General features: G+C 39.7%; 2 protein-coding genes, 2 non-coding genes and 1 pseudogene across 6 annotated transcripts; 3 read left to right on the top strand and 2 right to left on the bottom strand.

The window, feature by feature from the left end:
- Positions 1-4,503: 4,503 nt before the first annotated feature.
- CHST7 (carbohydrate sulfotransferase 7) lies at positions 4,504-88,729 on the top strand. 2 transcript variants are annotated; one of them, XM_066250379.1, is made up of 2 exons: positions 4,504-6,180; positions 87,897-88,729. In XM_066250379.1, exon 1 carries the CDS (start codon positions 4,688-4,690, stop codon positions 6,146-6,148), a length of 1,461 nt encoding a protein of 486 aa, XP_066106476.1. In that variant the 5' UTR covers positions 4,504-4,687; the 3' UTR covers positions 6,149-6,180; positions 87,897-88,729. The 2 variants fall into 2 exon arrangements, with proteins under 2 accessions (XP_066106476.1, XP_066106475.1); XM_066250378.1 differs by lacking the exon at positions 87,897-88,729 and adding an exon at positions 37,365-37,989.
- On the bottom strand, positions 42,859-221,567 carry SLC9A7 (solute carrier family 9 member A7). Of its 2 annotated transcripts, XM_066250376.1 has the most exons (17): positions 221,134-221,567; positions 128,838-129,037; positions 126,308-126,385; positions 105,107-105,183; positions 102,644-102,756; positions 94,054-94,159; positions 93,183-93,324; positions 91,311-91,416; positions 88,958-89,046; positions 88,751-88,864; positions 86,460-86,571; positions 83,119-83,272; positions 73,706-73,765; positions 68,532-68,595; positions 56,173-56,255; positions 49,060-49,165; positions 42,859-45,257 (listed from the first exon to the last, which is right to left on the bottom strand). In XM_066250376.1, the coding sequence occupies exons 1-17, from the start codon at positions 221,462-221,464 to the stop codon at positions 45,006-45,008; spliced, it is 2,187 nt and encodes a 728-aa protein (XP_066106473.1). In that variant the 5' UTR covers positions 221,465-221,567; the 3' UTR covers positions 42,859-45,005. The 2 variants fall into 2 exon arrangements, with proteins under 2 accessions (XP_066106473.1, XP_066106474.1); XM_066250377.1 differs by lacking the exon at positions 73,706-73,765.
- LOC136317295 (adenylate kinase 2, mitochondrial pseudogene) lies at positions 171,979-172,673 on the top strand (annotated as a pseudogene).
- A 29,824-nt stretch (positions 221,568-251,391) lies between the features above and the next one.
- On the top strand, positions 251,392-251,467 carry TRNAF-GAA (transfer RNA phenylalanine (anticodon GAA)). Its single transcript has one exon. It is a non-coding gene; the product is annotated as a tRNA-Phe (tRNA).
- A 24,176-nt stretch (positions 251,468-275,643) lies between these two features.
- Positions 275,644-275,750, bottom strand: LOC136317934 (U6 spliceosomal RNA). The gene has a single exon (XR_010727924.1). It is a non-coding gene; the product is annotated as a U6 spliceosomal RNA (small nuclear RNA).
- Positions 275,751-288,358: the final 12,608 nt, after the last annotated feature.

Raw genomic sequence — 288,358 nt, forward strand, 5'->3', positions numbered from 1 at the left:
TAACCAAGCCCAGTCTCTCAAATGCTGTGTGCTCTGAAGGTGAAGCTCTGAAGTGAGAAGAGAACTGGGTAAGTGTGACATCATAAAAGTTTAAAGAAAAGTTTATCAATTATGTTAAATGTTATTGGAAGGCCAAATAAGACATGAAAATGTCCTCTGGATTCAGTAACATGGAAGCCATTGAGAAATTTAGAAAGAGTTGCTTATGTGGCAATATGGGAAGAAAATACAGACTGGAGTGTGCTGAAGAATAAGTAGGAGATAAAAGCAGAGAGAAAACAAGTATAGACAACTCCACCAAGAAGTTGGGCTGTGAGGAGAGGGCAGAGAAACCAGTGGCAACAGGACAAGGGAGTGGCAAGGGTGCCTGGCAGGGGGATGCAAGTGCAGGCAGGAATCCACCCAGACTCTGCACTCAAGCAGTAAACTCTGTCCTGGGGCTGTGGAAGGGGCATTGTTTTCGATGTGGTCAGCTACCTTTTTGCAAACTGTCTGTCTGAAGGGAGCACTTTCTGATTCCTATGAAAGCGTTGTATGTGTAAGCAACTGCTGTGCCAGGGGAGGATGTGTATCAATGGGACTTTTTAAAAGAGAGATAGAGGTATATTATTATGCTTAATTTTCACATTGGTGAAGATAATAAGGCTAAGAGGGTATGGTTGGGCCACCAGGTTCTATCCCCAGTCAGGGTACATACAAGAATCAATCAATGAATGCATAAATTAATGGAAAAACAAACAAATCTCTCCCCCACTTTTCCTCTCTCTAAAATTAGTAGATATTAAAAGAGAGAGGAGGAATAGTTAGATTTACAAGAGGGAGAAGTGGTAAATGGTAGAAGGAACTAGGCCTACTCTATTGTATCAGAAAGAGAAAAAGGGGTAGCAAGTCCACTAATTTAAAAAATGATAGAAATCACTTTTATGGAAAACATCTTTATGTCCAATTAAGCTCTCTTTCTGCTGGGTTGAAAATTTATCTTGGAGATTTCTAGGATGTCTCTACTCCCAAGGCTATGCATTGATCTGGGGCCTTTGGATCATTGGGTTTCGGTCCACCTAGGTGCCCCTGAAATGTCACCATCACTGTCTCTGTGACCCTTATGCTGCCCCCAAGCTGTGGCTGGTGCCCAGGAAACATTGGAACAGTGTCTCTACTCTCAGCAGCTCTGTCATAACCATTCAGCCACTCTCCCTTGAGTCCTGATCATCTCTGATGCACTGCGAGGAAGAAGAGCTCAGGTACTCTCTCGTGTGGAGCCCATAGAACTTTCTCTCTCACCCACCTCCAGCCTAGGGGAGAGGCCAATGGAAGGCTGCTCTTCCCCTCCTTCTCCAAGGCATTTCATCTAAGCCCTCACACCTTGCCTATATCAGTTAGCTTTTGCTGCATAATCCCCCCACCAAACTTAGTATCTTATAATCCGCATCTCTTGTTTCTCACAATTTTGTGGATCAATTAGATGGTTCTTCTGATTTTGGTCAACTCGATTGGAGCTGGAGGGAGTAGCATCTTTCTATTCAGTGTGGTCCCTCAGACCAGCAGCACTCAGGAACTTTATTAGAAATGTAGCCTCTCTAGCTCCACCACAGGCCTAATGAGCCAACTTCTGCATTTTGACAAGATCCCCAGGAGATTTGAGATGCACTGGTCTAGGATACCCTCTCTCACCTGTCTGGTGGTTGGAAAGCTGGCTGGTCTGTAAAGCCTCAGCAGGGAAGGCTTATTCTCTGATCCATGTGGTTAGCTTAGGCTTCCTCACACACTGACTTCAGGGTTCCCAAGAGTAGTAAGAGAAAAATCCTTATGATGGAAGCTTTTTTCAAGCCTCTGCTTGTGTCATTTTTGATACTGTCCCATTGGTCAATGCAAGTCATAAGGCCATTCCAGAGTCAGCATGGGTAGGTTTTGCCAAAGGGAGCTAAGAAAAGAGGAGAAAACTCTGTGATTGTTTTTAAAATATACCACACTCTACTGGAGTTTAGGATTTTGGAATTAAACATCAGTGACCTTTTGCATTCTATCCAGCCACATCCCTCCACTCAGATAAGCACAGAACCCATACTTACTTAAGGGGGGAAGGGTAAAAGTAAAAACACAGGAAAGGAAAATGTTATAGATTAAATTGGAAAATGATAGTCTTGCCACAAAGAAGAAGATGGGCACAGAAATAAGTGGATACATGAGTCTGGTAGTGGGAAAGTGAGAGATTATCTAACACAGTTTCCTTTTTCTCCATGAAGTAGGAGGTAAGGTCATCTGTGGAGATGGGGAGGGGTGGTAGAGGGCAAAAAGGTCTAAATAGAGTAGACTTTTCCTCCTGGAAGGCTTGAAATAATTGTAATTGAATTTGAGCCTGGAAATTGACTTGGAAAGTATAGGACCTCAGGGAACATCTGAGGTTGATGATTATGTCTTTATTTTGATGCCGTCTGTCCTATGGGAGAACTCTTTGCAACAATGTTTGCAGGTACAGAGAAATCCAAAAGCAGGGTTTGGGAGATTTTGTTAAATGAGTTATGAAAAGACAAGAGGGCCACAGAGTTTAGGTTATTGGAAGGATTATTAAAAAATAATGATCTGGGCCTGACCAGGTGGTGGCGCAGTAGAGTTTTGGACTAGGATGCAGAAGACCCAAGTTCAAAACCCCAAGGTCTCTGGCTTGAGCGGGATTCATCCGGCTTGAGCGGAGTTCATCCGGCTTGAGTGCAGGCTCGCCAGCTTTAGTGCAGGGTCACTGGCTTGAGTGTGGGATCATATACATGACCGCATGATTGCTGGCTTCAGCCCAAAGGTTGCTGGCTTGAAGCCCAAGGTCGCTGGCTTGAGCCCAAGGTCACTGACTTGAGCAAGGGGTCACTTGCTCTGCTGTAGCCCCTCCCCCCCGTCAAGGCACATATGGAAAGCAAGTAATGAAAACTAAGGAGCCACAACAAAGAATTGATGCTTCTCATCTCTCTCCCTTCCTGTCTGTCCCTATCTGTTCTTCTCTCTGTCTCCCTCTCTGTCACTGTCACACACAAAAATAATAATGATCTGGGATATCTTTGTTGAATATGAAAATGAGAAGAAAGCGAAGGTAATGGTCAGTGAGGTTGAAGAGTACAGAGGATGTGAACATGAGATTGAAAGGAGAAGGAATCGTGGTCAGAAAGTGGATGCTTTGGTTAGTATATAATTTCCATAATTTCTTAGGTAGAGTAGTTTCTGTAATGAAAAAGACTGAATGATAGGATGGGATAAACCTGAAGGGAAGGAGGAGGGTGCCATGGAGAGGGGGGCAAAGGGGATGTTGAGGGGAATACAGGGGAGGGGGGATGCATTCAGGGCGAAACTAGAATATAGGTAAACACAATAAATTAAAATCAATAAAAAAATTCTAAAAAAAAAATTAAATAAAATAAAAAAGAAAAAGACCAGAGAAGATCTTAAGAGATGTTTCTGACTTTTCCAATTTGAACACCTTCCCCTGGTGATGAGATTTGCTTTGTATATTCCATTAACCTTACAATGCCTCTTCCAAATGGCTATTTAGTATTCTGGTTCATTATCCCACTGAAATAGAACAAAAATTATCCTTTCTAGTTCTTTTTTGGATTTCAGGAACTCTGAGCTTCATCTGCTTCTTGGACTTCCTGTCACTTTTTCACCCATCTTTGACTACATGTCTCTTTTTATGGGTTCTTGTAAACAGTTAGCTCCTGAGAAACTCTACCATCTTATCACTCCGATTCTATAAATGATTTTTGCTCACGTGTGTCAAAATAGGTAGGTTAGGCTGTAGTAACAAATGACCCCCAAATCTCACAACACCAGGAAGTACAGAGGCACTAAAAAGTCATCACATTTTAAAAATGAGTAAACAAATCCTGAAAAATATGCATGCCCCTCAGGGGGCAAAACCCTAAGGAGCACAACACTTGAAATTTCACAATGACTACACCATAACTAAATGTGTCACGTGAATGTAATAGTGCCTCAGATTTCTCTGGACCACCATGCAATGTGCAATTGTGTATCTTTATCTTATTGAAGTTCTCCATCCAGAACTCAGTAACACTCATCATCCTGCGGCTGATGAAGGCACTGGATGTAGACAGTGACCAGGAACCCCATTCTAAATAGTGTGGAAGCAAGTCTGCCTATGACAGAGATGGCCAGGCAGGGGACATGTAACAAGAGAGGCAATAGAGATATCCGGGTGGGGTCCACATCCCATCACTGGGTAAATTCCGTACACATGAGCCCCTCCCTTGGCTTAAGTTAATTCATGAAGACTTGACTTCCTTATGGAGGGGTTGGGGAAAGGTGGGGTCTGACTCCGCGCGCCCGGGCCCGCGTCTCCATCCCTCCCTCTGCAACTCCGCCCAAATCTGGCAGCTCCGTGGGCGAACCCAGGACGGAGAGGTAGGCGGGGAGAAACTGCGGAGTTGAAGGCGGAGCGGGAGGCTGTCAGGGCAGCCAATAGGCGACTCTCCGGCCGCTGAGCGGAGAGACGGCAGAGGTGCCGCCACTAGCACCACAGCCTCCGAACTCTCCCCTTGTGGATGCACAGCCCCAGTGGCTCTGCTCCTCCCGGCGCATTGGGGCCCAAAGGGGCCGGAGGAGCTGACTTGGGACGGGATTTCTAAGGAAGGAGAGAGGACAGACGCCCCACCCACTCTGGGGAGGGGGGTGTCGGTAAACGATGAAGGGCCGGCGGCGGCGGCGCAGGGAGTACTGCAAGTTCGCGCTGCTGTTGGTGCTGTACACTCTGGTGTTGCTGCTTGTCCCCTCCGTACTAGAAGGCGGCCGCGACGGGGACAAGGGCGCCAGGCACTGCCCTGGCCTTCAGCGCAGCTTGGGAGTGTGGAGCCTGGAGGCGGCGGCTGCAGGAGAGCGCGAGCAAGGCGCGGAGGTGCGGTCCGCCGCTGAGGTGCACGCAGGCCAGTCCCCTGGGTCCCCGGGCAACCTCAGCAGCGCCGTCGGGGAGACGGCATCTGCTGAGAAGCAGCACATCTATGTGCATGCCACCTGGCGCACCGGTTCGTCGTTCCTAGGCGAACTATTTAATCAACACCCGGACGTTTTCTACTTGTACGAGCCCATGTGGCATCTCTGGCAGGCGCTGTATCCGGGAGACGCTGAGAGCCTGCAGGGTGCGCTACGCGACATGCTGCGCTCGCTTTTCCGCTGTGACTTCTCCGTGCTGCGTCTGTACGCGCCACCCGGAGACCCCACCGCGCGCGCTCCGGGTGCAGCCAATCTCACCACCGCCACTCTCTTTCGCTGGCGGACCAACAAGGTCATCTGCTCGCCGCCCCTGTGTCCCGGCGCGGCCCATGCCCGGGCAGATATTGGCCTCGTCGAGGATGCCGCCTGTGAGCGCAGCTGCCCACCGGTGACTCTGCGCGCCCTGGAGGCCGAGTGCCGCAAGTACCCGGTGGTGGTCATCAAGGACGTGCGCCTTCTCGATCTGGGCGTGCTGGTGCCCCTGCTGCGCGACCCAGGCCTCAACCTGAAAGTGGTACAGCTTTTCCGAGACCCTCGAGCCGTTCACAACTCGCGCCTCAAATCTAGACAGGGTCTGTTGCGCGAGAGCATCCAGGTGCTGCGCACCCGCCAGAGGGGTGACCGCTTCCACCGCGTGCTGCTGGCGCATGGCTTAGGCGCTCGCCCTGGAGGCCCTTCCCGCGCTCAGCCTGCCGCGCCGCGCACTGACTTTTTCCTGACTGGCGCGCTAGAGGTGATCTGTGAAGCGTGGCTGCGCGACCTGCTCTTCGCGCGGGGGGCGCCCGCTTGGCTGCGGCGCCGCTACCTGAGGCTGCGCTACGAGGACCTGGTGTGGCAGCCTCGCGCGCAGCTGCACCGCCTGCTGCGGTTCGCGGGCCTGCGCGCACTGGCCGCGCTTGACACCTTCGCGGTCAACATGACGCGTGGCGCGGCCTATGGCGCGGACCGGCCCTTCCACCTGTCCGCACGCGACGCCCGCGAAGCCGTGCACGCCTGGCGCGAGCGCCTAAGCCGAGAGCAGGTGCGCCAGGTGGAGGCCGCCTGTGGTCCAGCGATGCGTCTGCTGGCCTATCCTCGCAGCGGAGAAGAGGGAGACGCCGCGCCAGCAGTGGACGAGGAGAAACCGTTAGAGGCTGAGGCGGATGGCGCCACGTAGCCTCCCACTCATGTCCCGGAGGGCGAATCCGGGTAAGGTGGCCCGGGCTAGAGAGGGGCAAGGAAGGTTCTTTGGGAAACTTGGACCAGCCTGCTGGGAGAGGGAGTTACGCTGTTCCAGATATCCTGTCAGAATAGTTGTGAGCGGTAGGAAAGTGCACCTGTCAGAATTTGGGAGTCATCGTTATCTAGAGCTTAGCCTCCTGCCTCCTTTGGGGAGGACTCTAAGATGAGAGAGTTTAAGCATGGCTGAGGTGGAACCCAGGTGTCCATACTCCCAGTCCCCTTCGTGAAGTAGGAGGTGAGGTCATCAGTTGAGAATTGGGGGAGGGGAGGGCTGAGTGGTATCAGAGGTCTAGGGAGAGGAGAAGAAGTTTGAAAGTCATCATGGAACTCGAGACTGGGAATTGACATGAAAAGCATCGTATTTCTTGGACTGTTTGAGGTTGATGACTATTTTACCTTGACGCCAATCTGCCCTGTGGAGGAACTTTTTGCACCAGTGTCTGCAGGCACAGAGAAAGCCAAAAGCAGAGTCTGATGGAAAGTTCTTGACTCTATTTATTATCCTACCTCCCTGGAGTCTGTTTCATATTTCTCCTCTGCCTCTATTTATCTCTGTGCTGACTCCAGGGCTTTCTGAGTTCCCAAGCACACAAGCACAGTCAGACCTTTCTTTTGAGAGTTTTTGCATATGTATGTGTGTCTTAGGTTCTAGTATAGTAGGGTAGAGTGGGCTTATCTTTCCCCCTGGCTCATGTGGAGTCTCCCTCCACCCCCATGGCTAGTGTTTGCAGGATATTTGACCATATCCTATTAACATCACTTCCCAAAAGCTGCCTGGTCAGCTTCCTCTAGGCAGGCATCCCCAAACTAGGGCCCACGGGCTGCATGTAGCCGCCTGAGGCCATTTATCCGGCCCCCTGCAGCACTTCCGGAAGGGGCACCTCTTTCATTGGTGGTCAGTGAGAGGAGCACTGTATGTGGCAGCCCTCCAACGGTCTGAGGGACAGTGAACTGGACCCCTGTGTAAAAAGTTTGGGGACCTGTGCTAGTGCCTAGTGCCGACAAGACCTCAGGGATGGGCTTTCCCCCTCCCCCCCCAGTTTGCCTGATCCGTTTAACAGTGGTAGTCAACCTGGGCCCTACCGCCCACTAGTAGGCTTTCCAGCTTTCATGGTGGGCAGTAGCAGAGCAACCAAAGTATAAATAAAAAGATAGGTTTAACTATAGTAAGTTGTTTTATAAAGATTTGTTCTGCCAAACTTAGTGAAAATCTGACATAAAGTACTTGGTAAGTAATTATTATTATATGCTTTAACTTGCTGTAACTCTGCTTTATAAATTTTATAAAGTAAAGTTACTTTGCTACTTTATAAATCACCATTACTGTGGAACCAGTGGGTGGTGAGAAAATTTTACTACTAACAGAGATACCAAAGTGGGCGGTAGGTATAAAAAGGCTGACTACCCCTGGTTTAAGAGGTCAAGGCTTAGATTGGCAATAACAGCTTTGGATGTAACTGCAGAAGGAGCTTTGTGAAGGCACCTCCCCCCCCATTATTTTTTTGTTGTTGTTGTTGTTGTTCTTTCTCTGTAAAGCACATATCCCGAGATGCTAATATGGGATTTAAAGAATCTCAAAATGTGTTCAGTGTATGGCCTGTACGTTGGCTGAGGGAAAAGTTTGTTTTGTATGATGCTGACCTTAGGAGCTCAGTTAGTGGCATGGGGATGGGTTTCTCCCAACCCTGCACTGTGCAGTACAGAGGAAGAGGAAAAGCAGCTCTGGGTGGACGGAAGTGACTTGTTTCCATTCATTATTTTGTAGTGTAATTCACTATTCCTCTGGGATGAAGCTCTGAGGCCAAAGTTGAAGATGTTAATGAAGGTGGATTTTACTGTTAATAGAGCCAGAGTTTCAGAGAGATTTCAGAAGTTGACTGATTTTTCTCCCAGTGATCAAGTGGTTTTCTTGGTCAGTTTCTGTAATTGCTAGGAAGTCTGTGTTCCTTCCTGATTTCCAGAGTAAAGGGAGGTAAGTCACAGAGTGACTTGTCATATCTTAACAAAAACATCCTTTCATTTGTTAATCCTGTATTTACGGATGTAAGTAATGGGGATGATACTTAACTCTCCTTCTCAGGCCTCCAGCGCAAATGCTGCAGCATTTTATGTCCTTAAGAACTGACTGTCTCCCAGAATCTTTCACTTTCCCTCCATTTTTATTAATATTTATTGAGTGCTGACTGGGGTCAAGTAAGAAAGAGGATAGAGAGAAAGGTTACAGTAGAAGGCTTCATCCTCAATTCAGGTGTCCCCAAACTACGGCCCGCTGGCCGCATGCAGCCCCCTGAGGCCATTTATCTGGCCCCCCACCGCACTTCCAGAAGGGGCACCTCTTTCATTGGTGGTCAGTGAGAGGAGCACTGTATGTGGCGGCTCTCCAATGGTCTGAGGGACAGTGAACTGGCCCTGTGTGTAAAAAGTTTGGGGACCCCTGCTAGGAAGTTGGTCTGTGAGGGTGACTATGGCTGTAGACACTGGAGCTGGTGTTTGGAAGGCCAACAGAGCTTTCTCTGCAGGTCTTCAGGAACATATGGGAGCCAGTTTTTAGGCTCTTTCATTCTTTGGTGACTAATCCCTTCCTCCCATATTTTTGCTGAAATTATTGGACACTTACCATGTCACCACCAACCAGTGGATTTACTAAAATGCTTATATTCCTAGTTCTTGGAAAGAAAACATTATTGACCCACTGATGAGTTTCTGAAAGTTCATCACACTCTACTCTAGGGAAGGGAAAGGAGAGGATCCTTATGTGCCATGCCTTGAGTTTGTTAATTGGACATATTATCAATTTTACAGAGTAGAAATCCGAGACTCAGAGAAGTCAAGTAACTTGCCCAAAGTCACACCTGGGTTGGTGAGGGTGGAGCAGCTTTGTTGTTTGACCTCAGAATTCAGAATCTCTCTATTATGACTCACCCTTACCTGCCTCCCACCCTCACCCTCGACATCCCTTAGCAGCACCTTTGTCACTCCAGCAGGGCTTAGAGACTAGTCTGGGGTGGAAAATACATATGGCGTCATTGCTAATATGTTCCAACCACTTAACAAATAAATAATATATCCTTGAGTTGCCAACAACAACCTACCTACACACGAAATCTGGTAACTCTACAGCCACCTTCCCCATGGCTGTCCTTCTCATAGGACATCTGAGCATGCCCTCAGCTCATCAGTGAAGAAGGGCTACACATGAATTGACCTGAGTAACTTCTGGGTGATTCAATAACCAGGATTTTCCAGGGAGGGAGTCAGTGTGATTTTTTTCAGGGCTGAGTGGGGACCTCAGCACCCTGAACCAAGTCACCAAGAACCTAGGCCCTTTCCATCTTTTATATCTTTTTAGGATTTCATTCACCAGCTTATCTTCCCACTGTCACAAGATAGTAGCCTTAGCAACAAGCAGCACTTCCTCACACAACTATGCAGGGTTGTCAAAATGCAGAAAGGAAGGAAACTGGTTAGTAAGTAAGGAGCGGAGGAGTTTTCCCTTCTGTGTCTCTCTTTCCTTCAGTCTGGTTATAGAAACCTTTCCCAGATTTTTTTTGCCCCCAGCCAACTTACTTTTATGTCTCATTGGTTGGAACTTACTGAGTCACATGGCCTGCCTTAGCCCAAAAATTGGTGAATGAAGTAGGATCATCATGATTGGCTTGGACCACATTACATTCACCTGAGGAGCTTTAGTGTCAATACCTTTCACCTGAGGTGTCATTACATTCACCTGAGGAGCTTTTAATGTCAATATCTGAGCTTCACCCCTAGAGATGCTGATATAATTGTTCTGGGGTGGGGTCCAGGCATTGGAATGTTTTGAAAAGCTCCCCAGGTGGCTTGTACTGTCCAAATAAGTTAAAGATCACTGACTTCAACCAGTCATGATTCATTCTCTGTGCTAGGTTATTGCCACTGGAATAAGATCAGGATGGGGGCTGTTAATGAGCAGCGGATTGTCTGCCACAGTAATTTATGTAAAAAAAACTTGGAACTATGAAATTCCAAGCAAATGTAAGGTGTTAAAGTAGGGTATTAATGTGGAAAGGGGAAAACATCTTATATTATTCACTGATCCATTATCACCCTCTCAATTTCATTCAAATGCTTTGTTGTCTGTTATTCCTTCTCTAATAGCCCATTATTTTATACTATCTATGGTTCTGAGCAGACAGATGTCCTGTCCTGTCCTTTTCATCAGGTCTCCCTTTGATCTACCCTTGGCAGGATCCAGGATTTTACTCCTATAGGCATTTAAGACACCTTCGCCTTTTTTCTTGATAAGACAGATGGACCCTTTGAATGAAATTAGGAAAGGAGGTAAATAAACCATAATTTAAGCCCCAATAAGTCAGAAAGCTTTCTTTCTAAGGAAATCATCCAAACAGAAAAAGAAATGAGCAACTGTTATGAAAGTCATTCTAATTTAATCTGATTATTCTGCTCCAAATGTGTGAATATCACCGAAAGGAGAATCATTTGCTTAAACACAGATTGCCTGTAAACAGGTATTCATTAAACATTCTTCCTATATAGAATTTCTCATTCAACAAAATTTGTTTAAATTCCCAACTGTAAGGCACTGTGGGGTGTGCTGTGTTCATGCCAGAGAGCTGGAAGTTAGGATAGTACACGTGCATGCACATGTGTGCGTCCACGCGCGCACACACACACACACACACACACACACAAATATTTACCTGAGTGACAGGGCTGCAGTAAGGTGCAAACAATTTTTTAAAGCACATCCACATCCAAATCTTTATAGCTGCCCTGTGAAGTTAGTGCTGCCTTTGATCAAGACATTTTTGTGGCTGCCTTCCCCATAAGCTCGTGGGAAATTTGATGTTTAGGAGAAATCAAGATTCGTGAAGTCTGGTGAGCCAGGCAGAGGAAGGCTGGTCCTGCATAGTGATGTGTGGCCATAACATAGTAACAGTCATTTCTTGGTTCATATAAAATCAGTTTTCATATTAGGATGCAGGATCCCAGGCATCAGGGTCTGGCTCTCCTGGTTAATCTTGATTGACCTTGGGCAAGTCTTTAATTCTTTTTGAGAAGAGGAGGTTGAACTAAGAAGATTTCCAAGGTTTCTTGGTGCTAAGGGGAGGTGACATTTATTGACTGCTTTCAAAGTTGCACCAATTTTTGTTCCCATATCCGTTTTTAGAGTGTTTACTTCCTAGACTATCAACAACATGGATTTTATCCAATTTTTTTTTTCATCTTGGCTAGTCTGATGGGTGGAAAATCATTTTTCCCAACACTGTAGCTCTCTCTGACCTTACAGTTCATCTCAGACAATGTAGGATTGCTTGACATCTAAGGTTGTGGGAAATAGGATTCCAAGAGGTTATCAACTTCTTAACCCTTATGCTGTCCACATGTATTTGGAAACTCATTTCAGTGATTCTTTTGAAGGACTGGATATATTTTAAAATAAAAATGATTATCCCTTTAAAAATCACACTCTCACATGCTGTCAGAGTTTAACAAGCTCCTTGTTAAGATGGTCTTTTTTTCTGGTACTTTTGCAGTGAATTGTACCTATTCATTTGAACTTCAACTATATATATTTCAGAACACTATCACTGGGGAAATTCAGGTGATATTAAATAAGGTTTAACTGTTCATATATTTTGCTCTATGTTCCCAAGAGCCCTCCTGGTAGTCTGGGGAAGGGCAGAAGTGCCCATTTGCAGTTGCTGAGTTAGGATTGAGATAGTTTTGTTTGTTTGTTTGTGTTTTTTTGTTTGTTTTTTGTCTGGGCAGAGATTTTCTTCCCATGAATACAAATGTAATATAAATAGTTGGGGATGATGCTCTTAAAAAAAACATTTATAAGCAGCTGGCTTAAAATTCCTCAGTATGCCTTTTCTCAGCCTGCTCTCAGCATGAACAACACAGAAAAGAATGAAATAAAAAAGGCTCAACTGGCCTTGTTATTTTGTATCTGATATTCTAGTTGAACAAGGTGACTAATAAATGAACTTCTCCCTCTGTGAGGGCTCCTGGCTTGTCCTCTTGCTACATGGTGGAACCAAAGGAACTTGCTCTATTGAAAGAAACATTTCTGCTTGGGTGCAGTATCTAGAAAGAACAGTACAGACCAAGAAACAACCCTGGCCCAAATTCAAGAGCACAGGGAAGTGAATTGTTTGGGAGATGAATAGGAAGCGATGTCAACTGCAGAAAAGTTGCAGAGCTCAGAGATGTCTTCGTGAGAATTGGAGCTCTTGCTTCATCCCCTTGGCTCACAGGCACGGCACCAGCGGCCCAGTTTGACATTTCTGCAGCTGTCCTTGTTCACATGAAAGACAGTCATGATGGATGCTAAGAAATTGGAGCCTCAGCTGATAGTGAATATTATTAATTTAGGGAATTACGAGTCTGGAAAGTGACCATCATATTTGACTTTCATGCTGACCATGTTGGGTGTGAGCTAATTCTCCTCCCCTGAAGAGTCACATGCCAAAAATAGCCACTGAGGGAGACATGCTTTTACTCATGGAATGGAAGCCCTTTCTGTTAACACTCCTGTCACACAGGAGTGCTGAAAGGAACCCCAGAAGGCATAGGGAGAGTTGTGAGGGCCCAGGAACACAGTCTGTGAGCCCTACCATCAAGAAGCTTCACATCTGGTCTGAAATCCAAATGCCTAAGATTTAGAAAGATTAATATTGTGTAAAGATTATTTGGGTGTGGTAGCCAGCAGACTGGAACTAGAGAAAGCAGCCTAACTGAAGGTGTGGCACAGAACATTACAGAGTCATTTGTAAGGTATGGGGAGCTGATAGGGGTGCAAGACTGTGAGTTCTTTTGTCAAGATGATGAACTGAAGAGAGTTATGAGCAGCCCCAGAGTGAAGTTGGAGGCTAACTAAAGCAGCCCTTACATACATATAGATAAGGTGAACATTAGGGTAAAAATGTCCCCGAGCTTAGGAAAGACACTTTGCCCATGACTAAGAGTAGACTTTACCAAAAAGGATTTATTACAGCCTCAGAGAGATTATGGGAACAGTAAGCCAAAAATACTAAGATGAAGATAATGTTTTAAAAATAGGACTTCCTTTCAAACATCATGGAGTTGACCTATGTTAAATAGACAGGTTTTAGAAGCAATAAAAGCAGATGCTGTATCTTGCTCTGATAAAGGATATTGCCAACACAGATGTAATAAAAGAGAACAGTGCATTTTTCAGGTTCCATAAACAACAAAAAAGTTATGTGTTGTTGCCTAAGGATAGCAAAGGGGACTGTTTTACAAAAAAGAGATGGTCGGATGAAATTAAATACTCCTCCCAAAGAACAACAAAACCCTTAGCATGATTAAATGCTTTTTGAATTAATTCTATTTTTATTTCTCAACAAAGAGGAAAAGAAATACTTTTAACTTAAGGGAAAAAATCCATGTCCTGCTCCTAAGTACAGTGATCTCTGTCAAAACTGTAGGCCCCTGGGGAGGACTGGTTTATATGCTCCAGTGTCCTGTGCCAACATAAACTTACTCTCAGCCTTGGGACCATGTTATCCCCACCATACTGAGTGGAACAGACAGTACCTCATTCTGCAGGGAGAGCTATCTGAAGTAATGGGCTAGACTTGGGCTGATGCAGACTCTGTACAATGACCAACCATCCTAACCTGTGAGTCTTAAAGTTGATGAAGGCAGCCCCAATGCCCCCCCACCCAACCTTAGCTACTCCATTGGCTGCTAGCTCTAGTGGAGGCCATAAGGCTGCCAGAGCAGCAGGTGCAGCTCTGGTCACTTCCCAGTCCCATGGCCTTACTAACCCCTGTCACCCCACTTGGTAGATGACAAACATCTGCTGGTGAGTGGTCAGATATATGTTATAAAATACTGACTCAGTTCCTATTATTTGATTTGGGAATGACCTCACTCACAAAAGCAAGTATGTATGCCAATTAGAATTATATCTCAGAACAGTTCAATGAAAGGAAAAAATAAAAGTCAACCAGGCAGATTCAGCTGTTTCCAAACTTTATTAATACTGGTTTGGAATGTATTCATTTTGTTCTCAAATGAACTTAAGAACTTGGGAAATTTTTAGTTGGGGTGGATATGATAAAATTGAAACATTATTATTTAATTCCATTTTGTAAATATAATGGTCATTTCATTTTTGCACTAGCTGACCCTGGGGCTTGATTAATGACTCCCATAGATTGAGGTTTTACTCTGATTTCTGGAGCAGAAAAATGGGTCTTTTCTTTCCACTGTGGTCAGGGAGAATGGTTGGGAGGCAGCTCAGCACTTTTCATGGGCTTCCCAGGTCCAGGCAAGTGACTTCTAATTTCTCCCCGAAGTCCTCCGACAAGCATTTTGTTTGTTTGTGTTTGTGTGTTTGTGTGTTTTACTCAATCTCTGTTTTCTCCTGAAGCAAGAGTTGTTTCAAGTATTAAACACAACAGAAACTTATTGACTAGTTCAAGTATTCTGGCACCTTGTGCCACTTAATTTTTCAGATTGCAAGTCTGAAAATGATTTATCACAGTTGTGCTGTTTAAAATGCATTTGTAGGCTTTTGTGAGGGAGGGGTGCAGTTAGATTAGCAAACTAAATGTTGCTTTAATGTCACAATGAAGGAATGCTTGCACTTTGATATTTCTGGTATTTCAAGTATTATTTTATCATCATTCCTAAGCAGTTCCCTTTGAAAATATCAATAACTAAATGGCTCTATTGTTGTAAACATTGTCAGTCATTTCCGTTTTCCTTGGCAGTGCATTTCACTGATTGGAGGTGAAAACAGGAAGGTTAAGAAAACTTAACCCAGGTTAACAGATAAGCTTAGATGTTTAACATCATTCACAGTGGGGTGGTTCCAGGGTCACATGCTGGGAGAAGACCCTACAAGAACACTTTGCCATTGAAAAAAGGAGGCTAACAGCATCCTCAGCCCATTTGTTCTGGAGTGGGTCCAGGAGGAAGACTGTTACAATGGGCTGGAAAGTAATTCACCAGTGATAACAGGATGTTCTGAATACCCGGAAATCTCAAATCCCTCAGCCCAAGTGCCAAGTTCCAGCACCAACTTTTAGTATCTGTGAAGTCGCTTTAGGTGGTAAACCCAGGACGCTGCACCTGGCATAAGCGAGTGGGTAGGGATAGGTGAGTACTTCCAGAGGCTAAACCAAGAAAAAGTTGAAGAATGGTGTAAGGCCAGTGGCCGCTGCCATGGCCATGCAGGTTCCCATTGGATTCAGGCAGACGCTAAAAGAACTGTGGAGCCAGAGGATGGTGGGTCATTCCATTTATTAAAGTCTCAAAACGGCGGAAAAGCAAACAGGCAGGGAAGACCACTTTTCTCTCACTCAAGGCTCCCAGAGCCCCGACTCATTCTCCGGACTCTCACGGACTCAAAGGCCCCCACCAGCCTCAGCACTCTCTTTCTCTCTCTCTTTCAGCATTCTCTCTGCGCTGTCCAGCAAAACATGCTAGGGGAAAAAACCCTTCTCCAGCTAACAATAGCAAACAATCTCCCCTCCCAAGCAGGAAGGCAGTCTGCAAACTGCAATCTGTCCCCCTGAGGGCAAGCACCTTTAGACTATATGGTACACACATGGCGCTACCCCAATACAGGTGAGCAAACTTAAAAAACATTTGTTTACCCAGCAAAGGACACGTAAAAATCTACAAGGACAGTTCAAGGAGGGAAGTGAGATGCCCATGCTAGTTCCCAGATTCACTTGAGAGGCCCAGGACTCAGTACCTGACTTGAAAGGGCACAGGAAGGCCACCGAGAGAGGAGAGGCAGAGCTGCAAGCTCTTATGGTTAAATTCTCTGTTCTCAAACTTCAAAGCAAGCAGGAAGTTCATTCTTCCTCCTCCCCCATCCTAGCTGAAAAAAAATATGATTAAAATGCTTAGAGTGTGTCTTCCTGACTTGTTCTACTGTAACATGGAAGGCTCAGCACAGCCTACTACATGCAAAGGCAGTCCAGCTTCCTTAACCCAGAAAGAAGTTTCACTTTGTAGGTCAACCAGCTGCGTCTAGGGCCAAGTTGGTCATTAAAATAACTCAGGGGAACTGTAGCAAAGAAGATAAAATTAACCCAACTCATTGAAGTATAACTTTGAATCTTTAAAGAAACAATCCATTTTGTAAAAGTGCAAGGAAATATGTGAATTTAATATTAAGGAATGACTTCACATTTCAATGCCACATATTTAAAAACCCTTTTATACATGCTTCACAAAAAAGTGATATACAGAAATTGTTACGGAACTCAAGGCGTTCACCACTTGGGGTACTCTATTAAAAAATGAAACATGGTTGTGCAAGGTAGTTTTATTTACTTGCAGTAAGTAAAGGGGACAAGAGGTTCATATCCATAGCTCATATCCAAGAGGTTCATATCTCTGAAGAGACGCTTAGCCATTGGTGATATACACTATTTGGTCAATTATATGTTGATTCTTCTTTGCAGTTGGTTACTTTCATCCCACTGAATTCCTGTCAGTTCATCCCGATTACTGCTGCATCTGCAAAATACTGTGCTACCGTGTAACATTTAGTAAGAAATATTTAGAACTGCCCAGACCTTGAGATCCTTCTCCTATTTAACAAAATCTCTATAAATCTGGAAATTAATTGCACCAAGACAGTTCTTAAATTACCTGGTTTTTATTATTATACAAGATAGGTCTCAAATACTTTTGACTTAGGAATGACCAGAAGGGTCTACACTCATTTCAGGCGGTTCAGGCAATAGCAAACGGTTGGGCAAACAAGTTTGTAATAAGTGTTTTTAGGTTTGCTCACTGGTGTTGGGGCAGCGCCATGTGTGTACAGTCTATGGAAGGCTGCGGTGCTTGCCCTCAGGGCGGCAGATTGCAAATTGCGAATTGCCTTCCTGCTTGGGAGGGGCCATTGTTTGCTGGAGAAGGGTTTTTATTCCCCCAGCCTGTTTTGCTGGAGAGTGGAGAGAGAGAGAGAGAGAGAGAGAAGAGAGAGAGCGCTCAGGGGCTTTGGAAGCGCTGAGGTTTCAGCCCAGCCTGTTAGGCTGGAGGTGCTGAGGCTGGTGGGGACCTGTGAGTCTGGGTGAGTCGGGAATGCTGAGGGGCTTGAGAGCCCTGCCTGTTTGCTCATCGGCCATTACAAGACTAAAACGGAACGGCCTATAATTCTTTTACTGTCTGCCCGAATTCAATGAGAACCTGCATGGCCACGGCAGGGGCTCCTAGCCTTACACAAACATTTTATTCTCCCCAAACTTTGTGTAAATGGAAATAATTTTAACCAAGAAATTTAGTAGCTTAACATTTAATTCTTCATTGTCAAACATCTAGTAGCTGGAAGAAAGGGCAAGGCTAGCTATTTGGTCACTGTAACTGGCTGATAAACTTGAATGTTCATTATTTTTTGTGTGTTTTTTTTAATTTAATTTATTGTGTTTACATAATATAGTGTCTCCCCGAATACATCCCCCCCCTGTATTCCCCTCAACAGAATGTTCAGTTTTTAAATATGCACCCAAAGTTGACTATTTCATAGTTCCAACTGAATATGCTCCTACCGTACTAAGAAGAGAGGGGTCTGGAATGAATTTAATTTTTGACCCTATGTCTAAAACACCGGGGTCTTAAGAATTTTGGAGAACACTATGCTAAGGATCCATGGACATGTTTATATTTTAAACACAACAGAAACATTGAAAATGATAGGAAAATTGCTGATAGTTTTTTTTGTTTGTTTTTGTTTTGTTTTGATTTTTAGAGTCTACTTGGGAGCTATAGGCTCCATTGAGATATAAATCAAAACTGGAAGGTATATGAACATCCTTTTTCTGGTTCAGTGACATTCAGGAACTAGAGACCAAAACCAGAGAATGGGAACTCGTTTCTATTGCAAAGAAAGAAAGGACCTTGGTAGATTGCTGCCTGTCCACTGCGGGCTGCCCAACCAGGATTAGAAGAACATCAAAACAGTTCTTCAAATATCCCAGAGGCAGTAATAGACTTTTCAGAACTTCTATCTGTCCTCTCCTCCCACCTTGTACTGACAGTGATTTGATTTAAAAAGTATATGTATATTGAACTTGGAGTGGAAAGCAGCTTTCCAGGTAGTGGTAAAAAAAATTTTTTTAAAGAAGATTTTTAATAAAAGAATTTAAAGAGTGCTTATGGGTCCAGAGGTTGGACTGGTAGCAACTCCATAAATGTTTGGGAATGTAGGGATCTGACCAGGTAGCATTTAGCATCTGGTTAGTCATTGATAAAAAACCATCCTGAGTTACTGCTAAGCTGTGTCTAGGTCTTTAAAACAACAGTGACAGAGTAAAATGTTTCATTTTAAAATAGTTTTACATTCATAGGAAGTTGCAAAAAACAGTCCAGAGAAGTCCAGTGGACGCTTCATCAAGCTTCATCCAAAGGTAACATTACATGTATTCAATAGATCAATATCAACACTAGGAAGTTGACATTGACAATTCACAGACCTTATTCAGTTTTCAGCAGTTTTTACATGCATTCATTTTAAGTATATTTGTGTGCATAGACCTTTTTAATTTTATTACATACAGACATGTGTAAACACAAACACCACAATCAAGATACAGAACTGTCCTGTCAGCACAAAGAGGCTCTCTTGTGCTACCCCACTTATACTCACATAACCCGCCCCATCCCACCCATTTTATGTAAAAGTTTTATAATTAAAAAAATATATTAATTGATTTTAGAGAGAGAGAAACATTGATTTGTGCATTCATTGGCTGATTCTTGTATGTGCTCTCACAAGGGAACCAACCCATAACCTTGGCATATGGGGATGATGCTTCAAGCAACTGAGCGACCTGGGCAGGGCCAGGGCAAAAATTTTATATTTTTTTATTTTGTTTTTCCTTATAAACTTTAGAATAAGCTTATCTATGCCATCATTTAATTTTGTGCCTCATTTTGAGTTATTTTTTTTATTTTTATTTAGAAAATTAACAGGATGACATTGATCAATAAAAGTACATAGGTTTCAAATGAACATTTCTATACATTTGAACTGTTGATTATGCTGTATACCCATCACCCAAAATCAAATCATTTTCTGTCACCTTATTTTGTCCTTCTTTACTCCCTTACCCCCAAACCCCCTCTCCCATCCTCCATCCCTGGTAACCACTTCATTTTTTATCTATAGCCATGAGTCTCAGTTTTATATCCCACCTATGTGTGAAATCATACAGTTCTCAGCTTTTTCTGATTTACTTATTTCACTCAGTATAATGCTCTCAGGGGACATCCATTTTGTCGTAAATGGTAATAAGTAATTTCTTATGGCTGACTAGTATTCATTGTATGGATATACCATATCTTCTTTATCCAATCCTCTATAGAAGAATACTTTGGTTGTTACCATATCTTGGCCACTTTGAATAATGCTGTGATAAACATGGGGGTGCATGTGTCTTTACGTGCCAATGTTTTTGAGTTTTGGGGTAGATACTGAGTAGAGGGATTGCTGGGTCATATGGCAGCTCTATTCTTAATTTTTTGAGGAACCACCATACTTTCTTCCATAATGGTTGTACCAATTTGCATTCCCACCAACAGTGAATGAGGATTCCTTTTCTCCACAGCATCTCCAACACTTGTTATTACCTGTCTTGTGGATAATAGCCAATCTAACAGGTGTGAGGTGGTATCTCATTGTAGCTTTGATTTGCATTTCTCAAATAGCTAGTGAAGATGAGCATCTTTTCATATATCTGTTGGCCATTTGTATGCCTTCTTGGGAGAATTGTCTGTTCAAGTCCTCTCCTCATTGTTTTTATTTTTACAGAGACAGAGAGAGAGGGATAGATAGGGACAGACAGATAGGAACAGAGAGAGATGAGAAGCATCAATCATCAGTTTTTTATTGCGACACCTTAGTTGTTCATTGATTGCTTTCTCATATGTGCCTTGACCGTGGGCCTTCAGCAGACCGAGTAACCCTTTGCTCAAGCCAGTAACCTTGGGTCCAAGCTGTTGAGCTTTGCTCAAACCAGATGAGCCCGCGCTCAAGCTGGCAACCTCCGGGTCTCAAACCTGGGTCCTCCAAGTCCCAGTCCAACGCTCTATCCACTGCACCACTGCCTGGTTAGGCCTCTCCTCATTTTTTAATGGGATCCTTTGCTTGTTTGTTGCTGAGCTTTGTGAGTTCTTTATATATTTTGGATATAAACCCTTTATCGGAGCTGTTGTTTGCAAATACCATCTCCCATTTGCTTGGCTGCCTGTTTTTTTTGTTGTTGTGAGTTTTTTTGTTTTGTTTTATTTTTTGCTGTGCAGAAGCTTTTTTGTTTGATATAGTCCCATTCATTTATTTTTGCCTTTACTTCACTTACCTTTGGGGTCAAATTTATAAATTGCTCTATACAGCCAAGGTCTATGACAAACATAATTTTTAATATTAATAAACTAGTCTATTAAGTTTTCTATTTTATCATTCTTCTTGTTCTTTATTTGTGATGCTTCAAGATTCCTTTTTTTATCATTTCCTTTCTGTTGGAGAATGTCTTTTAGCAGTTCTTTTACAGCAGTTCTATTAGCAATACATTCTCTTAGTTTTCTGCCATCTGAGCATATTTTTTTACATGTTTATATTTTATTTTTTTCATTTACAGTTATATTTATCATTATTTTATATTAGTTTCAGGTGTACAGCACAGTGGTCAGACAATCATATACTTTACCAAGTGTTCCCCCTGATATTTCCGGTACCCCACTGGTGCCATATATAGTTATTACAATATTATTCACTATGTTTCTTATGCTGTACTTGATATCCCCATGACTGTTTTGTAACTACCAATCTGTATTTCTCAATCCCTTCACCTTTGTTCCAGTAGAGCCCAAGCTCTAAGTCAATCAAGCGCCCCTGATTTGACTTCCCCATGCAGTGGGACATTCCTGCTGCTTAACAGCAAAGCTGGCAGCCTCTTTGAGGCTACTCCTGAGGCAGCTATAAGGATTCTACTTAACAGTGCCGACACTAAAACCTACTGGAGGAAAGACATGAAACCGACACACAAAATTATTTGCAAGAATCACAGGCAATTTATTACTCACAAATCCTTTTGGCTTGCCTGGGTACAGCTTAAGGGGGCCCCATCAGCATGCTCCTTTTGGCTGTCTTTGGTCAGAGCTCAGAGCAGCATGAAGACAGTCCACGTTCATTTGGGAGTCTGGGCAACTACTTCAGCAGGGGGCCCCTCAGCTTTCGTACCTTTTCTGGCCAAAGCCTTCTAACAGGTGTCAATCTACAGGATTATCACCTCAAACCACCTTTTTGGGAGTTCCTCGAAGGGAGCCCTTTTTATGTTAATCTACTGAAATGTCACATCAAGCTACTTTTAAGATGTTCCTAGAGAAGCTTCTTGATTATGTTAATTTACATAATTATGACATCAAGCCACTTCTTATCTATGTATAACTTCACACACACACTAAGTGGGCCCTGCTAGAAAGTCAGAGTCTGGTTATCACATCTGTACACACTATATTAATTCCTATCCAGATGGTATAACTTTATTTAATATTTTTTAATATTATATCTTAATTACTTTTATATATCTTCCATATTTTTTATATTTATGTATATTTTATTACTATAATATATTACTACAACCATTTACACTGATACCCTAACCCCATACTCCCAGGCAACCATCAGTCTGTTCTCTGTATCTATGAGTCTGTTTCTGTTATGTTTGTTTATATTGTTCTTCCACATGTAAGTGAAATTATGTGGTATTTATCTTCCTCTACTTGACTTATTTCACTTAGCATAATACTCTCAAGGTCCATCCTTAAAGTCACAAATGGTAAGATTTCATTATTTTTTATGCCCAAGTAATATTTCATTCTATCTATACCATTGCTTGTTTATCAGTTCATCTCTTTATGGGTACTTGAGTTGCTTCCATAGATTGACTATAGTAAAATAATGCTGCAATGAACATAAGAATGCATATATTATTTAGAATTAGTGTTTTCAGTTTCTTAAAATATATACCCATAAGTAGAATTGCTGGGTCATAAGGCAGTTCCATTTATAATTTTTAAATTAATTTTAATGGATGACATAGATATATCAGGGTACATATGTTCAGAGAAAACATCTATAGGTTATTTTGACATTTGATTATGCTATATTCCCATCACCCAAAGTCCAATTGTCTTACTTCACCTTCTAACTGGTTTTCTTTGCACCCTTCCCCTCGCCCAACCCCCTCCCTCTCCTCCCCCCCTCCCTGTAACCCCCACACTCTTGTCCAAGTCTCTGAGTCTCATTTTTATATCCCACCTATGTATGGAATCATATAGTTCTTAGTTTTTTCTGATTTACTTATTTCGCTCAGTATAATATTATCAAGGTACATCCATGTTGTAAATGATCCGATGTCATTATTTCTTATGGCTGAATAGTATTCCATAGTATATATGTACCAACGCTTTTTAATCCACTCGTCCACTGACGGACACTTGGGCTGTTTCCAGATCTTCACTATTGTGAACAATGCTGCCATAAACACAGGGGTGCATTTCTTCTTTTCAAACAGTGCTATGGTGTTCTTGGGGTATATTCCTAACAGTGGTATAGCTGGGTCAAAAGGCAGTTCAATTTTTAATTTTTTGAGGAATCTCCATACTGTTTTCCACAGTGGCTGCACCAGTCTGCATTCCCACCAGCAATACAGGAGGGTTCCCTTTTCTCCACATCCTCGCCTGTACTTAGTCTCTGTTGTTTTGTTGATGAGTGCCATTCTAACCGGTGTGAGATGATATCTCATTGTGGTTTTAATTTGCATTTCTCTAATGATTAGTGGTGTTGAGCTTTTTTTTATATGCCTATTGGCCATCTGTATGTCCTTTTTGGAGAAGTGTCTATTCATTTCTTTTGCCCATTTTTGAGTTGGATTGTTTGTCTTCCTGGTATTAAGTTTTACAAGTTCTTTATAAATTTTGGTTATTAACCCCTTATCAGACGCATTGTCAAATATATTCTCCCATTGTGTAGTTTGTCTTTTTATTCTGTTCTTATTGTCTTTAGCTGTGCAGAGGCTTTTTAGTTTGATAAAGTCCCATTTGTTTATCCTGTCTTTTATTTCACTTGCCTGTGGAGACAAATCAGCAAATATATAGCTGCGAGAAATGTCAGAGAGCTTACTGCCTATGTTTTCTTCTAAGATGCTTATGGTTTCACGGCTTACATTTAAGTCTTTTATCCATTTTGAGTTGATTTTTGTGAATGGTGTAAGTTGGTGGTCTAGTTTCATATTTTTACAGGTAGCTGTCCAATTTTCCCAACACCATTTGTTGAAGAGGCTGTCTTGACTCCAATGTATGCTCTTACCTCCTTTGTCAAATATCAGTTGTCCATAAAAGTGTGGGTTTATTTCTAGGTTCTCAGTTCTGTTCCATTGATCTATATGCCTGTTCTTATGCTGGTACCAGGCTATTTCAGTACAATGGCCTTATAATATAACTTGATATCCAGAAGTGTAATACCTCCCACTTTATTCTTCCTTTTCAAGATTGCTGATCTCACTTTTATGTCCCATCTACGTATGGAAAAATGCAGTTCCTGGTTTTTTCTGATTTACTTATTTCACTCCGTATAATGTTGTCAAGATCCCACCATTTTGCTATAAATGATCCGATGTCATCATTTCTTATGGCTGAGTAGTATTCCATAGTGTATATGTGCCACATCTTCTTTATCCAGTCATCTATTGATGGGCTTTTTGGTTGTTTCCATGTCCTGGCCACTGTGAACAATGCTGCAATGAACATGGGGCTGCATGTGTCTTTACAAGTCAATGTTTCTGAGTTTTTGGGGTATATACCCAGTAGAGGGATTGCTGGGTCATAAGGTAGTTCTATTTTCAGTTTTTTGAGGAACCACCATACTTTCTTCCATAATGGTTGTACTACTTTACATTCCCACCAACAGTGGATGAGGGTTCCTTTTTCTCCACAACCTCTCCAACATTTGCTATTACCTGTCTTGTTAATAATAGCTAGTCTAACAGGTGTGAGGTGGTAGAGACATTGATAAGAGTGTGGTGGTTACGGGGGGAGGGGGGAGAGGGAGAGGGAAGGGGGAGGGGGAGGGGCACAAAGAGAACTAGATAGAGGGTGACAGGACAATCTGACTTTGGGTGATGGGTATGCAACATAATTGAACTTTAAGATAACCTGGACATATTATCTTTGAATATATGTACTTGATTTACTGATGTCACCCCATTAAAAATAAATACAATAAAAAATCAAGATTGCTGAGGCTATTCGTGTTCACTTTTGGTCCCATATAAATTTTTGAAATATGTCTTCTATATCTTTGAAGTAAGTCATTGGTATTGTAATTGGTATTGCATTGAATTTATAAATTGCTTTGGGTAATATAGACATTTTAATGATGTTTATTCTTCCTAACCATGAGCATGGTATATGCTTCCACTTGTTTGTATCTTCCCTGATTTCTTTTATCAATGTTTTATAATTTTCCAAGTACAAATCTTTAATCTCCCTGGTTAAATTTATTCTTAGGTACTTGATTTTTTTGGTTGCAATGGTAAAGGGGATTGTTTCCTTAATTTCTCTTTCTGACAGTTCATTGTTAGTGTATAAAAATGCCTCTGATTTCTGAGTATTAATTTTATATCCTGCCACGTTGCTGAATGCATTTATCAGGTCTAGTAGTTTTTTCACTGAGATTTTAGGGTTTTCTATATACAATATCATATCATCTGCAGATAATGATAGTTTTACTTCTTCTTTTCCAATTTGGATGCCTTTTATTTCTTTTTCTTGCCTGATTGCTGTGGCTAGGACTTCCAGATCTATGTTGAATAAGAGCGGTGAATGGGGGCACCCCTCCCTTGTTCTTGATCTTAAGGGGATTGCTTTTAATTTTGCCCATTGAGTATGAGGTTGGCTGTGGGTTTGTCATAGATAGCCTTTATCATGTTGAGGTATGTTCCCTGTATTCCCACTTGGCTGAGAGTTTTGATCATGAATGGGTGCTGGATTTTATCAAGTGCTTTTTCTGTATCTATTGAAATTATCATGAGCTCACACCTGGGCCTCAGTGGTGGCCAGCCGGCTTCCACCCTTGCCAACAGAACCGCACTTCTGCATCCCGCTGCCGCCTGCCCTCGGGTGAGCCCTCAGCCATGTGGGTGGGTGCGCTGCAGCTCAGACCCTAACACTCACTATTGTTGTCCCAAAAGCTCCCTCCTTCTAAGCAACTCTGCTCTGAGTGCTGCGGGAGAGCTTGTTTGGCTGGTGTTCTGCTTCCCTTTGCTGGTATTGCTGTTTCCTGGGGAAATATTTGCTTCAGATTTGGGGAGTGACTTGTCCCAGAGGTTAGGTTGGCTGTCTCTCAAAGTGTTTCTCCCTGTGCCTCCTAGATTACACTCTCTACCTGCTACTCTGATCCTCTCCTCTCTCCCTGTTCCCCAGAGCCCCAGGTGAGTGGTTGTGAGAGAGGTGTTCTGCGCGGTCCCTTTAAGAAGAATCCTGGGTCTGAGAATTCAGTCTCTTTCTCACAAACAGTATCCTAACTTGTTTCCAGCTAAATACTATCCATACGCCTCTTCTAGGCTCTGGGGCTGCAGGCTGGGACTTTGTTCTTGGGACTCAGGACCCTCTCCTCTCCACTAAACTCACTTCCTGCCACGCAAGTCTCTCCCAGCTGCCGTTTGCTCCGGGGAGCTGGGCAGCCCTCCCTGCGTTTCCACTTTTCCTACCAGTCTCAGTGTGGCTTCTTCAGTGTTTCTTGGTTGAAGAGTCCTCTTAGTTTAGTCCAAAGTTGGTTTTTCCAGATGATGGTTCTTCAAATTAGTTTGTAATCCACTTTGGTTCTGGGAGGTGGAAGTTGGTACATCCGCCTACTCCATCACCATCTTGTCTCTCTCCATTTTTAATTTTCTGAGGAACCTCCACACTGTTTTGCAGAGTAGCTGTACCAGTCACCATTCCCACCAACAGTGTGTTATTGTCCCCTTTACTCCACATCCTCACCAACACTTATTGTTTGTTGTTTTATTGATGATGACTATTCTAACAGATGTGAAGTGATATCTCATTGTGGTTTTAATTTGCATTTTTCTGATGATTAATGATGTTGAGTATATTTTTGTGTGCCTATTGGCCATCTGTATGTTCTATTTGGAGATGAGTTTATTCAAGTCCTTTGTTCATTTTTTAATTGGATTTTTTTGGGGTGTTGAGTTGTTTCAGTTCTTTATAAATTTTGAATATTTACCCCTTATCAGTGTTATATCAGAACAGCGAGATAAGGTGTCTTGCCACGCAATCAATTAGCCAAATTAAGAAATTAGGAGTCTTTAATTAGCCAGCTATGCAGACCACATGGAAACCTAAGTCGTTCAAATCAATGCGACATCAACCATATTTTGGAATTAGGTTTTATAGGGAGAATCATATACTGATTGAGGAATGGGGAGGAGAGAAAGCATAACAGTAAAAAAAAAGCAGTGAAACAAGCTTTCTTACAATGTTTATCTATAGGGTTAGTTCAGGGAGAAACATTCTGAGAACACCTGCTACTTCACAAAGCTAGCCAAGGCCACAGTCTGGGAAACCAGCCTCAAGGCCAAGAGGGAGTAACTTACTTTCAGAAAAAGTAAGTTCTGCTAAAAGTCCCTTTGTTTTAGAGAAAGTAAGTTTGCCAAAAATTATTTATGTTACAAGCTGTTCTTTTCTACACTTTAATCAGATGTATTATTGGTAAATGTATTCTTCCATTCAGTGTGCTGCCTTTTCATTTTGTTGATGGTTTCCTTTGCTGTGCAAAAATTTTTAGTTTGATTTAGTTCTATTTGTTTATTTTAATCTTGCCTGAGAAAATATATCAGAAAAAAATATTACCAAGAGAAATATCCAAGATTTTACTGCCTGTTTTCCTCTTGGAGTTTTATGTTTTTGAGTCTTTCATGTAAGTCTTTAATGCATTTTGAGTTTATTTTTGTGTATGAGGTAAGATGTTCTGTTTCATTTTTTTGCACATATCTGTCCAATTTTCCCAACACCATTTATTGAATAGACTGTCTTTACCCCATTGTATATTCTTTACTCTTTTATCAAATGTTAATTGACCATTTAGTCATGGGGTTATTACTGGGCTCTCTATTCTGTTCCATTGATTTATATGTCTGCTTTTATGCCAGTACCATGATGTTCTGATTATTAAGACTTGTAGTATAGTTTGATACTATGTAGCACTGATTCCTCCAAATTTGTTCTCTTTTATCCATACTGCTATAGCTATTCAGGGTCTTTCGTGGTTCCATATAACTTTTTGGATTATTTCCTTTTTTTTTTTTTGACAGAGACAGAGAAGGAGTCAGAGAGAGAGGGACAGACAGGGACAGACAGACAGGAAGGGAGAGAAATGAGAAGCATCAATTCTTCATTGTGGCACCTTAGTTGGTCATTGTGCTTCATACCTTTCTCATATGTGCCTTGATGGGGAGGGGGGTACGGCAGAGTGAGTGACCCCTTGCTCAAGCCAGCAACCTTGGGCTCAAGCCAGTGACCTTGGGGTCATATCTATGATCCCACACTGAAGCCAGCAACCTCATGCCTAAGCTGGTGAGCCCATGCTCAAGCTGGCGACCTCAGGGTTTCAAACCTGGGTCCTCTGCATCTCAGTCCGATGCTCTATCTACTGTACCACTGCTTGGTCAGGCGGATTATTTCTTAGTTCAGTGAAATACACTATTGATATTTTGATAAGAATTGTATTGAATCTATAGATTGCTTTGTGTGGTATGTAAATTTCAATAATGTTAATTCTTCCTAACCATGATTACAATATATATTTTAATTTATTTGTATTTTCTTCAATTTCTTTCGTCAGTGTCTTATAATTTTTCAAGTATAGTACAGGTCTTTAACCATCTTGGTTAAATTTATTTCTGGGTATTTTATTTTCTTTGATGAAATTTAAATAGGATTGTTTTCTTTGTTTCTTTCCCTTTCTGATCATTTATTAGTGTATAAAATGCGACTGATTTCTGGATATTTACTTAGTATCATGCTATCTTACTGAATTTATCAATTCTAATAGTTTTTTTGGTGGAATCTTTAAGCCTATCTATATACAGTATCACATCATCTGCAAATGATGACAGTTTTACTTTTTCCTTTCTAATTTGGATGCCTTTTATTTCTTCTTGTCTGATTGCTGTGGCTAGGACTTCCAGAACTATGTTGAATAAGAGTGGTAAAAATGGACATCCCTATCTTGTTCCTGATCTTAAGCAAACTGCTTTTGGTTTTTGCCCATTGATTATGATGTTGGCTATGGGTTTGTCATATATGGTCTTTATTATGTTGAGAGATGTTCTCTCTGTTCCCATTTTGCTGAGTTTTTTTCATAAGTGAGTGCTGGATTTTGTCAAATGCTTTTTCTGCATCTATTGATATAATTATATGATTTTTATCTTGCAATTTGTTTATGTAATGTATTAACTTATTCAATTTGTGGATATAGTACCAAACTTACATCCCCAGACTAAATCCCACTTGATGATGGTGTATGATGTTTTTAATGTATAGCTGAATCTGGTTAGCTAATATTTTCTTCAGGATTTTTGTATCTGTGTTTATCAGTAATATTGGCTTATCATTATCTTTCTTTGTCATTTCCATATCTGGTTTTGGAATTAGTATAATGCTAGCCTTGTAAAATCAGCTCAGGAGTCTTTCCTCCTCTTGAATTTTTTGGAATACTTTAAGAAGGATAGGTGTTAGTTTTTGAATATTTGGTAAAATTCACCAGTGCACCCATCTGGTGTAGGATCTTTTTGTTGGAAGTTTTTTTTATTATGGCTTCAATTTCATTTGTTGTAATTGGTCTGTTCAGATTTTCTGTTTCTTCTTGATTCACTTTTGGGACACTATATTTCTAAGAATTGATATCTTTAGTCCAGGTTTCCAGTTGGTTGGCATATAGTTGTTCAAAATATTTTCTTATAATACTTTGTATTTCTTAACATAATAGTTTCCAGGTCCATCCATGTTGTTGCAAAAGGCAAGATTTCCTTCTTTTTCATGGCCCCATAGTATTCCATTGTATATATGTACCATAGCTTCTTAATCCACTCGTCCACTGACGGACACTTGGGCTGTTTCCAAATCTTCACTATTGTGAACAATGCTGCCATAAACATGAGGGTGCATTTCTCCTTTTGAATCAGTGATATGGTGTTCTTGGGATATATTCCTAAAAGTTGGATGGCTGGGTCAGTAGGCAAATTCTATTTTTAATTTTTTGAGGAATCTCCATACTGTTTTCCACAGTGGCTTCACCAGTCTGCATTCCCACCAGCAGCTATTATGTTAAGTGAAATAAGCCAGGCAGAAAAAGAAAAATATCATATGACCTCACTCATTTGAGGAATCCAATGAACAAAGTGAACTGAGGAACGGAACTGAGACAGAAGAGGGATCAAAGGGACCAGAGGGAAAGGGGATGGATGACAGGATGGGATAAACCTGAAGGGAAGGGAGGAGGCCGCTATGGGGAGGGGGGCAAAGGGGATATTGAAGGGAATACGGGGGAGGGAAAGTGCATTTGGGGCAACACTAGAACCTATGTAATAAACACACAAATTAAAATCAATAAATTTTTTTTTGTTGAAATTGAAAAATAAAAAAAATACTTTGTATTTCTTTTGTGTCAGTTGTTATTTCTCTTTCATTTCTGACTTTATTTATTGGGTCCTCTCTCTTTTTCTCTTGGTGATTCTGGTTAAAGATTTAGTAATCTTTTTTTTTTTAAAAGAACCAGATCTTGGTTTCATTGATCTTTCATCTTGTTTTTTAGATCTCATTTCATTTATTTCTGCTCTGTTCTTTATTATTCCCTTTCTTTTTTATTTTTAATTCATTTTTGTTTAAAAAATTTTTAATGTATTGTGTTAACATGGTTTCAAGTATCCACTCAATATAATACCTTCAACCCTCTACCTCATACCCCCCATGCCTCATGCAAAGCCTCTTTCCATTTCCCCCTCGTAGCCCTCCTCCCCTTTCTTCCATCCCTCCTTTTCCCTCTGGGACTTGCTGCCCTGTTTATTATTCCCTTTCTTCTACTCACTTTGGGCTTTGTTTGTTGTGCTTTTTCTAGTTTCTTTAAGTGTAAAGTTAGATTGTTTATTTGAGGTTTTCCTTGCTCTTTGAGATGCTAAGCATGTAATGCCATAAATCTCCCACTTAGGACTGCTTTCACTGTGTCTCATAGATTTTGGGTTGTTGTGTTCTCATTTTCATTTGTTTCAAGGTATCTTTTGATTTCTTCCACTTAAACCACTCATTGTTATTAATGTCATTTAGTATCCATGTTTTTCAGTTTGTTTCTTATGATTAATTTCTAGTTTCATACCACTGTGGTCAGAGATGAGGCTTGATATGATTTCAATCTTATATTCATTGAGACATTTTTTTTCTTTTTTTTTTAAATAAATTTTTATTAATGTTAATGAGGTGACATCAATAAATCAGGGTACATATATTCAAAGACATTGAGACATTTTTTGTCCTAACATGTGGTCTGTCCTAGAAAATTATTCCATTTGCACTTAAAAAGAGTATATATTCTGCTGCTTTTTTGGTGAAATACTCTTTAGATATCAATTAAATCTATTTGATCTATTCTGTCATTTAAGGCTGCTGTTTTGGTGCTCTTCTGTCTAGAACAGTGGTTCTCAACCTGTGGGTCGCGACCCCGGTGGGGTCGCCTAAAGCCATCGTAAAATACATAATGCATATCAGGTATTTACATTCCGAATCATAACTGTAGCAAAATTACTGTTATGAAGTAGCCACCAAAATTATTTTTTGGTTTGGGGTCACTGCAACATGAGGAACTGTATTGCGGGGTCACGGCATTAGAAAGGTTGAGAACCACTGGTCTAGAAGATCTTATCCATTAATGTCAATTGGGTGTTAAAATCTAATACTCTATATTACTGTCAGTCTCTTTCTTTATGTTCATCAAGGCTTGCTTCACATATTTAGGTGCTCCTGTGTTGGATGCATAAATGTTTACAAGGGTTATTTCCTCTTCTTGGATTGATCCCTTTATCATTATGTGGTGTCCTTCTGTCTCTTTAATTGTACCCTTTGTTTTAAAGACTGTTTTGCATAATAAAAGTATTGCTACTCCTGCTGTTTTTCATTTCCATTTACAAAAAAAATACCTTTTTCTACCTTTTTACTTTCATTCTGAGGTGGTTCTCTTCTAGATAGAATATATAGAGAGCTTTTTTTCTTATGCATTCAAGTATCCTATGTTTTTTAATTGGAACATTAAATAATTTATATTAAGAGTGATTAGTAATAGGTATGTATTTATTGCTATTTTATTTTTTATAATTGCTGTTCTTTTACTTTCTTTCTTCTTCTAAAGAAGACCCTTTAAATTTTCTTCTAATTCTGGTTTGGTGATAATGAACTCTTTCAGTTTTTTCTTCCTTGGGAAGTTCTTTATGTCTCCTTCAATTTTGAAAGATAGCTCTGCTGGCTAAAATTCTCTTGGTTGTAGGTCTTTGCTTTGCATCACTTTAGATATTTCATGCCAATCTGTTCAGGCCTGTAATGTTTCTGTTAAGAAGTCAGCTGACAGTCTTATGGGAGCTCCATTGTAAGTCACTGTTTTTATCTTGCTGCTTTTAAAAGATCTCTCTTTGCCTTTAACTTTTACCATTTTATTTTTTTAATTTTTTAATTTATAAATTCAATATAATGGAACACATTGGAGAAAATAAAGCCTCTTCTATAAATGGTGCTGGGAAAATTGGAAAGCCACATGCAAAAGAGTGAAACTAAACTACATTCTGTCCCCATGTACAAAAATTAATTCAAAATGGATCAAAGACCTAAATATAAGATCTGAAACAATAAATTACAGGAAAGGAAATATTAGTAAACTTATGGACCTTGGCCATAGATAACTTTTAATGAATTTGACCCCAAAGGCAAGGGAAGTAAAGGCAAAAATAAATGAATGGGACTATACTTAGTACTACAAAGATTCTGCATAGCAAAAGAAACCAGCACAACAAAAAGATAGCCAACCAAATAGGAGGTGATATTCAGAAACCTTTGCCATTTTAATTATGATGTGTCTTGGTGTGGGCCTCTTTAGGTCCATTTTGTTTGGAACTCTCTGTTATTCCTGTACTTGTATGTTTCTTTCACCAGGTTAGGGAAGCTTTAAGTCATTATATAGTCAAATAAGTTCACAAATCCTTGCTGTCTCTTCTCTCCTGGTACCCCTATGATGCAGATCATGTTGTCTGAAGGTCCCAACTGTCCTCTTTATTTTTTCCTTTTGGCTGTTCCAATTTTGTGTTTTCTGCTTCCCTGTCTTCTTAATCACTGATTCTATTCTCTGCTTCATCTAACTCACTGTTTAATTCTCCTAGTATATTCTTCATTTTAGATATTGTATTATTCATTTCTGACCAGTTCTTTTTTTATACTATCTTTGTGTTTTTTAATGCTATCTAGCTATCTATCTAGCTATGTTCTCTCCTTGAATATACTTATAACCATTATTTTTAAATGTATATCTGGTAGATTTAGTTCTTTTTCTGGAGATTTTTTCTGTTTTTGGTTTGGGGCATGTTTCTCCCCCTATTTTGGCTTTTTTCTCCGTTTCTGTGTACTAGGTAGATCTGCTATGTCTCCCAGTATTTATTTTTAACAAGGGAGACACAGACGAGACGGAGAGAGATGGGAAGCATCAACTCATAGTTGAGACACCTTAGTTGTTCATTGATTGCTTTCTCATACGTGCTTTGACCGGGGGGGGGGGGGTGTCCAGCCGAGCCAGTGACTCCTTGCTCAAGTCAGTGATCTTGGGCTCAAGTCAGCAACTTTGGGCTCAAGCCAGTGACCATGGGGTGATGTCTATGATCCCACGCTCAAGCCAGCAACCCTGTGCTTAAGCTAGTGAGCCCCACGCTCAAGCTAGCAACCTTAAAGTTTTAACCTGGGTCCCCAGCATACCAGGCTGATGCTCCATCCATTGTGCCACTGCCTGATCAAGAGCTGTCTCCCAGTCTTGGTAGGGTGGCCTTGTGTAGTAGGTGTCCTATGGAACCTAGTGTCACAGTCTCCTTGATCACTTGAGCTGGGTGCTCCAGAAATATTCCTTGTGTATGTTATGTAAACCTGCCTGTTATAATTGAGTCTTGATTGCTGTCAGCTTATCCCTGTGTGGTGTTGACCCTCAGGCTGGCTGGCTGTGAGGATCGACCCTCAACCCCATTGTCCAATCTGCTATGTGGTTGCTGACCATATAAATGGAATTTGGCTCCGCAGGGTCTGGTGCCTGCCAATATCTCCCTTAAAATGTGCCACTTATGGAACTAATTCGATCCTACTATTATGGTGTCTGAGGCTCATTACTGCATATGTTTATTCTGGGGACTGTTGACAATGACTCTGGTGCAAGTCAATGTCAGATGCTGCTTGTGACTGGCCCTGGGCAATCTTTTTAAAGCTACAAATGGACCCAAAGTTTGTGGATGCCTCTGCTGGGTCTGAGAGTGTATGTGAGAAGGGCTAAGCTCTGCATCATAGTCAGCTTCCACCAGCACCAAGCCCCTGGAGATAGGTCAGCAAGAGGCCAATGTGCCCTGGATCTGCCTCTGCCCACTGGTTACTTGTTAGGCTCAGTTATCTAAAAAGCCTCAGTTGGTATGTGAGTTATGTGAAGTAGGTTCTCAGTGAATCATCAGGTAGGTGTGAGTAGTGTTCACCAGACTGATATAGATTCAAACTTGGTGTCGGTCCTGGATATGATGCCACTCAGCAAAAGTCTCAGAGTATACCAAGGCTTGCTCCCACTCACCTAGTGCCCATTTACCTTCATTGTGGGGCAGGGTCTCAGAGAGTCATCTGCACCAGTCAGGTGTACTGGGAGTGCAGAGACGAATGGTCCCCGCTGTAGAGCCACACAGCGCCCAGATTCTTCTCACACCTCCTGGACAGTCTGAGCTTGGCAGGGCAGGGCAGGGCTGCCAGGAATCAGGAGGTTGGGGCTAGTGGATATCTCCTGAGGGGAAGGTACCTATCAGGCTTAGGGGAAGGTAAAAGGAATGTCCCCTGCCTCAGAGCCACATAACTCAATCATTGACACCCTTTGAGTCCACCCAGACCTCTACCCCTGGGGCCCATGCAGCTGACACCTCCACAGGTCGTGAACTCTGCAGGGCAAGGAGACAGGGAGTTGAGAGTGTGGAGCTATTGCATAGCCCCAGGCTGATGCCAAATGAGGGAGAGTGAGTTACTCAAGAAAGGCGCCTGCAGTGTAGGAGAGTGACTCAGCACAGGGACACTAGCACTTAGCTCTCTCCCTAGACCCATAAAACCCAGTCTTTCTTCACATGACTCTTGTTCACTCTGTTCTCCTTCTTTCAAAGCTCAGGGTAAGTGGCTGTTAATGAAATTTGTTTTGCTAAACTTTTAAGAGGGTGACTGGGTTTCTAGCAAACTCCCACCTCTCCCTGGCAGTCAGAATCCCCTCTGATTTTCACAGCCTGATATAATGTGGGTACTTCTTTCCAGCTCTGATGCTCTGGGCTGGGGAGTCTGGCATGGGGTTGAGACCCTGCACTCCTCAAGAGGGACCTTTGCAGCTGAGATATCCCTTCAGATTGTCAGCCTCTGCCCATGTGTTGGGTCAACCCTTTTTGTGCCTTCGCCTTTCCTACCAGTCTCAATGTGGCTTCTTTTGTAAATTCTTCATTATAAGAATTCGTTAAATTAGTCTTCAGTTTGTTATTCAGGTTGATTGTTCTGTATTTTAGTTGTACTTCCAGTTCGGTCCTGGGAGGAGGTGAGTATAACTTCCACCTACTCCACCACCGTCTTGTATCTATTCTTGAGCATGTCTTTTATTTCACCTTCATTCCTGAAGGATATCATAGAACATATAAGTTTGAGGTGACAGTTATATTCCTTCAGCAGTTGAAAATTTTTGTGCCACTTCCTTTGGTGGTTTGATATGAAATCCACTGACATTCAAATCACTTCCATAAGTAACATTGTATCAAAGTTTGTGAGACAGCTCCTGTACAGTAACAGCAGTATGTTTTAATGAAAGCCATATGCTGGTGTAGATTTCTTTGCATTTTTGTTTGGAGTTCATTGAGCTTCTTGAACCTGTGTGTTTATTGTTTTTCCAAATTTGGGGATTTTTCAGCCATATTTATTCAAGTACTTTATATCCTCAGTCTGTTTTCCCTCTTTTTCTGGAACTCTGATAAAACAAGCAATAGATCATTTATTGTAGTACCACAAGTCTCGGAGGCTCTGTTTATCTTTTTTTCACTCATTTTCTCTCTGTTGTTCAGATTGGGTAATTTTTGTAGTTCTAATTTTAGATTCCCGAATTCTGAACTCTGCCATCTCTATTCTGCCATTGAGCTCATCCAGAGAACTTTTTAAATTTTGTTATTTTACAGTTGTAAAGTTTTACATTCCTAAAATTTCCATTTGGTTCTTTTAAAATATTTGCTAAGAAATTCTTTTTGTTTGTTTTAAATGTCGTAATTGCTAATTGAGCAGTTTTATGAAAGTGGCTTAGTCAGCATCTGTCAGTTGTGTTTTCTCATTCAAGTTGAAATTTCCCTGTTTCTTGGTTTAACGTAATTTTTTCATGGCATATTGCACATTTGAATATATGTTACAATCTCTGAATTTTACTTAAATCTTCTATTTTATCAGGCCTCCACTGACACTGCACTGGTGGGAGAAGGGGTACATCACCTGGTTACTGCTAGGTGGGGATGGTAGTCCAGAAGTCTGGGTTCCCACTTGGCCTCTGCTGAGAGGAGGAATCATTTTTCTGGTACTTGGTTTCTGTCTTTCTAGACTGGCTCTTTCCCTGCCTTTCAACTAGAGATAACAGGCTTTTCTTGAGGTTTTTTTTTTTAATCTTTTACCATTGGTATTTCTGACCTACTGGCTTCTTTAGCACCCATTCCAGGATATAAAGAAGGCAAAAAGGAAACCCAGGGAACTGACAGCAATGAGTTTTTCGTCATTGCTTAAGGTCTCTAGTCAGTCTACCTTCTTTTTTCCCCACCCTTCAGAGTCTTATCTTTCTTTTATAGATATATTGTGCTTGGGGATTTCAGTTACACTTTGTAGGAGGAGTAAGGATAAATGCATTTACTCTATCTTATCTGGAACCAGAGTTAGCCCATCTGGAAATTGGTTTTTATTAAACTAAATTATACTGAAATTTTATGTAAATAACCTTTTTATATAAATAACCTTTACTAATAGAACACTAATGTTTCATAGGTCTCTGTGAAATTAGCTTTCCTTAAATGTATAATGTGATTCTTTGCTTGCACCTTTTTAATCATGTTGAAAGTGCTTCTTTCCCAAACTCTGCTTCAGTTCTATTAAGGTAATGAACACTTTCACCACGTTAGAAAATAATGGCACATTTGGCACACAGCCAGGATCAGAGGAAGGATTACAAGAAAGTGATAGCAGAACCAGCACAAATATTCCCAGAGTCATCCCGCTCTCTTCTGCTCCCATAGTCACGCAAGCAATGCATTTTAATGAAAGAGCAAAAAAAGGTCAGAGGAAACTGGACTCATTGCTTATATACAGCCTCAGTTGTGCTTAATAGCCAATTGTTGGTGGGATTTATTTTGCACATGTGAACCAGTACACAAGCAAAGGGTACCTGGTTACATGGTTGGGGCCTAAAGGTACAGCTTCAATCCCACTTCTTTCCCCTACTCTACCCAGCTGGTCTCAGAAAGTTATATTCTCTTCAACATGTATCCCACAGCAGCAGCTGCAGAAAGCATAGTCATACTGGCAAAGGTACCCTCATCTTTTTCCTGTCTTTATTCTCACCAAAAACTTCTTGGGTCACATTTATTCCTGATCTTTCTTCATACAGCATAAATTATAGATACTGGTTCAGTGTGGATTTCCAGCTTTGGATAATGCAGCTTAGATAAGATTAAAGGTTTCATATATAAGAGGCCTTATATCGTCAGAGTTCAACAGGCTTTCTGTTTCTGGATTTCTGTGTTCTGAAGTTCAGACATCCTTTGTTCCTTTCCTTCCAGGTCAGTCTTCATGAATTGGGGCACTCAGAATATTGCCCTGGCACTGGAGAAGCCGCGCTGTAGAGGCAATCTATCTGTCACCTTGTCAGAGTCTGGGACTTGATTTGGTACCAACTGCTGTGCAATTCTGCAGAGCAGGAATATCATGAGCTTAAAATAATGACTGACACATTGGCTGAAACAAAGTTTCCAGTAAGGAAGTGACAGCACGATGTGGATAATTATGGCAATAAAATAAGAAGAGCTTTTAGTTCCCAGTCTGAACCTGCCTCAACTGGAGCCATTTCAAGAAGGCGTCCTCACAACAAGGAAGAGACGTGACTTGGTACCATTTCCCATCAGCAGGTGTCTGGATAAAAAACATCAATGTGAATAAGGGCGAAGTAGAGTCCTGTGTATCTTGATTACATTACTTAATATTAAATAAAAGTTCTGGGTGACGTTGTTTTAAACCTGACTCATCCAGCTCTTTTTCAAATAGCTCCCCTCACCCCCGCCCCTGAACTGATTCTGTAAAAAGTATTTTCTCTTTGTAGGTTGGGAGAACCCTAATGAACAGAAACAAATTTTTGCTTTTAAATTGTTCTATCTGGTGTTTTTGTAATTACACTATTAAAGAAGTGGAGTCGTGCTAATGACAGGATTTGTTTTGTTTTGTTTGGCTAAGAAGCTTCGGATTTTATGATACAGTTCAGTTGCATGGTTCTGGGAAAAGCTAGTCTGCATACAGAGGAATACGAAGACTATAAAGAGAACTGTATATTGGGTTCAAGATGCTTAGCAATTATCCAAAACCTATTAAAGATACTTGCAGGTGCCTGACCTGTGGTGGCGCAGTGGATAAAGCGTCAACCTGGAAATGCTGAGGTTGCCGTTTCAAAACCCTGGGCTTGCCTGGTCAAGGCACATATGGGAGTAGATGCTTCTTGCTCCTCCCCCTTCTCTCTCTCTCTCTCTCTCTCTCTCTCTCTCTCTCTCTCTCTCCCCCCTCTCTATAATGAATAAATAAAATCTTAAAAAAATAAATATTTAAAAAAATTAATTGTGCGGAGGACCCGGGTTCGATTCCCGGCCAGGGCACACAGGAGAAGCGCCCATTTGCTTCTCCACCCCTCCACAGCGCCTTCCTCTCTGTCTCTCTTTTCCCCTCCCGCAGCCAAGGCTCCATTGGAGCAAAGATGGCCTGGGTGCTGGGGATGGCTCTGTGGCCTCTGCCTCAGGCGCTAAAGTGGCTCTGGTCGCAACATGGCAACGCCCAGGATGGGCAGAGCATCGCCCCCTGGTGGGCAGAGCATCGCCCCCTGGTGGGCAGAGTGTCACCCCCTGGTGGGCGTGCCGGGTGGATCCCGGTCAGGCGCATGCGGGAGTCTGTCTGACTGTCTCTCCGTTTCCAGCTTCAGAAAAAATGCAAAAAAAAAAAAAAAAAAAAAGAGGCCCTGGCTGGTTGGCTTTAGCGGTAGAGCGTCGGCCTGGCGTGCGGGGGACCTGGGTTCAATTCCCGGCCAGGGCACATAGGAGAAGCACCCATTTGCTTCTCCACCCCCCCCTTCTTCTCTGTCTCTCTCTTCCCCTCCCGCAGCCAAGGTTCCATTGGAGCAAAGATGGCCTGGGCGCTGGGGATGGCTCCTTGGCCTCTGCCCCAGGCGCTAGAGTGGCTCTGGTCACGGCAGAAGTGACGCCCCAGAGGGGCAGAGCATCGCCCTTTGGTGGGCGTGCCGGGTGGATCCCGGTTGGGCGCATGCGGGAGTCTGTCTGACTGTCTCTCCCCGTTTCCAGCTTCAGAAAAATACAAAAAAAAAAAAAAAAAAAAAAAAAAAAGATAGTTGCAGGCTTGGAAAAGTGACAATCAGAAATCAAGTTTAAAGTGGTTCTTTTAACCCAAAGAAACATTTTTTAAAATCTCAAAAACCTGTTGTCACATTTTAAAAGTAAAGTTTTTCAAGCCTCCAAATCAGAGGTTGGTAAAAAAAACTTTCTGTTAAGAGCCATACAGTAAATAGTTCAGGCTTTATAAGCAAATAGTTGCTTACTTCTGTCACAACTCAGTTCTCCATGAAAGCAGTTACAGACAATATGAAAATGAATGTGCATATTGTATGCCAATAAAACTTTACACAACAGACAGTGGGCCAGATTTGATCCAGGCTGGCTGTAATTTGTTAACTCCTGGTCTAAATGAAGCTAGAGAGGAATAGTTTCCATACTACACCCTTCTACTAACAGACAATACTTTCAAAATACAGAACAAGATTAGTTCAGCCAGTTAATCTTTTTATTTTGAGTTTTGTAAAAAAAACAACAACAACAACAAAAAGCTTTGAGAAAAATGTGTTAAATATCAGCAAAGGCAGGAAAACATGGCTAGCTTTACAATATCAATCTAAACATGTACACAAAGGAAACATAGTAAGGAAGATGCTAGGGAAAGATAGCACTTCGGGGTCTAACTTCAGTTTTCCTTATTGCATATAAAGGTTGCTGATAACTCCAAGTCTTCACTTTTTCACAGTTAAACATACTTTTATATTATTTTATATAACACGTTATATAACATACTATAATGTTAATTTTATAAAACCACCAGTTTGCTCCACTGAATGGAAGTCGAAGACAAAATTCTCCCCAATTACAGTATGTAAGTTCTCTATAAATAAAGTTCCCAGGTCACATCATACATGTTAAATTCATCCTATCCTATTTTTTTTTAAATTGCATGTAAAAAAGGAAAAGACAACCTAGGAGGAGACGACCCTATTATGAAGTCATACTTTGAATGAGTGATTTCAGTGATAAATTCCAAATCCATAGACTTAACATTCACACAACTGAAAAGCATTCCTCTGCTTCTCCAAAGCCCACGACTAGAATAATCACAACAAAAGTCAACCCCCAAATGTCCATGCAGTTAGTCACCCAATAACATGGGGATCTTAACTTTTTTTTAACTGCTTTCATGCTGTTTACGGTGCCTTTCTATCTGAGCTCTTCTAACATATACAGGCCCACTCAGATCATTTTCTACTAACCAAGAGTTGAGCTGACCATGGTATTTGGCAGTTCTGTTAACCCTTTTTTTTAAAGTGTGGCCATAAGAATGAGAAGGTGGCCTCTCTCAAGTGCTCTTGTGTCTGTTTCAAACCTTTTCAAAAAGCAGAACAGGCAGGCCTTCCTTCTCATCCTCTCCAAGGCTCAAGTAGCTGAAAACTGGCTGCCTATGTGTTCCATGTGGGCCATGATTATGGTATATAGCCTGCTTACAAAGATAAAACTTACATCAAAAACTTTGGTTTTGCCCATTATAATTTATGCTAGCACTAGGTGACAAGACAAAATGTATTAATTTTTTAAATTCTACTTATGAAAATTGAAACTGGAAAATATGGTTTATTTCTAAATCTTGTTTTGAAAGGATTGTCAAAGATCCTACTTTGCTTTTCCTAGTAAGACACTCACATTGGTTTCTAGACTATTTCTTCGTATATTGTTCTTACTTGTAAGGTTTTAGAAAAGGGGAAGGTCTTTTCAGGTATCATAGTGGTGAAAGCAGCATTCAGACGGGTTGTTTCTAAATTCTAACTCTTGGCCATTGGATTCCTTCAACTAACTGTCAGAACATAGCAAATGACACTGGCAAGCCAGATTCCCACTTGAAAAAACAACAGAAGAGATCAGAACTCGATGATCCCAATCTAAAATTTCTGACAGACTATCTCCTACACTAACTCTACAGAATAAACACCAAAGGTAGGAACAAAACTTGTCAAGTTCCCCATTTCTGAAGAGGAATAAGAAGTCATATATTTATTGGATCAGCAAGCTAACTTTCCGGCAACACTCATTCCAGATTACATTTGACAACAGATGGTAAAATCAGCTTTCTGATACACCTCGTAGAACTCACAATGGGTAGGTTTCCAAATCAGATGACTTCCTCTCTGATGAGTTGCTTAATTGCTGTGCCACCAATTTCCAAGTGCATCAGCGGTATTTATACATTTAGAACTCATTGTTCACATTAAATATCTGATGTGATTACATTAACTTCCACTATACACCAAAAAAGGGAGAGATATGATGAGGGTGAAGGAAGATCATGAAACAGACCTCTATTTTGGAAGGAACTGTTACTTCTTTGCCCTAGACTGAAATGTTCATGGATACCTAAGATAACATTTTAGTTGTTTCCTAAAATTTGATTTGTCAGTCAAACCACAAAAGACATTTTCAAGTTTAGGGATCACAGCCTAGAGAGCTCCTTGCTGTTTGTTTGATGAAAGAAACATTTGATGTCGCAGTGTGGTTTTCGGCTGCAAGGCATCACTGCTTATTTGTCTGGTCACCCCAGTACTTATCCTGGATGGCCAGTGTCCATTTAATCACAAAAGCATTTCCTGTACTTACTTCCTAGGAAGAAATGCAGCCTTATTTAAATGCCAAATTTCTTTCTCTAGGAAAAACAATTCAGGTCTGCTGGTAGTCCCCAAAAACAGTATTAAAAAGAATAGCAGAAGTTTGTATCTTCCCTCTGTCAGTGGTACAGGAAAGTTTGCATGTCCTTAATTACCAGCTATCAACACCACTGCCACATGACCTCCCACTTAATATGGGGCTTCTGCTCTGGCAGTAAACAGCCTTCCCCCATTCTAAGGAGTCCAGGGTGGATTCAGGCAGCAGGAAAAGCGAAGTGTGAAGAAAAAGTTCACTTAACTGCAAAGGGGAATATTAATTTAATTAACCCCAGGTTAAACTGAAAAGACAGCTTCTCAGAAACTTTCACATTTCATTAGCCAGCAGCTAAGACAAAACCCCCTTTTTCCAAAAATGGGAGCAAAGAGGACAGGTTTTTAATCCCCCCCAAAAAAATACACTCAAGCCATCCTCTCCCTTTCATGCTCTAAGGTTTTAAATGTGACTTTTTTTTTCAGTTGTACTTTATGTAGTATGTTCTTGGCTTCTGCAAACATTCTTAGCATGAATCTCACAGCTACGCAGTCTGTATTATTGATCAACACTCAGTTTGTTCCACATGACTAGCGTTTAAAAAAATTGCTAGGCCATTCTTTAAGGTTTCAAGTAGGATACACTTCAAGTTCTAGACTCAAAGCTCTCGACTCCTAACTGCTGATTAGAATCCCTGAGGATCCAAAACACAGCTCGGAAGCCAGGCCGGGCTTGAAACCAACTGACTCTGGGTCCCTGAGGGGAGGCCCTTGTGTTGATATATTTTTGTAATGGGCCAGCTAATCCTAATGTGCAGCCAACGTTGAGAACTTCTGCTCTAGAACATCTGGCTCCGCTGAACTGTAACTACCCCTAACCGAAACCAAACACGTTTATAAGACGACTTGGAAATACCCTCTCAGAGGAACTTGGTTTCGCTGGAGGCACCATTACACAGCGGTTTCAATCTGGTTTATGCCACACTGGCATCAGGGAGTCAGCCTTGGTTTAGTTTCTGGGCTTTGTGGCACCCTACTTTTTACCACCCAGCATGAGCATAATGCTTCTAGAAGTGAAAGCATTTAGGTACATTTAGCTCTTTTCCCAAACTTACAAAGTCCACGAATGACCATCAAATAAAAATGCACTTTAGATAGAAAGGAAAGGAGAATAAAAATCATTCAATTCTATTATATTGAACTATATGAAGTGATCATTTCTGTTTCTTAAAATCATTGAATACCAGCAATTTCATATGGCTCAAACTAATCAATTTTTCTTGCTTTGTACCAATTATCAATTGAAAAACAAACTGTGAAACAATATCTTATTTAAAAAGTAACCATTAAAACTGTGAGGTAAGAAGGTTAAATGGCTGATTTCATGATGGGTGCACTAGATTGGGCCACTATTTTGTCTGCTGGAATAAGGAAAATGCCCACATTTAATGAAAGCATTTTTTAGAAACTGGGATTTCAACTATAATAACACTGAAGCATAGAGACACAGGGAGAATCTCAAACGTCCTTTCCAAGAAGTCCCTCAGTATTTCACTTACTACAGGTGAGAAGAATAGTTCACCCACAAAAGAACCCAAACTAAAAACCTAAATTTCAGACCACACTCACACATTAAGCTGGTATAAGCTTCCCAGATACCAAAAAAAAAAAAAAGATTTTTCTCTACAGGGCACCCAGTGCCACGACATCTACATTCTTCATCTTATAGTAGCCAGAACCTTCTACTGAATAAAGCTTTGCTTTCCACTGACTCGCCTCTGATTTTTCATGTCACCACTGAAATCTCATGCATTTCTTAGCTTGAAGTTTGAAATCCCACTCAGTTTTTAGAATACTACCTTACATTTTCTTTGCAGTTTTTTTTTTCATAGTGATATTTCTTTCCTCTGAATACTAACCTAGTGCCTCTTCAGCTTTACTGCCTCCTCTTTCCCAGGTCAAAGCCCTCCACAAATTCTGGTGTTATTTCTAAACCCACAGTGCATATCTCAGTCCTGTTAATCATTTTCCAGGCAGTTAGCTTATATAGCAGCCCCCAGGAATGGACTGATTTTAACAATGATGTCATCAGGTTCTAAACAGTTTCTCCTGGCTTCAGATTAATTAAAATACAACAATGTAACACTATTTTGCCTTTGGTTTTAAATATTTCAGTAACTTCTTTATGGAGATTTCCAGAGAAGGGATTAAAATTCTTTCCCCCATGTTGAAATGTTGATGGATATGTTTGCCAATCTTCAGTCTAGAGCAGTGGTAGTCAAGCTGGTCCCTACCGCCCACTAGTGGGTGTTCCAGCTTTCATGGTGGGTGGTAGTGGAGCAACCAAAGTATAAAAAAAAGATAGATTTAACTATAGTAAGTTGTTTTATAAAGATTTATTCTGCCAAACTTAGCAAAAATCCGACATAAAGTACTTGGTAAGTATTATTATATGCTTTAACTTGCTGTAACTCTGCTTTATAAATTTTATAAAGTAAAGTTACTTCCCTATTTTATAAATCACCATTACTGTGGAACCAGTGGGCAGTTAGAAAATTTTACTACTCACAGAGATACAAAAGTGGGCGGTAGGTATAAAAAGGTTGACTACCCCTGGTCTAGAGGAAACACAGGTAGCAAAAGAAGTCAGGAATCCTGAGATGAGGTTGCTATCACACAGCCCTCGTTGCCAGAGCCTCCATCCAATCCAATTGCTTTTTCATGTTTCCATTTAACACCAGCTTCCCCTGATCCTTGGAGGTCCAATCTCACTTGCCTTCCTTGGCAGTCTCTTTTAGCCTGTTCTCCACTCACTCGATATTCCTGCATCCAGCTGGACTCACACTGCTGTTTATGGATATGATGCCTCTCCTGGGAGGGACCCCCAGCACTTACCACACCTTGTTCAGGTACTGCAGGTGAATGAATTAAGAGACCAATAAAGCATGCGATTGTTTTTAACTCTGAACAGTGCACTACTATTGATATATGAAAAAGTGGGAATAGGTCTGCATTTGTCTCAATTTAAAGACACTTAAGCCCCACAATCTGTATCTTGGGTTAAATTTTAAATGTTAAGATATCTTCAGACCTCAATAAAATAGAAATGTTAGTTCCATTCAGTCACTCTTAACAGTGGGGCATGCAACCAGCCCCATGCCACCAGTGGGTCTGCCCCATTGCTGCAAGGTTTGGGGGAAAGTCATGCATTATCCTCCAGGGGGAACACTAGGCGAGTGCCCCGGCTTGAAACCTTCTGGTCTCCCATTCCCAGGTCTCGTTCCAACACTTCCTCAGAGCTGCTCTTTGTTCTTCGACTGCCTTCGAGGCTGGTGGAGGCTGTGTGGGAGCCTGAAGAGCCATTGGCAGTCACTGTGCTGTCCCCATAGGTCAAGGTGAGGTCACCCTCAGTTAGGATGAAATCAGAGTCTTCCTCTCTCAGTGGCTCTTGGTTCTGATAAGTGCAACAAACAACAATAATAACAAATGAAGACCAGAATCTTCCAGAGTGCCAGCCAATCCCAACCTCAACTCATCTGAAACTGGGGAGCATGAAATTTCCCTGCCTTGAGCTTCAAGCATGATAACTGGATATAAACTGTAGTATGCTATTCAGTATAGAGCGCTGCTGCCTGAATTAGGACTTGGAAAAGCAGAAAGTAGCTGTGATTTTTTTTCATTATGGAGATTTTATTTTATTTATTAAATTTATTGGGGTGACTGATTCACAAAATCATTCAGGTTTCAAGTGTACAACTCAACAAAACATCATCTGCACACCTGTATCCTGCACCCTCTGCCCCAAGCAAAGTCTCTTTCCATTACCATTCCCCCAAACTTTGCCCAGCTCCATCCACCCCACCCCCTTTTTCCTTTGTTTATCACCATCCCATTGTCTGTGTCTATGTGTTATGTATATGTTTTGGGGTAATCCTGTGATTTTAGATGGCTGACAATTCATGACAAAAGGGAAGAAAGGGAAACCGGCCTGGAATTTCAGCTTCCCAACTCACAAAGAGAGGAAGAGCTAAGGTCACTGGGCAAATCTGTAAATAGGTTTCAGGTTCTCCCTTCTCTGGGAAGGTCTTCTGGGTGGGCCTCGTGCCCTACACAAACCATTCTAAACCATCTGGTTTACATTTGAACTACTAGGCAACAGTGGAGAGAAGAGGACAAACCATTATCAAGATTTCTTTCCTGTCCCCACAGAAATACCCTGATGGGAAGCCCTCAAGTAGATGAAGCAAATGATAAAGAGAGAGGGCACATTTTTCTTGAGCATCTATTATATGACTGCTAGGAATGTTACATAAACTCTTATTTCGTCTTTACCCCTCTCCTGCGAAGGACAAAAACACGTCACAGAGAAGAAAGGGAACCTATGAAGTTTGCCCAAGGTTGTCCGGGTGGTAGGAAGCAGGATTTGGGTATGAAAAGTCATCCATCAGGAAGAGGACTTGCATGGCATCTTATCCTAAGCAGCAGTTGTAGCAAAACAGACCAGTCTGAGCAAGGCAGGCATTTGCCAAGTGGCAATCACTTGAGACAAAACGATGGCAGGGAGACAGTGCCAGGAAAGCAGCATGAGGTCAGACACAACCTTTCACTCTCCAATGGGTTCAAGCAAAACAAGGGGTGGTGTGCTCCCCCGTGACCCGGCTGCATGGCTGCCAAACACTGTGGACTTCTTTCTTGAATGGTAAACACAATTTTAAAACTGCTCTTTCCTATTTCCTATATACCCTTCAGAGCACATCTGCAGTCCTGTGTTTTGTACTTTACACAACAGGATCTCCTCCATGCAGGACCTGAACCTGCCTGCCTGACAGCCTCATGGTCCCCACTCAGTCACACTGCCCAAGGCCACAGGCAGGTTCTCCAATGTCCATGTCAGGACTCCCCATCTAGAAGAGGGATCACCAAAGAGCAGTGACCTCATTCTCCTTGGCACCCTTTCTTGGGGTGCTTAACTCATACTGGGTATTAGATGAATGCCTATAAAATGCACTGGCCTAGGGAGGACTCCTGGGTTCTGCCTACCTTGCTGCTCCTGTCCCAGCCCACCTCTGTGCCCTTACTGGTGACAAGCACATCCGTGCTTTCTGCATTGTTTCTCAGTGATGTCAACTTCTCCAAACTCCACAATGTGAGTCCACTTAACCAATGTTCTAGCCTTTTTAAAAAGCAAGTATGCAACTCCTCTTGCTTGCTGCCTCAAATCCTCATTGAAATGAGGCAGGATGCAAATGTACAACTAAATAAGAGTCAGGCTGAGAGAAATTTTAAAACTTGTTCCAAACTCCCCCAATTTCCTCCTCTACATTACTGTTTAGAATGTCCTGAAACTCTGTCTGCCCTGTAATAATTTTCTTAACAACAGATGACATCATGTTCCCTGTTTTAGCACATTCCATTTCTCCCATTCATACATGTGCTAAGTATTGCTTTTGTTCATCTCTGTCAAAAAAATAAATAAAAATAAAATAAAATAAAAACAACTCTTCCCAGAGTTCTTAGCATCCAAATTCCAGGGGGAGACTCATTAGCATGAATTTCATGCTTTCAAAGTCTGGAGCCTCTGAGAGAGAGAGAAGAGTCTGAAATAATGGTATCTAAAGGTAATTCTGCAAATGTGGCCAAGCCTCCCCTCCACACACACATAGCAGCAGCACAGATGAACTGGTTAGAGCCCCAGTGTAGCCCCCTATAACTCTTTGCAGTAGGTAGCAGGGCCAAAATTCACCAACAGAAGAAGAGCGAAGGTTGACCCATTCCATTATGAAATTGATAAGCCCAAATAGTATCCAGTGAAAGGTCATTCAGAAACAAGGGCATATTTAAAACCCAGTGGAGAGGGATTTTTAAGTCAGTGCTTCATGAATGCTATATGCAGGTGATAAAACCAATCTAGTCCCTCAAATTCTAGATAACAGGATCAAAAGAAGTTTGGTTAAGCTGAAGGTTTGTATAATTATATAACTAGCAGTCCACTGCTGGCTGCTATGAAAACACAGCCAAATAATCCTGCAAACACCTGCAGACAAATGCACTGTGGGAACATGCACATTTTAAATAACCAGAGGTCATTTTCTTAAGTAGAGGAATACTATTTTCTAAGCAGGTAAGAATCCTAAATGATTTGGTGAATGATGAACATCTTAGATATCTCCCAAATAAACTTGGTGAAGTACAAATGCCCCATAGGTGATTAGTGAGGACCACACTACAGTATGTCAAAACAGCCATAACAGAGACCCTCACCCAATACTAAATTTTGCAGGGAGGCCCTCCACTGTTTCACCTTTGGGTTCCTCAGATAAGTTTCCAAAGACCCTTTGCTTCTACTTCTCACAAACAGGCCTTGCTGTGTCTGGAGCTGATAGAGACCCTGGTCAGGACTGTAGCCCCAAGGTGGCAGCTGCAGTGTGGAGAGTAATTCTAGCTGTAGCTCAAGTCACCCCATACTTGGCTGTCTGTGGGGAGTCCACAGCCCAAATATGATCCCCAGCAGCAAAACTTAAGCAGACTCTAAAATTGTTGAGGGAAGTACTTTCAATTTAAGTGTCTGGAAGTTTACTGAGTTTGTGATGAGTTCAAACTAGTTCAGAGGTCCCTAATCAACGAGCAAGGGAATATAGTTGGTAAGCTTCAGATTAGATAAGGGTTTTTATAAAGTTTTAATAGTGGGTTAGTTCTCACACTATTACATAATCATGAAAAGTGACCCTTATAAAACCTAATTAAGATGGAAGGCTTTACAAACTGTTTAGAAGAGACTAGAGCCAGAAGGCAAAAAAAAAACATGTAAACCCAATGAAATACAAAGTTGAAGGGTGTAATCAGTTGGAGCTTCAAAAGTGGGACAAGTGGTGATGCCAGGTCAGTGCTCTTTTTCTCTGATGATTTTGAAAAACATCTAAATGACCCATACTGTCACATTAGACAGAGGTCCAAAATGAGCAAACTATTAAGCATTCAGAAAAAGACTATTAAATAAGCCATCAGCAGGATCGGAAATAATAATACTAACTTTTAAATCTATTGGTCTAGTTGTTCTGATTACAAATCCAGTGTTCTTTCTACTATATGACAACTGCTAATGGTCAGGAATCCCATAATCCTGGTAAATGGTTTCTCTGTTGCTCTGCACAATGTACATATTAAGCATACATAAGCTGACCATTTGTAATGACCTTATTGGAGAAGTAAACTGAATTTGGAGGCTAAAGGATGCAGCCCTGGCATGCTATACTTACATCATATACCTGGGGACTGGTCAGACATCGTGCAAGCAAGCCGCAACAGGCTGGGAGAGTGGTGGTTAATGGGGGCCCACTGTGTGTGAGGATGGGCTTCAAGTAACTTTAAAGAGAGAATTAAGGAAAAAAAATATCTGCAAAGAAAACACACACCCAACAAAATGTGTTTAGAAATCCCAACAAGTAAATCATCTGACAGTTTACCCACCAAAAGCCTCTTTACCCCATTTCACCAGTGCAATACAGAAAGTACAGGCACACCTCCTTTTATTGTGCTTCACTTCACTGCACTTCAGAGATGTTCCTTTTTTTATATATATAAGACCCTCCACCAGCAAAAATATTATGACTCACTTTATTGTGGTGGTCTGGATCTGAACCCACTATATCTCTGAGGTGTGCCTGTACTTGTAGTCTACAAAAGTCTGAATCGAAGATTAAACTATGCCCCATCAGCTTTTAGTGTTGACTGTTAATTTTCAGGTTGGTGACTCCCAATTTTCAGTTAAAATGAATATTTGATTAATTGGAATGTCCTTCTACCTTCTTTTGTGTTGAATGGGAATTTTTACTTCAATCAGCATTAATAGCTTTTGACACACAGCCAGTTCACATTTTAGAAATAGGAGATACCGTATTTCCCGTGTATAAGACGCACCCCTTTTCAAAAAATTTGGGGTCTAAAAACTGGGTGCGTCTTATACAGTGGTTGTGGCATTTCAAATGCCATAGATGGAACTGAGGACGAGGCAATATATGAAGACAGTGATTCGTCATCAGACACAGATGAGGACAAGCTAATGGACGGGAGTTTTGACAGTGATGAGGAGTTGTATGAATTTTATGATGAATAAAACTTGAGTTCAATAACTTTATATAATATTTTTTTCAAATTTCAGGCCCCAAAATTAAGGTGCATCTTATACATGGGGAAATATGGTAGTTCACTTGGAGTGGAAGGAGATGTTGCAGCCCCTGAGTCCCCTCTACCCCTGGTTCTCTGTAAAGATTATTGTTAAACAACTCTGCTCAGAGGTCACATGGTGAAAATGGTTGAGGTGGGCAGGACCTTAGAGGTAACTTGGAGCTACTTACTACAAAGGAGGAAACTGAGACTTGGCAAGGTAAAATGATTTCACAAAGGTCACTCAGACCTAGATCACCCCACTTCCCATACAGGACTATTCTGCACTCGACTTGCTGCCTCTCTCCCAGACTCTCCAACATGAATTTTCCCAACCTCAACACTGTCGACATTTTGGGACAGATCATTCTTCGTTTGTAAGGGGCTATCCTATATTGTAGGCTGTCTAGCAGCATTCCTGGCCTCTACCTTCTAGATGCCAGTAGCACCCCCAACCCCTCCTCAGGTGTGACAATAAAAATGCCTCCAGACGTTGCCAACTGTCCCAAGAAGCAAACTCGCCCTCGGTTGAGACTACTGCTCTTCCATAAAGGTCAGTTGCTGTGTGGAGAGCTCAGTGTTTGTCAGTCTGTGGATATCTGTGTTGCCAAATCTGCAGCACTGTGTTGGAAGCACCATGAAGCATGTGTCACATTATGATAGATCCATGACCATTTTTTATACCCACAGCCTAAGCAATATAGAAAAGTAAAGACTCAGAGCCACCTCAAATGCAGGAATGAATGGCCAAGAGACTTTAAGGGAAGGTAAGAATGTGTCACAACCATCTGTACCCAAGAGAATGACTGCTCCAAGCACCATCACATCCTGTCTTTATTTAGAGCAGTGCAAGAAAGAAAAAGCTTCTGTACAGGAGAAGATGGGAGGGGGCCCAGAGGCACATTTCTAGTTGGGAATTAACAAAGGAGGATGGATGTGTGGGCTCCACTGGAACTCTTTACAAGTAGAACAAGCTCCCTTTGACCCCTATCCTCTAACTACATTTCTGGTAACAGCCTCAATGGGCTTATTAGTATTCCTGTGTCTTTAACTCAGAAGCTGACAGCAGCTGGGTTTTATAGAATGACTAATACAAGAGTCATAGGGGAACCCAGAGGCTACCTTCCAGTTTCCTGACTCAGGCAGTTCAAACAACATCCTTCTTCCCCAAATACAGAATAGCCTCTAACAACTTCTTTAAAAAAGAAAAAAAAACATATGTACATATAAATTTTTACATATTCACATTGTCAGAGGGGCAAAAATAAAAGATCAATTATCCCTCTCACTTATTGGTTTTGGTAATTACCATCATAACTGTATAGAATACATTTTTTTCCTATTTCTTGACTTATAAACTTTAATCAGAGGTTTTTAACTCCTTCTTATGAGGGATTACAAATTTAATACATTTATACTCCTGCGTCTTCTATTTTTTTCTTTCTAATTTTTATTATAATTAATTGTATACAGCAGATATTTAAAATTTATATTCTATGTTATAACTAATAAGTAAATATGATCCAGCAATCCCTCTACTCAGTATCTACCCAAAAAACTCAAAAACATTGGTACATAAAGACACCTGCACCCCCATGTCCATAGCAGCATTATTCACAGTAACCAAGACATTAAAACAACCAAAATGTCCCCCGATACAGGATGGATAAAGAAGATGTGGTACATATATACAATGGCATTCTACTCAGCCATAAGAAATGATGATATAGTGCCATTTACAAGAACATGGATGGGCCTTGAGAACATTATACTGAGTGAAATAAGTAAATCAGAAAAAGCTAAGACCTGTATGATTTCACACATAGGTGGGATATAAAACTGAGACTCATGGACATAGATAAAGAGTGCAGTGGTTACCAGGGGTGGGGATTGTAGGGGAAGGAGTGAGGGAGAGGTTGGGGGAAGGGTGTAAAGAGGGACAAATATAAGGTGATGGAAGATGATTTGACTTTGGGTGATGGGTATACAACTTAATCAACAGTTCAAATGCTATAGAAATGTTTATCTGAAACCTATATACTCATTAATCAATGTCAACCTGTTAAATTTAATTTTCTAAATAAAATTTTTAAAAATTCTATGTTTTGTCTATGAATTGAGTCTAATTGTTAAAAACTAATAAGAAGAGCCAGATAGCCTGGTTGGTTGGAGCATCGCCCCGAAGTGCAGAGGTTGCTAGTTTGATCCCTGGTCAGGGCATGTATAGGAGCAGATTGATATTCCTGTCTTTCTCTCTCCCTCTCTCTCTAAAATAATTTTTTTTAAAAACATAAAATGATTTTGTAATAATGTTATTATATTAATATTATTTACTATAACCAAGTAGAGTGGTTGGAACACTATTGGAATATAATGCAATGTCATTTAAACTTTGTTAGAACACTTGAGTGTCCTGCTAAATAAAATCTTCATTTCTTTTTTATCTTGTTCATTTTTTATGACTTATAACACATCACTGCTTCTTCAACATTGTTCCCTTAGTCGGATTTTGTTTTGTTTGATCCTTATGTTTTGTTTTCCTCCTTCTTACAGTGTCTGCACAGTGGTGAACGTTCTGAATTCTTGCATGCCTAAAAGCCACCCCCTCTTTCTTTTGATTAACAGTTTGGGTGTAAAATTCTAGCCTCAGACTTTGTCTTTTCATCCTAGAACTCTGATCATGTACAACAGTGTTCTAACATTCAATTTTGTTGTCTCAAATGGGAAAATTTCCTTAATTTTTAAGGCTGAGTAATACTCCATTGCATATATACATATTTTCCCTATCCATTCATACATTAATACTTAGGTTGTTTCCATATCTTGTCTACGAGAATAATGCTGCTATAAACATGTTAATACATGTAACAAATAATTTATCCATTTTTTCTAGGCTGATTTTTGGTGTATAATTATTTATAGCAGTCTCTTATGACCCCCTGTATTTCTGTGTATCAGTCATAATGTCTCCTCTTTCATTTCTGATTTAATTTTGGAATCTTCTCTCTCTTTTTCTTAGTCTAACTAAAGGTTTTTCAATTTTATCTTTTCAAAAAATAACTTTTAGTATTGTTGGTCTTTTCTATTTTTTCTAGTATGTTTTATTTATTTCGGCTCTAAGCTTTATTTCCTTCCTTCTGCTAACTTAGTTTGTTCTCTTTTTCTAGTTCCTTGAGGCATAAAATCAGGTTGTTTATTTGGGATCTTTCTTTTTTTTTAATGTAGGTATTTAACACTATAAAACTTCCCTCTTAGAACTTCTTTTGCTATATCACATAAGTTTTGGTATGTTGTGTTTCCCTTTTAATTAATCTCAAGATATATTTTTAATTCCCTATGATTTCTTCATTGACCCATTGGTTATTAAAGAGTATTCTTTAATGTCCACCCACTGCTTGTTCTGTTCAGGGATGTGTTGTTTAATGGACATGTATTTGTAAAGTTTCCAGTTTTACTGCTGTTACTGATTTCTAGTTTCATACTATTGTGGAAAAAATATCTGATATGATTTCAATATTTTTAAATTTTCTAAGACTTGTTTTGTGATCTATCATACAGATCTATCCTGGAGAATGTTTCATGTGCACTTGAGAAGAATGCACATTTTGTTGCTGTTAGATTAAATGTTCTGTGCATGTCTGTTAGGTTGACTTTATCTAAAATAAAGTTCAAGTCCAATGTTTCCTTATTGATTTTCTGTCTGGATAATCTATCTATTGTTGAAAGTGAAGTATTAAATGCTGACAAGAATCAATTTCTTATCACTTCAGCATCTTGTCACTCACCTGTGAACTCTCTCTTATTTTCTCTACAGCCTTTCTAAGCCCAGTGAGTAATATGCATTCTGGATTACAATGTAGATGCAGTTTCATTTGGCTTTAAGAAATCCCTTGGGGTTCTATTTCAGTTGATAGGAAATAGTAATTTAAACCATACTTTTCACTGAGAACACCTTGAAAAGCTGGGCAAAATAAAACAAGAAAAACACAACTAAATCTTCTGCTTAATGGAATCAGAAAGATACCATGACAGTGAAGAGAGCCAAAATCTGGAGGAGGGTACCCAAGAGGTGAGCCTGGCACTTGGTAAGCCATATTTTCCCTAAAGTCACCTCAGCAGCTGAGCTGAACATCTAGCAGGCTAAAAGCGATAGTGAATCTGGTGCCCAGAGCCTTCTGAAGAAGACTATATAAACACCCTAGGCTCTAGGTTGGAACCCTAGTGAAAAGGGTAAACAGAAAACAGACTAACCTTCACAGGAACTGAAGCACAGCTTCAAACTTACTTTATTCTTGACTGGGCTAAAGTGATCTGGAATTGCTAAGGCCCCTAACCTATTCACTGATACAATCTAAGTTAAATTATCTCTGAAGAATGATAACCTCACTTAAAGCATCTCAAATTATCTCTATACTTTTTTCACTGCCTGTGTCTGTCACTCAAAAAAGAGAAAGAGAGAGAGAGAGAGAGAGAGAGAGAGAGAGAGAGAGAGAGATACACAAAAGAAAAAAATAAATCTTCTAAAAGTTAAGATAAATTGGCTTCATGACTTTGGAGTAAAGAAAGATTTATGAAACAGGACACAAAGATTTACTAACCAGGATAAAAAAGAACAATAAATTAGATGAAAACCTTTTGTTCATCAAAGATTCTATTTAAAAGTGAAAATGCAAGTCACAAGTAGGGAAGTTATTTTTATCATATATAATTCACAAAATACTAAGCCCAGTGGGGGGAGGATATACATATCTCCAGAATGTATTAGGAACTCTTACAAATCAGTACAAAGAAGGCAGACAACCCAACAGAAAAATGGGCAAGAGACGAACAGGTGCTTCATAAAGGAACATACCAAGTAAACCTATGGAATCTATGGAAAGGTGCTCAATCTTATTAGTCATCAGATAAATGCAAATTAAAACCATAATGAAATGCTACTACAAACCCACTAGCAAGGCTAAAATTAACAAGATTGACAATGCCAACAGTCAATGAGGATGTGAGCAACTAGAGCTACACTAGAAAGACTTGTATAAAGTGATAAAATCATTTTGTAAAACCGTTTGGCACTTTCATTAAAGCCGAATCTATGCATTTCCTATGACCTAGCAATTTCACTCCTGGGCATAACCCCAATAGAAATGTATGTAAACATGAACCACAGATGTGTGCAAGAATGTTCATAGGAGTGTTTTTGGCAGCTCCAAATTAGAAAGAATCTATGTATTCATCAACAACAGATAAATAAATTATGATACATTCATACAATGAAATACTATATAGCAATGAAAATAGATGAATTAGACACATGGCACATGGGACACATGACAACACAGATAAATCACACAAATGATGTTAAATCAAATAAACCAGACACTAACATATACTCTATAATCCCATTTATACAAAGTTAAAAAACAAGTAAAACTACTTAGGTGTTGCTAGATGTCACGAGAGTAATTATATTTAGGGAAGATAAAGAAGTAGTAATTGGTTGTGGCATGAGGGAACCTAGAATTTTGCTTCTTGATCCGTTTGAAGTTAAATAAATATGTTTATTTTTAAATAAATAAATGTTATTTGTGATAATGGATTGAGCACTTATGATTTGTGTACTTTTCTATACATATGTTATATGCTATCTATACATATCTTATACTTCAATAAAAAATACTAAATATTTTCTAAGTCTCCAAAGACCATATGTAAGCTTGCTACTAATCCATTTGGTCACTACATCAACTTAAGAAACCATGAAAGTGTAACTTTTGGGTTTTTAATTTTCACCTGGGACCAAATAAATCTAGTAGACCAGAATCTGCCCTGCATGTGGCTCAGTTAAGGCCTGAATCAGCCATTAGAAATTAGCTTCTACACACAGATTAACTGCCCAAGCTCCACTTCCTTTCTGACCACACCAATTCATCAACAAAGGCTTATTACCTTTGTATACAAAGCTCTGAAGAAACACATTAGTCTATCAGGATATGGGTTGACTAACCTAATGATGTACAAACATTCCTCGTGGCCAGAGAGATACCTACCAGGACTACCTGTGGTTGAATGATCACTGCATGAGTCCCAAGAGAGGACTGACTATACTGTAGCAAGCACAGGTCTTTGCTTACTTATCAGAAGTCATTCACTGGCAGTTAAACAACAGGATTTCATCATCAGTGTTTCAGGGAAACCACTTAAAAGGATACTTGTGATCAAAGCTGTACCACAGCCTGAAAAGCCACGCACTCTCCTGCTTTGTCCGGTTTCCTCCAGCAGAATCTGGACCATCCTAATAACAAACAAGAAGACATATGTTTAGTTGTACAAACGAGTTGAAATAAGGGGAAAATGTTTTTTTAAAACCATAGCTTTTAGTTCTTTTGAGTTCAGAATAAAACATCCTGTATCACCAAAGTGTCAAAGTTATACTGGGAAGTAATAGTTTTAAAAGAAATTGAATAAATCCAAAAGGCAGCAAATCAATCCCCAAAGTGAAACAGCTTGGTTATGTCTGTGGGTAGGTCAACTCAAAGTGATATAAACTTTCTTTTGAAATTTTTATTGTAATTTTTCTCTAAGTGTCTTTCAGTAGATTAATTATTCTGAAGTAGTCTGGATACTAATAGACCCAAATTGATTTATAGAGAATATTACAGAAAGCTTCTGTAAAACGAACTTTCCAGATCCCCCAAAGCTGATCTGGGGAAACCATGCTTGGTTGAGTTTCCTGACTAGCCAGCCGAGGGCTCTTGGTGTCCTGACCCAGGTATCTGCATTGTGTTCCAGGGGGTGTAGTACCTTGTTTCCCTATCAGGTTTAGGAAGGTCGGGGTGGTGGGCAGAGGAAAATGAAGCCAGAACTAGCATTTCTGTTCTTTTACCTACCTTCGAGAAGCAAGTTCCTTTACTGCTTCTTTCATACCTTTTCAACTCAAACATCCCCATCATTTAATTTTTCAAATAACTGGCACAATCAAATATTCATTTGAGGTTTAAGAAATCTGTTCTGGCCTGGCCTGTGGTGGTGCAGTGGGCAAAGTGTCAACCTGGAACACTGAGGTCTCCAGTTCAAATCCCTGGGTTTACCTGGTCAAGGCACAGACAACAAGCAACAACTACAAGTTGGTGCTTCACACTCCTTCCCCACCATCTTTCTCTCTCTCTCCTCTCTCTCTAAAATCAATAAGTAAAATCTTTTTAAAAAATTTTTTTGAAAAAGGAATCTGTTCTGTGCAAGTATTAATATAAACAGCACAATTACTACTAAAAGTGGAATGATGGCAGTGATTTGGGGCAACACTGGGGTTCTATGTTGCTGGATGGTAAGCTCTGAGAGTACAGCCTGCTTGGGAAGCACAGCTATTTTTATCAGCATCCTCTTGAAGGTTATATGGAGAGGCAACCGTACAAGTGAGAGACAATTGGCAATAACCAAATAAAAGTTGAGCCACAATTATGAGTAGTTCTAAACCACAGTGGGTGTAAATTCCACCTGTAATGGAAATACAAGTTCTAGGACTTATTGAAGACCTCTGAGAAGCAAGCATATAGGCAAGTAGAAGGAGGGACATTAGAATGCACTATTTAAATTTCTAATGTTTCCAATGGCGAAGATTATTTTTTTAAAATGAAGTCCCTGTGGTATTTGAGGAATATTTTGTGACAAATACAGGGTGGGGGGAAAAGTAGGCTTACAGTTGTTTCTATGGAAATTAAAAAATAATACATGAATAAACTGTTTCACATACTCACAATGGTAAACCTATTTTTGCTCCTCCTGTATGGAAATGGCTTAGTTAAATGGAAACTTCCATAAAAAAGGAAATAAAAATGAGAGATTCCAGAGATTAATTTTATTTCACATTTTTATAACTCATATGGAAGAAAGAGGGCACAGAAATATCTTCACGTGCAGATAATAATCATTTGTTCAGGTAATTAATTGCTGGCCTAATGACAATTCTAGGAAAAGTTCAAAATGCCACAGAACTGAGTGGAAAAGCAATGAATGAATGTTCCAGAAAGCACAAATATTTATGGAAAAATTAAATGGTTCCTTATAAAGTCAAAGGTTCTGAGCTCTCAGTTCTAAGTAATCTTACTGGGGAAAATATGAGATGATGAATACCATCAGGAAGAATACTCTAAACCAGTGGTCTCCAACCTTTTTTGGGTCATGGACCGGTTTAATGTCAGAATATTTTCACAGACCAGCCTATAGGGTGGGATGGATAAATGTATCATGTGACCGAGACAAACGTCAAGAGTGAGTCTTAGACAGATGTAACAGAGGGAATTTGGTCATTTTTAAAAAATAAAACATCGTTCAGACTTAAATATAAATAAAACAGAAATAATGTAAGTTATTTATTCTTTCTCTGCAGACCGGTACCGGTCCATGGCCCAGGGGTTGGGGACCACTGCTCTAAACCATCAAGCATAAGACAAGTCCTCCAAAGCCAGATTCATCTGCTCATTTTCTAAAACAATAAAATGACAAACCCCTACTCTGTCATCCTAACCTCTGCAAAACCACAATGAATTGTCATTACCTGGATCAATTAAGTTCTTGCCATCTCATGTCAAGGAAGCTACAAGTGACTTATATAAGCCCCAAGAGGGTCAATTAAAATGAGTAAAGCAAGGGAAACATTTCCTTTTGAAAGAAAACTAACAAGGGTCTTCTCAGGCTACAAAGAGATATGACTGCAGTCCACAAATAAGATCAAAGTGACCACAAAAATGTAAGAAACCAAGAGACAGCCCTGAAGGCTTACATGGGGTGAATTTGGGTCAAATAAAAAGTGCAACATTAAAACAGGGGAGTTAAACAACTTCTTTATTCCAAGAGATGGTGCCAGAAGCATGATTCGGTACAGGAAAAGCTTAGATAAATCCGCATCAAGTGGCTTTGGGGAAATTAGGGAGGGTCTGTGGAACAGGATTAATTTTGTAAACTGATCCAGAAGACAACCAACTGCTTCACAACTGGATTAGGGTTGTTACTTATCACAGACAAGACAGTAGAGTACTTCCTGCAGGATCTGAGCAGCACCCGGCTGAGCAGGGGTCGATGGGGGTTCAGGCTGATCCTACAATGGGCAGGGCCCCTTTCCTCCATGCACTTGCAGACTCTTGGGTTTTCATTTAATTGCTACCCACAGAAAAAGCAGGAACTTTGTCTGTTACCACACCCCTGCTCAAAACCTGCATTTCCACCAGGAGGGTTCACACCTCTATATCTTCAGCTCGGGGCTGCTTCTAGAACCTGGAACACCCTGTCATACTCTCACCTTCTCTTGCTCACAACACCTACCTGGCCAATTATTATTCATATTTCAAGGCTGTGCACAAGATTTTTTCTGAGAAACATTTAAAAGACAACAGAGCACTCCAAGAGGTGTATGTAGGTGTGAACATCATAGGTTTTCTCAATAGATCACCTGGTTCCAAATCCTAGCTCTACTCATGACTGTGCCACTGCCTTGCTGTGTGACTCTGGGCAGGTTTGAAATGAAATATAATTGATATGTTACATCAGGGAAGTTTAGGGTGTACAATGTGTTGATTTCATACATTTATATATTGCAGTATAATTACCACAGAGGACGTAGCTAACACCTCTATCAACTCAATAATTATCATTTATTTTTTTGTGGTGAGAACTAATATCTAGTCTTTTAGCAACTTTTTACTCTATAATACAGTATTGTTGATACTCACTAAGCTGTGCATTAGATCTCCAGATGTTATTCATCTTTTAGTTGCAAGTTTGCATCCTTAAACATCTCCCCAATCCCCCCAGCCTCTGGTAACCACCATTCTACTCTCTGTTCTTATGAGTTACACTAAGGATTTTGAAACATTTTACTGACATTGTTAATGGAAAAGCCCCTTAAAGAAAATTGATGGATACATGAATTTATCAAAACTTCCAAACTGCCCTTTTGCTATTCCGCTTGTCTATCTGACCCCACCCTTACTTACTGAACTATTGCCCCTGAAACAGAAAAGTTCTAGGAAGCTGGTCAGCCACCCCGAGGAGAAGCGTTCCAGGAAGCCAATATCGTAAAACCACAGAGGGAGCATACCAGAACTGCTGACTCAACGCACACTTGCTCAAAGCTCTCCCTTAACCCTATAAAAAAACTTGCCTCAGAATCTGTTTGGGTGCCCTTCTCCTGGAGGAGTCCCCGGCAGGTCTTTCTTTTCTAATAAAGCCTGTACACCTGGTGTTCGAGTGCCGTCTCATTCTTACAAAAATAACTACAATAAATCCCCAAGTAACAAACATCTGACTTACATACAACTCATACTTATGAACAGACTGCCATAAGGGATATTGAAAATCAATTGCACTTGGACATCAGTAAAAATTACATCATAGAGTTACTCGATTTCCATGACAAAGAACTAACCAATGAAGAACTTATGGAGCTAGAGCAGCAGACGAGCACATTTAGGAATGAAAATAGGGACCTAGAAACTCAAGAACCAAAAAAGTTTTTTTATAAAAGAGTTAGCTGATGCTTTTTGCCTCACTGAAGCAGGAAAGTTAGAGGAGCAAGATCCTGATATAGAGAGACTCACCAGAGTTTACTGTACAGTTACCGAAGGCCTGGATGCTATAGGGACATTTATGATGAGAAAAAGAAAAGCTCTGTACAAACCTCCCTTGATGCCTACTTCAAAAAACCGACTCCAGCAGCAGAATCAAACCCTGACTCTAACACCAGTCCCACCCTCACCAACAAATCCATCACCTTCTACTTCATCCAAGATTGTTTAAGGTTGTATTTGAAAATATTTATTTATATGCACAGAAAAATAAAAATAAATACTATATTAAGACAAACATCTAAGTTGTCTTTAATGAGTAAATGTACCTGTTCCAACTTACATACAAATTCAGCTTCAGAACAAACCTACAGAACCCATCTCGTTCATAATATGGGGACTGCCTGTACCACCAACTCTGCTTATCACCATTTTTTAAGTGTGTAACAATGAGTATCTATTTCTTCTGCATCCATTAAGCACCAAATGTGTACCTGCCAGGCACCATGCTGGGTACTGGAAACACAAAGAAGAATGAGGCCAAGCACCTGCCCCTTGAGCACATTGCCAGAAGGAAAGACAGATAGATAACATATATGGTGACAAATGTGCTGAAGAAAAAGAAATCAAATTAAAGAACTCAGGAGTAGCTAAAGGTCCTACTTTCAAAATAATTTTTCTAGAGCTAGTAAATGATAATTTCTGGGTAGAATCAGATGTTATTCCATTCTTAATATTAAAATATTTTTTTAAAGTTAAGGTCATTACAACAATAAAACAGCTTATGTTTGCTTATTTCCAGAATGCAGCAGAATACTGGCCCCCTAAAGATTTCTACATCCTAATCAGTGAAGCCTGAGTATGTTATGTTACATGGCAAAGGCACCTTGTAGATGGACTGAAGGTTTTCCAGGTGGGTCCAGTGTAATCACATGGGTCCCTAATGTGGACAAAGTGAAGGCAAAAAGAGTCAGAGAGATGCAGTAGAAAAGAGGCTGGAGAGATTTAAAGCATGACAGGACTTGCCACACTGTTCCTGGCTTTGAAGTTGGAGGGGATCATGAGCCAGGAAATGCAGGTACTTCTAGGAGCTGAGCTTGATCCCCCGAGCCAATGACCAGTGAGGAAACAGGGCCTCAATCCTACTGCGGCATGAAACTGAATTCTACAAACAACCTGAATAAACCTGGAAGTGGCTTCTCCCCAAAGCCCAACCCTACCAATAACTTCATTTCAGCTTTGAGAGACCTGAAACAGAAAAACCAGCAGAGCCCACCACATGTCGGACCTACAGAACTGTAAGATTGTGTTGTTTTAGGCTGTTAAGTTTATGGTAATTTGTTAGGACCTAAGGTCATTTGTTACAGCAAAAATACAAAACTAATGCAGAACAAAAGAGTAAACAAATGATGCAACCAGGTTTGGGTCTTTTTCATGTCTCTGGGATGATGGGGCCAAGATTTCTCAAAAGGGAGTAATAAAAGGGCATAAAAGCAGGGATACAAGAGCTCCACAGTGCCTACTTCAGGGCTCCTCAATCTGTAAAGTGTACACAACCTTTCTAGGAGCCCTGTAAAAATGAAGATTCTTATCCAGTGGGTCAAAGTGGAGCCTGAGAGTCTGCATTTCTAACCAGCTCTGGTCATATCCAGGCTACTGGTCTACAGGGGACAAGAGAAGTAGCAGAAGGACAGGTCTAAAGTCCCTAAAGGAAAAGCAGATGAGACACTCCAGGAACTCACCTCTGCCACTCTCCACCCTTACCATACACCATATTTCCTCATGTATAAGATGCTCCCATGTATAAGACACACCTTAATTTTAAGGCCCAAAATTTGAAAAAAAATGTATTGCATAAAAAGTTATTGAACTCAAGCTTTATTCATCATACAACAACCCATCACTGTAAAAACTCCCATCCAGTAGCTTGTCCTCATCTGTGTCTGATGACTAATCACAGTCTTCAACAATGAGCGCAAAAACAAGCGAAAAAAAGCAGGAAATGCAAGTAAAAAAAATCTACAACCACTCTATAAGCCGCACTCAGTTTTGAGACCCCAAAATTTTCAAAAAAGGGTGTGTCTTATACATAGGGAAATACGGAATCTCATTGTCACCAAATCCTTAAGGACAAAGATTCATGTCTTGTTTGTAGATGTATTCTCAGAGCCTGAAAGAATGTCTGAAATATAACAAGATGCTCAATAAGTATTTGTCAAATGAATGAGCAAATTAATGTTCATTTTGAGCTTTAAGGGAAAAAGAAGAATAGCAGAAAGGGAAAGCATGGGCCTAAGGAAGACAATAAGAAGAACAAAAAGTTGGGTGGGAGGGGCATCAGAAAGTAAGCAATTAAAGAAAGGCACCTCAGCAACTGTTTGAAGTTAAAATTTTGAAGTGACTGGGTATCATATTTCAGCCTGGAGGAAAACTGTAGGAGGACTCAGAAAAAAAATCCAACTTGCCCAGAAAGCTGGACATCAATGCAACTATGAAGAGCTGATTTTCCGCAGTTTTTAAGCTTGTGTGCATTCATACACACACACTGCAAGCACCGTGGTTTCCTTTCCTCCACATTCCGCAATATCCTGCTTGGGACCTTGTCTGGCTGAGATGATAGAGGCCAGGTTATTCAGATTTGGGCTCCTAGCTAAGCCTCATCAATGGGAACTCTTCTGTAAACTTGAGGAAGGAAGTGAATGATGTGTCTGCATGTCCAGCCAACATAAATCTCAACTGGGTCTGGCATGAAAAGTCCCCACTTGAACGGGGTGTGAGGCCACCCCCAGCCCTGGGCAGTCTGCCTCCAGCTGTGCTTGTTTTTGTTTTTGTTGCAAAGTCACCAAGACCTCCAAGAAACAAAGCAACTAAGTTTTTTGTTTTGTTTTGTTCTGAGTCAAACTTGCCAGGGACATGAAGCTGAAGTCTGCCCACAATATTCTTATGCTTCTCTCACATAAAACCAAAAAAGTTCTAGCCAACAACTCCTCTATTTTGCCCACATGAGCTAATAATATTCTATAACCCTGTAGCCATGACACCGTTTATAACCTTGGGCTTCCAGAACTAGTGAGGAAAACTGCACTCTATATAAAGAATGCCTTCCCATCTAATATCTTTTTATTGTTTGTTTTTAGACAGATTATTTTGAAAATGAGGTAAAGGGAACTGCCCTTTCTTTTCTAATGGAGAACAAACATTTGAACTTACGCCAATTCTGACTTCAGTTTCATGACAACACTGAGTGTGTGATCTGGATCCATTTCAGGGGAAACTACAAGAACCCAGGGTTTCACCCAAAAATGAGAAGCACATTTATTTCTGTTTTACTGTTTCTCATGACCACTGAATACTCCCAGCACTGCTGTTAGTGGCTCACTGTACCAAGAAGGTCAGGCCAAGAGGATTTAGAGAAGTAAGGCCCTTTCTGCACAACGGGCATGAGTCATTCTTAAGAAGGTGCCCTGGGCAACCAAGCTTGTAGTTCGTCCTGCCTCCCCCCATCTGACAGCAATCTTGAAAAGCCAATGGAACTGATTTTGGAGGTCCTCTGCATGACTGTGTGTGAGACTTGGAAGATGGGAAGTTAAGAAGTAGTGACACAGTTCCTAGCTAGGGCTGGCCAACTGGGCACCACTGGGAATGCAGCAAAAGTGGTTGTTCCCTTTTACAGTTGGCCCAAGGGGCCCTCTGAGGAGCTGTCAGGAACACTGAGTCACTGAGTTTACCCATCTAGGAAGGTTTACCCACCCCAGGCAGGGCGCACTATCTCAGCCATCACTGCATGGACTAAATGCACTGCCAAACCCTTAGCATTAAGGACCCACTGTTTTCTCAAACATTTCCATGGAAAAGTAACAGTAAGTTTGTTACTAAGTCTAATTACAAGCCCGTTGTCTCCATGTGCAGTTCCTGTGAGATGTATAAGTTCAGCTGCGTGAACCCAACCAAACTATACTGCTGGGGAACCATGAGGAGCCACTGCGCCACCTCACCCGCAGGTGTTGTAAAGTACCAAAAGCTACAGAATCAATATTAATATTTTAAGAGGCTTAAAGAACATTTGATTAATTTGGGTTAAGGTGTGCATAGAAATTTTGAGAATAATCTCTGTACTGTGTGATTGGCATAAAACCAGGATGGCCTTTGGCATTGTATTGTGAATGCAAAGGGAAGGAAAACATGGATTCTCTGACATTCCACCACACCTGTGGGGAAAGGAGTGAATGGCTGGCCAGGTGCAGGAAGAGAAAAGCCAAAATAAACCTTTTCTTATAGTGATGAGCCATTTGCGGGCATTTGTCTCCACGGAAACTACCTCTCCCATATGAATGCATATAGTTGATGTGTGTGACTCTGGACAGAGAGATGGCAGATAAACATTAGAAAATATAGGAATATCTCTTAATATGTAAAAAGACATCTTTCTATCATTGTGTTGACTTATAAATTTTGTTTTCTCCAAAATGATGTATGGCTTCCAAATTGAATGTGGTCCTATCATGTTAAAGGGCATATGACTATAACCAATAGTGGTAAGGGGCTCCTAATTGCAATTTTTGCTTCTATACTTTCCGCTTGCAAAACTATAAAAACTAAGTAGAACAAAGGGCCGGTGCGTTCTCCCTCAGATTTCTGTTGGAGTTGTCGCCGCTTGGCCAAGCTAGACAATAAAGCTTTGGTGTGTAATCGATGGATTTTGTTCATGTCTTCAATGTTTCGAGTCCCTCTGGATTAGGCTTAACACTGCTCACAAAAATTAGGGGACATTTTTATTGCTTCATATTCATTTTGAAATATCCCCTAATTTTTGTGAGCAGTACATTTCCCATATTTCCTTTTTACAAATGTTTGGGTCCAAAGGCATGAGCAATGGCAAACAGAAAAAGGGCTAGGAGGTTTGACCGGTCTGTACTGTCAAGATGAAATCTCTCTAAACCCTAGCTATGCAGCTAGAATTGGCCTGTTTTTATTATAAAATTAATCTTAGCCCTTAATCAAAGCTAGAGTCATACAGCAACTTTTCAAAAAGAACTTCTCATTGAAACCACATGTTTCCAACTGACACAATGGCCAATTCTCCTGTAATCACAAAGGTCTTCTGGAGCACCACTGAAGTGGGTACCAAATCTCCAACATAGCTCATTGAAAGTTGTTCCCCAAAAGCCCAGAACTCTCAGAGGGCATATCGTTTTGTCCCTTAAAGGGCATCAACACCAAAAATGCCTTATCAGTCTGTGACCACCCTCAAAGAGAAAGAAATCAGAAAAGCACACACTGGCCCCATACAGCACCACATTTTGTAACCCTTGTTACAAGTGATTTGATAGATGGAGTCATTTAGAAGATCCTATAGAATCTGAAATATGTAGACTGGATTAAGAATGAGGTGCAATGATGAGCACAATTCAAAGCTGACTGGGAGAAAGAGACACACTTGACATGGTTTCACAGACAACACATGCGTGTGGCCAATAAAGCTTCCTACTGCTTCATGCCTACATCTGCCCACCAAATAAATACCTGTTGAGCTCCTCAGGTGCCAGGCACTATGCTCAACACTGGATATTCAATGCTGAACAAAACTGTTCTTCAGCCTGACCAGGAGATGGCACACTGGATAGAGCATCAGTCTGGGATGTGGAGGACCCAGGTTCAAAACCCCAAGGTTGCCGGCTTGAGTTCGGGCTCATGCGCTTGAACATGGGCTCATCAGCTTGAGCGCAGAATCGCTGGCTTAAGCGTAGGATCATACACATGACCCTATGGTCACTGGCTTGAGCCCAAGGTCACTGGCTTAAAGCTAAAGGTCGCTGATTTAAGCAAGGGGTCACTCGCTCTGCCGTAGTGCCTCCAGTCAGGGCATGTATAAGAAAGCAATCAATGAACATACTGCAACGAAAAATTGATGCTTTTCATCTTTCTCCCTTCCTGTCTGTCCCTCTCTCTCTCTGACTCCTTCTCTCTCTGTTTCTGTCAAAAAACAACAACAAACAAACAAACGAAAAAACTGTTCTTAACTCCCAAAGGCAAATAATAAGATTTTGGAAACAAATTTCTGCTCTTATCACAGCTTTCCTTTCCCTCACTTAGCCTTCCCAGGAAATGCCAGCCTGAGAAAGGAGCAAAACCTAGAGAAAAAATTATCCTGCCAGCCTCACAATAGGGTTATATGTCAGCGTTAAAACATGTCTGCCACTTCATTGACACTCTTCCCATTCAGAGGTTATGGTCTCTATCCTCTCCTCTTGCATCTGGGCTGGCCCTAGCAACTTGTTAGAACCAATAGAAAGTCACAGAAGTGATGCTGTCCTTGAGACTTCCAAGATTAGGTCAGAAAAGGCTATGTAGCTTCCACCTCGCTTGCTGAGACACTGGCTTTTGGAACTGTCAGCCGCCATACAAGGAGTCCAGTCCCCTGAGGCCGTATGGAAAAGGCACAATTTGGTATTCTAGTTGGCTGTCCTTGTCTGAGTGCTCACAGCCCAGGAGCCAGACATTGGAGCAAATCAGCTTTGGGATGATTCTAGCCCTGGCCTCGCATTACCCCAGCCTTCTCCATGGAGCAAAGGCAAGCCATCCCTACTAGGTCCTTTTCAAATTCCTGACCTAAAGAATCCATGAGTAGAAGAAATGGTTGTTTACTCTCCTATGTTTAGGGCAGTTTACTATGCAGCAACAGTAACTGGTGCAGACAGCCACACCAAGGGCCATCAGGATTCTCTTGCTGCAGGCACTCTTCCCTGCAGTCGCACTAAATGCTGCCTTAGGACTCTTCCAATCACTGCTTCTACAGCTTCCCTCCCCCACACTCTGCTCCAGGTTGTCACTGCTGCCACTGCCCTGCTCAAGCCTTAACTGTTAGCCTTGCTGTGACTTTCAACCCATACAGGGGTGAGGGCTGCTGCTCTGCCATGGCTGGGCTGGAGGGAAACTCAGAGACCTTAGGGCAGTGATTTTCAACCTTTGTTTCTCATGCACTCATAAACTAATTACTAAAGAAAAAGGGGCCCTGACCTCTTCTTCCTTAGTAACTAATTTATTTGTGCCATAAGATTAAAATGGTTGCCCTGGCCAGTTGGCTCAGTGGTAGAGCGTCGGCCTGGCATGCAAGGGGTCCCGGGTTCAATTCTCGGCCAGGGCACACAGGAGAAGCGCCCATTTGCTTCTCCACCCCTCCCCCTCTCCTTCCTCTCTATCTCTCTCTTCCCCTCCCGCAGCGAGGCTCCATTGGAGCAAAGATGGCCCGGGCGCTGGGGATGGCTCCTTGGCCTCTGCCCCAGGCACTGGAGTGGCTCTGGTCGCGATGGAGCAACGCCCGGGAGGGGCAGAGCATCGCCCCCTGGTGGGCAGAGCGTCGCCCCATGGTGGGCGTGCTGGGTGGATCCCGGTCGGGCGCATGCGGGAGTCTGTCTGACTGTCTCTCCCCGTTTCCAGCTTCGGAAAAATACAGAAAAAAAAAAAAGATTAAAATGGTTGTATTTAGTCAGGGGCACTGACCTTAGTAATTAGTGTGTGTTTGTGCCTTGAAAAAAAGAGGTTGAAAATCACTGCCTTAGGGGATCCCAGGGTCCAGAAGAACAGAAGAGCCTGCAAACACATCCCTTTCCTTCCTCTGCCTGGATACCACTGAGAGACTCAGAACCCGTTACAGTGAACCAACCACCAATATATCTGATATATCCATTCATGGAAGTAGAGAGTCAGGGACATAGCTTAAACACTCTTTCTGGCCAGCCCATCTCCTTATGTTGTTTAATAATACTGTCTCTGGAGTCAAATCCTAGCATCCTCACTTTCTGATTCTCTGGCCTTATATAACTCATTGAAACTTTCAAACTTCCATTTCTATCCTGTAATATGGGATAACAGTACCTACCTTGTAATGTTCTTGTCAAGTTCACAATGAGGGAATTCATGTAAAGTACCTGGTGTGTAGTAAATGCTTAATAAATTTTAGCTATTTTTAATAATGTCTTCCCTGGGAAAAAGCATGCCTTGTGACTTACCCCTTGTAAGACTTGAAAGCTGTCATTGCTGGGTGGTGGGTCTTGATCTGGGTCAACACCAACTCTATAGGTCACCAGGGAGAAAGACAAGGAGAAAAACAGAGAGTATTAGCTTGGACCATGGCAGCCATTCTGGCTGAAAGTTGGCAAGAGGCTGACCATCTTCCCAAAGCAGAAGAAATGGTTAGCTAAAGGAAGAAGAAGGCTGTCATGCAAAAATCATGAGAAAGAAGTTAATATACCACAACATCAGATCCCAGGGGGTAGGAGAGACAATAAATCCTGTGTACTTACACCCTGAGCAAGACCTCTGGGGAAAGTACCAGTTAGCCACTGTCGTTTGCTCCGGGGCCAGACTGTTCATTATTAAAATGTGGGTCCTACTGCATAAGGCCTTTTCCTCTCTATTGCTTCTTCACTTCTGTCCTGACCTGCTTTTATTTTCTTAACCTTCTGTCATAAAACTTTTCATAGATCCAAGAAAGTGTTGAAGAATTTATAGTGAACACCCAGATACCCACCATCCAGATTCTACCATTAGCATTTTGCTGTGTTTTCTTCATTACATTTCTATCCATCTCTCTATCACCGATTTTGTTTTTGGATGAATTCATATAAAGTTGCAGGCATCAGTACACTTTCCCTAAATACTTTAGTATGAATATATCTAACTATTTATCCTGGTGCCACCACATCCTCCCGCAAAAGAGGTGACCTGAGAAATCACATGTCTGAGATCAACAACTGAAGACAGAAAACATAAACCAAGTGGCAAAATCCACTCACAACAAATTCCATAAAAGTACTTCCTTGGCTCAGTCACATACCAAATGTTGCCCTAAGCATCTGTTAGTTCTTTATCCCTGTGTCCTCCTGATTCTGACATAGATGAAATGGATAACATGGGACAATGAGGGAGAAAACAAAGATGCCAGGAAGACTCTCTATCTTCCCTCACTCCCTCCAGTATCACAAAGAACAGATGGTATTATAAAAGGTAAACTAAGAACACAGCTTTCAGAAAGTTTGATATGAGCTTAAAGAGAGGTGCTTAATGGCCTTGACTAAGGGTGTTATCTGTAGTCCAGTACCAGGGTACTACTGACTCCAATGTGCAGACCAGCAGATGCACAAAGGCCTGTGTGTGTTACTTACTTTTCCTCTTCTCCTTCCCTCTTCCCCACCTGTGATGCACAGGATATTTCCTGGGAGAAGATACTAAGGGAAAATGGGAATAGAAAACAACACAGATGCACCCTCCAAAACAAATCTCTACTCTCTTATTCCAGGCTCATCAAGCACTAACCCAAGGTGCTTGGCCCTGGACGGGGTGGGAGATATATAAGGAAAGAGAACAGTTACCCTGTATTTTGCTGAAAGCAAAGCTTAAAACCACAAAATGAATTCACGTATTCATCAAAAATTTATTAAGTGCTTACTATGCCAGACACTATTCTGAGCACGTAATTAAACCCACAGTGTACCGAGTGCCGGATTTCCTCCGCATGAGCCTGAGGTTGGATGGGACCTTTGTAATAGATTAGATTAACTTTGCTATGTGTCTATAAGCACTTCTAGGCAGGAGTTTGTGAGAGCTGCAGGCTTGTCCTCACAACTGGACATTATCCAAGAATTTTTAAGCAACAAATTTCACAGAGATATTTTTTTACATGAAATCCATCTAATTCAGGGGTCCCAGGACTGCCACAAAAGTCATACCAGAAAACATCAGTGCACCCAAAGTGTCTAATGTTCAGAAGTGGTAGAGGAGAGGTCACACATCTAACTCTTAGCTGTTGATTCAGAACCCTCACGTGTTTTGAGAGTCTCTTAGTATATATTACACAGAGCAAAGTCCTCCATGTGGCAGTTTTGTCAGCATTTGTAAAATCAACAGCTAGGAATCCAACATTAGGTGACCTTCTGTGGCCTCTATAGCAGCACAAAGCAAGCAGTGGAGCCATGGGCAGCGGCGACTCTTCCCAGGCTATCCCCCTGAACTTGTCTCGAACGCCCCCTTTCTCTGACTTCCCAGTGATCCAAAGCAGCCCCACCTTTACTCTCTTGTTGCTTTTTCTATCCTAAATCCTTCCTTGTTTCACTGTTCCCAGCTTAAATAAACATGCTCTCAAACTTTAAAAAAAAAATCAGATTGTGGGACATTCTAAATGAAATCGTCCTGAATACTTAAAAAAAAAAAATTCAGTGTCTTAAGAGACCAAAGGGGAGAGCATGAGGATTGTTCTAGACTAAAAGGGATTAAAGAGACATGACAACAAAGTAAATTTCAATTAGATCCTGGATCCAGTGTGTGTGTGTGTGTGTGTGTGTGTGTGTGAGTGTGTGTGTAAAATTCACGTTACTTTTCCTCAGGTGTGATAAAGATTTTGTGATCATGTAGGAGACTGAATTCCTAGGAGATACATGCTGAAGTATTTAGGGGTAGAAAGTCATGATATCTGCAATGTACTATGAAGTACTCTTAAATGGTTGAGAGAAAGTGAAAATGACCCAAAAATATGATAAAATGCTAACAATTAGCATATCCAAGTTAGAAATTGGGTATTCATTGATCCATTGATCCATTTTATCAATTTTTTTACAGATTAAAAAATTTTCACAATATAAGGAGAACACTATTTAATTATATCCTTGGTGAAAATGTTTCATAAACACATCAGTATATTTTCTTGTCCCTCTAATCTACTAAAATTGATGATTCAGGATCTTGTATTATTTCAGGGTCTGAAAACCACAAGTTATGAATATTCATGGATATGGGTGCTTTAATAGGTATGTAAATAGGTCAATATAGATCCTAGTAATCACATGGTTTTCTTTTCCAGATAAGTCCTGGAACATTTTGTTGAGATCTTCCTAAAAGTGAAGGGTAAGAAGAAAAATGCTAGTTAATTGAAACATATAGTTAACCAAATTCTAACCAATTCAACAATCTTCTGATCTAATTTTATCTGTCCCCAGGAAATCAGTTCTAAGGGCAGTCCTACCCACCACCCTCTTTCCTTGCTTTTACCTCCTTCTGACATGGAAGTTGTAACCCTTGCTGTAGCCACTTGCTATCAACTCCCTGTCTGAGATGCAGTCCAAACTCTTGACAGCACAGAGCCTAAAAGGACCTCCTTTTAGGAGAGGCAGAGGAACGTGGGAGGACCTCTTGAAGTGTCTTGGAAGCCCTTGCTACTGGTATAAGTGCTAACAGGAGATTTCTGAGGAAGAAAACAAATAGTTGATTCCCAGACTGCTACTGCTTTTTAAATAACAGAAGAAAACAGACCAGGGACCATGAGATTCAAATGGTGTTCTGTAATTTCTTTCCTCACTGAAAGCTGTTTACTTTAGAACAATTTAGTAATTACTTCTCTGGCAGGGTTGAGGGTCCCTTGGACCAACCCCCAAGGATAACACTGGATCATTACAAAGTGCCTCACCCTTCTATCAGACATCAAAACCAACCTGGTCTCTAGAGACAGGAGGTTAAGCAATGGGCCAGGTATTGGGTGGTGTTCTGGGCATTAAGAAAGACCAGGTACAGTATTTTAAGTATAATGCCTTAGAAGACTTGAGGGTTCCCAGACTTCCTGAAATTCTTAGTTTCAGGCAACTGTCTACAATATATCTTTCTCTTATGATCTGCTGTAATGCTTTTAACCTAAAATTTATAAATCTGCAACTTTGTGTGCAGTTTTATTATATCATATTTTAGGATTCTCCTGATACATGAGGATTGAGCTCATTATAGCTCAGGCAATAGTCTTTTCTTCTGGAATAAACTGAATTATCCTTGTTTTCATTAAGAATAAGACAAATGTGGAAATCCCTTACCAAATTAGAAAATAAAGCAATAAAATGGATGCGCTCATTCTGGAATGATTAAATTTAAAATGATTAATTTCCCTTCTCATATAATATGCATTCTGATTAACTGCCATATAAAATATAAAATTTCAGAAATTTTAGAACTTCTAAAATTTAGAATTTCAGAACTATCTACTTTAATCAGCATGGTTGGTTTTTTTGTTTTGTTTTGTTTTAACAGCTGAGGTCCTAAATAATCTGAGGAATATTAGACACACACCTTCATACAAAACCTTGAATAACAGGTCAGAATCTGAATTTTCTTATGTCCCAAGTGTAATAATTTGCTCTTTGCCTGAAGGATCTTCTTTCTTAAAAGTGGAATATTTCAAAGGAGAGGATTTCTTGTGCAGCTTAATCAGTTTTTAAAGTGAGGTCTCCAAAAATGAATGTGTGTATTTTAAGCAGTAGAAAGAAGTTCAAACCCAGGAAAGTTATATACTTTAATTAATTGTATGTGCGTCATTACAGTATACATCCAGGGCCTAGTGATATCCCAAGATCCATGTACCATGACAGGTATAGCTGCTTTCATCACTGTGCTCAAAGACTGAAATACTTTCACCATGCCAAGAACAGAGTTCAAGCCTAATTTGCATTTGTATTATTGACCAGCACCCAAAACCAGATCAGGAAGAAAGCATGTTGGTTAAAGATACAGAAAGGAAAGGACATTAAAGTCTTCATTCTGATTTCCCAACATCATTATCCTTAAGCATAATCAAATTAAAATTTTGGATGTACACTGGGAAACAAATTGCATTCGAAGAGCCTTTAATTATCTTCTGGTTTTAAAATATCTATTTTTTCTATATTCTGATTTACCGTGATAATGTATAAGTATACAAAAACATAATTAAAAAACTAAAACAGTACTTAATTAAGATGATGTGAGCCATACTCCAATCATGGCTGAAACAAAATTCTAGTTCTCCTTGAGTTAGAAGCCTTGTTTACTAGAAATTAGCAGAATTTTGTGGTGAAGTATTTGTGGCTGTGCAAATATGCTGCTCTTAACACTAAGCTCAGTTGCACAAGGAGACATTCACCAGCACTGTCCAAAATGTACGGTAAAGGGACAGAATCTCAGAAACACTAATATATCAACCAGCTCAGAGAAAGGGTAGAAAAATGACTAGACTTGACCTGACCTGTTGTCCCTTTGCTAAAAGAGATAGGAGGTTGGCACACACAGGAAGAAAGAAAGAAACAAATGGCATAAAGGGAAACATCTCAGGTTAGAAAGAGGAGAAAAGCCAGGCCCAATTAATTTGTTTCTGAGGATGCCCTTGCGTCACCTGAAATACAGCCAGCGGTGTTCATTCTGGTCCTCTTCCAAGGGCTCCTCAACGCCAACTCTGGGCAGCAGAAGAAGGGAATGTGAGTGTGACAGGGACAAGAGAGGAGCCAGGAGCTTTGGACACACGACCTGTATCACGTCCATCAAAGAATAGACTGTCTCACTTTAAACATAATTCCATACCCTTTCTTAAACTATTTGTACTCTCTAAAACTCAGAGAGGCAGAGAGATAACTAAACTTACATTAAAGCAACAATGTTACGAGCCAGGTCAAATGAGGATTGATTGGGAATGAAGATCAACCTCTCAAAATATAATGAAATGAAATCAGAGAAATAAATGCAACTCATAAGAAATGAATTTACACATTTTTTCAGGAATTCATCTGTTTCATAAAGACACATCCATACAACACTAGAAAACAAGGTTGTTATTAAGCACACATTTAAAGTGTTTATATTTTTTAACACATATTTGACAGAGCAAAAAGCACTATATTACTGAAAACAGCAACAATACTTAAGAAAACAAAGATGGCCTTTTTTCTAGACAAGTATATTACATTGTATACGAGGTCAACCTCAAGTTCAGGAACCCAACTTCAGCTATTCTCTTCACCTTGTGACCTTAGAGTTGACATGTTTCATTTTTACCTTAATAATTGCTGGGCTATTCAGAACACATTTGGACTTCATAATTATATGAAGAGCAGGGTTCTACAAACTTGAAACTATTGATATTTTGAGTGCTGGCTTCTAAACATATGATAGCAGTAAGCATCCACCCACCGTAGTGTAACTAGAAATGTCTCCAGATACTGCCAAATGTTCCTGGGGGGTGGGGAATGCCCTCAGTTGGGTATCACTACATTAAATGATGTATTCTCAAAAGGGAGTAATACTGTCCCCATAGGTGTGAAAATTGGTTCTCGTAGGCCCAACATTTTTTTTAGATATTACAATGGTTTGTAGCCTAGTACATAAACAAACATATAGTAGCTCTCTGGTATTGAAATTTCCTTTAAAAAAATAAGCGTGGAATTAAAATTGGGGAAAATATTTTTAAAGGCTCCTTGGGGGAGGCAATAATGAAAAAAAGGTTGAGAAACACTGTGCCAGACATGCCCAAATTCTCATGCTACTAATATCCCCTGAAATATGCAAGTGAGAAGGTGATGCTTCTTAAAGTGATACTTTTAGTCACACATCCAGACTGTGACTTATCCAGACTCTATATCTTTGTCTAATATTAAAAATTATAACAAATTCCAGAAAAATGAGCTAGAGTCCATTAATGTAAGCTTCACTAGTAATAATAGTGATTGCAGCAGTAGTGATGCTATGAGTAATAATAATAGTTAAAATATACTGTTTACCATGTGCCAGATGGTAGATTTAATGAGAAAATTCTTTATCCCATTTATTAATCATCACATTTTGTCCTCACACTATTGTCATTCCCATTTAACCAGTGAGAAAACTGAGAGTTACAGAGGGTAAGTAAGTTGCCCAAGGTCACAAAAATAGAATACGATGGAACCAAGATTTTAACTGAGTCGCTTAACAGAGCCCCAGCTCTTCACTTTCTAGGATACTGCCTCTGATTATAAGGTGTCATCTTGAAACTCTTTAAAAATATCCAGTTACAAATGTTATTACATAAAGAGCTCAGGGTTTCTCCCAGCCTTTATTACTTAAGTTATCTTACAAAGAGCTTTATCAAAAATGCTCAGTCTAACAGGATTATACAAAGCAGAGTATCCTAATTTGTCCTTCACTGACTGTATTAATATATTCTGGGATAGGAAGCTTACCTGTTCATTTGGCTTCCTGGGTGTGCACCAATCTACCCACCATTTCACATGTGTGTCACTTAAGCTTGGAGCTCCAAGAGGACAGTCACCATGCTGCCAAAATGCACTCAGGACATATACAAGGCTTATCTGATGAGATAGTCCTGTAATCACTTTTTTTCCATTGATTTGAGAGAGAGAGAGAGAAAGGGGAAGGAGATACAGAGAGAATCATCCACTCACTGTTCCACTTAGTTGTGTACTCATTGGTTGGTTTTCATATGTGCCCTGATCAGAGATCGAACCTTGACGTTGGCATGCCAGGATGACACCCTATCCACCAAGCAACCCGGCCTGGGCCTTGTTGATCATTTTTTTTAACTGACAAAACTTTGTCCTTTGTGAATAACAACACTTGTTCAAGAGACTAAGAATAATATTGTATAGTTCTGTGCATTAACAAAAAACAATATGAGCATTTTGCCACCACGTTTTAAAAAATCAATAGCAAAGTACCAATTTGAAAGGATAAGTCAGATTTCTGTAAATCAGAGACCTGTCTTTGGATTTGTGGTTATAATCATTTTCATTTTATACACAGACTAGAAGTTAGCCATGGTTAAAGGCCTGACCTGTGGTGGCGCAGTGGATAGGGCGTTGACCAGGAAATGCTGAGGTTGCCGGTTCGAAACCCTGGGCTTGCCTGGTCAGGGCACATGTGGGAGTTGATGCTTCCAGCTCCTCCCCCCCCTTCTCTCTCTCTGTCTCTCCCTCTCCTCTCTAAAATGAATAAATAAATTAAAAAAAATCATAGCTAACTCCTAATTATTTATGGTAGAACTCTGAGTTTTACCCTGGGCTTTTGAACCCTGAGTGGGGCCACTGTCAGCAGCCTGGAGAAGTAAGAAACAAACAGGTATTGATCTTACTGAGGTCACAGACGTCAAAACACTGTGCTGAATTTCAGGGGGTTTCTAAATCAATTCAGAATAAAGAACGTGATTTATATAAATGATTTGCAGCCATTACGTAACACACTAAGCCACAAGCCAGAAAAAGCAATCGGTTTCATTACCTAATTTTAGAGGGAATTTCTTTTGGTGTTATTTCTATAAATGTCAATTTCTATACTTAAACACACACACACACACACACACACGGAAAACGCAGTGAACTGACACCATATATATTTTTCACCAATGGCAAACTTTGTTTCTTTATATTATCTGGCTAGAGCTGTACAGAAAGAAGGAAATAAAAATAGGAGCAGAAAGACAGGTAATAGCAAATGTTGGAGAGGCTGTGGAGAAAAAGGAACCCTCATACACTGTTGGTGGGAATGTAAAATAGTACAACCATTATGGAAGAAAGTATGGTGGTTCCTCAAAAAACTGAAAATAGAACTACCTTATGACCCAGCAATCCCTCTACTGGGTATATACCCCAAAAACTCAGAAACATTGATATGTAAAGACACATGCAGCCCCATGTTTATTACAGCATTGTTCACAGTGGCCAGGACATGGAAACAACCAAAAAGCCCGTCAATAGATGACTGGATAAAGAAGATGTGGCACATATACACTATGGAATACTACTCAGCCATAAGAAATGATGACATCGGAACATTTACAGCAAAATGGTGGGATCTTGATAACATGATACGAAGCGAAATAAGTAAATCAGAAAAAACCAGGAACTGCATTATTCCATACGTAGTTGGGACATAAAAGTGAAACTAAGAGACATTGATAAGAGTGTGGTGGTTACGGGGGGGAGGGGGGAATGGGAGAGGGAAAGGGGGAGGGGGAGGGGCACAAAGAAAACAAGATAGAAGGTGACAGAGGACAATCTGACTTTGGGTGATGGGTAAGCAACATAATTGAACGACAAGATAACCTGGACTTGTTATCTTTGAATATATGTATCCTGATTTATTGATGTCACCCCATTAAAAAAATAAAATTATTAAAAAAATAGGAGCAGAAATTAATGAAATTGAAAACAAAAACAATATAGAAAATTCATGAAATAAAAGCCAGTTCTTTGAAAGGATTAATAAAATTGACAAACCTCTAGCAAGACAAAGAAAAAAAAGAGAGAAGATACAAATTAGCAATATCAGGAATTACCAATTACCTATATCAGTGATATGAGGTAATATAGCACTGTAGATCTCATAGACATCCAAAGGATAATAAAATAATGCTATGAACAACATAAACATGACAACTTAGATGAAACAGACCAATCTCACAAACTACAATAACTTGCCCAATATGAAATAGATAATCATAATAGCCATATAACTATTAAAGATATTGGCTTCACGATTAAAAACCCCTGAAAAAGAAGTCTCCAGGACCACATGGTTGTAGTGGAGAATTACAAGAAAAACGTTCAAGAAGAATCAACACCACTTCTACACAATCTCCTCCAGAAAACAGAAGAGTAGGGAACATGTCCCAACTTAATTTGTGATGCTAATTACCCTAAAACCAAAAACAGACACAGGCAATATGAATAAAGAAAACTACAGACCAATATCAATCATGAAAATCCCTAAGAAAATATTAGCTAATAGAATTCAGCACTATTCATAAAATTTATACACCATAACCAAGTGGGGATTATTTTAGGGAAGTGAGGCTGGTTTGATACTTAAAAATTAATCAATGTAACCCACCATATTAACAGGTTAAACAAGAAAAATAATATAATCATATCAATTTATACAGAAAAAAACATTTGATAAAATTCAACATCTGTTTGCATTTTTAAAAATCTCAGATAACTAGCAATAGATAGAAATTTATTCAATTTGATGACAAACATCTACAAAAACTTTTCAGATAATATCATATTTATTTGTGAAAAACAAAGCAGTTTCCTCTTAAGATCAGGAACAAGGCAATGATATCCACTCACATCATTGTTATTCAAAATAGTACTGAAACTATTAGCTGGAGCAATAAATCAACAAAAGAAAATGAAAGGACACCAGTTGGAAAAGAGAAATAAACCTGTCACTATTTGGTAATGGCATGATGCTCTACATAGAAAATCCCAAAGGATCTAAAAAAAAAAAAGCCTCCTAGAACTAAGTGAGCTTGGTTAAGGTCACAGGACATCAGATCAAAACACAAAAACCAGTATATTTCTATATCTTAGCAATGAACACATGGAAACTGAAATTAAAGATAGAATAACCTTTATAATTGCTCAAAAAAGAAATACTTAGATATAAATCTAACAAGACATCTATAGGTATTGTATATTGAAAACTATAAAATACTGAAGAAAGAAATAAAAGAAGATCTAAGTAAATAGAGAAAAATGTCATGTTCTTAATAGATCCAAAGACTCAACAGAGTAAAGATGTCAATTCTTCCCAAATTGATATTCAGGTTTAACACAATTCCTATAAAATCCCAGCAAGATTTTAAAAAAGACATACATAAGCTTATTGTAAAATGTATATGGAAGGGAACTGGAGTAGCTATGACAGTTTTAAAAAATAATAAAGTGGAGGCCCTGGCCAGCTAGCACAGTGGTAGAGCGTCATCCCAGCATGTGGAAGTCCTGGGTTCACTTCCTGGCCAGGGCACACAGGAGAAACGACCATCTGCTTCTCCCCTCTTTCCCTTTCTCTTTCTCTCTGTCTCTCTCTTCCCCTCCCGCAGCCAAGGCTCCATTGGAGCAAAGTTGGCCCGGGCACTGGGGACAGTTTCATGGCCTCCTCCTCAGGCGCTAGAATGCCTCTGGTTGCAACAGAGCGATGCACCAGATGGGCAGAGCGATGCACCAGATGGGCAGAGCATCGCCCCCTGGTGGGCATGCCAGGTGGATCTTGGTCAGGCGCATGCGGGAGTCTGTCTCTCTGCCTCCCTGCTTCTCACTTCAGAAAAATACAAAAAATAATAATAATAATAAAGTGGAAGGACTTGTTCTACCTAATGTTAAGACTTCTTATAGAACTATAGTTATCAGGATAATGTGGTACTGGTGAAAGGATGGACACATGAATCAACAGAACAGAACAGAACAGAATGCATACAGCCAAGTGATTTTTTTGGCAAAGGAACAACAGTCATTCAATAGGGTGAAGATAGTCTTTTTAACAAATTGTGTTGACAACTGGATAGCCATAGTCAAATAAAATAAAATGAAACCTCAATAGAAACCTCACTTCTTATATAAAAATTAAATCAAGATGGATCACAGAATTAAAATGTAAAGCATAAAACTAAACACTTTCCAAAGATAACACGGAAAGAAATCTTGGAGACCAAGGGCTTGATAAAGTGTCCTTAGATATGACATCAAAAGCACAATCTATTAAGAGAAAAAATAATAAACCGTACTTAATCAAAATTAACTTTTGCTCTATGACAGATACTTTTTTTAAATTTTTTGTTTGTTTTTAATTTAATTGTGTTTACATAGATTCTAGGGTCATCCCGAATGCATTCCCCCTCCCCCATATTTCTCTCAACATCTTTTACTTTTTAACGTTTTTATTGAACTTATTGGTTAACATAATTATACAGGTATCAGGGGCCCAACTGACAGACACTTTTAAAAGGATGAAAAGACAAACTACAGACTAGGAGAAAATATTTGCAAATCACACATCTGACAAAAGACTAGTATCTAGAATAAATAAAGAACCCTCAAAACTCAATTAATAAAACAATCCAATTAGAAAATTAATAAAAGACTTAAACAGATATTTTATCATAAAAGATGTATGAATGGCAAATAAGCACACAAAGAGATGTTCAACATTATTAGCCATGAGAGAAATACAAATTAAGGCCAGAATGAGGTATCCCACACACCTATTAGAACAGCTAAACTGAAAAAAGAATGTAATAACACCAAATGCTGGCAAGGATATAGAGAAATAAATCTCTCATGCACACAGTCATGTACATAGTCATTTCTAACCCCTTGCATTCTAAGTGCTATCTATGTGTTACATTAATATTTTCATTAAAATCCAATAATTATGTTATATTCATACATGTACAGCCTGTGTGTCTCAAGGAAATCTGCCCACGCTCTCAGCTTTGGGTAAGACTGTTTTAATAGCCCACTTTTTGAAAAGGGTTATAAGAAGTGCAAAATGTCTTAAGTCAACTCTACTCTCAGTGGAAAATTATTTGATCCTGTATACGTTGCTAAAGCAAAAAAGGACTTATAAAACAGCATTAAAAACAAACACAATTCAATCAAGCTCTGATCATCCAGGGTACCTATTGGATGACCAAATAGGAGCAGGACGTAATGTCAGAGGTCACTGAATGCAAACATTCTCAACTGTATGCAAGGTAAACCTTCTTTCTTGTTCTTACTCTGCTACGCAGAACAAAGATGGTACCATTCTATGTCCCAAATTTCAAGCCAAAAATCTATACATTTTTTTCTTTGGGTTTATATTACCAAAGAAGAATTGTTTCCCTTAATATAACTCTTAAGATTCATGCCAAGAAATTTAAATTCTAATCATCCCAAATTTTACAAAATAAAAAAGACCCTAACACAGCAAGCCTTCTTAGAAGCAGTACCACACAGTAGTAGTTCAGAGTGTGGACTCTGTGGCAAGACTGCCTGGATTCATACCTCAACTTGTCTATTTAAAGCTTTGAGATCTGGCCTGGTCAGTGGGCTCAGTGGTAGAGCACTGGCCCAGTGTGTAGATGTCCCAGGTTCTATTCCCAGTCAGGGTACCCCTTCCCTTCTCCTTTTCTATCACTTTTTTTCTCTCTCTTCTCCTCCCACAGCCATGGTTTGATTGGTTTGAATGCACTGGCTGCAGGAACTGAGTATGGCTCCATGGAGCCTCCACCTCAGGTGCTAAAAATAGCTCAGTTGCAAGCATGGCCCCAGATGGGCAGAGCATTGGCCAGAGATGGGAGTTGCCAGGTTGATCCCACTCAGAGTGCATGAGGAAGTCTGTCTCTCTCTCCCCTCCTCTCACTTGGAAAAGAAGGATAATAATAATAATAATAATAATAAAGCTTTGTGATCTTGGGCAAGTTATTATTCTGTGCTTCAGTTTCTCCAACTCTAAAATGAAGATAATAGTGGTAGCTCCCTTATAAAAATGTTATGAGAATTACCTTAATATACATGTGACACCTTAAACCAGTGGTCCCCAACCTCTGGGCCGCGGACCGGTCCCGGTCCGTGGGCCATTTGGTACCAGTCCACAGAGAAAGAATAAATAACTTACATTATTTCCGTTTTATTTATATTTAAGTCTGAACGATGTTTTATTTTTAAAAAATGACCAGATTCCCTCTGTTACATCCGTCTACAACTCACTCTTGATGCTTGTCTCGGTCATGTGATACATTTATCTGTCCCACCCTAAAGGCTGGTCTGTGAAAATATTTTCTGACATTAAACCAGTCCGTGGCCCAAAAAAGGTTGGGGACCACTGCCTTAAACACCACATGCAGCAGAAGTGTTAGCTATAATATGACTGTCACTAATAAGCTCCACAAAGATTCTGCAAACCAACCCATTCTGAGACCAAGACATGCCAGCCCAGAAATGGTAGAGCTGGCAGTGGCCAAACCCAGGAATCCTTGCCTATCATCAATATAAAAGCCCTGATGGGGGAGACTATTCTCACAAATCCCAGTTTTCTCTTTGACTCCAAGGATGACTGTGAGAGATCCTTGTTCATTTTCCCTTCTCTAAGGTAGGTATACTTTGCAGCTGTCAGTCCCATGTGTTCTACATTCTAGAGAAGGAAATATATACTGTACATACTAAAAGCCAGCAGAAAATGGAAACAACATTGCCACCTTGTGGCTTTTCAGAGAATTCTTTACTCCTCTCTACTACCCACCCTCTGCAGACCCAAAACTGAGGCAGGGTGGCAAGAGAACCTCCGATGATGCAGCGTGCTCACTTAGAGCTGAAGGTTACCTGGGGAAAATCTGACAATGCGCTTTTATTTACCATTGAGAGAAACTGAAGCCTAAAGACATGAGGGGCTTGCATTAAACCAGAGCCAGAGTTGGGCTGCAGGTCTCTTTACCCATTTCAAAGTCCGTTGTAACATAGGGCGTTGGAACTCACACGCCCAGTTGGGAATTTAAATGCTCTTTAAAAACATCAAACTCAGATCAGTGCCCCTTCGTTCTGACACAGCTGTAAAACCACAAGTAGGGGACATCCGTGAGGCTGCAACAAATGAGGGTTATGCAGGAAATGTCACCTCTTTTGTACACTCAAGCGAGAAGAGACACAGCAGTTTCCTCCTAAAACAAAACTCTAACTGTGAAAAACAAAACCTGATTGGAAATACCAGACAGCACCAACAGCTTTGTCTATTCTCGCTCCTGCAGCTTTAAGACTTTTTGGATTTTTGCCCTTAAGTCACGGCTCTAGAAAAGTATTTCTAATCCCTTGTTTTTGTACAAACAAAATTTTAATGACATTTTTTTTCCTCCCAGAAAATTCAATACTCTGAATTTTTATTGTTTTCTTTTTTGTTGTTGTTTTTGCTTTAACCTCTCCCAAAAACAAAATAAAAAAAAACTATAAAACACTTCCATGCATAGTGATATAGACAGAAAACTGGCCTTGGTTTCAAACCAACCTTATATTAAGCCATGACAACATGGGTGTTGTGCCTCCACCAACGATCCAGACAGTGAAGAAGACGATGAGGAGGGTGGTTGTGAACATCATCTGGCGAGCATAGGATGCCGTGTCTCGGATGGCCAGGGCAAACGCCATTGCTCCCCTGAGGCCTGCAGGGATCAAAGAGGAAGATCTCCTGGTTATAGGGACAAATGACAATGTGTCCTCAAATCCACTGCTGCCTCTCAGGGCTCATAAACTGTATCCACTTTTGCTTCCTGAGTCAAGTAGTTTTATTCAGAAAGAAGAACCTTAAAGGAATATAATTTTCTCCTATTTGAAGTTTTCTTTAGTAAAATGTCCAAATGCAGTGATAAAAAAAACACTGCACTACTTTGTACAGCACATTATAACACTCCTATTAGAACACTAAAATTCTCCTACTAGTAATATGAAATAAAAAGAAATATAAAAAAGAAATAATTTAAGCTCTCCAAGTCTGTGATCCAAGTATGACCCATGAACTACATACTCATTATAAGCTTAAGAAACAGGCTAGACATGAATATGTCAAATGCAATTTGTGGTTCGTGTATTATGAACTGCAAAACGGCTCAGCATTTCCTCTGCACAGAAGGGTAAGAATATAACCTGATCTATATCAGGGGTTGGCAACCTTTTCTGTAAAAGGTGACATATTAAACATTTTACATTTTGTGGGCCATGAGGAAGAATCAAGGCTATTATGTAGGTACTTATATAAAAAAAAAAGAAAACAAATTTTCACAAAATTTGATTGACAAAAACCAAGACTATAGTAATAACAATGAGTACAATTTGTTGTGATACAGGTCTACCATTGAAAAAAGAATTCTCAGGCAGGGGTGCTTATTCGGGTTTTAAAGTTCGTGTTTCCAATCATCAAATAGATTATAAATATTCATCTGTAAAATCCATGCTGAGCCCTCAGGGTATATAAACACAGGCAGCACTCACATTTGGCCCAGGCACCATATTTTGCTAACCCTAATGAATGTAATGTTTATCTTTCTAAGCTCTTTTGTTCCTTCCCTATACCGTGTCCATAATTTGTTCCATAGGAAAGACTGAATCCATGGTCTTTAATACATATCTAGCATAAATTCCTACTCACCATGAACAAGATTGTGTATATATTAAATGAGAATAAAATTTATGCCCACTATATGTCTGGATATTTTCCCACCTTTCCCAGTAATTTCATAGTTAATCTGAGAACTTCACTACAATTTACTAAAGCATGACTCAGAAATGTTACATTAAAAAACAAAGTAAAGTTAATGCTTTCTATTAATCTGTCCTAATGAAATATTTGCATATATCTAGATTACCCTATAAGCCAGTTATGGTATTGATCAGTAAATCAATATTTAAGCCTCTAAAGAGATGTTTAAAGAAGAAAATTTGGGGGTCAGAAAGAGACAACATCTCTTAATTTATTGTAAACAATATAAAAGTGAAACCTTAGGTAGATTATGGCCTTGAAAAATAAGTTCTCCCAGCAGAAAATTATTTTTATAAAGACACCTTTAAACAGCACTATGTACTTCTCAGTCTTTTACTACAAAAGATAATGAACATATTTTAAATTTATTTAGGTGACTGAGTTATATTCAATCCGCCTCCCTCTTTTCAACCAGGTTTTTGTCACTGTCCGCAGAAACCTCTAACATTTCCCAGCTGCTCCTAAGTAAACCCCAAACTGGCGCCGCACTGGAGCTGCTCTGTGGTCGGGCTAGGCTCCAGCAGCGGTCCTCAATGTGCAGTCCTCAAACCTGCACCAGCAGAGAACATGAAATGCAAATTCTCAAGGCCACCTTGTACCCTCTTCTTTCACCAGCCCAACAGGTGATTCCATTGCATCCTAAAGGTTCACACTACTTGACATACAATTCCCCTTTCCAGCCTCACCCTCTTCCTGCATTACCCCTGCTGCCTTTCCCTGAAAAAGCCACATGGGGCAATGTTTCCCTGTCTTTCCAACAGGCTGCCTCCTGAAATCTGTTTCTTACAAGTCCAGTTCAAAGGTTACCCTTTGTAAAGAAGGCCCTAATCCCTCTTCTCCTCTGCATTTAGTCTATACTTCTCTTGTGCAATTCACCCCGCTCTCTTCAGAGAAAGCACTTTGTACACCTGTCTGCCCCCAGTAGACAGTGAGCTCCTTGAAGCAAGCTGGTTGCTCTATCTCCACAACCTAGAACTGTGGCTTATAAAGAAAGAATGCTCAATAAACATTTGTTAGACTGAAAGGAAATGATTATGGCAGGCTGTACGTGTAAAGGCAGATGCAAATGAATACTAGACAGAGACCGCTTTGCTGAACAGTGCCAGTTGGTTTAGTTTCAGTATGACTCTCTGAGGCCCCCAAGAATGGCTGCGTGGCAGTAAAGGGCAGCTACTTCCTTTGCCTCTTGTACAGCCTCTCCTTATTCCCCACATGGGACAGAAGTAACTTTAAGGGTCACAGTAGCCTTTTGCATAACAATTTCCTCCCTCTGATCTGCAGATATGTTCTAACTTGGGTTAGACGCTTACCACCCTTTATGCACCATCTACTCATGCCGATTGTTTCTTCCTTCCTCTATCTCCACATACTTCTTTATTGTCCTTTATCCCCTCAGTGGCTTTCTCCATACTTCTTAGCATTATACTGGGGAGGGGGGCACTTGGGAGACAATGTAAATCAGCAGAACTAGCATAGCTGTTATTTTCCAGTTTGTAGTTCATCTTTCTTACAAGTGTATTTTATCTCTTTTGCTCCATAGAATGTTAGACCTAGGAGGGATCTCAACTAATTAGCTCAATTTCATTAAATTACGAGAGAGGATACTGCAGCTGGGGGGGGGGGGTGTTGACTGACATGGCCCAGGTTCTTTCTCATTAAAGACCTACTTTACTTCTAATTATAAATCTGGAGCCCTTCTTAAAGATTAAAAGTTATGAACAATCTATACTGCTCAAAAACATTAGGGGATATTTTAGAGCTTCATATTCATTTTGAAATATCCCCTAATTTTTATGAGTAGTATACTAGAGAACAATTAAGCACTTTCAATATGTACCTCTAGACCCCCTAGGTGGCAGACATGAAGTAAAGATGCAAATATTTTAGGGGAGAATGCTCACATTTGGTAGCAGAGTTTGAAAAATCAATATTAAGTCAGTTTACCACATATATCTATCTACTCAGTACTGCAGGACATACAAAAGAACAATAAAGTTGAATTTTCCTCTTTTTATGAACCTTTTTGGTACTTTAATCAGACTAACACTGCCTGCTGAATAACAATCATTTTCTTTACATTTATATTGTTTTACCTGAAAACATCATCATGTGTTGAAAATTCCAGCCAATCTTATGCCTTCTGCCCAAGTTGAGGAAGAAGGAGAGTGGGTAGACATGTGCAGCTCTGCCCAGGAAAATGGCAACCTGAGCAGCAGGAGAAGGTTAAGGGCCAAACACATTTCCAGAATGCCACTGTCACACAACGTCTGGTGGAACAGAGGATTTCAGGAATGCTATGACAGCTCATGATCAGGAGAGTTGCACAGAGAAGCCAGGCTTTCTATTTTCCCTTTAAACAGGTCTCAACAATAAGTGGTATTCAATTGACCAATTTTCCCAACCTCCTGGCCCATAGAGGTCACCTCTAGCCCATTAAATGCACTGTTGTAAATTTCTGATTTAATAAAACTGGTATGACTCATCCAAACTATCTTAAAATGAGTCAAGACATAAGCTAAGGCACCATAGCAGGAGTGAAGAGCTGAACGAGCAAAGAGTGCATTGAGGTCTTTCAGAAGAAAAACCACAAGAAGAAAAAATTATTAACCCCTGAATCAATTTATGAACAGAAAGTTTTCTGGGTAAGCTCATAAACTTCAGTTGGAAATAAACACCAGGGGCTTGAATGACCAGTAAGATTCTATAAATCAGAGGTAGGAAAACTTAAAGTATTCAGAATACTAAGAACTGGGACAACTTCTCTAACTAAGCAGTTAAAATGTCATTCAGAGATATAAGAAATGAAAAACAAAGAGTATGGAAAAGGAACTTACTGTGGAAACCAAAGAATTCAGGGAAACTAGTCATTTGTCATTTGCTGAATTTAGAACACAGCCCAACAGAGGCACACACTGCCCTGGTCACAGAAGGAAAGCACCGTGGGAGCCAGAGGAACAGGGAGCTTCCGCTTCTGCAAAGCACCAGCTGCTAGAGCTGCAGCTGTTTCAGACAGAAGCAAGGGCAGAACGACCCTCTGCTTTTTCCAGGATAAAGCACTGACTAAATTTTTTCTCTTTTATCTTTTTGTTGTTGTTGTTGTTGTTTTGCTTTTAACAAAAGGAAACAGGTAGTGCTTATAAGGCGCATTCTAGCCCAGAAGCCATGCAGAAGTCCTCTCTGGTCAGCGGCCTTTAGAATTCACAGGGGGCCAGCTGGCCCTCGTCCAGGCTCCTCATCTGTAAACAAGGGCTGTGCTCTCACTATCTCTCACAGGATGCCGTGCTAGGAATGCAAATCAAAATGACATGCCAAGTCTTTCCTAATCAAGAATAAAAACACCGATTCCTCAGACTTTTAGCTGTTTGTTAAGTGTATCAATCCAATAAAATGAGCCCCAGTTGAAGCAGATAACCCTCTATGTGGAAGGATTCCAGCATGGCATTAGACCACTGTCATTATCTAGCTGCTTGGTGAGTGTCACTTATTTCTGCACAAGAAATGAAAAATGCTCTTCTTTTTTTTTTTTTCAGCATCCCAAGATCTAAGGATACTCATGAGGCCTCGCAAAAAGCAAAAGTGAATGCCCAGCAATAGAGAACTCCTGCTTAGGGTTTTTGAAAACCAGGCTGAGATGGATTGCGACAGTTCCAATCCTCAGGAAAGTTCACTTTAATGAAAGCAGTAGGATCTGAGGTCAAGTGAACAAAACCCTCAGCTATCAATCTACTGCTAGGTACTCACATCCCTCCTCACTTGAGAGAAGCCAACCTTCAAAACTGTGTTTCTCTTCTGAAAACGACTACATTCCCAATGGGACTAAATCAAGGAATCAAGTGTTTTTCCATTTGATCTTTTCTTCCTCTCTTTTTTCTTTTTCTTTTCTCCCATGATATGTTAAACTTGGGTGAAAGCATGCTTCTTGGCTGCAAGCCTCCCTCGGCAGTCAGGAAGGGCTGCCCACACCAGTACGCAGGCAACAGCAACAGTAACAGAACGTTCAGGTATTCCAAATGGGGAACATCCTGAATTGGCATTCAGGCAGCAATGAAATAAAAATAGTCATGGGGACTGACGTGATTGCCTACCCTTAAATCTGTTAAGAGGGGCTCTTTACAAAACAAACTGCCACCTGCCAAGCACCAGAGTAACAGAAAGACCGTCTTACAAAGAAAATGCAGAAAGGACAACCTCAGAATCAATGCCAGTCCTTTAAATCAAATGCATTTACCTTTATGAACCACTTAAGCCTTCTTTTTCTTATCATAAAAACACCATGAACTCACGCTGGCTCAGTCACCCAACGCAAACAGAAGTATTATTACTATAATTTCCTCAGCAATGGCCACCTCTCTGTATAGAAAATAGTGGTACCGAAAAAGGATACAAAAGCTCCAATGATGAATACAGGGCTGAAGACGTGCTTCTGGAAGGTAAACAGTGCCAGGCCCATGTAGGAGAAGATGAAGTTCTCTGCCAGGAAGTGTAACACCTCAAACAGCTGCACGGAAATGGAAAAGGAAGCAGTAAACCCTGCAGGTCCCCTCACCTTGTAGTCACAGGTAACTCATGAGGACCCAGGGCTCTTGCTCACCTGCTTCGTTCTACTTCTTGATTCTACCGACAGATTGTTATAGGTGTAATGAGCTTGTGTGATTCCACAGAAAAGGACAGCTACAACACCTGACATGAGAGTTAAAAAATCAATGGAATAAAAAACAGCAGGAAAAGTTCCTGGTAAAACAAAAAGTTAAGATAGGCAACCCTAGCATATCCAAATCCCTGAATATGTTTGAGTTTGCTATTACTGAAAGCTCCCCCTGCCCCCACCACTCTATCTCAAGCTTTCTTTCTCCCAAACCTGCCTTCCTTCAAACCCAAGGTTCCTGACCTTCTCCCTTACTCATTTTAATGGTCTTCTCCCCCATTCTTTAAATTCCTACTTAATTACCATATCTGTATTGCACATTTCGCATTCAAAGAGACTGTGAGGGTCTGTCATACACTTTTTGTCCTATTCCTCTCTGTACTTAGAATGAGTGAGTTAATTTCAAATCAATGCTTTACATTTTTAGCATGGTCTAAGGATTCAGACAAAATGGACCCAGACTACTATTCCACTTACCCATGTCTTGACGATCTAGATTTCCGGTTTATGTTAACCAATTTGTTGTACAAGACAATTGATACACCAGGGATTTTGCCTATATATTTACAGACAATTGTCAAGTTTTAAGGAAGTGCAGTGGAGCATTTTATAATGCTGTATATAAATATAGGTTGCAATATTTTTAAAGATGATAAAAAGGACTCCCTAACTACATGGATTATGTATAGTAATTTTATTTAAGTTTTCTAATGAAAAAATTCAGTGATTGGTTTTCTGTTGGGTTTTGGGGTTTTTTTTGTTTTTGTTTTTTTGTTTTTTTCATTTTTCCGAAGCTGGAAACGGGGAGGCAGTCAGACAGACTCCCGCATGCGCCCAACCGGGATCCACCCGGCATGCCCACCAGGGGGCGATGTTCTGCCCCTCTGGGGCATCGCTCTGTTGCATCCAGAGCCATTCTAGCGCCTGAGGCAGAGGTCACAGAGCCATCCCCAGCGCCCGAGCCATCTTTGCTCCAATGGAGCCTCGGCTGCGGGAGGGGGAAAGAGAGACAGAGAGGAAGGAGAGGGGGAGGGGTGGAGAAGCAGATGGGTGCTTCTCCTGTGTGCCCTGGCCGGGAAGCGAACCCGGGACTCCTGCACGCCAGGCCAACGCTCTACCCCTGAGCCAACTGGCCAGGGCTCTGTTGGTTTTTGCAATGAGAAAATGTGAGGAAAACCACATGACCACTTACACTAATATATGAAACTGGCACCATAAAATCATGGTATTGAAAAAAATGATTAGCCTGACCAGGTGGTGGTGCAGTAGATAAAGCATCAACCTGGGATGCTGAAGACCCAGGTTGGAAACCCCAAGGTCGCTGGCTTGAGCACAGGCTCACCAGCTTGAGTGTGGGATCATGGACATGATGGGCTTGAGCCCAAAGGTTGCTGGCTTGAACCCAGGTTGCTGGCTTGAGCAAGGGGTCACAGGCTCAGTTGGAGCCCCCCCCTCTAGTCAAGGCACATATGATAAAGCAATCAATGAACAACTAAGGTGCTGCAACTAAAAGTTGATGCTTCTCATCTCTCTCCCTCCCTGTCTGTCCCTCTCTCTCACATACACACACTCTCTCATTCACTACAAAAAAAAAAAAAAGAAAAAAAGAAAAAAGAAAAAGAAAAACAGTGATTAAAGAGACCAGAAACAAAACAAGGAATAACTGTGTTCTCATCTGATTAGATATAAAATTACCTTTAAAAGGATACATATTTTGCTTATTACTGCTACTGTTTGTAAACTAACATAGCAATCTAGGGGAGGATACAAATAAGATGTTAATATGTTCAGTAACCTTTGCAGCTAAACATATACCTAGAGTTAGAATGAATACTCAAAGACATAACTGAGTTTGAAACAATAAACTTTTTATCTTTAAAAATATGTAGCTTTGGGAGCCCTGACTGGGTAGCTCAGTTGATTAGAGTATTGTCCCATATACTAAGATTGTGGCTTCAATCCCCAGTCACTCCACATACAAGAATCAACCAATGAATACATAAATAAGTGGAATGACAACTCTCTCTCTCACTCTCTCTCTCTCTCTCTCTCTCTCTCTCTCTCTCTCTTTCTCTTTGTCTCTCCCCCCACACTTCCTTCTCTCTCTAAAATCAATCAATTAAAATGATTTGTAGCTTTCGGAAACTAAATTATTCATAAGCAATCTACCACATAGACGCTTGGTAAGTAGTTAATCAACTTCATGCTGCTGCTATATAAGAATTCTTCCCTGCCCTCAAGCTCCCACAGTCCCTGACACAGTAAGGAGAAGGGCGGTCCAAGTGTAAAGAAAACTCACCTGTAAAGCCACAGGCTTCTGCCAAGAGGAACGTGCTCCAGGACATCAGGAAGAAAAGTGCTGTCTCCAGCAGCGGGAAGCAGTGCAGCTTGGTAAACTTGGTCACGTCAGCTCCTGTCAAGGAACTCGCCTCCAGGAACAAGTATTCAAGTCACCAAGAACTCCATTCTATTGGCCGAAGATCCCCTCCCTAAGGGCTATCCTTTCCCTTCAAGTCTTCTTTTGGGGTCCCAAAGGTGTTGCTTACTTTTTAAAGTTATAAAAACTAAGCTTTCCAGGAGAATAGAGGTTAACAAGAGCTGGGAAAGGGGTGGGAGATATTGTCTAATGAGTACACAGTTTCTGTTTGAAATAATGAAAAAATTCTGGAAATTAATAATGGAAGTAGTTACACAACATGTGGTTGTACTTAATGACACCGAAATGTACACTTAAAAATAGTTGGAAGGGCAAGTTTTATGTTATATACATTTTAGCACAATTTTTAAAAATGAATAATGTCAAAAACCATCTAATATACACTTCAAAAGGGTGAATTGCACTTTATGTGAATGTTGACCTAAACAGGTTTTTTTTTTTAAATTAAGGTTTCTAAAGAAAGTGGAAATGGCTTTTGTGCTCCTTGCAATGCCCATAGTTCTGAAAGACACAGTCTTGGCCGGAGGGGTGACTGTCAATCTAGTTCTGACAGTGCTGGGAATGCCTAGGGCTGGCCTGGGAAGAGGGCACTGTGAGACCTTGATCTCTGTGGGCCACTGCAGCCTGACTCCAAAACAGGTGCCTAATGAAGGCATAAGAAAGAAAGAAATGTGCAACTCCAGGGGCAACTACAAGGTGCGGGTATAACCTTTTGGGGGCCAGAGATTTCCCTCCTAACACTGCCATTCCACGGTGGGCCAGCATGGAACCATCTCATGGGTGGCTTCATTGAGCAGTATAAGTCTCCAGGACATAAAAAGGGACTCTGTGAAGAAAGCAGTATCAATCTTTGTTGTCAGATATGGTAGCCACTAGCCACACATGGCCACTGAACACTTAAAATGTGGCTAGTCTGAATTGAAATGTGCTGTAAGAGCAAAATCCACAGCATATTTCAAAGATCTGGTACAAACTCGATTGTGTAAAATCTCATTAATAATTTGTATGAGTTTTGTTAATTTGTATGTGATTGCACGCTGAAATGTGGCTCACGTTTGTGGTTCGCACTACATTTGAATTGGAGAGCAGGGATCTAAATGCCACTGAAAGAAATTTGATGAAGGACTCAGCACAGCTGTGGAGGGGCTGTCTGCTCATTTCACACTGTAAATGTGAAATGTTTGTTGGTTGGTTGAATGGCTAGTTAGTTGGCTTTAAGCTAAATATTGTGAAGCCTACTTAAGGAAGACCACCTCTCAGTAATTCCTACTGATGCTTCCCAGCTAGTTATGGCTACATTAGCCCTCTATGAGCCAGAAGAGCTGAAAGTAGCAGCAAGCTTGAGGCTAAAGTATTTCCCAGCCTGCTTCCTCCTGGCCTCCTGTGAGGTGGTCTCTGATTCCTAGACTCTTTCTGGTTTTTCAGCTCTTTTCATCCTCCTAAACCTAATGCTTCTCCTTAGCTCCCATTTCCAACTGGTTCATAGAAGGGAGAGAAAAATGCAAACGTGAGGACAAAGCTAAGCCTAAAGCTATGCCCCAAACATTTTCTCAGAATCTTAGCTAGGCAGTTGACTGTCATGTTTTACCAAAGGGCCATTTTGGAGCCCCCAAATCCCAGTGGAACAATAGATTTAAGATTCATTTCTGAAAGGAAGAATCGGCAACTTTCTTTCTTCAACTGTAATGTTACATAATCACATCCAGGCAGGGGCAGAAACTACCAAAAGGATATTAGAGCAGTCACAACACCAGTCACAGCTCCCATGGTAAAAGAGCCACTGAATATACCTAGGAAAATGCCAACTGACTTAAAAAAGGCAGCAGCATCAAAGGCATGAGTGTTCAGCCCTGCAGGCTGGTAGGCAACAATAGACCTGGAATTTAAAAAGAAGAGGAAGTTTTAAAAGACTGTGCTGGTTTTACCCCTGGTACCAAAAACTATCAACAAACATAGGTATCTAGGCCCTGGCCAGTTGGCTCAATGGTAGAGAGTCGGCCTGGCATGTGGATGTTCTGGGTTCAATTCCTGGTCAAGGCCCACAAGAGAAGTGACCATCTGCTTCTCCACCCTTCTACCTCTCCCTTCTTTCTGTCTCTCTCCCTCTCCTGTGGCCATGGCTCGATTGGTTTGAGTGCATCAGCCCTGGGCGCTGAGGATGGCTCTGGAAAGTCTCCACCTCAGGTGCTAAAAGTAGCTCAGTTGCAAGCATGACCCCAGATGGGAAGGGCATCAGCCCCTGATGGGGGTTGCCGGGTCGATCCCAGTTAGGGCACGTGCAGGAGTCTGGCTCTCTGTCTCCCCTCCTCTCACTTGGAAAAGAAGAAGAAGAAAAATGTAAAAAACAGGTATCTACACTCTGCCAGGCACTCCCTATGGTGTATTCGTTTAACTTAATCTGCAATCACCATGCTATGCTTGTAACAGCATTCTGATTGCTGCTGACTGGACAAAGCAACATAATATTATCAATAAAGTTGAGAAACATCATTTAGAAAAACACTTAATTCAATATTTAACACTTTTAAGACATGACTCTGAATTTATCCCAGAGCATTCAGGAAGACAGAGTCCCTCTTCCCTGGGCAGAAATATTGTTACTTACGAGGACAACACAATGGCAACAGCATCATTTAGTACGCTTTCTCCAAAGAGAAGTGCATAAAGGTCCACGTCTGCATGTAACTCATTAAATATCGCCAGTACAGTCACTAAAAAGTGAGCCAAAAGCACATAAATTAGTTTCAGTTTCTGACGTTAAGCCATTGATGACTAATTTTTAGAAGCAATTCTTATCTTCAGCAGGATCAGTGGCTTGGGAGAGCCAAGGAGTCAAAGGCAGGGTCTCTGACTATGGCAGAAATAAAAATGGCAAACTTCCTAATCAGAATGAGTTGTGAGATGATGCTTTAATCTAATAACACTGCACTGAAACACTGCCCTTTCCACTATAATCCCATCACACCTCAGGAAAGAAAACTCTATTACAGGACTTTAAAAAATAATCACGATGTGATTCAGCTCTACCATTGGAACAGAAACCTATTTTATTGACCACTGTGCTCCCAGAACCGAGCAGAGGGTCAGGGCACAGAGAAGGCTTTAATAACATTTAGTGAAATAAGTCTTCATTTATGATGCACTATATATAATTACACTTCTTATAGTCTCCATATTTCTTGGGCATTTAAAAATCAGTCTCCAGACCAGCAGTCCTCAAACTTTTGGCTTCAGGACTTCTTTACACTCTAAAAATTATTAAGGCCCCCAAAGAGCTTTAGTTTTGTGGACTATAGTTATCAATATTTAATGTACTAAATAAAACAGAAAAATATTTATTTATTTAAAATTACTAATAAACCTATTATATGATAACACATTTTAATAGAAAATAATCATATTTTCCAAAAAAAATGAGAAAAGAAAGCCATTGTTTTATATTTTTTTCAAATATTTTTAAATCTTGATTAATGTAAGACAGATGGTGCTTATTTGCTTCTGCATTTGATCAACAGATAGTATCACACGTTATGCAGCCCCTGGAAAACCCTCACTCCACTGAATACTTCTTAAAGAAAGTAAAAATGACACATAGTGTATTGATATTATTATTAAATCCTTTTTGACCGGAGCAACCCCCTAAAAAGGTTTTGGAGTTTCCCAAGTTTAGCTCCACTGACATTTGGGACCAGAAAAGTCTTTGTCATAGGGGGGCGGGGGTGCTGTTCTGTGCATTGTAGAATGTTTAGCAGCATCCCTGGCCTCTACCCACAAGAAACTAGTAACACTGCACACTAAGCTTCTGGATGACTGATTGTAGCAGGAGCCATAGCACCAGCTCAGGACTGTTAGCCAAGACAAAGAGTTATTTGTTTAAGCTGGTACTGCCAGGTTTTTCTGTTATTTGCAGCCAAAAGCATTACAAACTGATGTAATCAGAAAAATAAACCAAACAAATGTGTAGCTTAGTGAGTTATAAGCCAAGCCACTCTTGTAATGGAACTTTGCCAGCCTCCACAGAATTCCCCCCATATGTTCTATTCCAATCTCAAACCCCTTCCTTCACTCAAAAGTAACCACTAACTTGATTTTCTAGTAATCACTTTCTCACGTTTCCGTACAGTTTGACCACCCAATGTATTGAATATATTCCCTGACACTATCGTTTGGTTTTGTCCATTTCAAAGTTTATTTTTTAAATACTTTTTACATCTTTTACTCCATAAGTACCCCCTCCATTCCTTTCTGTCAGCTCTCTGTTCATAATGTTCTATTGTTTAGCCATTTCATTCCTAAATTTTCTAATAGTGATATATATACAGTTCTTTCATAACCATCATTTTTCAAAAATTTCCTTTAGGTTCTGTTGGAATATTAATGATCCGCCTTGGGACCCTATATTTCTGATATGACTTCATTATTTGAAACTTTATTATTCAGAAGGATGAACTTCATTTTTCTTATGTTTGTATGAAGTTCAACCTCAATCCATTTCTGCTCCTCATATTAAGTCTGGGGTAGAAGGCCCAGAGTATATTTTCTAGTTTCATGGCTCAGGGGCTCCCTCTTCTGGTTTTACATTGAAATATTAAAAACATGGCCTCTGGGTATAACCACCTACCCAGCACTCAGATCTACTTCCTCTGGTCTCCTCTACTTGTACCTGAGGTTTCTTTCTCCTTTAATTCCCCATTATTCAAAGTCCATGGCCCTAGCAGTTCAAATATAGGGATTAGCTTCCAGATAGATCTTCCCTGGGTATTTTCTGAAAAACCTGAAGGCTCACATGACTCTAGAAGTCTCACACTTCCTCCAGTCTCCTTGCCTTCACCCATAAATTAGAGCTGGTAAGGCCACTTCCAGTTTTAACTGTTGTTACCCAATATGCCTATGAAATTGCCCCCACCCCAGGAATGTGGACCCCTCATTTTGAGTGTGAATACTTGTGGGAAATTTCTGGGTTTCCTGACAGTCAAAATGATCAATAGCCCCCCTCTTCTCCCTTCTGCTTCCTCAGAAGGGAGGTTTTACCCTACCAAGTGACAGTTAGGGATTCATGAGGATATTCTGTCAGCTAGTTGTATCTCTGAATCTTTTTTTCTCTTGCTGTCTTGCTTTCTCTATTTTTGTTAGGGATTAAGGGAGATTCCAAACCTATACTACCCCCATCATGCCTTCCTTTTCAAAACATTTATTTCATTTATTAATGGTAACCAAAGAATAAACTGGATTTGAAAAATGCCTACCATATCATGAGGCTACTCCAGATACTTATAAATTTAGGCTACAAAAATCATTAGCTACTCTAAGCATTCAGATGCTAACCAGGCATCAACAGGGGACATCACCAGCAGCTTTAGTTACTAAAGGACATATCATCTTCATAACACAAAACACAAAGTCTGTCTCTTTCATCCACCCTTACATACAGTTTATCAGGTTTCACAAGAGGAAAAATCATTAGAAATTAGTCTTAAAAAGTTCTTATTTCCTGCATTATTTATTATATGAATAATATCTGTGGCTCCTTACATAAAACTTGTAATGGCCAATTTTATATGTCAACTTGACTGGGGCATGGGATGCCCAGATGTTTGATTAAACATTATTCCAGGTGTGTCTGTGAGGTTCTGTCTGAGACTGACATTTGAATCAGTAGATGGAGTAAAACAGAGAGCCCTCCCCAATGTTGATGGGACTCATCCACTCTGTTAAAGACTTGACTAGAACAAAAAGAGTAAGGGAGAACTCACTCTCGCTACTTTGCTGTTTTTGAGCTGGGATGTCAGTCTCCTCCTACATTTGGACTTGGACTGGAACTATACCATTGGCTTTCCTGGTTCTTAGGATTTTGGACTGTCAATCTTGGGACTTCTCAGCCTCCATAATTGCATTAGAGAATTCCTTATAATCTCTCAGTCTCTCTCTCTCCAAACACACACACACACACACACACACACACACACACACACACCCCTCCTATTTTTCCTGTTTCTCTGAAGAACCCTGAATAATATATTTAAAAAAAAAACAAAACCCTTTACTATAGTAGTTTATCATTAGAGTTGATCTTTAAACTTGAGAGTTAGGGGCACTGACCCCTTGCACAGTCGGAAATCTACATAAAATGTTATCTCCCCCAAAACTTATAGTCCCTCAGTATCCATGGGCAATTGGTTCCAAGACCCCTGAGGATACCAAAAATCCACAGACATTCAAGTCCCCTGTTTGAAATAAGGTAGATCCACATCCACAGACTCCCAACTGCAGACTGAAAACAGTACAAGTATTTATTGAGAAAAAATCCCACATATATGTGGACCCACACAGTTCATACCCATATTGTTCAAGATTCAACTGTATATGACATAAGAATTGTCTTGTTTTTAACCCAATGTGGAAGAAAAATTAACAATGATGATAATAACAACAATTATTAAGAATTTACCATGAAACAGGCACTATAAACATTTTACAATCTCACTTAGACCTCATAAAAGCCTGTGGATACTACTATCATTTCTCTCAGAGAAAAAGAAATAAGGCCCTGCATGATGGGCTGCTCTCTACTGCAGTATCAAAATTCCTAAAATTTCAGTGGTTGAATCCAAGAATAGTTTTTTGTTACTCATACAACATGCCCACTGGGTGTTGGCATTGAAGGCCTCTGTTCATGTCACTCAGGGACTCAGGACTGATGAAGGCTAATCTCCACAAATAGAGCACAGGGATCTGGATCTCAGGATTTTATCCATCAAGACTCTGGCAGGAAACATTTGGCATCCTCAAAATGAGCAATTTGAGCAGTGTTTAATAAGGGATTATTCATAGAAGGGTGGGGGGAGTACAGGAAAGCCACAAAGAGAGGGCAGTGCTTGAGACTGAAATATGGAGCTTTATGCCATCCCTAGGCCCAAAGGGTCCAGTGAAGGAGTGATTGTCAGAACTATAAACTGTATGGAAAAAGTTGCCTGATAGGAGCTATGACCTTTGATCAAAGGACACAGCCAGCCCTCAGGGACCATACATCTCCACCTTCCTTCTATTTTCCCATTGGCGCTTCCCCCCTCCCATGGACAAATCCAATGAAAATCCAAGAAGGCAAAGGAACCTCTGAAATCTTCCATATAAGTCAGCCCTTTGGCATGGAGAGGAGAGTGGAAACAGGTGGCGAGTAAACCTGGAGGGCACACAGAGCATACAATATGACCACCAACTAGCTATGAGAACTGAGCACATAGGAAAGAAAGTGTAAAGACTTTAGCAAAGTGAGTGTTTGAGCTACATAACTTTCAAAAGGTCTTCTGAATTTAACTACTATTTTCCTAAAATACTACAGTTACCAGTAGAAATAATAATAATAATAATAATAATAATGTACGGTTAACTCATTTATCCATGACAACGAAGGCTAGCTTGCATAATTAATGACAATAACAATGAACATTTGTACAGCACCAGTCTGAACTTGACTGCTCTAGTTTTGATTTCTCATTCTTCCTACCCATCACATTATAAAACAGGGCAGGAACTCTACCATTCCTGAGCAAGGCTGTGCCCAACCAAGATGAGGAATATGGGTGCTGACACCAGGAAGATGACATGGGGATGGCAGACTGAGTGAGTGGCTTCTAAAAGTGGGGCATAAACGCACTGTTCCACCCACAGCAGGACCCTTGGAATCAGGCTCACAACAGCTATTTCCAACTGGATATGAACGGAGAAATCACAATGAACTAACTGACGACTGCTGGTACAGGTATCTAAAAAGCAGTGAAAAAAATAAAAGTATAGCAGGGGGGAAAGGAAAACTTAAGAACCTTAATTTATTCATTCAACTAACTTTTCCTGAACACTTCATTTGTGTACTAAAGAGCACTTAGCATTTGCTAACACTCAGTACAAAGCAGCAAGTATTGTTGTGTACAAAATAGACAAGTATTGTTGTGTACAAAATAGACAACTGAAGATCTGCAGGAGCAAGTAACTGAAGGAGTGAGGGAAGAACTAGGCAGGTGGCAGATCTGAACTGAGTCTCAAAGGATAAGTAAAATACTGACTAGCCTAAGTGACACCACTCTTTGACAACATTGATGACAGATTTTGAAACTTGTGAGTAGGCTTGATTGACCCAAGTGGAATAAAGGTGAAAGAATTAAAATGACGGGAGTCACCTCATAATGGTCCACAAGAAGGAATAGCACTTGTTTTCTCTGGAATGCACTACAGATTGAGAATGTCATCTTCTTTCCTGAATTGTGGATCCATCAAAAGTAACAGTCCACAAAGATGGCACATAGCACCCATGATACATAACCACAGAATGGAGAGGGCTCCTGGTCATAGAGAAGCCTCCACCATTCTACACATATACTGTCTTCTTCAACAGGAAGGCCAAAGACTGGTGTTAAATGTCATCAGGAACAAAAACTTATATTCTTCATATCAGTCAATATCATTGTATATCCCAATACCAGATTTTTGTTTGATGTACCAGGTACAAGAATTCAATTTGGTCTTATGGTCCCTTCTAACTCTATACTTAAGTTTTTATTTCTTTGATGGCCCAAATTTTCAAATAACAGATGCTATGCTCAATATTTTATATATACAGTGTGTCTGTAAAGTCATGGTGCACTTTTGACCAGTCACAGGAAAGCAACAAAAGACAATAGAAATGTGAAATCTGCACCAAATAAAGGGAAAACCATCCCAGTTTCTGTAGGATGATGTGGCAGCATGTGAGCATGCACAGGTGATGATGTAACACCATGTATACAGCAGAGCAGCCCACGGCCATGCCAGTCGAGATGTGGATGGTACAGAGGAAAGTTCAGTGTGTTCTGTGGCTCGCTAAATTCAAATTCGTGACCAAAGTGCAACGTGAATGTTGGCGCGTTTATAACGAAGCACCACCACATAGGAATAACATTACTAGGTGGGATAAGCAGTTGAAGGAAACCGGCAGTTTGGTGGAGAAACCCCATTCTGATAGGCCATCAGCCAGTGACCAGTCTGTAGAGGCTATACGGGATAGCTACCTAAGGAGCACTAAAGAATCTGTGTGTGAGCCCACATCGAACTGCACTGAATAGGCATGAAACTAGGAGAGTTTTCCTTTTATTTGGTGCAGATTTCACATTTCTATCATCATTTGTTGCTTTCCTGTGACCAGTCAAAATTGCACCATGACTTTATGAACACACTGTATTATTTCATTTAATCTTCACAATATCCCTAGGAAATAGGTACTATTATCCCTACTTCATAAATGAGGAAGCTGACTTAAAAGAGATCAAGTGCATGAGGCCACCAGCTCAGTAATTGGCAGGGCTAGAAGGAAAACCTCTGCCTGCAACTCTACATCCCACATTCTTTACACAAACCAGAGTGCTTCAACCAACCAAGTCTTGAATATTGATTTATTTAAAGCAGTGGTCCCCAAACCCCGGGCCACGGACCAGTACCGGTCTGCAGAGAAAGAATAAATAACTTACATTATTTCCATTTTATTTATATATATTTAAGTCTGAACGATATTTTATTTTTTTAAAATGACCAGATTCCCTGTTATATCCGTCTAAGACTCACTCTTGACGCTTGTCTTGGTCACATGATACATTTATCCGTCCCACCCTAAAGGCTGGTCCGTGAAAATATTTTCTGACATTAAACCAATCCGTGGCCCCAAAAAGGTTGAAGACCACTGATTTAAAGTATTTGAAATAAAATATGGGGATAAGAGGGTTAACGGTTTGGGAACATTAAGATTTTTTAGAACCACATAACTGTCTAGAGATGTGCTATCAACATATGGCTATTTAAATTTAAATTAATTAACATAAAGATTAAAATTCAGTTCTTCAGTTCCACTATCCCACATTTCAAAAAGTCACACGTGACTACTAGCTACCATAACGGACTGTGAAGGTCACAGAACATTTCTACCATCACAGAAACGTCTGTGGGATAGCGCTGATCTAGAAAATCCACAAGAGACATAGTGAAGTGGGAGAGAATCTTAGTATATGTAAGATCATTACTGTCCAGAATGTTAGAGGACATGACAGACCTCTCCATTTCCACTATTGGGACAGGATCAGCTTTATCTCCGTAAATTCTTTCCCTAAGATTTACCCTCAATAGTTGACCTTTATGCAAACTGATTTAATTATGGGTTCCAACATAGAGTTTTGGTTTTTGTTTTGTTTTGTTTTGCTTGTTTGTTTTTGAGCTTGAAGGGAGAAAAAGACAGATAATAATTACTGGTTTAATTTTTAAGAATTGGCTCAACTAACACATGAAAATATATAAGGTAAAAAAATTATGTATAAATATAAAAACCATATCACAACGTGCAGCCATGTAGTAACATTGCACAAAGTAAGTTTACAAATTAAATTACACTCCTACAGGTATGAATATGTATTTCCACTAAGAAAAGGTACTGTTTGAACCAAAAGAAGGCAAAAGCACAACACTGAAGAAGATAGTTCATGTGTAAAAAGTATGAATAAATTAGACATTCTCTAATAAAAGACAAAAAGGAAATACAGGTAGAAGCAATCCAAGTGTCCATTGAAAGATGGATGAACAAAATGTGGTATACATACATATATAATGGGACATTATTTAGCATTAAAAAGGAAGGAAATTCTGACACAGGCTGACAAATGCTATAACATGAATGAACCTTCAGGATATTATGAAAAATGAAATAAGCCAGACACAAAAGACAAATACTATATGATTGTACTTATGAGAGGTACCCAAAGCAGTCAAACTCATAGAAGCAGGAAGTAGAATGGTTGGTGCCTTCCAGGGGCTGGGGGAGGGGGAAATGGGGAGTTGTTTAATGGGTGTAGAGTTTCAGTTTTATATGATGAAAAAGTTCTAGAGGTTGGTTGGACAACAATGTGAATATACTTAACACTACTGTACTGTACACTTAAAATGGTTAAAACAGTAAACTGTTATATGTTTTACTACAATTAATAATAATAATAACAATGGGGAAATTCATGCTTAGAAAAGCTATCTAAGTCTGTCACTTAGTGGTCTCTTCCTCCATTATTCCATGTTAATACTACAGTCTCCCCACTGCAACGAAAGTACATAATTACTCTGAACTTTTTAAGATTTAAATAATGAAATATCATAATGATCATAATGAAAATGCCAAAATATGCAAATACCTGGGTCAGTGGCAGAGATAATTGCTCCAAAAAAGAGACAATCTGTGTAGTAAAATTTATCTGACAGCTGTCCCACTATCTTCATGAGCTTCACCACACCATACATGAGATTTCTGTAAAAAGAGAGGATAAATTATGTCAGAAGAGGACAATAAAACTCCCTTCATTGAGTAACCTAGCAAATATGCAAGCAGAGCAGTACTAGAATATTGTGCTTCAAGAGAGAGTCATGAAAACATCAGGCAGCTGCTGTGGTTGGACACTTACCAGGAACATGTGCAGTAAGACTTTGGCACCAAGTAATACTTTGCAGTTAATGTTATCTTGCTGAAACATCCATATATTCCATTTTTAAAAGTTGTGCTTACTTACAACTATAAAGTTTGGTCCTCAATTAGCAACAAAGGCATCTTAAGCAGCTGGGTAATAGAGAAGAAAGAAAGAGAAAGAACCCTGCATAATGTACAATAAATTGCTATAAAACTCACAGGCTTTTTTCTAAGATAATGTGTTTAAAGTAATGGATGAAACTGGAGAGTAAAAAATTGGTTTAGCTACAGAGATTCAAGTGATCAACCTTTCCTGCCAAGAATTATTTCAAAGAAGGGAAAAGAGGCAAAACTCTCTTAACATCCAATTAAAATATCAGCGTACCCACTGACATACCTGATCTTTTATTCTTTGCATGGGTTTGGTAGGCCAGCAGCAGCCCTCTTTATGCTTTGCAGAATATGATGTGGCCCAAGAGGGACCAACAAGTTCAATATTTGAACTTGGCCAGAGCACATCCTCTATAGATCAGTTTAGAAATCAGGAGTGAGGAGTGTTAGAAGGCCTAGTACATGTAACTAAGGTTGTGTATGTATGTGTGCGTGTGTGTGTGTGTAATTGCAGGAGCTTCAGGGGTTAGGGAACTAAAAATAACCACCCTAAAGCCAATCCTCTGATAATAAGACTCTTGGTGATCAGAACCATGTCCTTGCTCACTTTTGTACTTTGAGTGCCTAGAACAAGTAGATTGACTAAGCTAGGAGCTCAAAAACTATTTGCATAATTTAATCCTTTTGAGAATAACTATAACTTATTGTTTGCTTCCTGTATGCTAGGCCCCATTTCAGACACTTGAACAGTTCTACTTCAATTTATAATAACTCTATAATATAGATTTGATTTTCCTGTTGTTGCTTATGAAAGGCTTCACCTACCTTTTAAATATTTCCAGAAACCACACCTTCTTCTTCATTTCCTTCCACCACAAGCTTAGACATGGTTACCAGACTTCTCTCAGGCAACTTTTTCCCCATCTTGCCCCCCATCATCTCCAATGTTTGTTTGTTTTCTGAGCACTTCCTTACATTTTGCCATTGTGAGAGTCTCCTTTCTAGTTTTGTATATATGCTGCCCCAGCCCTAGAATCAGCCATTTTGCAAAGGACCCTGAATCTTTTTTATTGGAAAATGTTAGAAACCATGATCTGGGGACTAAACATAATTTTATTTTATTTTGACTAATTTTAATTTAAATAGCCACATATGGCTAATTAGCTACCTTACTGGATAATGTAGCTTTATTTAATTTATTTTTTTTGTATTTTTCTGAAGCGGGAAACAGGGAGAGACAGTCAGACAGATTCCCGCATGCGCCGACCGGGATCCACCCGGCACGCCCACCAGGGGTGACGTTCCGCCCACCAGGGGGCGACGCTCCACCCACCAGGGGGCGACGCTCCGCCCCTCCAGGGCGCCGCTCTGCCGCGACCAGAGCCACTCCAGCGCCCGGGGCAGAGGCCAAGGAGCCATCCCCAGCGCCCGGGCCATCTCTGCGCCAATGGAGCCTCGCTGTGGGAGGGGAAGAGAGAGACAGAGAGGAAGGAGAGGGGGAGGGGTAGAGAAGCAGATGGGCGCTTCTCCTGTGTGCCCTGGCCGGGAATCGAACCCTGGACTTCTGCACGCCAGGCCGACGCTCTACCACTGAGCTAACCGGCCAGGGCCGGATAATGTAGCTTTAGATCTTAACTGCCATCATCAAAAACATCAAAATACTTGACTCTGGTGATTGCCAGAGGCTGGGGAGTGGGGAAAATAGAGAGATGTTGCTCAAAGGGTACAAATTACCAGTAATAAGATTAACAAGTTTGAGGATCTAACATCTAGCATGGTTATTATAGCTAATAATGCTGTATCATAGTCTTGAATGTTGATATTAGAGTAGGTCTCAAATGTTCTCACCATAAAAAAAAGGTAGTTATGAGGCAGGATGAAAGTGTTAGTTAACGCTATGGTGATAATCATTTCGCGATTTATAAATGTATCAAATCAACACTTTGCACATCTTAAACTTATACAATGTTATATGTCAATTATATCTCAAAGCTGGGGGGAAATACTGAACTCTGTGGACCCATGTGGATCCCATCTCTTTGAAAAATATGTTAATTAGGTTATATGAGAAAGAGTCCCTTACCCGATAATGAAGCAGGAAACAGCAGTCCCCAAAAAGGCATAGGCCAGAATAGACCCAAGATTTCTGAAAAAGTGTCTCTGAATAAAACAAAAAGGCAGGAATCACATTGTGATTTTTGACAGTGAGCATTAGGAACACATTAAAATTCTCTAAAAAGTAAAGCTTTATTTACTGCTTCTGTTATATCAAGCTATAACTGAAATTACTCCTGAATAATGCTGTTTACCCTTAACTATCATGGTTTTAAAATAGCCTCTGTCTTACCTATCACTGAACAAGTAAGAAAGGACTTAGTAAATTTCAGACAAAACTATTACAGCTAATTATATTAAATTACCTGAAGTGCATGTGTGCACACAGATGTGTCAGTAGGTCAATCATTTTCATAGATTTAACCCAAACCATTTTACTCCAGCTAGTCACTTACAGTTCTGGTGGAACCTTAGAAGATCCTTACAGATATAAATTTGAAACTAATAAAATATGAAAATATTATGTATGGATCTTTTTGCTTAATTCAGTATCAGAAAACAGAATGCCCTAAGTATCTGCTCATGCCATCTGCAGTGTCTTCTGATATTTATTTGGAATAATCTTTACAGCCTGGGAAAGATAGATGTGAAGAAATGAGAAACAACTAGTTCCATTTAAGATGGTCAAGTATATATAAAATTTCATATACTTATACCGATATAAGAGCAATTATTCATAAAGAGATGGTAAAACTGTAATTTTCTTGATGCCTATGTACAGTTATTGCCTACTTTAAAATACAGACACACACACACACAAATGCCTGCACACATGCACAGGTGGTTTTAGTTCTCATAAATCATGCCTGTGGGACATTCTGATGGAGAAAATGCCTGTTCTTGGGGTCCTGAGTCATGGTTCTTAGGCCTCAAGGTATAAGCTATTTTCATTGGCCAATCAGAACTGTTTAACAAAAACAGACAAACAAAATCTCCCAAGCACCCTAATTAAACAGGAGCCAGAAACACTTTATCTTAAAATTTTAAAAGGCAAGAGAGCCCCAGCATGCCAGCTGAGCAATATCAGGGATAGTCAAGGCACAAGAAGATCTCAGGCTGGACTGTGCAGCCACCATGACCAGACACAGGATTGCAGGCATCTCTGGCCTGCTTTCCAGACAGAGGATGTGAGGACTTGGCTGTGGCCTTCCCCAGTGCTTGCCTCTCTCTGAGGCTGAAGAAGGTGTCAGGAATGCCTGCTATCCCTAAGGCACCTGCTTAGAACAGAAGCCTTCAAGGGTTTGCCACACCACAGTCATCAAATGAGGGTGCTGCCTGCACATACTATGAACACACTTTGTTTCCTGAACCAATCATTTTAAAGCTAATGCATTTATACAATGTTTTGGAAAAAAATCAACAACTGTCAGCCTATTTGCCTCTAAAAGCTCCATCAAAGGGCTTAAATCAGGGAAGGCTCAGAGTTCATCAAAGAGAAAACATGAGTCCAATGAAATTCAGCATTCAGGAACAAATTTTAATATCAGATATGCTTTCTCTTGCCAGTCAGCTTTCTTTTAGATAACTATTCTAAACATTAATTTGAATAAATTAAGTAAATTCATATTCATGATAGTCAAAGCAAAAAATTAGGAATGTAAATTTATCACACAAAATACACTGATAATATATTCTAAAATCACACACACACACAATTAAGAATCTACATTTATATCTATATGACCTTGGAAAGGTATAGCATGCCTTTTATTTATGTATTACTACATCTAGTAATTAACTGTATACTTCATGGTTTACAAAAGTACAGTTGACCTTTGAACAATTTAGGGGTTATGAGCACCCATCCCACACATTGTCAAAAATCCTCATATGTCTTACCTACTAATAGCCTACTGTTGACTTGAAGCCTTGCCAATAATATAAATCATCAATTAACACATATTTTGTAAGTTATATGTATTATATACTGTATTCTTATAATAAACTAGAGAAGGAAGAATGTTATTAAGAAAATCATAAGGAAGAGAGATATATTTACTACATTTATTGCAAAAAAAAAAATCTGTGTATAGGCCCTGGCCGGTTGGCTCAGCGGTAGAGCGTCGGCCTAGCGTGCGGAGGACCCGGGTTCGATTCCCGGCCAGGGTACACAGGAGAAGCGCCCATTTGCTTCTCCACCCCTCCACCGCGCTTTCCTCTCTGTCTCTCTCTTCCCCTCCCGCAGCCAAGGCTCCATTGGAGCAAAGATGGCCCGGGCGCTAGGGATGGCTCTGTGGCCTCTGCCTCAGGCGCTAGAGTGGCTCTGGTCGCAACATGGCGATGCCCAGGATGGGCAGAGCATCGCCCCCTGGTGGGCAGAGCGTCGCCCCTGGTGGGCGTGCCGGGTGGATCCCAGTCGGGCGCATGCGGGAGTCTGTCTGACTGTCTCTCCCCGTTTCCAGCTTCAGAAAAATGAAAAAAAAAATCTGTGTATTAAAGTGGGCACATGCAACTCAAACCTGTGTTGTTCAAGGGTCAACTGTACTTTCACATATATAAGCCCATCCAATTCTTACAACCCCATCAGGAAGGTGTTATTTAAACCATTTTATATATGAGACATCTAGGCACAAAAGTTCATGTGATGAGAAATGCCTGAAGTCACATACCACCAAACCATAGCACTACAACTGGAAAGCAGGTGTGTTCTGACCCCAAGGCATTGCATTCTCACTGCATATGCTACCCTTCTCAATTCCCACTACATCCTTTTAGGGAAGAAAAAACATGTGTCTAGTGGAATCCTATATCTTTCATCTTCTTACTTAGCCATGAAGATACACACAGTCATGTGTGGTTCACACGGCCATGACTAGATCAATTTTCCCTGCCTTTCCCTCTCCATTACAGAATGGAACAAAGAGACAAAAGGAGATGACATGCCCTAGTAAAACCTTCAAGAATATAAGCCTAAGACAGATCAGTATGAGAAAGTTTGCTTATGATGAAAACCCACTTAACATACCAATTCCTACCATTCTAAGCCTTATATTCTAACTCTTTGGGAAACCCCATCTTCTGCCATTAACAAATTTTAGTGTGTGTGTGTGTGTGTGTAGGAGTAGTAGTAGTAGTAGTAGTAGTACGGGAAGCTTACAAAAAATGAAGCTTCTATAGGTGAATTCTTTCTCTACCAATGCCCTGACAGCAAATCATGAGCAGCAATGCAAAATCAAAGCTAATTCCAAGGATACCTTTTCTTTTTTTTTTTTTATAATTTTATTTTTTTAATGGGGTGACATCAATAAATCAGGATACATATATTCAAAGATAACATGTCTAGGTTATCTTGTCGTTCAATTATGTTGCATACCCATCACCCGAAGTCAGATTGTCCTCTGTCACCTTCTATCTAGTTTTATTTGTCCCCCTCCCCCTCCCCCTTTCCCTTTCCCTCTCCCCCTCCCCCCGTAACCACCACACTCTTATCAATGTCTCTTAGTCTCACTTTTATGTCCCACTTACATATGGAATAATGCAGTTTCTGTTTTTTTCTGATTTACTTATTTCACTTCGTATCATGTTATCAAGATCCCACCATTTTGCTGTAAATGTTCCGATGTCATCATTTCTTATGGCTGAGTAGTATTCCATAGTGTATATGTGCTACATCTTCTTTATCCAGTCATCTATTGACAGGCTTTTTGGTTGTTTCCATGTCCTGGCCACTGTGAACAATGCTGCAATGAACATGGGGCTGCATGTGTCTTTATGTATCAATGTTTCTGAGTTTTGGGGGTATATACCCAGTAGAGGGATTGCTGGGTCATAAGGTAGTTCTATTTTCAGTTTTTTGAGGAACCACCATACTTTCTTCCATAATGGTTGTACTACTTTACATTCCCACCAACAGTGGATGAGGGTTCCTTTTTCTCCACAGCCTCTCCAACATTTGCTATTACCTGTCTTGTTAATGATAGCTAATCTAACAGGTGTGAGGAGGTATCTCATTGCAGTTTTGATTTGCATTTCTCTAATAACTAAAGAAGATGAGCATCTTTTCATATATCTGTTGGCCATTTGTATTTCTTCCTGGGAGAAGTGTCTGTTCATGTCCTCTTCCCATTTTTTTATTGGATTGTTTGTTTGTTTGTTGTTGAGTTTTATGAGTTCTTTGTATATTTTGGATATTAGGCCCTTATCTGAGCTGTTGTTTGAAAATATCATTTCCCATTTAGTTGGCTGTATGTTTATTTTGTTATCAGTTTCTCTTGCTGAGCAAAAACTTCTTAGTCTGATGTAGTCCCATTCATTAATTTTTGCTTTCACTTCTCTTGCCTGTGGAGTCAAATTCATACTGCGCCAACCTTTTCAAGTTAGTATAAAAAAGGTTATGTCTGCATGGCAACTAGAAATATATGTATATAGGTTGAAGGTTATGAATATAGCTGTTTAAAAACCTGCAGTAAGCGGTAAAATATTTATTGCACATTCAATTGACAGTAAGTTTAATCAGAGATGGCAACCATGTAAGAACCAAATATTTAAGTGTCTTTATAATGACTTTAAAAAGGAAAGAGACTAAACTAATATTTCAAAACAGTTTAAATTGGTAATTGGCAAAGCCTGTTATTTGTTTTCCTTCTGAGAAAATTAAGCTGACAAAAGGGAAGGTTGGAAAAAAAAAACTAAAATGGTTTTTGGTCATTAGAGTGGCTTTTACAACCAATGATTTGGTTTTATTTGAAAGTAACTATGATCATAGTTATACATTGAGATTAGTTATTTAAAATACCAAATTATTAATTACCCATTTAATCTTAAGAAGAGTTTCCAAATTCTTCATTTAGATAAAGAATAACATCATTTATATCCATAAAATCAATCATCTCTTGTCTTTTACTATATATGTCAATATCTAACATATATACTCAGGTGACTTTGGAAAACCAATAAATTAGTCAGAAAAAAAAAGATGCATTTTTTTTTGTACAGAAATCCTAAATCCAGATGGACTGTACCATAAATGAACACCCTGGGCCCTGGGATCAGAAGATAGATAGACCAAAACCTTGCCTCAGTTCCTCATCATCTATGTAACCTCATAGATGTCACTTAATAATTCTGAATTCAGGCTCATCATAAGTAAAATGCAAGATGCTCTCTACACATCTGAACGAACACAAAGGTATGTTGGGCTAGTGTGCAGAAACACAGCCTTCTGCTCTTCGAGTGTCCATTGTGGAGAGGGGACTTGTTTCATCCCTCTTCCCCCAAAGATAATACAGTAAGGAGGAATCATTTGATCTCTGAAGGGGAAGATTGGCTTGGCCCTGACTCGCAGTCTTGATCTTCTTGCTCAAGGTAGGGTATTGTTCTTGTTCTTCTAGTCTCCATGCTGTGAGCAAAAGAGACAGCCTTTAGCAGGATGCAATTCATGATGTGTAGCAAGGAACCCCAAAACTAAAGATTAAACTACATCATCCAACATGTGTTACCAGGGACTTGGGATCATAAAAGGATCATTCAATTACCAGTTAGCTCTTTGTGTCTATTTATCAATGAGTTGGAAACCTGAAGGAGAAGGGGTGGAAACTAATCTACTACTCTCACATTATTATAGAGCAAGGGTCCCCAAACTTTTTATACAGGGGGCCAGTTCACTGTCCCTCAGACCATTGGAGGGCTGGACTATAAAAAAAACTATAAACAAATTCCTATGCACACTGCACATATCTTATTTTAAAGTAAAAAAACAAAATGGGAACAAATACAATATTTAAAATAAAGAACAAGTAAATTTAAATCAACAAACTGACCAGTATTTCAATGGGAACTATGCTCCTCTCACTGACTACCAATGAAAGAAGTGCCCCTTCCGGAAGTGCAGTGGGGGCCAGATAAATGGCCTCAGGGGGCCACATGCGGCCCGCAGGCCATAGTTTGGGGACCCCTGTTATAGAGTTTGTGTCAGATGCTCCATAAAGTTTAACTATATTTACGTTGGTTGGAAATAATTTTAAAACTTCTGACAACTACAGAGTTGCTTTTACAAAAGAGCCAGTCTAATAGGCAGGCATCCTCTTATGAAATGAGTTGGAAGTGTTGCCTCTATCTTCTGAAAGAATTTGGAATAGGACTAGTATTATTTTTCCCTTAATTGCTAGATAGAATTCATCAGTGAATCCATATGGGCACGTGAAAAGGTTTTAAATTATGAACTCAATTTCTTTAATTAATATAGGGCTGTTCAAGTTTTCTGTCTCTTCTCAGGTCAGTTCTGATCATTTATATCTCTCAAGGAATTTGTCCATTTCACCTGGGTTGTCAAATTTAATTCCACAATGTTGTTTGCAGTGTTCCTCTATTGTCCTTTTACTGTTTGAAGAGCCTGTAGTGATACCCTCCCTTTCAATCTTGATAATAGGTAATTTGTTTCTTTTTTTCTAGATTAATGTATTTAGAGGTTTATCAATTTGGAAGGCATTCTCTAGTTCTTAAGAATATTACTGAGTTTTACTGGCAGCCAAGATCTCCCTTCTCTAGGTTCATTTAAAAGGTTTCCTTTAGTCCTATTCAGAAAGACAGCTGAAACGAGCTACCCAGCTTGAGGGAGGAAAGCATTTTTGGAGGTTAATTTTTTACACAATACTCCTCACAGTAGGGGAGTAAGGGAGTTGCTAACACTATTTGTAAAGGTATTTGATATTTTAAATAACTAGGGGCTTAGGCCCCACCTTGCTGCAGAGCACAATGACCCTTAATAATCAGTATAAATTTTTAAAACCTTTTAATTTTTGAATAATTATAGATTCACAGAAGTTTCCAAGCTGGTACAGAGAGGTTCCATGTATCCCAGTTTCCTCCACTGGTTATATCTGTAGTACAATATCAAAACCAGGAAAATGATATTGGTACAATGTGTATGTATAGTTCTATGTCATTTTATTGCAAGTGTAGATTCATGTAAGCACCACTGCAACAAAAATACAAAACTGTTCTATCAGCAGAAATATCTCCTTTGTCCAACACTTTTATAGTCACTCTCATCCCCCTCTCACTCCCACATCCCTAATCCCTAGAAACCTCTAATCCGTTCTCCATTCCTATAATGTTGTCATTTTTATGATGCTATATAAATGATATAATACAGTATGTCACCTTTTGTGATTGGAATCTTTTTACTCAGCATAATGCCTTTGAGATCCATCCAGATTGTTGTATCATTGTTTGGGGGTGGGGTGAGAGGACTGGATGAAAAGAGGTGAAGAGATTAGACAAAAATTATACAGATCCATGATGGCAACAGAGTAGGCAGATGGACGTTCCACTCACCTATTCCCAGGACCAAACTGGAGTTAAAACTAAATTTAAGACCAATCATCCTAAAAAACTAACCCAGGATTAAATAAAGAGGAGTCTATAACCAAAAATTTACAGAGGAAGCCACATCGAGACTGTTAGGGAGGGCAAAGACGCAAAAAAGGGCTGACTATACTCCCAGGAAAGCAGCAGCTGAGGGTCCCAAGGGACATCTCAGCTGTGGAAGGTTTTCCCTGAGAGGTATGGGTCATAAGCTCCAGGCCAGGCACCCCAGCCTAAAGCACCAGAGCCTAGAAGTGGTGCCACATAGCATTTGGCAGTGAAAAGAGGTAGGGTTTCTGTTTACAAGAAAGAGACAGGAGTTCTCAAAGACACAGGCACCATCTTAAAGGGCTAACATGGAAAATCTTTTCTATATATATATATATTTCTTTTTTATTTTTATTGATTTTTAGAGAGAGGGGAGAGAGAGAGAGAGAGAAAGGGGAGAAGCAAGAAGCATCAACTCCCATATGTGCCTTGACCAGGCAAGCCCAAGGTTTCGAACCGGCAACCTCAGTGTTCCAGGTCGATGCTTTATCCCACTGCACCACCACAGGTCAGGCCAACATGGAAAATCTTGCACACAGCTACCTACCTTAAGCTCTGGTGGAGGAAGGCCTGCGTGAACTAAAGTCAGGAGAGGAGAGTGGGAGATTGGAAGGGGAACAGCCTACAAGACCCCTGTGCTGAATCATTTTCCAATATGACAGTCACCATCTTTCTTGGGTGGAGCAGTCCCTACATAGGGCATCAGCCTGGGGGAAAGCAGCTGTCCCACCTTTGGGAATCTCTCTTGCCCCACATTGGAGATTGGGCCCTGCCAAGAAGGAAGCAGCCTTGGCCAGGAAACAGGGAGCTGAAAAAACTCAGGGGGAGACAGGAATTCAGTGGTTCAGCATTGAGACCTGCACTTTCCCCTCCACTTTCTTGAGAACATAACTGGTGCTCTGCCTCATGGGAGATTCATTAGAAACTGTCCAAACTGTGGGAAGACCAAACCTTTCAGTTTCAGAGGCCACATTTACCAGACTCCTAGTGTCTACATCATACTGAGGTCTAAAAAATATTTAGGACAGACCGTCACCTGGGTTCCTGGGGTGAGAATCAAATACCACTTTTCTAGATGCTTGATTAGTCTGAGCCACTATACTCTACCAGAGGTTTTATCAGGGGATGAGGCTAAAAAGCAGCCAGCAGAGAGAAATAGGAGGCGGCGAATCTCAAAGAACCTTAGGATTTTGCTGAATTACCTCAGACCCAGTGCTGTTAAAAGTCAGCCTAGCTGTGCAACTTGGTTCTTCCTTGTACATATAAGCCCAGCAGAGGCAGCCAAAACTATGCATCACCTATTGTTCCAAAAATCTTCCTGAGGGCTAGTCATAAGCAGTGTCTTAAACTGGACTGAAACAGGTTCCTTCCTAAGAGGGCTAGAACCAACATATCCAGTGGCCAGCTACAGACTACATCAAAGTAAGATCAACTAAAATTAACTACAATAGAAACAAAGATATTCAAACACAGGGAAGCTAAAGAGCATGCTATTAAATAACAAATGAGTCAACAATGAGATCAAGGAAGAAATCAAAAATTTCCTTGAAACAAATGAAAAAGAACATACAGCAACCCAAATGTATGAACACAGCAAAAGCAGTCCTGAGAGGGAAGTTCATAGCATTGCAGGCATACCTCAAGAAGCAACAAAAAGCTCAAATGAACAATCTAACCCTGCACCTAAAAGAACTAGAAAAAGAAAGAAAGAAAAACCAGAGGATATAGAAGGAAGGAAATAATAAAGATTGGGGTAAAAATAAGTGACATAAAGGCTAAAAAAATACAAAAGATCAATGAAACCAAGAGCTGGTTCTTTGAAAAGGTAAACAAGATTGACAAAACTTTAACCAGACTCATCAAGACAGAAAGAGAGAAGATGCAAAAAATAAAATCAGAAATGAACGAAGAGAAGTAACAACATCACAGAAATACAAAAGATTGTAAGAAAATACTGTGAAGAATCATATGCCAAAAATTTAGACAACCTGGGTGATATAGATAAATTCCTAGAAACATACAATCTTCCAAAACTGAATGAGGAAGAATCAGATAACCTGAGCAGACCAATTACAGTAAATTAAACTGAATGTGTTATCAAAAAACTTCCAGCAAACAAAAATCCTGGACCAGATGGTTTCACAGGTGAATTTTAACAAACATTCAAAGAAGAACTAACACCTACTCTTCTCAAGCTATTACAAAAAATTCAAGAAGACTTCCAAGCTCATTTTATGAGGCAAGCATTATCCTAATTCCAAAACGAGGTAAACACACTACAAAGAAAGAAAACTATAGGCTAAGAGCCCTGACAAATATAGATACTAAAATTTTCAACAAAATATTAGCAAACCAGATCAGCAGTACATTCAAAAGATCATACACCATGATCAACTGGGATTTATTCTGGGGAGGCAAGGCTGATACAATATTTGCAAATCAATAAATGTAATTCATGACATAAAAAAGTATAAATATCACATGATTATAATAAGAGATGCAGAAAAAGCATTTGATAAAAATCCAGCAATGATTTATGATAAAAAACTCTAAGCAAAATGGGAATACATAAAACATACTTCAATATAATGAAGGCCATATATGAAAATTAACAGCCAACATCATACTCAATGGGCAGAAACTAAAAGCAATCCCATTAAGATCAAGAACAAGACAAGGGTTCCCCCTTTCACCACTCTTATTCAACACAGTATAGCAAGTCATAACCACAGAAATCACACAAGAAGAAGAAATAAAAGGCATTCAAATTGGAAAGGAAAAAGAAAATTGTAATTACTTGCTAATGACATAATGCTGTACATAGAAAACCCCACAAGTCTCTGCCATAAAAACTACTAGACCTGATACATGGATTCAGCAAAGTGTCAGGATATAAAATTAAGGAAACAATCCAATTTACTACTACAACAATAAAAAAAAATTAAGTACCTAGGAATAAATTTAACCACGGGATAAAAGATTTGTACTTAGAAAATTATAAGACAATGAAAAAGAAATTGAGAAAGATACAAACAACTGGAAGGATATACTGTGTTCATAGATAGAAAGAATTAACATCATTAAAATGTCCATACCCTCCAAAGCTATCTAAAGATTCAATATTATTCCTATTAAAATACCAACAGCATACTTCACCAGTCTAGAATAAATATTCCAAAACTTTGTAGGGAACCAAAAAAGAACCCAAATAGCCTCAACAATCTTGAAAATGAAGAACAAAGTGGGAGGTATCACACTTCCTGATATCAAGTTACACTACAAGGCCACTATAATCAAAAGTTTGGTAATGGCATAAGAACAGGCACACAGAACAATGGAGCAGAACAGAGAACTCAGAAATGAATCCATGTGATTATGGTTAATTAATATTTGACAAAGAAGGCAAGTGTATATGTAATGGAGTAAAGACAACATCTTTAATAAGTGGTGCTGGAAAAACTGGATAGATATAATGCAAGACAAATGAAACTACACCACCAACTTATATCATTCACAAAAGTAAACTCAAAATGGATAAAACACTTAAATGTAATTTGTAAAACCATAAAAATTCTAGACAAAATATATGCAATAGATTCTCAGACATCTCTCAAAGCAATATTTTTGCTGATATATCTCCTTGGGCAAGGAAATATAGGACAAATAAACAAATGGGACTATATCAAACTAAAAAGCTTTTGCACAAGATAAGACACCATTAACAAAATAAAAAGACAGTGTACTCTACTGGAGAACATATCACCAATTGTCTTATAAGGGCTTAATAAGCAAAGTTTATAAAGAACTTATAAAACTCAACACTAGGAAGACAAACAATCCAATTAAAGAGTGGGTAAAGGACCTGAATAGACACTTCTCCAAAGAGGACATACAGATGGCAAGTAGGCATATGAAAAAATTCTCAACATCACTAAGCGTGAGAAAAATGTAAATTAAAACCACAATGAGATGTCACCTCACACCTGTCAGAATGGCACTTACTAACAAATCAACAACAAAAAGTGCTGGTGAGTGTGTGGAGGAAAAGGAACCCTCCTGCACTGGTGCTGGGAATGTAGACTTATGAAGTCACCATGGAAACAGTATGGCAATGCCTCAAACAATTAAAAATGGAACTTCCTTATGACCTAGCTATCCCACTTCTAGGAATATATCCTAAGAATACCAAGACACTAATTCAAAAGAAGATATTTACTCCCATGTTCAACTACAGCGTTGTTTGCAGCAGCCAAGATCTGGAAACAGCTTAAGTGTCCATCAGTGGACGAGTGGATAAAAAAGCTGTAATAGACAATGTCAGAGGGTGGCAAGATGGCAATGGAGTAGGCGGATGTACCAACTTTCACCTTCCAGAACCAAAGTGGATTACAACTTAATTTTAAGAACAATCATCTGGAAAAACCAACTTTGGACTAAACTAAGAGGACTCTTTAATCAAGGATCACTGAAGAAGCCACACTGAGACTGGTAGGAAAAGCGAAAACGTGGAAGGGCTTCCCAGCTCCCGGGAGCGAGTGGCAGTCTGGAAGGACTCGTGGGGTGGGAAGTGAGTTTAGCATAGAGGGGAGGGTCCTGGGCCCCAGGAACGAAGCCCCAGCCTGCAGCCCCAGAGTCTAAAAGAGGCGTATAGATGGCATTTAGCTGTGAAACAAGCCAGGATACTGTTTGCAAGAAAGAAACAGATTTCTCAGACTCAGGATTTAAGGGTCCATGCAGAAAACCTCTTTCACAACCACTCATCCAGGGCTCCAGGGGACTGAAAGAGCTGAGAGGACTGGAGTAGCAGGAAGAGAGTAGCAGGAAGAGAATGTAATCTAGGAGGCACAGGGAAAAACACTTTGAGGGACAGCCACCCTAACCCCTGGGCTGAGTCAGTCCCCAAATCTAAAGTGAGTATTTTTCCAGGAACCAGCAATACCAGCAAAGGGAAGCATTTCACCAGCCAAATAGAAGCTGTCCTGCTGCAGTCAGAGCAAAGAATTGCTTAGTAGCAGGGAGCCATCAAGGATACAATATTGAGTGCTAAGGTCTGAGCTGCATTGCCACCCTCACACTGCTGAGTGCTCACCGGAGGGCAGACAGTGGCAGGATGCAGAAACATGGTCCCGTCGGCAGGGGGTCAGCCAGGGCTTGCAGCCCAAACATGTGAACTCAGTCCCACCAGCAGGAGTGGGGCGAAGGCCAGAGGCCAGCCAGGGCTTGCAGCCCAGGCACACAAGTGCAATCTCACCCCCAGGGGAAATGCAGAGGCCAGGCCAGCCAAAGCTTGCAGCCCAGGCACGTGAACACAGTCCGACCCACCAAGACGAGGCAGAAATTGCACCAACTGCTGCAGCAGTACAGTGCCAGCAATGCCTGTGCCCGAACACCCAAGGCAGTGGCAGAGGATATGGTGGGCCTGCAGACAGACCATACCTAGGGAACACAGAGGCCACACCCATCAGACTCCTGTGGCCACACCTTTCTTATACACAGACAAAATGGGAAGGCAGAGAAATGCAACTCAAATAAATCAACAAGAGAAATCCCCAGAAAAAGACTTGAGTGAGATGAAAATAATCAAATTACTGGATTCAGAGTTTAAAATAATGATTGTTAGGATGCTCAAAGATCTTAGAGCAACAATGGATGGACATAACAAGCACCTAAATAGACAGCAAGTATAAAAAAGGACATTGAAATAATAAAAAAGAATCAGTCAGAAATGACAAATACAATATCAGAAATGAAGACCACACTAGAAAAAATTAAAAGCAGGATGGATGAAGCTGAGGATCAAATCAGCAAGTTAGAGGACAAGATAAACGAAAGCATGGAAGCAGAGCAGCAAAAAGAAAAGAGGCTCAAAAAGTTTGAGGAAACTCTAAGAAAGTTCTGTGACAACATGAAGAGAAATAACATCCACATCATAGGGGTTCCCGAAGGAGAAGAGAAAGAACAAGAGATAGAGAATCTGATTGAAGAAATCATAGCTGAAAACTTCCTTAAATTGATGAAGGAAAAGTCACACAAGTTTAAGAAGAACAGAGAGTTCTATTAAGGATGAACCCAAAAAGGCCAACACCAAGACACATTATAATTAAAATACAAAAATTAAGAGATAAAGAAAGAATACTAAAAGCTGTAAGATAAAAGCAGTCTATTACCGACAGAGGAGTCCCCATAAGGATGACACCTGACTTCTCAACAGAAACATTAGAGGCCAGAAGGGAATGGCAAGAAAGATTCAAAATAATACAAAACAAGAAACTACAATCAAGACTTGTCTATCCAGCAAGGCTATTATTTAAAATTGAAGGAGAAATAAAAAGCTTCCCAGACCCCCCCCCCAAAAAAAAAAAAACATCTCAAGGAATTCATTACAACCAAACCAATGCTACAAGAAATGTTAAGGGGCCTGCTGTAAACAAACCAAAGGGAGGAAAAATCTAGTAAAAGAGGAATGTAGATTTAAAGAATAAAATGACAATAAACAACTACATATCAATAATAACCTTAAATATAAATGGTTAAATGCTCCAATCAAAAGACATAGGGTAGCTGTGTGGATAAGAAAACAGGACTCATACATATGCTGTCTACAAGAAACACATCTCAAAACACATAGACTGAAAGTAAAGGGATGGAAAAAAATATTTCATGCAAACGGCAATGAAAAAAAAGCTGGGGTAGCAATACTTATATCAGAAAAAAATGGACTTTAAAACAAAGGGATAAAAAAGGTCACTACATAATGATGAAGGGAGCAATCTAACAGGAAGATATAACCATTATAAATATCTATTCACCTAATATAGGAGCACCTAAATACATAAAGCAGATTTTGATGGGCTTAAAGGGTGAGATCAACAGCAATACTATAATAGTAGGAGATTTCAATATCCAACTAATATCACTGAATAAATCCTCAAAAAAGAAAATTAACAAAGAAACAGCAGACTTAAAAGACACACTAGATCAACTGGATTTAATAGATATCTTCAGAACCTTTCACCCTAAAGCAGCAGAATATATATTCTTTTCAAGTGCTCATGGTACATTCTCTAGGATAGACCACATAGTAGGACACAAAACAAGTCTCAACAAATTTAAGAAGATTGAAATCATATCAAGCATCTTCTTGGATCACCATGGCATTAAACGGGAAATAAACTACAATAGAAAAACTGAAAAATACTAAAACACTTGGAAACTAAATAGCATGTTATTAAATAATGAATGGCTTAACAGTGAGATCAAGGAAGAAAACAAAAATTTCCTTGAAACAAATGAAAATGAACATAAAACAACTCAAAATTTATGGGACAGCAAAAGCAGTCCTGAGAGGGAAGTTCACAGCACTATAGGCATACCTTAAGAAGCTGAAAAAAGCTCAAATAAACAATATAACCCCGCATTTAAAAGAACTAGAAAAAGACTGGCAAGTAAAACCCACAGGAACTAAATGGAAGGAAATCATAAAGATCAGAGTGTAAATAAATGACATAGAGTCGAAAAAAACAATACAGAGGATCAATGAAACCAAGAGCTGGTTCTTTGAAAAGGTAAGCAAGATAGATGAACCTTTAACCAGACTTACCAAGAAAAAAGAGAGAGGACTCAAATAAATAAAATTAGAAATGAGAGAGGAGAAGTAACAACTGACACAGCAAAAATACAGAGGATTGTAAGAAAATACTATGAAGAACTGAATGCTATAAAATTAGACAACCTAGACCCCTAGTTGGCAAACTGAACTCACAAGCCACATGTGGCTCTTTGGCCCCTTGAGAGTGGCTCTTTCACAAAATACCACATGCAGGTGCTAGCTTGATAAGGAATGTACCTACCTATATAGTTTAAGTTTAAAAATTTGGCTCTCAAAAGAAATTTCAATCATTGTACTGTTGATATTTGGCTCTGTTGACTAATGAGTTTGCCGACCACTGACCTAGGCAAAATGGACAAATTCCTCAAAACATACAATCTTTCAAAAATCAATATAGAAGAATCAGAAAACCTAAACAGACCAATTTCATCAAATGAGATTGAAACAGTTATCAAAAAACTTCCAACAAACAAAATTCCCGGGCCAGATGGCTTCACAGGCGAATTTGACCAAATATTTAAAGATGAACTAACTCTTATTCTTCTCAAGCTATTTCAAAAAATTAAAGAGGAGGGAAGACTTCCAAACTCTTTTTACGAGGCAAGCATAGTACTGATTCTAAAACTAGGCAAAGACACTAAAAAGAAAAAAAAAAACTATAGACCAATATCTCTATTGAGCTTAGATGCTAAAATTCTCAACAAAATATTAGCAAACTGGATCCAGCAATATATGAAAAAAATAATACATCATGATCAAGTGGGTTTTATTCTGGGGAGGCAAGGCTGGTATAATATCTGCAAATCAATCAATGTGATCCAACACATAAACAAAAGAAAGGATAAAAATCACATGATAATGTCAACAGATGCAGAAAAAGCATTTGATAAAATCCAGCACCCATTTATGATCAAAATTCTCAGCAAAGTGGGAATACAGGGAACATACCTCAACATGATAAAGGCCATCTATGACAAACCCAAAGCCTATATCATAATCAATGGGCAAAAATGAAAAGAAATCCCCTTAAGATCAGGAACAAGGGAGGGGTGCCCCCTTTCACCACTCTTATTCAATATAGTTCTGGAAGTCCTAGCCACAGCAATAAAACAAGAAGAAGGGATAAAAGGCATCCAAAATGGAAAAGAAGAAATAAAACTATTGCTGATGATATGATACTGTACTTAGAAAACCCTAAAGTCTCAGTAAAAAAAACTCCTGGACCTGATAAAGGAATTCAGCAAGGTGGCAGGATATAAAATCAATATTCAAAAATCAGTGGCATTTTTATACACCAACAATGACCTGTCTGAAAGAGAAATGAAGAAAACAATCCGCTTCACTATTGCAACAAAAAAAAAAATAAAAGTACCTAGGAGTAAATTTAACCAAAGAGGTTAAAGACTTGTACTTGGAAAATTATAAAACATTGATAAAGGAAATCAAGGATACAAACAAGTGGAAGCATAAACAATATTCATGGATAGGAAGAATAAACATCATTAAAATGTCTATATTACCCAAAGCAATCTAGAAATTCGATGCAGTTCCTATTAAAATACCAATGACATACCACAAAGATATAGAACAAATATGCCAAAAACCTATATGGAACCAAAAAAGAACACAAATAGCCTCAGCAATCCTGAAAAAGAAGAATAAAGTGGGGAGTATCACACTTCCTGATATCAAGTTATACCACAAGGCCATTGTACTCAAAACAGCCTGGTACTGGCATAAGAACAGGCATACAGATTAAATGGAACAGAACAGAGAACCCAGAAATAAACCCATATCAATATGGACTATTGATATTTGACAAAGAAGGTAAGAGCATACAATGGAGTAAAGACAGTCTCTTAAACAAATGGTGTTGGGAAAATTGGACAGGTACTTGCAAAAAATATGACACTGGATCACCAACTTACACCATTCACAAAAGTAAACTCAAAATGGATAAAAGTCTTAAATAGTCACGAAAGCATAAACATCTTGGAAGAAAGCATAGGCAGTAAACTGATATCTCTTGTAACAATATTTTTGCTTATTTATCTCCATGGGCAAGTGAAATAAGGAACAGGATGAACGAATGGAACTATATGAAACTAAAAAGCTTTTGCATAGCAAAAGACACCATTAACAAAATAAAAAGATAACCCACACAATGGAAGAATATATTCGTCAATACGTCTGATAAGGGGTTAATAACCAAAATTTATAAAGAATTTTTAAAACTGAACACCAGGAAGATAATCAATCCAATCAAAAAATGGGCAAAAGACATCAATAGATGACTGGATAAAGAAGATGTGGCACATATACACTATGGAATACTACTCAGCCATAAGAAATGATGACATCGGATCATTTACAGCAAAATAGTGGGATCTTGATAACATGATACGAAGTGAAATAAGTAAATCAGAAAAAACAGGAACTGCATTATTCCATACGTAGGTGGGACATAAAAGTGAGACTAAGAGACATTGATAAGAGTGTGGTGGTTATGGGGGGAGAGGGGAGAGGGAGAGGGAAAGGGGGAGGGGGAGGGGCACAAATAAAACTAGATAGAAGGTGACAGAGGACAATCTGACTTTGGGTGATGGGTATGCAACATAATTGAATGACAAGATAACATGGACATGTTATCTTTGAATATATGTATCCAGATTTATTGATGTCGCCCATGAAAAAAAATAAAATTATTTTTTAAAAAATGGGCAAAAGAAATGAATAGACACTTCTCCAAAGAGAACATACAGATGGCCAACAGGCATATGAAAAAATGTTCAACATCACTAATCATTAGAGAAATGCAAATTAAAACCACAATGTGATATAATCTCACACCTGTCAGAATGGCACTTATTAACAAAACAACACATAATAAGTGCTGGAGAGGATGTGGAGAAAAGAGAACCCTCCTGCACTGCAGGTGGGAATGCGGACTTGTGCAGTGACTGCAGAGAATGGTATGGAGATTTCCCAAAAAATTAAAAATGGAACTGCCTTTTGACCCAGTTATCCCACTTGTAGGAATATAACCTAAGAATACCAAATCACTGATTCAAAAGAAGAAATGCACCCCCATGTTTATTGCAGCATTATTTACAATAGCCAAGATCTGGAAACAGCCGTGTCCATTGGTGGACGAGTGGATTAAAAAGCTGTGGTTCAGGCCCTGGCCAGATGGCTCAGTGGTAGAGCATCGGCCTGGCGTGCAGGAGTCCTGGGTTTGACTCCCGGCCAGGGCACACAGGAGAAGCGCCCATCTGCTTCTCCACCCCTCCCCCTCTCCTTCCTCTCTGTCTCTCTCTTCCCCTCCCGCAGCCAAGGCTCCATTGGAGCAAAGTTGGCCCAGGTGCTGAGGATGGTTCCGTGGCCTCTGCCTCAGGCACAAGAATGCCTCTGGTTGCAGCAGAGTAATGCCCCAGATGGGCAGAGCATCGCCCCCTGGTGGGCATGCCAGGTGGATCCTGGTCAGGCTCATGCCGGAGTCTGTCTGACTGCCTCCCCATTTCTAACTTCAGAAAAAAAAAAAAGCTGTGGTACATATACACAATGAAATACTACATGGCCATGAGGAAGAAGGAAATCTTATCTTTTGCGACAACACAGATGGACCTGGAAACTATCATGCTAGGTGAAATAAGCCAAATAGAGAAAGAAAAATATCATATGACCTCACTCATTTGAGGAATCTAATGAACAATGTGAACTGAGCACCGGAACAGAGGCAGAGGCAGGATCAAAGGGACCAGAGAGAAAGCAGTCAGAGAGAAAGTAGAAGAGAAGATGGGATCAGAGAAGGGAAAGAGATTAATGAAATTATATATACATAACACAGCATTATAGAGAACAGGACAGCAAATCCTCGAGGGAAGGGGGAAAGGAATTGGGGGGAGGGGCATAAGGGGGGCTGAGGGGCATAAGGGGGTGGGGGGAGATATATTCGGTGGGATATTTGAATCTATGTAAACACAAATTAAAATCATAAATTTAAAAAAAAGCTGTAATACATTTATACAATAGAATACTATATGACCATAAAAAGGGAAATATTTCCTTTTAAAACAGCATGGATGGTCCTGCAGGTTTTTATGCTAAGTGAAATAAGTCAGGCATAGAGTGGCAAATATTATATGATTTCACTTATATGTAGAATCGAATGAACATGATAAACTGAGGACCAAAAAGAAACAGAGGCAGGGCCACAGGGAACAGATTTTACAGCTGTCAGAGAGAAGGGGAGAAAGGGGACAGGATCAAAGAAGGTGAAGGGATTAACCACATACACACACACACACACACACACACAAAGACAGGGTAGCAATAGCCAGAAAGAAAAGGGAAACTGAGGAAATGGAGGGGGCATAGGGAGAAATGGTGGTAGAAAGAGACTTTGCATGGGGCATGAGGGGCATGTTGCAGTGTGTAGAGTATGTTAATTTGAGCGGGACACTTGAAACCATGTCAACACAATAAATTAAAAATAAAAAAAATAAAAGCTAACATCTGCAATAAAAAGAAAACACACAGACACAGACAACAGTGGTGATAGCCAGAGGGAAAGGTGTGGTGGGGACTAGGTGGAGGTGGGCAGTGGCAGGGGGAATGGGGACAGAAAGAGACTTTGCTTGGGGTGGAAGGCACACTATAAGGTATGCTTTTGGTGTTTTGAGTTGTACACTTGAAACCTGTATGGATTTACAAACCCATGTCATCTCAATAAATTCAATTAATAAAATATAAATAAGTAATAAAAATAGTTTGCTGCATTTTATTGGTGAGTAGTACTCCATGGTATGGATGTTAATTTAACCATTCACCTATTGTAGGACATTTTAGTTGTTTCCAGTTTGGGGCTATTACAAATAAAGCTGCTGTGTACAATCATGTACAGGTTTCTGTGCGAACACAAGTTTATATTTCTCTGGAATAAATGTTCAGGAATAAAATTGCTGGGTCATACGAGACTTTCAATTTCAGTTTATAAGAAGCTTCAAAACTGTTTTTCAGAGTGGCTGTGCCATTTTCCATTCCCACTGGCAATGTATGAGAGCTCCAGATTTAAAAACAGAAATGAATCACTGATGATGAGTTAATTATAGTCTCTTTGTGGGTACAGAACACAGCAATAAGCAATATGGGAGAAGGAAAATTTTAGAAAATTATGCAGGTAAATTAACGCAGAGACTCCCATGCTTTAAGAAATACTGGCAAGGGCTCTTCTTTTGCTTCTGTTAGGTAACGCACCTGGCGGGGAAGAAAAAGGGAAGAGAAAGGCGCGGGCGTGCTCCTAAGTGGGTATGACATGGTTACTTCTTTTCTTCTTTAAACATAAAAATAAAACCACAATGTATGCATTCCATTGCTTATTTTTTACTTAGTATCTCAGTACATTTAGACTTTCCTCATTCTTTTTAACAATTTCCAGAACATGAACACCATATCATTTACATTTTAGAGATTATTAAAGAAAAAGTCCCTGAAGCATGCAACAGTTGAGCTGGAGCCATGTAGGCTGAGATCTGGAATTCATTTAAGGGAAGAAGGTAATTCCTGGCTGGGTAATAGCATGGTTTACAGAGTTCTTAAAGGTATATTCTCATGTTATCTTTATTACTACCCTGTGACACACCAGTAGTGATTTAAAGAGATGAAGTGATTTGTCAGGGGTCATAGAAAACAGGAATGAACACAGTTTATCTTAACTTTAAATCCCATGTTTTCTACCTGTTGCTTATGCCTAAACAGAATTGTGAAAATAAAAGACTATAATCCGAAATAAGAAGAAATACTGGCAAAAATCATATTGCTTACATAATTTGAAGCTTTTCTACCTCTCAAGTGCAAGTAAAAGTTTAAACCAAGCAATAACACTATTAAAAGGTCAACCAACAAGAAATCTGTTTGCCATGGGAATTCCTTCCATAGTTTCCATGAAGTTATTGGTACAGGTAGACCCACTTGTGGCATTGCCTGTATATACCACACACACATGTACTATCATGAGCACTATTTTAGATTATGTTTACATTTGATTTTTCAACTATTCAAAGCTCTTGTTTTATGATAACTCATCCCAAGAATGTCATTATATGTTATTATCTGTGGATAATTTATATCTACTTTTAAGCTCAAAAAACAAACAAAACAAAAAAAGAAGAAAGAAAGCAAAAGAAACACTGGCAAAAAATCTCTTACCTTCTTTAAACTGTATCCGGCATGGAAAATAATTGGAGGCAGCAGAATGTTAAAAAAGACCTCTGGGTCAAACGTTACCTAAAAGTTTAAAAGGAAAAAAGTTCATTTTTAGTTTAATATCAATTGGTGCTATAACATTTGTTTAATATTTTAAACCATTGGCTGAAGTTTAAATATTTAAAGCACATAACTTAAATGTGAAAAATCACAGCTCCCCTGTGGACTGGCAAGTTTTTTTCCACATAGCACTTCTAAATCCTGCTCTCAGTGTGCTGTTTAACACATATTAAGACATATTAAGCCATACTAGTACATATTAAGTATAATGCAGTTTTGAGACCTCAGAGGAAGCTTCTGGTCAATGTTTTTAACCAAGAAATACAAAAAATCTTGATTTTTAAAAACTTTTATTGAATTTATTGTGGTGACATTAGTTATAAAAATCATCCTGATTTTTAACAAAACTTTATGAAGAGTCAACTGCAATAAAAGGTGCAGTCATAATTTTTTTTATTAATTTTCTGGATCCTCCCACAAATCATTTCTAGACATAATTCTACCAAATTTAATTCTCTTTTGAGTTCCCAGGCTTTTGTGATACATGATGTGGCCTACATGAAAGTCTCTAGTGATCCTAATGGCTTCCTAAACATCAACATAAATTTATGGGTGCCAGGAAAATCTTGTGCTGCTTCAGACATTACTGGGTTTGGTGACTTCAAGCAAGTCTCACTCTCTTTGGCTTCTGTGTTCTCATACTGGATAGGTATTGTCAAAATTCCTTTCTCATTCTGATAGCCTCTGCTTTTCAGACTACTCTTATCTTCAGCAAGAAGATAGAATAAAACATAATTTTGAGAGAACTGTTCTAATTAGACTGGTTAACATTTCCAGTTTCTAAAGAGAAGTGCTTATTTGACTTTTAATAATTAGGATGAAGATTTAAAATAACTAATTGAAATAAGATTTAAAATAACTAATCCCATGCATTCTTATGGAGGGCTGAAAGCAAAGAACTCACTAGCACTGCCATTCAGGACATGGAAAAGATGGGCATGTTGAATGCTCCAGGTTGAGAATAATTTTCTTTAAGGACTAGGTAGATCCTGAGATCATAATAATTTAATTTTTGGAGCAAAAGTTACACTTTGTCTTTGACAGCAAGCCTACACACACATTAACCTTGTTCTATATTAAAAGGGCTCCTAGGCCCTGGCCGGTTGGCTCAGTGGTAGAGTGTCGGCCTGGCGTGCGGAAGTCCCGGGTTTGATTCCCGGCCAGGGCACACAGGAGAAGCGCCCATCTGCTTCTCCACCCCTCCCCCTCTCCTTCCTCTCTGTCTCTCTCTTCCCCTCCCCCAGGGAGGCTCCATTGGAGCAAGGATGGCCCGGGCGCTGGGGATGGTTCCATGGCCTCTGCCTCAGGCGCTAGAGTGGCTCTGGTCACAACAGAGTGACGCCCCGGATGGGCAGAGCATCGCTCCCTGGTGGGCGTGCCGGGTGGATCCCGGTCAAGCACATGCGGGCGGCTGTCGGACTGCCTCCCCGTTTCCAGCTTCAGAAAAATACAAAAAAATTTTTTTTAAATAAAAAAATAAAAGGGGCTCCTACAACTTGGATTTCGCAGACTTCATCCAGAAGTCTAAGGTGAGGTTTTATAAGGTAACAGAATATATGAGAATAAACACAAATCTCTTGCTTATGCTGAAAATCACGTAAGTGAGGAGATATATAATCCTTTTTCTTGTCGAGTATTATAGCTACCCCCAACAGCAAATAAAAACCAATGTTTGGACTTAAATTTTAAAACAAGAAGACAATCTTCCTCTGAAGAATAAGCTTTTGGCATCAATCACCAATGAGAAGAGACACTCAATAAATATTTATAGTATATATAAAAAAACATTTAGAACTAAGAATTATATTTTCTGAACACTGAATAAAACAAGTTGAAAGTAAAACCAATCCTAAGAAAAGACACAGTAAAGAAAAGATGAGGATTAGAGAGATGAGCTGAGTGTGAATATACAAACCATCTGCACCATCAGTGTGGCCCAAGCCAGCTACTGAGCCTAGCAAAGCTAAAAGGCTCAAGTTCAAATATGGTTCCTTCTTCTCCTCATCTTAGCCAAAAAGCTTCCTAGCAAAACTGAGAGGCAGGAATGCTACCCATACTCCAGGAGTTTCTTTTTTTTTTTTTTTTTTAAAGCCTAATTTTCTTGCATGGTTTTTAATTTATTTTATTTATTCATTTTTAGAGAGGAGAGAGAGACAGAGAGGGAGAGAGAGGAGAAAGAGACAGAGAGAGAAGGGGGTAGGAGCTGGAAGCATCAACTCCCACATGTGCCTTGACCAGGCAAGCCCAGGGTTTCGAACCGGCGACCTCAGCATTTCCAGGTCGACGCTTTATCCACTGCGCCACCACAGGTCAGGCACTCCAGGAGTTTCAAAAGATTTCTCTCCATTAGGTCGAGACCAAATTGAAAATCAAAAACCACATCAGGACAACAACCACAGTGTCCCCAGCTCACCTTCCTCAGCATGTCATTCTGCTCTACACTGTTGATCTTGCCAGGGCTGATTTCTCCTTTCAGGGTATATTCAAAGAACTTCCCACTGACATTGACTAATAATGTGCTGAAGGCCCTGTCTTCCTGAGTGCAGCTGAGTGACTTGTCATGGCCACTGGTGGCAGGGGTGCCATACCTCAGGATCACCCCGACGATGAGCCCTGAAACAGAGTGGAAAAAAAAATCAGGCCTGTGGAAGGACAAAGAGAGCATGGAAGTAATGGCACAGTTGATTTGCAACAGCTAAGACACTCAGAAGTAATCTTAGAGTCTAGGTACAGGGTGGGTATTTTAGGAGCAACCGTACAGTCCTGCAAAAAGGTTTAAGCATCCATCTATTTTTAAGACCCACAGACACCAGGAGGACAAGGTAAAACAGTACATTTCATGGGTATTATAGCACTGAGTACTTTCAACAACCAATCACATCTTGTTTCTCAGGCTTTTGGTGAAGGAAGATGGGATGATAGAAGCAATTTTCTTTTTGCTAAGGGCAGAACCTCTGATCCCTGATGTGCACCAGCAACAGCCCCTCAGGCCAGTCCTGCTGCCATCTGACAACAAGGACCAGGCTGCAGGAATTTCTTGTTGCAACAAATGCAATTTGCTTTGCCACATACCAGAGGAAAAGGGGGAAAAATGCTTTTGTTCAGGTCATTTCAAGGACTGGGTATCACGGAGAAAATAATTATATCCCTTGGGGCACCAAATACCACAGTATACATCTTTGCAGTCATGATTCAGGGACTGTGGAGCTGACTTCTTGGGCCTGTGGCTATGATATGGCTAAAATTATTTGTGAGTCGTGTGTGTGTGTGTGTGTGTGTGTGTGTGTGTGTGTGAAAAGAGGGGACATAGTGAGACAGACTCCTGTATGCACCCTGACCGAAATCCATCGGGTAACCCTGCCTATGCACCCTGACCGAAATCCACCCGGCAACCCTGCCTGGGCTGATGTTGGGATACCGAGCTATTATTAGCACCTGAGGCAAAGTTCAGACAAACAGAGCTATCCTCAGCACCATCTTCAGCGCCCAGGGCCATGTTTGAACCAGTAAAGCCACTGGCTGTGGGAGGGAAAGAGGGAAGGGAAGAGGAGCAGATGGTTGCTTCCCCTGTGTACCCTGACCAGGAATCAAACCCAGGATGTCCATACTCTGGGCCGATGCTCTATCCAGTGGCCAGGAACTCTACAAATTTTTTTTTTCTTTTGCAAGAGACAGAGAGAGGAAGGGGCAGGGATGGACAGATAGACAGGAAGGGAAAGAGATGATAAGCATCAACTGGTAGTTATAGCATTAATTCTTCATTGATTGCTTTGTCATACATGCCTTGACCAGGGAGCTCCAGCTTAGCCAGTGACCCTTTGCTCAAGCCAGCAACCTTGGACTTCAAGCCAGTGACTTTTGGGCTTAAGCCAGCGACCATGGGGTTACTTCTGTGATCCCACACTCAAGCCACTGACCCTGCACTCAAGCTGTTGAGCCTGTGCTCAAGCCGGATGAGCTCACTCTCAAGCTGGTGATATTGGGGTTTTGAACCTGGATCCTCAGTATCCCAGGTTGACATTCTATCTACTGCACCATCACTTGGTCAGGCCTCTGCAAGTCTTAAATCTCTTTTCTTCTTAGTAGGGTTTTCCCATTAGGAACAACCCCCACCCTTCCAACAAAGTCATATATAAGCATTCAATTCCATGAGTAAGGAAGGAATGTTGTACCTTGATTCTAGATATGACTCACACATGCCCAAGAAAAAGTGAGTGAAATGTGAAAAAATAAGTAAATAACTACCACTTTCTACACTTCTCTCATAGGAGGAAAAATTCAGACATCTCTCTATATTCAGTCCTTTGCGAGCAATAGTAAAAGAATTGTAAAATATTCCCCCATCCCATCTTGTCATTGAAGGAGAAAGTTACATGAGAAAAGGAATGAATAATGTTTACTATATACTATGTAAGGTTCTATAATGTCTCTTATCACCAAGATATCTGAGAACTCACAAGACACTGTCGAAGAACAAATAATATACAAAATCTAGGGAAAACTTAATGTCTTTGCATTGCTTTATTATTATTGTTGTTGTTGACTTGTATTAATAGATACTTGCAGTTTGCTGTCTTTTGTGAAAAAACTCAAGTTGTAAAATTTTATTACAAATTAAAATCAAGTTATTAATAATCTGAAATTGACCTGATATGAAACAATTTTCAAACCTTTAAAGGTATATGAAAAACACTACACTTTAAAAATCATGTTCGTCATTACCAAAAAGATGTGTCTTTTGAAAAAAATAATAAAAACCTTATAATAAAGATAGTTCTAGTTATCTGGTCAATGGTCACAAAGCAACACTTAAAGTCTTTAGCGCCAGCCCTGGCCGGTTGGCTCAGCGGTAGAGCGTCGGCCTGGCGTGCGGGGGACCCCGGTTCGATTCCCGGCCAGGGCACATAGGAGAAGCGCCCATTTGCTTCTCCACCCCCACCCCCTCCTTTCTTTCTGACTCTCTCTTCCCCTCCCGCAGCCAAGGCTCCATTGAAGCAAAGATGGCCCGGGCGCTGGGGATGGCTCCTTGGCCTCTGCCCCAGGCGCTAGAGAGGTTCTGGTCGCAGCAGAGCAATGCCCCGGAGGGGCAGAGCATCGGCCCCTGGTGGGCAGAGCGTGGCCCCTGGTGGGCGTGCTGGGTGGATCCCGGTCGGGCGCATGCAGGAGTCTGTCTGACTGTCTCTCCCCGTTTCCAGCTTCAGAAAAGAAAAGAAAAAAAAAACAAATAAAGTCTTTAGCGCCAATTGTTTGTTCAGGTCTTATTGCTGAAATTTCATACTCATTTATTTGGGAGGGGGGCAACGAACCCAGATGATGGTAGAGATTATAAATCCTCACTTACTCATCCTCTTCTTGCTCAGCCTTGGAGCTGACTTCCCACCTATGGTCTCTTTTCCATATTGTGATTTAGGGTTTTCTGGGTGTCTACATTGGTAACTGAAATTTTAGGGGCAGCTACACTGGTATCTACTGATCTTGGGTCACCTCTTGATTTTCCTGTTACTCTTTATTGCTATTCTAGGTGAGGAGAGGCTCTGTCTACTCTAACCCCAGTAGGTGAACTGTCTGCATGGTCTATTTTGTTCTCCTTTACCCTGGTCATCAGCAACCCCACCACTTCTCCTTGCACAGGATTGAAATACTCTCGACAACACCCAAAGTGGGGTCTCTATATGGTGAAGAGAATGCATGCTGTTGGGCCTGGCATGTAGGGGTACTCTACAAACTCTCTTTCTTTTCCCCAGTCTCTTTATTCAGGTAATTTTGCTGATAAATACCCGGAGGAACCTCATAATGTTGATAATGCTTATAATGGTTACACACTGCTGCTTATTTCCTGCCTGGCACTGGAAATCCAGCCAAGTGCATAACATTTGCTGCCTCTCACCCTTTTCTCCATCAATAACATCAAAGTCTATAGTTTCTCTACTTCCTGTACTGGGGAGATGCTTCCTGGAGGCTACTCTTTATGGCAGGCTGATGTTACTATTCCCCAAACTTCACTGTGATGACCAGTGAGATGCCGCCGCTTCTGGCTCTGCATCTATGCCTGGCATCATATTGAGTGGTAGCAGCGATAAAGAAGTGTATCAGGCAGCTGCTGGTTTCAGCCACACTGCTCGTAGTTACAGTAATGAGGGTGGTGACTAGAGTGACTGTGGCAGCCACAGCTCCTCCACAGCTGTGATGTTAAAGGCTGCTGGCAGCAAGAAGGCTGCTAAGGGGTCTTCTGCGGTTCACTGTCTACTCCAGATCAAACTTAAAATTGGTTTTTATTCTTATTTAATTCCCTAGATAGACATATGGACAAAAATGGGGTTCTAAGGAAAGTAACCTCACCGGTGATCTGATCACTAATTCCTAACTAGGCAGGTTATGATGGGTAGTCACACTCTAGGCATGTAACTTCTTTAGTAAAAGGCTTAGCTTTGAGTTTTGGGGGTATATACCCAGTAGAGGGATTGCTGGGTCATAAGGTAGTTCTATTTTCAGTTTTTTGAGGAACCACCATACTTTCTTCCATAATGGTTGTACTACTTTACATTCCCACCAACAGTGGATGAGGGTTCCTTTTTCTCCACAGCCTCTCCAACATTTGCTATTACCTGTCTTGTTAATAATAGCTAATCTAACAGGTGTGAGGTGGTATCTCATTGCAGTTTTGATTTGCGTTTCTCTAATAGCTAAAGAAGATAAGCATCTTTTCGTTATGGGGGGAGGGGGAGGGAAAGGGGGAGGGGGAGGGGCACAAAGAAAACTAGATAGAAGGTGACAGAGGACAATCTGACTTTGGGTGATGGGTATGCAACATAATTGAACGACAAGATAACCTGGACTTGTTATCTTTGAATATATGTATCCTGATTTATTGATGTCATCCCATTAAAAAAATAAAATTATTTTTTTTAAAAAAGGCTTAGCTTTGCCTTATGAAAGCCCTGATACTTCCGATTTGGTGAACGAGTGGAGGTGCTGTGCTGGGAGAGTGCTGTACTCAGCACAGAAACTCAGTGTCCTTTCCCATACGCCTTGCCCTATGCTTCTCTTCCATATGGCTGTTCCTGAGTTACAGTATATCCTTTTCTAATGAATCAGTTAACTGTTTTCTGATTTGTTTAAGATATTCTAGAAAATAATCAAACCCAGTCAGTATTCAGCAGAGTTGAAGGATTGCTTGGTGTGGGAAAACTCCCACACACCTGGTCACAGAAGTATCCAGTGTGAGTACTGACAGCAAGGCAGAAAACAGGAGTTTTTTCCCTACAGGTTTAAATCTGCAGACAAATCCCTCAATTATAGGAAACGTCTTCATACTCTATCCCATCTACCATCACCATCATATCTATAAGCATTATTAAGTGATGGATATTGTTTTTATATAATACTTTTAAAATCTTTCCCTTCCTACCTAGGCCCAGTGCATCCATATTAAAGATTAAATGGAGACAGGAAAGGTGATGATGCTGCCCCTTGTGATAAAACATAGCAACAAAAGAACACAACAATGATACAAAGTTAACACTGTCCTGATAGTTTTGACCAAAAATGACCAACAGGATATACTGCTAATTCAAAGTACAGTTTAAGGTAACACCTCAAACATTTTAGATTCATATTTATTACCATTGTAGTCCATGGAGCAAAAGGGCAGTCATTGCTATGGTATTAAGTACATGTTCAGCATATTCCACTTCAAGAAAGAATAATATATTAGGACAAAGGCATAGAGAAAACATGAATGGTATATTTTCATCTGCCGTATTTGAAAGACATCCTCTGAAAAAATGCCATAACTACAAGGAATTAAACATGTCACTAGATATTTTTTAAAGCTTAGAATGCTCAGTATTCACAGAGAGAGAGAGCGAAACAAAGGTATTAATGATTTTCCTGGATCAACATCACAGGATTCCAGACAACAAAGAGAAATAACCTACTGTTTATGAGCCAGAAAAACAGCACAAAGATATCAGCTGATAAAAAGAGGAATACTGATGACACAGGTATATAACTAATATCAGGAAAGAATTTAGCTTTGACCATATACCAAAAGCAAATGTAGATGAAATTCATTTGACATTTGGTGTGGCTTAAACAAGATGGTGAACTCCAAATCTGCAAAAATTCAAGACTTTTTCAATTAAAAAAATTCAATATTGTTTCAACTTGTGGGTATGAAAAAACTCACTTCATAATTGTATTTGCATATTGTGCTGACCAACTTTTCTAATTTTTTAAAAAGAAAATCATAGTGAAAAAAGCCCTACATACAGTCTATTTATGTGCCCATATCTAAAAATTAGTGGTATGAGAAAGGATTTTAATTACGGACAAAATGTGGTTCAAAAATCCCATGAAGTAATTAAAGAAACCATCCTCCATTTAGTCCAGTGCCAGTTTCAATTTTTGTGACTGAGATTGTTGGGAGAACAGTAAAACAAGTGGACATTGAGCTGTAATTCTAGACAACAATCCACCAGCTGCAATATTCAGATGTCTCTATTAATAAGCCTTTGTTAAGGAGTTGAGGAACAGGTGCATGGATGCACTGTTCTCCTCTACTGAAACCTCACCTTCCCTTAAATGAGCTACTGGGAGTAAATAATCAGCAGTTTGGTTTGGACACTACTGGACATTTGTTTACAGCACTTTATGGGTTATTCTGAGTACTCAAGCTTCATCTGAAAGCATATCATTCTAGACCCAGCTACACAGTATCTGAAGATAATGATAACTATTCCTATATCAGTGTATAAAAAGAAAGCAATAGATCCATTCCAGCAGTGACAATGACTTTTCAGATTTGGGGATCATTTTAGCGACTCTGTTTTTGAGAGTGAGTGTTACAGTCTCATTCTCTCATATATATATATATTTAAACTGGTTCAGCTGCTTATTATGCATCTGTGCTATTCATAGATATATTAGTTTCAAGGAGAATTAATTCAAATATTTTTATTACTCGTTTTGAGTTTGTAGTAAAAACTTTTAAAAATTATTAAAGTACGAGTGACGTCACGGAAATGGCGCCGTGAGCAGCGCGTCCGACAGCTCTCCCCTAAATCACAACAAATTTATCAACTAGAAACAGAAAAATTTATCCTCGGAGCATTCCGGAGTTCCACACAAACTGAAAGCAAAAGGACTGTTATCACTTGAATCTGAGAGACGAGGGTGTGGAGGAAGCTACCGCAGCGATGCTCATTCAAGCCGCCAGGGAGTGCGCCCGCGGTGAGTCAGCCCATATACTTGGGAACCGCAGGCCGCCGCTCGCGGCCGCGAGCCCCCGCGAACCGCCGCCGCGAGCTGCCGCGAGCCCCCACGGAACCGCCACCGCGAGCGGCCGCCACAAGCCGCCGCGCGCGCGCCCGGTCCGGTTGAGCACTGCTGACGTTCCCAGCGGCCCGCACACTGCGAGTGGGGGTCGCCGGCCACCGGTGCCCTGAGCGCCCCATTCGCGCACGTGCCTTGGGCATTCCACGCGCCCAGGGCGCCCTACTGGCCCGCACACCCAGGGGGCTCCATTATCCTGCGCCTGGTGCGGTCCAGCCGCCAGCGGCGGGGCGAGCGGGAGAGGCTTGGGAGATTCTCTCCATGGGCGGGGCACCTCACCCAGCTATTCAAGCTAACAATCAAGCGTTGGGGGAGGGGTGCGCGCAGGCAGCCTAAAATACCTTCGGAAACACAGCTGCGACCCAATCACTGAAATTAGCTTAACCCATAAAATCTGCGCACCCTCGGTTCTAATTGATAAGATCTCTCTCAGTTCAGCGATCCAAGACAAGAGGCGTGATATTTTTTAGTGCCTCTCGCTAAAGGGGCGGGGGCAACTTCTGATTGATAGAGCCTCCATATTCAGGGATAAACGCTAACAAGAAGGACTTGGCAGATAATAAGGTCTATACTACACTAGTCGTAAGCAGAGACTAGTGCCTCTTCTTCCCTGCAAAAACAGGCTACAAAGTGTGGAAAGCCTGGGTTGAGAGGTCCAACTAAATGATAGGCGCTGAACAGTCACCTTGACAACAATTGACTCCCACCCCCGCCTGATTACACTGGAGGCCCTGACTCTCAGAGCCTTTCCCAAAGCCTTGCACTGAGTGGGGATAGAGTGGGGATTTCCCAGCTCTTTGAGCCTCTTACTCCCCAGGCAGAAGCAGTTGCAGCCTTATAGCTGGATCACCAGGCTGCTAATCCAGAAAGGGGGGACTAGGAGAGAGAATCCAGGAAAGCAAACTCATCGTTGGACCCTGCAAACGCCAACAAGCCTTTACTTTCAGCAAGACTAAAGCCAATTATATGACATTGCCATAGAATCCCATCAACTGCAAATCCCTAACTAAGAGTGACACAGGGGCAGAGCCTGGGGTACAGAGTCACCGACTAGGAAGAGGGAGAGAAAAGAAAAAGGAAGAAGTTAACCTCTCAAAATCAAGAAAAACCCACAGACTTTACAACTTGATCCACTAATTTTTTTTTTTTGTTGTTGTTGTTGTTGCTTGTTTCTTCTATCTTTTTGCCTTTATTTCCTCCACCTCGGTCTTTCTATTCTCTGCCCATCTTATGCTTCCCCTTTCTTGAACTACACTACCCATGAGTGTTGCATTTTATTTTTCTTCTTCATCCTCACCCTCCTTTAAGGTAATACTCCAAAACACTTAACTCTCACTCTCTCCTCTTTTGTTTTTTTTTTTGTCTTGCTTTATTTTGTTTTTTTCTCCTATTTTATTTCTTCCTTCGTTTTTCTCTTTTTCTTATTTTTTCCTTTCTATTCGTTTTTTCTTTTCTCATTTTACTTTCCTCCCATATAATCCTCAATCACGAACAAATTAGTTAATTTGGGACTCAAGGCTTTTTTTTGGTTTTATTTCTCTTTTTTGCTTTTGTTTTTATTTTTTTTCTCTCTTGTTTGTTTATTTTTGTGGCATTTTGGGTCCTCCCAACCCAAGGTCTCCATTGTATTTAGTCTTCGCTCCACTTAATACAACAGATTTTTACTTATTATTTTTATTTTTTCTTCTTTATTATTCTTTTTTGGTCCTTTTTTCTGATTCCCTCTTATCCCTCTCATTATATCTCTTAGTTGACCATCACTTACAAGCAAATCATCTTATGCTTGTCTAAGATTTTCTTCCTTTTTTTTTTTTTTTTTTTTTTGCATTAGTAGGTCCCTACTCCCTTTTTTTTGCCCCTTGAACTCTTCACCCCAAATCAGGCCCTCCATTATAGGCACGATATTTCCCTGAGGAGGGGAGAGGAGGGAAAGAGAAGAGAGAAAAAAGGGGGAAATAATAAATTATTACTGTTTTTTTTTGTGGGGTGTTTTACCTTTTTTTTTTTTTTCTTTTTACTCTTTATTAATTCTAATTAGTGCTATCAATAAGACCACCCTCAGATGCCGATAAGAAAGAGGAAATCGAATATTATGGATACAAAAGAAAGAGAGGTAACACAAATAGATGTGGAAAAATCTATGGAGAAAAGACTTAACATATTGGAAGCCTTGGAGCTAAATGACAGAGAATTTAAAATAGAAATCTTAAAAATACTCAGAGATATACAAGAAAACACAGAAAGGCAATATAGGGAGATCAGAAAACAACTCAATGAACACAAAGAATATATTACCAAGGAAATTGAAACTATAAAAACAAATCAAACAGAAATGAAAAACTCAATTCACGAGCTGAAAAACGAGGTAACAAGCTTAGCTAACAGAACAGCCCAGATTGAAGATAGGATTAGTGAAATAGAAGACAAACAACTTGAGGCACAACAGAGAGAAGAAGAAAGAGACTCAAAAATAATAAAAAACGAGACAGCCCTACAGGAATTGTCTGACTCCATCAGAAAGAATAACATAAGAATAATAGGTATATCAGAGGGAGAAGAGAAAGAAAATGGAATGGAGAATATACTCAAACAAATAATAGACGAGAACTTCCCAAGCCTGTGGAAGGAACTAAAGCCTCAAATTCAAGAAGCAAACAGAACACCAAGTTTTCTTAACCCCAACAAACCCACTCCAAGGCACATCATAATAAAGATGACACAAACCAATGACAAAGAAAAAATTCTCAAGGCAGCCAGGGAAAAGAAGAGTACAACATATAAAGGAAGGCCTATTAGATTATCATCAGATTTCTCAGCAGAAACTCTACAAGATAGAAGAGAGTGGACCCCAATATTTAAAGCCCTGAAAGAGAGGAACTTTCAGCCAAGAATACTATACCCATCAAAGCTATCCTTCAAGTATGAAGGAGATATAAAAACATTCACAAATACAGAAAAGATGAGAGAATTTATCAACAGAAAGCCCCCACTCCAGGAAATACTAAGGGGGGTTTTCCAACCAGATTCAAAGAACAAAAGAAAACAACACCACAAGTAACAGCTCCACCAAGAACACAATAAAACCAAACTTAAACTGTGACAACAAAGGAAAAAAAGGGGGGAGAGGATGGAGATTAACAGTAGCAAAGGATGATGAAGTGCAGAAATACTTATAAGATAGGGTACTACAATGAATATGGCAGGTACCCTTTTCATTACTTAATGGTAACCACCCTTAAAAAAACCACCACAAAAACACTTGACTTAAAAAAGGTAGCAACAGAGGAAAGAAGTATGGAACACAAACAAACAAAAACAAATGATAGAAAAACAAAAGAGAAGAATCAAACTAGATACAAAACTAACAGAAAGCAATTTATAAAATGGCAGTAGGGAACCCACAAGTGTCAATAATTACACTAAATGTAAATGGATTAAACTTACCAATAAAAAGACACAGAGTAGCAGAATGGATTAAAAAAGAAAATCCAACTATATGCTGCCTACAAGAAACACATCTAAGCAACAAGGATAAAAACAAATTCAAAGTAAAAGGCTGGAAAACAATACTCCAAGCAAACAACACCCAAAAAAAAGCAGGTGTAGCAATACTCATATCTAATAATGCTGACTACAAGACAGAAAAAGTACTCAGAGACAAAAATGGTCATTTCATAATGATTAAGGGGAAGTTGAATCAAGAAGACATAACAATCCTTAATATATATGCACCAAACCAAGGAGCACCAAAATATATAAGACAGCTACTTATTGACCTTAAAACAAAAACTAACAAAAATACAATCATACTTGGAGACCTCAATACACCGCTGACGGCTCTAGATCGGTCATCCAAACAGAGAATCAATAAAGATATAGTGGCCTTAAACGAAATACTAGAACACCTGGATATGATAGACATCTACAGGACACTTCATCCCAAAGCGACAGAGTATACATTTTTCTCTAGTGTACATGGAACATTCTCAAGAATTGACCATATGTTGGGCCACAAAGACAATATCAGCAAATTTAGAAAAATTGAAATTGTACCAAGCATATTTTCTGATCATAAAGCCCTGAAACTAGAATTCAACTGCAAAAAAGAGGGGGAAAAACCCACAAAAATGTGGAAACTAAACAACATACTTTTAAAAAATGAATGGGTCAAAGAAGAAATAAGCACAGAAATCAAAAGATATATACAGACAAATGAAAATGAAAATACGACATATCAGAATCTCTGGGATGCAGCAAAAGCAGTAATAAGAGGAAAGTTCATATCACTTCAGGCCTATATGAACAAACAAGAGAGAGCCGAAGTAAACCACTTAACTTCACACCTTAAGGAACTAGAAAAAGAAGAACAAAGACAACCCAAAACCAGCCGAAGAAAGGAGATAATAAAAATCAGAGCAGAAATAAATGAAATAGAGAACAGAAAAACTATAGAAAAAATCAATAAAACAAGGAGCTGGTTCTTTGAAAAGATCAACAAAATTGACAAACCCTTGGCAAGACTCACCAAGGAAAAAAGACACAGGATTCAAATAAATAAAATCCAAAATGAAAGAGGAGAGATCACCACAGACATCATAGATATACAAAGAATTATTGTAGAATACTATGAAAAATTATATGCCACCAAATACAACAACCTAGAAGAAATGGATAAATTCCTAGAACAATACAACCTTCCTAGACTGAGTCATGAAGAAGCAGAAAGCCTAAACAGACCAATCAGCAGGGAGGAAATAGAAAAAACTATTAAAAATCTCCCCAAAAATAAAAGTCCAGGCCCAGACGGTTATACTAGTGAATTCTATCAAACATTCAAAGAAGACTTGGTTCCTATTCTACTCAAAGTCTTCCAAAAAATTGAAGAAGAAGCAATACTTCCAAACACATTTTATGAGGCCAACATAACACTCATACCAAAACCTGGCAAGGATGGCACAAAGAAAGAAAACTACAGACCAATATCTCTAATGAATACAGATGCTAAAATACTAAACAAAATACTGGCAAACCGAATACAACAACATATTAAAAAAATAATACATCATGATCAAGTGGGATTCATCCCAGAATCTCAAGGATGGTTCAACATACGCAAAACGGTTAACGTAATACACCATATCAACAAAACAAAAAACAAAAACCACATGATCTTATCAATAGATGCAGAAAAGGCTTTTGATAAAATACAACACAATTTTATGTTTAAGACTCTCAACAAAATGGGTATAGAAGGAAAATATCTCAACATGATAAAGGCCATATATGATAAACCATCAGCCAACATCCTATTAAACGGCATAAAACTGAGGACTTTCTACCTTAAATCAGGAACAAGACAGGGTTGTCCACTCTCTCCACTCTTATTCAACGTGGTGCTAGAAGTTCTGGCCAGAGCAATCAGACAAGACAAAGAAATAAAAGGCATCCATATCGGAAAAGAAGAAGTAAAGCTATCACTTTTTGCTGATGATATGATCCTATACATCGAAAACCCGAAGGACTCCACAAAAAGATTATTAGAAACAATAAACCAATACAGTAAGGTCGCAGGATACAAAATTAACATACAAAAGTCCATAGCCTTTCTATATGCCAACAATGAAATATTAGAAAACGAACTCAAAAAAATAATCCCCTTCACGATTGCAACAAAAAAAATAAAATACCTAGGAATAAACATAACAAAGAACGTAAAGGACCTATATAATGAAAATTACAAAGCATTGTTAAGGGAAATCGAAAAAGATATAATGAGATGGAAAAATATTCCTTGTTCTTGGATAGGAAGAATAAATATAATCAAAATGGCCATATTACCCAAAGCAATATACAAATTTAATGCAATTCCCATCAAAATCCCTATGAGATTTTTTAAAGAAATGGAACAAAAAATCATCAGATTTATATGGAACTATAAAAAACCCCGAATAGCCAAAACAATCCTAAGGAAAAAGAATGAAGCTGGGGGCATTACAATACCTGACTTTAAACTATATTATAGGGCCACGATAATTAAAACAGCATGGTATTGGCAGAAAAATAGACACTCAGACCAATGGAACAGAATAGAAAGCCCAGAAATAAAACCACATATATATGGTCAAATAATCTTTGATAAAGGGGCCAACAACACACAATGGAGAAAAGAAAGCCTCTTCAACAAATGGTGTTGGGAAAACTGGAAAGCCACATGCAAAAGAATGAAACTCGACTACAGCCTGTCCCCGTGTACTAAAATTAATTCAAAATGGATCAAAGACCTAAATATAAGACCTGAAACAATAAAGTACATAGAAGAAGACATAGGTACTAAAATCATGGACCTGGGTTTTAAAGAACATTTTATGAACTTGACTCCAATGGCAAGAGAAGTGAAGGCAAAGATAAATGAATGGGACTACATCAGAATTAAAAGTTTTTGCTCAGCAAGAGAAACTGATATCAAAATAAACAGACAGCCAACTATATGGGAACTGATATTTTCAAACGACAGCTCAGATAAGGGCCTAATATCCAAAATTTACAAAGAACTCATAAAACTCAACAACAAACAAACAAGCAATCCAATAAAAAAATGGGAAGAGGACATGAACAGACACTTCTCCCAGGAAGAGATACAAATGGCCAACAGATATATGAAAAGATGCTCAGCTTCATTAGTTATTAGAGAAATGCAAATCAAAACTACAATGAGATACCACCTCACCCCTGTTAGATTAGCTATTATCAACAAGACGGGTAATAGCAAATGTTGGAGAGGCTGTGGAGAAAAAGGAACCCTCATTCACTGTTGGTGGGACTGTAAAGTAGTACAACCATTATGGAGGAAAGTATGGTGGTTCCTCAAAAAACTGCAAATAGAACTACCTTATGACCCAGCAATCCCTCTACTGGGTATATACCCCAAAACCTCAGAAACATTGATACGTGAAGACACATGTAGCCCCATGTTCATTGCAGCACTGTTCACAGTGGCCAAGACATGGAAACAACCAAAAAGCCCTTCAATAGAAGACTGGATAAAGAAGATGTGGCACATATACACTATGGAATACTACTCAGCCATAAGAAATGATGACATCAGATCATTTACAGCAAAATGGTGGGATCTTGATAACATTATAAGGAGTGAAATAAGCAAATCAGAAAAAAACAAGAACTACATGATTCCATACATTGGTGGAACATAAAAATGAGACTAAGAGACATGGACAAGAGTGTGGTGGTTACCAAGGGTTGGGGGGGAGGGAGGACATGGGAGGGAGGGAGGGAGAGTTAGGGGGAGGGGGAGGGGCACAGAGAACTAGATAGAGGGTGACGGAGGACAATCTGACTTTGGGCGAGGGGTTTGCAACATAATTTGATGACAAAATAACCTAGACATGTTTTCTTTGAATATATGTACCCTGATTTATTAATGTCATCCCATTACCATTAATAAAAATTTATTAAAAAAAAAAATAAATAAATAAATTATTAAAGTACAATTTACATACAATAAAAATCATCAAATTTAAAGTGTAAAATTTGATGATTTTTAGTATATTCACAGATTTGTGCAACTATCACTTACAATCTAGTTTTGGAACACTTCCATTTGTAGTCACTTCCTGCTTTCTACTCCCAGCCCCAACAACTACTGACCTATTTTCTGTATCTATAGATTTACCTTTTCTGGACTTTTTATATAAAAGTGGAATCACACAATAATAGTATTTTGTGTCCGGCCTCTTGCACCAAGCATGTTTTCAAGGTGCATCCAGGTAGAAGGAAGTTATCAGTACATATTTCATTATTCTGCTGCCAAATAGTATTCTATTGTATGGATATGCCATATTTTCTTTATACATTCACCAGTTGATGAGCATTTGAGTTGTTTCCACATTTTTTCTCTTATAAATAATGCTGCTATGAACATTCATATACAAGTTTATGTTGACATATGTTTTCATTTCTCTAGGGTAGATACCCAGAATCAGAACTGCTGTGCCATATGTAAATCTATGTTATTTTAAGAAACTGCTGAACTGTTTTCTCTTTGGGAAAGGATACCATTTCATATTCCCACCAGCAATGTATGAGAGTTAAAGTTTGTTTAGATGCTCAACAACACCTGTTACTGTCTTCTGATTATACTTATTTTAGAGAGTGTTAAGTAGTATCTCACGATGGTTTTAACCTGCACTTCCCCAATGCCTAATGAAGTTGAGCATTTTTTCATGTGTTATGAGCCACTGGTATATCTTCTTTGGTGAAATGTCCATTCATTCAAATCTTTCCTGCCCAGCGGTGGCAGAGTGGATAGATCATCAACCCAGGGCACTGAGGCTCCAGGTTCAAAACCTCAAGGTCACTGGCTTGAGTGTGGGCTCATCCAGCTTGAGTGAGGGGTCACCAGCTTGAGTATAGGATCACTGAGATGATCCCATGGCTGTTGGCTTGAGCCCAAAAGTTGCTGGCTTGGGCTCAAGGTCGCTGGCTTGAGCAAGGTGTCACTGACTCAGCTTAAGCCCCCCGGTCAAGGCTTGTATGAGGAGCAATCAATAAAAAACAACTAAAGTAAAGCAACTGTATGTTGATGCTTCTCATTTCTCCCCCCCTTCCTGTCTCTAAAAAACAATTTTTTACTGTGTTTAAATTGGGTTGTCTTATTGAATTGTAAGAGATCTTTATGTATTCTGATACAAGTTCCTTACTGAATATTCAATTTGAAAATATTTCCTCCTACTCTGTGCCTTATTTTTTCTTTTATTTTTTTAAACTTTCTTGAAGCTGTCTTTTTAAATTTTTACTTTTTAAATTTTCTTACAATAAAATAATTTTCTTTTGGTGTGCAGCTTTATGAATTGTAAGTGCATACAGATTTGTGTAAGCACCATCATAATCAGGATACTGAATAGTTCTATCACTCCCAAGAAAACTCCCTTGTACTATCCATTGAGTTACACCTTCATCCTATTTAACTCCAAAAACCACTGAATTGTTTCCCATTACTAGAGTTTTTGTCTTTTCAAAGTTAAATAAATGGACCCATGCAGTATATGTATGACTCTTTCAAACTGGCTTCTCTCACTCAGCAATAATGCCTTTGAGATTCACCCAATTAATGTATGAATTAACATTTCATTCCTTTTTCCTGTTAAGTAATACTCCATTGTACAAGGAGGTTGTTTATTCATTCACCTATTGATGGACATTTGGCTTGTTATCAGATTTTGGCTATCACAAATAAAGTTGTTATTAACATCCATAAACAGGTTTTTATGTGAACATGTTTCTATTTCTCTAGGGTAAATACCCAGAGTGGGATTGCTCAGTCATATGACAGATATATGTTTAATTCGTAAGAATCTACCAAAACATTTCCCCAAGTTACTACACATTTTGCACCAATACCCCAACCCCAAGCAATTTATGAGAGTCCCAGTTGCTCCAAATCTAAACCTTCTTGATAATACAACAGAAATCTGTGAATCACCAAACATCCAGCCCTGATAACAAGTGACTTTGATTAAAGAGATAAACTGAGTCCATAACTTTCAAGACAAAAGTTCTGTCTTGCTCCCATCAGTATATGAGAAACTAAACTAATGAAAATCAAGCCCATCAGTCAAGAATTCAATCTCTAAGCCAATGCCCCTCTCTTCAACAGCTAAAATTCCAAAGATTTGATTAAGACCAATATGGAACAGGTTTATGTGATTCAAAGTAGTTTCCCTAAATATAGAATGTCACAGTTAGGAATAGATGAAAGAAAATGATTTTAGGTCTTTGATAACTACTTGGGAAAACTAGACATGGAAAAATCATTTTACTATCCCATGAAGCTCTTAGATGAGATGCCAGGATAAACTCTCCATCACTACTGTGCTGCGTTGCATTTCTCCATTGGTAACTACAAACCATATATCTTCTGACAGTCTTTATAAAATTAAGATGTCCATTCTAGTGTAGGATGAAAGAGTAGAATAGTCTTTCATTGGAAAATAGGATCAAAAAGGCAGACTTAGTCTCAGTTACTGAACTTTTTACTAGAGGTCCCCCAAATGGTACCCAAGTGTAGATTGATTACACTGGCCTTATTCTAGGTGGGACCTATGTTGGCTCAACATCTCCAAGGCTTAGAGGAATTACATCTACTTTATCTAGGGCTACAGTCTCAGGAAACCCAATATTGCCACACACATAAACCATACTCTCTAAGCCCTGTCACTGATAAACAAGCCATTTTGATCTCTATCCACCTGGCTCCTTTATCTCCCAGTTGGTTCCCAATTTTATTAGAGAACAAAAGAATATCACTAATTCAACCCCTCAAAACCAAAAAATATGGATGGCCACCCATATTCTTAAACACATTTTCTTTAAAATGTTTTAAAAATAAAATTTACAGATAATGTTTGAGCAGAAGATAATGGGAGTCCAAGAGACTCCTGGATTAGGTCTAAGGACCTTTCAAAACAAAGCATCAGTTTTCTGTTTTGGATCAGGTATATGATTTATTTGTTTCTGCCTCATACTCTGACATTTCCAATATCAATGACAGTATACGTGTGGCTGAGTCATCAATCAAAACATAAAACATTTTAATTACTGTTTTGTGTATTTTTCTTTTAGTTAAATACAATCAAGTTCAAGTCAATTGCCAAAAGATTAGACAACAAAGTTACTACAGAAGACTGTCACACACTTTCCTTACCTGTGTCCCACTCTTTAAGGCACAGGTAAAGACTTTCAGCTAAACACCAGCTGTTCTTTAGAATTAATCAATCTTTCCTCTGAGCCTCTTCCTGAAATTCTCTTTCCACTCTCTCCTCCCTAAACATCTTCACTGAGTTAACTCCTACTCATCCTCTAAATCACAATGTAGATATTACTTCTTACAGGCAGGGAGGTCCTTCCTGATCCCTCACTACTGGATTGGATTCTCCCCAACCAAGGTAGCTCTCACAGACTTCAACATAAAAGATGCACAGCTTTTGGGAAGGGGAGCTGAGGCTGGGTGAGGATGGTAGAGGGACTGAGCAAAAAAGGACAAAAAAAAAGAGAAAACTCATGGACATAGACAACAGTGTGGTGATTGCTGGGCTGGGGGGATATAGAGGAGGGTATGGGGGGAATAAGGGTGATGGACTGAGACTTGATTTGGGTGGTTGAACACACAATACAGGGGACAGAAGATGTATTGTAGAATTGGGCACCTGAAATCTATGTAATTGTATCGAACAGTGTCACCCCAATAAATTCCATTTTTAAAAAATGCAAAAGAAAGAAAAAGAAGAAAGAAGGAGGAGGAGGAGGAGAAAGAAGGAAGGAGGAGGAGGAAGAAAGGAAGGAGGAGGAGGAAGAAAGTAAAGAGGAGGAGGAGGAGGAAGAGAAAGTGGAGGAGGAGGAGGAGGTGGAGAAGAAGGAGGTGGAGGCAGAGAAGGAAGGAGGTGGAGGAGAAGGGGGTGGAGGCAGAGAAGGAAGAGGTGGAGAAGGAGGAGGAAGTGGATGAGGAGGAAGTGGATGAGGAGGAGGTGAAGAAGGAGGAGGTGGAGAAGGAGGAGGTGGAGAAGGAAGAGGTGGAGGAGGAGGAGGAGGAGGAGGAGGAGGAGGAGGAGGTAGAGGAAGAGGAGGTAAAAGAGGAAGAGGAGGTGGAGAAGGAGGAGGAGGAGGAGGAAGAGAAGGAGGTGGCCATCTACAATACAATTCAGGAAGAGAGGTGTCACCAGAACTCATCAACCCTGCTGGCACCCTGATCTCAGATTTCCAGCCTCCAGAAATACGAGAAAATAAATTTCTATTGATGAAGCCAGTCTGTGGTATTTTGTTATGACAACCTTAGCTGTTTGATATACTATCTTTTTGAGAAACTTCTGGTGGCTAGACTATAAACAATATCTCTACAACTAACTCATGTTTTACCTTCCAACTAGGAAACCTTTCTTTTACAAATGAGAAATTAGGGTTCCACCACTCTAACACAGGGTACCTAATCCCTACTCCAGAGATGTTCCTATTTCTTTGTTTTCCATTCTCATACCACCATCAAAATGAGTTTTCTTAATCTCCCAAAGGAGACTTTCAACATATTGACCTTGTGGCATGAACTACTTTTGTACAAAGTATTATCCTATGGCACTAACCAAGAAACTATCATACCTCTGTTCTCCCTGATTAAACCTGATGAGGCCAGACCAAAGATTAATTTTCTCTTTTTTTATATGAAAAAGACTATTTTAAGATTTTGTTTGTTTGTTTGTTTGTTTTTATAGAGGAGGGGAGGAGGAGCTGAAAGCATCAACTCCCATTTGTGCAACATTTTAGCCACTGCGCCACCACAGGTAAGGCCAAAGATTAATTTTCATTAATGCTTTTAAAACATCACATATTTGGCAACATGTTGAAAATGTGTTGTGATTAGGAAATTAGTCATAGGCACACAATGTTGTTGTTGTTTTTTACTTATATGACCAATGCAACAATTCTAAAAAAGGGGGACAAAGGTTTAAGTTCAAATTAATTATTACATATACTAGCAAGATAACTATAAGAAGACTAGAAAGCATCCCTTTTAAAAAATTAATTATGAAATATATCAGACATCTAAAAGTATAGGTATAGTACATATCAGAGATAAAGAATAACATAATTGGAAAGGAATATACAGGGGGTTTCAAAGTTTCTGGTACTTTTCTATTTATTAAGGAGTACAATAAATCCAGAGATGTTTATTCCATTTCTTATCTGTACATAAGTTATACATATTATTTTGTACATAGACATACCTTGTTTTTTTGTGCTTTATTTTAAGAAATTGAAGACAAGACCCTCTACCAACAAAAGAATTATAACTAACTTCATTGCAATACTCACTGTATTATGGCGGTCTGGAACTGAACCTGCAATATCTCTATGCCTATGGCATTTAAAACATTTCACAAAAATAATCAGGACAAGAATGGACATCTATGTGGCTATCACTCAAGTTCATCAACAGCACATTCCTAAGAAAGCTAAGTACCCTTTGTATCCTTCCCAATCAAGTCCCTCACTACCCTCCACTCCACCTTCTGGAAACCACTAGCCTGAAATTGGTATTTATTATGCCCTTAGAGTATAATTGCATACATATGTAGTTTAATCATATATGGCTTTGAATTAGGTATGGTGTGAATTATTCCGTAACTTACTTTTTTTCACCCCACAGTATGGTTGTGAGGCTCATCTGTATTGACATGTGACTCTGGTTCCTATGGTCTTAGTACTGCGTTGCACTTCATTATGTAGATCTATTTTCCTTCTGCTTCTCTGTGCTACTTCCTGAATAATTGCTTCAGATTCATCATTTGCGTCATCAGTTCTCTTTCAGTTCTCTACCCTATTCATTGAGTTTGTAATTTTAATGACTATTTTTAATTTCTTGAAATTCCGGTTGGTTCTTTTCCAAATATGTCTGGCTTTTTGTTTAACAGAACCTGAAGTAAGAGTTGAATATATACTGTTCACAAAAATTAGGGGATCAGGGAACGTGCAGATATTCCAACACTTCAGCCTTTTCTTTTTTTTTTTTACTTCAGCCTTTTCTATAGTGCATTTTCAACAACAAAATAAAAGTTGGTTTTGCATCTCATTTGCATAATTGAACAACTTTCTTTGACTTGTCCTTTGCTTTTCTAATGTTCTTGTTTAATTTAAAAAATCAAATGCTTCTTCTTTTTATCGTTTCATATTCATTTTGAAATATTCTCTAATTTTATTTACAACCCTCTGCTCTGATCTCTGTGGCTGCAGCTCACTTATTCCCATGTATTTCACAGAATGGATAATAACACATTATTACAAAAGGCCTACATGTCTCTTTCAATGGGTACTGACAAAATAAATTGTGGTCCCTTTATATATCAGAGACTGTAGAAATTATATTTTTAAAATGCAGCAACACTATGTCCAATACATTAAGTGGGGGAAAAAGTAAGGTGCAGAACAAGTTATATAGCATGCTACCCTTGCATGCAAATAAAATCTATCTCAGGTTTGTAAATGCAGTAAAACTCTGTGGAAAGGTTTATACAATAAAGTGTAACAGTGGCTGTCTCTAGGGAGGGGACTTTTATGGCTAGAGGTCAAAGGAAAGATGGAACTTAATTTTCATTGTTGAGCCATTTGAATTTCATACCACATGTAATATATATTTCCTATTAAAAATAAAAATGATAGCTAAATACTGAGGCCAGGACATTTCTTATGTCTATGTTCTTGACACTACCCTTGCTGTCAGGTCTCTCTCCCAGTCCCTCACAAGCCCCTGCCCTCCCTCTACCCCACACAATCTACCTGGTCTTTTCCTGTGCGCTGCCAGTACTCAGCTGAAACAGCGCCACCTTTCTCACGAAGTTAACTACTTCTTTCTCGTGTGCGGTGAGGTGCGCACATAACGATTATTTTGTGTCTGTACTCCCCAAGAGATTGCAAGTGCCACTGAACCCAGCATAATGTCTGGAACATGGTAATCATTCAATTAATGGTTGATGAAAGAATAAAATAATGAAAATAAAAAACTATAATTTGACTACAAATCATATTAACAGATTATACACATACGGAAGTGTCAGTTCCCTAAATTATGAACATAATGCCTTCCCCCTCCAAATTTATGTCTGGGTTTTGGCAGGCAACAAACAGTATCTGCAAAGATTAGAGCTTTGTGGTTTTGTTGCAATCTTTTTGAGTCATAAAACTGGTGTCTGGGAAGTATCGAAAGTCAACAATCAGAGTCAACACAACATAAAAAGAAACTCTTTACACCATATACCCAGCAAAATCTTTTATGGAGGCAGAATAAAATATAATTACTCACTGGCTTTAACTCAGCTCAGCTCAAAACTGTATCATATTTAACAGCCTGCTTGATATAAAACAAATCACATAGTGGAGAGGCTGTAATAGGAAATCTGTTGTTCATCCTTCCAAGAGCTGGTACCAAACACATTTTGGGAGGGGAGGGATATGAGCTGGGTGCTGAGGAGACACAGTGCTGGCCAGGTCATAAAACCTGCCCTCCTGAGCTTCCATACACACACCCATGCCTGCCTGGGGAACATATAACTAAGAAAAAAACCGGCAAAGTGTGAAAAGCACCACAAAACAGAGGTATAAAAAGGTGACACAGTGAATAATACAGTGAATAATTCTTTTAGGTGAAAAAGTAGCTGAGGAAAACTTCACAGTAAAGGGCACTCCTCAGTTGCGCCTTTCAAGATGAGTCAGACTTTTATGGATGAAAGAAGAGGGGGTATAAACTATATTTCACATAAAACTGTCAGTGCTAGGTGGGAAAGTGAACATAACCACAGCAATGTAGCTGGAGCACAGACCATGCTGGGAGAAAGAGAAAGGGTAGAGACCAAGTGTCAAGGAGTGAGGTTGGTACAAGTAAGATGAGCAATCTCTTAAAGCCAAGCTCCTGCAAGCACACATTTCCCCACAGGAAACAGAGGGTGCAGAGACTTCTGGGCTAAGAAGAAACATATCAGGCCTTTTAGAAGGCACTATAGCAGCAATACAGAGAATTAATTGCAGGAAAGAGAGACTATACAAGTTCAAGAACTTTATCAAGCTTTCCTAAAAGCATCATGACTCTCGGGAGAAAAAAAAAATCAAAATTATTCCTCTAGCTAAGAAGATCCCTAAGTTATTCTATTATGGACCAAAAAGGGGAGTGGGGTTCCAGGGAAAGAAACCTCACAGGGCCATCTGACCATGAATTCCTATCTGGTCAGATCACAGTCAGTAGTCATGCCCAGGCATATAACTTGTTGAGTAAGTTTTATCTGTGCCTTAAGCAAGCCCTGTCCACTGTTTCTGTGCATCTAGGTTAACGCACCTTTGAAATGCCTCTTTTCAAAGCTACCCACCTGCAAAGGAGCATATACTTTTGTTAACTATCCTGTAATCCAGTCCCCTCCTTGCTTTTTCCCACCTCCATGTCATCCTCCTTACAGTCCTCCTTAATTTCCAATGCGTGAAAGAAATCGCAAAACTGTCATTCTTGCAGCTTTTGAGATCTTGCTTCCTGGCAATGTTATAAATTTGGCTCCAATAAGTTCTAAAAATTGTTTACAGGTTTGGATGTTTCTTATATCAACACTATCTTCCTCCACCTCTCTCTTTTGTTATCCTTCAGGTTCACACGGATAGGTAAAATGGCTACTCAGCCACCATCTTTCTTAAGCACAATGAGGCCTGAAGGAGGAAGGAGGACTTGTCTACTCAGTAATCTGACCCAGGTCTCCCTTGTAGCTAGATGTTAAAGGATGATTGGATTAGGGTGCAGATAATTTTGAGGAACTGTGGCACCACTGCGAACCATAAACAGAGAAGTTATCTTATAGCTGCCTTTGTCCCAGGCCCTTTCACGAATTCATATAACCCTTGACCCATCCCTTCCAAAGGGCTGATACCCTCTGCTGGTCTCAGTCTGCCTGCACCCAGGCATTTTTAAAATAAACTTACTTTTTGGAACACACTAGTCTCATGTTTTTGGTTCGGCCCATGGTTTCTGCCTTTAACACACAAATAGGACGCAGAATGCTCTGAGCAGTTACCCACCCAAGCCTACATATCAAGACAGTTTCATGACATATAGATGTATATCAACCAAATGCAGTTGTTGGGACCTTATTTGCATCTTAAATCAAACTAAAAGAAGAATCAATTGGGGAAATGTGAACTCATTGGATATTTGACAAATGTTATAAAATTACTGTTATTTTTGAAGAGTGATCATGTATTGTGGCTATATATTTTTTTAAAGATTCCTGATTTTTTGCAGATAAATACTGAAATATTTACAAATAAAAGTTGGGATTTTGTGTCATGGGAAGGAGTAGCGCTCTGGTGGATATAGATAATGCAATAATGACTGTTAGCTAGTAATTAATAAACTGGTGGAATGGGTACATGCAGTTTGTTTATTAAGCTTCTCTATGTGTGTTTTTCATACCACAAAGCAATTCTCTGACACAAGCTGGGTGTCCTACAATTCAATTCAATTCTGACACTACCCACCTGGAGATAGCTTCAGATACTACAAATTAAGGGCTTAGTCCCACAAAACTGCCTACCCCACCCCATTTAGATTCCAATCACAAATCCAGATTGTCACCTGTGTTTCTGACCAACAAGCTACAGATCTACAAATCAGAGGTTCCCACAACCCCATCCTTGGGTTCAATTGATTGGCTAAAGCAGCTCAGATGACTCAGAAACATTTTACTTACTAGATCACGAGTTTATTATAAAAGGATACAGCCAGATGGAGGAGGTGCTTAAGGCTGAGTATGAAGAAGGGGCATAACGCTTCCATGTACTCTCTGAGCACAACTCTCTCCCAGCACCTCCACCAACTTGGAAGCTCTAATAACCTCATCATTTGAGGCTTTTATGAAGGCTTCATTACATAGGCATGATTGATTAAATAATTGGCCATTGGGACTTAACTGAATTTCCAGTCCCTCTCCCCTCTCTGAATGTCAGGAGATGGGACTGAAAGTTCCAATTTTCTAATTACACAGTTGGTTCCCCTGGCAACGAGCCCCCATCCTTAGGTGCTTTCTAAATGTCACCTCATTAACATTAACTCAGATGTGGCTGAAAGAGGGTTGTTATGAATATTAAGACACCTTTATTGCTCTTATCACTTAGGAAATTCCAAGCCTTTTAGGAGCTCTGTGACCAAATACATATTTCTTAGATAAATCACAATATCACACAATACTGTTGTCTTGACTTTTATGTCCTTGACATTTTCCATAATAAAAACAATTTCTTAAAAATCATCCACCCAACCTGAAGCTTTAAAGCACAGTTTTCTCCCCTAAGCTCCAAAGCCTACATCCAAATTTCTGCTCAACTTCTCCCTAACACCTCTAACTCAACAGGTTCAAGAGGTAGGTAACTCTCAGACCTCTCTTTAAACATTGTTCCTTTCCCCATTTCCTGTCCCTGTGAGAACAAAATATCTGTGACTCATCTTTATCTAATTTATCCCCAAGGTCATCTAGTTCTGCACAGGGGCAACCATTCTTCTCACATAAACTTTTTTAACGTTTTCCTAGCTTCCCTGTACCCATCTTACACTCCTGAGCAGTTTACCTAAAAACCACTGAAAAAACAATAATTCTAAAATAATCATCTCTGCCTAACTTAAAGTCTTCTAGTGAGTCCTTCCAATCCATAGGACAAGAGCCTCTACCTCTCAGCAAAGCACAATCCGTTGTTCTCTTTGTGTTTATAAGGTTCTGAGGTTTTCCTAATACCATCTTAGTGAATGGAGCTATTGAAACTAGAAAGTTGGCATTCATGCTACATGTAACTACACAGCCAAATAAGCAGAGAAAAGGACTGAATCCTTATGGGTTGTTTATTCAGATGGCCAGCAATCTGAGGAGATGGCTGGTTATGTACATTAAAAACTATCCTAACATCTCATCTCAAGCCAACCTTTGTATAAGGAGGAGAAAATGGTAGGTAAGCGGTTTGGAATTCAGAGGGAAAAAAAGTTAATTGTTCCTGGAGTCAGGATTCAAGGTGAAAGGTTTATTGCTCCTATCTCTTTGGAGTCAGAGTCCAGTCTAGCATTTCACACACACCACTTTGATGGATCGCAGTCCTCCTGGCAAACAAATGGTTAATCGCTTGCCGGCTGCAGTCCTCTGAACAAATGGTTAATTGCCTGGAACAACAACTTTTTACATGCATTAATCCCTAAGCCCATCAATTAACACTAAACTTTAAAAGCATTAAACATTAAGCCTATTAACTACAAGTAAAGCTAAAATTTTAAACTCAAGAGTTTCCCTATCATTCCCCACTGTTTGGTTTAACTGCCTTATTTCTATGAGATTAGTTTTATATGGAAGTAATCATTTTCCTGTTGAGCATGTATCTTCCCATTAAAAAGTCTTGTAGGAGGTTTAGGAATATACTTTATAGCACATCTACATAAGGAGAATATTGTATGCAACAACAAGTTATGATACTGGAAACGTTTTTTTAAAAATGAAAACAACCTGACCAGGTGATGGCGCAGTGGATAGAGCGTCAGAGTGGTATGCAGAGGACCTAGGTTTGAAATCACGAGGTCGCCAGCTTGAGCACGGGGTCGCTGGCTTGAGAATGGGATCATAGACATGACCACATGACCCCATGGTCACTGGCTTGAGCCCAAAGGTCACTGGTTTGAAGCCCAAGGTCACTGGCTTGAGCAAGGGGTCACTTGCTCTGCTGTAGCCCCCTGGTCATACGAGAAAGCAATCAATGAACAACTAAGGTGCCACGACGAAAAATTGATGCTTCTCATCTCTCTCCCTTCCTGTCTGTCTGTCCCTATCTGCCCCTCTCTCTCTGTGTGTGTCTCTGTCACAAAAAAGAAAAAAACAACAAATGCCTCTTTATGACCACTAATACTATGCAGCCAGGAGTTTACCATGACTGGCATTACAAATATAGTTAAAGATACATATTCAGCAGAGTAAAAAGGTTCAAATCACTGTTACAATACAGTGCAAGGGAGAGTTCCCATCCAGCCCAGGTGGTATGGGACTCCTGAGGCATAAACACCGTCAGTCTTCCTAGAGAGCATGATCCCAAAAACTGTTAGCTGGAACACAGGAATAAACTGTCCTTCTACATATTAGAAACCATCCTGAGGGTAATTTAACATGACCAAAGGCATAAGATACAGTAGGGGTGGTTTTGCAATTCATCTCCATGTCTGCAGAAAGCATAAAACAGTTTTTAGTACAGTTGACAAAAGTTACACATTCTCTTGCTGGCCTATTCTCTGGCTCCCTGTTCACTCCTCTGCTAAAGGTGTTTAACCTGCATGATCAGCTAAGGGAGGAAAGGTCTCTCTGGGGCAAGATCCTTGTCTTCCCAGTTTTGCCCATTGCTAGGCACCTGAGGCTTTCCACCCTAGTGAGCTCCTGTGCCTGGCCTGTAGTCCTTCCTCTGCTCATGTCTGCCTAGCTGCCTACAACACTGTCACAAAGGGTATGAAACCCATTTAGAACTAATTATCTGACTAGTGAGCAGATGCCCAGTTTATATCTGACATGCACAGTCACAACAGGGGATCATCTTCTGAGGTAAGGTTGCCAGGCTGCCCTTACTGGAAATCCCGGGTCACCAGTCAACCAGCATCCTCTCAGTTGTGTATGAATGCTAGGGCCTACCTGACTGGAGAAGGAACCTAAGGCTCATATATTCATGGCAGGTACCTGAATGAATGGGCAAAATGTGGCCACAAAACAAGAGTTTGTGTCAGTGAGACTAAATGATCTATTTAAGGTTTGAATTCAAATCTAATCAACTGGCCACCTCCTTAACAACAGAGTGGCAGCACCTAAGCAAAGGAGTCCAAAGAGATATTAACCATGAAAGGAGGAAAAATTAAGCCACAAGAAAGGACATACTTTCTGTTTAGAATAACAACCTTTATTAAAGGTACAGGCAGTCCCCAGGTAACGATCAAGATAGATTCTGTAGGTTTGAAAATGTTTAAGTATTGCCCTGGCTAGATAGCTCAGTTGGTGAAAGCATCATCCTGAAGTGCACAGGTTGCTGGCCAATTCGATTCCCAGTCATGGCACATACAAGAACAGATCGATGCTCCTCTCTCTCTCTCTTTCTCACTCTCTCTATCCCCCTTTCTCTCTTGCTAAAATCAATGAACAAAAAAATTAATAAAGTAAAATTGAAAATGTTTAAGTATTTATATGCACAGAAAGGCAAAAATAAATAGTATGCTAAGACGAACATCTAAGTTGCATTCAATAGGTAAATGTATCGGTCCAACTTACATGCAAATTCAACTTAAGAACAAACCTACAGAACCCATCTCATTTATAATGCAGGGACTGCCTATGCTCAAAATAAATTAGCAAAATATATACAAGGAGGAGTGTTTGAAGAATATGCCAGCCACTGGAAAGCAGAGCCCAAAATGTCTTTTTCTTTTTTTTTCTTTTTATATATTTTTTTATTTAATTAATTGTGTTTACAAAGATTCTAGGGTCACCCCAAATGCAACCTCCCTCCCCCCTATTCCCCTCAACATCTCCCTTGTCCCCCTCCCTACAGTGCCCTCCCCCTTCCCTTCAGGTTTATCCCATCCTATCATCTCCTTTCCCTCTGTCCTCTTTTCCTCTGGTCCCTTTGATCCCTCCTCTGTCTCAATTCCGTTCCTCGGTTCTCATTATTCCTTGGATTCCTCAAATGAGTGAGGTCAGCCAAAATGTCTTTTTCCAGCACCATTTGACTAGGTTGTCTATTTCTTCCTTCCACATGCCTCTCAGTCACTTAGTCTCAAACTATAACTTAGGTTTGCAGAGATAAAAAATGTCTTCATGGCCTCAAAGCACTGATACTAAGTAACACTGAACAGAACAAAGGGTAGTAACCTAGGATTGCTAAGAGTAATTTTTTAAAACAAGATAAATAAATTATATAGTATTTTATAAGTACTCATCTTTCTCCCTATAAGGAGAAAAATAAAAGAGGGAAGGAGTACAGGTAGTGTTGTGGAAGGTCCTGGAGTAGGACAGTGTTGCAATATTACAGAGAAAGAAAAAAGGATTTCAATGAAAAGAAAATGTGATACTAACCCTGACCAGGCAGCTCAGTTGGTCAGAGCATCACTCTGATACACCAACGTTACAGGTTTGATCCCTTGGCAGGGCACATAAAAGTATCAACAATGAATGCATAACTAACTGGAACAACAGATCGATGTCTCTGCCTCTGCCTCTGTGTGTGTCTCTCTCTCCCCCCTTTCTCCTTCTCCATAATTGATAAATAAAAATTTAAAAAAAAGAAAATGTGATAAACCATCATAAATACATTAGGTTATCTGATCATCTTCTTGCCATTATATTCTCTGCCAGTTATTTTTTTCATGTTTTATTTTCATTTTTTATTTATTAATTTCAGTGAGAGAAGAAAGGAAAGGGAGAGAGACAGAAACATCGAGCTGTTCTTATATGTGCCCTGATCAGGGATCAAACCAGTAACCTCTGTGTTTCAGGACAATGCTCTAACCAACCAAGCTATCCAGCCAGGGCTTTTTCTATGTTTTTAAAAACAAAAAAAAAAAAGTCTACATTCTAATTACTTAAACTAACAAAAAACACTGTTCATTTCAACATGAGACAAATATATGTTAAGAATCCATTCTTATATATAAAACTTACAAAAAAACAGTTTATTTCAACATGAGATAAATATATGTTGAGAATCCACTCTATATATAACACTTTGTACAGCACTAAAAGGGATATACCACATATAGTGATTCTTGTCCTCTGATAGTCCATAATCCAATTGAAGGTGAATTGTAGGGGGGGAAGAAAGCATTGGGTAGAGAATCCATTGATTATCCTTCCAGTTGTGTTACAGCAGTGGGAGCTCATAGTTCTCAGAGAGTAATCAGGCAGTCATATGTTGTGTAGGCAGGGAGGTCACCTCACAATCTAGTGGGTGCTGACAGCAATCTAGTGTAACAAAAAGGAAAGGTCTGCTGCAAAATACACCATGAATAAGTTCATGAAATACAACGATTAAGATATGAATGAGGCAAAAGAACAAAGAGAAGTAAAAAAAACAAAACACCAAGGCTTTGAGTTTAGGTGGCTGATAAGATGTGGCTACCATTTACAGAAGTGAGAATTTCCCATGGCAAAGCTGGCATTAAAAATGGAAGGTGCCATGTCATCACATACACTGACTTCACAGCATAGTACCTTCAGGAGGAAACAACGCAAATTAGGAGAGAATTTGTTTCCAAGGAAGAGAATGGGAAAATTTTCTGTCTACGAACAAAGGGAGCCCCATTTTTTTTTCAGTTGTCTTCTAGAACTTTTGAATTCTGTACTATAGTATGTATTATCTAATAAAAAAATAATTTTCAAAAGTAGTGAGTATCAACACTCTATTGTAGAAATTATGTACAGGACTGGACATAAAGACCTGTAAGCCAGCTATGTAGAAATGATATCTGAAACCACAGATCAGAGTAAAAGAAAGTTACCAGAACAAGAACTGGCCCTTCTGTAGCTCCATGTTTAAGCAAACTGAGTGAAAGAAGAGACAATTGGGCAGACAGAAAAACCTCCTATGTGCTGGGAAGACCCTGATTCAAAAATACTACTAAAAGTATCATGGAATGCACCTGGAATAGGGGAGCAAAAGTGAGGACTCCTATAGATTTAAACAGAGTTAGCCAGCAAAATTGCCATATGTTAGATGTGATTGTCAAATTGCAGGAGTAAACCAGAGGATTAGCTGTTTGTGTACACTAAAGAGCCTGGGAATCCCCAAACTGCAAATGACCCACGTGGAATGCACCTAAAATTCATTTGGGGGAAATCCATCTATTCTATGGGATACAGGTTGGAAAAATACTGTTAAAAGGAGGAAGAAAAGCAAACCTCTGAAAGGCAGTTAGTGAGACCATCCATGCAACCACTGGCTGACAGAAAAGATATAGTGCCTTACCTGGACCAACAGTGGAAAAGGGATAAGGCTACTCCTACCAAGGAAATTAATCCATCAGTGTTTTTCAGTCTATATATCAGCATATCATAACCAATTGTCTCTGTTCTTATTCTTTCCTCTAAACAACCTTCTAACGACAACCAGGGGTTCCCTGCTGCTTATCTACACAGAGAAAATGCTCTGCTCTGTCTAAGCATACATTCTGCTATGCTTAACAGTCAACTCTCTTATCCTACATTAATAAACTGGCACTCTGGTTTATGTTTGGCTCTCTGAGCCTGATTAACATGAGCCTAACCCTGAAAAAGTCATTCAGGCCGCTGATAATTTCAGTTTATAAGCCGGCAATGTTGTTGTCTAGAGTCTGGGGCAAGATACATGCTAACCGTCTGGCCCTTGCAGCCTGCAAGCTTTCTCTTGACAACATCTGTGTCACAGGCATTAACATCAAACTGCAAAGGGATCTGTTTTCTCAGTTCTATTTCACAGCTCACTCCTGCAACTATGGCTGTGTCTTCCATGTCTGGTTTTTGGTGTGTGTGTGTGTGACAGAGACAGAGAGACAGACAGGTAGGGACAGACAAACAGGAAGGGAGAGAGATGAGAAGCATCAATCCTTCGTTGCAACTCCTTAGTTGTTCATTGATTGCTTTATCCTATGTGCCTTGACCTGGGGGGCTACAGCAGAGCAAGTGATCTCTTGCTCAAGCCAGCGACCTTGCACTCAAGCCAGCAACTTTGGGCTTCAAGCCAGTGACCTTTGGGCTCAAGCCAGCAACCAAAGCGTCATGTCTTTGATCCCACACTCAAGCCAGCAACCCTGCGCTCAAGCTGGTGAGCTCATACTCAAGGGGATGAGCCTATGCTCAAGCCGGCGACCTCAGGTTTTCGAACCTGGTTCCTCCACATCCCAGTCCGATGTTCTATACACTGCGCCACCACCTGGTCGGGCTTCCATGTCCATTTTAAGGGCAACCAGATAATAGCAATATTTCCTGCTAATCTATTCACTTCAAACAGGGGTAAAAATCACTATTAAAAGCCATCAGGCCTGACCAGGTGGTGGCGCAGTAACTTAGGTGTAATCTCTTAAGTGCTCAAATTGTCAGCCTTCATTAAAAATAATACAAGACTAAACTGTGTTTTTTTTTTGTTTTTGTTTTTTGGGGGTTTTTTTGGCACTCCTGGATGACACTTTTTCTTTTTTTTTTATAATAAATTTTTATTAATGGTAATGGGATGACATTAATAAATCAGGGTACATATATTCAAAGAAAACATGTCTAGGTTATTTTGTCATTAAATTATGTTGCAAACCCCTCGCCCAAAGTCAGATTGTCCTCCGTCACCCTCTATCTAGTAAACTGTGTTTTGTTTACTCATAACTGTAAGCCTACTTTTGACCGCCCCCTGTATTTTTGGATATGTATATTTAATAAACCTTGGCTTGAATATAGACTACAATGAGTGATGGTTGTTATAGAAGCAGAAGGGAGAGAATGGGACTGTAATGGGATAAATACAGCCTGATCTTTCTCTATGCACTAAGCCATAAGTGATTCTCTTTCTTCTGTGTGTATTGCACAGTCAACCAAGACCAAGTAGGACAGTTAATTCAGTAATGAATAATGAAGAATCTGTTTGTTTAAAATTGTTGTGATTGCTTTATGCTTAAGTGTTTTCTGTTTGGGTTTTTTTTTAAAGTGAGAGGAGGGAAGATAGTGAGACAAACTCCTACATGCTCCTGACTAGGATCCACCCAGAAACCCCATCTGGGACCAATGCTTGAGTACGGGGCTATTTTTAGTGCCTGAGGCTGATGCACTCTAGTGGAGCCATCCTCAGCACCCAGGGCCAGGCTCAAACCAATCAAGCCACTGACTGCTGGAGGGGAAGAGGAAAAGAAGGGGCAGAGGGAGGGGTGGAGAAGCCCATGGTCACTTCTCTTGTGTACCCTGACTGGGGATCAAACCCAGGATGTTCATATGCCAGGCTGATGCTCTGTTCACTGAGCCAACTGGCCAGGGCCTTCTGATGGCTTTTTTTTGTGTGTGGCAGAGACAGAGTCAGAGAGAGGGACAGATAGGGACAGACAGACAGGAAGGGAGAGAGACGAGAAACATCAATTCTTTGTTGTGGTTCCTTAGTTGTTCATTGATTGATTTCTCATATGTGTCTTGATCGGGAGCTACAGCAGACCAAGTGACCCCTTGCTTGAGCCAGAGTGCTGCGATCATCATCAGGGTGCTGCCATCATCATCAGGCCCACGTTTCAGGGAGAGAGAATTAAGTAAAGCACAAGAAAAGGCTCTTCCTTTCCCTTTATGGGGACAGCCTCTAAATTGCACATACTACTTCCACTCACACCCCACTGGCCAGAATCTAGTCACATGGTCATATGTGACTGCAACAGAGGTCAAAAAAGAAAGTTTCTTTCTATGAATTTATTTCTCCTTCCAAAATTCCATTACTGTGTAAGAAATAGAAAGCAGATGATGGGAAACAAGTAGCATTCTCTGTCATATTTACTGGATAGCTTTTGCTTAATCTCCCCTTTTTCAATATTATGTTTTTGAGGCCCTGGCCAGTGGCTCAGTGGATAGAGTGTCAGCCCATCATATGAATATTCTGGGTTCAATTCCCAGTCAGGGTACACAGGAGGAGTGACCATCTGCTTCTCCATCCCTCCCTTTACCCCTTCTCATCCTCTTCCCCTCCCACAGCCAGTGGCTTGACTGATTTGAGCTTGGCCCTGGACACTGAGGATAGCTTCATTGGAGCGCATCAGCCTCAGACACTAAAAATAGCTTGGTACTCAAGCACCAGCCCCAGAAAGGGTTGCTGGGTGGATTCCGGTCAGAATGCATGTGCAAGTCTGACTCACTAGCTCCCCTCCTCTCACTTAAAAAATAAATAAATAAAAAATAAATTTAAAAAAATTTAAATATGGCCCTGGACGGTTGGCTCAGTGGTAGAGCATCGGCCTGGCGTGCAGAAGTCCCGGGTTCGATTCCTGGCCAGGGCACACAGGAGAAGCGCCCATCTGCTTCTCCACCCCTCCCCCTCTCCTTCTTCTCTGTCTCTCTCTTCCCCTCCCGCAGCCGAGGCTCCATTGGAGCAAAGATGGCCCGGGCACTGGGGATGGCTCCTTGGCATCTGCCCCAGGTGCTAGAGTGGCTCTGGTTGCAACAGAGTGATGCCCCGGAGGGGCTAAGCATCGCCCCCTGGTGGGCAGAGCGTTGCCCCTGGTGGGCGTGCCGGGTGGATCCCGGTGGGGCACATGCGGGAGTCTGTCTGACTGTCTCTCCCCGTTTCCAGCTTCAGAAAAATACAAAAAAAATTTTAAATATGTTTTTGAGAGTTACTCATGTTCAAAACACAGAAGTTCATGCATATTCATTGCTGTTCACTTGTATACTGTACATCTTATAAGGGCACACATGACAAATATGCTTTAGAACTGTGGTATATATAAATATAGTGTATATTTACAAAGTGGAAATGTGAAATTAGTTAAATGCTAAACTATATAGACCTGTCTCAAGTACAGTACCCTACAGCAAACCAATCAAAATAGAAACCAAAAATACTAAACTATATAGAGGAGAAATTAAACGGTCCTCAACTTTGTTACTGCAGTCGAGCATGACATGGTGTCATGGATATTGTGACAACTGAAACAAAAAGGAAACATTGTGTTCCATTTGATTTGCATCATTTTGATAAAAGGAAATAAATCAGTTAAGAGAAATAAGTGTTTGCTTAATCCTAATTCTAAAACAAATCTGTCATATGAACCCTTAGCAAGAAAGGATACCATCTTTAACAACCAGTTATACAGAAACTGCACAAAGTTTCTCCAGGAGAATGTTTCCTTGGTTGACCCTTAACAAGTAGAGAATTTAACATTAAATGTTTATCTGTAGAGGTTCATGTTAGTGTTCCAGGTTCATGTCAATGTGGGATTCCTACCCAGAAGGGAACATCCATGAGGACCTGACCACTCAGGAAAGGCCAATTGTCCCCCAGAGCCTGGTGGCTTCCCTTTGGTGTGGTACTTTTTGGAGACCACATTGTTAGTGACTCTAGTCTAATATAAGGGGTTTTTCTCTCTCCTATAATTAACTCAAGGTTTCAAACCACTTTGAAGAAGTGAAAAGATGCTGTTTATTTCTGAGAGTTTTTTTCATGACTGTGAAACATCCAAATATATCTTCCTTTTCATTTTTTTACTCATATTCAGTGGTGTTTTTTTTGAAACCACAGTTAAAATATACTATCCCAATGTTGTTTGTTTCTTCCTATTATTATACACAATTTGCCCCAAACAGAAAAAGTACATTTTAGTAAGTTAAGAGATAACAGTTTTAAATCAATCAGTACAGAACAAGAAAAACTCACTGAATATCCACTCTATACTAAGGGTTTTATTTACAACATTATCTCAATTTTCAACACATTTTATGAGGTAGGAATTATTACTACTACTTTACTTTATAAAACTAGATTGTCTAATAATTTTCGCAATGTCACAAAACTGGTCTGGTCACATAAACTGTAGAACTAAGATTCAAACTCATATACTTTAATTTCAAAAGCAGAGTTCTTTCTACTATTTCCTGATGTTTCCCAGATGATAAGTGAATTATAAGTAAAATTTTGCTCAGCTTTATAAATAATATATGTGACAATTATATAGAACCCTTAAAACTCACCTCAACATAGGCTTCTCTCTATAATCTGGCCATAATGAATGCCTTCAATCTTATTTCATATTATGCTCTAGTTTTCATCATTGCCTCTACATTTATGGACCATATAATCATTCAATAAATATTTTTTGAGCTCCTACAATATCCTAGGCACTATTCTAGTCTTTGGGGATATGTATCAGTGAACAAATATAAATTTTTTTCTCTCATGAAACTTCTTTACAGTCTAGCAGGGGGAGAAACACAAAAAACAAAATAAGTAAACAATATACATAAAAAAAACATGGTAAGTGCTATGGCAAAAAAACAAAGCAGAGAAAGGGTTAAGGAAAGTAATGTGGCAGTGTAAGTTTATAATTTTAAAAGAACCAACAGAAACTCTAGAGCAGAAAAAAATGTTAGAATTATATTTTTAAGTTCAACAGAAGACTAGACACAATTGAAGAGGGAACTGGAAAATTGGAGAATAAATTTATTAATAGAGATTCATTCATCAAGCAATTATTGAGCATCGACTACATATCAGACATTGTGGTAGATGCAATTGACTCCATCTTGTACCATCAAAAGAAAATTTTTACTTGGATTAGAACATTTCCACACTTAGTCTACTTTCATTTCATCCTCCAATCAAATCTACCTATCACCAAAAAGTCAAGTAAGATAAAATTTCTTAATATTAGCTTAAAATTACTGTCATTAATAATATTATAATTTTTAAAATTTAAATGTAATTATTCCAGGTACATCATAGACTAAATTTATTTGGGGGATGGTTGGGGATTAACCATGGTATAAATTATTTCTAGGTTCTATTTCTGTTACAGTATGAAATTCAAAGAGGTTTAAAAACAAGATTCTCATAAAAATAGAGTGGTCAAATAAGCCCCCTGCTGAGATCAGCAAACAAGACAATCACCTGTTAAGAAAACAAACAAATCAAGACTTCAAAGCGGCCCAAATCCTAAAGTGGATTACAAATAATAGCTGATGCCAACCCAAGAAGACTTAGAAACAACACAAGTAAAAACTAGAGGCAGACAACACCAAGCCTAGACTCAACCAGCTCTACAAAGAAAACACCCTGGGTAGGCACAATGAGAAGACAAAAAAGTGCAATGCAAATGAAACCACAAGAGAGACCTTCAGGAGATGAACTGAGTGATATGGAAATAATCAAACTTCTGGATGCAGAGTTTAAAATAAAAATAGAGTGGTACCTTGAAATACGAGAAGACCAACTTACAATTTTCTAAGATAGGAGCTGTGACTCGGTCCGTATTTTTGTTCAAGATCCGAGCGAAATTCCAAGATACAAGTCAGAATCAACTGGTCATGCTTCAGCACTTTTTAATGACACTTGTTTGTCACATTTCCATAACATTTTAAAAGGCAGGCAAAAGCAAACCTCTTTGGATAGATTGTTATTCAAAAGTCCTGCAAATGAAAGTGCCGAAAGTGCAGCCAAAAAAGGCAAAAACAGGTGATGATTAAATGAAAAATAGGTAATGTTAAGCTTAAGTTAAGTTTAAAGTTAAGAAAGTGATTTTTTTTTTACAATTCAGTTTTTGTGGTTTCAATTTTAAGTAAAGAAAGTGTAGTTTTAGTTTTGTTTAAAGTAAAGAAAATGCAGTTTTAGTTTACATTTAGTGTTAAGAAAGTGCAGTTTTAGTTTACGTGTCTACAGTGCCTGCATCCCTTCCTCCCACCCTCCTCCTCCACCATTCACCTCCATTAGCCACACTCGTCTGTCTCCAAGTAAGAATACAGTACTAAATAACACTTTTTTCTTTTATTTCATATATTTTGTTATGCACTGGTAAAGTATACATGTGTATTTCTTAATTAAAAACATGTCTTTTTCACAATTTAGGATGGTTTGGGGATGTTTCACAGGGCTGGAATGGATTAAATCTATTTCAGTTATTTTAAATGGGAGAAATTTGTTTGATATACGAGTTGACTGACTTACGAGCTCAGTTACAGAACGAATTAAATTCGTATCTCAAGATACCACTGTAAATAGTATGCAAATGTCAAAGACATTAGACTGCTTAACTGGGACAAGCAGAATGGTAAAAAGCTGGTTTTTAGGAGAAGAGAAGATACTGTACCAGGATATATAGTCAATAGAAGAAAGAATGATGAAAAAAGATTGCTATGTCAGATTTTATTTTATTTTTTATTTATTGATTTTACAGAAAAGAAGGAGAAGGGGTGGAGCAAAGCAGGAACAATAGATCTGTTCCTGTATGTGTCCTGACTGGGGATCAATCAGGCAACCTCTGCCCTAGGGGATGATGCTCTAATCGACCAAGCTATCTGGCCAGGGCAGTTAGATTTTAAAATACTGATTCTATAGCCTGAATGTCTGTGCCCCTTCCCCAAAAAATTCATATGTTGAAATCTTAACCCCCAAAGCTGATGGTATAGAAAATGAGGACTTTGGAAGGTGTTTAAATCACATAGAACCCTTATGAATGGAATTAGTGTTTTATAAAAGAGGTTCCAAAGAAGTCCCTGGCCCCTTGTGCCCTGTAAGGATACAACAAAAACAAAAAGCCAAGTTTACTAAACAGTTTTTTTTCTCTGTAATGGCTCAAGTACAGTTAGCTCTTGGAAATGGTCACAATATTTTAATAACTATGAAATTATTCATCATTCCTAAAATTAAATGATGAGTCCAGTGATATAAAGTTAATTTCTAGATCTAATCAAATTTTTGTGAAGGTACCATCATCCTTAGTTAAAATGACAAATGTCGCCCTGATCAGGTGGATCACTGGATAAAGCATTGTCCTGGCACATTGAGGTTTTAGGTTTGCTTCCTGCTCAGGGCACATATGAGAAGCAATCAATGAGTGCACAACTAAATGGAACAACTGGGTGGAACAGCAAGTTGATGCCTCTCTCTCTCCTCCCTCTACTATCCCTCACTCTCCCCCTTCCTCTCTCTTTCAAATCAATGAAAAAAAAGTTTTAAATAAAATAAGTATAAATATCTCCCCTTATTTAAAAAAAATGACAAATTTCACATATAGTGTATTTTTCAGCCTTGAGAAGTCTTTACACACACACACACCCAATTTTATTCCTGGAAAAAGCCCTCTAAGGTAGGCTATGCACATTAGCCTTTTGTAAAACAAGATGCTAGACCTTGATAACATTATACGGAGTGAAATAAGTATATCAGAAAAAACTAAGAACTATATGGATCCATACATAGATGAGACATAAAAATGAGACTCAGAGACATGGACAAGAATGTGATGGTAACGAGGGGGGGTGGAGTGGGAGGGGCTAGGAAGGAAAGAGGGGGGGTGTGGGGAGGGGAGGGGCACAAGGAAAACCAGATAGAAGGTGACAGAAGACAATTTGACTTTGGGTGAGGGGTATGCAACATAATCAAATGTCAAAATAATCTGGAGATGTTTTCTCTGAACATATGTACCCTGATTTATCAATGTCACTGCATTAAAATTAATAAAATAAGATTTAAAAAATCAGTATAATACCATTGGTTAGAAATTTATCAGTAGAAAAGAATAAAGCAGACAGAAACTCAGACAGCTATATATTATTGATAAAATATGTGTCAACCTGAAAAAAAATAAAGATGCTAGAATCTAGAGATAGTAAATAGTCTGCTTAAATACAAATAGATACTGAAAGAGTAAAGCAGTGACTCAGACATGAGACTCCTGACTTCTAAACCAATGCTCATATGTATAGAACTGGATGCACAGTACATCTTTAAGTGGCTAACAGGCAAAGTGAATGTTTGCAGAACCTTTAGAGAGCTCTGCCTTCCAGTAACATCTGGTAAAGATATGTTTATTTTTAGAGTCCCTAAGCTTATAATAAATGAAAATCAACCAAGAAAGGACTCCCTGTTGCCTGTATTACTTGGCCACTAGATGCCGAGAGCCGTGAGATAACTAAGGCAGGATCCTACTCTGTAAGATACTAAGACAGAGCAGAAGTAAAGCAGTAGAGGCAAATGCTAAGGCAGCACAAAGGAGGGGAAGTAATTACTTTGCCAATATATGCTTTCAAACTCCCCTCTGATTCATCCCCCCCCCAAAAAAAAGCACTTGAAACATACAACTATGAAGAATCTAAGCCTATCTATTATGAAAGCACACACTCTTCTGGTTCAAAATACCTAGCAGCTGCAAATTGGAGGTCTCATTTATACCCACAAAGGAAGGGATGATTATTCTGATAATTAACAGGCAAATAATTCCCAAGTGTCTTTAAAACCCTATTTGTAGCTATTTTTATAATATTTTAGTTTTATTATTTTTTTCTTTTTTCTGTTTGATTCCCGTTCCTTGATATTTTGAGAAGGGGGACTCACCCTGTCCCTAAAGTCAGCTGGCTTCCAGATAAAACCAGAAGTCTGATCAAAAGGATAAGGGCTGCCCAGGAAAAATCAAAACAGAAACACTAGGCCTGGTCCTCTATCCTGGACATCTGGTCACATGAGTTAAGCCCACATGCAGTCACCAGAATAATCTAATTGTATTTCCCCAAAGAAATAATGAAATAATTGGGAATGGAGTAACACAGTCTTAAGCATTGCAAAGAGAAGGTATGTCATAAAAAGCAAAATTGTAACTGCAGTCTATATTCCTGGAAAATATTCAAATGGTGCTCCAAGCCATATAAATTGGTATATATATTATAAACATTAATTATGCAAGGGATCAAGTGACTAGAAATCCTACTTAGTACTACAAAAACTGCCCTAATATTTCTTTTAGTAATTTCTATTATGCTTAGGTAATAAAGTGTTAAAGTTATTAAGAAAAATACTGTTCAAGGAAGTCTATGCAGTCCTTTTCTTAAATATCATAATAAATACTGAAATGGTCATCCAAAATCTTAATTCTCCTTGAAATGTACTTTAAATATTTATCCAATTGATTAAAATGAGTTAAAAACACAAATCCAGTTACAATATAAATAAACACAATATGAAAAAGCACAGGGGAAAAGTCATAAACAATCAAAAAGTTATCTGAAGAAAACCAAAATAAGCTTAATTTTTGTGCTTTTGGCTGACAAGAGAAAAATGGAAAACATGAGAATAAAAATGAGTCTCCTATTCTAGCATAAGGCTTGATAAATCAAAAACTTATTTTATTGTTCCTGTGCTCTAAGAAGAATCTCTCAACAGGATTTTTGTGGAAATTGGAAGGAAGGGAACCACTCAGATAAACAATAACCTTAATATTTTTCTTCAAAATGCCAAAGCATACCACATATAAGTAGCCCTCAGAGAAAACTAAAGACATAATGTTAGCAATTCTGAGGGTAGAATACTAGAGGGCAAAATACTATGGTCCAATCTGTCATTTCCTAATGTTTTTGACTGAAATTAGTTTTCAAAGAATTAATAATATATTCTTTAAGAACATTTCTTTCTCAAACATCAAAGTTTTCAGCCAGGTTTCTGACAGGAGCCAGATGAATGACCAACATGACTTAAGGTCATTACTGAGGATCTCAATACCTGGTCATTTAAAAGCTCTATAAGGTATAGTTCCAGGTGTGTCTGTAATAAAGACATTTGTTTTAAAAAAATCAAAGATCCTTGACTGATGGAAGAGGGGAGAGGGGACTGGATCAAAGAAGGTGAAGGGATTAGCCAAAATCATATATATATAACACATATATTCAGTCAACAGGGTAGCAATAGCCAGAGGGAAAGGAGGGTGGAGATGGGGAGAGGGGGACAAAGGGAGAAAAGGGGGGTTGAAAGAGACTTTGCATGAGGCATTGGGGGCATGATGCAATATGTAGAAGGTGTTATATTGATCGGGACACTTGAAACCATGTCAACACAATACATTAAAAAATAAAATTTAAAAATAATAATAAAAATTTAAGAAATCAAAGATCCTGATTGTATATTCTTGCCTGCTGAAGAGCAGTTCTAAAATCACAAAGAAGAGTTTCCTCAGAGTCTGGCAAGTGGTGGTTCAGTGGATAGAGCATTAACCCGGGATGCTGAGGAACTTGGTTTGAAACCCTGAGGTACCTGCTAGAGCACAGGCTCATTAGCTTGAGCAGGCTTGGCAGCTTGAGCACTGGCTCGCCAGCTTAAGCACAGAATCCTCAACATGAACCGAAGGTTTGTTGGCTTGAGCCCAAGGTCTCTGGTTTGAGCAAGGGGCCACTGGCTCAGCTTGAGTCACCACTTCACACCCCATCAGGGCACATATGAGAAGCAATCAATAAGCAACTAAGGTGAAGCTACGATGATTTGATACTTCTCATCTCTCTGCTCCCCCCTTTCTCTTCCTCCCTCTCTCTCTCTCTCTCTCTCTAAAAGAGTTTCCTCAGAGAGCACCTGAGCACACAAATATGATTCAAGCACAAAAATGTGGTACCAGTGAGTGGGCACTTTATTACCCCGACATCCTGTCCTTTCCCAGTCCTGACAACTGTGTTATTTTTGTGATCCTATTTTAAGACATAACTTGATTTAACTTTAAGTGGATCATACAAAATTCCAGGAAATAATTATTATCCTTAATAGGGTTTAATATAATAGTCTTCTTAGGTTCAACAGCTCTAATAGATAAGGCTCTTTCTACTTCTAAAATTAAGTCAATAATGAGACTTGCCAGTGACTTTATTAATAATTCTCCAGAATGATAGAGAACATATAACATGTGTCTCCACTTTACCAGTTTAATCATCTAGGAGGAGAGTAGAATTTTCAAAGATGCAAATAGTTCCCCTGGGTCATGTTACCCTGGATAGAAATCAAAACTGAAAGAGAAAAGAAACAGGAAAATGGCTCACCAAAGCTAGGAGCAAATGATTCTCTTTTTTAAAAGTCATCCATTAAGTTTCCAAGAATTAAGTTTCCTTTGAAATTCAATTTCCTGGAGAGTCATCTTCAGATGCTGGAGTTTTAAATTAGTATAATTATCACAACGTAACCTGGCTTCTGAACTAAGTAAAGGCCCAGAACTGAGAAAAGACCCTCCCTTCACACTTCCTCACCAACCCACCAAAGACTATGGAGACTTTCTCATGCAAACCAATCTGTAAGCAATCACAAAGCAAGCAACCAAGGACCACGACTTTTTGGACTTTGCAATCTAGTGCAATTAGGAAAGAGTAGCCAGAAATAACTAAACAGAACAAGATGGCAGCACTCATCAGCAAGAGACATTTTTTTTACATTTTGCCTCCCACATCCTCAATCAACATATAACTTCAAAGTTTGAACTATAAATCATACAAACACTAGAATAAATATGAGTTTCCTATTCTCGTCTAAGTGTTGACAAACCCAAATCTATTTTGATGATCCTGTGTTTTAATAAAATCTTGTCTCTGTTTTGTTGTTGTTGTTGTTGTTGGTGGTGGTGGTGGTGGTGGTGGTGGTGGTGGTCACTGGATACCAGGGACAACAATAGCCTGAATTTTACTTTGCACCAAAATGCGAAGGTGTTCTACACGTAAGCAGCCTATGAATATGGGTTTCAGAACAAACATAAAGCCTTAATTTACCATTTTATTATGTTTTAGAATTGTCACTGCCTTAAGTTCTAAACTACTGTTTTAGTCCTCCTAGTAAGGAAGAAATGCCTGTTTATTTATGGCTTTTATAAATATAAATGCATTGATCTATGGCTTCAAAAAAACACTTTGTTTCTGTGACAATGTTTGTTAATCTAGCTACTAGTTATTTTGAGAAAAATGGAGCACAATAGAGAGTTTTTCATGTACAATAACTTTTTCTTCTTCAAATCATAGTTACTTGAATTATTCTAAGATTATTTATAAAAGCTAAAGTTCACTGAGGCAAGAAAAGAGTTTTATCATTCCCATTTATGATGTTTATTTTAAGCGTTACACATAAAGAACTACAATATTGAGGAAAGTAATGAAATAAGATATGAATGGTGGTAAGAGGCTTCAGTGGCCATGGCTCCCAATGTTCCAGCAGCCAATTCCACCCCAGAGAGTCCTAAGGGCATCTGGGCCATGCTACTGGGGCCACCCAGGGCCAGCAAGGATACCCAGGCACCCAAATTGGCCAAAAACTTGTGCCTGCCATCTAGCTATTGCGGACATGCTGAGAGCCATGGTGGCTTCTGGGTCAGAGCTGGGAAAAAAGCTGAAGGCAACTATGGATACTGGGAAAATGGAGAGCAATGAAGTGGTAGTGGAGCTCATTGAGAAGAATCTGAATACCTCTTCGTGCAAAAATGGTTTTCTTTCAGTTGGCTTCCCTTAGTAAGGCAGGCAGAAATACTTAACAACCTCATGGAGAAGAGGAAAGAGAAGCTTGATTCTGTGATTGAATTCTACATCCCAGACTCTCTGCTAATCCAGAGAATCACGGGAAGGTTGATCTACCCTTCAAGTGGCCGTTCTACCACAAGGAGTTCAACTCCACAAAGGAGCCCATGAAAGATGACATCACTGGGGAACCCTTGGTCCACTGATCAGACAATAATGAGAAGGCCTTGAAAATCTGCCTGGAGGCTTACCACACTCTGACAGCCCTCCTGGTGGAGTACTACAGGAAATGGGGGATTCACTCCATTGATGCATCCCAGACCCCTAATGTCATGTTTGCAAACATCTTACCAGCCTTCTCCAAAGCCAAATCCTAGTAACAGAAGGCTGAGTGAGGGCACCATTGCTCATCACCCCTGCTCTTAGAGGCTGGGCAGAGGGGAGGGGTGATCAGAGTAAGGATGGAAAGTGAGGAGTGGTGAGGGACTGACAAAAAATATTGGAAGAGCAGCAGTGTTTCAGTGAAGCAATTTCTTTTACATATAGGAGTATTAAAAAGTATGAGTAATTACCCTGATTTATCAATGTCACTGCATTAAAATTAATAAAAATAAGAAAAGAAAAAAAAGTATGAGTAATTATTTTTTTAAAAAACTGACTGGAGGGTGTAAGTATTGTAGAAACAGGGAGGTACAGTACTATTTCTAAGAAATTAAGTTTTCCTTTACTCTGGATTGGTGACAGTATTTTTTGAAGCCAGTGCCCTAAATCCCCAGCTTTTAGCTCAGAACCTCATGGATTGCCAGCCCAGAAATGCAGGAAATTAAACTGTCATCCTGTCTGTCCTGTAGTTTGGGACAGGGAGGGTTTGACCCCTAACCTTGGTTTCCAACACCAAGAGATCAAAAAATCATCTCCACATTTGAAATAGATTTAGGCTGTGCTCATTGGGGCAGCAGCTCAGCAAATCAAGTTTACAGGGGTCATAAGGAAGGTAGAACAGGCTGATCTCACTCCCTTCCAGACTTACCACTGACTTACCAGTCCATCTGTTCTCATGGGTAAGCAATCAGCAATCACCAAAGGTGTGCCACAATCCTACAGTTTGTCCTTCTTTCATCTATGATGTGTGAAGGGAACCTTTCAATAAATGAGCAAGTGTCTTAAGCAGCAGCATCCAAAGATTGTCCTTCCTGTCCTCAAATCCTGTGACTGAGATCACTCAACAGCACTGTGATGTATTTTCAATGAGGTGTCTTTCTTTTTTTTTTTTATAATTTTATTTTTTTAATGGGGTGACATCAATAAATCAGGATACATATATTCAAAGATAACAAGTCCAGGTTATCTTGTCGTTCAATTATGTTGCATACCCACCACCCAAAGTCAGATTGTCCTCTGTCACCTTCTATCTTGTTTTCTTTGTGCCCCTCCCCACCCCCTATCCCTCTCCCATTCCCCCCTCCCCCCCGTAACCACCACACTCTTATCAATGTCTCTTAGTTTCACTATTATGTCCCACCTACGTATGGAATAATACAGTTTCTGTTTTTTTCTGATTTACTTATTTCGCTTCGTATCATGTTATCAAGATCTCACCATTTTGCTGTAAATGTTCCGATGTCATCATTTCTTATGGCTGAGTAGTATTCCATAGTGTATATGTGCCACATCTTCTTTATCCAGTCATCTATTGATGGGCTTTTTGGTTGTTTCCATGTCCTGGCCACTGTGAACAATGCTGCAATAAACATGGGGCTGCATGTGTCTTTACGTATCAATGTTTCTGAGTTTTGGGGATATATACCCAGTAGAGGGATTGCTGGGTCATAAGGTAGTTCTATTTTCAGTTTTTTGAGGAACCACCATACTTTCTTCCATAATGGTTGTACTACTTTACATTCCCACCAACAGTGGATGAGGGTTCCTTTTTCTCCACAGCCTCTCCAACATTTGCTATTACCTGACTTGCTAATAACAGCTAATCGAACAGGTGTGAGGTGGTATCTCATTGCCATTTTGATTTGCATTTCTCTAATAGCTAAAGAAGATGAGCATCTTTTCATATATCTGTTGGCCATTTGTATTTCTTCCTGGGAGAAGTGTCTATTCATATCCTCTTCCCATTTTTTTATTGGATTGTTTGTTTGTTTGTTGTTGAGTTTTATGAGTTCTTTGTATATTTTGGATATTAGGCCCTTATCTGAGCTGTTGTTTGAAAATATCATTTCCCATTTAGTTGGCTTTCTGTTTATTTTGTTATCAGTTTCTCTTGCTGAGCAAAAACTTCTTAGTCTGATGTAGTCCCATTCATTAATTTTTGCCTTCACTTCTCTTGCCATTGGAGTCAAATTCATAAAGTGCTCTTTAAAACCCAGGTCCATGAGTTGAGTACCTATGTCTTCTTCTATGTACTTAATTGTTTCAGGTCTTATGTTTAGATCTTTGATCCATTTTGAGTTAATTTTTGTACAGGGGGAGAGACTGTAGTCCAGTTTCATTCTTTTGCATGTGGCTTTCCAGTTTTCTGAGGTGTCTTTCTTAACTGACCAAATTAACTAGCTGCCTAGTTTGTCGCCTGAATCAATAAACTACATAAAATTTTGTAAAGAGAAAGGAAGGAAGGAGGAAAGGGAGGGAGGGAAAGAGAGAGGGAGGGAGGGAGGGAGGGAGGAAAGAAGAAAGACAAAAAGATGAATGCTGATCACAAAGCCTTTTCACAGGAATGTATACCAATAAAACCACTAAAAATGACATTAAGTAGGTGATTTGAGAGACCCAAAACTTTATTTAACAAAATTATTTCTTCTTAGTGCCTGCAGATCATCATAACAATGGGGATGCAATTTACTAGATGCCATTCAAGTGTTTTGCTGTGGGCTAAATCAGAGGTGTGGGGGAAACCTGCAGAAGATTCTTCTTTAGTAAGCAGATATCCTTCTGTCATGTTAGGCCACCACAGGGAAACAACTGTCACTGACAGCTTCAGTCACAGCATGCTTCACTCGTTACAAAATATGGCAATGAAAATACCAACATCTTAATCAATATATTTCAGCAGCCTCCACTCAGCCTCCAGCATGAGGAAACTAGAATGCTGTGGCCCATCAGTATTGCCCTAGAAACCAAGTCACTGCTTTCTGGAAAAACCTAAAAATTTGCTCTACCCACCTAAGAAAAAAAAATACATAAATCACCATCACTCATAAATGGCGAACTTGATAATTTAATGTAAGAGGTAATGAAATAATTCATGTAATATAACACAATTTACTTTCATTGCTATGACTAAAAGGCCTGGGTAGAGAGCCCATGTTTAACAATCAGACTTCTGCCAAGGCAAAAAAAAAATACAACAAAAGCAATATCTGAACCCTTAATGAGCCCTAAGTGCACACCTATTGTTCAGACCTTGCTTGGGTTTTCTCCCAAAGCAAACTCACTCACGCCCCTATGAGGAGGTGAAGCAGGAGAGACTGCTGGGGCATTAAAGCTGAGATCCTCACAATGGCTGCTAAATAGAAGGGAAAATATACCTTCTGATCCCAAGAATTTTGAGAAAGAAGCTATCTCGATAGCAAAGGGGTCAAATAGATGTTCAGAGAGGCTCTACAACTGTAGCACAGGCCTTAAGTAGGACAGGGGTACAATCCAGAGAATAGGTGCCATCCTCATTTACATACTGTGTAAGAAATTTGTGCTCTCCAGAAATTGTCCAATGACATAACCCTGTGAAGCTATAACCTGCCTGAACATGCTGGTTCAGTCATCAACAATGGCATTTAAAAAAAACTATTAATTCCATTCATTTCTATGAGGAAGAATGCAAAAGAGAAACCAGAAGAATTGCAAGGGTTCAGGGGTTAGGATTCTGAAGCCAGATTGCCTGAGTTCAAGTCTTGGCTTCACCATTTACTAAGCTATATAGCCTTGGGTAAGTTACTTTACTTCTTTATGCTTCAATTTTCTTATCAATAAACTATAAATGATATTGAGTTATGAGAAATTATTAATATTTATAAAGTGTCCAGAATAGTGCTTGACATATATCAACTGTTTATTAAATTTAAAAAAATTAAAATAAAATATTTACACAACTAGGAAGACCCCTGACTCCATTCAGACCTCTTATCAGACCCATAGTTAGAGTTCTATTTTCCCTGTTTCCCCAGACCATTTGCCTGAACTGCTAAGAGGAGTCTCAGCACTTGTCATGGGCGCAGATGTTCAAAATTCTCACCTTCTCATTGCTGTAATCCCAATTCAGGTCCCCCTCAAACCCATACAACTACTCTAAAGGCACCTCCCCAGCTGATACTGCTAACCTTTCATTCCAAGGCATCAGTACAGCCGCACAGCTGCAGTGATGGTTCAAGCCAGCAGCCAAACTACCAAGATCCAAACAGGTTTTCAGTTAATATATTTACTTAGGTTTAGAGAATAATACAGAAGAGGAAATACATCAAGGACAGAAGCTCCATCTCCAGGGAGACCCAGTACTCACCCAAGTAGATACCTTCTTCTGTTCCCTCATCCCCACAGGTGGTATATGACCTGCTACGGTAAAAAGCCAAGACGTTCATGGCTCTTGCTGATACACAGAAGCCACAACCCTTTATGCCACCAACCTTTTATACCACCCTCATGCAGGCCAATGGTCCACATATCGATTCACAGCTCCCAAGCTAGGTGCAGATCTATTCAACAACCAAAGAAAACACTACATCCTCCAATTATCTTTACTACTTTCAAAGACACAGAGTATGGGAGACAAAGGTCATTCTCAGGCAAGCATAAATCAACCCAAGCTTTTACTCACAAATGCCAACCCATTTTTAATAGAATGGAGCCTCAAAACTCCCAAAGGGCAATTGAGGCCCACAATATTCCCTGAATATGTTTACTGTATTATGTCCATATTTATTCCCACATTCCCTAAGCTCAGCCACACAGCCTGACTTGGCTTTGGGGCATTGTACACAATTGTGCTCCACTCAGAATGTCAACTCACTAGGGGCAGAAACCTTTTCTTTATTTCCTCTTCCCACCATAGCATAGTCTCTTAAACACTAAAAATTCAGCAAAAGATTAACTGCATTTAAGAAATTAATAAAGCTGGGTCACAATTAATTACTAAAGTGAATGAAAGTTATGCAATTTTAAAAGTCTCATTGTCTGTATGACAGTGAGGACACACTTGAGATGTTAAAGACCACAAGCCCCATCCAAACCAAAAGAGGAAAACAGAAAGCCCCAGAGGGATCATAAAGCTAATGTATTAACAACCCCCTCCTTAGAGTGTTCCCATACAGGTCCTTGTAAGTAGAATCTGTGTCCCTCCCTGTACAATAAATAGTCACTAATGTTTGGATATTCGACATATAATTTAATTTTGTGAAAATAATAACTGGGCTTACTAGAGTTTCTTTATGTAACGATTGAAATCTGTAATTGATAGACAATACCAAAATAAATACAAGGAACCAATCTATATAAATAAGAAATGGCCCAAAGTTTGACTTAGGCAATAATCAGATTCAGTCTTCAAAAGCAACTGAATGTCTCCCAAAGTATCAATTTTGATATTCCTTAACTCAGGGGTCAGGAAACTTTTTGGCTGAGAGAGCCATGAATGCCACATATTTTAAAATGTAATTCTGTGAGAGCCATACAATGACTCATGTACTTTACGCATTATCCAATAAAAATTTGGTGTTGTCCCAGAGGACAGCTGTGATTGGCTCCAACCACCTGCAACCATGAACATAAGCGGCAGGAAATGAATGGATTGTAATACATGAGAATGTTTTATATTTTTAACGTTATTATTATTATTATTTTTTTCATTTTTCTGAAGCTGGAAACAGGGAGAGACAGTCAGACAGACTCCCGCACGCGCCCGACCGGGATCCACCCGGCACGCCCACCAGGGGCGACGCTCTGCCCACCAGGGGGTGATGCTCTGCCCATCCTGGGCGTCGCCATGTTGCGACCAGAGCCACTCTAGCGCCTGAGGCAGAGGCCACAGAGCCATCCCCAGCGCCTGGGCCATCTTTGCTCCAATGGAGCCTTGGCTGCGGGAGGGGAAGAGAGAGACAGGGAGGAAAGCGCGGCGGAGGGGTGGAGAAGCAAATGGGCGCTTCTCCTGTGTGCCCTGGCCGGGAATCGAACCCGGGTCCTCCACACGCTAGGCCGACATTATTTTTTTTTATTAAAGATTTGTCTGTGAGCCAGATACAGCCATCAAAAGAGCCACATCTGGCTCACAAGCCATAGGTTCCTGACCCCTGCCTTAACTGTTAGTGAGCAGTGACCATGTGATGGCATAACTTGTCATGACATGTGACCAGCACAACATGAGTAACATGAACAAAGCATGCCACTTGCATTTGTTATTAAGTCTATTTGTAACTTGGAGTGATCACTTTATGTGTTTTACATGTAGAAATTCTATCAGTCTCTTGAGTGATACATTCATTTTTATTATTGTAAGAATAAAATGCTGATTAGTGACTATAAGAACTGTTAATTTTATATACAAAACAGCCAACTTATTAAAAACGTATTAAGATAGACACAAAAAGTATTAACCATGAAGGAAAAAAACTGATAAATTGGACTTTCTCAAAATCTAAAAGGTCTACCTTTCAAAAAACACTAGTTAGGAAATTAAAAGATAAGCAATAGACAGAGAGAAAATATTTCAAACCACTTACCTGATAAAAGGATTGTACCCAGAAAATATAAAAAATGCAATCCAATAATAAAACAAAATAAGCCAAAAAAATATGAACAGAGTGCCAAAGAAGGTATATGGATGGCAAATAAGCATAAGATGCTCCACATCATTATTGTTAGGAATATGCAAATTAAAACAAGATGCTACTTCATACTAGGATGTCTAAAATTACAAATTTCCAAATAACAAAAGTTGGTAAAGATATGAAATAATTGTAAATCTCACACCCTGCTGCTGAGAATGCAAAACATTCAGATCTTTTGAAAAAGGTTGCCAGGTTTTTATAAAATTAAAAATATACTTACCATTCAACCCAGAAATCTCACTCTTGGTGTTTTTTTTATCCAACAGAAATGAAAACACATGCCCACACAAAGACATGTAGGCAAATGTTCATAGCAGCTTTATTTATAATACCCAAAACAGAAAACAAGCCAAATGTCCAACTCACTAGGGGCAGAATGTGTGAATGTGTAAGTAAACTGAGATACATTCATACAATGGTATATTGCTCAGCAATAAAAAGGAACAAACTATTGATACACACAACATGAATGAATCACAGAAGTAATATACTAAGTGAGAGAAACCAAACACAAAAAGTTTCCTAACATATGATGTAATTCACATGAAGTTCTAGAGAAAGCAAAAGTGTAGGGTCACAAAACAGATCAGTAGATGCCAGGTAGGATAAAGGCATGGTCTGCAAAGGTACATGAGAACTTTTTGGGGGGCAGGGGCGGCTCAAATGCTCTGTATCTTGATTTTGGTGGTGGTTACATAAGTGTACACATATCTCAAAATTCCTTAACTGTAGATTTAAGAGAAATTAATTTTATTGTATGTAAACTATACCTCAATAAATCTGGATTAAAAAAAAGAATATATTAAGAAATTAAAAGGTGTCCCTGGCTGGTTTGCTCAGTGATTAGAGCATTGGCCCAGCATTCAGATTCAGATATCCCAGGTTCAATCCCTGGTCAGGGCACACATAAGAAGCAACCATCTGCTTCTCTTCCCTTCCCCCTCTCACTCCTCTCTCCGCCCCTCTCAAAGCCAGTGGCTTGACTGGATCAAGCATTGGCCCCAAGTACTGATGATAGCGTGGTTGGTCTAAGCATCAGCTTTAGGTGCTAAGGACAGCTCAGTTGATTCAAGCATTGGCCCCAGACGGAGGGTTCTTGAGTGGATCTGGTCTGGGTGCATGCAAGAGTCTGTCTTTCTGCTCTCTCTCTCCCCCCCACACACACACTTAGAAAAAAAGAAATAAAAAGGTAAACAGATAGTGAATATTTATTGAATGAAATAATGATGAAGAGTACTAGCACTAAAGAAAAAACAATACACTGGTTAAGTCAACAAATATCTAACATTTTAAGGAACAATACAAGATAGAATAATAGGCATTAGATTATTACATAATTTTATTTTTTGTAGAACAGTTTGGTGCATTAGCATTCATAGCATTAAAAACAATGTTTTAGCCTGATCAGGCAATGGTGCAGTGGACAGAGTATCAGCCTGGGACACAGAGGACCCAAGTTCAAAACCTCGAGGTCAGTGGCTTGAGCACAGGATTGCCAGCTTGAGTGCAGGGTCGCTGGCTTGAGCATGGGATCATAGACATGACCCCATGGTCTCTGGCTTGAGTTTAAAGGTTGCTGGCTAGAGCCTAAGGTCACTCACTCTGCTATAGTCCCTGATCAAGGCACATATGAGAAAGCAATCAATGAACAACTAAGGTACCAAAACGAAGAACTGATGCTTCTCATCTCTTTCCCTTCCTGACTGTCCCTCTCTCTGTCTCTTCTTCTTGCAAATAAATAAATAAATAAATTCCGATTTATTTAACTCAGAGGTTCACTCTAAGTTAAAGATATTTTGGTTCAGCATTGGCAAAATATTGATGTTTAACACTTGCCATTCAACAACTACCAAAATTGTTATTCAGTGTATCCCTAATATATGTTACGAATCTGTTAACTTGCAGGATTTTAAGTTCTGGTTCATGATTGGCCAGCCTTCACTAAGAAATATACTCTGAGTTGAGCCTTCTCTGCCTTCAAGCATTTAGGATAAATCCATCATTACCAACATTTACACTAGAAACCCTAATCTATTTTCAGCACTTTGATTCCTTTTTTTTTTTTTTTTTGTATTTTTCTGAAGCTGGAAACGGGGAGAGACAGTCAGACAGACTCTCGTATGCGCCCGACCGGGATTCACCCGGCACGCCCACCAGGGGCGACGCTCTGCCCACCAGGGGGCGATGCTCTGCCCCTCTGGGGCGTCGCTCTGCCGCGACCAGAGCCACTCTAGCGCCTGGGGCAGAGGCTAAGGAGCCATCCCCAGAGCCCGGGCCATCTTTGCTCCAATGGAGCCTTGGCTGCGGGAGGGGAAGAGAGAGACAGAGAGGAAGGAGGGGGGAGGTGGAGAAGCAAATGGGCGCATCTCCTATGTGCCCTGGCTGGGAATCAACCAGAGTCCCCCGCACGCCATGCCGACGCTCTACCGCTGAGCCAACCGGCCAGGGCCAGCACTTTGATTCTTTTACACTAATTTCCAAGATACTTCATTACAAGGCAAAAGTATAGTAAAAATCTTCTGACAACTTCCAGGAACTATCCTCAACTATTAAAATGAGAATTTAAAAAATGAAAAATAATGTGGCTAAGCCAATTTAAAGAAAAAGAAATCCAGAGAAACAGTACAGTTTAAAGATATAATGGACAAGAATACATCATTTATAATGGTAACAAAAATAAAATATGTAGGAATAAGGTTAAGAAATGTGCTAAAGTTAAGAGGAAAACTCAAAAATACTTCTGAACACAAAAGTCTTGAAAAATTACAAGGTCTGTGTATAGGAAGAATGAACATAGTAAAAATGATTTTTTCCCACATTGATTTAATTTGATGCTATCCCAATAAGACTACCAATAAACATCTGGACAGGAACTAAACAAGCTGATTCTAGAATCATATGTAAATTAAACATACAAGAAAAACCATGAAAAATTGGTGGGAGGATAAAATGGCCAATAAGGGGGCATTAGCTCCACCAAATTTCAAAATAAGGGCCTCAAACATTTGGTGAAATATTAATATTGATAGCATTAATTTAGAGTAGAGACATATCAATGTACCAGAATAGAAAGTCTAGAAATAGACAGGTATTTAGTATATGAGAGAAGTGGCATCTCAAATTAGCAGGGTCAATACGAACTTTTTTGTAATTGGTATTAAGACAACTGGGTAACATTTGGAGAATGTCTTTTTAATGATGTTCAAACATCTTAAAAGAAAAAAAACAGAAAACTTCAACTACTCGATAGTAACAACAACAATATTCTAATAAGGGAAACACATGATCAAAGTTTAAAAAGACAAACTGAAAAATTTATTTGCAAGTTATCATAGCTAAAGGGTTAATCTCTTTAATGAATAAAAAGCTCCTAAAAAATTCAAGAGGAAGGAAGACTTCCAAGCTCCTTTTATGAAGCAAGCATAATTCTGATTCCAAAACCAGGCAAAGACAACACAAAGAAAGAAAATTATAGGCCAATATCCCTGATGAATATAGATGTTTAAATCCTCAACAAAATGTTAGCAAACCGGATCCAACAATATATGGAAAAAATCATACCCCATGATCAAGTGGGATTTATTCTGGGGAGGCAAGGTTGGTACAATATTCGCAAATCAATGTGATTCATCACAAAAACAAAAGGAAGGAGAAAAACCACATGATAATTTCAATAGATGCAGAAAGAGCATTTGATTAAATCCAGCACCCATTCATGATCAAAACTCTCAACAAAGTGGGAATACAGGGAACATACCTCAACATGATAAAAGCCATCTGTGAAAAACCCACAGCCAACATCATACTCAATGGGCAAAAATTAAAAGCAATCCCCTTAAGATCAGGAACAAGACAAGAAAGGAGGGGTGACTCCTTTCACCACTCTTATTCAACATAGTCCTGGAAGTCCTAGTCACAGCAAACAGACAAGAAGAAGAAATAAAAGGCATCCAAATTGGAAAAGAAGAAGTAAAACTATCATTATTTGCAGATGATATGATATTGTATATAGAAAACCCTAAAGTCTCAGTCAAAAAAAACTACTGGACCTGATAAATGAATTCAGCAAAGTGGTAGGATATAAAATTAATACTCAGAAATCAGAGGCATTTTTATACGCCAACAATGAACAGTCAGAAAGAGAAATTAAGGAAACAATCCCCTTCACTATTACAACCAAAAAAATAAAGTACCTAGGAGTACATTTAACCAAGGAGACTAAAGACTTGTACTTGGAAAATTATAAAACATTGATAAAAGAAATCAAGGAAGATACAAACAAGTGGAAGCATATACTGTGTTCATGGTTAGGAAGAATAAACATCATTGAAATGTCTATATTACCCAAGCAATCTATAAATTCAATGCAATACCAATTAAAATACCAATGACATACTTCAAAGATATAGATCACATATTCCAAAAATTTATATGGAACCAAAAAAGACCACGAATACCCTCAGCAATCTTAAAAAAGAAGAATAAAGTGGGAGGTATCACACTTCCGGATATCAAGTTATACTACAAGGCCATTGTACTCAAAACAGCCTGGTACTGGCATAAGAACAGGCATATGGATCAATGGAACAGAACAGAGAACCCAGAAATAAACCCACAGCTCTATGGACAACTGATATTTGACAAAGGAGGTAAGGGCAAACAATGGAGTAAAGACAGCCTCTTTAATCAATGGTGTTGGGAAAACTGGACAGCTACCTGCAAAAAAATGAAACTAGCCCACCAACTTACACCATTCACAAAAATAAACTCAAAATGGATAAAAGACTTAAATGTAAGCCATGAAACCATAAGCATCTTAGAAGAAAACATAGGCAGTAAGCTCTCGGACATCTCTCGCAGCAATATTTATCTCCACGGGCAAGTGAAATAAAAGACAGGATAAACAAATGGGACTATATCAAACTAAAAAGCTTTTGCACAGCCAAAGACAACAAGACCAGAATAAAAAGACAAACTACACAATGGGAGAACATATTTGACAATACATCTGATAAGGGGTTAATAACCAAAATTTATAAAGAACTTGTAAATCTCAATACCAGGAAGACAAACAATCCAATCAAAAAATGGGCAAAAGAAATGAATTGACACTTCTCCAAAGAGGACATACAGATGGCCAATAGGCATATGAAAAAATGTTCAACATCACTAATCATTAGAGAAATGCAAATTAAAACCACAATGAGATATCACCTCACACCAGTCAGAATGGTGCTCATCAACAAAACAACACAGAATAAGTGCTGGCGAGGATGTGGAGAAAAGGGAACCCTCGTGCACTGCTGGTGGGAATGCAGACTGGTGCAGCCTCTGTAGAAAACAGTATGGAGATTTCTCAAAAAATTAAAATCAAACTGCCTTTTGATGCAGTTATCCCACTTTTAGAAAAATACCCTAAGAACACCATAGCACTGTTCCAAAAGGAGAAATACACCCCCATGTTTATGGCAGCATTGTTCACAATAGCAAAGATCTGGAAACAGCCCAAGTGTCTGTCAGTGGACAAGTGGATTAAAAAGTTTTGGTACAGCCCTGGCCAGTTGGCTCAGCAGTAGAGCGTCGGCCTGGCGTGCAGGAGTCCCGGGTTCGATTCCCGGCCAGGGCACACAGGAGAAGCGCCCATCTGCTTCTCCACCCCTCCCCCTCTCCTTCTTCTCTGTCTCTCTTTTCCCCTCCCGCAGCGAGGCTCCATTGGAGCAAAGATGGCCCGGGCACTGGGGATGGCTCTGTGGCCTCTGCCTCAGGCACTAGAATGGCTCTGGACGCAACAGAGTGACACCCCAGAGGGGCAAAGCATCGCCCCCTCATAGGCATGCCGGGTGGATCCCGGTCAGGTGCATGCGGGAGTCTGTCTGACTGCCTCCCCGTTTCCAGCTTCGGAAAAATGAAAAAAAAAAAGTTTTAGTACATATATACTATGGAATACTACTCAACCATAAAAAATGATGACATCAGATCATTTACAATAACAGGGATGGACCTTAATAACATTATACAGAGTGAAATAAGTAAATCAGAAAAAACTAAGAACTATATGAATCCATACATAGATGGGACATAAAAATGAGACTCAGAGACATGGACAAGAATGTGATGGTAATGGAGGGTGGGGTGCAGGGGTGGAAAGGGGGTAAGGAAGGAGAGAGGGGGGTGGTGGGAGGGGAGGGGCACAAAGAAAACCAGATAGACGGTGATGGAAGAGAATTTGACTTTGGGTGAGGGGTATGCAATATAATCAAATGTCAAAATAATCTGGAGATGTTTTCTCTGAACATATGTACCCTTATTTATCAATGTCACTGCATTAAAATTAATAAAAAGATTTTTAAAAAGCTCCTAGAATTAAGAAACAAGTTTGTAGAAAAATAGACAAAGAATATAAATAAGCAAGTCACAGAAAAAATACAAATGGCCCTGAAGCTTTAAAAAAGATATTCATCATTATTTATAAAAGAAATGCAAATTCAAATGACACTGGGACACCACTCTTCTCTCTCAAATTGACAAAAATCCAAAAGTTTGATAGTACAGCCTGTTGGCAAGAAAACTCTCATTTTCATACATTGCTGGTATGAGTGGAAAAAATGGTATAAACACTAATGAGAAGAATCTGGCAATATCATCCAAAATTGCAAATGCATTTCACTTTTAATCCAGCAATCCTACCCCTAGGAATTCATCTCAGAGATACAACTATACATGTATAAGATGTTCAAGGTCATCCAGTGAAGTATTTTTTATTGCATTAAGCCTGGAAACAACCCTAATGCCCACCAACAAAGGACTAAATCATAGTACATCCACACAATAGAATACCTTGCAGCTATAAAAGAAAATGAGGAAGACCTCTTTGTTCTAATATGGCAACATCTCTAGGATAACAAACAAAAACCACAAAGTGCAATACAGGATATATGGTATATTACCTTTTCTAGAAAAAGGCAAAAATCACATATATTTATATTTGCTTGTACTTATAGATAGAAAATCAAGGACAAACAACTAACAAAAGGGGTTACTACAATGTGAAGGAGAAATGTATAGAAGGGGATAGGGTGTACATTTTTCAATGTATCTCTTAAATTTGCTTTTAAAATTGCACCATGTAAATGTATTACTTATTAAAAATATTTTTTAAATTACAAAAACAAGTCAGAAAGGGCAAAAATACGCAACACTAAATAATATACTATAAGGACTACATATAGTACATGTTATAAAATTATAAAGACTATTTAGACATTTACCAAATTTTTATTGTTGTTGTTGAGTATAATGCTAATTTCTGTTCAGTCAAAGAACATTCTCTGTGTGATTTTAACCTTTAAAATTTAATAAAATTTGTTTTATGGCTAGGCATTTGACCTATTCTGTACGATGTTCCATATGTGCTTAAAAAGGATATGTACAGTCATGCATTGCTTAATGACAGGGATACATTCTAAGAAATGTATCATTAGGTGATTTTTTTAATTGTGCAAACATCATAGAGTGCATTTATACAAACCTAGATGGTATAACCCAGTGGTCCCCAACCTTTTTTGGGCCACGGACTGGTTTAATGTCAGAAAATATTTTCACAGACCGGCCTTTAGGGTGGGACGGATAAATGTACCACATGACTGAGACAAGTGTCAAGAGTGAGTCTTAGACGGATGTAACAGAGGAAATCTGGTCATTTTTTTTAAAATAAAACATCGTTCAGACTTAAATATAAATAAAACAGAAATAATGTAAGTTATTTATTCTTTCTCTGCGAACCTGTACCAAATGGCCCACGGACCAGTACTGGTCCACGGCCCAGGGGTTGGGGACCACTGGTACAACCTACTACATACCTAGGCTATATGGTATAGCCTAGTTCTCCTTAGACTACAAACCTATACAGCATGTTACTGTACTAAGTATGTAGGCAACTGTAACACAATGATAAGTATTTATGTATCTAAACAGAAAATGTACAGTAACAATATGGTTTAATAGATAAAGTGTATGTGTGGGCATGCATATGCGTTTGTTGTGGGAAGCAGGGGAGGGCAGTGGATGGAGGCACTGTCAGAGTGAGAGAAGCCGTGAGGAGAAGGGGGAGACAAAGGGAGAGAAAGTAAAAGGGAGAAAAGTAGAGATCAAAAGAGCTCCAAAGAGAAAAAACTCCAGAAGAGAAGCAATAAAAGGGAGAGGGGTTGGGAGGGAGAAACAGGACTGGGAGGAAAGAGAGATAAACAAAGGGCAGTAAATTTGAATACAGAAGTGTGTGTGCATGTGCTTGTGTGCAGAAGCGGATGTGGGCACTCTGACCCCTCCCCTGCCTAGCCAACTCCAGCCAAGGACATCGTGTAGCTGATGGACAGCATGCAACTGACAGACAGCATGCTGAGCCTCTTTGTGTACTTAAACCACCCAGAGCTAGCAGTAAATCCAACATCATAGTCTGGTCCAAACTTCTTTCAACATCACAGACAAATTTTTATAATCTTTTATAATTTCATGGGACCTTCATCATATAGGTGGTTTGTTATTGACTAAAGTATTGTTATATGGCACATGGCTTGTTTTGATGCTTTTGGGTAGAGTGTTCTATAAATGTCAGTTAGGTCAAGTTGGTTGATGGTGTTGTTCAAATCTTCTATAAACTTGCCTACTTTTTATCCAGTTGTTCTTTCAGTTATTAAGAGAAGAGTATCAAAGTTCCTACCAGTATTACTGAATCACACATCTCTCTTTTCTTTTTTTTTTTTTAAGTGAGAGGAGGGGAGATAGAGATATAGACTCCCTCATGAGCCCTGACCAGGATCCACCTTGCAAATCCCGTCTGGGGCTGATGCTGGAATCAATCGAGCTATCTATCCTTTAGCATCTGAGGCCAACACTCAACCAAACCATCTCAGCACCCAGGGCGTTGCTCAAACCAATTGTGCCACTGGCTGCGAGAAGGGAAGAGAGAGAGAAGGTGGAGAAGGAGGAAAAGAAATTTAGATGGTTGCTTCTCCTGTGTGCCCTGACCGGGAATAAAAACTGAGCCATCTGCACACTGGGCCGTCACTCTATCCACTGAGCCAGCCGGCCAAGGCCACATCTCTTACAAGCTCATAAGTGTTTGCTTCATGTGCTTTGGGGTTCTGTTTTCAAGTATGTATACATTCATCATTTTTATATCTTTTGGATGGCATTCTGAACTGTCCCTCTGCCTATAAGATTTATTGTCTTAAATTCTACATTGTTTGATATTAATATAGTTACCAGATGGCTTTTATGAATAGTGTTAGCTGGCATGTATTTTTCCATCCTCTCACTTTCAATCTCTCTCTCTGTGTGTGTATGTTAATCTAAAGCAGTGGTTCTCAGCCAGGAAGAATTTTGAGCCCTATGTGACATTTGGCAATAGCTGGATAAATTCTTGATTATAACAACTGCTATGCCTACTATGATCATGTAATGGATAAAGGCCAGGGATGCTATTAAATACTCTTCAATGTACAGGATAGCCTCCACAACAAAGAATCATCTATTCCAAAATTTCATTAGTGCCAAGGTCAAGAGACCATTATCTAAAGTATGTCTCTCTTAAGAAAGAAAACAATCCCATTTAAAATTGCATTTAAAAAATACCAAAGCCATGGCTGGATAGCTCAGTGGGTTAAGAGCATCATCCTGAATCACAGTGGTTGCCAGTTTGATTCCCCATCAGGGTACATACAGGAACAGATTGATGTTCCTGTCTCTCTTGTGTGTGCTCTCCCTTCCTCTTTCTAAAATCAATAAAGTAAATATTTTAAAAATACCTAAGAATAAATTTAACCAAGGTGGTAAAATACCAGTACACAGAAAATTATAAGACACTGAAGAAAAACTGAAGATAAAAATAAATAGAAGCCCTGGCCAGTTGGCTCAGCGGTAGAGTGTCGGCCTGGCGTGTGGGGGACCCGGGTTTGATTCCCGGCCAGGGCACATAGGAGAAGCACCCATTTGCTTATCCACCCCTCCTCCCCTCCTTCCTGTCTCTCTCTTCCCCTCCTGCAGCCAAGGCTCCATTGGAGCAAAGATAGCCCGGGTGCTGGGGATGGCTCCTTGGCCTCTGCCTCAGGTGCTAGAATGGCTCTGGTCGCGGCAGAGCGATGCCCCGGAGGGGCAGAGCATCGCCCCCTGGTGGGCAGAGCATAGCCCCTGGTGGGCGTGCCAGGTGGATCCCGGTCGGGTGCATGCGGGAGTCTGTCTGACTGTCTCTCCCCGTTTCCAGCTTCAGAAAAAAAATACAATAAATAAATAAATAAATAAATAAATAAATAAATAAATAAATAGAAGCATATATCATACTCATGCATAGGAAGAATTAACATCATTAAAACATCCATACTACCCAAAGTAATCTATAGATCAATGCAATTCCTATCAAAATACCAATGATGTATTTCATAGAACTAGAAAAAAATAATTCAAAACTTTACATGGAACCACAAAGACCACAAATAGTCTCAGCAATCTTTAGAAAGAAGAACAAAGGTAAAGGTATCACACTACCTGACATCAAACTGTACTACAAAGCTGTAGTTAACAAACAGCATGGCATAAAAAGACATATAGATCAATAGAACAAAACAGAAAACCCAGAAATAAACCTATGCCTATCAGTCAATTAATATTTGACAAAGGACACAAGAATATACAATGGAGTAAAGACAGTCTATTCAAGAAATAATGGTGGGAAAATTGGACAGATAGATGCAAAAAAAAAATGAAACACCATATACAAGAATAAACTGAAAATAGATGAAAGACTTAAGTGTAAGACCTAAAACCATAAGGGAGATCCAAGATGGTGAAAGAGTAGATGGATGTTACACTCATTCCCAGGACCAGTCTGGAGTTAAAACTAAATTTAAGAAAAAATCATCCTGAAAAACCAACTCAAGACTAAATGAAGAGAAGTCTTATAACCAAAGATTAACAGAAGAAGTCACATTGAGATTGGTAAAAATGGCAGAGATATGAAAAGGGCTGGTCCCATTCCCACAAGCAGCAGCTAAGGTTCCAGATGGGTATCTCAGCTCTGTGTATGTGTGTGGGGGGGGTAGCCCTGAGAAGTGTGAGGCCTAAACCCAAGCTGGGCTCCCAGCCTAGAGCACCAGGGCCAAGAACAGGCAACTACATAGCTTTCAGCTATGAAATGTGGTGAGGTTTCTCTCTGCCAGAAATAGATGGAAGTCTGTAAAGATATGGGCACCCTTTTAAAGTACCAACACACAAAATCTCATTCACAGTTACTTACCTTGGGCTCTGATGGAGGGAATGCTGAGCAGACTAGAGACATCATAAAGAGAATCTGAGGTTTGCAGCTCTAGGTAGAGACATGGTAAGGGACAGCTACTAGGATTCCTGTGTTGAGTCAATCTCCAATACCACAGTCACCATCTTTCTTGGGAAGAGTACTTCATTCCATGTGGCATCAGCCTGGGGGAAAGCAACCGCCCCACCTTCAGGAATCTCTCTCACCCAATCCTGTGGAGATTAGGCCCTGCTGAGGAGTCAGTGGCCTCGGTCAGGTAGTCAAGGTCTGGATAGACTCAGAGGGTGACAGTGACTCAATTGTCTGGCTTTGAGGTGAGAGTTATTCCCCCTACTTTACCAAGAAGCTAACTGTGCTTCACCCCCACAGGAAATTCAGTAGAACCACTCTCCTGGCTACCCACCATAATCCGACTGGCTCTGCCCTGCTGCGGTCAACAAAAAAAAAATCAGGGACAGACTATGAACTATGGCTCTAGGGTGGGGGCCACAGCCACCAACTTTCCTAAAGCCTGACAGGTACCTTCTGCTATGGTGGGATCTGTTAGCCCCATCCTCCTGAATCTAACAGAGGCTCTTTCAATGGCCAAGCCTAACAAGCAGCCAGCAGACAGGGGAGGCTGGAAGGTGATCTCAGGGTTCCTTGGGTCTTTGGCAGACCTGCACCTGGGACTGTTGCTGGTAAAAGCCATTCTTGGTGTGCAGGTTGGTCCTCCCATGTGCACTTGAGAAAGTGGAGCTCTGGAGCATGCACATTTTTCTTTGTTTTATAGAATATGCCCATAAATTCTGAAGCATTTCTAATACTCCCAATAAACTGAATTCTTGTTAGACTTCGAGCATGGCATTTCAGTTCTTTGTTAACACTCAGTTCCTCCAAATTCCAAAAAGGCTTTCAATTCTTTTTTTTTTTTACAAGGACAGAGAGTCAGAGAGAGGGACAGATAGGGACAGACAGACAGAAACAAAGAGAGATGAGAAGCATCAATCATCAGTTTTTCATTGTGACACCTTAGTTGTTCATTGATTGCTTTCTCATATGTACCTTGACCGCAGGCCTTCAGCAGACCGAGTAACCCCTTGCTCAAGCCAGCAACCTTGGGTCTAAGCTGGTGAGCTTTTTTTTTTTTTTGCTCAAGCTAGATGAGCGACCTTGGAGTCTCGAACCTTGGTCCTCTGCATCCCAGTTCGACACTCTATCCACTGTGCCACCGCCTGGTCAGGCAAAGCTTTCAATTCTTAAATTTCTGCTTTCTTTTCCACTCATTTCACCATCAGAGGCAACCACAAATGTAGTTTTCTTGTAGCTCCAAACAGTTGCTAAGGGCCAGTCACAGACAGTGTCTTACATTGGCCTACATCAGATTCCCTCCCAAGAGGCCTAGAACCAACACAACCAGTGGCCAGCTACAGACAACATCAGAGAAGAATCAAACTAGCATTACCAGCAGCATATCCAAAGGAAAAGCTTGTCAGGCACCAAACCCTGCTGAAGTGATTTCCACTTTCTATGACCAGCACCTATACAGAAGCCCACATCCTTTGGTCAAGGTAGAACCTCACAGTCAGCCGGCCTGAGGGTTGATTCCACATACAATGGGCCAATAGCAGTCAAGACTCAATTACAGTAGGAGGGCCCACATAATCCACATGAGGGACATTCCTGGAGCACACACCTCAGGTGACCAAGGAGTCTGCATTTCTGAATATCTACTACATAAGGCCACCCATTGAAGATTGGGAATCATAGAAGATCTAATACATAGAAACAAACACAGAGGTAAACAAAAAGGAGAGAAAAAGAAACAGGCCCCAAATAACAGAACAAGAGAAATCTTCAGAAAAAGAGCTAAGTGATCTATAGATAAGTAATTTATCAGATATAGAGTTCAAAGTAATGGTTATATGGATGCTCAAGGAACAAAGTGAGAACTTCAACCAAGAGATAGAAAGCATAAAAAAGGACATAGGAACCATAAAAAGGACCACTAATCAGAAATAAAGAATACAATATACAATATCAAGAATACACTGGAAGAAATAGTAGACTGGATGAAGCAGAGGATTGAATCAACAATTTGGAAGAAAGGGGAAAAAATCCAATCAAACGAGCAAAAAGAAAATGTAATTTAAAAGAATGAGGACAGTTTAAGGGTCCTTTGGGACATGAAACGTACCAACATCTGTATCATAGGGGTATCAGAAGGAGAAGAGACAGAGAAAGGGATCAAGAATCTATTTGAAGAAATAATGATCAAAAATTTCCCTAACCTGGAGAGGGGAAAAGACAAGTCTATGAAACACAGACAGTCCCAAACAAGATGGACCCAAAGGCACATCATAATTTAAATGGCAAAGGTTAAAGACAAAGAGAGAATCTTAAAATAAGCAACAGAAAAGCAGTTAGTTACTTACAAGGGAACTCTTATAAGGCAGTCAGCTGATTTCTCAACAGAAACATTTCAGGCTAGAAGAGACTGGCATGAAATATTCAAAGTGATAAAAAGTGAGGACCTATAATCAAGATTACTTTACCAAGCAAGGCTATCATTTAAAATTGAAGAAGAAATAAAGAACTTCCCAGAGAAGGAAAAGCTATATGGGCTGGTTGCCACCCAACTAATATTACAAGAAATATTAAAGGGCCTACTTTAAGAAGAAAGGGAGGGAGGGAGGGAAAAAGAAAACAGAGGAACATAGCTAAAACAATAAAATGGCAATAAATACATACTTATCAATAATCAATTTAAACGTAAATGGCTTAAATGCTCCAATGAAAAGACATAGGGTAACTGAATGGATAAGAAAGCAAGACCCATATACATTTTGTCTACAAGAGACCCACCTCAGAACAAATGATACATACACACAGACTAAAAGTAAAGAGATGGCAAAAGATATTTTATTTAAATGGAAAGGGAAAAAAGGCTGGGGTGGTAGTAATAACAGACAAAATAGACTTTAAATCAAAGGCTATGGTAAGAGATAAAGAAGGACACTATATAATAATAAAGGGAGCAATCCAACAACAGGATATAACCCTCTAAAAATTTATGTGCACAATTTAGGAGCACCTAAATATGTAAATCAAATCTTGATGGACATAAAGGGAGATAACAACAGCAATATAGTCATAGTAGGGAATTTTTTTTTTCCATTTTTCTGAAGCTGGAAACAGGGAGAGACAGTCAGACAGACTCCCGCATGCGCCGACCGGGATCCACCCGGCACGCCCACCAGGGGCGATGCTCCGATGATCTGCCCATCCTGGGCGTTGCCATGTTGCGACCAGAGCCACTCTAGCGCCTGAGGCAGAGGCCACAGAGCCATCCCCAGCGCCCGGGCCATCTTTGCTCGAATGGAGCCTTGGCTGCGGGAGGGGACAAGAGAGACAGAGAGGAAAGCGCGGCGGAGGGGTGGAGAAGCAAATGGGCGCTTCTCCTGTGTGCCCTGGCCGGGAATCGAACCCGGGTCCTCCGCATGCTAGGCCGACGCTCTACCGCTGAGCCAACCGGCCAGGGCAATAGTAGGGAATTTTAACACCTCATTTATATCAATGGATAGAGCTTCCTGAAAGAAAATCAACAAGGAAACCGTGGCCTTCAATGACACATTACATCAGCTGTGTTTCATTTATACCCACAGAGCATTTAACCCCCAAACAGCAGAATATATATTCTTCTCAAGTGTGTATGGAACATCTGCTAGGATAGACCACATGTTAGGACACAAAACAAGTATCAATAAATTTAAGAAGATTAAAATCATATCAAGGATCTTTCCTGACCCTAATGGTATGAAACTAGAAATCAATCACAAGAAAACAAAACAAACAAAAAAGCACACAAAACATGGAGGCTAAATAACATGTTACTAAACAATGAATGAGTTAAAAATGAGATCAAGGAACATATCAAAATTTGTTCCTGGAAACAAATGAAATTGAGAACACAAAAAATCCCAAATCTATGGGACATAGCAAAAGCAGCACTAAGAGAGAAATCTATAGCATTACAGTCCTGTCTCAGGAAACAAGAAAAATATCAACAATCTAAATTTACACTTAAAGGAACTTAGAAAAGAACAATATACAAAGCACAAAGAGAGTAGAAGGAATGAAATAATAAAGATAAGGCATAAATGAAATAGAGACTTAAAAAAGCAATATAAAAGAGCAATAAAATCAAGAGCTGGTTCTTTGAAAAGATAAATAAGACTGACAAACCTTTAACAGGACTCATGAAGAAAAAAGGAGAGAGGATCCAAATAAGTAAAATCAGAGATGAAAAAGGAGAAGTAACAACAGGCACCAAAGAAATACAAAGCATTGCAAGAAAATATTATGAACAACTATATGCCAACAAATTGGACAATTTGCATGAAATGGATACATTCCTAGAAACATACTATCTTCCAAAACTGAATCTGGAAGAATCAGAGGATATGAACAGACAGATTATAACCAGTGAAACTGAAGCAGTAATAATAATAATAATAAAAACTCCCAACAAACAAAAATCCTGAACTAGAGGGTTTCACCAGAAAATTTTATCAAAATTCAAAGAAAAAATAATACTTATCCTTTTCAAATTATACTAAGAATTCAAGAGGAGGGAAGACTCCCAATATCATTTTATGAAGCCAGTGTTATCCTCATTCCAAAACTAGATAAGGACACTATAAAGAAAGAAAACTATGGGCCAATATTAGCAATCTGGGTCCAGCAATGCATAGAAGGTTATATACCACATTCAAGTGAGATTTATTCCAAGGATGCAAGGTTGGTACAACATCTGCAAATCAATAAATGCAATATACCACATAAAAAAATGAAGGATAAAAGTCATATCATTATACCAAAAGATGCAGAAAAGAAGAATTGATAAAATTCAGCACCCATTTATGTTAAAAACTCTCAACAAAGTAAGAATAAAGGGAACATACCTCAATGTAACAAAGGTCATATATGACAAACCCACAGCCAACATCATACTCAATGGGCAAAAACTATAAGCATTTCCCTTAAGATCAGAAAAAGAGAGGGATGTCCACTATTACCACTCTTTTTCAACATAGTACTGGAAGTTTTGGCCACAGCAATCAGACAAGAAAAAGAAATAAAAGGCATCTAAATTGGAAAGGAAGAAGTAAAACTGCCATTATTTGCAGATGACATAATACTATATAAGAGAACCTTAAAGATTCTACCAGAAATCTAGAACTGGTAAATAAATACAATAAAGTAACAGGATACAAAATAAATATCCAGAAATCAGTCGCATTTTATACACTAATAATGATCAGAAAGGAAAATTAAGAAAACAATACCACTCACAACTGCTTCAAAAAGAATAAAATACCTAGGAATAAACTTAACCAAGGACATAAAAGACCTGTACTCAGAAAATTATAAGACACTGAAGAAAAAAAAATAAAAGATACAAATAATTGGACACACAGACCATGTTCATGGACTGGAAGAATTAACATCATTAAAATATCCATGTTACCCAAAACAATCTACACATTCAACACAATTCCTATAAAGAAACCAATGGTGTATTTCACAGAACTAGAACATTTCAAAAATTTATATGGAACCACAAAAGACCCTGAATTGCCACAGCAAGCTTAAGGAAGAAGAACAAAGTTGAAGGAATCATCTGATATCAAATTATACTACAAGGCCATAGTAACCAGAGCAAAATGGTACTGGCATAAAGTCAGATATATAGACCAATGGAACAGAATAGAGATCCCAGAAGTCAACCCATGCCTATATGGTCAATTCATATTTGAAAAAGAATGTAAGAGCATACAGTGGGGTAAAGACAATCTATTCAATATATGATGTTGGGAAAATTGGACTAATGTGTGCAAAAAAATAAAACTAGACTATCTTCTTATACCATACACATGAATAATCTCAAAATGGATTAAAGACTTAAATATTAGACACAAATCTATAAAAATCCCAGAAGCAAACATAGACACTAAAGTCTTGGACATATCTTGTAACAATATTTCTTCAGACATATCTCCTTAGGCAAGGGAAAGAGAAAAGATAAACAAATAGGACTACATCAAACTAAAAAGGTTTTTCACAGCTAAAGAAACCACCAATCAAATGAAAAGACAACCCACTGAATGAAAGGAGATATTCGCTGATACATCTGATAAGGCATTAATATCCAGAATTTATAAATAAAACTCAACACACACACACACACAATGCAATTTTTAAAAAATGGGCAAAGGACCTGAATAGACACTTCTCTAAAGAAGACATACAGGTGGCCAATAGACATATGAAAAGATGCTCAATGTCACTAATCATCAGAGAAATGCAAATTAAAACCACAATAGATATCACCTCACACCTGTCAGAATGGCTACCATCAATAAATCAACAACAAGTGGAGAATAAGGAACCCTTGTGCACTGTTGGTGGGAATGCAGATTGGTACAGCCACTGTGGAAAGAAGTATGGAGTTAACTCAATAAATTAAAATGGAACTGCCTTTTGGCCCAGTGATCCTACTTCTTGGAATATATCCTAAGAATCCCAAAACATTAATTTCAAAGAACATATGCACCCCTATGTTCATTGCAGCATTAATTACAATAGCTAAGATCTGGAAGTAGTCCATGTGCCCATCAGTAGATGAGTGGATAAGAAGCTGTGATACAATTACACAATAAAATACTAAGCAGTCATAACAAATAAGAAAATCTTACCTTCGCGACAGCATGGATGGACCTGGAGATTATTATGCTAAGTGAAATAAGGCAGTCAGAGAAAGACAAGTACCATACAATTTCATTCATATGTGGAATCTAATGAACAAAAATGAATAAGCAAATAGAAGCAGGCTCATACATAGAGAGCAGGCTGACCGCTGTCAGTGGGGTTTGGGTTGTGTGAGAAAGGTGGAGTGAGTGATAGAGCAAAAAAGTACAAAAATAAACTCACGAGCATGGACAATAGTGTGGTGATTGGTGGGGAGAGGTGGAGGAGGGTATAGGGGGGATAAACAGTAATGGACAAAGATTTGACTGGGGGAGGGCAATGAATACCCGATATGGTGTACAGAAATGTGCTGTACAATTGGGCACCTGAAACCTGTATAAAACACTTTCATCTTTGTTGACCAACTTCCTATTTTGGTTACCCATTTTGTAAAATGCCACATAGGTTTACCTGTGGAAAACAGAGTGTCACCTCGGTAAAATTCAATTTAAAAAAGAATAGTTTGAATTGTGCTTTCTTTCTTTTTTTCATTGTGTATACTTACAATACAGGGCGAGCATATTTTTCCCCTATGCTTTGGTGAATTGTCACACTCCTTTCTAAGCTAGGATCAGCTTCCACATTATATCCTTAGCATTTTCAGTGTCTTGAAATATCTCAAAGAGTTCCCTGAATCTGAAGAGTTTTTTGCTGGTATAACTTCCGTGTTATCTCATCCTTTTTTATTTGCATCACTTTGTTCATTAATGTCAATAAGTTCCCTTTCACTAAGTTCTTCTGGCGGTATTATCTATAGTTTCTCAAATGCTGACAGTGTCAACATTTCTGCTTCAGCTATTGCTTATATAATTCCATTTATGTTCAATACAAATTTCTCTTCCAGTGTTACCACTTTTCCTTTCTTTGCAGCACTTTCATCTTTGTTGGCCAATTTCCTCTTTCTGTTATCCATTTTGTAAAATGCCACATAGGTTTACCAGTGGGAAACAGAGACAAAACAACTATATCCTTGCTGTCTGCACATGAACTGAATAACAGATGGACAGTGACCAATCACAGACTTTGAAATAAATAACATGATTGACCTCTGATTTTGATACACATTTGTTATTTACATAGCGACTTCTGAAACAAAGCTAGTAGTAAAGTTGGTACTTTGTGTAATTACTAACAGTTAATAAATCACGGTACCAGAAATGTAAACTGTATTGTTAGGGGACTGCTGTTATATAACTAAACCATGGTAACAGAAATCTGTACTATCATCAGGCTGATGCAAAGTAAGGACTAACTATATTTTAGGGAGGTGGAACTTCTAACTTGCTTCTAACCAAAATAATATAGCAAAGGTAGTGGGATACTATTTCTATAATTATGTTACATTATATGGCAAAGGTTAAATGATTTTGCAGATATAATTAAAGTCCTTAATCTTCCTTGTTATGAAGTGTACTTCATTTGAAATTGATATAGTTACTCAAACTTTAATTTGTTTAGTGTTTGCATAGTGTATCTTGATCCTTTAATTTTATCTATGCCTTTATCTTTAAAGTGAGGTTCTCATAAACAGCATTCAGTTCTGTCTTCTCTGTTTTATCCATCCCAACAATCTCTGCCTTTTAGACGATTCACACTTTCACATTTAAAGGAATTACTGATGTGGTGGGACTAAAATCTACTACTTTGTTAGCTGACTTTTACTTGTTCCACTTGTGCTTTATTTCTTTTTTCCCCTCTTTTTATGTTTTCTTTAGGTTTTATTATTTCATTTTATCACTCCTATTTCTATTTTTATTTGATACCTGTTAGCTTGGTACAGAGAAGGTGAGAGAAAGGGGTATCTCTTGTGTTCCAATTAATCCTCCATATTAGGTAGGCACTGTGATCCTTGGTCCTGTGGTTGTGGTCTTATAAACATTCCTGATCCTCCTCCAAACATAATTCTGAGCCCAGCAGGCATTTGTTTCCTCCCCCAGAAAAAGAGCTTCTTTGTTTTCCTGTTCCTCTTCCCCAGCTGCAATGGGTTTCCTCCAGTGCCCTCAGTTTTTGTTATACTTCTTGAAGATTAAGACTTTTGTTCCTTAGGGAGATGGGGAGAGATTTCTAGGCAGATTTTGACAGTGGCTGTTGTTCGTCTATCCCAGCCAGCACATGGAAGAAACTTTCTTAGGACTCTTCTTGATCTTCCCTGTGACTTTTCCAGGTGGGGTCCTGAAGGAAAAGTCTACAAGAGGGTAAGAACCTCCCATACCTATGGCTCCTGACCTTTAGCAATTCATTAAAAATTTGTAGTTTAATATTACTGGCTTATATGACATTTAGCAGTATCTGTCCCAGGTAAGCACATGCTCAGGTCTGTTTCTCCCTGCAGTAGCACCTGCATCTCTCCTGATTTGAGGGTTAGGTATTTGTCCTAAAATCTCAGTTTTCTGTTGGGTTCAAGAAAAGTCATTAATTTGCAATCTGTCTATCTTTTTTCTTGTTGTAAGGATGAGAGCTCTACAGTCTGTATCTCTGAGCTAAAACCAGAAGGTTATTAGTTTTTCAAGTATACTGAGAAATGAGTGAAGAAAATAAGATGAAGTCAGTATAGCTAAGCTGACTAAAAATGGAGTCCATATAGTCAAGCTAACAAAACTGGTTCAGACCAAAGGGGCTAATACATGAGGAATAGATTTTATTTTACCTTAGCTTAAGGACTTAAACTTTTTAACCTTTCCATTGTGCATCAATGCCTGGAAACATAGACAAATCACACAGACAATTCTCTGAAAAACTTGGGAAATAATGTTCACATGTCCAGACATCTGGAAGATTATTATCTCAGACCAATTCAGAGGCTAAGAATGCAGGACTGGTTTTTCTCAAGAATATACTGTACTTTTTACTATAAGAACATTCAGCTGTTCTTTCTTCGTTAAAAACACTCTGGGTGTTGCCTAGTTGTGTTTTTGATTTGAAAATCCTAAGACCCTTAAATAAATCTCTATAATTTATTCCTAGGCAAAGCCTCCTGATTCATTTATACTTCATCAACAGTCTTTGTATATTATATGCAGCCTTTTACCAAAAAGAGGAGATACTTGAAATATTGAAAGACTCTGTCAATCAAATTAAAATTTACTAAGTAACAATTCACTGAACATTTTCTTAGAAAATTATAGAAAGATTAAAAATTCCTGTAGTTTAATATCTAATCAAGGTTTCTGATCAGTTTGAAAAAAACTGATATTCTTACCTGAGTTGCTATATATAATTCCACTAAAGAAAGAATATGTTTTCATTAACCTTTTTTTCTGTAATACATAAATGCTTGATGTCCATTTGGCCTTCTGAGTAGAAGAAACTGCTCAAACCTGCGTCCTACCTTTGACATTATAGTATTGACCCAACCAGATCCTCCATACCAGTGAGGGAGACTGAGAGCACAGTAGGTGCTTAAATAACCTACTCCCCTGGAGCTTTCCTCTTTTACAGATCTCCAACTCCAATTAGGACTTTTCCAAACACTAGCTGAATTGTAGAAATTGAAGAAATGTTGCTATAAATCTAAGCAACCTGGATTCAGAAATTAGTACACTCTACAGGCACCATTTCCCTGGCTGAATTCATCAAAAAAGGGGTTTAGAGATGTGAAAGTATCACCGTTAAGGTATCCCTCTTTAAAAAAAAAAGACATTGTTATAGAAATTTTTACCATTTTGCTGGTGAAATGATTACTGCGCACATTAAATTATAATGTTAGTTATAACATTATAACTAACCTATTTTTAAAAGGCCCTTCCTTCCCTCCTGATATCTACCACCACTTCCTCTCTCTAAATAATAAAAAATAATTCAATAAAAAAGCACTGATAGACAAGCTTACAAAATAGTTAATGTAGGGTTTTTTAATGTATCTACTTAACATTTCAAATATGTACAATTGTTTATCATAATTACCTTATCCCATCTTTTAGGCATATATTACCACAGCAAATCCACTGTGTGCTTCAACACCTAGTTTTCTTTCCCCCAGAGTCTGCTGATAGGGATATTGGTTCTTTTGACCCTGAACACACAGCTTTTCTCCTCACTTCTGGGCCATGACTAGATATTAGATACACTTCACTCCAGAATAGGCATTCAATCTGAGGAAGGCTCCTCATGCCAGTCCTAAGATAATGTGCCATCAGATCCATTTTCTGCCCTTTCTTTCTCTGCTACATATTGGGGGGGTAAAGAAAGGGGTGTCTCCTGTAAACTACATTTCCAGGTTCCCTTCCAAGTGACTTCCAGTTAGATGCATCCAATAGGCAGCACAAGTGAGAGACTAGAAGGTGAGAAGAAAGAAGAAACCAGGATATCACTATTTCTCAGCTGTGTGTGCACAAACTCATGCTCTCTCCATTTTTCCCTTTCTCCTCTGTCCTTCTCTTTCTCTCAGGCAATGGCTATTTGATCTCCATGGCTGAAGTTCCCACCAGACAGCCCTCCTTCCAGCTCCTACATCTCACTAGGTAGCCCCCACAGTGGTTCTAGTTTCTGCCAGGCAACCTCATTCCTGGGCTTTAATAATACCACCTTCTCCCTATTGTCAGCCCTAGGGGTGACAGTGGCTTCCTGTTATTGCTTATCACTAAGTTGCTTCAATGCACCTTGTTTGGCTTCTCAGCTCCTACTGAACTACTTGCCTCTTTTTTCTTGAGTGGACTGGGAGGACTTCATCTGTCATTATCAGAGCTCCACCCTTTACCACATTTCCTGATAATAGATAAAAATCACTACAGTATTACCATCTTGCCTGCATCTCTCCTCAGTGCCATCATAAACACCCTGCACAACACTGCCATTGAAGAGAGACAATTCTTTCATTCATACCACTGAAGAGAATCACTCTGGATCATTCATAGCCTACTCTGTTCATGAATGCAATTGTTTCTTTCCCCAGTTCTCTCAGCAGCAAAAATGTACAGTAGCCAACAGATTCTATATGGTAGGCTTGTTTGAAATGTGTGCCTATGTGTATATAAACATGCATAACTGCATAAACACATACATAAAGTCAACAGTTCAAGAAAAATAAATACCAAAAGACAGAGTATGTGTGTTGTAACCAATGCCAAAAAAAAAAAAAAAAAAAAGATGAAAACTTCTTTATGGAATTAAGGTTTCAATTTCCAGATAGGACAGATAAGTGGGGACTAGATTTATCTTTATGCCTGACAAAAAAAACACAAAATAATATATGAGAGATGATTTTCAAGACCCTGGACATCAGGCAATAAAGAACAATAATCCCTGAGAGATAGGGGAGGGGAGAAATGAGATGAGCTCTATGATTGCTCCAGTTTATTGCCTTAAGAGAGTTTTCAAGGTACAAAATATAAAGAAGAAACTTTAGAAGATTCTCTAAATTTACAAAGCTTAGAGTCTGGATATAAAGGCAGTTGAAATACATATTACAGGGTACCAGAAAGGGGACCTGGACAGAAAGAGAATCCTGGAGATCCATAGAGGGTCAGTCCCTCAGGTATTCAACAGAAATCAGCGTATGCATATGAGGAGAAAGAATAATCTGAAAAGATTAGGGAGAACAACACCTAGCTACTGGAATACTACATGTCCCATCAACCAAACTGGAAGAACTCACAATTTATAGGGCATAGGGTAGAACAATGAAGATAGTATTGCCTCAGTAGTGGTAATAATCAGACTTAGAATGAGTACTGCTCCAGACCTACCAAACAAATCATAAAAGCAAGACCCAAAAGTATCAAACTATCTCCAAGTAAATTAACTATATGTAGGAATAAAGTGCAAGATGATTTTCAGTAATACAAAAGCATCTATCACCTAACAAGGTAAAATTCACAATGTCTGGCATCCAACTAATGATTAGCAGGCATAAAAAGAAGCAGAAGAGGCCCTGGCCGGCTGGCTTAGCGGTGGAGCATCGGCCTGGCGTGCTGGGGACCCGGGTTCGATTCCCGGCCAGGGCACATAGGAGAAGTGCCCATTTGCCTCTCCACCCCCCTTCCTTCTTCTCTGTCTCTCTCTTCCCCTCCCGCAGCCAAGGCTCCATTGGAGCAAAGATGGCCCGGGCGCTGGGGATGGCTCCTTGGCCTCTGCCCCAGGCGCTAGAGTGGCTCTGGTCGCAACAGAGCGACGCCCCGGAGGGGCAGAGCATCGCCCCCTGGTAGGCAGAGCGTCGCCCCTGGTGGGCATGCGGGGTGGTTCCCGGTCGGGCGCATGCGGGAGTCTGTCTGACTGTCTCTCCCCATTTCCAGCTTTAGAAAAATACAAAAAAAAAGAAAAAGAAGCAGAAGAATGCAACCAATAATAAGTAGGATAATCAATCAATGAAATGAAACAAACCCAAACTTTAAAAGTATCAAAAAAAAGTTTTCAAACAATTACTTTAACATATTTATGTTCAAAAAATTAAGCAGAGACATTGAAAATATAAAAAGAACCAAATAGAACTTCTGAGCATAAAAATTACAATATCTTAGATGAAAAATAAATACACTGGATAGAATTAATGGCAGTTTAGATATTGTGGGTGGGGAGATTAGCAAGGGTGCAGAAAAAGAAATCCAAAATAGAAGACACAGAAAAAATATGAAAATGCACTAATGAGCTATAGAACAACTTGAAGTAGTTTAATGTACAGGTAACTGGAGCTCATAAATACAGAAAAGAAAGGATGAAATATATGAAGAAATAATAGCTAAAAATTTTCCAAACTTCATAAAACTATTAAATCACAGACCAAGGAAACAAATCCCAAGCAAAAGAAACATGAAGAAAACTACACTAAGGTAAATTATAATTAAATTATGCAAAACTGGTAATAAACAGAAAATGTCGAAAGCAGCCAGAGGAGAAAGACATGTTAAATACAGAGTAACAAAGACAAGGATGAGAAAAATAACATAAGCAAAAAGATGATAGAGCAAGAAATGGAGAAAGGGGAAAAAAGCAGCCTAGAACTCTATACCCAGCAAAAAACGTTTTTCAAAATGAAGGAGAAAATAAAGACATATTCACACATGGAAAAGCTGAATGACTTCATCATCAGCAACCCACACTACAGGAAATGTCAAAGCACATCCTCCTGGCAAAAGAAAAATGACAACAGATGGAAATAAGAAACACTGGAATGAAGAGCACTGAAAATAATATATATATAATTGGTACATATGTATTACTCTTATAAGAGTTATTTATTATTTAAGTATTTTTAAAAGATAACTGTTTAAACAAAAGTAATAACAATAGATTGTAGGGTTTAGCGCCACATCTGTAGGATTATCAATTATATATGTACCAATTATATATATATATTATTTTCAGTGCTCTTCATTCCAGTGTTTCTTATTTCCATCTGTTGTCATTTTTCTTTTGCCAGGAGGATGTGCTTTGACATTTCTTGTAGTGTGGGTTGCTGATGATGAAGTCATTCAGCTTTTCTATGTGTGAATATGTCTTTATTTTCTCCTTCATTTTGAAAAACGTTTTTTGCTGGGTATAGAGTTCTAGGCTGCTTTTTTCCCCTTTCTCCATTTCTTGCTCTATCATCTTTTTGCTTATGTTATTTTTCTCATCCTTGTCTTTGTAGGAGAAGTGCCCATCTGCTTCTCCACCCCTTCCCCTCTCCTTCCTCTCTGTCTCTCTCTTCCCCTCCTGCAGCGAGGCTCCATTGGAGCAAAGATGGCCTGGGCGCTGAGGATGGCTCTGTGGCCTCTGCCTCAGGCACTAGGATGGCTCTGGATGCAACAGAGCAATGCCCCAGAGGGGCAGAGCATCGTCCCCTGGTGGGCGTGCCCGGTGGATTCCAGTCTGGTGCATGCGGGAGTCTGTCTGACTGCCTCCTCATTTCCAGCTTCAGAAAAATACAAAAGAAAAAAGAAAAAAAAAGAAATGGGAGTATCCTATTGTAACATCCTTACATTAAATCTGAAGTGTTGTAATATCACTTCAAGGTAGACTGACAAGTTAAAGATGTATACTATAAACCTTGAAGTAACAATTAAAATAACAAAGCAATGAGTTATGGTTAATAAACTACAAGTAAATATAATGAAATTTAAAAATACTTGAGTAATTAAAAAAGAAGACAGAAAAGTAGGAAAAGAGAACAAAAACAAATGGGATAATTGAAAACAAATAATAAGATTACAAATTCAAAATAGCCATATCAATAATCACATCAAATATAAATGGACAAAATATCCCAATAAAAGGCAGAGATCATATTACCTGCTTTTTAAAAAGCAAGACCCAATTAAATGCTGCCTACAAGAAAGTCACTTTAAATATAAAGACATAAATGGGTCAAAAATAAAACTATGCCCAACAATTACACTTATAAGTATCTACCCAATAAAAATGAAAACATACGTCCAAAGAAAAAGAAAGAAAACAAATGACCACACAAAAACTTGTATACAAATGTTTGTAGAAGCATTACTCATAATAACCAAAAAGTAAAAATAACCCAAATTTCAGTCAATTGAAGGGTAAATAAAATATCATATATTCATACAATGGAAGAGGATTCGGCTACAAAATAAAATTAAATAATGATATATGCTATAATATGAATAAACTTTGTAAACAGCCTGCTAGGTGAAAAGAGGCCAGTCAGAAAGGACCACATATTGTATAAATCCATTTACATAAAATGTCCAAAATAAGTAACTCCATAGAAACAGAAAGTAGACTGGTGGTTGTCTGGGGCTGGAGGTGTTGGGAGAAAATATGGCGTGACTACTGATGAATACAGGGCTACTTGTGGGGGTGATAAAAAATGTTTTAAAATTGACTGTGGTGAAAAATTGATAGGACTACATAGAAAATCATTAAGAATATAAAATATTTGAACTAGAACAGCTAAAACAATTTTGAAAAAGAATTAAGTTGGAAGGACTCTATTTTAAGACCCACTATAAAGTTTCAGTAAGCAAGACAGTGTGGTATTGGCAAAAAGCTAGATATAGACATAAGTAGAACATAATAGAAAGTACAGAAATATATCCATACAAATATCAGTCATTGATTTTGGACAAAGTTGCAAAAGTAATTTCATAAAGGAAAGATCATTTTTTCAACAAAATTTTTGAAAAAGTTTAAACACCCATACATTAAAAAATGAGCCTCAATCTAAACCTCATACCTTTTACAAAAACTAACTCAAAATAAGTCACAGATCGAAGTGTGAAATGCAAAACTATAAGTTTTTTAGGAGAAATCTTTTTTTTCTTCTTTTTTATTAATTTTAATGGGGTGACATTGATAAATCAGGGTACATATGTTCAGAGAAAACATCTCCAGATTATTTTACATTTGATTATGTTGCATACCCCTCACCCAAAGTCAAATTGTCTTCCATTACCTTCTATCTGGTTTTCTTTGTGCCCCTCCCTTCCCCCCACCCCCTGCTTTCCCTTCCTCCCCCCCCCAGTTACGATCACATTCTTGTCCATGTCTCTGAGTCTCATTTTTATGTTCCATCTATGTATGGAATCATATAGTTCTTAGTTTTTTCTGATTTATTTATTTCACTCCATATAATGTTATCAAGGTCCATCCATGTTATTGTAAATGATCTGATGTCATCATTTCTTATGGCTGAGTAGTATCCCATAGTATATATGTACCAAAGCTTTTTAATTCACTTGTCCACTGACAGACACTTGGGCTGTTTCCAGATCTTAGCTATTGTGAACAATGTTGCCATAAACATGGGGGGTGCATTTCTCCTTTTGGAACAGTGCTATGGTGTTCTTAGGGTATTTTTCTAAAAGTGGGATAACTGGGTCAAAAGGCAGTTCGATTTTTTATTTTTTGAGGAATCTCCATACTGTTTTCCACAGTGGCTGCACCAGTCTGCATTCCCACCAGCAGTGCAGGAGGGTTCCCTTTTAGGAGAAAACCTTCTTGATTAAGCAATGAGTAGATATGACAGCAAAAGCCTTCTCTCTCTCTAAAAAACAATAAACAAAATCCTTAAAAAAGTAATAATTTAAAAAAAATAAGAGTGTGTATGAGCCAAAATAAAAAGTGTGTGCCCCCAGGAACACAAAAAATTAAGTCAGTTGACACCACATGTTACTCTGTAGGAATAAGTTAACATAATGGGCCTGATGTTGCTATCCCTAGGAGGGCCTGATTTCATGATTGATCCTTGCAATAATAGCTCCTGGGAACTAGGCCTATAAAATATTCCATATGCTGCTAATTGATAAGGTTATTTTGTATGCCTGGAACATTGAATTCTGCCATACCACCCTGGCTAGATTGATAGTTTTTGCAAGTGTGATTTATGGTGAACACCTGCTTTCCTTCTGGGAGTCACAAATTTCAGTAGTAGTGCCTGATCTGTCACCAATAAAAATTTTTTTTTTAATTTTTTAAAAAGTCTGAGTCTTAAGCAAGCTTCCCTAGGCAGAAACACTGTGTATGTGTTACTGTATTCAATTGCTGGAGGAAGAAGCTTGTTCTGTAAAACGCTACACTAATCCCCTAAGGGAGAACTTTAGAAGCCTACATCTCTAAACTCTTCCAGACTTCACCCATTACATCTTTTTCCCTTGCTGATCCTGCTGCATATCCTATCACTGTAATAATCTGAAGCAACAAATGTCTCTAAATCCCATGAGTACTTCCAACAAATCACCAAATGTGTGGGTGATTGTCAGATGCCCAAAAGAATTACCAAATAATGATGTAAGTGGTACTTTAAATCTTAACTCTTTCCACAAACTCTTTCTCCAGAGCTGTACTGCCTATTCTTCAATCTCTATTAGAATCCCAAGAAGTACCATATCCACTGTAGTCATGAATACCTGCCTCAGGTCCTTGGAACACTTCCATATTGTTACGCCCAAGTTTCAAGTGAAGTCAGAGGCTGGTGTAAGTAAAAGTTACAATTAGATTCAGTAGCAAATAACAAAGACTCATTTATCTCTCACAAATAAGGAGTCCAAAAGTATGCAGACCTGGCATGCCCGCTCTATGCTATCAGAGACCCCAGTTCCATCTATCTTATTAGTAGTGCCTTCCATTCCCAAGGTCAACCCTGATCCAGTATGGCAGCTAGAGCTCTAATCATAACATCCACATTCATGAGGACAAAGAGCATGGCAGAAGAAGGGCATGTTACCTTCCTTTTAAGGATACTTTCCACAAATCCCACATAATACTTCTTTGAATCTTTAGCCCAGGGGTAGGAAACCTTTTTGGCTGAGAGAGTCTTGAACACCACATATTTTAAAATGTAATTCCCGGCCCTGGCCAGTTGGCTCAATGGTAGAGCGTCGGCCTGGCGTGCAGAAGTCCCAGGTTTGATTCCCGACCAGGGCACACAGGAGAGGCGCCCATCTGCTTCTCCACCCCTCCCCCTCTCCTTCCTCTCTGTCTCTCTCTTCCCCTCCCGCAGCGAGGCTCCATTGGAGCAAAGATGGCGGGGGCGCTGGGGATGGCTCCTTGGCCTCTGCCCCAGGCGCTAGAGTGGCTCTGGTCGAGGCAGAGCGACACCCCGGAGGGGCAGAGCATCGCCCCCTGGTGGGCATGCCGGGTGGATCCCGGTCGGGCGCATGCGGGAGTCTATCTGACTGTCTTTCCCCATTTCCGGCTTCAGAAAAATACAAATAATAATAATAATAATAATAATAATAATAAAATAAAGAAAATGTAATTCCGTGAAAGGCATACAATATATTTAACACTAAATACAAGTATATGTGTGCATTTTATGTAAGATCAACCTTTTTAAAGTACAATAAGTCTCTGAATTCTTTTTAATAACGTTGTTATGCTATTGCTAACCAATGATGAGTAAAGTACTTCTTATGGACAAGGCCACCAGGGGTGAGGACGATAGAGACGCAGAGATCCGACTCCGGAGACCAGGTTCAGTGACGCAGATCCGCTTTATTCAGGAAGTAAGCTAGCTTATATATATAGGTTCAGCCTATAGGGTGTTACAGCATGTCCTTCACAGCCAATGGCTGAAAAGTTCAGGGAGCTGCATAGTTGGTGCTGAGTTACTTCCTTACAACAGGCAAGCTCCCTCCTGGGTGTGCCTAGGAGGGTTTTAGGTGCTGGAGTGTTCTCACAGCATTGCATAAGCCACAGCTGCTAGGAATGTGCTCTGCGCTCTACCTACAACTTCTTACCATTAATGCGACTTCTGGTGCTGCATGGTTTTGCTGATTGCTTTGTAGTCTGGTTGATATATAGTGAGGTTAAGCTTCATGCAGGCATTGAGACTTCCATCCATTAAACGTCATCCTAGGTTAGTCTTAACGTTCTTTAGATGTGAGAAAGACTGCTCACATGCATATGTAGAGCCAAACATTGTCAGTACAGCAATACTCACACGCTGCAGTGTGTGGTATGTGATGGGAAGCACATTCCAAGTTTTGACAATCAGCTGGTCCGCAGGTTGAAGTTTTTTCATTTCTCCCCACTTGTGTTTGCTCACCAACTCTGCTTACTGTTGTGCAAGTCTTTCCAAATCTTCATTCAGTGACTTGAACTTATTCACCCACATGTCTGAGGCCTTCAGGTCAGCAGCTTGTAGCTCAAAATCTCTGATGGAGACACTGGGATGTAACTCAGGTCAGTGCTGTCCACTGCACACTCATGTGGATGGGTGATGAACTTAAAAAGACTAGTGCACTCACGAAATTCTCCAAAGCGCACTCTGAATGACTGCAGGAGATTAGATGTGAAGCCCACTAGCTGCTGGAGATCAAGATGTTGAGCAGGGTCACTTGCTGTACATGCATCTTTAAACCCTCCCAGTTTTTCAAAGTGTAGTAAACGACCTGTTTCAATGTCAGTGATGAAGAGTTCCAGCTTGTTTTCAAATGCAAACACTGCCTGTTGAAGGGATAAGACTGTATTTCCAACACCTTGCATTTTCACATTGAGCTGGTTCAGATGTTCAGTCATGTCCACGAGATAGTAGAACTTCAGGAGTCACTCAGTGTTAGCTACCTCAGGATGCTCGATGTTTTTCATTTCAAGAAAAGTCCGAATTTCGCTCAGACAAGTCGCGAAATGACTGAGCTCCTTCCCTCTTGACAACCAACACACATTGCTGTGCAGAAGCAGACCAGGATAATTATTCCCAACTTCATCCAGCAGTGTTTAAAACTGGCGATCATTTAAAGCTCGAGCAACAATAAAGTTGGCCACCCGAATGACCAGCAACATCACTGCACCAAGCTGCTCACCACACATCTGAGCACAAAGCACCTCCTGATGTAGGATGCAGTGAAAACTTAGGATGGGTCTCTTTTCAAGTTCATGAAGAAGCGCTACGAATCCTGTTTTTCCCCACCATGCACGGAGTACCATCAGTACACACCGAAATAAGTTTATCCATCGGTAGATTTTTTTCTTTAGCAAACTCAGTGAAAGACTTGAATAAATCCTCCCCTCTTGTTGTCTCTTTCATAGGCAAAACAGCAAGACTTCCCTCACATAGTGTGTAACTGACAGCATACCTTGCAATCACGTTGAACTGGGATAAATAGCTTACGTCTGTCTGTTGACTCATCCAAAGTGAGAGAAAAGAATGGTGCTGCACTTATGTCCTTCACTTGTGTTGCCTCAATTTGATTTGCCATCATGATGGTACAATTGTGAACAGTTCTTGCCAACAGAGGCATGTCTGTTATTTGTTTATCTTGTCTTTATCCAAAAAGTCATCAAAAAGTTCATTGGCAACATCAAGCATGAATGTTTTGGCATACTCCCCATCTGTGAATGGCTTTCCATTTCTCACAATTGCTAAAGCACCAGCAAAGCTAGCCGAATTCCAGTCACCCTGTTGGGTCCAAACACGGAGTTGCTGCTGACTAGCTTGCACTCTGCACAGTAGCTCTTGACATGCTTTCTTCCTGCTGTCCCCCGCTGGATGTTTCGATGCAAATGTAGTATGGCGTGTGTCGAAGTGCCGCTTTATATTTGACTGTTTCATTGATGCAATTTTATCATTGCATATTAGACACACTGCAGAACCTGCTCTCTCCACAAAGGTGAATTCCTCTGTCCATTCCTGCTGAAAAGTACAATACTCCTCATCTTTTTTTCTTTTAGCCATCTTCTTCGTCAAAAGGGTTTCTGCAATTAGCTAGCTGACTACTTGATTAAAAGGAGGGAAGTTTACTTCCTGACCTCACAACGACCTGTGTACGTTGCGCATTACCCAATAAAAATTTGGTGTTGTCCCAGAGGACAGCTGTGATTGCCTCCAGCCACCCGCAACCATGAACATGAGCAGTAGGAAATGAATGGATTGTAATACATGAGAATGTTTTATATTTTTAACATTATTATTTTTTTTATTAAAGATTTGTCTGTGAGCCAGATGCAGCCATCAAAAGAGCCACATCTGGCTTGCGAGCCACAGGTTCCCAAACCCTGCTTTAGCCAGAACCTGGTCATATGCCCACACTTAACTGCAAGAGAGGCCAGGAAATGAGGTGTTTTCATTGCACAGTCCCACTCTGAGACATTCTAAGTAAGTCTGGGCCAGACCTGCTATTTCTAACAAGCTCCCAGGTGAGTGATACTAATACGTCCATTGAAACAACTTCATAACCTCAAAATTAATGCTCTCCTCAAACTGGATTACTTAAATTTAAAAAATAAAAAAAAAATTTTATCAACAACCAAAAATAGCAATAAAAAAATGCATGCAAATCCTACTACTTCTCATTTCTGGATTATGTATGACAACTTACTTATCAAATATTGCAACAAGGATTGGCTAGCTGCTTTCCAAACCTGTTCCTCTTACTCTAGCCAGACTACATTTTCCTGTCTCACTTCCAGTTAGATGTGTACTCATAACCAAGTTCTGTCCAACAGAAGCAAACAAAACAATGTGTAACACTTCCAGGCTTAGCATATTAAATCTTCTCCATATGATCCTCTTTTTTCTGTCCACATTCATTGGCTGGAGAAGGATTCCAAAAACCCTAAGGGATGGGGAAGTCACAAGATGGAAGGCACCTGGTGCCAGAATCACCACATGGAGTAACCACCTGCCAGACCCTTGCACTGGCACATTATATGAGTAAAAAGTGAACTTTTCTTATGGTAGGCTACTGAAATTTTGAGCTGGTGTGTTATAACAGATAGTATTACCCTAATACAAATATACACATTGTTTAAAAGTCATGTAGAAAAGTCTCCTAAAATATAGTCTCTTGCAGGTGGAACAGAGACAATTTTTCAAGAGCTATGTGAAACTTAAAAGTCAAACAAAAAATTGAAATTAAAAATGTGTTACTGATTCTCAAGTCATGTAAGCCTAATATCATTGCATGAAAACTAAAGGCAAACAGCATTACTCAGTGTCAGAAAGAGTTTAATGAGAGTAACAAGCAGGATATATTCAGCCTCTATCTGTACAATATTTCAGGCAAGAAGGTTAACAGGTTACCAGCTAACAGGTTAATAGGGAGGTTAATGTTGTCCCCAATCTTCTCTTTTAATGAAAGTTTCAAAACACACCAAATAGTTGAAAGAAGAGTATAAAGCACACCCTTTCACCCACCACCTAGATTTGACAATTGCTAGTATTTTGCCATATTTGTTTCCTCTATTCAGGAATGGGCCAAAGTAGGTTTGCAGTAGGTCATATAAAAAATAACACAATAATTAATAAATAATAATACAAGAATAAACTGTGTTTCATGTACTCACAACTGTAAACCTATTTTTGCCCACCCCTGTATATGTAGCATGTGTATATTTTGACTGAACTTTTTCAAAGCAAGTTGCATACATTAGGACACATATACTTCATCCCTAAATACTTCAGCCTACATCTCCAACAAATAAGTACAATACATTCTCCTATATAACCTCAATTATCATTCCTGAGAAAAATAACAGTAATTCCCTAATATCACCCAATATCAACTCTACATTAAAGTATACCTGATTGTCCCCCAAACATTTTTATACTTTCTTCATGAGCCAGAAGCCAGTCAAGTTTCATAAAACAGAAGCCAGTCAAGTTTCCTGTCCTACTTTTGGTTATGTCTCTTTGTCTCCATTAATTTACAACACAGTCTTAGTCTGCCCAGGATGCTAGAAAAAAATACTAGGCTGAGAGGCTTAAACAACAAACATTTATTTCTCACAGTTCTGGAGGCTGGGAAGTCCAAGATCAAGGTGACAGCAGATTTAGTACCTGGTTAGGGCACTCTTTTTGACTTGTAGATCGCTGCCTTCTTTCTGTTATCCTCACATGACAGAAAGAGGTGGAACTCTGCTTTCTTTCTCTTCCTATGAAGGCACTAATCTCATCATGCAGATATCACCTTCATGATTTCATCTAACCCTAATCACCTCCCAAAGGCTCCACCTGCAAGTATCATCACATTGGGGATTAAGGCTCCAACATATGAATTTGGGGGAGATACAATTCATTCCATAACAAACACTTATTTGCCTCTTTGTTTTCCTCACAAAGCCTTTTTGAAAAATTCAGAGTATTTGTCTTGTAGATTGTCCCTATCTTGGATATGTTTGTTTTTGCATGTTATTTTTTTAAGTAAGAGGAGGGGAGATAGTGAGACAGACACCCCCATGCCTGTTGACTGGAATCCATCCAGCAACCTCTATCTGGGGCCAATGTTTGAATCAATTGAGCTTTTTTTAGCACCTGAGGCTGATGCGCTTGGACCAACTGAGCAATCCTCAGCACCCAAGCCAATGCTTGAACCAACTAAGCCACTGGCTGCGGGGTAAGAGGGAGAGAAGTGGGAGAGAGAGAGGAAGAGGAGTGGGAGAGGGAGAGGAAAAAGAGTGGGAGAGGAAGAGGCAAAGAAGTGGGAGAGGGAGGGAGAGAGAAATGGGAGAGGGAGACAGAGAGAAGCAGATAGTCACTTCTCTTATGTGCCCTAACCCAGAATCAAATCCAAGATGTCTATATGCCAGGCCAATGCTCTATTCACTGAGCCAACTGGCCAGGGATGCATGCTATTTTGTAATTTGTCTCTCTGTCCCCTATATTTCCTATAAACTGAAAGGTATGTCTAAAACCTTGATTAGATTGAGAAGAAACATTTGAAGGATGAATACTACACAGGTAAAGCTGTATGCTTACTATTACATCACATCAAGGGGCACATAATACCAGAGAGTTCCATAAGGAGCAAGGATAAATTTGATGACTTGGTTATAAGATTGTGATTGCCATATCTTTCCACTATAAAGGTACCTTCTTTCCTTTGCAATAGCCAAGTAATCTGTGTGGTGATATTCAACAGCATGCAACTACTACGTTTTCCAACAACATCTCACCCAGAACTCTTGAATTCTTTGAAAATTCCTTGTCTAAATCAATTATCATTGGGGGTTGAGAAATGGTGATTTTCTAATTACATCATTCTAAAAAGGTTTTCTTCTGAAACTTCTGAGACACACTTCAGGAAATGTCATTTTTCCCATTTTAACACAAATTTTAGTTCCATTTTTAACTTTTAAATAACCAGTGAAACCTAGTCACATAACTATTTCTAATGCATTTTTGCTAGATAAAAATAATTTGCTTTATTTTAAAACAATGTTTCAATTGCAAAAGTAACATATTGGCCGTTCATGTATTTGCCATACAAAAAGGTATTTTTTTCTTTCTTTTAACTTTGTCTAATCAGATTGATCAGTTTTTTATGCTAAATCAAAGTTAAGAAACTTTTACCAACTCAGAAGTTATTAAAGGAATCCAAGGATTTATTCATGCTTTGTTTTAAGATCTTGAATAGTGTCAATATTTTTATTTTTACTTTTTGGTATCAATTTTTTTAAATTTAAATTTTTGATCCAACTGAATTAATCCTGTCATGTGGTGAAAGAACACATTTGTTTTCATTTATATGTATGTTCAGATGCCCACAATGCCATTTAAAAGAAATTTATCTTTTCTAAAAAAGAGAGAGAGAGAGTATAAAGGGAACAGTAACATTTCCCTCCCTCTCTCCTAACAACTGGTCCCACTGCCAAAAGATAACCACTGCTTTGTTTGTGTATCTTTCCAGAGAAGCACATATATCATATATCAATGTCTATACATCAGGCTTATATATATAGATAACATATTTTTAAAGAATAAAGGAGATAATACTATACATACTGTTCTGTGCCTTGTTTTTCCCACAGCAGTATGTGGGGACAGCTGCCTTAAAAGAAGATATTAAAATACCTCTTTTAACCAGCTGCATAGTATTCCTCAGCCAAAACGTACCATAATTTAACCAGTCCCTTCTTGATGAGAATTACAACTTATTTCTGCTACAAGAAATACTGCAGGCAAGCAATGTAACATGCTAATGCAAGAATTTCTGAAGAATAAAGTCTATGAATTGAGACTGCTGGATAAAAGAGTAGGGTAGAGGCCCTGGCCGGGTAGCTCAGTTGCTTAGAGCATCATCCCAATATGCCAAGGTTGTGAGTTTGGTCCCCAGTCCGAGCACATACAAGACTCAAACCAATGAATGCATAAATAAGTGGAACAAAAACTCTATGTTTCTCTCTCTCCCTTCATCTCTCTCTAAAAATCAATCAATAAATAAACATTTTTTAAAGTAGGGTGGAAACACTGTACATTTTTTCTAAGTATTAACAAATAGCCCACCAAGATATAAAATTGAGACTCATGGTCATGGATAAAGGTGAAGTGGTTACCAGGGGGAGGGGGATTTGGGGGAGGGGATGGGGAGAAGGGTGTCAAAAGGGACAAAAATAAAGTGATGGAAATGATTTGACTTTGGGTGATGGGTATACAACATAATCAACAGTTCAAATGCTATGGAGTTGTTTACCTGAAACCTATGTACTCTGATTGATCAATGTTATCCTGTTAAATTTAATTTTCTAAATAATTTTTTTTTAAAAAATAACCAACTAGCCTGACCAGGCAGTGGTGCAGTGGATAGAACATCGACCTGGGATGCTGAGGACCCAGGTTAAAAAACCCCAGGTCACCAGCTCAAGTGCAGGCTCTTATGGCTTGAATGCAGGCTCACCAGCTTGAACGCAGGATCACTGGTTTGAGCATGGGATGGTAGACATGACCCCATGGTTTCTGGCTTGAGCCCAAAGGTCGCTGGTTTGAGCCCAAGGTCACTGGCTTGAGCAAGGGGTCTATGGCTCAGCTAAAGCCCCCCGCTCAAGGAATATATGAGAAAGCAATCAAAGTGCCACAATAAGTTGATGCTTCTCATTTCTTTCCCTTCCTGTCAGTCTGTCCCTGCCTGTCTCTCGCTCAAAAATAAAACAAAACTATAAATAGCCCACAAAAAATTACAGTTCTCACCCCCACTCACTCTATCCTAATGTATTGTCAAATTACAGCAGTCCTCTACTGAACCAACCTCAAGTAGCAACACTGGCCAAGGAATCACAGTCTAAAGTGAGAATGAAAACTAATATTTACCAAGTGTTTAAATACCAGAAACTGCACTTGACCTTTAGAGTACCTCATTCATACAATAATCCTGTAAGGTGGCATTGCCTCCAAATTTGTAAAGAGGAAACTAAGGCTTAGACAGCTTACCCAGTGTTATATACACCTTTAAAAGTAACCAGGCTAGCATTTGAACCTACTCAATCTGGTAACAAAGTGAGACCACATGCAGCTGTCCCAATCGAGAGCCGAAGTAATGAGTTCTTTATAAAAACAAGGGCTCCTGCCTGACTAGGTGGTAGCACAGTGGATAGAACGTCGAACTGGAACACAGAGGACCCAGGTTTGAAACCCCAAGGTTGCCAGCTTTAGCATGGGGTCACTGGCTTGAGCGTGGGATCATAGACATGACCCCATGGTCGCTGGTTTGAGCCCAAGGTCACTGGCTTGAGCAAGGGGTCACTCGGTCTTCTGTAGCCCCATGACAGCACATATGAGAAAGCAATCACTGAACAAAGAAGGTGTCACAATGAAGAAATAATGCTTCTCATCTTTCTCCCTTCCTGTCTGTTCCTGTCTGTCCCTCTCTCTGTCACCAAAAAAATAAATAGATAAATAAATAAATAAATAACAAGGGCTCCTGATTAACCAGGAAGTGGGTGGTCCTGAAACGTTTGCTTACAGACTCAAATGTTAAATTCATGCTATTGCAAAATGTCATGTTTTCTCCTTTAAGACTTTGACTATGCACCCACTCTCAGGCTGTGCTTAGCAATCCAGCTCCAACAAAGCAATAATGAGCCCACTGGCCACAGAACCTGGAGGGGCTGACCAGTATGTACTTGGAAAGTTGATAGGCATGGAACAGAAAGAAATAAGAAGCAGGTGGTAGGCTAGCATAGCCAGGTTAGATATTTTGAACCCATATCAGTTGTCACAAAAAAAAAAACATTAGGGGGAAGTGGAACTACTGTACACATGAGAGAGAATCACCATTAACTGACACAGTATGTTTATACCAGCTTTCCCTGCCTCGAACACTTGCAATTTCTGCTGTACAGACAAGCTATACCCAGTAACTTTAGGATAGCACTTAATCATTATAGAGCCAGACAGCTGGGAGCTCCCTGCCCTGACAAAACAGGTTAGACTGGTGGCCTTGCCTGCTGCCATGCAGCTCCTACTTCAGGGTCTGGGGCGCTGCTTTCAACTTCCCTGGAGTCTGGTCTGTGGTCACCTTCCCTTGTAGCTGTCTGGGGCTGTTGTCAGGGAGGAGTGCTTACAACTCTCCCTTGGTTGGCGAGGAAGTCCTTTTCCATTTATATGGTAAGCATTCATAGTGTATCTGTCTCTTATTGTCCTTAGGTCCTTCACACCAAGGTAAGTGCTTGTTATTAGATCTATTTGTGCACACCACTCCTAATGTAACATCAAGTATTCACTGAGAATACTGGGATAAAAAGAAGAGAGGGAGGGGAAAGAAAACATCTTTCCTTTTCCCCATATTGTCTCAATTCCAGGCACAGCACTCCTGAAGCTCCATGGGAACAGACAGCAATGGAAAGGTCACAGCAAACTGACAGTATAATGTGATTTCAGTAGGGAGAAGTGCGTATCAAATTAGATGATCTGAGGAGAATCTTAAAATACCATCACAAATGCCACAGAATGAATGCATGAACATACTTCCACAGTTCAAACATCCAATAACACAAAAGGGTATAGAGTGATGTCTCCTTCCAACCCCTATGTCACAGCCAACTAGTTCCTACAACTCCATCAAGGAAACCAATGGGACTTAGTCTATTATATGTCCTTCCAGAGATATTTCATGATTATACTGGCAAGTGTGTATGTGTGTGTGTGTGTGTGTTTGTGTGTGTGTATATATATATATGGTGTGTGTGTATGTATATATACGCATACATACATATACATATATAATCACAATTTAAATACATTTATATATAATAGATAATATATAAAAGCCTTTCATCTAAGATTAAAGTGCCAGTTAAATACTTTCAAAGTGGCAGAAATTAGATTTTTTAAAAATTTTCAAAGTAAAATGTTTGAAATTCACAAATGAACTCTTTCACTCATAAAAATTTGCCCACATTTAAGTTAAATTTTTTACCTCCAGATATGAAGTTGGGCACCCAGCATGCAGCAGATACTTATGTATTTCCTTGGGTCATGTTGTCCTTTATTACTCAGAGGCAATAGGACAATTACTCACTTCCTCTACTGACCTTGACAAATACAATCTGTTTCTTACTATTAAAAAAGAGAAGTTCTGAAAACCTATATTGTATTTATTTAAGTGTTCAAAGATTTTCATACAGAATTTTTTATCAGAATCCCAATAGTTTTCAGAATATAATGAATAATTAGCTAGTCAAATGACATTAGAATTCAGATTGGGGGAGAGAGGTCTTGACACAGAAGAGAATATCCTTGAGAGAGAGAAATGTTTTCTCACAATCATAAGCAATCCATGTCAAAATATTAATATTTGGCATAACCTAGGACATCAAATACTGACAGACTAAATTTCTTAATACATTTCCAAGTAACACTACAACCTAAAGACAGTACAAAAATTACACAAAATTCTATGAGATGATGTTGCCATCTCTGAACAATCATCAATTAAACCAGATTTCAGTAACACAAAATGAAACAGCCCCAATGACTAAAAGCTTGTGATGAGTTTAAAAAGTACACATCAGCAAAGGAAAATTCCACTGCTGTTTCTAAGCCTTAAGATAAAGGTGATTGAGCTCCTAAGAACATGGAGTACCATTCAAAAACACTCACGTATTTTTAAATCCCCATTTATTTTCCATGTAGTTGAACATGTATTTATGAGCCTGTCAAAGCTACCTTCTAAAAGTATTTCACATAGTATTATAATGAATTGGATATAGGGGCTATAAAATAAAAGTATTTTCAGGGCTATCTATATAATATAAAGGCAATCTTCATTGCATTATGGCTCAGAGTCAATCACTAGAAATGATAACGTGCTTCAACTCCCCACTCTGCTCTCCGCTCAGGAAACCTTGTAGCTTACCTGCAGCCCTAGCTTCAGACATCTATCACCACTGACACAAATCACAGAGCTCAAGAATGACTAGGCCAAAGTTTGTGTTGATACTGTAATTTGTAATAACCAAACTCAATTTTGGACCTGATCCTGTTTCAATTCAAGATCTGTCGAGGACACTACCCCCCTGAAAACATAAAAGCTCCCAACAGCACTTCATAATCTTGATGGACATGAGCCTGGGCTGTCAACAACCAATTAAGAACTCCAAGAAGCAAGGCCCAGGGCCAAGGGTAATTTTCACATTAAAGATTAAGGTGTCTGCTTTCCATTCTCTATCAGGGAACCCTGAATGGAAATTGAGTGGTGAAATATCTCCAGTATAAGTGATAAAGTAAAATGCTGCCTATCGGGAACAGTCATAAAGTGGGCTCATCTATTTCACATGAGGATGCCAACATGGGCCTTAACTCTACTGAATTAAATTTAAAAAGAATGAATACTTGGTTCCAGTTTGGAGTCATGGTGGAGGGGGGGGGGTATAGTGAGGGAAAAAAGATGATTCAGATTATGGTTAATGAAACCAATGTAATGACAGACGATTTGTACTGACCACTGTGCATATGACACACCATGTGCATAAACTACAGAAGAGGATGGCGGCAACAGCCCACCCTTCACAACAAAAGAAGACTGACTTCAGAATTAAAACCACTACTTTTACTGTTCATACATTCACAAAAAAATAAAAATAAATAATTTTTAAAAACCCACTATCTTCAAAGTCGTGTCCATAAGCTCCTCTCTGCTTAGAGAAGGCAAGTAACTGGGTATAACTTCCCACCTTGACAAAAGGGTGGAAGGCGTGCCCATCTCCCAGACTTGGACCGACATGGTTGGGCACCACTCTGTATCCTGAAACACACTCATCTTTCACAGCGCTTCATACTCTGACTTTATTAACCAGAGACCAGGGAACACAGATCTCAGAAGTGGACACCCAGAAAGGTTGATGATAGATGGAGCATCCACCAGGCCCCGCCAGCCCATACCCAAGCCGGGAAGCCCTAAGCCCTCTCCCCCACCCTCACCGTGGCCTGCCTCTGGGGTGGCGCAGTCCCCTGAGAAGTCACCCACGTCCTGCCAGGGCACTCAAACCCCACTGAACTGACCCGGGGCAGGGATCCGGGGGCGCGATGGAGAGAGGTGGGTGGCCAGAACCCGGTGGACAGAACCAGGCCACTTCTGTGCCTTTCATTTTCCTGGTTCCCCATGAAGAAACGTCAAAATGGGGTGGAATTCTTTTCAATAGTGACAGAAAACCAGAACATGTAGTTGACCTTGGGAACTAACACCGCCTCAGCGGGGAAAAGGAAATGGAACGAAACGTGTTGCAAGTAAAGGGGAAGCATAGTGAAGCGTGGGGGGTAGCTCAGGGGCCCGGCCGCCTGAGGGTGTCAGGGGTGGTGGGGGCAAGTGGGGTGCTCACCATAAATCATCGCCAGTCCGGTCTCGTGCAGAAAGCGCACCCGGCGGTGCTTGAAGAGCCAGATGGTGAGGATGGTGAGCGTGAGCAGCAGGATGAAGGTGAGCAGGCTCACGCTGTCTTGCCTGTGACTCTCCTCCGCCTCCTTCTCAGTGGCGAGCTCCTCCATGGCGCTACTGTCCTCAGCCGCCGCCCCAGAGGAAGAAGCCGCGGCCACGACACGCAGCCCCCGACCCAGCAGCAGCGGCAGCAGGGGCAGCAGCAGCAGCCGCGGTGGCAGCGTCCGGGCTGCCCGCCCCAGGCCAAGACGCGCCGCGTCACCATCAGGCTCCATGGCCCCAGAGCCGCCTGGCCTCCTGAGCGCGAGGACAAGCAACTCGCACCGTCGATGGGTTGACTCCACGCCGCGGACCTGCCGGAGTGGCGGTGGCCGCCGCAGCTCCACCTCCAACTGGTGCCCAGTCGGGGGAGGAGCGCGCGCAGTGCGCAGGATCCCCAAGCACCGCCCCCCCGCCCGCGCACCTGTTTGGCCAACTGCCGTGCCCGGCCCAGCGTTGGCCGGGTCACCAAAGGAGTGTTGGCTGTCGCCTTCCGACCCAGGGGCTTGGCCGCCAGCCCCTGGCCTCTCTGCGCTCCTCGCCTGGTCCTGGCGTACCTGGTCGGGCCGTCTGGGATCGTGGGGTAGGATTCCCGAGGCCTCGCCACCACGCTTCCTAAACCGGACGCCAGAGGTCGCCTGTGCCTGGAAGGAGCGTCAGCTTCGCTACGTGCGCTGTCTCTGGGGCCACGGCGAGTATTTGATCTCAGACCACTGTGTAGCCTCCCTGGGCCCAATAAAGTGGGGGCCCTGGTGAAAGTGAGAAGCCGCGAAGCCACATTATCCCCTACACCTCTCTTTCCACATCTTTCACATTGCCTGCCAGTTCTCTGGACTTCCCAAAATCTGCCAGGCTTCATTCAACCCTTTGCTCTAGTTGTCCCAAAGTGAGGACCCACAAGGGGTCAGAATGGAGGTAGAGCGTTAAAAACATATCCTTCACCACTTGGGAAATAGAATAACTTCCGATTATAGGAAGAGGGTTGAAGGAACTGAGCACTTGCCATTCAAGGTAGATGAGCGGTGCCACGTGGGGCGCAGCGGGTATAACTTTTACACTGACCTCTAGGGAACCCAGAAAGTCTTTGGATGATTTTTCGGACCAGGCTCAGCTCTGGAAAAAATGATAAAATTGACTCTGGAGGATAAAACCTCTTGGAACAAATTCTCAGGACCTAGAATTTCCAATCCACCTTGTTCTTCTGGTCAAGGAAGAAAAGAAAAACCAAGTTACTAATCACTGAATTCCCAGTACCTAGCACTATACTCAATAAATTTTTATTGAATTACTCTGAAATCTGTACCAGCTGCCAGGATTTCTCTCCCAGAGTTGTTTGCATTTTAAAGGGGATTCACTGAAGAAAATAGTGCTTAACTAAAAGATTAATAATAAGGTAGAGATGGCATTAAGTAGGAAAGCTATTTGGAGCACTACAGCCTTCCTGGTTCCCCTGGTGAACAAACACTCTGGCAGGCCTGATTAGGACTTTATTTAAGCAGGAGAATTTCTTCATCTAGATTTCCCCCCAATTCTCTCGCACTCTAGCCGATACACAATCTCCTTAGACAGTGGCAATAGAGGGAGTGGTGTTATCAAGTGCTTAAATGCTAAGGGAGAGGGGACCCTTCCTCTATGGTTGGAGTAGACGTGGTTCCAAGATAGTAGGGAAAAAACCCCTGGGATATTTTTCTCCCTCTCTGTACTCCTGTTACTTTCTTCCAGGCATAGGCAAAGTTGTAGGAAGTGCAAAACAGAAGAGTAAACACTCAGATTTCTTGCCGAAAGCTCAAAATTGGGAACTCTAAGTATCAGAGAATTTGTGGAAAGAGAGAAGGGAAAAGAATCCTATCAAGTCATTATAAACTCCTAGATCCACTTTGACCTATATGTGGATCTTCTCTTAAACAGCATACCAAGGACTACAATAACTGAACTAAGAAACAGATCACCCAGATCCTAGACTAGCCACTGGATAAAACACCTGTGGGACAGATCTAAATAATGCTGCAAAAGTTTTGAAAACTAAATTAACTTTGGAGTCATGATCTACAAAAAGCAAGTCAGAACTTGTGATCTGGACCCAAATACAATATGTTAACTACAAACTAGAACAAATATATGAATATTCCTTTTTTATTCTTTTAAATGTATTTATTTATTTATTTAGCAAAAGAGACAGAGAGAGGGACAGACAGACAAAAAGGGAGAGAGTTGAAAAGCATCAATTCTTCATTGAGGCACCTTTAGTTGTTCATTGATTATTTTCTCATATGTGCCTTGACCCCAGGGGGAAAGTCTATAGCTGAGCCAGTGACCTCTTGCTCAAGCCAGCAATCTTGGGTTCAAGCCAACAACTTTGGGTTTCAAGTCAACAACCTTTGAGCTCAAGCCAGCGACAACAGGGTCATGTCCGTGATCCCACGCTCAAGGTAGAGATCAATCACTCAAGCTGGTAAACCTGCACTCTAGCTGGGAACCTTGGGCTTTTGAATCTGGGTCCTCAGTATCCCAGGTCAATGCTCTATCTACTGTGCCACTGCCTGGTCAGGCTGAGTACTCCTTTATTTTTAAAGGTGACTAGATGGAGTCAATAGCAAAATGAAGATGAAAAAATCAGTAAATCTGAAGATAGAGCAAGAGAAATGATCTCACCTAAACAACAAAGAGGGAAAATTGATGAATAAATGAACATAGCCACAAGGACATGTAGGATAATAACAAAAGGTCTAACAGTCATGCCTTTGGAATCTCAGGACAAGAAAAAGAGTGTGATGCAGAAAAAAAATATGTAATTATATAAAAATGAAAGCATTCTAAATTAAACTAAAAACAAACCTGCAAATTCAAGAACCTCAGCAAACTCCAAACAGGATAAACTCATATGAGTCAATGCCCAGACATATTATACATATTTAAACTTTTGAAACAAAAGACAAAATATATTTAAAGCAGAAAGAGAAAAATGACATATTACATTTAGGGTAAAACCCAAATGACTATGAATTTCTCTCAGAAACCAAGGAAGTCATCAAGAAATCTACAACCTTTTTAAAATGCTGAAAGAATTGTCAACCCAAAATAATATTTCCAGCAAAAATAGCTTTCTGGAATGACAGTGAAATAAATATTCTCACCCTGGCCAATTGGCTCAGTGGATAGAGCGTTGGCCCATTCTATGTATGTCCCAGGTTCAATAGCCAGTCAGGGCATGCATGAGAAGTAACCATCTACTTGTCTTACCCTCCCTCTCCCTCTTCTATCTCTCTTCCCCTCTCTCAGCCAGTGGCTTGATTGGTTTGAGTGTTGGCTCCGGCACTGTGGATAGCTCAGTTGGTCCAAGTGTCAACCTCAGGTGTGAAGGATGGCTTGGTTGATTTGAGCACCGGCCTCAGATTGGAGTTGCCAAGTGGATCCCAGTCAAGGAACACACAGGACTCTGTCTCATTATCACCCTTCCTCTCACTTAAAAAAAAGATATTCTCCAAAAAAGAAAAAAATGAGGGAATCGTTGCCAGCAGACCTGCTATATAAAAAAAAAATGACTGAAAGAAGTTCCTCTCTTCACCAGTCCTTTAAAATGTACTCTGTGATTGAAAACAAAAATTATAACATGGTATAATGGGATTTTCATAGTATGTAGTTATAATACACAAACACACCCAAATATAAAAGAAGAATTCTATATATTGCTATGGTTTCTATATTCTACTTGAATTGGTAAATATTGATTCTAAGTAGGTTGTAAAAACTTGAGTATCTATATTGTATTCCCTTGAATATACAAAGAGATAAATTAAATGGAATACTAAAATTCTCAGAGAAACTCAAAAAGAGGTGGGAAAGGGGAAATGTCAAGCAAACAAACAAAAAAACCAGAGGGAACAAAAAGAAAAAAAATAATAAAATGGTAGACCTAAATCCAAATATATCAATAACTACATTAAATGTAAATGGCCTAAGTAAAGCAGCTAAAAGAGAGATTGTCATAATGGATAAAAAGCAGTATCCCAAAATGAGTGCCTACAAGAAATTCATTATAGTTTTAATGTAAAAGTATAGAAACATACATACTATGTAAATATTAATAATAGACAGCTAGGGTGGCTTTATAAGCATCAAAAAGGTTAGGCCCTGGCTGGTTGGCTCAGTGGTAGAGCATTGGCCCGTTGTGTAAATGTCTCAGGTTTGATTCCTGGTCAGAGCACACAGAAGTGACCATCTGCTTCTCCACTCTTCCCCCTTCTGTCTCCCTCTCTTTCTCTTTCTCTCTCTCTTTCCCTCCTACTGCCATGGCTTGATTGGTTCAAGCACATCAACCCTGGGCACTGAGAATGGCTCCGTGGAGCTTCTGCCTCAGGTGCTAAAAATAGCCCAGTTGCTAGCATGGCCCAAGATGGGCAGAGCATCAGCCCCACACGGGTGTTGCCAGGTGGATCCCAGTCAGGGCACACTCAGGAGTCTGTCTCTCTATCTCCTCTCCTCTCACTTGAGAAAGAAAAAAAAGTTAGGCTTTCCAGGAAAGAAAATTATGAAGAATGAAGAGAAACATTACAGCATAATAACTGATCTACCCACCAAGAAGACATTGCCATCTGTATTAGTTTTCTACTGCTTCATAACAAATTACCACAAACTAAGTGACTTAAAACAATATGTACATTTATTATCTCACAGTTTCTGTAGGTCAAAAGCCAGGGCACAGCTTAAATGGGTTTTCTGCTTCAGAGTGTATGCAATCCAGGTGTCTGCTAAGGCCGCAATCTCATCATAAATTTGACTAGAGAAAAATTCACTTCCAAACTCACTCAGGTTTTTGGCATAATTCACTTCCTTGCAGCAGTATGACAAAGTGCCCTGAATTGTTTCTGGCTGTCCATTGGCAACCACCCTCAGGCATGAGAAGTTACCTGCTTTTGCTAGGGGCCAGCTGAAATTCTTTGCCATATGGGTTTCTTCAACATGGCTTCTAATTCATCAATCTGATAAAGATAATCTTTCACTCCAATCTGCTAAGATGGAGCTTTACATGATGTGAAATAATTATGGGAGTGATATTTCATCTTTACCATATAACATAATCAAGAGTGAGATATCTCATAACCTTTGCTATATTCTACTGGTTAGAAGCAATTCCAAGTCCCGCCCCCATTCAGTGGGAGGGGATTACACAAAGGCATGAGCATCAAGAGGTCAATTCCTTGGGACTCGCCTTCTTAGGGACTGCTCATTACACGGTTCTATATAGATATGTATGCATTTAATACCAGAGCTTTAAAATACCCAAAGCAAAAACTGACAGAACTGAAAGGAGTAATAAAAATGTCCACAATTAGAGTTGGAGGTTTCAATACTCCTTTCTCAGTAATAGATAGAACTAGTAGACTGAAAACCAATAAGGGTATAGAAGATCTGAACAATATCATCAACCAACTAGATCTAATTGATATTTTAGAACCCTCCACTCAACAACAGTGGAATATACATTGTCTGTAAGTGCACATGAAACAGAGTTTAAATTAGTTTCACTGAGCTGAGGTCAAGGTGTCAGCAGGGCTTGTTTCTTTTGGGTGCTCAGGAGAAGAATATATTTCCTTGATTTTTTTTCACCCTATGAAGCTACATTACTTGCATCATGGCCCCTCTCTCCATCTTCAAAACCAGCAGTGTAGCATCTTGCTTTCATTATCACAATTCCTGCTTCCTCTTCTGACCTTCTTGCCTTCCATTTTAAGAAATTTGGTAATTAGACTTAGAGCCAACTCAGACAATCCAGGTAATCTCCCCATATCAAGATCCTTAACTTAATCACCTCATGTGGAGTCTTGATCATCTACTTTATTTAGAATTAATACCTTTTTTGCTATGACTTCCTTTTGTCTGATAAATTTTCTGCCTCCTCATTGCTTTTGTTGCTGTGTTTCTGTGATATGGCAAGATCCACTTACTTGATCTGTTAGTAAACTTGTATAAAGTTCAGTGCAGTCCTAGGAAACTAAAAGATTTTAAATGTCTTTTATATATTTAATGTTGTCACACCCCTATAACATCTTCCAAATTAGATTAAAAGTAATTATAAATATAAAAGACATGGCTTGGGGTTTTTTCACTTATTTGAACATCCCCAAATCAGAGTTCTTCATTCTTTGTTATATTTCCAAAGATTAAAATTCCTCCCTACTCAATTTCAAAACATAATCTCAGTTCATATTCTCTAGAACAAAAGGAAAGTCATTTCTAAGCACTTATAGTTTTGTTTTATGCTTCTCATTATACACATTGAGATTCCTCTAAATGTGAGTCATTTAAGCAAAGTCTTGGGAACTCTCCAGATTTTTTTTATTATCTTAATGTAATTTGAAAATATTTAAGCAAATGCTGGAGAGAATGTCTTTATTAGCAAGATGTTTTAAAAGAGCTTATTATGAGCTCAATATATTCCTTAAAGCTTTTATTAACAACTCAGGTTTGGCCCTTCTTTCCGCCTGCTCCTATCTCACTACATTAAGCAAAATGTAGGCATTACACATTTTAGCTCCTTTTAGCATTCTCCAAATTTGGGCCTTCATCCAGGGCTCCCACTGCAGTGCCACACTCTGTGAGTTGATGACATCTAAGGTCAAAAGGCCCCTGAGGAATCTTCGTGAATGTTTTACTATCACAGGTATAAATAGACGATCCTTTTTTTTTTTTTTTTTTTCATTTTTCTGAAGCTGGAAACAGGGAGAGACAGTCAGACAGACTCCCGCATGCGCCCGACTGGGATCCACCCGGCACGCCCACCAGGGGCGACGCTCTGCCCACCAGGGGGCGACGCTCTGCCCATCCTGGGTGTCGCCATGTTGCGACCAGAGCCACTCTAGCGCCTGGGGCAGAGGCCACAGACCCATCCCCAGCGCCCAGGCCATCTTTGCTCCAATGGAGCCTTGGCTGTGGGAGGGGAAGAGAGAAACAGAGAGGGAAAGCGCGGCGGAGGGGTGGAGAAGCAAATGGGCGCTTCTCCTGTGTGCCCTGGCCGGGAATCGAACCCGGGTCCTCCGCACGCTAGGCCAACGCTCTACCGCTGAGCCAACCGGCCAGGGCCGACGATCCTTTTCTTAATGCAAGAGGGACAGAAAGACAGAGGAAGACCCAGGCATTGTTGCCTTCATGCCTGTACAAACCCACACAGACTATCTGTTTATAATTCAGTAGCCATGTTAGGAAAGTGCTGCCTTAGACCAGGGGTCCCCAAACTACGGTCCCCTGAGGCCATTTATCTGGCCCCCGCCACACTTCTGGAAGGGGCACCTCTTTCATTGGTGGTCAGTGAGAGGAGTATTGTATGTGGCGGCGCTGTAAAGTGCAGTTTCACTCACGTACAGTACTACTTCCGGTGACACGGGACACATGCAGCACGGCTCCGGAAGCGCGTCATATCACTTGTTACGGCTAGCAGTGACAAATATGGATCCAGACATTGACCATCTCATTAGCCAAAAGCAGGTCCATAGTTCCCATTGAAATACTGGTCAGTTTGTTGATTTAAATTTACTTGTTCTTCATTTTAAATATTGTATTTGTTCCCATTTGGTTTTTTGGGTTTTTTTTTTTTTTTTTTACTTTAAAATAAGATATGTGTGGTGTGTATAGGGATTTGTTTATAGTTTTTTTATAGTCTGGCCCTCCAACAGTCTGAGGGACAGTGAAGTGGCCCCCTGTGTAAAAAGTTTGGGGACCCCTGCCTTAGACTCTAGTCAGAGGTTAGCCAGAGTATACATTAGGAGCCCCTTCCAAATATATCCTTCTTTGCATAGCAGCTGTAAACCTCTGCCTATTACATATATGGGAAACCAATCAGCTATTTATTAGAAATACTTTCATTATAAGTAGCAGAAAAACCTGTCTCACAATGGCTGAAACAAAAATGAATTTACCTTACTCATATAACAAGAGTTGTCTGCATAGGAAGGTGCTAGTACAGGTTCAATGCCTGAAGAATGTGTGGCCTGCATCTCCATATAGCCAAGTCTTTATGACTGAGAAAGAAGTACTGCAGCTCCAACCATCAAGTTTGGGTTTAGAACAGAAAGATGAGAAAAGGGCCCCTGCAACTTTTATCCTTCCCATTTTAATTTTTACTTTGTTAATACTTTTAGTTATAATTATTTTCTTTTGCAGTCTCTCCCCTTTTATCAAGAAAGCAAGATCTTTCTTAGGTGTATCTCCATGAGGCCTAGCAGAATTCTACTTGGGTCTCATTGCCCAACTTAAGTGGTCACCTCTTGAATGTAAGAGAGACTGGGAAAATGAAGAATAGGTTTGTCACAGCTGGCTTAGTGCAAGCGTGAGCCTACTGATTTTTTTTAAAAAAATCAAGAATTCATTAACTATGAAGAGGGTACTTATGCCAAAATCTTGGTACTAATACAAACATCTGCCTTGACAAGCCTGTTTAAGAATGTTATACTCAATTGTAAGGCAACCGATATTTGTTAGGGCCTTTGTTTAGAATGTGGCATAGAGGGCTGGTATGCACCTGCTAAGGAGGATTCTCCGCCTGTATTCAGCCATAAAAAAAGAATGAAGTTCAGTCGTGCATCACTTAACAATGGGGTTAACGTTCTCAGAAATACATTGTTAAGCAATTTCATCATTGTGCAAACATCATACAGTGAACTTCCACAAACCTAGATGACATAGCCTACTACACATCTAGGCTCTATGGTATAGCCTATTGCTCCTAGGCTACAAGCCTATACAGCATGTTAGTGTACAAAACAACACAACATTAAATCAAGCACAAGAGAAATGATGCAATCAAAAGGTGCGGGACACACAAGATGTATGAGTCTGTTGCCACATAACACTTTTTTACAGCATACTGTTTTACATACTGCTTTATAGCATACTGTTTTAAATACCATTTTACAGTAAACTTTTTTTATAGACAGAGGAGCACACTCTTTCTATTTATAAGGGAGTAAAGCAACAATAAAAAGTATAGTATAGTAAATACATAAACCAGTAATATAGTCATTTATTATCATTATTAAGTATTATGTACTCTAATGGTATGTGCTATACTTTTATACAACTGGCAGCGCATAGGTTTGTTTACATCATCATCAGCACAAACATGTGAATAATGCATTGCACTATGACATCACAATAGCTATAGTGTTCACTAGATGATAGAAATTTTTTGGCTCCATTATAATCTTATGAGACCACCAGCGTATATTGACTGAAATGTCATTATGCAGCTCATAAATGTACTGATACATGCTATATTATGGATGATCTTTGAAAACTTTATGCCAAGTGAAAAAAACCAGACATGAAAATCACTGATTATGTGATTCTATTCATGTGAATTATGCAGAATAAATTAAACTATAGAAACAGAACACAGATTGATGGTTACCAGAGTCTGGGAGAAAAGGAGAATTGGGAACAACTGCTTAATGAATTTGGGGTTTTCTTTTTGGATGATGAAAATGTTTTGGAACTTGGTAAAGGTGATAAGGTTGCACAACATTTTGAATGTACTGAATTGCTCTTAAAATATAGTTAATTTTATGTTATGTGAATTTCTCTTGCTTTCTTCTGAAATAAGACTAGCCTTGTGCAAATAATCTTTGTACAGCATTTATTCTTCAGATCCTACAAACCCATCTTGGCAGTGGTAGTTTTAATAAGAATCACTTATTTGCAACTGAAGCAGAGATAACTAGTAATTCTTTAATACTGCCTTCTTCTATCTTTTATTTTCATAGTAATTGAAACCTAATCAATGTACCCAACTAAAAAAAAACCAAAATCTATATTTCCCAGTCTCCCTTACAGTAAGGTATGGCCATGAGACTAAGTTCTGTTTAGCAAAATGTGAGTGAAAGCATTAGGTGTGTCTTCCAGGTATGATCTTTAACAATATATGACTTTTTATCTTTCTTCTTTTTTTCTTTCTTCCAGCCTGAAACACAGGCTAGATGGCTGTAGCACTACCTGCCAATTCGAACCTTGAGATGACTTTGAAGATGGAAGCCATGCACTAGTGCAGTAGGGCAATAAGACAAGGAACTGAGTCCCCAGTGACAACCGAAAGATACTATGTCATTCATAGGCCATCTCCAGATTTTCTTTAACTGAGAGAAATGGAAAAGAAAATTCTTTCTTGTTATTTGTTATGGGGAGGGTGGTGTTGTTTGCAGCCAAACTTAATTGTAACTGATATGACAGCATAACTTCCTCTAGATAATTCTTATGCTTTAACTTATTTAAGATACTACCACCCAGAACATGAGTAATATATTCCACTCCAAGGTAAGAATGGCTTTACCTACAAGGCTATAACCTGTTTCATAACAGGTGTTGCTGACACTTACCTGGTCTCATTGATAGTCAGTCGCACCACATATGCACTTCTATCAACAGACCTCAGAGGTCACAGATTGGCCAAACCTATTATATAAGCACATTTTGTTTAGCCATCATATTTGTTTATCTTATTATTAATATTATTACTTATTATTTATTTATTATACCTGATTACAGTAAAGGGTCATGCATTCTTTTTCCCATGATGTCCCTACTCTGTATTTTCTCACACTGAGTGCTTCACATGTGTACAAAATTTACTGGGCTCCTTTATGGGAACTACCCTTGGAAGTGATTCTTCCAACTTGGGACTTCATAGATAAAGTAAGTAGAAAGAATTAGTCAAAAATGTCTCTTGGCCCTAGCTAGTTGGCTCAGGGTAGAGTGTTGGCCTACCATGTGGATGTCCTGGTTTCAATTTCTGGTCAAGGTACACAGGAGAAGTGCACATTTGGTTCTCCACCGCTCTCCCTCTCACTTCTCTTCCTCTCTCTCTCTCCCCCTCCTGCAGCCATGGCTCAATTGGAGTGAGTTGACCGCAGGTGCTGAGGATGGCTCTATGGCCTCTACCTCAGGCTCTAAGAAGAGCTCGGTTGCTGAACAATGGAGCAACACCCCAGATGGGCAGAGCATCTCCCCCTAGTGGGCTTTCTGGGTAGACCCCAGTCGGGGTGCATCCCCTCCTCTCACTGAATTAAAAAAAAGTCTCTGCCTGAGGATGTGATTAAGGAAGTGCTTCTGTCTTAGTCTTATTGGACTTCAGTTCAACAATGTCAGAATTCGTGTTTTCTTATTATACCTGGACTTCAAGGATTTTCAGTGTCTTTACCAACTGTAGACAGTTCACATATCAATTATGTGTCCATATTGCTAAATGGTGTTATTGCACTGTTGCTGCTGAATAGATCATTCATCTCTGAAATGTAAGTTGGTCTCAATTGAATGCAAGCTCTTTGAGGTCAGAAATCATGTCTGCTTTTCTCACCAGTCTCGCAACCACCTAGCACACAGGGCCTGGTACATAGCAGTCACCTAGCAGTCATGTCTGGTTATGTAGGTTGTTTTCAAGAGTGCATGCAAAGGGGATAGCAAGTTAACCAGGACTAACATCCAGCCCTTCCTGCTCACCTACCCTGCACACTGGTCGGGGATACTTCCATTCAGGAAAGAGAATTTTTTTTTCTAATTTGTACAAAAGTCCTCTGGGTTCCCCAAGCTAAGTGAAAAGAGCTACACCTATCCAGCGGGTGACCATTTTTGTAATTCACACAGAGGTTTCATGCAGTGGCAGCAGCTCTGGAGGCTCTCAGAAAAAAAAATAAAACAAATGAATACCCTCCTTCTATGAGCACTCTCTAATTCTGGCCACATCCCCAGGGTACCCCAGGAAGAACAGCATTGTGTCCTGTCAGCATTGTATAAGGTCTACCGGAAAGTTCTGTCCGTTTCTATCACAATGTTTCGACATGTAAGCACATGTTTATCTGGCGCATGTGTGCCTCTCTATTTTTATCACTTAATGCATACATACTGACATAGCAAATTAACTAAAACAAAGTTGATTCACATTAGTCTTATGTGTGAAGCAATTGTGTACCCAGGGCTACTGATAAAGTTCATTTACGCCACTGTAATTTTTACGAATTTCAACAAGGAAGAAATGCTACAGAAGCATGTCTGTCGCATCCACCATATTCCCCGGACTTAGCATCCTCCAACTATCACTTCTTTTTGTCCTTACAAAATTTTTTGAAGGGAAAAAAATTCAAAAATGAAGAAGATATCAAATAAGCACTGGTTCAATTTTTCGCATCAAAAGATAAAACATTTTTCAAAAATAGGATATACAAATTGCCCTTACGCTGGCAAGAAATCATTAATAATAATGGCAATTATATTATTTAATAAAGTTTATTGACGGTAAGAAAAATTTGTACTTTGTTTTATTCCAAAAACGGACAGAGCTTTCCAGTAGACCTTATATTTCTGTTCATTCCTATGTATTCTGCTTAATAGTGGGGCAATTTTTAGACTACATTATGTGGATCTGCAGTTGATAAATTTGTAGATGAGAAAGAAGACTTTTTAAAAACCACATCCCAAAAAATAATAAAAAATTTTAATTAAAAACCACATCCCAAGGGAACTTTTGGGGTGATAAATAATGTTCTGAATCTTGCACAGTGTGGGTTACACAGGTGTATGCATTTGTCAAAATTCGTGGACTAATCAACTTAAGACTTGCTATGCATTTTCCTGTGTAAATGTTACCTCAAAGGAAACAATAGTATCATAAACAATATGATAATTCTAGTTAACCTTATGTATGCTTAAGTATTTAAAAAGAAATGTCACTGATGTATACAAGTTATGCTGAAATGCATCAAAAATAAGATTGATGAATGGATAAAAAGTTGAAGAGATACTTAATGTGATAAATCAAGTATAGTAAAATATTAATTATAGAATCTTGGTTGAGAATATATGGGTATTTACTAAATTTGTTTTAAAGTTTCTGTGTTTGAAAATTTTTCATAGTAAAACATTGGAGAGAAAAAAATCTCTGCCCCATTTTAGTATAATGAACTATTGTTCCCACTCTTTAGTCCCTCCCCTTATTAAGATTATATCTCCACACCCTTTGTTTTGTGACATTGCAGGGATTCCTAGTAAAGTAGGTAGAGTACATTTCCTTGCTCCATGGGCTTTAGTGTTGATCATGTGATTTGGTTTGGTCAGTGGGACAATAGTGGACATGACATGAGCAGAGGCTCTAAATGTGTTTGCTTGGTTTAACCTGGCATATTGTGTCTCTGCCATCACCATGTAAAGAACATGACCCATGTAGCTGCTGTCATCAAAGTTAAAGAGCAGATCTGAACTTGTCCTGCAGCCTGATTCAGAACTTCCCAAATCAAACCTGAGTCCTGTGAGTGAGAAATAAATGCTTGTGTAAGCCACTGAACTTTGGGATTGTTCATTACACAGCATTATCACAACAGAAACTTAATTACCCATTATATTAGAGGTTAAATATTTTGATTGGAGAAATTTTTGTCCTTATAAAAATTTGGTGTCCTAATTCAGTGGTTGGAAGACCTACGGCTGTACTATCATGGTAAGAGGCTGTGCTCGGGAAGTATTAGGACTGACTTTGCAGTGTTCTGGCCAAGACTGAAGCTGGGGCAGGTGCTTCTGAGGCAATGGATGCACCTGAAACAGGAGGGCAAACCAAAACAAATTCCCTCAGAATATGCTATCTTGTCTCTTTGGTTACACTTCTGAAATAAACTTACACTTTCAGAGAAACAAGGGTAACTGGATGGTAGAGCTAGTTTGAGCTGAAAGGGACTTAGGGAAGATTTGTATCTACCTAATTTTACAGATAAGAAAACTGAGAGATAAAGATAATTTAGCTATGCCTGCACAGGTAATTGGTGGCAAAGCCAGAATCAGAACCTAGGTGATCCAGGGCCCAGCCTGTCCAAGAAAAATGCTCAGTTAAATGATAGAGACCACTTAAGAAAACCATAAGTTCTTACTAAAAACTCAATTGCTGTTTCTTGCTCACCACTTGAACCTGATTTGATATTTTGACCTTTTTATTGAGGGTTGTGGGGACAAGAGCTTCCTTTTACAACTCTTATTACTTATTACATACACACGCACAAAAGCAATGAGGACTGGATTCTGAGTGGTGTGGTATAGTCAGAAAGACATAGCTGACCTGCTTGAGTATTTCTTTGGTTTTTTTAATAATTTCTCTTTTTTTTTTGCTTAAATGTTTTTAATTTGATCTGAACATTTACTTTTTTACTCTAAACTCTTTTTCAAAATTGTCTTGCTATAATCTTATTTGTTAGAATACAGTAATGTTCCCAGCTAAAATGATAAAACATGACATGTACATATTCAAATTCAAGAGATCGTTTTGTTCGCCCTGGCCGGTTGGCTCAGCAGTAGAGCATCGGCCTGGCGTGCGGGGGACCCGAGTTCGATTCCCGGCCAGGACACATAGGAGAAGTGCCCATTTGCTTCTCCACCCCCCCTCCTTCCTCTCTGTCTCTCTCTTCCCCTCCCGCAGCCAAGGCTCCATTGGAGCAAAGATGGCCCGGGTGCTGGGGATGGTTCCTTGGCCTCTGCCCCAGGCACTAGAGTGGCTCTGGTCATGGCAGAGTGATGCCCCAGAGGGGAAGAGCGTCACCCCTGGTGGGCGTGCTGGGTGGATCCAGGTGGGCGCATGCGGGAGTCTGTCTGTCTCTCCCCGTTTCCAGCTTCAGAAAAATACAAAAAAAAAGAGATTGTTTTGTTCAATAAAGTGCCTAGCACAATGGCTTGAATATCATAAGTGCTTATGAGCTATTTTCTTCCTCCTTGTCTCCATTTATCTTGAGAAATATTTCAAGTTGGCTTAATTCTTATTTCATACAAGGACTAACCTAAGTGCCATATAACCAACTCTATTCAAAAGCTCATTTGGTATTAAAATAATATTTACCAATTACAGTACTAGGTATATTAAAATTTATTTTAACTCACAAATTTATACTGGTCATACTTTATTTGGTGCCAGTCTTTTCATAAACATAGTCAATCCTATTTTGTTTTAGGACATTTTCATAATGCTGAAAAAATAAGGACCACTGTTGAAGAATAAGTGACCATGTAAGTGGACATTAACATCTTCACCCTGGAACCAAGTTTCACCTTCTTCTTTGTTTACATCTATTTCCATGTCTTTTTCAAATCCTGTATTTACAGTTCAATGTAGTAGAATAACCCATTGCATGGCCTTGGATGGGAACACAGCCAACAAGAAAAGAATGTTTTGCCAAGAGAATTGTTTTATGACTTGAAGATGGGTCACTAAAACAGGTCTATGTGACTGAAGGCAGTTTCTGGGCTTTTTCTCAGTAAAACATTCTCATAAGATTTCTGTTCCTTTCAAGGTTATCCCTTGAGATAAAGAGAGGAATGTTGTGGGAACCATAGAAGCAATAGCAATTAATGCCTTTTGATATTATATTGTTATTAAGCTATCATGCAGGTGTACTCCATGTATCTTTAAGTAAAAGTTTTGCTTGATGTTATGCCAATTTCTCAGTAAACAAGCTTTTTGAAGTCTTGTGAATAAAAATAGGACACAGTACAAACTCAAGTTTGTGCCTGAGTGAGTGGTGGTCCTTTGCTAGTCCACGATGATTTCGTCTGCTGATCTCTCTCTCTGTGCCCCCGACTCACAACAACAGCTCAAGAAAGTTTCATAGTAGTTGAACCAATTATCAGTTGAGTACTCCTGTTGCTTGACTTATGGCTTTCTTCTATCTAGTTTTAATCAGTGACCACCCCTTTCATTCCCGATATCAACTTTGGTCCAAGTATGATTCTCGGTGACCAAATCCTATCATGCATATTTCTCAGTTGTGTTCTTTCTTGGTAACAAAAGCATCCTCAGCAAAGAAGCAGGCATAGTATAAGATCATGAAGCAGGTTAATGCTGGCTGGATGGCTCACAATTCTCCCTGCCACATACTGCTTTGCATGGCTTCCAGTGAAAAGTGAAGCAGTAGGTTGTAACCTAAAGTCTGAGTGTCACAGCTGCTTTGAAGATAGTCTCAGTTTTAAGCAATACTCCACTGCTAAGAAGATTGTGATCATCCAACTCCTCTGACTGTGGAGAATTTCCTTAGTCTTCAAAGAACTCCCATGGTTCTTTAGTCTTCTCTATACAGTCTCTCTCTTGTTTGTTGCACCAAAAGTGGCCAACTCCTCCAGCCCCAGAGAGGTCTTAGAGGGGTTCCTTGATTTCCCAGCTTCCTCTGTTTAATCTCATTCTCTTTATTTTTTTTTTGTATTTTTCTGAAGTTGGAAACGGGGAGGCAGTCAGACAGACTCCCGCATGCACATGATCGGGATCCACCCGGCATGCCCACCAGGGGGTGATGCTATGCCCATCTGGGGCATTGCACTGTTGCAACCAGAGCCATTCTAGTGCCTGAGGCAGAGGCCACAGAGCCATCCCCAGTGCCTGGGCCAACTTTGCTCCAATGGAGCCTTGGCTGCGGAAGGGGAAGAGAGAGACAGAGAGGAAGGAGAGGGGGAGGGGTGGAGAAGCAGATGGGCACTTCTCCTGTGTGCCCTGGCTGGGAATTGAACCTGGGACTCCCGCATGCCAGTCCGACGCTCTAGCACTGAGCAAACTGGCCAGGGCCGTAATCTCATTCTCTTGTTTGCTGTCAGGAGCTGTTCATTCAGTGCTTGATTGTCTCATTGAAGTAACTTTCAATTGCTTCCTCATTAGTTTCTTCCAAAGCAAGGTCTTCAAGCTGTGATTGACATTTTCCTCACAACGAATCCTTTCATGACATTATACTGCAGCCTGATAAAAACCAATAAAACTTTTATTTAAGATATTTCCATATTGCTTCTTGATTGGTGTCCTCACTTGCAATTTTCTCGCTTTTATCTGAGCATCATTGGCTGTGTGATTTATTGAAAGAGTAGGATCCCATTCCTTCACCATGAATGGAGCTTGCAGGGCTGAAAGTCGCTCTGGGTGAGTGAGTCAGTGAACATGAAGATCTAGGATATTATGCTACTGCAAACTGTATGAACAGTTAGGCTACACTGAATTTATAAAAATATTTTTTCTGGCCCTGGCCAGTGGTTCAGAGTGTCAGCCTGGTGTATGGATATCCCTGGTTTGATTCCTAATTAGGGCACACAGGAGAAGCAACCATCTTCTTCTCCCCCTTCCAGCTTGAGTTTTGAGTCCTCTTATACTCTTGCTACTCAAAGTGTGGTTCACGGACCAGAAACATTGGTGTCTCCCTATAGACTCTTGGGCTCCATCCCAGACATGAGTCCAAATATGCATTTCAACAGGCACCCCAAGGGATACAAATGCACATCAAGTTTGATAACCACTGCTTTGTAACAGTATATGGTGGTTTTAAAACATTCCAAGAAATTATTTGACTTTCTTCCCATTGAGACTTGGGGAGTGCTATGGTCTGAATGTTTGTGTCCCCCCAAAGTTTATATGTTGAAATGTTAATTGCCCAAAACAATGGTATTAAGAGGTAGGGAGGTAGGGCCTTTGGAAGGTGCTTAAGTCATGAGGGTAGAGCTCTCATGAATGGAATTAGTGCCTTATAAAAGAGAATCCAGATAGCTCCCCTCACCCCTTTTACTATGCAAGGATACAGCAGGAAGTCACTGGTTATGAACCAGGGAATGGACCCTTACCAGAATATGACTATACTAGTGCCTTGATCTTGCATTTCCCAGACTCCAGAACTGTGAGAAATAAATGTTTCAATAAGCTACCCAATCTGTGATATTTTGTTATAGCAGCCTGATTGGACTAAGATAAGAATAGTCTATGTCCCTCCCCTTGAAGCTAGGTGAGCTAATGACAACCTTGACCAATAGAGCATGGCACAAATGATATTATGTGATTTCCAAGGCTGAAAATATTCTACCTTATGTACTAAAATATTCTTTCTCAGAACTCTAAGCTACAATGTAAGAAGTGCAACTATCATCAGGCCCCAGTGCAGAAGAAGCCACATGTAGTTACTCTAGTTAATAGTTTCAAATGAAGCCAGTCTCTGAAGAACAATTTCCATCAAGGTGACAGGCATATGGGTAGATCCATCTTTGACCTCCAGACCAGTACATCTGCTTGCTGAACAGCGTGGAGTGATCACTGTCAATACCACGTGGAAGAGAAAATCATCAAAGTAAACCATAAGAAAATGGTGTTTTTTTAAAAGTACAAAGTCCTGGAGTACTTTGTTATGCAGCAATAAGTAATAAGAACACAGTCTTCAACCTTAGCTGCACTCTACGCCCCCTGCACTTGAGAATGAATTAATTGGTCAAAGGTGTAGCCCAGACATTGGGAATTTTAAAACCTCCCCAGGTAATTCAACTCCTCAACCAAGGCTGAAAACCCCTTCTCTTAAAGATATTATCTGTATGATTTTAGACATAAGATTGTTTAACCTTTCTGAATTTAAATCTTTTAGATTTCATAAAATGAAAATGGGCATAATTATTTTCACACTGGGATCACCTGAGTAGCTACCAGCTGCCTTCTTGCCCCCTTGCCAGACAGATAATCAGCTATTTTTCTTTAAAGCATGTTTATATTTTCTTAGTAATCCATGAGGGCCTGATAATTCTTTAGTGTTCAGGCAGACATCATAGATTGGCTGACCCAAACTTTATTTCCTTTTTATTTATTATTAGTTTTAATTTATTGTGTTAACATGGATTCAAGTGTCCCACTGATTATAGCACCCTCACCCCTACCCCTATGTCCCTATTTATACCCCTTTGCCTCCCTCCCCCTAACCCCTCCCCCCTTCCCTCTGGGATTTGCTGTGCTGTTATCTATATCTCTGTGTTATGTATATATAATTTTACTAATCCCTTCACCTTCTCTGATCCCATCCCCTCATCCCCCTTCCCTCTGACAGCTGTCCCACTGGTCCCTGTGACCCCATCTCTGCCTCTATTCCATTCCTCAGTCCACTTTGTTCTGTAGATTCCACATATAAGTGAGATCATATGATATTTGTCTTTCTCTACCTGGCTTATTTCACTTAGCATAATAATCTCCAGGTCCATCCATGCCATCACAAAAGGTAAGATTTCCTTCTTTTTCATGGCTGCATAATATTTCATTGTGTACCACAACTTTTTAATCCACTCATCCACTGATGGACACTTGGGCTGTTTACAGATCTTGGTTATTGTAAACAATGCTGCAATAAACAACCTCTATTTTCTCTTTGCCTACTTCTACTATAGAGACTGTATAAACTAAAAACTCCACTTTCCAATCTCCATTACAGCTAAGAGTAGCCATATGATATATAAAGATCAACCCTAGTGTCTCTTCCTCTTCTTTCTCCTTTTTCCTGCTGGAATACAGATATGATAGCTGAGGTATGGCAGTCCTTGGCAGCCACAAGACCAGGAACATGAGAATGGAGGCCTGCATGCTAAGGATACCAGTGTAATCATATGGCAAGAATTGCAATTGAAAATATAACCACATGGCTTTATCAGCCCTGGGCTAGCTACTAGTTATATGATACAGTAGCCACATGTGGGTATTAAAAAATTAATTTTAATTAAAAGTAGATAAAATTAAATTTTCAGTGCTTTATTCATACTAGCTAAATTTCAAGTCCTCAATAGCCACATGTATCTAGTGACTAATGTATTGAACAGCTAGAATTTTGGAACATTTCCATCATTAAGAAAGCTCTATGTGCCCTGGCCGGTTGGCTCAGTGGTAGAGCGTCGGCCTGGCGTGCAGAAGTCTGGGGTTCAATTCCCGGCCAGGGCACACAGGAGAAGCGCCCATCTGCTTCTCCACCCCTCCCCCTCTCCTTCCTATCTCTCTCTTCTCCTCCCACAGCCAGGGCTCCATTGGAGCAAAGTTGGACCCCAGGCTCTGGGGGGTGGCTCTATGGCCTCTGCCTCAGGCGCTAGAATGGCTCTCATTGCAACAGAGCAATCGCTCCCTGGTGGGCATGCCGGGTGGATCCCAGTCGGGTGCATACGGGAGTCTGTCTGACTGCTTCCCCGTTTCCAACTTCAGAAAAATACAAATAAATAAATAAATAAATAAATAAAGATAAATCCTTTTAAAAAAACAAAAAACTAATGATTGATGCTTCTCATCTCTCTCCATTCCTGTCTGTCTGTCCCTGTCTATCCCTCTCTCTGACTCACTCTCTGTCTCTGTAAAAAATAAATAAATAAAAATTTTAAAAAAAGAAAGAAAGCTCTATGAGACAGCCACTGGTCTAAAAAATTTTTAATTGATATAGTGTATTTTGAAAGGAGCTCAGGAATAAAAGAAGAGAGATTTTTAAATCATCTTCCCCAGGCGAAATCGTATGCATTTCTGTAAAAGAGCTGGATTTTTTTCTGACTAAAATGGAAGCTAGAGAGCTTTATCCTGTCCCCCCCTTTTTTGACAAAAAGACAAGCAATAAGAATAAAACCATACTGAATTTTCCCAAAGCAATCATGTTCCATGATGTTTCAAAGCCAGGAGAGGAAAATGTGTCTACAATTACTTGAAGCATTAGCCAGGCCTGGAAAAAGAGGGAAGTGCTGCAGAGATGCAAGTGAAACACAGGAAATAATGAGCCAGAACAAAACAGAGATGGTCTCTATTCTATTTTCTAACCATCATTGAATTGTATATAATGGGCTCTCTGACGGACCTGATTTCAGGTAAAAATAGGTACCTGGAGGATTTTCATAGCTTAGATACCTCAGAGAGGTTTCTGCATAATAGGCATAGACTAGCACAAGTGCTGTAACTTTACACTTTTATGGGTGTCCTTTGAATGTTTTTTTCTTACTAGAATATTAAAAAATAAATAAATAAGAACAAAACAGGAAATCTTATATCCAAGTTATTATTTTTGAATCTTTTCATCTTTTAGTTTTGTTTAAATTGACAGAGATAAACTTCTTCTACCATCTGTGCACTGGAATCAATGTATATTCTCAGCGTGGTGTAAAGCCATGTTTACAATGAAATGCATGCACATGGGTTCACATACAACATCACTTCTTCATGTGTAACCTTTTACTTGGTTATGTGTGGGTGACTGTAGGATCAGCCCTGGAAAAAATGCTTCTCTGCCCAAGTTTCCTCCTTTCTCATATTAATCAAACAGATCATAGAACTGTTATCAAAGTACCTCTCTCAACTCGCTGAGATCAATCATATATATGCACGATAATTTATAGTGGGCATTATAATTTAATGAAATCAACTTCAGTAATTAAAGACTTTTCTTTAAATATGGAGTGTGTTGAAGGTATCCATATATCCAGGAAAATTGATATTGATGAAAAATACAAAAGGCTAACAAATGGAAAAGAAAGCTATAAATAACTGCTATCCCTATATATAACAATTACCATTTTTTCATTTACTCATGAAAAACAATGAATTTCTCCTGTGTATAAACCTCTGTAGTCATATTAGTGAAATCACAAAGTCAGAGCCCTACCATCAAGGACCTTACCATTCTTTACAAGTCAGGTTTCTTCTGCTCCAGCCACAGACTCAAGCTTCTCACAGAACCATTGCCAAGGCTGAAACATCACACTCAGAAATGGGCAGGGACCAAGGGAAGCAAAGCATCCAGAAGAACAGGCCAAACTGTGCCCACAAACCATACTGGCAGGAGCACCCTTGCTGTTTCCTGTGACTCCTGGAGGCTGCAGTTTAGATTGGAGTCCTGGCATCTCCTTGACACTGACGCCCTGGAAACTGGGTGTTACTGCTGCCATCACCACCACCTCCAGACAGGTTTCTCACTACTGTTAATTCTTTATCTCTCCAGCTTTCAACACAAAGTAACAGGCAGATGTATAACGTTGGCTCAGCCTCTAGGTCATGTGCCAGCCTGCTGGCTGCAAGGGAGCATGCAAAACAAGCACTAGATTTTCAGATTTTTGCAGTGGAAGGTAGGGCCTGCCAAAAATGTATAGGATGAATAACAGAAGTAGAAGGTTTGAATACTGGGCAATGTGAAAACCAAAATCCAGTAAGTGAGCTACATATTTAAGTACAATGGACATTCAAAGGAAATAAAGGCTACTTTTAGCTGGGACAATCAGAGAAATTTTACTTCAAAAGATTATTTTTTGGGTGAATTATATAAAATAGTATAATTTGGACTTGGGGAGATGTGGATAAAAGCATCACAGGTGGAGGGACAGCATAAGCAAACAAATACACAGAGATGAAAAGATGCGGAGGCAAGAAATGACAGGATTTTATTAAACATATGCTGTGTGCCAGGAACTTCCTCCAGTACTTGGGACTAAGACATGAAAGGCACATTCTTTCCCTTTGATGTTCAGAGTCTGATGGGCAGAGGCCACATTAAACTAAAAAGCTTCTGCAACCATCAACAAAATGAAGAGGTAACCAATGAATGGGAAAAAATATTTGCAAGCTGATAAGAGATTATTGTTTTAGGGACATATAAAGAATTTTTTTAAGTCTATAGCCAAAGCCCCAAATGATATGATTTTAAAAATGGGTAGAGGAACTGAAAAGATATTTTTTTCCAAAGAAGATACACAAGTGGCCATCAGGTACATGAAGAGATGCTCAATATCACTAATTATCAGGGAAATGCGAGTGGTCCTAGCCCCACACCAGATCCCTCAGTCAAGTATTCCAGTGCCAGAAAGAAAAGTCCCTATAAATTCTGGATGTAAAAACCAACAAGGATTGTGGCCAAGTGAGACAGAGGACTGCTGGAGTCCCAGGTGTTTCTCTTAAAGGGTCCACATATAGAATTACTTAGACTCACTGGCTCTGAGCTCCAGTGCTGAGGCAGCAGCTCAAGGGCTGCTAGGGACTTACAGGGAAGAACTGAATTGCCTGGCATCAGGACCAGAGATGGAGGGACAGCTTTCTCCCAAAAACAGGTGCTGGCAGAGGGCATTCATTGTTCATTACTAAGCCTCCCCCCACAGAGCCAGCACACCAGGACCATGTCTGAGTCTCCATCAACTTGACTATCACTGTTCACCCCACCCTGATGATTCCCTGAGACCCTGCCCCACCCAACTTGCAAGCCCAGATAAGCCGTTTCCAGTGGCTTTTCCATTGAATGGCCTTTCTTGGTTCACACCTCAGACTTTTCTAAAATCTTTCAAAAGTCCACAAACCCCAAATGAGCAACATCTGACCTTGGTATGCCCCGTACCTCTACCTAAGCAGCTCCAGGCCCAGCACTAGTGGCAGCTGGTCTCTCCTAAGCACCTCCAAACCCAGCACAAGTGTCAACCATATGCAGATTGCTTTGTAGCTCATACTGAGTGCCTCAGGCACAACAAAGGCAGCAGCTGGCATTGGCCTGCACCTCCTGGTAGGCCCCAGAGACATTGCACCTGGTGGATTGCTTTAGACCCTGTCAAAATACCACCCAGCCACCTCCACAAGCAGTATACTCAAGAGATGAGCTCAGCAGACACAAAAGTCCTGTGGAAGTAAGTCCTGCTCCATGAAGTGGGCCCCTGTACAGCTAATGTCCATGGTGATCTTAGCCAAACCTTGCAGCTGATTGACTTTGGGGTAAATCCCTCTCATTGACATTCCAACAGCAATCAAGGCTCAACTACAAGAGTGTGTACACAGCCTACACTAGGGGGAGTACACCTGGAATGCACAGCTCAGATGATCAGGGAAAGTGTGCCACTAGACCAGAATATCTACTATATAAGGCCATTCTACCAAGTGTGAGAGACATAGCAGCCCTACTTAATACATAGAAACAAACACAGGGAACCTGGCAAAATGAGAAGACAAATGAATGTGTCCCAAATGAAAGAACGAAACAAAACTGCAGAAAAAAATTAAACAGGCCTTGGCCAGTTGACTCAGTGGCAGAGCATCAGCCTGGTGCGTCGAAGACCCAGGTTCGATTCCCAGCCAGGGCACACAGGAGAAGTGTCCCCATTTGCTTCTCCACTCTTCCCCCTCTCCTTTCTTTCTATCTTTCTACTTTCCTCCCGCAGCCAAGGCTCCATTGGAGCAAGGTTGGCTCGGGTGCTGAGGTTGGCTCCATGGCCTCCGCCTCAGGCACTAGAATGGCTCTGGTTACAGTAGAGCACTAGCCCAGATGGGCAGAGCATCGCCTCCTAGTGGGCATGCCGGGTGGATCCTGGTCGGGCACATGCAGGAGTTTGTCTCTCTGCCTCCCTGCTTCTCACTTCAGAAAAATGCAGAACAAAAAGAATTAAACAAAATGGAGACAAGCCATCTACTAGATGCAGAGTTCAAAGCACTGGTTATAAGGAAGCTCAATGAATTTAGGAGAAGCATAGATTAACAGTGAGAATTTCAACTAAAATATTGGAAACATAAAAATAAAACAAGAAAACATAAAAAAGAACCAGGCAGAAATGAAATATACATTACAGGGAATCAATACTGGAATAGAGCCCTGGCCGGTTGGCTCAGCGGTAGAGCGTTGGCCTAGCGTGCGGAGGACCCGGGTTCGATTCCCGGCCAGGGCACACAGGAGAGGCGCCCATTTGCTTCTCCACCCCTCCGCCGCGCTTTCCTCTCTGTCTCTCTCTTCCCCTCCCGCAGCCAAGGCTCCATTGGAGCAAAGATGGCCCGGGCGCTGGGGATGGCTCTGTGGCCTCTGCCCCAGGCGCTAGAGTGGCTCTGGTCGCAACATGGCGACGCCCCGGAGGGGCAGAGCATCGCCCCCTGGTGGGCAGAGCGTCGCCCCTGGTGGGCGTGCTGGGTGGATCCCGGTCGGGCGCATGCGGGAGTCTGTCTGACTGTCTCTCCCTGTTTCCAGCTTCAGAAAAATGAAAAAAAAAAATACTGGAATAGATAAAGCAGAAGTTTAAATTAGAAATTTGGAAAATAAGAAAGCCAAAAACACCCAATCAGACCAGCAAAAAGAAAAAAGAATCCAAAAATATGTGGATAGTATGAAGAGCCTCTGGCATATGAAGAACTTCAAGCATAACAACATTTATATTATGAAGATGCCATAAGGAGAAGAGAGGAAGCAAGAAATTGAAAACCTATGTAAAAACTAATAATAATAATAACAACAACAACAGGAAACTTCCTTAACCTGGTAAAGGAAATAGACATACAAGTCCAGGAAGCACAGAGAGTCCCAAACAAGAGGAATCCAAAGAGGACCACACCAAGACACATCATAATTAAAATGCAAAAGGTTAAAGATAAAGAGAGAATCTTTAAAACAGCAAGAGAAAATGTTATTTACGTACAAGGAAGCTCCCACAAGACTGCCAGCTAATTTCTCAACAGAAATTTAGCAGGCCAGAAGGGATTAGCATGAAATATTCAAAGTGATGAAAAACAAAAACCTATAACCAAGACTACTCTACCCATCAAAGCTATCAATTAGAATTGAAGGACAGATAAAGAGTTTTCCAGACAAGGAAAAGTTTAAAAAGTTCATCACCACAAAACAAGTATTATAGAAATGTTAAAAGGTCTTCTTTAAGAAGAAGAAGAAAAAAAGGATCAAAGGTATAAATAATAAAATGGCAATAAATACATATCTATAAACAATTAAATAAAAATAAGTAAACAAACAAGCAGAACAGAAAAAGACTCAGATAAGGAGAACATTTTGACAGTTGCCAGATGGGAGAGGGTTTGGGTAGATGAGTGAAAAGTGAAGGAATTAAGAAGTACAAATTGATTGTTACAAAATAGTAACAGGGATGTAAAGTACAGCATCAAGAATACACTCAATAGTATTGTAACAACTATGTATGGTGTCAGATAGGTACAAGATTTATTGGGATGGTCACTTATGAAGTTACATAATGTCTAATCACTGGGTTGTATCCTCGAAATTAATATAATATTGTATTTCAACTATAATTGAAACAAAATATTTAAAGTAAAAAAATAAAAGATAAAAGCTGAGAAAATAAATGCAAAAAAAAAGACAAGAGAAAATGGCCCTGGCCAGTTTGCTAAGTGGATAGAGTGTTGGCCCAGTGTACAGATATCCCAGGTTCAATCTCCAGTCAGGGCACACTTGAGAAGTGACCATCTGCTTCTTTTCCCCCTTCTCCCCCTTCTCTCTCTTTTTTCCTCCCATAGCCAGTGACTCAATTGATTTGAGTGTCGGCCCCAAGCTCCAAGGATAGCTTGGTAGGTTCAAGCATCAGAATCAGGCACTAAGAATAGCCTGGTTGATTTAAGCATTGGCCCAAGATGAAGGTTGCTGGTGGATCCCAGTGGGGGTGCAAGCAGGAGTCTATCTGTCTATCTCTCCTCCTCTCACTTAAAGAGAGAAATATAACAAGTGTTAGCAAGGATATGGAGAAAAAGGAACCCTTGTGCACTGTTGGTAGAATGGAAATTGGTGTAACCACTATAGAAAACAGTATGGGCATTCCTCAAAAAATTAAAAATTAAACTATTATATGATCCAGCAAACCTACTTCCAAGTATTTATCTAGGGAAACAAAACCATTATGCCAAAAAGTTATCTGCACTTTTATATTTATTGCAGCATTATTCACAATAGCCAAGATATGAAAACAGGCTGTGTTTGTCAATGGATAAATGAATAAAGGAGATGTGATGTACACTGGGATATTATTCAGCCACGAAAAAACCTGCCATTTGGGACAACATGGATGGACATTAAAGGCATTATGCTAAGTGAAATAAATCAAACAGAGAAAGACAAATACTATATGAGGTCACTTAAATGTGAAATCTAAAAAACCAAACTCATAAAAACAGAGAGTAGAATGGTGGTCACCAGGAACGAGGAATGAGGGAAATGGGAGGATGTTGGTCAAAGAGTACAAATGTCTAGTTAGTTATAAGATGAATAAGTTCTGGATATCTAATATATAGCATAATGACTATAGTTAACAATACTGTACCATATGTTTAAAAGTTGCTGAGAGAGACCTGACCTTGTGGTGGTGCAGTGGATAGAGTGTCGGACTGGGATGCCGAGGAACCAGGTTCGAGACTCCGAGGTCGCCAGTTTGAGCGTGGGGTCATCTGGCTTGAGGAAAAAAAAAAAGAAGCTCACCAGCTTGGATCCAAGGTTGCTGGCTCGAGCAAAGGGTTACTCGGTCTGCTGAAGGCCCACGGTCAAGGCACATATGAGAAAGCAATCAATGAACAACTAAGATGTCTTAACGAAAAACTCCTCATCTCTCTCCATTCCTGTCTGTCTGTCCCTATTTATCCCTCTCTCTGACTCTCTCTCTGTCTCTGTAAAAAAATAATAATAATAATAAATAAATAAAATTAAAATTAAAAATAAATAAATAAATAAAAGTTGCTGAGAGAATAGATCTTAAATGTTCTCACCACAAACACCCCCCCACACAAAAAAATGATAATTATGTGAGGTTATAGAGATACTACCTAATTTTATTGTGGTCATCATTTTGCAATGTGTACATGTATCAAATCATCACATTGTGCACTTTAAACTTACACAGTGTTAAATATCAATTGTATCTCAATAAAGCTGGAGGGAAATGATTCCTAATCAAGATGCTATTATGCAATCCATTTTTTAAAGAAATATATTACAAACTGTCATCAAAATAAGCTTACTTAATTTTCCTGTAAGTCCACCCCTTCAGTGAATAAAGAAAAATGTTTCTTTCTTTTGAAAAATAAACCTTGTCATATAGGCTTATATCTGTATCAGTTCTCTATTAAAGTGAAACAAACCATCCCAAAACTGTGTGGCTTACAATAATTATTTATTCAACATGGATAAACCTTGCTGACATTATGCTAAGTGAAATAAGCCAGTTACAAAATGACAAATACTGTATGATTCAACTTATAAGATGTATCTGGAGTGGTCAAATTTATAGAAACAGAAAATAGAATGGTAGTTGTGAGGGCTGTAGGAAGGGGTAAGTGTCGATGCTGTTTAATAAGTAGAGTTTCATTTTTACAAAATGAAAAAGTTCTGGAAATCAGTTTCACAACGTCAATATACTTAACATTGCTGAACTATACAATTTAAGATGTTAAATTCTATCTTTCGGTTTCTTACCACAATTTAAAATAAAATATTATTATTAATACTATTTATTTATTTTCCACAATTCTGTGGAATGGCTGCAATTCAAGTAGGCAGTTTTTCTGCTGGTCTTCCATGTAATCTCTTATGCAACTTTGCTCAGCTGGGATCTTTAACCTCTAAGGGCAGCCAGGGCTGTAACTACTAAGATAGCCTCTCAGCCTTCAGGCCTCCTATCTCTTCAGTAGTCCAGTTTAGACTTATTTATGGCATGGCGGCTGGGCTCCAAGAAGAAGAAAGCAGAAGCTGCCATTTTCTTTTAAGGTCTTGGCTAAAAAGTCCCATAATATTATTCAGTTTATTTCACTGGTCAAAGCAAGTCACAAGATCAGCCCAGTTTTAAAGGGTAGGAAGATAGACTCCAGGGCTTGATGGGAGAATTGGCAAAGAATTTGTGGCTATCTTTAATATACCATACTGTTTCACTCCTTAGTTATGTAGAAGACATAGACTCTTAGAAATAATAAAGAATATTGACAGAGGGCTCCACTTTCTACATTCTGAAGCAAGGTGTTTCACAGAAGAATAAGAAAAGAGTGCATTGGGACCAGTTAAGCCAGAGCAACTTTATCAATTCCTAAATCCTAATGCCAAGTCAAGCTTAAGTGCGTATGCCTTCCCAAGATCTCAAACTAAGATACTTAAATCCAAGGACTATCTGGTTTTGAGAGAATTGACTCTTTCAAATCACAGTGAGATTTCAACTATCAAAATAACTACATTATTAATTTGAACTATCTTTGCTGCAAGTGACAGAAAATTCAGCCCAAACTAGTTCAGCGCAAAATAGTAATGATAATAATAATAATAATAATGCTGATATAACTAGCTAGACACAGAGATGTGCCTCCCATATCCACCTTAAAAATATTGATGTGCAGCTGCTGGGAACACCATCACCATATAGTTTTGGGTTGTCAGCTCCTTCCTGAGCTGCCAGAAGTACAAAGACCCACCTCCCTCAAAGTGACTCCTTTCTGAGCCTACGTTCAATGACAAGGCAAGACAAAAGAATAAAAGGCTACCCTGAGATTTGAACTATGACAGGAAATACTTGTTCCAGAGATCACTGCTAGATTGAGCCTTTGTTAAACCTGCTTCATTGTCTCTCTGCCCAATCCTGCCTCCTCCTCCTTTTACAGATGTTGATCCCTTATAAACATCTTGCATTCCAAACTGCATTTTGATGACTACTTCTGGAGAACCCAACTTGCAACAGTAACTTAATTGACCAGTGATAGATTTGGCTTCAGACATGGCCACACACAGGAATACCAAAGCTCAAAGTTGTAATCAAGCCCATGTTCTATTCTTCAGTACAGCTCTGCTTATGTCTATACATGTATCCATTTATAAAAGGCAACTTAATGGAAGGTGGCTGCCAAGAACTCCTGGGGTGATATTCTTTCAATTTCACAGCCAACAGAAAGAAGTTAGCATCTTTATTTTCCTAGAATTCCAATAAGCCTTGAAGTTCACACTAACTAGGTCTAAATGGGTCACATGCCCAGCTCTGAACTAATCACTGTGGCTGGGAGAAGGTGATGCTGATTGGTTTAAAGCTAGGTCACATGCTTTATGAGGGAGTTAGGGTGGGAGAGGAATAATTTGCAATGTGAAAGCAGGGGATATGGCCAAATACTGAGTAAAAGGATACTCAAGGATGTCTCCCACAACCACTACTAGATTCACTCTTACCCTTATTCAGATTAAAATTTTGTAAAATCTAAACTTGGGTACAGATAAAACATATCAGTAAAATTGGGTCTAGATTGAAACTGGTAGTATCTCAATTGAATTTTCATCAAAAGCACTTTGGAGGCCCTAGCCGGTTGGCTCAGTGGTAGAGTGTTGGCCTGGCATGCAGAAGTTCCGGGTTCGATTCCCGGCGGGGGCACACAGGAGAGGTGCCCATCTGCTTCTCCACCCCTCCCCCTCTCCTTCCTCTCTGTCTTTCTCTTCCCCTACCGCAGCCGAGGCTCTATTGGAGCAGGGTTGGCCCGGGCGCTGGGGATGGCTTCGTGGCCTCTGCCTCGGGCGGCGGAGTGGCTCTGGTCGTGACAGAAGCGATGCCCCAGATGGGCAGAGCATCGCCAGCCATCTCAAAACCAGCATATTTGACTCATGATGTGAGCTGCAGGCTTTCCTCAAGAGCCTATTCATTGTTGGCCCTGGCCGGTTGGCTCAGCGGTAGAGCGTCGGTCTGAAGTGCGGGGGACCCGGGTTCAATTCCCGGCCAGGGCACATAGGAGAAGCGCCCATTTGCTTCTCCACCCCCCTCCTTCCTCTCTGTCTCTCTCTTCCCCTCCCGCAGCCAAGGCTCCATTGGAGCAAAGATGGCCCGGGCGCTGGGGATGGCTCCTTGGCCTCTGCCCCAGGCGCTAGAGTGGCTCTGGTAGCGGCAGAGTGACCCCCCGGAGGGGCAGAGCATCGCCCCCTGGTGGGCAGAGCGTCGCCCTTGGTGGGCGTGCTGGGTGGATCCCGGTTGGGCGCATGCGGGAGTCTGTCTGTCTCTCCCCGTTTCCAGCTTCAGAAAAATACAAAAAAGAAAAAAGAGCCTATTCATTGTTATCTTTACCCCCAATTCTAATAATCATGGTAAACTTTTCCTCAGCTCACAAATTAAAAGCCACCAACTATGGAAATGAAGAGGGGGGTGGGCAGTGTGACCCTAAAGGCGGAGAGATGCGGTGGCTAACAGGCTAAAAAAGAGACAAGAGATAGAACCACTTGTGGAAGCTATAAGAGACTACAACTAGGCTGAATAAATAAGGTATACATAGAAAAAATGTCTCAAGGAAAATTTTTAAAAGACTAGAAGAAAATGCACCTACATGTTTCTAGGTCTAAAAGAGTAATGTTCTTTATTTTTTCTATTTTTCAAATTTTCTATAATAAAAAGATAATTCTTTTATACAAGGGGAAAAGCAAATGTTACTTTTAAAACCCAAGCTGGTAGAACTATTAAAAGCAACTAGTGTGAGCCATAGGGCAAAAAATCCTACACATCTTGGTAGTCATGGCACACCAGTGAAAGGTTAAATTATATTTTAATGCACCTTGAAAGAAGGCAGATAATTCTACAATTTATTTTAAGAAGTTTTTTATTAAAATGTTACTTTTTTCAAATGGCATTAAAAGGGGTGCATTAAGTTATATGGGAAATCCTCTTATGCAGAATAGCTCTTTCCCCAGGAAGCCTATTTATTTGGGTAAAGGAGACATTACTAGAGCACATGGAAGGACCATGGTAAAGGAACAACCCTCATAAGATGTCATCTATCCTTGGCCTTGAGAGTGAGCATAGTTGGGCCTAACAGAGACCACAGAATACAGAGGACTCTTGGAAGGACCTAGAAGCACCAGGTTGGTGCCAAGGCAGTGTAGGTGATACTTGCAGGCAACAGCTACATCCAAACCCAAGACAAGCAGACCTTCATTTCTGAGCTGAAACCTTGTAGCCCCAGCACATATACACTCTTAAATTCTTCAACCCAGAAAATGCATGGTTCTGAGGGAGAAGTGTGAGTCCAGGCATGGCCCAAAAGAATTGACTAAAGTGTCTGAATGAATAGTCTTATAGTGATCTAAAAATAGTGATTGAGATAATGCTCAGCAAGCTTACTGACTGCATTAAAATGTTTGCATTTTTATTTACAAATTTAATGCAATCCCCATCAAAATCCTCATGTCATTTTTTTAAAGAAATAGAATAGCAACAACAAAAAATTTTTGTATGGAACCATAAAAAACCCCAAATAGCAAAAGCAATCCTAAGAAAAAAGAATGAAGCTGGAGGTATCACACTACGTGAATTTGATTTATACTATAAAGCCATGATAGTCAAAACAGCATGATATTGACAGAAAAACAGACATACAGACCAATGGAACAGAACTGAGAACCCAGAAATAAAACCACATATATATGGATAGATCACCTTTGATAAAGGAGCCAAAAACACACAATGGAGAAAAGAAAGCCTCTTCAATAAATGGTGCTGGGAAAATTGGAAAGCCACATGCAAAAGGATGAAACTTGACTACAGTTTGTCCCCCTGCGCAAAAATTAATTCAAAATGGATAAAAGACCTAAATATAAGACCTGAAACAATAAATTACATAGAAGAAAACATGAGTACTAAACTCATGGACCTTGGCCATAGAGAACAATTTATGAATTTGACCCCAAAGGCAAGGGAAGTAAAGGTAACAATAAATGAATGGGGCTATATCAAACTAAAAAGCATCTGCACAGCAAAAGAAACTGACAATAGAACAAATAGGCAGCCAACTAAATGGGAGATGACATTTGCAAACAACAGCCCCAATAAGATGTTAATATTCAAAATATATAAAGAACTCATAAAGCTCAGCAACAAACAAGAAAGCAATCCAATTTTAAAAAAGGGAGAGGATGTGAATAGATACTTCTCATAAGAGGACATACAAATAGCGAACAGATATATGAAAAGATGCTCATCTTCACTAGCTAATCAAGAAATGCAAATGAAAACTACAATGAGATATTTCCTCGCACCTGTTAGATTGGCTATTATCAAAAAGACAGGTAATAACAAGTGTTAAAAAGGCTGTGGAGAAAAAGTAACCCTCATTTACTGTTGGTAGGAATGCAAACTAGTACAACCATTATGGAAGAAAGTATGGTGGTTCCTCAAAAAATTAGGAATAGAATTACCTATCATATGACCCAGCAATCCCTTTACTTGGTATCTACCCCAAAACTCGAAAACATAGGTACATAAAGACGCATGCATCCCCATGTTCATCCAGCATTATTCACAGTGGCCAAGACATGGAAACAACCAAAGTGTCCCTCAATAGAGAATTGGATAAGGAAGATATAGTACATATATACAATGGAATACTTCTCAGTTATAAAAAATGATGACATAATGACATTTACAACCACATGGATGGACCTTGATAACATTATACTGAGTGAAATAAGTAAATGAGAAAAAGCTAAGAAGTGTATGATTTCACACATAGGTGGAATATCAAACTGAGATATCACACTACGTGAATTTGATTTATACTATAAAACCATGATAGTCAAAACAGCATAATATTGACATAGATATCTATGGGCATAGATAAAAGTGAAGTGGTTACCAGGGGGAGGGGAATGTGGGGGAATGGGTAAGGGGAGGAGATAGGGTGTGTATAAAGAGGGACAAATAAATATAAGGCGACAGAAAATGATTTGACTTTGTGTGATGGGTATACAACATAATCAATAGTTCAAATGCTATAGAAATGTTTACCTGAAACCTATGTACTCTTGTTGATCGATGTCACCCTGTTAAAGTTAATTTTCTAAATTAAAAAAAAGTTTGCATTGTTTACACCTTAGGAGAGAAGAGGGGACTAGAAGCACATGCAAAGGGAAATACTTTTAAGGAAATATTTGTTGACTCACGATGGGGCCTTTGTGCAGTAATGGACTCCTATCTTTATAACAAGTGGAAATATGTTGTTAATTTGATACATTTGGCTTTGGTCAGGCCTCTTGATTTAAATGGTACCCAAATTGTTTTTGAGGGAGATGAATGTCAATCATTTAATTATATCACTGGATGAAAGCCACTAGGGGTATGACCTTGGGCAAGGTGGCTCTGCAACTGAAGCAATCTCTGAGAGGACTGACGGCTGAACGCAGCTTAACACCTAGAAATTAGGCCAACAACTTTTTCCCTAGGGGGAGAGCTGGGAAGCACATGACAGTGCCCACCAGAGACAGCTATTCATAGACCCCATATTCCTTTAAGAGGGGTAAGTCCCTGCTCTCACAGGTTTACCCAAGTCAATCTTAAACACAGAGACTCCAAGCCCAATTGAAATTCTACGGTGTTCTTTTTATTCATCTCTGGGACTAGAGCTCATTTCTGTCATCATTTTTTTATCCAATTTGATGTATTGTTTGAAAATCATGATAGAGTTACTCAGTGATAAATACATAGAGCTTAACAAACTGTGCAATTTAAAAACATGTTGTATTCATTAGGGTTCTCTACAGAAACACTTAATAGGTATTAGATAGATAGATGATAGATAGATGATAGATAGATAGATATAAATTTCTTCATATAAATATATAATGACATTTATTATAAGGAAATGGCTCGCATAATTCTGTAGGCTAAGAAATCCCATGATTTGCTTTCTGTGAGCTAGAGACCCAGGAAAGCCAGTTCTGTGATTCAGTCCGACTCCAAAGGCCTGAGAACCAGAAGCACTGGAGGGAGGAGAGGTGTCAATATCCCACCTCAAGCATATCAAGCAGGACTGGTCTAATTCTTCCTTTCTATGCCCTTCTGTTCTATTCAGGCTCTCAAAGGATTGAGTGATGCCCATTCACAGTGAAGAAGGCAAACCACTTTACTGAATTCACCAATTCAAATGCTAATTTCATGTGGAAAAATTCTCACAGGTGAAATAATGTTTCACCAAATATCTGGGCACCTTGTGATCCAGTCAAGTTGTCACATAAAATTAACCATCATACATGTTCACAAATTCTTTGACTCTTCTTCCATCAGGAAGTATGGCCTATGTCCCCTTTCTCTGAACTGGTGTAGGCTTGTGATTGACTTGTAACCAATGCAGTGAAGCAAAAGTGATGCTGCATGTTTCTGAAGCTAGATGAGAAAAAAAGTGATGCAGCTTCTGTCTTGCTCCCTAGGACACTAACCTTACAGCCCTGGCTCACCATATAAAAATGCCTACTATCCTGAGGCCATCATAATGTGTGGCAGCCCAGGCCACATAGAGAGGTCACATAGCAGAGTTCTGGTCAATACCCCTGGCTGAGTTCCCAGCCAACAGCCAGCATCAATAGGCAGACACGTGAATAAGGATATCTTTCTATGATTCCAGCCCCCAGCCTTTGAGTCACCCCAGCAACTGAGTCTACCCAGCTGAGGCCCCAGACATGGGGAAGCAGAGAGAAATGACTCCTGCCATGCTCCATCAACCACACAGGTTTACTTCCTGATCCTAAATACTGTGTGAATGTTTTGCAATTTAACCTGGTTGGTATTAGGTTTGTGTTTATTTTTTGCATCAGCTAAATATGAAATACAGGTATACCTCTGAGATATCGTGGGTTTGTTTTCAGACCACGGCAATAAAGCAGATATTGCAATAAAGCAAGTTTAAATCTTTTTTCCTAGTAGAGGGTCTTGCCTTCAATTAAAAAAAAAAAAAAGCACCTGACGGAAGACAACTGGACTTTGGGTGATGGGAATGCAGCATAATCAAATGTCAAAATAACCTGGAGATGTTTTCTCTGAACATATGTACCCTGATTCATCAATGTCATCCCATTAAAATTAATTTTAAAAAAGCACTTATGAAGCACAATCAAGCAAAGCAAAATAAAACAAGGTATGCCTATACAGGCATAAATTAAAGCAAAACATTTTCTCTATATATAGGATAATCTCCTTTAGTTAATGTTTCCAGATATTCTCAGATGAGCAGTACATATCAGCGTTTGAGAAATACAAATGAAAATTCTTTTATTTTCATAGCAGCTAAGAGAATTTATATTGTTAACAAACAGAAGAAGTAATTCCACTTTAGGTTTTAATTAGAATGTAAAAACTCTCCCCTCCTGGAAACCACTTCACTTTTATCTATGTTCACGTGTCTGTTTTATATCCCATCTATGTGTGAAATCATATAATTCTAAGCTTTTTCCGATTTATTTATTTCACTTTGCATAATTTTCTCAAGGTCCACCCATGTTGTGGTAAATAGCAATATGTCATTATTTCTTATGGCTGAGGGGATGGGAGGAGAGAAGTAAAGAGGGACAAATATACAGTGATGGAAAATGATTTGACTTCGGGTGATGGGCACACAGCACAATCAATAGTTCATATGCAATAAAAATGTTAATCTGAAATCTATATACTCTTATTGATCAATATCACTCCCATTAAATTTAATTTCTAAATAAATTAAATAAATGAATAAAAATAGAGAATGTAAAAACTCATTAAATATAAGGAACTGAAAACCACCATCGCCCACAGGTCAGAATGTACCCAGTATAATAAGCAAAGCTTCTTGAAGTTTCAGAGCCAAATTCTCCTGGTGTTGGGTCTGGCTAAAATTCTGTGAGTTGGACTCATGAAAATATCTACCTTATCACCTAAAACAGTGGTAGTCAACCTGGTCCCTACCGCCCACTAGTGGGCATTACAGCTTTCATGGTGGGCAGTAGCGGAGCAACCAAAGTATAAATAAAAAGATAGATTTAACTATAGTAAGTTGTTTTATAAAGATTTATTCTGCCAAACTTAGTGAAAATCTGACATAAAGTACTTGGTAAGTAATTATTATTATATGCTTTAACTTGCTGTAACTCTGCTTTATAAATTTTATAAAGTTACTTCCTACTTTATAAATCACCATTACTGTGGAACTGGTGGGCGGTTAGAAAATTTTACTACTAACAGAGATACAAAAGTGGGCGGTAGGTATAAAAAGGTTGACTACCCCTGACCTAGAATGTCATCTCAGCTATTATAATCAGATACTTCAGGAAAATTATTGGCAATAACTTAACAGAAATATTCCTCAAGGTTTCCATCAACCTCTGAAAAACTTTGTGGAACAGCCAACTTCACACTTGGGTTAACTGCTTTTTTCTAAACCCTTGAAGTCATCAAGTTTTACTACACAGGAAACCTGTATATTACAAATATCGGTACTTTCTTTTCCCACTTGATGACATTGGAGATTTTCTCAAGAATATTGTGGCAAGACAAGTGTAAAGAAGAAAAATCTCAAGGAGTTATTTCCTACCACTTCAGTCAGTGGGCAGTGTTTGTTCCTGAGGTCTCAAGACTAAAAAAACAAAAAACAAACCAAAAAACCCCAGAGAGAAAATAGAAAATATGTACTGAAGGCTTAGAGGTGACAGGATCTATTATTATCTGAGGGGAAACTAAAGTCAAGAGAGATAAAATCACATAATGAGGAAGGGCCAGGGCCAAACTTTGAATACAGGCACCTTTAATTACAAAGTAGCACTGCTTCTTGGAACAGGTTTTGTGAAAAATGAGTCCTAGAAACAGTAGAAAGCATTTGAATACACAAGACTATGGTTACCACCTGCTACATCTTAGGATAAACAGAGAAATCAAGTAGAATGATTATGGGCTTGTTGCTCTGCCCCTTTCTCTTACATTTTTTCCACTTGTTTCTGCCCAACAAATTCTAGCATTTGTCCCTCTACTCCTTAATCCATTCACTCCCTGCTTTTCTACTCAATCTTCATGTAATCCACCTACTTACTTTTAATACAGAGACCAACCCCACTTCATACTTGTTGCTGGGAAGGCTTGACGAGGAAACATATTTTCACACTAGAACTGTGTAAATTACAATGTGCCATTTAAATATTAGGTATTACTTCTTATATTAACTTGATGTTATTTCCTATATGTACTACCACCATGCCTGGAATGGCCTATGACTTCTTAAAGATAGAAAGAGATGGAACGTTATTTACCATCTTAACCATTTTTAAGTGTACAGTTCAGGAATGTTAAATATATTCACATTGTTATGCAATCAATTTCCAGAACTTTATCTTGCAAAACCAAAATGCTATACCTTTTAAACAACTTCCCATTCTCCCTCCCGCCTGCTCCTGGCAACCACCATTCTACTTTTTGTCTCCATAAATTTGACTACTCTAGATACTTTATATAAGTGGAACCATACAGTATTTGTCATTTTGTGACTGGCCTATTCCACTTAACATTATGTCCTCAAGGTTCATCCACATGTAGCATGTGTTGTAAATGGCAATATGTCATCATTTCTTATGGCTGAGGGAATGGGAGGAGAGGACTAAAGAGGGACAAATATACAGTGATAGAAAATAACTAATTAAGATTAATTTTCTTTTTAAGACTAATATTCCATTGAACGTATATACCACATTTTGCTTATCCATTTATGCATTGATGAACATTTGGGTTAATTCTACTTATTTTTAGAGCTTTTAAAATTAGTGCTACCATCAGATGCACAAAAAGAAGTGAATTCCACCCTTTCTGACCTGCTTCTCACTCTTCACTGTCATCTGTGTGTCAGAAGTTGACTCTCTTCCCGCTCTCTCTCCTATGCCCTTCTCCTTGCCTTGGGGATAGTTTCACTCCTGCGCCACCTTTCTCTTAGTCTTACATATGCCCCTGCTCCCTATCAAACACCCAGGGTTTTGTGCCTTTCATTTTATTATTTTTTCATTTAAAACTTTTGTTCATATGTAATCAACATATAACATTGTGTATCTTTAAAGTGTACAATGTGTTGTCAATAAATTTATATATTGCAATATGATTGTGATCATGGCAGTAACTAACATCTTTATTACATCATGTAATTATAATTTCTTTTCTGTCTTGAGAAAAATTAAAATCTAGTGTCTTAGCAAATTTGAAATTTATAACAGAGTATTTTGTTCGCTGTAATCACTACATTGTGTGGGCCCCTCATTTTACACACTAGATTCTAACCCTGGGCTTCTGGAAGAACCTTAACACCATTTCTTTCTCTCTGGGGAAACATATCATACCCTCTACCAACTCCCGACAGATGCCTGTTCTCAGGCCCAAAGATCCATCCAGTGCCTTTCTAAGTCAATACATTCTCCTGACTTGGTCCCCTGCTGCCACCTTCTGGCTGTTGTCATCGATGCTTCTATGGGTCTGTTTCCTTTTTTTTTTCTTTTTTTTTTAATTTTTAAATTACAATTGATATACAATATTTGTTTCAGGTGTACAACCCAGTGATTAGACATTTATATAACTTGTAAAGTGGTCAGCTTAAAAAATCTGGTACCCACATGACACTATACATAGTTATTAAAATGTTGTTGATTGCATTCCCTATGCTGTACTATATATCTCCAGGACTATTTTGTAACTACCAATTTGTGCTTCTTAATCTTTTTGTTTTGTTTTTTTTACAGAGACAGAGAGAGAGTCAGAGAGAGGAATAGACAGGGACAGACAGACAGGAATGGAGAGATGAGAAGCACCAATCATTAATTTTTCGTTGCACGTTGCGACACCTCAGTTGTTCATTGATTGCTTTCTCATATGTGTCTTGACCACGGGCCTTCAGCAGACCGAGTAACCCCTTGCTCGAGCCAGCAATCTTGGGTCCAAGCTGGTGAATTTTTGCTCAAACCAGATGAGCCGCGCTCAAGCTGGCGACTTCAGGGTCTTGAACCTGGGTCCTTCCGCATCCCAGTCCAACGCTCTATCCACTGCACCACCACCTGGTCAGGCCAATCATCAGTTTTTTGTTGTGGCACTTAGTTGTTTATTGATTGCTTTCTCATATGTGCCTTGACCATGGGGCTGCAGCAGACCGAGTAACCCCTTGCTCGAGCCAGCAATCTTGGGTCCAAGCTGGTGAGCTTTTGCTCAAAACAGATGAGCCTGCGCTCAAGCTGGCGACCTTGGGGTCTCGAACCTGGGTCCTCCGCATCCCAGTCTGACGCTCTATCCACTGTGCCACCACCTGGTCAGGCTTCCTTCACCTTTTAAACCCAACTGTACCAACCCCCACCACCACCACCTGTGGCAACTATCAATTTGTTCTCTGTATCTATGAGTCTGTTTCTGTTTTATTTATTCATTTATTTTGTTCTCTAAATTATGCATATAAGTGAAATCATATGGTATTTGTCTTTCTCTGACTTATTTCACTCAGCACTATATCCTCTAGACCCATTCATGTTGCTGCAAATGGCAACATTTTATTCTTTTTTATAGTCAAATAATATTCCATTGTATATAATATGTACCACTTCTTTATCCATTTGTCTATTGATGGGCACTTAAGTTGATTCCATATCTTGGCTATTGTAAATAATACTGCAATAAATGCATATATCTATTTGAATTCGTGTTTTGAGTTTCTTTGAATAAATACTCAGAAGTGAAATTGCTGGGTTGCTCTTTGTCTCCTCTTAGAGCTTTTGCTTTAAGGTCTATATTGCCTGATATAAATATTGCTACCAAGGGATTTTTTTTGTTTTCATTTCATGCAATATCTTTTTCCATCCCTTTACTTTCAGTCTACATGTGTCTTTTGATCTGAAGTAGGTCTCTTGTACACAGCATATATATGGGTCTTACTTTCTTATCCATTAATCCACCCTGTGTCTTTTGATTGGAGTATTTAATCCATTTGAATTTAAAGTAATTGTTGATATATATGTATTTATTTCCATTTTATTATGCATATTTTTTTCTTCTTCTTCTTATAGAAAACCCTTTGACATTTCAAACACTATTGGTTTGGTGGTGATGAACTCTTTCATCTTTTCCTGTCAGGGGAGCTCTTTATCTGTCATTTGATTCTAAATGATAGCTTAGCTAGGTAGAGTAATATTGGAGGTCCTTGCTTTTCATCACTCTGAATATTTTGTGCCAACCTTTCTGGCCTGAAAAGTTTTTCTTGAGAAATCAGCTGTCTTATGAGAACTCTCTTGTAGGTAACTAACTGCTTTTCTCTGGCTGCTTTCAAGACTCTCTCTTTGTCTTGGATAAAATTTTCCCATTTGCAACAGCATGGATGGACCTAGAGATTATTATGCTAAGTGAAATAAACCAGGCAGAGAAATACAAATACCATATGATTTCACTTATATGTGGAATCTACACAACAGAGTAAATGAGCAAGCAATTGAAACAGATTCATATATAGAACAGACTGATGTTAGCCAGAAAGGTAGCCATCAGGTTTGGAAGACTTGGTGAAAAAGGCAAAGGGATTTTAAAGGACAAAATGGTAGTTACAAAATAGTCATGGAGAGGTGAGTTTCTGCATTAAGAATATTGGCAATATTATTGTAGTGGCTATGTGTGGTACCAGGTGGACACTTGAGATATGACAGTTAACACTTCATAAGGTTGATTGTCTAGCCACTGTGCTTGTACACTTGAAACTAATACAAAATAATATTGAATGTAAACTGTAAGTGAAAAAAATTTTAATGAAAAAAGATTCTTTCTTAGCTTGACCTGTGGTGGCACAGTGGATAAACTGTCGACCTGGAATGCTGAGGTCGCTGGTTTGAAACCCTGAGCTTGTCTGGTCAAGACACATATGGGAGTTGATGCTGCCTGCTCCTCCTCTCCTTCTCTCTCTCTCTCTCTCTCTCTCTCTCTCTCTCTCTCTCTCTCTCCCTACTCTAAAATGAATAAATAAAATCTTTTAAAAATATTTTTTTTCTTTGTCTTTAATTCTGGCATTTTAATTATGGTGTGTCTTTGTGTGGGCCTCTTTGAATTCATCTTGTTTGGGACTCCCTGAATTTCTTAGACTTGTGTGCCTATTTCCTTCACCAAGTTAGGAAAATTTTCTGTCATTGTTTTTTCAAATAGGTTTCCAATTTCTTGCTTTCTTCTTCTTCTTCTGGAACCCCTATGATGTGAATGTTGCTACACTTGATGTTGTTCCAAAGACCCCTTAAACTATCATTATTCTATTCTCTTTGCTGTTTTGATTGGTTATTTCCTGCTATCTTATCTTCCAAATCACTGCTTCATAAAATCTACTGTTGATTTCTTCTAGTGATGTGGTCGGGAACCTATGGCTTGTGAGCCAAATGTGGCTCTTTTGATGGCTGCATCTGGTTTGCAGACAAATCTTTAATAAAAAAACCAATAGCATTAAAAATATAAAACATTCTCATTTCCTACCGCTCATATTCATGGTTGCAGGTGGCTGGAGCCAATCACAGCTGTCCTCCGGGACAACAGTAAATTTTTATTGGATAATGCATAATGTACAAGGGTTGTTGTATGGCTCTCACGGAATTACATTTTAAAATATGTGGCGTTCACGGCTCTCTCAGCCAAAAAGGTTCCCGACCCTTGTTCTAGTGTACACTCCTTTTCTGACTGGTCCTTTTTTAATGTTTTAAATCTCCATTTTTATGTTTCCTATCTCTTTGTGGAAGTTCTCACTGAGTTGATCTATATTTCCCTAAGTTCATTGAGAGTCCTTATAACCAGCGTTTTGAACTCTGCATCTGGAAGATTGCTTGTCTTCATTTTGTATAGTTATTTTTCTGGAGTTTTGTTCTATTTTTTCATTTGAGGCATGTTTCTTTGTCTCCTCGTTTTGACTGCCTCCTCTGTTTGTTTCAATGTATTAGGTAGAGCTGCTATGTCTCCAAGTCTTGGTAGAGTGGTCTTAAGTAGTAGGTGTCCAGTGGACCCCCAGTTGCATAACCTCCCCACTCACCATAGCAGACTGCTTAGGTGTGCCCTTGATGTAGGCTGTGTACACCCTCTTGTTATAGTTGAGCCTTCTTTGCTGTTGGCATGTCAATGGGAGGATTGACCCCCCCAAACCAATTAGGTTTGAGGCCACAACTACAGCAGTTTTGCTGCTGTGCAGGGGCTAACCCCACAGAGAAGGATTAGTTTCAGCAGGGGTCTGGTGCCCACCAAATCTGCCCCGTGAATGTGTTGTTTGTGGAGGTGAGGTGGTTGGGTGGTGCTTCAATGTGGTTTGAAGCTATCTGCCAAGTGTGTTGCTGTAGGGCCTCCTGGAAGGTGCAGGCCAAAGTCAGCTGCTCCCTGTTCCCTGTCTGGGTCCACCTGGCATAAGCTACAAAGCAATCTGCAGATGGTTGCCATTTGTGCTGGACTTAGAGCTACCTGGGAAAGGCCAAGTTCTGAACAGAGGCCAGCTGCCACTAGTATCAAGCTTGGGGCTGTTTAGCAAGAAATACAGGGCACATTGAGGCCAGATGCTGCTCATTTGGGGCTTTGTAAACCTTTGAGAGATTTTAGGAAAGTTTGCAGAATGAGCCAAGACAGGCCGTTTGTATGGAAAAGCCACTGGAAACACCTTATGTGGACCTGCAAGTTAGTGGGGTGGGGTCTTAGGGAATCACCAAGGTGGGGCCAGCTTGATAAAGACTCAGATTTGGAGCCCACTTGCTCCTGCAGAGAGAGGGCTCAGCAAAGGAACAACGGCCTTTGGCAGGGCTTCTGTCTGGGAGAAAGATGGCTCTTCAGCCCTCGTTCTGAAGCTAGAAAATTCAGTTCCTTCCATGTGTCCTTGGTGCCTTTCGAACTGCCACCCCAGCACTGAAGCTTGGATCAAGTGAGTCTGAGTCAGTTCATGTGCAGGCCCTTTAAGGGGAATGCCTAGGACTCCAGCAACTCTCATCTCACTCAGCTGGAATCCCCTCTTATAGGGACTTCTTTTCCTGGTACTGGAACCCTGGGCTGGGGAGCCTGGTATGAGACCGAGACTCCTCGTTTCTCAAGGGAGTACCTCTGCAGCTGAGATATCTCTCCCAGTTTTTCACTGCCACTTGTGGATGTAGGAACAAACTTTTTTTGCATTTTCATACCTCCTACCAGTTTAGATGTGGCTTCTTGTTTTTATCCATTATAGGACTTCTGTTCAGCTAGTCTTTAGGCAGTTCTCAATGATGGTTTTTCTGTACTTTAGTTGTAATTTTGATGGGGTCATAGGAGGATGAAACTACAATGTGTACCTACTCTGTCATGTAGACTCAAAGTATGAGCCTATTTTCTATTCGATGGGTTAGCTCTTTCCATCTCATCATGGCATAAAACTTTCAACTACTTAAATTTTTTCCATTCACTGTTTTTACCCTGTTCTGCTTTTTTTTTTTTTTGTACTTTTCTGAAGCTGGAAACGGGGAGAGACAGTCAGACAGACTCCCGAATGTGCCCGACCGGGATCCACCCGGCACGTCCACCAGGGGGCGATGCTCTGCCCACCAGGGGGTGATGCTCTGCCCCTCTGGGGCATTGCTTTGATGCGACCAGAGCTACTCTAGCACCTGGGGCAGAGGCCAAGGAGCCATCCCCAGCGCCCAGGCCATCTTTGCTCCAAGTGAGCCTTGGCTGCGGGAGGGGAAGAGAGAGACAGAGAGGAAGGAGAGGGGGAGAGGTGGAGAAGCAGATGGGCGCTTCTCCTGTGTGCCCTGGCCGGGAATCGAACCCGGGACTTCTGCACGCCAGGCCAACGCTCTACCACTGAGCCGTTCTGTTTTTAACAGAAGGGTCCTTTAGTGAATTTTTGTGCAGGTTACACATTCTGTCATCAACTTTGCCCAAATATATAGAGAAAAAAATATCTCTGTATTTGGGCACTTCATTTTGCAAAGAGACAAAAGAAGAGTCCCAAAATATATATCATTTCTTCTTATCTCCCTGAAAGCAGCTACATTATTTTCAAATAAGTTGAATTATGGATTTTATATAAAATATCAAGTACCAAATTTTCTTTGAAACTCATAAAATCTTCCAAAAATCTTTTGAAAACATTTCAAAAGAAAACAAGATTGTTTATTGGTAACACAGACATAAAAACAAAGTTTAGAGAAACACAACAAAAATTACTTGACAGGCTTTGGACCCTTTTGAAATAAGGTGAGTTACGAATGGAGAGTAGATTTTGTGTTTATGGATGAAACTAATTTCTGAATGAGAAAAACTGAAAGCACATAAAAGTCCAACCGCAGGCATTAGGAGTAAGGGATTACGTGTTGCTCACTAAATGTTCATACATTATTAAATATTTCTTTCTCCTACCCACTCACCTGGCTTCCTTATTTGCCTTCCTACTTCACATCAGACTTGCCTGCAAAACATGTGCATGACAGGCATCCATCCTGTTATGAAATCCCATCATGACAGGGGTAGTTAGTGGCACTGGAAATTGTATTTTTTAAGAACAGTGCAAGAGTTGAGAAGAAAGATAGGTGTCCAAATTGATGATAGAATTTGAGTAATGTTCTGGGAACTCAGCCTTGGGAAAGATAATGATTGTGTGTGTGTGTGTGTGTGTGTGTGTGTGTGTGTGTGTGTGTGTGGTTAAGGAGAAGTAATTGGATTACATTCTAATCTAAGGAGTGCAGAAGGAAGAAAGCAAATTTCAGTTAGTGATGGCTTCAAAATTTGATTTGATAGGAGGATCTACACTGGCAATCTATGGTGAAAAGAAGTCTTCTAGGAATCCATCTTGAAGCTACATTTGTCTAACAGTTTACATAAAACTGAGAAAATGTTGATCATCATTCCAAAAAATGGAAGACACAGATGCAGTCTATATCGGGAGGCTTCCATTTCTCCATTCTGCTGCATTCTGCTCTGGTCAGAGGCAGAGGTGACAAATTGGACTGTGTTCCAGTAAAGGTGTCAGTAAAATATCTCTGGGTATGTGGAGACTTCACTCTTAATTAAGAAACAAAAGCTACATAAGGCTTCTATCTGGAGCTTATGGACTCATGACCAAAAGTAGCTCAAGAGGTGTCAAGTGGAGAACATTTATTCCTTGATTTGATTAAAGATATTCTTTCTCTCTTTCCCTTCCTCTTTCTTTCTGTCTCTGTCTCTCTTAAACACACCACACACACACACACACACACACACACACACACACACACACACACACAGAGCTGTCAAAATGAGATTGCATCTTGCATTAACCATCCCAAGAAAGAGCTGAAAAACCAAACTTAACCCAACCAACGTAATGTATTAAAGATTCCATTCAGCAGTATTTCAAAGAAGGGGCAGGTGGGAGCAATCATCCAGCTGCTGGATTGGGGGGAGAATTTTATCATTTTTATCACTGATCTTTACAATTACCAATGCTTGATAATGATAAAAAGCAGGCTGACTTAGTCTTATTATTGTTTTGAATTCTCTATAACAGTGAAACCCTTATTGCTTATACCTGATGTGAGCTGTTCCCATTGTCCCACCTTCCTGCTTGGTTCCTAACTGAGTCCATGTTTTTTCTACCTATTCAAGATATCACTTTCATTTTGTATCAATTTCCATTTCTGGATTTTATCTTTGAGTCCATTGTCCCATCTATTCATATGCTAGTAATACTCTTAGGGCTTTATATTTTAATATCTGATTGTTCTGGTCCCCTATAATTGCTCTTATTTTAGTCATATTTTTCTGGTTAATTTTTTTCATATGAATTTTGAGATCAGCTTGTTTAGTTTAAACCCTCAACTTCTTTATTTACAGTTGATTTTTCTCAATGTTTTCTCTTCAGATGATAATTGAGATTTGTAACTTCTGATTTTGACTATAATTTTAATTAATTTTGAATTATAATATTTTAAGCATATAGTGTTTTATTTGACATTACAAAGTCTTTAATCTGCCAAGGTTGGGGGGTATTTCTCAATCATTCTATTTGTTATGATTTAAATTTTTTTAATTTTAGTTGTTATGTGAACAGGTGATAAACTCTCCTGGTAAACCTCTCCTAGATACTCAGTTCTCCTCTCATAAAGCAACCGGTATCGCCTACTTTTTTCAGAGTTAGTCTATAAATATGCAAGCAAATATATTGATATTCTTTTATTTATTCCCTTTGTATATAAATAATAGCATACTTAGATGCCTTGTTCTGCTATATGCCTTTTCCACCTAACAACATTTTCAGGAAATCATTCTAAATTAAGTACATTAAAAGATTACTCCCCTTTCCCATGACTACATAGTATTTCACTAAATGCACCACAAATTACCAATGTTACTATTCATTTAGGTTATTTAAAAATCTATGCTATTACATACTGTATGATTTTATTTGTATGAAATTCTAAATATTGCAAGCTAACTTATGCTCAAAGAAAGCAAGTCAGTGGTTGCTTGAGGATTGGAGAGGGAAATATGGGAACATGACATCTGTCAAAAGATATTGAATTGTACACTTTATTTATTTATTTATTTATTTATTTATTTATTTTTAGCAAGAGACAGGGCAGGGACCAACAGACAGGGAGAGAGACGATAAGCATCAATTCTTCATTGTGGCACCTTAGTTATTCATTGTTGCTTTCTCATACATGCCTTGATGGGGTGGGGGGGTTTGCTCCAGCTGAGCGATTGACTCCTTGCTCAAGCCAGTGACCTTTAGGCTCAAGCCAGCGACTCCGAGGTTTCAAACTTGGCATCCCAGGCCATCGCTCTATCCACTACACCACCACTTACCTGGTCAGGCTGAATTATACACTTTAGGTGAGTAGAGTTTGTTGTAGCTAAATTACAACCTGATAAAGTTGTATTTAACAAATCTATTGCTATCACAAGTAATACCGTAATAACATTTTCATATGTGTTCATTCCTTCCATCTCTACCTATTTTCTCCATTATTTATTATAATTTTACACTATTTAATTGTGTTTCCTTTTGAAAAGAACAATTTTGGTACAAAATTTCAAAACATACTAATTTGTTTATTTAGTTGTTTATTTATTTTTTGTCTGTTTGATCCACTTCACTCCCTGCCCCTAGGAGAAAACAGGATCCTTGTCTCTTTCATTCACCACTTCATTCCCAGAGCACAAAATGGTGCATAACACAAAGTAGGTGTTCAATAAAATGTTTGTTGAAAGAAAGCATAAAATAGATATTTCAGACTTCACTCCTAGGGATTCTGATTCAGTGGTCTGTGATAGGTTCTGAGAAGCTGAACTTTAAATAGGCTGTCCCAGCTAATAGTGGTTGTCAACCAGGTTTAGAACAATGCTTTAATTTAGGCCACCCAACTTCTCATCTGGGTATCCACAGCAGTCTTTTTCCTTCTTCCTGAATGTTGCACCCTTCTTGAAACATTGCAGCCCGACCTGTGGTGGCTCAGTGGATAAAGCGTCAACCTGGAAATGCTTAGGTTGCCAGTTCAAAACCCTGAGCTTGCCTGGTCAAGGCACATATGGGAGTTGATGCTTCCTGCTCCTCCCCCCTTCTCTCTCTCTCTCTCTCTCTCTCTCTCTCTCTCTCTCTCCCCTCTCTATAATGAATAAATAAAATCTTTAAAAAAAAAAGAAACATTGCAATGTTGTGGTAGATTGTTTCCAAGGATTGCCAAAGCAATCCCTTTCATCCTAAATATCTTTTTCAATGTAATTTTTCAGCTCCTATCAAGAGGTGGGGCCTATTTCTCTACCCTTGAATTTTGTCTGCTTTCGTAACTTGCTTTGGCCAAAGGAATGTGATAGATATGATGCTGTACCAGTTCAAGGCCTAGGCCTTAAGAAGCCTTGTAGCCTTCATTTTCAATCATTTGGAAGCTATCAATATATGGAGGAGAGCTGAGTCAGTCATCCAAAAACCTCCACCAATGCCACAGATGTATAAGTGAGACCATCTAGAATCATTCAGCTCTCATGGAGCCATCTTAGCTAACAGAACACAAACAGTCCAGCTGACCCTGCTAAGTATTTCCCCAATTCTTAACCAACAGATTTGTGGTACTTGCTTTAAGTCCCTAAATTTTGGGGTGGATTGTTACAGTAAACATAACTAAAAAAGACATTATTTTATTGCTTTCAGGATAAAGTCCTAAGTCCTTAAAGGGACTGAAAGGCCTGTGAAAATCTGGCCCCCGGTCATCTCTCTAAACTCACTTTCTGCTAACATTCCTCAGTCCAACAAATCTTACCTAAGCCCCTATACTTTAGACACCATTTCACTGTACTCCTGACTTTGGAGTAAAATAGCCCTGGGATTGTTCAAATTGTATGACCTTTGTTAAATGACCAAAACTCTTTTGGTTTCATTTTTCTCATCTTTGAAATAAGAATAATAATAGCACTTACCTTACAAGGCACATAAAACTGTTATGTGAATTCACCAAGAAGCACCAGGCACATAGACAGCACACAATAAATGTTAATAATAATAATAATAATTACATTGTCTTGTAACTGTCCGTTTATGTGTTTTCTCTCTAGACTGTAAGCTTTGTGAGGACAGCAGAGACCATACTTTGTCCATTCTTGTATACCCAATGTGAATAAATAATTTCTGGATATATGAATGAATGAATGAGCAAGAGAGTAAATAAAATTATTTTTGATAAAAGTGAACAGAACTCCTAAGCATATATGGATTTGTGTTGACTTCTTTTTCTTCAGGAACACAACTTCACGTATTAGCTAATGTTACCATGGTAATCATTTTGCAATACATACATGTATCGAATGAACACATTTTCCACCCTAAATTTACACAATATTATATGTCAGGTATACCTTGATAAATCTGTAAAAAAAGAAAAGAAATAACAAAGGTTTAGATATTTGTTAGCTCCATTTATAAAAATATGGTAAAGTTGTCTCAAGATCCTTTATTAGATAGGATCATAAAGAATGCTGAACCTGGCCCTGGCCTGTTGGTTCAGTGGATATAGAGCATTGGCCCAATGTATGGACATCCTGGGCTTGATTCCCTGTCAAGGCACACAGAAGAAGCAACAATCTGCTTCTCTACACCCCGCCCTACTGCTCTCCCTCTTCTCCCACAGCCAGTGGCTCGATGGTTCTAGTGTTGGCCCTGGGCACTGAGGATAGCTCAGTTGGTGTGAGCGTCAGCCTCAGATGCTAAAAATAGTCCAGTTGATTCAAGCATCAGCCCCAAATGAGGGTTGCCAGGTGGATCCTTGTTGGGCACATGTGGGAATCTGTCTCACTATCTCCCCTCCTCTCACTTAGGAAAAAAAAAAATGTTGAATCTGATTCTTTGATAATGTTTTTGTGGGGTTTTTTTGTCTTGACTTTTTTTTCCAACATAGATGCTATAGTTGGGATCTCAGTTAATTCTTCCTCTGAAAGGACTACTTAAATCTCCTAATTTTATTTATAAGGACTTTGTCCTTAACATGTATCATTTATCTGTTGAGAATAAATTTGTTGTGCTTGGAAGAAAGACATTTTAGTGGGGGATTTTTTGTTTGTTTTTGCAGAGAAAAAGGCAATTTTCTGTTTCCCATTTCTGCTTTAAGCTTCTGCAAGGCTCTTCATTTTGTTTTTTTTTTTTATTACAAGCATGAACAACAGCTGGTAGTCAAGGAGATGAGATCATTACCGCAGTCTGAGAGCTGAAAACATTCAGATGTGTCACATTATTAATTAATCTGCTGCAATATTTTTCCATCCTCTCTTCATGGGCAGTCCCTTGCTACCCTGGTTATTAACAAGTAGTATAATTTATTCCCTAGAGGTGCTCAGAGTAACACAATTGTATTTTTAAAAACAGAATTACAAAACAAGGCAGGTAAATGTCATATATTTTATAACACCAGTCTACTAATAAAGTTAAATAATCAGGTGTTTTATGACAAGTTAATGGTGACTTACAACTTATTATGAAACAAAATAAAACCTTAAGAGATAGAAATTTTCTTTTTTTACAATGATAATCTTAAACTTTTCCACACTGTACAAATTGCACCCACTTCCTCTCCCTCCAATCTCTCTTGAACACTTTCCAGTAAAGCTTTTATGCCTACTTCTATATCAAAACTGCTCTTGTCTATGTCCCTAGTGACCTCCATATAAACAAATGCTGGAGTACCTCTCTTCTACATGAAACACTTTCTTCCTTTGGCCTCTGGACTCTTCTTTTACCAACTCATTGGTAATTCCTTATTATTTTTCTAATTTTTTTTTAAGTTTTAATGTTTTTTTTTATTTATTCATTTTTTTTTTAGAGAGGAGAGGGAGAGAGAGAGAGAGAAAGGAGAGACAGAGAGAGAGAAGGGGGGAGGAGCTGGAAGCATCAACTCCCATATGTGCCTTGACCAGGCAAGCCCAGGGTTTCAAACCGACGACCTCAGCATTTCCAGGTTGACGCTTTATCCACTGCGCCACCACAGGTCAGGCTCTAATTTTTTTAATGTTGAAATAATTTAGGATTCAAGAAAAGTTGAAAAAATACTACAGAGAGGTTTCCTGTACCCTTCACCTAGCTTTCCCCCCAAAATGGCATCTGACAGAGCCATAGCACATGATAAAAATCAGGAAACTTATATTGGTACAATGAAACTATAGGCCTTATTTGGATCTCACCAATTTTACATATGCTTATTTTGAGGGGGTGGGTATATAGTAGAGCTTCATGTACCCACTACCATGATCAGGACACAGTACTATTTCATCACCACAAAGAAACTACCTTCTTATAATCATACCTTATCCTTAGCCTCTGGCAGCCACTAATCTGCTCTCATCAGTAAAATTTTGCCATTTCAATAGTATTATATAGATGAAATCTTTTGAGATTGGCTTTTTTTTCAGTCAGGATGATACCCTTATAATACAAGAGAAAGAAAAACAGTTCAAGTTGTTATGTATATCAAAAGTACACTCCTCCTTCTCACTGAGTACTGTTCCATCATATGGATGTACAAATGTGTTTATCTATTTGTTCATTAAAGAACAGTTGGCCTGTTTAGAGTTTGAGGAAATTACAAATAAAGCTTCTATGAACACTACCTATAAGTAATGCATTATTTCTCTCTGGCTAATTTCAAAATTTTGTTCTTTGTCTTATACTTTTTAATAATTTTATTATGATGTGTCTGATTATGATTTCTTTGGGTTTCTCCTGTTAGGATTTGCTAAGCATCCTGAATTCTTAATTTTGTCTTTTTTTTCAATTATTGTGTTGACATGGTTTCAAATGTCCCACACAATATAACATTCTCTCTACACACTGCATCATGCCTTCCATGCAAAGTCTTTTTCCACAGCCATTTGCCCCCTCTCCAACTACCTTTACCCCTCCTTCCCTCCAACTATTGCTACCCTGTTGTCTGCATCTATGTGGCTAATCCTTTCACTTTCTTTGATCCTGTCCACTCTTCCTCCTTCACTTTGACAGCTGACCATCTGTTCCCTGTTACCCTGACTCTGTTCTATTTTGTTCCTCAGTTTATTGTGTTCATAAGATTCCACATATAAGTGAGATCATATGGTATTTGTCTTTCTCTGCCTGACTTATTCCACTTAGCATAATAATCTTCAAGTCCATCCATTCTATCACAAAAGGTAAATTTTCCTTCTTTTTTACAGCCTAGTAGTATTCCATTGTGTAAATCTATTACAGCATTTTTATTCTCTCACACACTGATGGACACTTGGGCTGTTTCCAGAACTTGGCTATTGTAAACTACACTGCAATAAACATGGGGGTGCATATCTTCTTTTGAAATTAGTGATTTGGGATTCTTAGGATATACTCCTAGAAGTGGGATGGCTGGGTCATAAGGCAGTTCTGTTTTTAAATTTTGGTGGAAATGCCATACTGTTTCCCACAGTGGCTGCACAAGGCTGCATTCCCACCAGCAGTGCAGGATGGTTCCCTTTTCTTTATGCCATCAACAGCACTTGTTGCTTATTAATATGTTAATGAGTGCCATTCTGACAGGAGTGAGATGATATCTCATTATGGTTTTAATTTTTATTTCTCTCTGATGATTAGTGACGTTGAGCATTTTTTCACATGCCTATTGGCCATCTGTATGTCCTCTTTGGAGAAGTGTCTATTCAGGTACTTTGTCCATTTTTTTTTACTGGATTGTTTACCTTCCTGGTATTGAGTTTTACAAGTTCTTAATAAATTTTTGTTATTAAGCCTTTATCAGACATATCATTGAACATGTTCTCCCATTGCATGGATTGTCTCTTTATTTTGTTAATGGTGTCTTTTGCTGTGCAAAACTTTTTAGTTTGACATAGTCCCATTTGTTTATTTTGTCCTTTATTTTACTTGCCTGAGGAGATATATAGGCAAAAATATTGCTTTGAGAGATGTCTGAGGGTCTACTGCCTATGTTTACTTCTAGGATTTTTATGGTTTCACAACTTACATTTAAGTCTTTTATTCATTTATTTTTGTGAATGGTATAAGTTCGTAGTCTAGTTTCATTTTTTTGCATGCACCTGTCCAATTTCCCCAACAAAATTTATTAAAGAGACTGTCTTTACTCCATTGTATACTTTTGCCTCCTCTGTCAAATATTAATTGACCATAAAGGCATGGGTTTATTCCTGGGTTCTCTATTTTGTTCCACTGATCTATATGCGTGTTCTTATGCCAGTACCAAGCTGTTTTGATTACAATGGCCCTGTAATAAAGCTTGATATCAGAAAATGTGATACCTCCAACTTTTTTCGTCATTTTTAAGATTGCTGAGGATATTCAGCTTGATTTTGGTTCCATATAAATTTTTGAAATACTTGTTTTAGATCTGTGAAGTATGCCACTGTTTTTTTTTATTGTTCTTGTTTGTTTGTTTTTATTTTATTTTATTGAGAAAGTGAGATGAGATGCATCAACTCATAGTTGCCGCACCTTAGTTGTTCACTGATTGCTTTCTCATATGTGCCTTGACTAGTGGGGGGGGGGAGGCTCCAGCTGAGCCAGTGACACACAACTAAATCCAGGGACCTTGGACTCAAGCCAGTGACCTTGAGCTTCAAGCCAGCAACCTTTGTGATTAACCCAGCAACCATAGGGTCATGTCTATGATCCCACACTATGCTCTAGCTAGCAACCCCACACTTGAGCTGATGAGCTGTTGCTCAAATCGGAAAACTTGAGGTTTCAAACCTGGGTCCTCACCATACCAGGTGAATACTCTATCCACTGAACCACTGCCTGGTCAGTCACCACTGGTATTTTTAATACAAGTTGAACTGATTCTGTAGATTGCTTTGGGTAGTATGGACATTTTAATGATATTCATTTTCTTCCTACCCATTAACATGGTAAGCTTCTACTTATTTGTATCTTTTTTGATTTCTTTTTTCAATGTCTTATAATTTTTCAAGTACAAGTCTTTTCCTAATTGGTTAAACTTATTCCTAAGTACTTTATTTTTGTTGTTGTTGTTGCAATAGTAAATGGGATTGTTTCCTTATTTTTTCTCTGATAGTTCATTATTGGTATACGAAAGTGCCACTGATTTCTGAATATTAGTTTTATATCCTGCCAGTTTGCCATATCATTTATCAGGTATAGCAGTTTTTTTGGCAGAGACTTTAGGGCTTTCTATGTACACTGTCATGTCATCAGTAAATAATGACAGTTTTACTTCTTCCTTTCCAACCTAGATGCCATTTATTTCCTCTTGTTGTCTGATTGCTGTGGCTAGGACTTTCAGTACTATCTTGAATAAGAGTGGTGATAGCGAGCACAGCTGTCTTGTTCCTGTTGTTAAGTCAATTGCTTTTAACTTTTGTCCATTGAGTATGATGTTGGCTGTCATTTTGTCATATATGACCTTTATTTTTTTTTTCAACTCTTTTCCCTCTATTCCCACTTTACTAAGAGTTTTGGTCATAAATGCATGCTGGATTTTATCAAATGCTTTTTCTGCATCTATTGATATGATCATGTGATTTTTGTCATTCATTTTGTTTATGTGATGAACCACATTTATTGATTTGCAAATATTATACCAGCCTTACCTCCCTGAAATAAATCCCACTTGATTATGTCATATAATCTTTTTAATGCATTGCTGGATCCAGTTTGCTAACATATATTTTTTCTTAATAAAATATGGAATGCTTCACGAATTTGCGTGTCATCCTTGCGCAGGGGCCATGCTAATCTTCTCTGTATCGTTCCAATTTTAGTATATGTGCTGCCGAAGCGAGCACAGTTTGCTAATATTTTGTTGAGAATTTTAGCATCTATGTTTAGTTTTCTTTCTCTGTATTGTCTACCTGGTTTTGGATTTAGGATGATGCATGCCTCTTAAAAATGAGCTTAGAAGTCATTCATTTTTGGAATAGTTTGAGAAGGATAGTGTTTGTTCTTCTTTAAATGTTTGGTAGAATTCGCCTGTGAAGCTATCCAGTCCAGGACTTCTTGTTTACTGGCAGTTTTCTGATAACTGTTTCAATTCCATTTATTATAATCGGTCTGCTCAGGTTTTCTGATTCTTCCAGACTCAGTTTTGGAAGATTTTTTTTTTTTTTTTTTTTGTATTTTTCTGAAGCTGGAAATGGGGAGAGACAGTCAGACAGACTCCTGCATGCACCCGACCGGGATCCACCCAGCATGCCCATCAGGGGCGACGCTCTGCCCACCAGGGGGCGTTGCTCTGCCGCGACCAGAGCCACTCTAGCGCCTGGGGCAGAGGCCAAGGAGCCATCCCCAGCACCCGGGCCATCTTTGCTCCAATGGAGCCTTGGCTGCGGGAGGGGAAGAGAGAGACAGAGAGGAAGGAGGGGGGGTGGTGAAGCAAATGGGCGCTTCTCCTATGTGCCCTGGCCGGGAATCGAACCCGGGTCCCCCACATACCAGACCGACGCTCTACTGCTGAGCCAACCGGCCAGGGCAGTTTTGGAAGATTTTATGCTTCTAAGAATTTATTCATTTCACCCAGGTGATCCAATTTTTTGGCATATAGTTCTTCATAGTATTTTCTTACAATCCTTTGTATCTCTGTGACGTTAGTGGTTACTACTCCTCTGCCACTCATAATTATATTTATTCGGGTCCTCCCTCTTTTTGTCTTGATGAGTCTAGTTAAAAGTTTGCCAATCTTGTTTACTTTTTCAAAGAACCAGCTCTTGGTTTCATTGATATTTTGTATTATTTTTTAGCCTCTGTCATTTATTTCCACTCTGATCTCTACTATTTCCTTCCTTCTACTTCCTCTCGGCTTTGTTTGTTGTTCTTTTTCTAGTTAGTTTAGATACAGGGTTAGATTGTTTAATTGAGACTTTTCTTGCTTCTTGAGGTATGCCTATAATGTATGAACTTCCCTCTCAGGACTGCTTTTGCTGTTCCCCATAGATTTTGGTTGTTGTATGTCCATTTTCATTTGTTTCAAGGAAATATTTTATTTCTTCCTTAATTTCATTGTTTACTCATTCATTATTTAATAATGTGCTATTTAGTTTCCAAGTGTTTGAATGTTTTTTAGTTTTTCTATTGTAGTTGATTTCTAATTTCATACCACTGTGGTCAGAGAAGATGCTTGATATGGTTTTAATCTTGTTAAATTTATTGAGACTTGTTTTGTGTCCTAACATGCAGTCTATCCTAGAAAATGTACTACATGCTCTTGACAAGAATGTGTATTGTGCTGCTTTGCGGTGAAATGCTTTGAAGGTATTGATTAAATCCAGTTGAACTAGTGTGTCATTAAAGGCCACTGCTTCTTTGTTGATTTTCTGTCTGGAGTATCTATCCATTGATGTCAGTGGTGTGTTAAAATCTTCTATTTCTGTATTACTGTTGATATCTCCCTTTCTGTCCATCAAAATCTGCTTCATATATTTAGGTGCTCCTATTTTGGGTGCATAAAGATTGCTCCTTTTATCATTATGTAGTGACCTTCGTTGTCCCTTACTATAGCCTTTGTTTTAAAAACCATTTTATCTAAAATAAGTATTGCTACCCCACCTTCTTTTTTTTTCATTTCTATTTGCATGAAATACATTTTTCTCTTTCTCTTCACTTTCAGTCTATGTGTATTTTTTGTTCTGAGGTGGGTCTCTTGTTGACAACGTATATATGAGTCATGTTTGTTTTGTTATCCATTCAGCTACCCTATGTCTTTTGATTGGAGCATTTAATCCATTTACACTTAAGGTTATTATTGATATGTACTTATTTATAGTTGTTTTGTTCATTATACCTTTAGTCTCCTTTCTCTTAATTTCTGTTTTCCTTTTCTCTTCCAGGCCCTTTTACATTTCTTGCAATATTGGTTAGGTGGTAATGAACTCCTTGAAACTATTTTTTGGTCTGGGAAGCTCATTATTTCTTCTTCAATTTTAAAGATAGTTTTGCTGGATAGAGTAGTCTTGGTTATAGTTTCTTGTTTTGCACCAGTTTGAATATTTCTTGCCAATCCCTTCAGACCTGAACTGTTTCTGTTGAGAAGTCATATGCCAACCTTATGGGGGCTGCTTTGTAAGTAGTTCATTGCTTTTCTCTTGCAGCTTTTATGATTCTTTCTTTGTCTTTTATTTTTGGCACTTTAATTATGATGTGTCTTAGTGTGGGCCTTTTTGAGTTCCTCTTTAATGAGACTCTGTGCTTCTTGAACTTGTGTGACTTTTTCTTCATCAGTTTAGGTAACTTCTCAACTATGATTTCTTCAAACAAGTTCTCTATCCCTTGTTTGTTCTCTACTCTTCAAGAACCCTTGTGATGTGGATGTTGTTTCACTTGATGTTGTCACAGAGGTTTCTTAGAGTTTCCTGAGCCTTCCTAAGCCTCTTTTCCTTTTGCTGCTCTGCCTCTGTGCTTACATTTATCCTTTCCTCTAAATTTCTGATTGGATCCTCTGCTTCATTGAATCTGCTGTTGATTCCTTCTAGTACAGTCTTCATTTCAGATATTGTATTTGCCATTTCTGACTGGCTCTTTTTATAGCTTTAATGTTCTTTTTAATGCTTACTAAATTCTTGTGATTATCCATTCTTACTCTAAGATCCTTGAGCATCCTAATAACTATTTTTTTTAAATTCCATGTGTGGTAATTTGATTGCATCCATTTCATTTCATTCTTTTTTCTGGGGATTTCTCTTGTTGATTCATTTGGGTTATATTTCTTTGTGCATTTTGTCTGTGCATTAGGTAGCTCTGCTCTGACTCCAAAATTTGTTGTGTCATCTTTACAAGAAAGGTGGGCTCAGTGTTATTAACCTCCAGGCTACCTGAGCTCCTTGCTCTTCAAATATTTCTTGAGTGTAATATTTACTCTCCTTTTGTATGTGAGTCTTGAATGCTGTTGGCTCTTTTGTGGGTGGAGTTAATCCTTCAGGCTGTCTGACTCTAAGGGTCAACCTTTATCACATGTACTAGACACTGTGAAGTCTGTCCTATGGGACGTAGTTATTCTCAGCAGGCTTTGGTGCCTGCTGAACTCCTTCTTTAGGTGTGTCACTTATGTGCCTAGTTTAGTCGAGCACTGGTGCAGTCTCCAACCCATTTCTGGTTGTATTGGTTCTGGGTACTCTTGTGAGGGGTGATTGGGAGTGGGTTGATGTCAGACATTGTTCGTAACCCACCATGGGCTACCAGTCTGAAGCTAGCAATCCATTTACCATTTGTGTTTACAGTTTTCTGTGCCTGGATATGTGTGGGAGGGGTCAACCTGTGCTTCAGGATCAGCTTCCTGCTGCTTAGAGCTGACAGCAGCTCCATAAAGATTTTATTCCACTTTTCAGTTGCTCCACCTCATCTTTCAGCTGTCTGGTCTTTCTGTAGAGTCTTCTGTAGAAAGACTGTAGAGGTGGTGTAGACTGGCCTCACCCCACCAATCCCTCTACAGTTGTAAGCTTAGTGGGTTATGGCACCTGAGGTCGGAATGACAATGTTAGTGGGAACCCCCTACTTAGGCGGTCTTTTGGTCAGGAGCTCAGTATGGTGAAAATGACCCCTACTCCAGAGCCTAATCCCTCAGCCATTTCTGGATATTCCAATTCTATTTCTCCCCAGCAAAGTGAGCAACAGGTTCAGATTGGGTGGGGCCAACAATCCCCTCTGCAGAAGTTCTTTCAACTGGGAAGCCCCTGGTCTCAGGGAAGAATATTGAGAGAGTCTTCCACTGGGGCTGATTGAGATCCCAACAGAAGGTAGCTTAGCCCCTCGGCCAGTTCCAACAACAGGCTCTAAAAAACTCACACTTTGATGTCTATGCTCTAAGCCTCTCTCCCTTCACCCTGTGGAATTTTACCCAGTGGGGTAGGATATCCTGGACTTAGGCTGGCTATGAAGCTCTACCTCGTCCAATGTATGTGAGCTGTTGCACTGGTATTGACCACAGGAAGCGGAATTCACCTCAGCTGAGTTTTTTTTTTTATTATTCATTTTTTTTTAGAGAGGAGAGGGAGAGACAGAGAGAGAGAGAGAGGAGAGAGAGAGAGAGAGAGAAGGGGGAGGAGCTGGAAGCATCAACTCCCATATGTGCCTTGACCAGGCAAGCCCAGGGTTTCGAACCGGCGACCTCAGCATTTCCAGGTTGACGCTTTATCCACTGCGCCACCACAGGTCAGGCCTCAGCTGAGTTTTGTACCTGACGAGCTCTTCCTTCAGACATGCTGCTAGAAAGGCTATTTGCCTCATGCTCTGATACGTTGGCTCTGGGCATCTTAGAAGGAAACCTGGTGCAGACCAGTGTAAGACACTGCCTGTGAATGATCCTCAGCAACCTTTTTGGAGCTATAAGCAAACCACAGTTTGTAGCTGCATATGCTGGGCTAGGTGCACATGGATGAAGCTGCACACCTATTCTGGAATTTATCAGCACTGGGCCTGGAGAAAGTCAGCAAAGGGTTCAAATTTCCCTGAGAATCACCTCCTGCTGCCTCTGCCTCCTGGCTGCTTATTAGGATAGACCCCAGAAAACACCTTTGGTAGAGTCTAGAGACTGGGGCAATTCAGGAATTAGAAAAGGTGGCGGGTGTAGCTCCCACCCCAGGGCCCTATGTGTCAGTCTGTCCTGAATTTTTTCACATACCTCAGTAGAGTATGGCCACTAAGAGTCTGATGGGTGTGGCCTCTGAAACCCAGAAATTTGGTCTACCCACTGTCTGGACAGTTTTTACTGAATCTTCTGTGAGGCAGAAGAATCAGTCATATTCTCAGGAAAGTGGAGGGAAAGCTCTGGACTCAATGTCAGACAACTGAGTCACTGTCAACCCCCTGAGTCCTTTCAGCCCCTTTCTTTCTGTCCAAGGCTCTTTACTTCTCAGCAGGGCCCAATCTCCATACTGTTGGGCAAGAGAGATTCCCAAGGGTGGAGCAGTTGCTTTCCCCCCAGGTAATGCTGCACAGAGGGGACTGCTCCACCCAAGGAAGATTGTGACTAAGGTATTAGAGAAAATTATTTGCACAGGATTTCCATTGGCTGTCCCCCACCGAGTCACTCCTCAAGGCCACCAATTTTACACTCTCCTCATGTGACTCTAGTCCTTTCATCTCTTCCTCTGCCTGGATCCCAGGGTAAGTGGCTATGAATGAGATTTTCTGTGTTGACCCTTTAAGAGGATATCTGCATCTCTGAGATCTCCCATCTCTCATAGACAAAAACCTCACCTCTTCTCATTGACAAATGCTATATGTACTCATCTTCTAGGCTCTGGTGCTCTGCTGGAGTGTCTGGCCTGGGATTAGGATCCACACCTCTCAGGGAAAACTTCCTAACAGCTGAGAGTCCCTTTGGAGCCCTCAGCTGATTCTCACTCCTGGGAGTGGGGGCAGCCCTTTTTAAGTCTCCACCCTTTCTACCAGTCTCAATGTAGCTTCTTCTGTGACTTCTTGGTTATAGACTCCTCTTCATTTAGCCCTAAGTTGGTTTTTCAAGATGATTTTTTTTAAGTTTAGTTATAACTCCAAGTTTGGTCCTGAGAAGTGGTGATTAGAATGTCTGCCAACTCGGTTGCTATCTTAGAATCTAAATTTGTCTTTTACTAAAGTTGTTATCGATCTACTTTCTCTCTCTTGTGTTCATATTGAATAATTTCCTTTGAACTGACTTTAAATTTACTTATTGATTTATCTGGCATTTTCATTGTGCTAGTCAGGCTATCAACTGAGTTGTTGTTTTATGTTTTTTATTTAATTTTAGTTATTATACTTTATAGTTCTAAACTTTCCACTAGGTTCATTTTTATAGATTTTATTTCTTTGCTGAAACTTTCTATTTTTTCTTCTCAAAAATGTTCATGATCGTTTGTTGGAGTACTTTTTATCATAGCTGCTTAAAATTGTCAAGTGATTCTAACATCTGTATTATCTCAATGTTGACAACTGTTGATTGTGTTTTTTCACTCAAGTTGAGAATTTTGTAGTTCTTTGTATGATGAATAATTTTTATTGTATCCTAGACATTTTGAGTATTACTTAATGAGATTCTGGTTCCTATTCAAATCTTCTGTTGTAGCAAGTGGTAAAGTCATTTAGGTTAAGAACACACTTTTTGGCACACTTTTGTGGGCTGTAATACAAATATCCATTTAGTTTCAAAGCCTTTGCGGTACTGTTTTGGTCTGTTCATGTCTGTGCTACTCAGAGGCCAATTTGAAACCTGGTAGTATCCCTGACTAGTGTTTAGTTTCTGAAACTTTTTGCTGTGTTATTTCCAGTCAATTTCATGCATGGTGTCTTGAGCAAGGGAGCATCCCCCAAAGGAGCTACTCACACACATTTGTATCTTTCCACAATGCCAGAATTATTAGGGGAGACCTCTCTGATAAGCCATAGAGTTACATGCAGGTTACACACAGAAAGAGCTTATGGATGGAAGCAAGGAGAGAGCAAATGTCCAGCACAAAGTGCCAGTCACTGGTAGTAGAGAGACATTCATTGGTCTCAAGCCAGGTGGCTACAGTGGCAGCATGCATCCTATGGAGTGAAAGTTCCAGTTGGTTTCAGAGTTTGACCTGTGGTATAGCCAAACTCCAGTGTCAACTGGTCAGAGCTCTAAGTTCTTATAGCCCAAAATGGACAATGGTCTCATCATGGCAAGTGGAGTACTTATTTGAATGTCCAGATTTGTGGTTTAGGAGGTGCCAGGTCCCTCCCAAGGACATCCCCATTGCACTCCATTACCTCAGTCTTGGTCAAATTTCCCCTTGACATAACTGTCATGGCTGACAGTGACTCCATAACGGTTTGTCAAATGGTATCCAGAAAGCCCACTATGCTCTTACTCTGTAAACATGGGCTACTCAGAGGTCTTCTCAGGGTTTTATACTTAAAAAAATTAGTTTCTTTAACTCCCTCCTCTTAGTAATTCTCCTTCCACTTTCTAGTTGGGAGGGGATAAGGCGTGACTTTATTCAAGATGTTCACCTGGACTTGAGCAGGTATTACACTAGTCAAAATGTTTGTCCTGCTGAGTCACCCTTTCCTATTTCTTTAGCAAGGAAGATGGGGCTTCCTTTGGGGCATTTTTGTCTGTGCCCATTGACATTTCTAGATTTTGGCCCTCTCCAGTACCCAGGCCACGATATATAAAAGACAAAAACAAACAAACAATAAAACACACACAGAACTCCCCACTGGTTTCTCTTTAAGTCCTAAGGTCCGAACCAGTCTACCTTTTTATCTATATCTTTCAGAGTTTACTAATTGTTACTTTATCAACTTTGTCCAGGTTTTATTTCTTTTTAATGGGTTTAATACGGTGAAATGTGCTTACTCCATCTTGTCTGGAACTGAAAGCCTATTATCAGGTATTTTTTGCTCGTTCTTCATAGTTCCAAGACTCCCTCTTCAGAGCTCTATTTTTCTCTAGCTATATTCATCCCTAGCTGATATCATCAGATACTGTGACTTTAATTACTATTACACATAGCTCTTGATAACTATCCTCAGCAATGAGCACTTTACTGAACCCCAGACTTACATATTCAGCCACCTTAGATGTCTAAAAGACACCTCAAACTAGATACTTTTAGAACCAAATTCATGATTTTTCTATCTAAACTAGTTCTTTCATCATTTTTCTCAGTAAATGGCAACTTTATTCTGCCAGGTGCTTATATCACCTTTGACTTCTCTCTTTTTCTCTACCCCAATCCAATCCATTAGTACATCTTGTTGTGTGGACAAGTCCTGCTGTGGGTGAAGACAACAGAGACGCAAAGACCTGACTCTGGGGACCAGGTTCAGTGACACAGATCCGATTTATTCAGGAAGTAAGCTAGCTTATATACACAGGTTCAGCCTATAGGGTGTTACAGCGTGTTCCTCAAAGCCAATGGCTGAAAAGGTCAGGGAGCTGCGTGGTTGGCGCTAAGTCACTTCCTTATAGCAGGTGAGCTTCCTTCCTGGGTATGCCCAGGAGGGTTCTGGGAGCTGGAGTATTCTCGCAGCTGTGGCTACAGCTGCTAGGAATGCGCCCTGTGCTCCACCCACACTGTTGGTTCCACTTCAAAATAAAACCAAAATCCAACACATCATTTCTACAGTTACCTTACTGGTTTAACCCAGTATCATCTCTTACCTGAATTATTGGAATTGGCTTCTAACTGGTTGCTCTGCTTCCATTCTTGCCTTCCCTACATTCTGTTCTCCACTTCAAAGTGCCCCTTTTTACATGTAAATCAGATCATGTCAAACTCAGAGTCCTTATCATATTGCTCCCTTACCTGGTGCTGCCTCTCTTCTCCCCAGATTTCCTGTCAATCTCCTTGCTCACCATGCTCTACTGCCACTGGCCTTTATGCTATTCTTACAACATGTCAAACATTTATTTGCTTTTTAATGTCAGCAATTACTGTTTCCTCTGCCTGGAATACACTTGTTCCAGAGGCAAATGCTCTGCTCCTTCGCTGACCTCAGGTTTCTGCTGAATTGTCTCTTTATCAGAGATACCCTCCCTGACCACCCTCTCTAACATAATAATACTGCATTTCCCTGTCTCTTTTTCCTGACTTTTTTCTCTGGAGAATTTGACCCAGTTATCTATTGTTATGTAATATACCATCCCCCCAAAATGTGGTGACTTAAAACAACAACCATTTTATTTATTTACAATTTTTGTGAGATAGGAATTCAAGTATTCTGGAGCCTCACCTGGGATAGATTTAATGGCTGAAGTTGACCTCAAATGTATAAAGCCTCACTTGTTACTGTTAGTTCCTCAGCTCCGTCCAAGATAAATTTGCCATGTAGCCAACTGTTGGGCAAACAAATGTGTTAGGCTTGCTTGCTTGTACTTTGCCTGATTGGTGCATGAGCACAGGGCAGCACCATGTGTGTATAGTCTGTGTAAGGCAGCAGGTTCTTGCCCTCCGGGTGACAGATTTTAGACTTTGGATTGCCTGCAGCCATTGGGAGAGGCCATTTATTGCTATTGTTTGTGAGACGAGGGGATTTTTAACCCAGTCTATTTGCTCGTCAGCTTAAAGAGAGAAAAGCAATTTTCCATGCCTGCTTACTCATCTGCTGTTGCATTCTGTTAAACAGAATGGCCCACCATTTGCTGGCTGCACAGTTCCTTTACCATTGAAATGAAGAAACACCATATTCTTGACCATAGAATAAGTTTTGCAAGATTTGCAGATGAGTAAATGAAAAGATTTCTGTAAAAGCCATAAATGTTCCCTGATGTCTAGATTCCAGAAAGCCTTCGGTATGCTGCCTTAACAATCTTTGTAAAAGGCCAAGATAACTGAGCACATTCTTTTGCTTTTTGTAAAATGCTTTGCTGAGCACTCTCCCCCTAGATTGCTCCAATGATAACCAAAAGCCTGTTTTGCTTCTGTAAAAATGCTTTGGTTAGGTGCTCACCTCCCCCCATTTCTTTTTGCTTTTTAAAGCAAACCCCTGAATTCATTCAGGATGCATGATTTGGTAACTCTAGTTCCCTAGCAGTCACCAGCATTTAAACTAAAGACTCTTTAATCTGACTACTTGATTGTGTGGCAAACATTTGTTTCCTTGCTGTCCAGATGTAACATTTTGGAGGCCCCAGTGAGATCATGTCCTCTGGGCACATTTGGTTTCTGCCACACATGGGCAACTGGCCTCCTCAGCCTGACTGCCAGAAACAGAAACCCAACAGGGAAGGCACCACCTGAGATGTTCCAGGACCCCACTGGTCTTTTCTGTCTGGCCAACAGTCAGCCGTGGACAATCAGCATGCTCATCCACCCATTTGGAGTCATCTGGAAAGCCTCTGGAGGTGAGTAGAGCAAATTTGCAATTTGCTCAATTTGTAACTTGCTTGTGGCTAGCAGTCTTGCACCTATTGTGATCGAGGATCAGATGCAATCACATTTAAACAATGGGTTCTCCAGGGCTAAGACATTGGCAGAGAGTAAGTGTGTTCTCAGGGAAGACATCAGTGGGGACTCAGTTAAGTCCAGCCTCGGGCTTCTCAGGACACGTCTGTTTGTGCTGTCTGTTCTTGCCGAGATCTCGTTCTTTGCTTTTGCTTTGTTATTCTGTCTCTACACTGAAAACCCCTGAGTGAATGGTGTGTGCATAAGGGGCTCTGGTGCCTGCACCTGAGTTTCCAGTTTGTTGCTCCACAGTAAATAACCACGGAGTCCGAGTGGGCCCCAACCTGCGGTTCCATGGCAATCCTCATATGGCTTAGGGTCGTATCAGACACTCTCTATTATCCAAGTCGGGGCCTTATACCAACCCACCAATGCTAAAGAGGTGCCTAAGTTCCCATGAGGGATGTGGCCAGGTTGGTACCTGAGTGGCTCTTCACGAGGTACCCCCTTCCTTTGTACATCAAAATTTGTCTGAAAGCTCTCTGTCCTTTGGTTCTTTAGGGATTGACCCAATGGGGGACATTTTAGAGAGTTGGCACAAACCTCAGTTCTTGATCCCCTTTGTGATCTTAGGAAGCTCATATGTGCTAATATTGTTTATAACAATAGGAGATGGGCAAAGTAAGTGCCAAACTCCCCTTGAATGTATGCTTAAAAATTTCAAAATTGGATTCTCTAATAATTATAGTGTAAAATTAAGCAGGGGGAGACTTCAAACTCTTTTTAAATTAGAGTAGCCCTCCCTTAGGGTAGGGTAGACAACACAGGGCTCATTACATCCTAGAGATGTCAAAGCTGTATAGAATATAATAGCTAAGCCCCAGGGATACACATACCAGTTCCCTTACATAGATCAGTGAAGGGCCCTTGTAGAAAATCCCCCTCCCTGGAGAAAGGTTTTGCAATCAGAGGCAGTCATCATGTTTTACTAGAAACAGCCCCCCAAAATCAAGAAAGAAGGTCCCTGTCTCACAGACTGTTGAGGAGGAATCTGAATGACCTCCTCCATACCCTCCTTCTCCATCAGCTCCACCCGTACCAGAGAGCCCAGAGCCACTGTCAAGGTAGACTAGGAGGCAAGAAAAGAAAAAGGAAGCAGAATCCCTCTAACCATTGAGAGAAGCCCCACCAGCAGAAGGAAGGGAGAGGGAAGAGCCTTTTCTTATTTATGTCCCTTATTCCTCTTGTGACTTGTGTAATTGGAAGGCTCAGAATCCTCCTTTCTCAGAAAAGCCTCAGGCCCTAACAGGACTGTTAGAATCTGTATTGTCCCACTTAGGACAACTGTCAGCAGCTTCTAGTTACCTTGTTCACTGCTAAAGACAGGAAAGAATCAAAACTGAGGCAAGAAAAGCTGCTATGTTAGGAATAAATGGGTCTGAGGAGGACAACTGAGACCACCTCAAGAAGGTGTTTCTGATTACCCAGCCTAAGGGGGACCCTAACACCACAGCAGGACAGGAAGCTTTGAACATTTTCACCAGTTTCTGTTAGCTGGGATCAAGGGAGCTGCTAAGAAACCCATGAATTTGTCTAAGGTGTCATAAGTTATTCAAGATCCTCAGGAGACTCTCACAGCTTTCTTAGAAAGACTGCAGGAAACCAACGGGGTCTATCCACCTCTAGACAAAGAGGCATCAGAAAATGCTAGCACAATTAACTTAGCTTTCATGTCCCAGTTAGCTCCAGATATTAGGAGGAAGCTACAAAAATTACAAGGCTTCTCAGGGATGGTAATTTCCCAACTGTTAGAGATAGCTCAGAAAGTTTACAATAATAGAGACAACTTAGAGAAGAAACTAACTGAGAAAATGACTAAGGTATTTGTAGCTGTTAATAACACCAGAATAAAAAGAAAGGGAAGCTAAAAAGGAAATAACTCCCCATACTAAGAGATTTTTAGAAGTTAGTGTTCTTGTTTCTTGTCAATCCCCATAGAATAGCCCTTTACTGCCTGTTCAGAAGCCAGGCACTAAAGACTATCATCCAGTCCAGGACTTACAGGAAGTAAATAAGCGAGTTGAGTGAGTATACCCCACTGTGCCTAACCCTATACTTTCTTTGAGCCTGTTGTCACGGGACTTGAAATTTTACAGTCTTAGATTTAAAGGGTACTTGGCCCCTATAAGTCAGCCTATTTTGCCTTCGAGTAGAGTGACCCAGAAGGAGGCATCTTGGGACAACTAACCTGGACCAGATTACCACAGGGCTTCAAGAATTCACTGACCTTCTTTGATGAGGTACTACATCAGGACCTGCTTGCCTTTCGCCAGGAGCATCCAGAATGCATGATACTATAGTACGTTGATGATTTACTTCTAGCTGCAGAAATGGAGGTAAGCTACCAGACAGCCACTGAGGGTCTTTTACAAACACTGCAGACTCTGGGGCACTGAGTGTCAGCTAAAAAGGCACAGCTCTGCACTTCTAAGGTAACCTATTTAGGCTACCACATTGAGGCAGGGAAGCTTACTCTCTCCTCCAGCCCTATAGAAGCTATCCTTTGGATC

This window comes from Saccopteryx bilineata, chromosome X, assembly GCF_036850765.1.
Source record: "Saccopteryx bilineata isolate mSacBil1 chromosome X, mSacBil1_pri_phased_curated, whole genome shotgun sequence".
In the NCBI taxonomy this organism is placed as follows: Eukaryota; Metazoa; Chordata; class Mammalia; order Chiroptera; family Emballonuridae; genus Saccopteryx; species Saccopteryx bilineata.

Coding starts and splice junctions, on each gene's coding strand:
- CHST7 (XM_066250379.1), top strand. CDS start 4,688: ATGAAGGGCCGGCGGCGGCGGCGCAGGGAGTACTGCAAGTTCGCGCTG.
- SLC9A7 (XM_066250376.1), bottom strand. CDS start 221,464: ATGGAGCCTGATGGTGACGCGGCGCGTCTTGGCCTGGGGCGGGCAGCC. Junction 83,273..86,459: donor ACACATGATGATGTTTTCAG/GTAAAACAATAT, acceptor TGATCCCTGCAG/GCCTCAGGGGAGCAATGGCG. Junction 73,766..83,118: donor TTGTCATGGCTTAATATAAG/GTTGGTTTGAAA, acceptor TCTGCTGCCCAG/AGTTGGCGTTGAGGAGCCCT.